This window comes from Prionailurus viverrinus, chromosome D2 (assembly GCF_022837055.1).
Source record: "Prionailurus viverrinus isolate Anna chromosome D2, UM_Priviv_1.0, whole genome shotgun sequence".
Taxonomy (NCBI): domain Eukaryota; kingdom Metazoa; phylum Chordata; class Mammalia; order Carnivora; family Felidae; genus Prionailurus; species Prionailurus viverrinus.
In genome coordinates, this window is record NC_062571.1 from 24,645,004 (window position 1) to 24,933,361 (window position 288,358).

At 40.8% G+C, this 288,358-nt stretch overlaps 3 long non-coding RNA genes across 3 annotated transcripts; all 3 read left to right on the top strand.

Annotated features, from left to right (window-relative positions):
• Positions 1-16,383: 16,383 nt before the first annotated feature.
• LOC125147391 (uncharacterized) lies at positions 16,384-138,046 on the top strand. The gene is made up of 5 exons (XR_007145170.1): positions 16,384-18,758; positions 19,415-19,586; positions 121,586-121,650; positions 122,250-122,326; positions 138,002-138,046. It is a non-coding gene; the product is annotated as an uncharacterized LOC125147391 (long non-coding RNA).
• On the top strand, positions 80,562-87,854 carry LOC125147394 (uncharacterized). Its single transcript, XR_007145172.1, has 3 exons — positions 80,562-80,648; positions 81,328-81,369; positions 87,690-87,854. It is a non-coding gene; the product is annotated as an uncharacterized LOC125147394 (long non-coding RNA).
• Positions 138,047-221,487: 83,441 nt separating the features above from the next.
• LOC125147393 (uncharacterized) lies at positions 221,488-237,288 on the top strand. The gene is made up of 4 exons (XR_007145171.1): positions 221,488-221,498; positions 224,735-224,744; positions 227,921-227,929; positions 237,171-237,288. It is a non-coding gene; the product is annotated as an uncharacterized LOC125147393 (long non-coding RNA).
• The last annotated feature ends 51,070 nt before the right edge of the window (positions 237,289-288,358 follow it).

Here is a 288,358-nt window from a genome sequence, read left to right on the forward strand (position 1 = left end):
ATTTGCTTTGGTATACAAGTGCTTTGGATTACAAGCATGTTTCTGGAATGAATTATCCTCGCAAACCAAAGTTTACTGTATATTCTCCTAATGTTGGCTGCAATGATATACCTATATATATCATGTACATATAAAGTAAGCTAACTTAATTGACTATTCATTATATCATCTATTTCCCTACTGAATTTATTTTGCCTTTGTGATCTATTGATTATTGAAAGAAACTGTGCTAAAATCTCTTACTGTAATGTTGTGTGTATCAACTTCACCTATTAGTTCTGTCCATGTCTACCTTATATTTATTTTAGGCTATATTATTAGGTACAAAAAATTTGGCACTTTATGACTTCCCGAAGAACTGATTCTTTTATTGTTACATAATGGTTCTTCTTATCTCTGTTAAAGTTTTTTTGCATTAACATCAATTTTATCTGATGTTTATAGAACTACAACAGCTAATTTTGGTGGATATTTGCTTGGTTCTCTTTTTATAGTATAACTTTTAGTCTTCCTTGTCCTCCAGTTTTGGGTATGTCTTTTGTAAATAACACATAACTGAATTTTTTTCTGGTCTGATTACTTGCTTTTTTATTTTAGAGTTTAATTATGTATAACGATTATGATGATGTATACATCTATATTAATCTCCCAGTCTTCTAATGTAATTTCTATTTGTCTTGCTTTAAAAATTTTCCCCTTTTTTGCCTTTCATTTTGATTTTTATCTTATTCTTATTTCCTCTTACTTGTTTGGAGGTTGTCCACTCTGTTCCCAATCTGTATTAAATTCAGTTTTCATTTATCTAAACCACTTTATTCTCTCTCATTCATGAAAGAGTTTCATTGCACATTGAATACTAAATTGACAATTCTTTTCTCTCTGCACAATGGAGATATCATTCATTCCATTCTTTTCTTATTTACATTGTTGCTATTCAGAAGTCAATTGTCACTCTAATTTTCCTTCCTTGTGGGTGATCTTTCAATTCTTTCTGGCCATTTTTAAGTTTTGGGGATAGGGTTCTGAAATTTTACAATAAGGGGACTGCTTGTGGATTTTCTTATATTGTATACATTTCCAGATTAATTGGGCTTCTTGAATTTGAGACTGGATTCTTCCAACAATTCTGGGAAAATTTCAACAAATGTATTTTCAGGATTGTTTTTCTCTTCTAACTTATCTACTTATGGAAACTTGAGAGATCATGTATTAGTCCTCCTCATTCTCTCCTCTTTCCTTCTTAACTTCTTGACATATTCAATTTCTTTATCTCTCTGAGTTGAATTTTGGATACAGTTTTGGCACTCTCTTCCCATTCAATAACGATTGCTTTAGCTATATCTAATCTGCCATTCCATCCAGCCATGAATTTTTCATCTCAATTCTTATGTTTTTAAATTTTTCCACATTTTGTTTTTCTTTTTTTCCAATCATTGCAATTTTTTATAATTTTTTGTTTTGCATTTATATCTTTAAGTTACTGTTTTTGTGTTTATATATTGGTTTGTCTGTTGGTACTCAGCATCATCTTGCCTGTTTTCTTTGTATCCCCATATAGCAGGGACTAGAAGCCTTGAAACTATTTCCCAGAATTTCCTGCCAATTGAGTCCCAATTTATTTCTGCCAGTGAGAGATACTCATACACAGTTTATGGAAGGCAGAGGGAAGCAGAGGCTGTTATTCTTTTTGCAACAGCAGGCACATACGTTAGTTTGGGCAGGTCTGAAATTTTGCAGCAAGCTCCAGATTACCTGCAACCTGTTACTTCAGTGCTGTAGGCAGCTGTGACCACTAGCATCTATATTAGTCAGCATACCCAGGTTATTCTTCAGCAGCAAATTAACCCTGAAATGTAAGTGCTTATCATAAAAAGGATTTTTTTTTCATTTGAATACCTGATGTTCACCGTGAGTTGACAGGGTACTTTGCTCCACAGTTATTTAGGCATCCAGGCTGATGGAGCCTCCACCATCTTTGTGACTGCACACACCAAAGCTTGTATTCTTCTGGATAATCATGTCACAGAAGTAAGGAGACTAGAGAATTGCATGTGAGATTTTCTCTTTTCTAACGAAGAAATGATGTGCCTAATTTCTTACATTTCAATGACCCCACATAACTGCAAGGAAGCAAGAAATAAAGGAAAGCAAATAGAATACTTGGCAGTCTTTTCTGTCTCTGGCAGCTTTTTGAGTTCTTGGCCTGGATTGTAGAAGTAATATCCTGATTCCCTGAAATTTGGCAGTGAACTTGAAAACAAGCCTTCCCTGACTTTCTTCTGTCCCTTCCAGTGGTTTTATAAGAACCTAATTCCCTAATTAGGTTTTATAAGCACTTAATCCCTTCTAGAGTGATTTCTGTTTTTCTTACTGAACCCTTATTGAGAAAGCATTTTGTACCAGAAGCGGTTCCAGGAAACAAACTCCCAAAGATGGGAATGTGGCCTACTTAGGTTTAAGGGCATTGATAAGTGGAAGTGGCAGTTCGTGACATTCAGTGGCAAAATATGTATTTATCTATTTCATTTATTTTTTACTTGGAATGAAATGTTTATTAGAAGGGAAGTCTTTGAGAAACCAAGTGGCTGTTACAATTAATTGTTGTGGTAGGAATAATAAAAAGGGCTACTGTAAATATCAACTGAACTTACAAGCTCATAATTTTAAATTCTTGGCTTTAAATGTAGTTGAAAAATCATAATTATGACTGTCCTAAAAGAGTACCTTATCTCTTATAATTATGGTATTAGCATATTTTAAAACTACATTAAAGTTTGATCCTTCACATTGCTGAATTATAGTGCAAGTGTAGATGTCTTTTACAAAAATTAAAGCATTGCTAGAGACCCTGAGAATTGGAATAGGGAAATTTACATGAGTAAATCCCTCAAATCCCACTAAGCCTTCCTGCTTTTCTGATTTCCCCTTGCTTGACGATTCTATTATGACTTTCCCTTAGGCAATTATTTTGAAAGGGATGCTGATCTTTCTTAAGACCCATCCACCCCACACTGTCTCTAGACTGGTAACCACAGTGAAATCCCCAACATTTTACAGGGGAACAATGACAAAGTCTAACCCATAGGGAATAGCTTAAATGCCATAAGAATTGCATGATGTAGCTGACTTATATTGGCAGAAACTTGGAGAATGTGTGTGGGAATGGATTACAAGTATACTAGACCAGTTAGGAATAGGCCAACATTTTCTGTTGAGGTACTTGCCAGAAATTCTGGACTCATTGTGTTAACTTAAGCAACTTAGAGTAGCTTTATTTAGTTTAGTTTGTTGGTTTAAACTGAAATCAGTGATGACCTACACTAAATGAAGTTGAGTCGCCAGAACATTCTTGATATAATACAGAGGTATGAATGTAAAGGCTTAGGAACATAGAATCTCAGAGTGGATATATCATGTGTGTCCTGCTCCCCACTCATTCACTATATTCTCTCAGAAAGGCCATTGGACGCTTTCATAACCAAGGCAGTGAGAAAAAGAATAAGTATCCTTGGAAAGCTTTACACTAGCTGTCTTCTGCAATTCAGAGATAATGGTGGGAAATGCTATCACTTAAAAAGGCTCTACTCTTTTTTTTAATTATTTTTTTACATTTGTTTATTTTTGAGAGACAGAGAGATAGAGCATTAATGGGGAAGGGGCAGAGAGAGAAGGAGACACAGGCTCTGAAGCAGACTCCAGGCTCTGAGCAAGCTGTCAGCACAGAGCCCAACATGGAGCTCGAACCCACGAACTGTGAGATCATGACCTGAGCCGAAGTCAGACGCTCAACCGACTGAGCCACGCAGGCGCTCCAAGGGCTCTACTCTTTAATTGTAGTGAGGATGAGGGGATCCTGAAGTGGGAGACACAGAGTGGCAGCACTTAATTTCCAGAAACAAAGTAGATGTGGTTACTGTAGTGAGTGGTAGAACCGGTGCAGTATTCAGAATAATTTTACCCATAGACATCTTGGAGGAGCACCTGATTTATTATGATGTTCCTTGGACTGAAATAGATAGGCAGCCATTTAGTTTGATAACAAGAGGCCTTAGTCATTGACAATTATATTCCTATCCCCTATTTCTGATCTGAGCCACTTCATAGGGCTCTGTGAATGGAGGGAAGTCTAGTTAACTTGATGAAGGAGCCTACAACATTGGCACAATTATGTACTGTAAATCTGTTACCTAGCCTCTGTCAAAGGCTAGGTATGGTCATTTACCAGGATGAATTGGGGTACATAAAGTAAAATACACCAAATTTTCAGAAATTGCTTCTCATTGGTTCTGAGCCAATGCAAATCTGTAAGGACCCCAAATGCTCATATAGTCCATTAGTTAGAGTGGGGACTTTGGAGTTTAGGTAGAAAATGGAATATTAACCAAGGTTCATATCACAGCAAAACCATATTGTGTTCATCTCTAGAAGTGTAGTTAAAGTAGATTTAATTCGCTACTGGCCAGACCCCCACATTAACATCCTCACCACTGGAGTAAAGACTTTTTTGATAGGAAAGACCAAGAGGAAGGCTGTGTCTATTATTTGCTTCCCCCAAATAGTAAACAGTAACTAATACTGCCTCCCTGAAGTAACTGCAAGAATCAGTGCCATTATCAAAATCCTGAAAGCTGCAGGGCTATTGATTCATTTCACATCAACATTAACTCATCTGTGTGGTCCATGAAGAACATAGATGAATCTGGAATACTGACAGCAGACTATTGCAATTTCAACTGCAGATATTATAAGTATGGACTCCTTGCTGGAACAACAGCTGGCACTCAGCTATTGATCTAGATAATGTTTCCCCCCCTCTATTCTTAATAGCAAAAAACATCAAAGGCAGTTTGCTTTTATCTGCGAGGGACAGCAGTATACCTTCATCATTTTCATTCAGAGCTGTATCCACGTTCTGGTTTGGGGCAATAATCTAGTCCACAGAGACTAAGATTGTCTGACCATTCTACAGGACGGTGTGTTAGTCCATTTTACGATGACTCACACTGATTGCACCAGGTGAGTAGAAAGTAACAAATACTTTAGATGCCTTGGTAAAATGCTTGTATACTGGAAGTGGGAGAAACACCACTTGAAAATTCAAGGCATGTCTTCTTGGTGGAATTTCTAGGGGTTGAGTGGCCTGGGAAATATGATATATCCTAAAATAATGGAAGACAAATTGCTATACTTTTTACCTTTATTACTAGGAAGGTACAACGTTGAATGCATTTCTTTAGATTTTAAAGGCAATATACACCGTGTTTGAATGTACTGCTCTGACCCATTTACCGGGTAATGCCTGTCAGTTGGCCAGTTTTGAATGGGCCTAGAGTAAAAGAGTCCCTGTAGCTGGTCCAGACTGCTATGCATGCTGCTCTGCTATTTGAGCCTTATGACCAGGCAGACTGGCAGCCACAGATACTGTATGGAGCTTTGAGAAACCCCGATAAGATAATCACTGTGCAGATCCATAGGATTTTAGGGCAAAGTCACGCCCCCATCTGAAAGTTTATTAAATAATTCTTAGTATTCCACTCAGTCCTACGGAATGTTGAATGCTGAAACAGGTTACTGTATGACCATGCAACCTAAGTAGTCCATCATGAGTTAAACCATCCACAAAACCATAAAATTGAGTGTTCACAGAGCACTCCATAATCACAAGAAAAAAGAAAGAGCTATCTATGAGATTGAAACCCAGCACATCTCCTGGCTTCTTAAAGATTTCCCTACTAGTAGTTGTCTGAAGAAGTGAATATTTGGACCCGGTTAATGGATGATTTCATATAGTATGCTGGCACCAGCAAAGAAGGGATTTATTATAATGTTAAATTAATTTGTTGTGAGAACCAGCACATATAATAGATGATGCACAGATGTCAGTCCAGCTCTGCAATTTCCAAACTGTGTTCTGTAGGATGTCACTAAATAACACACTCCAAACGAATTTCTGGTGTAATGAGTTTGAAAACATGTGAATACAAACTTAACCTGCAGGAGCCTTAACGAAGATAAGACACTAAGATATTTTGTGAATTTCAACATTATCTAAACTTTTTTGACCCTAAAACCTCTCCTTCACAAAGCACTTCACAGGAGTAGTGCTTTTCAGAACCTGCTTTGGTAACTGTTGTTTTCAGTGAATCAGTTTTTGACTGAATATTAGTTTTGATGGCCAGGAATGAAAGTGTTAAATTTTATACTGGCTAGGATATAAGATGTGCTCATCTTGATTATTCTAAATGACTAACATTCTTAGTTCAGAAAGAGATTTTAATAGAAAATCCTTGCTATGAGGGTAATGTAGGTGACACTACCCAAAAGGAGTGTATAAATCAAACTTAATGATGATTTTTCCATTCTGTAATAGGGATTAGGGTTACAAGGAGATCATAGCTCTGTGAATCCAATTAGGATATAATGAATTGCACTCTTTGAGCTTACAAACCAATTGATTTAGAAAGAGAAATAATTATAATAGTAAGCATGATATATTTGGCACTATGATTACACATTAGTTTATTCAGATTATTGAAATCATTCTTATTTTAAAAATTGAATGTATCTAGTTTTGTACAATGCATTGAAGTTCATGGTGGAGGAAATCATTGTAAACAAGACAAAGGCATGAGGTTAGAAAAAAATAGATCTTATTACAAATAACTGTGTTATTAATGAGCTTTAATAACAGACCATATCAAACATTATTATGTGTAGAGAGAACAAAAGATAATTGATCAGGCCCAGTCTCTGAGAACTGTATTAATTTGAGCAGCCATGACTGAGTGTGCCGGCCCAATGAAGTTTAGTATAATTTTGGCCCTATTACCCATCTTTGCTACCAGATTCAACATTTAGTGTTGTTTGTAACGGAGATGAGGTGGTAAGATATATGGGAGTAGATTTTTTTTCCCCCTGCAGGAACCATATATAGCTGTATTGCATCTAAGACATGATATTGTAGACCAGCTCTTTTCAAACTGGGTTTGGGGAAAGAATTAAATCACAATGCCCTCAGGAATTTATTATATGCAGTGAATTAACTTCTCTCCTATGCATCAAGAACAATGCTAGCTATGTCCCATCCTTGAGACAATTGAGAAAATAGTCCTTCAAATAATTTTCTGTAAGGCTATTTCTCTAGCGGAACCCTGTTTGATAGAGGCCACCCTAGATACTGATTTCCAAACACCAGCCAGCGAGAGCTTAAAATATTTCTGCATGTCGTCCTTACTGATTCTGAGTCAGTGGAACAGGCATAAGGTTCAACAGTCTGTGTTATAAAAATCTCTCTAGGTATTTCTGATGTAACCAAGCCTGGAACCACTGCTCCAGGTAGAGAACACTGGTTGCCAAGATGCCTCACAATACAAGGGTTTCATAGCCCAAAGTGATCCTTTTGGAAACTCCCAATGATATTAATGTGTTAAAGCATCTCGATCGCCCTAAAGTTAAAAACATGATTCAAAATTTTCCAAACTTATTTTTTATGTATGTATGTAGGTAGGTAGGTATTTGAGAGAGGGGAGAGAAAGAGAGCACATGCAAGCTAGGGAGGGGCAGAGAGAGGGAGAGACAGAATCCCAAGCTTGCTCCATGCTCAGCGCAGAGCCAGTTGTGGGACTCAACCCTGTGACTCTGGGATCATGATTTGAAGCTGGTATCAAGAGTCAGATGCTCGGGGCGCCTGGGTGGCGCAGTCGGTTAAGCGTCCGACTTCAGCCAGGTCACGATCTCGCGGTCCGTGAGTTCGAGCCCCGCGTCAGGCTCTGGGCTGATGGCTCGGAGCCTGGAGCCTGTTTCTGATTCTGTGTCTCCCTCTCTCTCTGCCCCTCCCCCGTTCATGCTCTGTCTCTCTCTGTCCCAAAAATAAATAAACGTTGAAAAAAAAATTTAAAAAAAAAAAAAAAAGACAAAAAAAGAGTCAGATGCTCAACTGACTGAGACACCGGGCGCTCCCCAAACTTATTTTAACATGGGAAGTTTTTTTGGCTGAATACCTTTAGTCATCTTGTAGAACTTGAGTGCCATAGGAGCACTTTAGGAAATGAGACTCAAGAGAATGGCTGGTGGCACTGGAGAATGTAGAATTTAGTAGGATCTCTTCCAATTAATTTCAACACAACCCTGCCTGCTATATCACATTTAGAAATCCAGTTTTTTGGAGCGTGGAAGTTTTTTTTAATTTCAAGAGTCCTTTGTTTTGTAAACAGTGAACCCTATTGTATTTATTACAATATAAGTTCCAGAAGATCTGAGTTCTAAATGTTTTTTTAATTTAACCATAAAATTAAAAGAAAAAAAAAGTAAATTTTTCTTTATGCTCAGAGTGGGGATGAACTTTTTAAATCAAACACAAAACCTAGAAGCCATAAAGAGAAGATTGATAAATTTTATTACATAAAATTTAATACTTCTGCATAGCAATCATGTCTAAATATGATACACACATATATGGTAAATATATGGCAATACACCTACAAACATAAATGAGGAAAATATTTGTAACATATATTCCAGGCAAGGGCCAATTTTTTTCTTTTCTCTTAATTCCATTGATGGATGAATGAATGGGTAAAGAAGATGTTATATATAGAGAGATACATAGATATATAGATATATATATATAGGCATATATACTCCACAACCACCATTCAGTCTCCCCTCCTAAACATGCACAGCCCAACATACCAGAATTCTCTTACTTTATAGTTGTTGTATGTTCTTTTATGAGATGGTCAGTCAGAGATGGCCATAAGATAGGACACGGGATAAGGTCAGGAAAACAAACTGTGTTATAGTCACACATCCTGGAGGCAGAAGGCACACCATGCCAGGCAGGGCCACATGAGAAACACCAGATTGTCAGGTGACACAAGACAGGGGCCAGGGGAAAGCCTAGATGGAGCCTTTCTTGGAGTTGCTGCAAGAGAAAAAAGGCAGGGCAGGGTAAACCGTTTAGGATTGGCTGCTGGGAATCATTTCCAAAGGCTGTAAGCCTTGGGGTGGTCTCTAGCTGCCTGGCCCCTGGCGCCTAGGGTGCACTGGCCAGATAGAGGAGAAAGGGCTCTGGATTGGTTACTTTGCATATCAAAGGCATGGTCCCAGTTGGCCGGTGCTAGCTCTAAGAATTGATTTGTCCCAGGACAGTCAGTCTCTCTCCAGCCAGAAAGGTTTTTAAGATGTCAAAACATCATCATACACAGCAAATAAATAGGATTAGCAATAAAGTACTTCTGCCTAGGCTGTCTTCACGACCTAGAATACTTTCTGCCAAACACTCCCTCCCCTTCCTCCACATCTATTATTGAAAGGCTACTTAGCCCATAAGTCCCAGTTCAAATATCAGTTTCCCCCTGGGAAGTTTTCTGATTTCTCCCAGCAGGAAACACTATTTCCCAGTGTGCTCCCATAACACTTTGTAATTTTCCTTGGTAATTCATGTACTTGCGTTACTTGACGGCATGGTATTAACCCAGAGGAATACTGACCCCTGCTAATTGCCCTGCGTTTGCTCATGTCCAGTCTGTGAAATGGCATCTGTCCCTCCTTGTTGACACTCTTCTAGATGCTAGAAGGCAGCTCCTGTGTTTGGGATCTTCTTGGTTCTGTTGCTGTAGTAGGTGCCAGTGCTTCTTGTAAAACAGCCTTCAGGGTTGCTGAGAAATAGCCACGGGAGGCTTAAATATATGGGAAAATTCCGTATTTGCTGTATTTCCATATTACAGAGGCGAGTAAGATGAAAAAGTGAGAGGGGTACAGGACTCTGTAGCTTCAACCACAGGTTCCATCTGAGACCATTCCTCACCTGGCTTGCTCCGTAATTGATCCTATATGATTAATTTCCTGCTTCGTCTTTCTGGAGACAGGACCTAGTGGGAAACATGTCAGGACAATGGATATTACAATACTCACTTTTATGTGGCCTCTCCTACCACAGCTCTTCAGCAAGAGGTCTGATAGTACGACTGGTGAGGTTGGAAATATTAGCTTTTTAAAGACCTATGGGATGGAGATCTCACATCCTGTCTTTCCAGCCCAACAGTAAAGGGGCCATAGAAAGCCCTCGCAGGATTGATGGGGCGAAACTCATCTGACTAACAGCTGCACACCATGTTGCTGATTATGGCTGTCACTCCAGACACCTCATTCTGCAAACGTGTTCTCTTTCAGGGACTCTCCCAGTGGCGTGCTGGTAAACATTAACAGCTCACTTAAGGTGTAGGTGTGGGGAAGGCCCTGATTTAGAGCATTTGTTGCCTTCCATAGTGTAAATGCTCACAGCATGGTCAGTTTCAGGCTATCCATGTGCAGTCACTGAACAGGAAGTTGAGAAGAGAGGCTCACTTCTAGCTTCTAGCAGGTAGGAGCTGGCTGTAACACACCTCTGCGATTCTGTCTCCAACCGGAAATGCCTGTGGTGTCATCTCTAGTTATGGACATTGAGTTCTTTCTGGAAGCATCTCAGTCCCCAGGGAAACCAGTGGATGCACAGAGTGAGAAGGAGTGTGGTTATCACTGTTGTCTAGGGTATGATCCAATCTCAGCCTTGACCCATTTGAGAAACCCTGTTTCACAATTTGACATTTGACATTTCATCCATTTGACAAAATGGGTACTGATTCCTGTTTAGCACTTCACCTCTAGGAACTCAAATTTTTGTTACATAAAAAAGTGAATTGTTATAAGCATATTTGCCATTTAAAGAGATTGTAAGCAATAAACTTCCTTTAGGATTACTGAGTCCTTTTGGTGTTCCCTTCATACATGCTTATTGATGAACTACTCCAAGAAGACTAGAGTTTGACCTTTCAAATAAATCAGATGAATAATTTTATCTAATTGTTGGTAACAAGTTGGGGTCAGTTTATTACTCTGGAAATGTGTGTGTGTGTGTGTGTGTGTGTGTGTGTGTGTGTGTGTTGTGGGGTAGAACTCTCTGGATGCTCATATCTTTGTTTCCCACAGTTCAACTTAATGGGAACATAGTAATATCAGATGTGTCTTAGATCATTCTTCTAACTTATCAGGAAGTTTCAATAATTGGGTTATAATGTCAGGGAAGGAATGCGCTTCTTTCTTATTGATGGTCTTGGGGTTACTGTCTGTCTTTTGCTGATCAGAAACTAAGACAGACTGAATGTACATGTTTGCCTACCACTAGGAGGCATAATTGGAATTGAGGGAAAAAGTTCTGGCTTTCTTGTACTAGCATTGCTTACCGTAGAAGCTACTCAGTTTCACTCTCAGTTTTGGTAGCATGCTTACAATGATGGTGCTGATGCTGACATCAGGGTGAGTACAGGCCATCCCCTAGGTGAGGGCTGACTGGAGCCAACCACCAACTCCCAATGGGCAGGTTGTGGTTACTGAGCAAACTCTCATGAAAATCAGTGACATTTTTCCATTGATGGTTTTCTAGTAACAAGAAATAGTCTTTGTAGGAAACTTAGAAAGTACAGAAAAGCATAAAATCATCAGATTTTCATCAAATCTCAGAAAGAGTGACAGTGAACATTAAAAATAATAACAATGGGATGATATTATATGTGCATGACTTATATGAATCTTGTCACTGATATTCTTAATGACACTGTATTATTCTGTCATATGAATTTTACTGATTTTACTACAGCTGATTTTACTCTTACTAGTCTACATCAGCATTACTCTAATGCAACAATAAAGAACATCCTTGTATCTAAATACTGTCTACCTCTTTGATTATATGGTTAAGATGGAATTATAGATGTAAAACCATTAGATCAAAAAGTAAAGACATTAACAAAAATTTTTTTGAGTATAGCTGACACACAATGTTCGTTAGCTTCAGGTGTAATTCACTGTAAATACTGTAACACAGTAATTCAACTTATTTATACATTATGCTGTGTTCACCACAAGTGCAGCTACCCTCTGTCACCACACAATGCCATTATAATATCATTGACTATATTCCCTACGCTCTGCCTTTTATTCTTGTGACTTATTTATTCCATAACTAGAAGCCTGTCTCTCCCACTCTCCTTCACCCATTTTGCCCAGTCCCCACCCTTCTAACCACTGGCAATTACCAGTTTCTCTTGTTATTTATAGGTCTGATTCTGCACTTTGTTTATTCATTTGTTTTGTTTTTCAGACTCCACATATGAATGAAATCATATGGTATTTGTCTTTCTCAGTCTGACTTATTTCACTTAACATAATACCCTCTATTATGCCTCTAAAATGGCACAATCTCATCCTTTTTATGGCTGTATAATATCCCATTGTGTGTGTGTGTGTGTGTGTGTGTGTGTGTGTACATGCATGTATGTCACATCTTCCTTATTCACCCGTCTATCCGTGGACATTTACACTGCTTCCATATCTTGGCTATTGTAAATAATGCTGCAATAAATATAGGGGCGCATATATTTTTTCAAATTAGTGCTCTCATTTTCTGTGGGTAAATACCCAGTAGTGGAATTATTGGATCATATGGTATTTCTGTGTTTTAATTTTTTAAGAAACCTCCGTGCTATTTTCCACAGCAGCTGTACAAATTTACATTCCCACCAACACTGCATGAGAGTAAAAAGTAAAAACATTTTTAAGGTTCTTGTTTAGTAGACCTGACACTACTTTTGAGAAAGGTTTTAAAAGATAGTATTTCCATGAGATTCCCATTTTCCTTAAAAGGGAAGAGTGATAGCCCTCCTCATTTTAAAATTAACAATACAAATCAAATGGAATGGACTCTTGTGAGGTTTTTACCTTAAGCTTTATCTGCCCTAAACCTAAAATTCTGGAGAAAGGAAACATTAGTTTGGTGACATTTACAAACAATCACCCATCACTCATCACCAAAGTGCAAGCTGCCAGAATAGGAAGGAGAAGGACACTGGCCAAGTTTCTGGGCCTGTGCAAATGCTCACTAACCTGGATAGCTTGTTGGGTGGAATTTCTTTGGTTATTTTTCTTTCTGTTGTAACACTAAGCATAAGGTATCTAACAAACAAGATGTAATATGACAAACAAGGTGTGGCCTCAGGTGTATTCCTGAATGAGTGGCTGTCACACCCATTGTCTAAGGAGGTGGTAATAAGAATTAAGAGTCTAATCCTATCATTTTGCTGCTGTTTTTATTTATCATGGAGGGTGTAATTATAGTGTTTCCCTTTTAAATGGCTCTTAAATGTGTTTGGCCAAAGGGGAAAACCAAAGCAGTTGGTAAAAGTCAAGTGTTTCGCCATCTGTCTCTATCATGTTTCCTTGGTTGCAGGTCCAGGAGCCCTGCCTGGGAGAACTAACTTCTTTTTACAAATAGGCCAAATGTATTGATTTTGGCCAACAGCCTCAGATTTAGAAAAACACAATGGCTTTTCCCTCACCTGCTCTTTCTTACTACTTATGAAATTATTATCAAGTAATAGTGCCAATAGTAAAAACAGTACTGCTCTTGGGTATCCTTCCAGAATTTTCTATGTAGAAACAAAGGTGTATATGTATATGAACACTGAAAAACAAACCCACATGGCGTCATCCTATACACATGCATACTGTCATTGGTTGACTTACAACATATCCTGAACATCTCTTTATATCAATAAGTAGAGATCTTTTTTTTTTAACAGCAACATAGACTACATATGTCTCTAATGCAATTTTTTTTTAAACCAGTTCCCTACTGATGGATATATCCTATTTTTGATGGTTTCAATCATTGCCACAATGTAGATTCCAGTAATACTTTTGGGAGTATATCTCTGTGATGAGTTTGTAGGTCAAAGGGTATGTGTAATAAAATAATCTTTCAGCGATAAAGACAAAACAAAACAGATCATGAACTTCGGGATATAAGAATGAAGTAAGAATGGGTAATATTTTAAGGAGGATGTCATAAAAAGAACCATCTGATAAGTTTTCCATTCTGCCACTGTAAGTAGAGAGGCTAAAGTAGCATTTGTACTTTTTTTGTTATCACTTGCTTTTTTTTTAATGCCCAGTGCAAGCATAGAGTCCACTAATAATATTGAGATCCAAAAACAATACTAAAAAAAAAAAAAGATTTGATATGGAAGAAAGAATGGGAGACCTGAGGTCATGCTATGGTTGGTCACAACACCCTGTGATCTTTGACAAATCACCTCTTGGGATTTCAGCTTTCTCATATGTGGAAATAAAGTGTTGGAAGGTCTCTAAACTATCCTTAAAACTACCCTTAAAAATGGTTTTCTGTGTTGTGTCTGCCACATAGGGCTCCTGGGAGTATTGTTCATGAGTGGATGTGCTCCAACCTGGAAGCTACAGTCCTCTGAACAGGGGATCTGTTGGTGAGTTCAGCCTGTGTCCGTGTTAGCACTGCAAGTATAAGATGTTTTAGGAAAATATTTTTCATGTTTCCTGTATTGTCTTTGTCATTTGGCCCCAGACATGTGCTCATCAGCTCCAGGAGGAATTTGAGCCAATACTCTACCTGACCCAACCCTCAGAATCTTCCAGAGTAAAGAGCAACCTTAGGGACAATAGAATGTTAGTGTCACTGCTCAATAGTTTGAGAACTTTGGTCTTGTCCATCTTGGAGTCTGTTTTCCAGAAAGTATTTCACTGAAATGGGCACTTGGGCATTCACAAATCTAGCATAGAAAGATTGACCATTGATATTTTCTGGGTTCTCTTTCTAAATCTCTCAGTTAAACAAATAATTAATATTTTAAAATTCCTTAAAAAGGCACCATCTTTTTAGGCCACTCTTAAGTAAATTAATACCTCCATATTTTCAATTTAGTCCAATACTGGGTAAAAAGTAAATGCTCACTAAACAATAGCAACTATTAATACTATTACAATGACAGAAGGTGAACAATTTTGCAATAGCCAATTAAGATAAGGTTAAGGATCTGGAAGACTTTCAAATATATCAATAGAACCAAAGAGAATCTAGGTAGAAAAAATATTAGGGTATGACCCAAATAGTATAAAAAATTTCAGTCCCTAGCATATTTTATTATAAGTTTTAAAATTTACAGTGAGCTCTCTCTTAGTAAACACAAAGTAGGCATTTATTTCTATTGACTTGTTTTTTCTTTTCTTTTTTTTCCCCCACTCACTTTTCATTCATTACAAGGTTTAGCAAATCTATGGGTTTGTCCCTGGCAAAACCACTCCATGCTTTGGGTTTCCCCTGAAAGCCCAGATTACCTGGGACATCAAGCCAAAAGGAAGTACAAGTTCACCCCTGATGTGATATGTTCCAATAGGACCTACTGCTTGGTATCTCTTAAGTTCAGCTTGGGTGTCTTTGATGAATGATAAAAATTGAGCATTAAGGAAAAGTCAAGGATAACTCAAATAGAACCAATAAGTTACTTAAGAGTTTAATGATCTTTTGGAGGTCCCTGGAATTTGAGTTCCTGAAATGAATTCCCTCAGACACTAGACAGATGACTCACCAACTTTGGCCATCAAGGCAGGCTGAGTCATCTAGAGTCAGCTGAATCACCTGCTTTCAGCTGTGTTTTATAAGAATTGATGCTGGCTGGATATTTATGTCTCTCTGATTGCAAGTATTAAGCATTGAAGTATATGGAGAATATGATGTCCTTCTTCGGAATAACCACACACATTGCTCATGCACAGATGGACTGCATTAGTGAAAGCAGATTAGTAATTGTTTTTATTTCCTGATGATGAAAACACTTCCCTGAACACCTACCTCACTGGATTCTTCACACACCAGATAAACCAAGTGATACTTGATGAGGTTCCAGATTAGGATGTAAGAGACTGATGGCCAACTCCACAGAGCCATAAGACTGGTCCAGAGAACATGTGCGCTGTCATTTGCAGAGCTTGTTTTTAAAGTCTGGATGCTAATTTGGACTGCACACACACTATGAGTAGAGAGTTTTTAAAATAAAGATGTTTCACAATCAGAGAATATTGAAAGAAGTCAGCTCACATTTTCATTGGAAATACTGAGGAAGCATTTGTATGTGCTCAGTTCTCATGTTGCATATGTTTTTTTTAAGGGGGATGAGGATTTAGTGGAGGTCAGGTGGCATAAGAACAAGAATCAGGTCAAGGAACATGAAGATTCTTGAGTCATGTGACCCAGATGAACATCCAAAACACATCCAGGTTGTGTTAGATTGGTGTTTCCCAAGCTTGCTTGAGTATGAGGATCACCTGGGGCACTTGTTAAAGAAATCACTTGCCTCACCCAAGCCTACTGAGTCCGAATCAACAGAGTGAGGCCTGAGAATTGACCTTTTAACCAGCATCTTGAGTGATCCTTTTGTAGGGGTGCCTGGGTGGCTCAGTTGGCTGAGCGTCCGACCTCAGGTCATGAACTCACAGATTGTGAGTTCAAGTCCTGTGCTGGGCTCTGTGCTGACAGCTCAGAGCCTGGATCCTGTGTCTTCTCTCTCTGTTGCTCCCCTGCTTGCGTGCGCGCACGCTCTCTCTCTCTCTCTCTCTCTCTCTCTCTCTCTCAGAAACAAGTAAAGATTCAGAACAAAAAAAGTACAGAAATCACTTGCCTCACCCAAGCCTACTGAGTCCAAATCAACAGGGTGAGGCCTGAGAATTGACTTTTTTAACCAGCATCCTGAGTGATTCTTTTGTTCAGACAAGTTTGAGAAACATTGTATTACATGATCAGTAAGATATCTTTCAACTCTAAGATTGCTCAAATGATCCTTCAAAATACCAACCCTTTTTCCCCCCTCCCTCCAAATTGGGGAGGTAAGAATTAAATGATAACAAATCAAGTTAGCTTGTGGGTGGAAAAATATTGGTGGGGCTGGTCTGCCACCAGATTATAATATATATGAAGATTGTCTTGGGGACACTCAACCTTAGCTACTCAAGGGTTCTGTGTTGTTCCTGCTCTAAATTAATACCTCTTCTCAGGAAGGACTTGAACAATTTATTCACTCTGGAATTTAAAAAGCTTAAGAGCCTTCTTGAATTTTCTCTCTGGCATATTAACAAGATCTGAAATCAACAGAATGAAAGCATCAAGAATGTCCATAAGTGGGGCAAGCACCAAAATCAGGCAGGGACCTCACTCAGAAAACTGCTGAGCTGGTTCAACACGAAGCAGGAGAGTCTGCACCAGTTCAAGGATGGTATAATAGGACATTAGTCATCCAAGCAAAGAAATGTACCAGAAATCAGAACAAAGTCAGTGTCACCATTACAGAGCACAAACTCTGGATATCTTCTTTGAGCAACTTTAATCTCTTCTCACAAACCCATCTGCTGACAAGAGACATTGGAGCAAACTTGTTTTGAAGAGCAAAAATTCAAAAATCATAAATTCATTCTTTCATGTGTTCACTACTATTCCTTGAGGAAATTCATCTATTGATGTATTCAACATTATTTATTGAGTCCTCCCATGCACCAGGCACTTTCTAGGTCCTTTGAATACAGTAGTGAATAAGGTGCATTCCTGAGTGCATTCTAGAAGATGTTCTGGAGGTTATATTCTAGAAGGTGAAGGGGATCAGAATATGCTACCCTAAAATATGCGACTTTGGCATAAATATTATTTTGAGCTGAATTAAGAAGCAGCAGATGCTGGTAAAAGCTCTTTGTCCCCCGCCCATCTGTCTAAAGGCAGGGCACACAATTCCCTTCGTGAAGATGTCCCCTCTCTGCTCTCCTGTATCAGGAGGATAAAAACAGCCTGGACACTGGCCCAGAGGACCTACAAAAACACACCTTCCTAAAATAATCCTTATTTTCCATTCATTTCCCTCATATATCTACCTTCTCACCATTTACGGACCATCAGAGCCTTAAGCCCCTTTTTCCTTTGTTTGGTCGGTATTCCACAAATGTATTGCTCTTTGTTAAAATGGTATCTAAGCCCCTGGTCTAACCATTTCTTTGGGATTTTCACTTCATTTATTCAGGCCTTTCATATGCATGTGAAATAACCCTTTTTCTCCTGTTAATCTGTCTTTTGTCAATTTAACTTTCACGACCCCTTGCACAGAGGTAAGAACAAAGAGGAAGGACCATTAGATGGGACTTGCCCTACCCCCAGGTAAGTTTGTGTCTCCGTGTCTGGTGGGTGGAATAATGGAGGTCCAGGGAAGACAGAGGACCTACCCAGAAAATGGTGAGGGTAGGGGCCAGGTTTCCTAGTGTTCAGAGGTAACTTTTTTCTGATGAACTTAACCTTCTGAATGTTGGTTCCCAATGAAGAGGTTTTATTATTGCCTCATAGGTGCCCTTATGTATTTCTGAGTCCTTTTGTATGGATTACTTGTGGGATTTAAGTGCAGGAGCAGTATAAGGCTCTCCAACCTCAGGGCTGTGAAATCTTCGTAACCCATTTTCAAAAGATTAAAGGATAACAATGAGTAAGAAATACCGAGGTTCTATAGAACCAAAGACTTATAATAACCTCACCTGACAAAGACAATGGTAAAACACTTTGTTCCCAATTAAGGGGGATCTGGAATGGTTTGATTGCCAGAAATCAACTGGTCCCAGTTGGGATCCATTCTGTTCACTAGCTTGGAAATTATTTTTACCATGGATCTTTACAGCCACATTTCCCTCTAGACTCCTGGTAATGCTTGAATCCTTCCACTGCAAGAAAACAATGAAATCTTTTCTTCTAAAACATATTGACTCTGTCTAATTGGGTTTGTTTCCCATATGTCAAGAGGATGAATGGCATGTTCAAATATGATGTGATCTGAAGTATTTGACAAAAGATTGGTTGTATGAAAATGACTTTTTGGCATTAGTACAAGGTAAGTCACCCATTCTAATGGGCCTGTGGCATTTTGTGCTTTTTCTTTGATGATAGGATTTTACACCTGAAGCTTATGGAAATTATCACCTCTTTGGTGTTTGTTTTTCTATACTGTAATACTTTAAGACTGTAATTTCCCTTTCTTTATCAACCTAACTGATGCACTAGTCTGAACATCTTTGTAAGGTTCACTTATATACATATATAGGGACCACCGCCATCTGGTGTATTAGAGAAGATACTACAATTAGCATGTTACTTGCAAACCTACCAGGCAAGCAGCCAATTTCCAGACCATGGGAATTTTCTTCTAGACACATGGGAAAGTTCCAATGGCCACACAAATTTAATAGAATAAAATATTGTTTAACTGGTACTAAAGTAACTACAATCCTTAATTAAATTATTTTCTTGATGATTGAAAAGAAGGCATAAAGCACCATACTTTGCATTTAGGAAAAATGAAAGCAACTGTCAAGAAAATAAGTAATAACTGAGATTTGGTTAAATTTAAAAATTCTCAAATATGTCTAGATTATCAATAATAGCACATGAAAAATGTAACATTAAGAATAATAATTTTGATGCCCTATAAGACTTTAGTTGTCAATTAGGTTCACTTCTTTTTTTCTTTTTTTTTTTTTTAATTTTGAGAGAGAGCTAGGGGAGAGAAGCAGAGGGAGAAAGAGAGAGAGAATCCCAAGTGGGCTCTGCGGTGAGTGTGGAGTTCAAAACCACGACCTTGGGATCATGACCTGAGCCGAAATCAAGTCAGACACTCAACCAACTGAGCCACCCAGGGGCCCCAGATTCACTGCTTCTTAAGGTAAAATGATTTTCATCAGTTTTTAGTCAGTGGAGATAAATATTCCCTGAAGTTGTTTGAATCCTGCCTAGCACCCTTGATGACCAATGTCTTGCTACTAACTAGGTTCTTACTTGTTGAATGGTACCAATTAACTGAAAAATTGCTAAAAGGATAGCTGTTTGGAAACCAATAAGATCTAGTCCTCCAATTGGCAGCCTTGGGTCAGGAATTCAATATATCTGAGCAGACTGGTCTGTCAAATGGTGAAAATAATAGTGTCTATTTCATAGGTTGGTTAGGAAGGTTATATGCTAAGTTCAATGCATGGTACAAAATTGATGCTCGAAAAAATGTTCCTAGTAAACACACACACACACACACACACACACACACACACACCCCAAGCATTTCAAACAAGTCCTACAAAGAGGATGACATTCTCTCTTTAAATTCTCTTATAAACTCACTCTAACCTCTCTCTAGCTAAGAGGGAGAGTCAATAGCAAATTGAAATGTATATTTGAAAAAATATGTTCTTTGTTCTGATAATACTTTCAGAATTAGTGATCATTTGGGATGGTTTATTTTTAAAAGCCTTCCTCAATCTATACCCATAGATACAAATATAGGTTTCTGTGGGTGTTTTGGGGGCTAGTATTGGGTGGAATCAGAGAAATGCTGAATTCAGTTAAGTAACTGGCTGTTTTGGAAATAATGATTTGTAAGTAGCAGTTTGTCTAAATTTTCTTCTAACACATAGTTTTCTGAAATTCATCTAAAAAAGGTGATCTGTATCAGGCTAAAGCCTGTAACTTCATTATGATTTTCTTGCTTTCAGGAAGATCTGTTCATGTAATAGAGTAAACGTCAAATTTTAAGTAGGAAATCACTATTCTTCTCTGAGAGGCTTTGAGAATAAATACCTATTTTAAATCTTTCTTAGGAAAGGGTTCCATAAGCACGTGAAATGACAGGAGCAGATAAATTCAAAAGGAATTTTAAGCAAGCTGTTTTTAACTGTAGCTCTGTTTTCCAGTAAGTTAATAAACAGCCAGATCGTTAAGGTAGAGTGTAGCTCATATACTTTTTTCCTTGTAAATTTATGTGTGTATGTGTGCGTGTGTGTGTGCATGTATATTATATGTAATTCAAAGGCTGTGATGTGAGATTGGTAGCAAATGCACTTTTCTGGAAAAGCCCCTGGCTTCTGTTCTCTCTTTTAAAAAGAACCAGGAATGTGAAGCCCTGGAAGGTATATTCTTTACCACTAGGGGGTGACAGCTGATAATGAATCAGCTCTCCTTAACCTGCCACAAACCACTTGCTTGGTTTAGTAGGTATTCCCGTGATGTTTCTTGCTTTATTGATTGCCTGGTTTAGTTCGATACATTTTGTTTGCTGAACATGTTACACACCCAGTACTGCTCCTTTATGATGCACAACATGGGCCTGATGAAAGGACAGCTAGTGCTGGACAGCTTTGTAGTAGCTGTCTGGAAAATTAGTTAACAGATAGGAACGTTTATTCATTCATGTATTTATGCAATAAATATTGGGAGTCCACAGGTCTGTGACAGGCACTGGGCATACAATGGTGAACAATATTATAATATCTGTCCTCACAGAGGTTTTATTGTGGGGGGGGGGTGTAAATAACAAAAGCCAGGTAAACAAATGCATCACTAAAATAATCATGAGCTTTAACAAGACAGACAAAAGAAAGAAGTATTAGGGTAAGACAGAGGATACCTGCAGTTAGAAAAGAGATACTACATTAGGTCAAGCATTACTTTATCTAAGGCTTTGCTATTCTCCATCTAACTAGCAGATTTCAGAGATACATTTATGCCCTACTTTGGTTGTTTTCCTCTTATATAGATTCTGGCAGGTTCTCATAATTCAGCATTTTTGTGCCTTCCAAGCTTGAAATATGACTGGTAACTGATAGCTAGTGCTAGCATCCCCCTCCCTCAGTACATCTCTCACAGACACTTGGAAAGCTTCATTAAGAGAGGCATTAGCTGTGGGGTGCCTGACTGGCTCAGTCAGTTAAGCATCTGACTTCAGCTCAAGTCATGATCTCATGGTTCATGAGTTCAAGCCCCTCATCGGGCTCTGTGCTGACAGCCCAGAGCCTGGAGACTGTTTCGGATTCTGTGTTTCCCTCTCTCTCTGCTCCTCCCCTGCTCGCACTCTGTCTCTCTCTCTCTCTCTCTCTCAAAACATAAATAAACATTAAAAAGAGAGAGAGAGAGGCATCAGCTGGAAAAGATATGCCTGTCTCTTTCCATTCTGCACTTCAGAATGGAAACTTCTGTGACATAACTGGCTAACTGGCATCCATTTTGTCTGAATAGTTGGAGCACTTCTTGGGAAATATCACACACACACACACACACACACACACACACACACACACATCAAATAAAAAATATCATTCATTTGAAGTTAAAGTTACCTAGCATGGAAAATAAGAAAATGATCCTGATTCTGATATAAATATTGGTACGACTGTACTGTGAGCTTGGTGCTGTTGAGATTGCACATGTGTTCTAGTCATGACAGGTCACTTAATGCCATTGCCGATATTCTTGATTTCTTTTCTTACCTGAAAGACCCTCCACCTTGAATCCACCTCATCTTTCATTTAGTGGATCTGTGTCTCTTTTAAAATTTTCCTGCATGCCAGGCACATTCTTTTGTTTTTTTTTCTTTATTCCAGAAACACTCATGTAATTGAGCAGTTTGGTTAAATACTGCATTCTTAGTATTTTATAATCATTTCATCTTTGTTAAAAGAAGATATTGACTGGCTACCCAACATCCGTTCCTTTTCCAGCTTCCCTTGCAGCTAAGGATGAGAAAAATGATGCAGTTCTAGCCAAAGAGATGTAAGAGGAGATATACTGGTATCTTATATATATATTAGATATATTATATAATTATATAACTATATATATTCTCCATGGCAAAGGAAAAGGGGGTGTGTGGAGCCTCTCTCATGGCCTTGGCTTTTCCTTTGTCCTTCTTTTGGATGAGATTATGAGGGATGTAATGCCTGGATCTGCAGAACCATCTTGTGAACAAAATGGGAAACCCAAGAGACTCTTGGGGATGCCAACCCAGTGCTCTTGAGTGTAGAGCTAGTGCACCAGCTCTGGAATGAGCATCCTTCTTATTATTTAATTTAATGTATTTATGATTTACACCACTATTAAATTTGTTCTACTGTTCCTGGGGGTCAAACAGACCCTAGCCAACACAATCTGAATATTGAAATCCCTCAAAAACATCATCTCGCTTTAAATTTTGATACTCCTGAGAACTCGGCCCAGTGCTCAGGACAGAGTAGTGGCTAAATACATATGTGTAGTCTAGATGTTTTACCTCTGTGCCCTATACTTTCTCAAGTTCATCACCAAATGAACTTCTTGAAATTATCTCATATGCTTATTTATGGGACTGCTAAATTGGGATAAGGAAATTGCCCTACATGGATGTCTGTTATATAAGATGCATATGGGTCAGAGTGCAGCTTATTCATACTTTGCCATGGTAAATTTTAATGATTATGAGCTTCTGACATACATGCTTTTAGAAGGAGATGCCTCTACCAGTGCCAGCTCTGTTCCTTATACAAAATATACAGACAATGGGTGCATTGGTTGGGGGAGAGAGGAGAGAAGAAAGTGGAAGCAGGAAAACGCATTTGATTACTTGAAAGGTATGAGAGATCATTTTAAATTCCTCGAAGCAGAAATATTCCCTTGTTCATCTTTGTATCTTCTATAATAGTGTTTCTAAGATCTTCGTCTGATCATTCAGAATCAACTAGAGCTTTGCTAAAATTCACAGTCCTGAACCCTACTCCAGAACTAGAGAAAGAATATCTCTGCAAGCAGGCGTGGGAATCCATTATTTCACTCACTTGTCAATCACTGCCCCACTTCCTAGTAAAGGGCTTCGTATATGTTAGAGACTCAGGAAATAATAGAATGAATACATGAATGATACAAAGATAAAGCAGTCTCTCAAACTCAGATCCAATCTCTGAAGCCATTCCTTTAAAACCATATTTATTTGATGAGGCACATTATTTCATTTAAAGTAGAAAGTACCCTTTTGTATTTTTAATTTTTTAAAACATTTTTAAGTTTATTTTTGAGAGGCAGCAAGAGAGAGAGAGAGAGACAGAGACAGAGATAGAGACAGAGAGAGAATCCCAAGCAGGTTCCACAGCATCAGTGCAGAGCCCTATGCAGGACTCAAACTCATGAACCATGAGATCATGACCTGAGCTGAAGTTGGATGCTTAACTGACTGAGCCACCCAGGTGCCCCAAAAGCCCCTTTTTTAGATGGGCAAGACATTTTCTTTGACAACCAAGAGGACAAACCATTTAAATGATTCTCTTGGTCTCAAATGTAAATAAGTTGAAACGGAGAATAATATTTATTTTTTTTAATGTTTTTATTTATTTTTGAGACACAGCATGAGCAGGGGAGGGGCAGAGAGAGAGGGAGACACAGAATCCGAAGCAGGCTGGAGGCTCTGAGCTGTCAGCACAGAGCCCGACGTGGGGCTCAAACTCACAAACTGCGAGACCATGACCCAAGCCGAAGTCAGACGCTTACCCGACTGAGCCACCCAGGTGCCCCAGAATAATATTTATTTTTAAATACTTGGGCACTTAGAAATGAAGACAAAATATTCTAGGACCTCAACCCCCTAAATATCTGTGACAACTTCTCTGTGAATTTGTTTTTCCAATGTATTCCTCCCTGGAACCTGGGCATAACTAGATTTGGCTACACGTTCACTGAAGAACAAGCTTGCTTTCTAGACAGGGATAGAACATATCTACAGCAAACAAAATGGTGAGCACAGACTCCTCTCTAAAGTAGTAATCTGGCTACACCCCTGCTCTTCTGACCCCAATGGAAGTCTGAATCATCTCCACACCAACCACAGCCCACTTCCCTGAAAGCTGTGGTTCCAGAGACTTGTGCTTTCCTGCTTTGCTAAAGTTGGATTCTCTTGTATGTGATCCACCCTGGCATCAACTGTTGAAAGAGGCACCATGTGGATTCTTTTGGTGCAGGAGGAGAGAAATCGCTTGCTTGAGTAGCCAATGTTGAGGGATCTGTTTTAGTAGCATGTAGGTTCAGGGCACTGAGGAAGTATCTGTTTGGAGGGAGTGAAGAGGTTTTATTTAATCAAGTTTGATTAATCAAGTTTGCACAACAAACTGGGTCATCTAACTCCCCGCCAAACTTCTCTCTCTCCCTCCAATAGAGTCAAGCCAGTTTCTTCCCCTTGTCCCACATGCCTTGCACCTTAAAGAAAATACGCAATTGCCCAATATCTTCTGCTCCAACTGGAATTCCTTATTCTTTTCTCTTCACCGATAATGAGAATAGTGCTCATAATAACCACTGAGCAGTTAGTATGTGCTTTATACATATTGTTTCTTCGAATTCTTATTATGACTCAAGGAGGTAGGTAGTACTATTATCCCCATTTTATACATAAGAAATGGATCACCAAGGGGTTAAATTACTTGGCTAAGGTCATCCAGCCAGTATGTGGCAGAACTAGATTCAAATCCAAGACTGTCTGATTCTAACATCCATGCTTATAGCCTCCAAGTACTCGTTGGAATTGTCTTTTTCTAGTCTCTCATTGTCCATGAAGCCTTTTTGACTTTTCACATTGATTATTATCTAAATCATACATATTGGTACTTTAAATAACAAAATCGTAGAATGTCAGAGAAAGCAGGAATTCAGAAACTATCTAGATCACCTCACTTCTTTTACAAATAAGGCATTTGGGGACCAGAGAGGCTGTTCTTGTTAGAAGTATTACAGGATTCAGTCATGCACTTAAGGCAGAACCCTGCTGATTCCAAGTCATTCTCCTAGACTCTCTGATATGGTAGATCAGGTGCAAGGGTCTGGGAATGTGCATTTTTAAAATACCTTCATGATTGAGTCCAATCATCAGACAAAGTTGGGAATCACTAATATTCTATATCACTTAGTCTTTCAACTGTGTTTGGTGCTTCATTTATTTTATCTGCATTTTTTATCTCTCAAATCTTACTTTGTTGAGACCCTATTCTACACTTTTGTATCCCTTACCGTGTCCCACCAGGAGCTAGACATAGCTTAAGTGTCTAGTAAATGCTTGTGAATTGAAAGGAAGAAAGTTTTAGATACTGAGTATTGACGAGGAGGTGGCAGGGAAAATGGATTATGGCAATTAGTTCCAAGGCCACATAGAGCAAATGCTCCACGTGGGAGGCAAAATAGGTGGTGATTATAAGATTTGGCTTGTCTTATTTGCTTCAGCTCATAATGACTCAGAAGCGTGGTTGGCCAAAGATTTCAGATAGTAGAGTTTGGATTTCTGATTTTCTTTTGCCTCCTGACTGGGTAGACATGCTTAATAAATGTGATCCCCAGATGTTCAGGACATGTCATGTTCTGCTATGAGCACATGGAATCAGGCCCCAGTGACACTCTTGCCTTGGAGTGGCAGAGCCTTATATGGAAGCAGAGTGTACTTTTCGCTTTACTGGGGGATCTTTAAATAGCAGGGAACGGCAACTCAAAGCTTTTCAAAGAGCTACTTAAAGTTATTTTTCTCCATGACAACAGCCTGCCAATAAGGATAGAATTTAAAGAACTAGGACCCTAAGTAGAAAGAGAAAAGGAAAATTTCCCTGCTAAATTGAATGCTCAGAGATGAACCACAGCCAGAGTGTAAATCCCATACGTTGACTCACATCTATAGAACAGATGAGATGAGCAATCAAAGTGCACTCTTTAATTATCTGTGTGCAAAAGCAGGAGGATATTTAAAGGTGTTCACTTGGTGGTATATCGGGTGGAGGGAAATACTCACAGTCATATGCTGTGATTGCTGATGTTGAAATGATGGATCCATTTTCTTCTGTGTTACTCTTAATGGTTTGGAGGACTAATTTTGTTTCAGGTGCTTAAAGATCAACTTATAAATAATCCTCCTGGGTTTCCTGTGCCTACATCTCACAAACTCACTGTTTGCCCTGCCTCCTGAAATCTGCCTCCCAGGATAGGCTGTAGTGGATTCAACTCCTGATTTCTTCTTTTCCACCAAATGAAAATATTCAGATGACTTCTCGGGGAGTCCCTGCATAGTTTTGTCATTTTAATTAAGGCTTTATGTTTTAGAGCAGTTTTAAGGTCACAAGTTGGTGAAGGTACAGAGACTTCCCATATACCTCCTGCCCCTATCTACATATGTGTAGTTCCTTCATTATAAACCCTCCCCACAACCAGAGAGGTAGATTTATTACAACTGATGTACCTACATTGACACATCCTAATCACCCAAAGTCCGTCATTTACATCGTGGCTCACACTTGGTGCTGTACATTATGTAGGTTTGGACAATCGTATAATGACATATTTCCATCATTCTGGTATCATACAGAGTATTTTCACTGCCCGAAAAGTCCTCTGTGCTCCATCTATTCATTCCTCCCTCTGGCAAGTATTGATCTTTTCACTGTCTCCATAGTTTTGCCTTTTCCAGAATGCCATATAGTTGGAACCATATAGTATACAGCCCTTTCAGACTGGCTTCTTTCACTTTGTAATATGCATATAAATCTCCTCCATGTCTTTTTGTGGCCTGCTGGCTCATTTCATTTTAGTGCTGAATAACAGTCCATTGTCTGGATGTAGCACAGTTTATTTACCCATTCATCTATTGAAGAACATCTTGGTTGCTTCCAACTTTTGGCAACTATGAACCCTAACTGCTGCTGTAAACATCTGTGAGGAGAGTTTTGTGGAGACATAAATTTTCATCTCCTTTGGGTAAATACCAAGACATGCCATTGCCAGAACTGCTGGATTGTATAGTAAGAGTGTGTTTAGCTTTACAAGAAACCACCAAATTATTTTCCCAAGTGGCTGTTCTTTTTCTGCTTTGCCACCAGCAATGAATGAGAGTTCCTGTTGTTCTGTATCCCTGTGAGCATTTGGTGTTGTCAGTGTTCCAGATTTTGGCCATTTTAATAGGAGAATAGGGGTATGTAATTGTTGTTTTCATTTGCAGTTCCCCGAGGACATATCATGTGGAGCATCTTTCCATATGCTGGTTTGCCATTGGTATATCTTCTTCAGTGAGTAGTCTGTCAAGGTCTTTGGACCATTTGTTTTAAGTTGAGATAAAACTGGTATATAACATTAAATATGTATCACATGCATAACATTATAATTCAACATCTGCAGGCAAGAATTTTTATTTATTGTCACTGAATCACATCGGATTTTTATTTCTCTGTCCTTAGAGGCCATATTTATCTCCCACATTGGAAGGATTTATGTGATTTATCTTCTGCTCCTAATTGGCCCCAAGAATAAGGATGGACCTGCCCTGACAACTTTCTTACCCTTCACCTCCAACCAACTCCTAGCCAAACTTAGCAGCAATAGCTTTAGAACTGATCAATTCCAGAAATGGAATAAATACAATTTTCTGATTCAGGGATACCCTCTACAGTGTTTCCTACAAATGCTCATCCAAACTTTACACAGTGACAGCTCTCTAGCTTGACAGTGACAAGTTTCACCACTGACCAGTATCAGGGATTACCATCCATCTCACAAATATTATTGGGTGCCCTTTATATGTCAAGCTCTGAGCCAGACCCTGGGGCAGTGAATCAATCAGACAGTTATCAACGTCTTCCTTATGGGGTCAAAGTGGGTTTTCTGTAATGACCGGCTTTCATCTGGCCCATTGAAACCATATAACTGGCTATTCCATTTCTCCAAAAACTTGAAGACAACAATCAGACCCCCTCAAAGTCCATTGTCATTCTGGTCACCCCTTCCTTTGGACACGGTCCACTTGGTCAATGACCCTTTGAAAGGCGACTACTCAGAATTTCTACATCCTGGGCTTTTCTGCTCGTGTTGGGATACTCGGGTCTTAATAACAGTTTCCTAAATCTGTAGAGTTACATTGCTTGACATGTTTCTGGAGTCTAGAGGTACAAGCTTGCATATGTATATATCCCTTGGGGAGAAGGAGTTGAAAAGATTAACTTCAACCTGGGGAGTTGTTTTTCTTCTGCTTTTTAACCAGAAAAATAAATGCGATTGTAGCTTTGAAAACTGAAATGCTAGCTTTTAAACAACATGCAAATAATAGACTTCAAGCTTTCAAGGGGAAAACGGGCTCTGTAAAAATTCTGTGATAGGAACCCCTACATTGTCCTTTTAGTTGGTAAATTGAGAATAAGTGGTAAACAGAAAGTAATCGCCTCTAACTACATTTCACTGAGAACTAATGTCCCTCTGACCAGTCAATAATGTTAACTTACAAAAACAGTAAGCCAGGTTTCTCCACAGTGACAACATAAATAGGCAATGATTACAGTCCTTGAACTTTTGCCCCCCCCCCCTTCCAGCTTGACTTTGCAGGAGCAGGGGAAGGAACTTGGGGTCGGGCTGTCACAGCAAATCACACTCAATACCACCCATGACAAAGGGGTTGTGGTTGATAATACCAAGGACCAGATAGTCCCTCTGCTCTTACACTTGGCTTCTTCTATGACTGGAAACATCAAACTCACTCCAGGAAGAGTCGACTACTTTCTCTTACTTCAGAATTCGGAAAGAATGATTGTTCTCTTGACTGATTATTCTCTCCTCCCATTTCTCACCTTATTCTGCTTCCTGGATGTGTTCTCTGCCTTTCTCTGCCCTGCTTTTGGCTCCAGGGGGCTGGCCTCTGCAGGTACATCTCCCACCTTGCCCCCTGATGTGCAGTTCACTTTGGCCAGTGAGGGGCCCAGGTAAGAGGGTGGGAAGAGAGCGAGATCAATGTAGATCTTCCAAACCCTGTGCTTCTGAAGCGTGCCTCTGGAAGTAGCTGTGTCTAATTACTCCACATTACAGCTCTTGCCAAGCAGCCCCTAACCTAGCAGTCCAGCTCTCAATAGGCTCTGAGGACTCTGTGTCCTCCCTTGGGCCCTGTGCTCTAGGACTGATGATGGTCTCTGGTCATCTGATGGTCTCTGGGCACCTCAACCTCCCTAATTTTTTCTTATCCCTGCTCTCACCTCTGTCCTATCATTACAGCCTCTTCATTCAAATCATCTGGAATGAATTCCTTCCTGCCTGTTTGACTGATAAACCTCTGATGTTTGGGTCTCTTCTCTGAGTCATGGAGCCCCATGCCCTCAGCACTGGGGAAGCCTTCTTACCTTCCTTAGGCAGGTATGGCCCCAGGCCCAGGACCAGAGTTTAGGCTATTCCAACCTGGCAGCTCCTTGAAAGATACATTCCAGACCCTCCTGGAGTGGAGCCTTAACAATTTCTATTTTGAAAGAAATCCATGAGGCAAGAATAGCAAAATAGTGATAATTGTTCAAGTTGGCTGATGGGTACATGGGGCTCATTATACCATTTTCTCTGCTTTTGTATATGTTGGAATATTTTTGCTATAAAAAAGAATCAGACATGTAAAATTCTTAGTTGAGAACCACTGTTTCAAAGTAGATGTCTGCAATATATTTTGCTAATCTCATTATTTCCTGTCTTTCATTGGCTCCCATCACACCATGGTAGGGTCTCCATCTGGGTAAATAATGGGATGGGACAAAGAGATCCAGCATCTTTCAGTCCCTACCTCACAGATACCTTTATAGATTGGGGTTGAGCAGATTTGGCTAAGTCACTTGGTACTTTTTAAACAGTTCGCATTTATATAGACATAGTTTGTGACCATTAGCCAAACTGTTGGTACAGAATTGAAAACCCAGGTTAATACACTCTGGTGTGGCTCTCTCCTCTGTCCCTTCTTTATGAGAAATTCCTCAGAAGTCAAACCTTTCTATTTGTTCCATGCAAGAACAGGACACAGAATTTTGAGTAACAAATTCAGATTTCCAGTCTCTGCTTCTGTGTGATCTTGGGCAAGAGCCTTACCTTTTCAATTTCTCTGATTTCTTTAATTTCATAGCAGTAGTGTTAAAAGTACGTCCCTGGCTCTGAATCATAGTTCTGCCACTTCCTATCCATGTGATTTGGGCCAAGCTGCGTAACTTTTGTATGCCTCAATCTTTCCGTCTGTAGAATGGAAATAGTAATAGAAACCACGTCACTCGATTACTGGGGAGATTAAATGAGCTACTATATGTAAAGGGAGTAATGTAGTACCTGGTGTATAAGTTCTATATAAGTGGTGGCTGACGCTGTTATCATTACTGTTGCTTAAATTTACATTTATAACTCTGGAGGATGAGACAGAAGGAAACATAGCAACAGTTTCAGATATAGAGTTTCTAGGGATTTTTAAAATCATAATAAAATTTGAAAATGGCTGCTGTAGAGTTTGTGGAAATTAATGGCCATAAAGTCCAGGGGGGGAAGAGTCATTCAAACAAGCCAGTGCAGCCAACTCCCTAATTGCTGGTCATTTTGTACACTTCCGAGCTTCCACACCAGCCTGGGTGGAGGGCCTGGCTGGATCTGGAACTCTTCTTCTCCTGCTCTGGCTTGGTCTGAGCAAGCAACCCAAGTTACTGGGTTTGACGTGTGGGAGGTGGCGGTGAAGGGAGCGCAGGGGAGCAGGGACGATGCTCCTAAATCACACAGAAAAGACAAAAATGCCGAGACGGCCTTGGCTTACGTGTGTCCATTCTCAGCCAACTTGAGGACACACAGCTTCATTTAACAAACTCGACCTCATGTTCCTGTCCATTAAAAACTATGCAAATGTGTTTTGAATTTTCTAGGCAAGGGTGTATTACCTCCTATTGCTGACTATTAAAATTCCTGATAAAATCCAACCTCCAAAAGTTGGACAGCAGGAAAGAGAGAGAGTCAAGGAAAAATTTAGGCCTTTTAATAATGTAGCACAAAAACATAAATTAATAAGTTGACCCTAAAAAGCAGCTCCTTGAGTACTCCTTTGGCTGGAAGGAAAAGGGCTAATCTTTCTTTTCTTCACACCTAACCTAACCGAGCCAAATACCTGTAGGCTCCAGATTGAGGACCCTTGTTTCAATGTTCTTTTAATGTAGATCTGGCCTTTACAGGAGCCAGAGGCTGGATGATATAAGCTGATTTGGCTTTAAACTAATGTCTAGCAAATGGTGAAAGGTAGCTTCTCCTTAGACCAGTATGTCTTTGCTCTGAAATACCAGTCACTTATACTCTTTGGTATGGTCTGTTAATTTCTCCAGCGCCTTGCGGCATGTCATTAAAAGTCACCAGCTAAGAAAAGTCAGGTCTTCTGTGACTAGTTTTTGTTTTGCGAATGTCAAGGAGACATGTGGTCATTGTGCAAAGACTATTGTTCTGAAGACTCTCAGGGTGTCCAGCTGGGGTGGCTGCCTGCCTTGTGATGTGCCCCAGTAGCCATGTCTGTGCCGTAACCCTTTCTTTGCGGGGAATGACTTTCCTTCCACAAGTTCTCATCCTTCTACTCCCTGTTCTATTGTATGTCCTGGACAGAGCTGCAACAGTGCACTGCTGGCCACAGTGGAGGGTTGAATGGTAGGTAGTTGACTTAAACCGAGCAGTCTGTGTCTCACACCTCACTTTGGGTTGAGGCTGGGAGGGGCACCCAAGCTGGTCTAACCAGAGTCCTTCCTCAGGATGTATCTCCCTGCACCCAACGCTTCATTATGAAAATTCTCAAACAAGTTCTAAAAGAATTTTATCGTAAACACCCAACACCTCAACTCTATCATTTAGCATCTTACTACATTTGATTTATTATCTATCTATCCTTATATCCAGCTATTAATTCAAATTATTGTTGGTGCATTTCCAAGAACATCACAGACATTATTAGTACATTTCGATGTAAGAGTTTTAGGGTGCATTCAAATAGAGTTTAGTGTTTATTTACAGTTGGTTTTCCTTTTGACATAAAAATCATATACAACGAAATGCACATATTTTAATATTTGCAGAGGTTTTTTTTTTGAAAAATATGTACCTTCAGGATTTATTTTCACAGGAGTGGAGGAGTAGAGAGAAAGCTTCTTTCCCTTTTGGAAGGTGAGGCTCCAAGATGTGAGCCCAGAGTGGGGCAATTATGACTCTAGCTGAGGATTCTGAAAGCCAGCTGGAGATAAGAAAGCTGACATATCAATGTGGAGGCAGAGCTAAGAGACAAAAATAATTTTGAAAGTATTGTAGTCATTTCTACCCTTTTTTTTTTTTTGCAGTTTGGTTACATGAGCCCATAAATTCTCATACTGGCCTATTTTAAGTTGTTTTTCTTTTACTTACATTTAGTCCTGACTAATATTTGATATATGTGTGTGTGTGTGTGTAAACCATTAATTTTATTTATTTTTACTTTTTTAAATAAACTCTTCATTTTTAATGTTTATTTGTTTTTGAGAGAGACAGAGACAGAGTGTGAGCGGGGGAGGGGCAGAGAGAAAGGGAGACAGAATCTGAAGCAGGCTCCAGGTTCTGAGCAAGCTGTCAGCACAGAGCGAGTCGAGGGGCTTGAACTCACAAACTGTGAGATCATGACCCGAGCCGAAGTCGCATGCTCAACCGACTGAGTCACCGAGGCGCCCTAAACCATTAATTTTAAGGAGGGAATTATGTATCTATTGCAGGTATCAGCACCCCAAGATGGGAGAGGTTAAGAAGGCCTAAGGTTTCTCATAAATCTAAGGGACTGTAGATCTAGTAAATTGAAAGCATTGGCCTCACCTGGGTTCTGGCTGTGGCTCCATCCTATGTGGGGATAAGAGAACATTATGCGTAGGCACTAGCAGCTTTATTCAAAGCAGACTCTAACATAAAAATAAAAGCAAAACATGACATATCTTAACCTTAATACAGTTACTGATAGAAGTAAGGACCCTTAGAAACTAGACCCTAACATACTTGCTAATTATTTTTTCTAACTTTGAGCATTATTCAGTTTTTGTGGCTTTAGCTAAATAATTACAGAAACAGAGGCAGTATGTTTTCACTGTTAGAGGTAGAATAGGTTGCAAAATGCCAAAATGGGTCCGATCTGGAAAATGTTGAGTCCATGTGTGAGAGAAGGGAAAAAAGACGAAGACTCTCAATCATCCGAGGGGGAGTAAAGGAAGTATTTTATTGCCCAAGAGAAATTTCGACTTTTTTTGGATTTTGGTTCATACATATGATACTATTTATCAGTTGTGTTATTTTGGTATTCTATGGTCAGAGTTTATTTCTCTTTCTCTCTTTGTCTCAAACCAAAATAAAAAGTCTCTCTTTGGTGAGTTCTATATAGGTCAGAAAAGTGGTTACTTTGGTGGGGAAGGGAAGAGCTTGTGGATGGAAAAGTGTCCATGGAGGGTAGGTGCCCAAGTTCTTTTTCTTTACCTGAATGGAGGCCACATGTGCATTCCTCTTTTACTAAAGTATGAATTCACTTTGTAGGGGTTTTGTTTTTTGTGTTTTGTAATTTACAATAAAAATCCTAAAATCTCAAGCAAATATATAAAGACAAGATTCGATAAAGCTATGAGATGAGTACATTTTTAGTGCTTAATTCATTATACGCTTTTCTGTATCATTGGAATATTTCATAGTATAAAAGTTTAATTAAAACCGTTTCCTCCTTGACCTCCAACTTTTTTTTTAAAGAACAGAATTTTTTACAGGTTTTTATTTCTGATGTCTGTCCAAAGTGACAGCAAATGACGGTCATCCCCAAATTGTCACTAGCACCTTCTTATTTTGCATTGTTTACTGAAATTAGCTCTTTGATCTCCAGAGTTTCTAGGTTCCTTAACTCTTTTGTGTGAGTTTTAGCTCGATTCATTTTATGTCAAATATGTGACCTTTACTATATATTTTTATAACTTCCAATTAAATTTTATCTGACCAGATCTACTCGTGCCAAAGTGAATGGGAATAATTAAAGTAATTATTTGGGTAACTTATATTAAACCTTACTTGTTCAGATAATTTAAAGAAAAGCAGAGAAAAGAGTGTAGTGATGAGGTGCTTGGATGGCTCAGTTGGTTGAGTGTCTGACTTCAGCTCAGGTTATCATCTCACGGATTAGTGGGTTTGAGCCCCATGACAGCAGGGAGCCTACTTGGGATTCTGTTTCCTTCTCGCTCCCTGCCCCTTCCCCGCTCACACGTGCTCACTCACTCTCTCAAAAATAAACATTAAAACAAATTTAAAAAGAAAGAGTCTAGTGGTGATTGTCCTCCATTACCCGATTATTGCCCCATTTCCTCGTTTTGTTTGGATTTTGAGGTTCTTTATTTTTTCCCAGACTTTATTTTTTTAGAACAGTTTTAGTTTCACAGCAAAATTGAAAGGAAGGTGCAGAGATTTCCCACATACTCCCTGAACTGATGGGTCATAATCACCCAAAGTCCATAGTTTACATTAGGGTTCATTCTTGGTCTTGTGCATGCGGTGGACGTGGACAAATGTATAATGAATGTATCCATCACTATGATATTATACAGAGTCTTTCCACTTGCCCTAGGAATCCTCTGTGTTCCACCTCTATTCATTCCTCTCTCCACCCTGCAACTCTGGCAACCACGGATCTTTTTACTGTCTCCATAGTTTTGCCTTTTCCAGAATGTCATATTGTTGCAATCGTGAAGCATACAGCCTTTCAGATTGCTCTCTTTCACTTTGCAATATGCATTTAAGTTTCCTCCATTTCTCTTTATGGCTTGATAGCTGGTTTCTTTTTAGCATTCTATAATGTTCCATTGTTTGGATGTAGTGCATTTTATTTACCTATTGACTTACTGAAGGGCATCTTGGTCACTTCCAAATTTTGGCAGCTATAAATAAAGCTGCTATAAACATCCATGTGCGTGTGCGGGTTTTTGTATATACATAAATTTTCAGCTCCTTTGGGTAAATACCAAGGAGTGTGATTGCTGGCTCTGCCGGATTGTATGGTAAGAGTATGTTTAGTTTTGCAAGAAACCACCAAACTGGTCTTCAAAGTGGCTATACCTTTCTGCATTGCCACCAGCAATGAATGAGAGTTCCTGTTGCTCCACATTCTTGTGAGCATGTGGTGTTGCCAGTGTTCCAGAATTTGTCCATTCTAATAAGAGTGTAGTGGGATCTCGTTGTTTTAATTGAGGTACTTAAGCATATTATATTAGCAGGGCATTGGTGAGAGCAATAGCTGTTAATGTTTAAATAGTTGCCATATGCTGGGCACTGTACAAAGCACTTAACAAACATCATCTGATTTAACATAAAATATCATTCCACCACTCTTGTGTTATAAATACTACTACTGTCTCTAATTTAAAGATAAGAAGACTGAGGCTTTGGAGGGCAACATTTCCAAGTCACACGGTTAGCATGGGACAGCAGGGCTGGCTTCATGGGTGCAGACCTGGGGAGTCACACTGACCTTGTGGTCAGAAAAGTCCTATATTTGGTTTAGTGCTTAGAGGTCACTGTCTTGAGGTACTTAATAATTTGTACACAAAGAGCCCTGCACTTTAATTTTATATCAAGCTTGGCAAATTCTGCCCTGTAGCGTGGAGCTGGGTATTTGACATCAGAGGCTATGCTGTTAACCACTAGTCTATTCTGCCACTCTTTACCTCTCTGAATGAAGCTAGAAGGAAAAACAAAGAAACAAAACAATGAAAACAAACAAAAACACCTCAAGAAGGAAATAAACAAATAAAAAAAACCTAGTAGCAGATGACCAGCTGACATGGTGTATAGGGAAATTAATTTTAATATGTGTGACTTGGGCTTCAATGAACATTTCCTCTACATAGTTCTTGGTAAATAAAACGAATATGGGAGACTTGTTCTACCTTAGGAGATACACATACTCCCATGATATAAGGTTAATTTTTCTATATTTATTGCATGCGGCTGATTCAAGAGCCTTTTCTAAAACAAACCAGTATTTGGAGATCAAGGGTGAAGTCATCAAATCTGGAGATTTGCTCATTGTTTCCTCCAACCCAGGAGTGATTCTCACTGCCCCGCTTTTAGACCTACAAACTCCATCCACCCTTACGCCAAGTGAAGCCTCTGCACAGAAAGTGCCAGGAAAACTGTGGCTGCGGATTGGGCAAAAGACACTGCGCGTGCCCATCCGAGGAAGATCCAGGAGGAGGCGCGGCCATTTCTTTTTCCGGTGCGCCCTTCATTTCCGGTTTGCTGTGCTGTGGATGCTGAGGCTCCCTTCCTCGCCTGCTGTGGCAGCTACCGGTGCACTTACCGGGTTTCTTGCCCTTGTTTTGCTTGTGGTCTCCGCCTGTGCTTGCCTCCTCCCTGGGGTTGCTCAATTTGAGCTGCTAGATAATAGCTTGTCTCATTTAGCCGCAAGGGTCCTCCTGGCTTGGCGGCGAGATGAAGCTTGGCTTGTACTCCTCCCTGACGCGTCTTGCTCAGTGGGCTGCGAGGGTGAGGGCTGGCGGCTGCAGAAAGGTGGAAGCTGGTGCAGGGCCTCCGCCCTTCATTGCCCCTGACCCTAGGAGGCCTCTGCTGCCTGCTCCTTAACAGCCTGGAGGCTTTGATGCCTCAGGAGTGTTAAATCTTACAGTTTAGCGTTACTTCCTAGTCAGAAAATGGAATCACAGGAGAAACGGCTTTTCTTGCCACATGGGGGCTTGGCCAAGGTTCATTGGTAGTTACAAACGTTTCTCTTCTCGCCCCACCCAGCTCAACAATGCCCATCATTGTTTCCAAGAGGGTTTCACCGGTGTCTGGTGAGCACTTGTACAGGCAGGTCCGCAGCAGCACCCAGCAGAGCGTTACATCTTCCTAGAGCTAGTAGGTAATTCCCAATGACCAGCATTCCAAACTAAAGGACTGTCATGCCTAAGTAATCTTTCCTTCATCATGGATTAAGGGTGGGTATTTAAAAACAAGAGTAGCCCTAAGGTTGTTTATATGTTCCTCACCACACACATCTGTCAGGTAATATTTTGTCAGTGCAGCTTGAGAAGTACTGGTCATTTTAATGGACTAGTTGAAACTAACAGATGATAAGAGTTTCAGGGAAGTGTGATTTGCCCAAGATCTAAGATGTCAGCCTAGATTTTTCTATGCCAGGAACGCTGTTTCTCCATTACTGCACCACATTACTTCTATCATGAAACGCATTCAGCATAGAAAGAAGAAAGTTATATGAGACAGCTGTGTGTTGCTTTTAGGATGAAGGTGGGCATATTAGTAGTAATAGTGATTTTAGCATATGGACCTAACTTAGCAGCGTATTTGACAATGGTCAGTTATGGTCCAGGCTGACTAGAAGGATCATCTCTGTGTCAAGGATCAAGGAACTTGATGGAAGGAAAAATGCTCACCCCTTTAGGAAAATTAACTACCTCCCAGAATAATGAACTTGCCTTTTACTGTTAACTATGAAGCAGATCTTGTTCTCCAGAATCTTACGTTGACCAACGTTGAAGGAATCTTGGAGAGAATTCTCAAAGCAGAGTATGTAGCAATGTGTCAGTGTCCTTGAAGCTATGTATAAAATTACAGCATATCTCCCCAAGAGCACCACTTCTATTTGAGAAACAACAACAACAACAAAGAAAACAAATGAGCAAACCATGCTAACCTGTGAAAAACACCAATATCTTATAGAAGAGAAGGCAGTTTGGGTTTGAATTTTAAAGAAGAGAAAAACTTCACATCTACAATGAGTCCTTTTGGGTGGAAACATCCCAGGTAGTAATCCTAGGAATGAATTTTCACTCTCTGGTATATTTGGACTATTTCTGTGAAAAGTTTGAGAAGCACTGGTCATTTTAGGAGACAAGTTGAAACTAAAAAATGATAAATGATTCTCCTGTGGTCATAGCATGACTGGCCCAACATCCCCTAAATCCTTGTCTACCATTCTCTTTACGATTCTTTGTTGTGGCAGTGGTTCTAAGAGTAGAGTATTTTCCTGCCGTAGGCAGACTAGAATGCAGAAGGAACGCCATCTTGGATAATGTAGACCACATGTTACATTCTCATCACCAGGGCAACATGGGGTGTGGGTTGTGGGGTAGTTTGAATTGAATGTGAATAGACCCTAGACAGGTCCAGTAAGGGGCTTTTCCAACCATGTTCCAGCTGTCCTGCTGCTTCTGAGGCTTTGCCTCTTTCTTCTAATATAAAAAAATAAATTCTGGTTATTAAGATAAAAATGCTCAGGATGCCTGAGTGGCTCAGTAGGTTAAGCGTCTGACTCTTGGTTTTGGCTCAGGTCATAATCTCCCAGCTTCATGGGTTCGATGCCCTCATCAGGCTTTGTGCTGACAGCATGGAACCTGCTTGAGATTCTCTCTTTCTCTCTCTGCTCTTCCTCCACTTGCGCCATCTCTGTCTCTCTCAAAATAAATAAACTTAAGAAAAAAAAAGATAAAAATGCTCACTCTCCTTAATCGTCAAGTAGTGCAAATTAACAAAACAATAAGCTACAACTTTTTTCCCTTAATTTATTGGTAATTTTTTTAAAGAATGAAAATACTCAGTATTCGTGAGGATGAGAAAGACAGAGTGGAATAGATATTTATCCAACTTCTCTAGTAGAATAATTTGATGATATGTACCCAAAACCTTGGAGTTTGCATACTCTTTGACAAAGTAATTCTACTTCTAGAAATTTTTCCCCAAGGGAATAAACATAAAAGCATGCAGGGATTGATTCAGTTACAAAGATGTGCAACTCTAGGTTCTTGAGAGCAGTAGAAACTTGGAAACAACTTAAATGTCTAATATTTGGGATTTGGTAAAGTACATTATAATATAAATATGTAAATTATAATATAGAATACAGAATATCATTGCGTCTTGAGTCTCCCATTAAAATGATGCTGTGAACGTTAAAAGGCATTAGAGGAAGGTAGTTAAGAGTAGGGATTCTAGAATCCAGTTTTTTTTTTTTTTGGTTGACAACCTAGTTAGACCACTTACTAGCTGTGGCGCAAAGGACAAGTTTCTTAAATTCTCTGTGCCTCAGTTCTTTATGAAGATAATGATATAGTATTATACCTCCCTCATAAGAAACAAAATAAATATTTATCAAATATTAGATATTGTTAGATAAGCAATTACCAAGAGGAAAATTATTTTTTACTAATTATTAACTAAAAATAACAGGTTAACAAAACAGTTTGTATAGTATAACAATATATTTTGTTTTAAAAGACCCTTTCAGAAAGTGTAGACCCGTGGTTCCTAGACTGTGTGCCAAGGCATCCTTGGCCACTGTAGGGAACTCAGGGGCCCCACAGGATATTTTAAATTTTCAAGAGGAACACAAGCAACATTTCTGGACACTGTGAACTACTACTTTTTTTAATTTAAATTCTAGTTAGTTAACATATAGTGCAATACTGGTTTCAGTGATTCATCACTTACATACAACACATAGTGTTCATCACAACAGGTGCCCTCCTTAATACCCATCTCCCCTCTAGCCATCCCCCACCTACCTCCCCTTGATCAACCCTCAGTTTGTGAACTCTACTATTAAATTGTTTGGACCTAACTACATAATAAACATAATTTGTATGGGTTTAAAGTACCAGAAAAATACTACCGAAACACTAAGAGTGCCGCAAACCAAGAAAGTTTGAGAGCCTCTAAAGTAGCAAATGGAATTGATGAAGGTGTTAAAAGTTACTGAGAGGTGACATTATGTGTACTTTACATTTTCTGCATTTGATTTATCTGAATTTTCTAATTTTTCCACCATGAACCCTTGTTTTAGTAAAACAATAGAAGTCATTTTAAAATTATTTCCTCTGGGGGCACCTGGGTGGCTCAGCCAGTTGAGTGTCAGACTCTTGATATCAGAGTCCTGGATCAAGCCCTGCATGGAACTCCACACTGAGCATGGAACCTGCTTGGGATTCTCTTTCTCTCCCTCTGCTCTCTCCCCTACTTGTGTGTTCTCTCTCTCTAAAATAAATAAAATGAAAAAATTTTTTAAATAATAAAATGAGTTCTTCCTGCATGTATCTGAGCAACAATTGTTTATTGAGTACTATGTGGGGCCAGTTTCTGGGCTGCTCATAGGAGGGCAAGAGATACCACGCTGGCAAGGAGCACATAATGAGGGTGAGTGGAGAATGTAAACAATTGATTGCTGTTCCACAGAACAGGCTGTAAGTCAGAGGTACCAGTTGAAGTGGGAGCTTTATTTTGCTTTGGAAGACTAGGAAACCTTCATAGAAGGCAGTGTTAGGTGAATCTTGCAGCAGAAGAGTGTTCACTCTTCAGCCTGTGGCTGGGGACTTGGATGTCCATGGTAGGAGACTGGAAAGGCAGGCAAGATCAACATAGAGAGGCTCTGGTGGGTCATGTCATGGACTGGGCACTTCACTTGTAAAGGCTGAATAAACACTCGCAAATTTTAAGCAGGGGAGTGTTATGAGTGTTATGCTGTGGAAGGATTGCTCTGGCAGCGCTGTGGAGAGAGACCGGGAAGCTGGCGCAGGGCTGGCCATGGAGATGGGACCAGCCAGGAGGATGTTGTAATAGTCCATGAAAGAGGTCACGAAGCCCTGATTGATTAATGACAGAGATTATATAATGGGCCTCTGTGGACCAAATCAGCAAAAGCAAATGATCCGGATATAGCACGTTATTCATTTCAAAATATGTTGGTATCTTTAAAAATAAAAACTTCATTTTTTCTGATGATAAAGACAACACATGATGAGTATAAATATTTGGAAAATATAGAAATGTATAAAGGAGAAAATGAAAGCATTTAGAGCCCATGAACTGGAGCTGAGATAGGTAAATGTATATAGGTCACATACAAAATGCAAAATATTACATATTATATGTAAATACTGATCTCTAAATCTCATCTATACACATATAGTTTATTTAAAATATGCACATTTGGTAAAATAAAATCTAACCTACAGGAGGATAACAAATAAAAAATAATCAGTGAGTGCTTACCAAGTGCTAGGTACTCTTAGAAGGACAACATATATAATAGCTTATTATATATTTAGTTTATTTAACTCTCACAATTACACTGTAAGGTATGTCTGGGTTTGGTTTTTTTCTTGTTTTTTTTTTTTTTTTTTTTTTTGCCACTTACAAGTAACAGAATTAACTTATATAAAGTTCAGTAACTTGCCCAGGGTTCTATAATCAGTAACTTACCCAAGTGTCAGAGCTGGGATTTGAATCCAAGCAGTTTATGTCCAGGGCCTCTAACCTTAAAGCCCTGTGGTACAGTAATGAGTCATAGAGCTAAACTTCTGTTGTTTGACTGATTGATTTTACACAGTGACATGTGACATTCTACTATAGCATTGTCCACCTGAACTTTCTGCAATGATAAAAATATTCTATTCTGTACTGTCCAATAGGTAACCACCAGATATGCGTGGTGGCCGGAAATGCCACTACTTTTATGAGGAACTGAATTCTACATTTCATTTAATTTTAATTAACTTAACTGTGAATAGCCACCGTGGCTAGTAGCTTGTTCATTGGGCAGCACAGATCTATATAAGATTTAAAAAATGGACACCCCATATCTTTTTCACACTCTGACTAGCAGTCATGGATAACTACTTTTGTTTATTTCCGATTTTAGTCCCTTCCCATGCTCATCTCTCTCCTTTTTTACATGTTTATTTTGAGAGAGAGAGAAAGACAGATAATGAGTGGGGAAGAGACAGAGAGACAGGGAGAGAATCCCAAGCAGGCTCCACACTGTCAGCGAGGAACCTGAAGTGGGGCTTGATCTCATGAACTGTGAAATCATGAACTGAGCAAAAATCAAGGTTTGGGCATTTAACAGACTGAGCCACCCAGGTACCCCTCCCATGCTCATCTCTTTTAAGTCCACAAAATACACCTCTGTTTATATTTTTTGAATTAAACATTGAATTGACTATACCATGCAAGATGAGGACTTTGTTTATGGGCCCCTCCTGCACATCCTTCTCTCCTCCTAACTTTTGTTAATTATTTTAGTTTTTCCACTGTTTATCTATATGCTTTGGTATCAGATAAGAGTCTTCTGGTTGCAAGTGGGGAAAAAAGCCAAATAAATCTGATTTTAATAATGAAGGGGGATTTATGGGTTCATATAAACTCTAAGATTAGAGGTTGAACTGACATTATGAAGGCTGAATTCAGAGCTCAAACAATGTGAGTAGGACTTGATTCCAGCTTAGTTCTCCCTGGCCTGTAAGCTTCATTTTTGAATCCTATGTGGTGGCCACAGCTGCAAGGGCTGTAGCTTCATAACTTCTTAGATTCTAGACTAGCAGGAAAGAATTCATGTGCCTTTACTGTTGTGATATTTAACCGTGGCCAAAATAATGCTGAGCACGCACACACACACACACACACACACACACACAGAGTCTCTGTGTTGTACAATATAGCATTTCTTTAACTCATGTATCTGTGGGTTGGCTGAGATCAGGTGGGCCCAGGTTGGCTGGACTTGGCTGAGAGGTTTCTGCTAATCTTGGGTGAAACTGCTCATAGCTCTGGGCTGGGATAGCTCAGGGATGCTCCGTGTATCTCTCATGTTTTTCCTGGGACAGGTGACCTACACCAAGCATGCCCTCATGGTGATGACAGAAGCCCAGGAGCACAAGACCAGCTACATAACTACATCCCATTAGCTAAACAAAGTCACATGACCTCACCCCAAATCAATAGAATGGGGACATATACTCTTCTCATAGAAGTGAGAAGGAAGGTGTGAATATTTAAAAGCAGATGCACTTAGCTTGCTCATTTCAATACTAGTGATGGTGGCCAAGGGCGTGGATCATAGACTTTGGTCTAAGTCTAGGTCTGTATTCCATCCTGGGGGTAGAGGTTACATTCAGATTCACCCAAAACATGTGGACTAAGAGTGGAAGAAGAATGGCTACCTCAAACCAAGATCACAGTTCTATTGGCCACAGGAAGAGGAAATGGATGGCAGACCACAACGATTATAACTTTAAACAATATTATAAACTCTGTTTCTTGAGCCTTTGGTTTTAGATAGTATCACTTGACATCATACTCATGAGTTTGCTTTAAGTCCACATCTCCCACTTCTATCACCTTGATCATACAAGGTATTTGTTTCTATTTATGGAGGAAAGACTCAGTAATTAATAAAGGTGGCTGGGTGTGGGTAGTGAAGTTCTCTGCCACTGGCTAGGCATGTTTCCTCCAACTGCATATCTCTAAAAGTGGAGACTGTGCACATGGCTGGTGGTGTCAACTGACAAACTTTCCTTTAGGGGTGTTAGCATAAGAATTGTACAAATGGTGTTCTTTTGCCTCTCAAACCACCAAAAACAGAGGGCTTCCCTGTGGAACACAAAATCCTGCAAAGAGTCTTAGTTCTGCCCAGGTAACAATCTTCTTTCTTTTTTTCTTTTTCTTTCTTTCTTTTTTTTTTTTTTTGAAAGAGCTATCAAGAACTGGGGAGGGCAGAGACAGAGGGAGAGAGAGAATCCCAAGCAGGCTCCAAAACTCAGCACCAAGCCTGACACAGGGCCAGACCTCATGACCTTGAGACTGAGACCTGAGCCAAAATCAAGAGTCAGACACCTAAGTGACCAAGCCACCCAGGCACCCCAGCAATCTTATTTTCTTAATAGGGGAGATCCCAGGGAGTGGATGAAGATTCCAGATCTTCTCTTGCCAGCCTATTTGCATACATGGAAAAGGTGAAAAAGAACGAGAAAGGCCAAATGGTACAGCTGCTCTCTGAGCAACCTTGATTTGGGCTCTTTTTCCAATCCTGAGCTCTGAATGTATTGATGCCCAGTGTGGAGATTTCCCAAGGTTTCTTTGGAAAGAATATTTCTATCCTTTCTACAGACCTCTCCTGAGTAAATCTGGGATGCTGCTTCCTCTCTTCTGTTTCATCCATCAGTCCTATTCACTTCCTTTCCATCTTACAGAAAATTATCAAATCTCTGCTGACAGTCCTCTTTTTATCTTTAGCATGGTTATCAATTTGTTCCCTTTGCTGATTCTTCAGCAAAATTTTGAAAGAGTATAGATAAACGCATGTGCTAGTCTTGAACATACACACATATATACATATATAATATTGTAGATAGATAGATATAGATAGAATTTTTAAAACAAAATTGTACCTTGCCAATTTTGCCACTGGCTTAATTGGATACTGTTTTGTGAGAGTCTTAAAAGTTGTTTGTCAAAGTCACCCTGGGAAAATAGGAACTTCCTTTTGCTTTTTTTTTTCTTTTAAATAAAATTAATTGGGTTTTTGCTTGTTTGTTTTGCTACCCTAATGAATAAACGATTCGGATTTCAACTTCAGGGATAATATATATCTATTACACAGAAATCAGATTAAGTTGGCGTTTAAAAGCAGGAAGAGGTGCATATGAAAATCAATTGATTCTAACCTCTGGAGGTTAAAGGGTTGTTGTTATTGTTTGTTTTTAATGCTAAACAATTCTAAGCCATGCCTTATCAAACTAGAGCTTTCACTTCAAGTCCTGAGGGTAGTTGGTAAGAGAGAATTACAAGGAACCTGGAATAAGAGTGGGTAAATGACCCATGAAGGAAATGACTGTCTTATGTTGCATCTAAAATCTAGCAAATATCTATTACTAGGACTATGTATAAATTTACTGTATGCCAATAATATTCAGAATATCTAGGTCTACTGAGGATGGCTAAAACACATATAGGTTAAGAGGTAGGGCTTCTGTCTGGTGGGCTTCAGACTGAAGAGAGATGCACATCATTAAGATAGACACTTTCCAGGAGAAAATGATGACTCACACGGGGATGACTTAAATGGCATCTGGTTTCCATTTTCTTTGTTTCTTCTCTTGGACTCCATTCAGAGGCACTTCCTTCCAGCTGGAGATTTTAATGGCATAATGTGAAGGCAAGATCCACAGAAGTGGGTTTAGAGGAAGGACTTGAAGGAGAAAATGCAGATCGTCAGGGGAGACTATGGAAAATTACACCCAGATGGGAGGTAACAGAATGTACACACATTCAGACTAAAATGTACCAATTAAAATATTTAGGGAAATGCAAAGAAGTATATGATTTTTAATATGGAATAACAAAAATATGAACTGAATAAAAAGTCAAAGTGATATAGTCCTGATTGTAATTAACAGCACATTAATGCAATTTCTGTTTCCAGCCTGGGAAAATATGTCGGCTCTCTTTATTTAAATGAATGTAGCATAGCACTGCTTGTGGTTTTGCTATGATCAATTCATTCTACACACTAGCTCCATTCATCATGGTGATACCCTTCTTCTCTTCTTCCCATTTCATAACTGGAGAAGCACTATTGAACCTTGCCTACTGTTCCAAAATGATCTGGGATGGAGGTAGAGCCACCATCTGGGTAGAGGGATTGGATCTTGTTATAATAACCGGCAACCCATCAGAGCCCATAAGAGTCTGGAGGGGTGGAGCAAGCAATTGGTTTCCGTATGTAAGTGCTCATTCTCATGTTCTCCTCCTCTCAACCCATCAGCAGCAAGGAGGAAGTCCATTTCTCTTTTAAAAATAAAAACCCGTTACATTCTGCACCATTATTTTTATATTACATTTCATTCATTTTACATTACATTTTTTACATTTACATTTTAAGCAAATATCATCTCATATGTGTCATCTGCTCTTGGTCTTGTCCTCATCCCTGTACCCAAACAGCCCTTGGGAGAAGCCATATCAATTGAGGTAGGAGGTAACAGCATTAGAGTCTGTGACAATGGTTCTGTTCTAGATACCATGGTGGGCAGAGCTGATTCAAACTGAGAACAAGTCAAAGAATAATTATTGGGCACTTTATGAAGACATGACACTGTCCAAGTGTCTGTAGAGATATGGCTTAATGAGTAACAGTAATATACAAAACAGTAATATACAAAAATGGTAGTATGATGTAGATGGTCTTATGCTCTAAGGGAGGTATAAATAACACTAATAGGGATAATAGAGATTATTTTGATGGTGGGGTTGAAAGAAAGGAGTACAAATCAGAGAATACTGGTCAAAGAGAAAATGGAATGTGTGGGGAGGATTCTTTGCCTCATTGGTTTAGATAAATCCAGAGTCAGTGCTGTCTTTCTATGTAGGCCAGGGGTCTATGAACACGGATGCCAAAAGGGCCAAGCAGGCACCATAAATATGTGAATCCAGCCAGGTGCAAGGCAGTTGGGAATGGTAGAACTTGTAATAAACTGAGGACATGCCCCACCAAAAGTCTTCCTATTTCATATTAAAAATTCAAAGTCAAACAATTCAAGTCATTGCCTGCAAATCTTCTCTGTCATCCAAAGCTTATGCCTCTAAGCTTAGACCCTACTATCTCCTCCACCCCAGAGAGAGACCCAAGTTTTCCTCCAACGACACAATCTCATCTGCATAACAGATTCTTCTAGAGCTGACTCTTCAGGACTATGATATAGGCCTCAAGACAAATATACTTTTGCACTGTGGAAGGTCAGATTCTTTAAAAGTCAGTCAGTGTCTCCACAGGGCATCCTCTCACGTGCGGGCCATAAACCAAACAGTAGAAGAGCTGGCAGAGTTAGCCAAGTCTGTCACTGCTCCAGGGGTGTTTCTGGAATTTGAGGGCTACCACAGGCAGAGGAGAAAGAGGAAAGCCACTGTTTCACATGTTGGACTCCTGAGTAAGATCTTGCCTGAAGAAAGATATTCTTTGGATACCTTTGGATATTTTTGCAATGCACATGAGCAAACTCCATCCACCTCTTCAGAGAAGGACTTAGCTGGGATGCCCTGCCTTGCTTTTCCTTCCAACGTTCCTGTGAGGGGAAAACTCTTCTGTTCTCCTTTACTCACTACACTCAACTCCAAGCACTTCACTTCTGGTCACCATATATGTAGGCATTTTCCTCACACTAAACAGTTCTCCATTCCTGGCAGAGACTGACCAGGTGACTTACAAGTTTAACTCAATTCTGACACTATCTACCTGGAGAGAGCATGAGATCCTATTGGTTAAGGGCTCAGTCCCACAAGTGTACCCTCACTTCAGATGCCAATCTCAAGTGCAGGTTGTCACCTGTATTTCTGACTGACAGCTATAAATCAGGGTTCCCATGACCCCCCTCCTCAAGTTTGATACTTTGCTGTGATTTAGAGAAACACTACTTGTGTTTACTGGTTTATTATAAAAGGCATAGCAAGATGCATAGCCCAAGGTATGGGGGACAGGGGCATGGAGCTTCCAGGCCCTCTCCCAACTGTTCCACTCCTTCCAGCACCCCTACGTGTTCACCAACCTGGAAGCTCATCAAACCTTGTTTAAGAATTTTCATAGATTAATCTCCAGGCCTTGACTCATTTGGTCTTTCTTGTGACTAGCCTCATTGAGGCTATCTAGGGGGCCCCACCTCATGTCACCTCATTAGCAGAAACTAAATTGTGTGATATAGGGTGTATATGACTAACAAAAGACACTCAGATCACTTAGGAAGTCCCAAGCGTTTTAGGAACTCTGGGCCCAGAACCAGGGACAAAGACCAAATATCTTTCTTATTATACCACAGTTCCACTCAGAGAATTTCCCCTTTGGCACCCAGAGATTTATCCATGCCCACCGTACCCCATTCCAGTAAATGCAGTGCCTGCCAAATAGGTGCTCAATAAAGATAGTTTCCTGAAATAAAGTCACATCAGCCCTGATTAATTTAGAAACTGGCTATAAAATTTCCCAGAATTGAAGAAAGACACTCCTGGAGTTGAATAGTCTCTACAAGTACCAAACAGGATTAAAGAGAAAATAATAAATCCATTCATAGTAAAGCTACAGAACACAAAAGAAAAGGGGGAAACTTACAAAAATTAAATTAGAATGTAATCCCTGCATAAAATACCTGAATTCTCTCCTTTAATAAGCAAACCAATCAATATCTATTAAGGCGTATTGATTCAGAGTGGTGCAAATTTTGCAGGCAAACAGGAATACTCTAGTATTCTCCACCATCTTCTTCTCACTACTCAGGATTTTAGACATTTGAAAATAGACTTCACGTTCCTTCTCTTACTGGTGGTAGAGTCTGCTCTGTGTGAATGGAGGTCTCTTTGGATTCCCTACCCAACGATTTGTAAGGGATCTGTGCTCAAATAAAGACAGCCAGAAGGAAAGCCACAAGCACAAAGCAGTTTATTAAAGTGAAGGTACACTCTCAAGGCGGTAGAGTGTGGAGTGCAGGTTCCAAGAAGTAGAACCCACCCAGAGCTGTTTGGGGTTGGCTGTTATTGCCTAGCCCTGGTCTAGGAGGAGCTGTGACCTACAGTACAGTGGTCTCTAAAGGAGGCTGCCTCCAGTCCTTTGGGGGAGCTCCTCCCATAGGTATGGAGGAGGGGTTTTTGCTTCTTCAAGATTTGTATCAAAACCATCAAGGCAGCCTTTGTCCAAGGAGTGGGCTATTCCTGCAATGCAAATACACTGAAATAAATCTAGGGGTTACTCTGGGGCAGAGGTGGAAGAGGCTTCTCACCTGTGGCTCTTGATCGGTCAGCCCTGAGGTCAGGGAAGCCACAACCTCAGGATGTTGTGCCCCGCCCCCCACTTCTAATCTGTAGTTTATTTATCAGGCCCTTGGCTCCAGCTTCTGTCTCTGTCATTTCCCTTCAAGGACTTGGATCTTTGCCTCAGGCCATTCCTTCCAATGCTCACGTCTACCTAACTCACTCAGGGATTCTCAAACTCCAGTATACATAGGAATATTTTGTACAGGGTGGGACTGCCACCACCAATCAATATAAAAGGGACTTTGAGCCTATAATCTCCTCACCTGATACCCAGTTAGCTGTTATAGCCCCCACCTCCTCTCCTACACACACACACAGAGACACTCACACCCACCCAACCACACACTTGACTGGTGAATTCAATTGTGTTTGCTTTCCTTATGTTTTACACTTTCTCTTCATTTCCAACATGTAGTCAGGCTTGTTATATCTTGCTTAAGGCAAGAAAGGAGAAAGGCTGCTTTTGGAAGGGTGACTTAAGAAGGCTGGGGAGGGAGGCCACAGTGGGCTGTGGGGCTCTGCAGACACAGTGTGGTTATACGGTGCCCCTCAGAGAGGAAGATTGTGTGCCCAGAGGTGGGCTAGAGCCCTGGATCAGGTATTCTCACTCACTACAGAACCTCACCCTACATGTGGCCTAGAAGCAGCAGCGGTGGAACCTGGCTGGGCCACATACACAGGGGATAATTGCTATCTCAACACTAAGTAGTGTAGACAGACAAAAAGTACTGGAGGAGTCTTCCCAGTGTCTCTACACTGCCTAAGACCAGACTTCTGTAGAATCTTGGTATCTGGGGTGTGGGAACAGTCCAAGCATGGCTGGGTTAAACTTCCTGCCAGCTTGGTGGGCTGGTTACTCAGAATCCAAATTTAATTTGATGTAAGGAAATCTAAAATATTCATGTTTCTTGAACACATGAATTTATAGACTGAGATTTACACCTATTTTAAATATTTGTTGAAAGCCTTGCTGATGGGAAAGGATTCCCTGACAGCTCTCAGGGATTCAGCTCTGCCAGCTTGGGATGGGTATGCACCACAGGCTGAGCAAAGGAGTGAAAAAAGAGGTGCTCATGCCATGAAAGAGGAGCCACCCCAGTTTCTGTCTTTCCAAGGCCTTTGTACATGTTGAGCCAGTGCACTTTTCCATCTCTGCCAATGTTTGGGGGGAAAAAATAAAAACGCATATATTCAAAAAAACAAATCAACAAACAACTTCACTCTAGCAAATCATTTTATTCGTCTCAAGATGAGTTCCTGCCTGCAAAGCTCTCAATGCCAGAATCTGTGGGCGTGGCAACCGCCTACTTCTCATCCCAGTCATGCTGCTTAGGGTTCGCCTTGAATGGCTAATTACTGGTCACCTCACCTTCTTGTCAAAGCCAAAAGATTATACTTAACGCACAACTTAAGCCGTCCCCTGGACCTCACTTGTTTGGACTGGCAATCACGTCTTCTGTTCACTTCCCCACTTACCTTAAGTTTTAGTAATTGCCCTCTGGGCTCAAAAGAGCATCCTACTAGGCCATTGAAATGTTGAACAGCCCCCTGACATGGGGAAATGTTTATCTGCCCTCAGAGAAAGAACTGGGACAAATATATGCGGCTTTGGTTCATGACAGGATGCAGATTTCTTATGAACAATTTCCTAACCTTCAGCTTAATAATAACTATAATCAACTTGGCACATTGGGAGTTGGTGAGAAGTGTCGGTAGGCAGTAACTAGAAACTTCCAAGATGGTAAGTCAGTCGGAATGGAGATCTTTCACACAATGTAAATATAATGCCCAGTGTTCCTTTGGGCTTTGCAAAATGCAGGAATACCTTCTCTATCTATCTTTGCAGGAGCAAGGAAGATAAAGCCCTTTGTCTAGCTCTTTAGCAATTCTCCCTGCTGTGGGATTCCCAGAAGGGGAATCCCTTGCTCAGCCTTGGACAAACCTTTCTGAGATGCATATGGATAATTTACTACCAACAGCTCTTCTTCCAACAGATGGGGGACTCAAACTGTGTGCATTTTGGGGCCCCTTCAATACCCTGACTCCAACAAGATGCAGATGGAGTCATCAAAGAGAAACCAGGCACACTTTATCAGGAAAAACAAAAGTCTCTGAACTCAAATAGCCCTAATATTAAACTTTACCCCCAGCTGAGACAAGTGCCTTAAGAGACAAATATACATCTGAGCTTCTCCTGTAGGATAAGAATTACAATGCCCTTTGGACTTACTGTGTTCTTTTCTGCTTTCAGCCCTTACACACATCATTTCATCTGCCTGTGTAGCCAATTCTAATTCATGCTTAATATCTCATTGCAAACATGACTGTCTAAAAAAAACTTTCCTGACATGATCTCCATATTCTGTAAGGCCTCATTACATGATCTCCCACTCAAAGCACTGTCCTACTCCTTCACAACACATAAGAGGATCATAATGAAATCACTTTCTGTGTAATCTGTCTCCACCACTGGAATATAAGCTCCATGGGGGTAAGAAGTATTTATCTGGCTTACAGTGGCATCCCAAGCTCCTTGTACACAGCCTAACTCACAGCAGCTGTTCAATAAATAGTTGTTGAATGAACGGATGGTTGATCTGTCTCCTGGCGTTGGTGGGAGTACTGTGTGGTAATGCCTCTAACAGAGTCTGCACTCAGAAGCGGTGAAATCAATCCATTTTAGCTTTATTTCTCCCTTCTCTGTTCCACTGGTGTTTGACAGGTACATTCATTTTTTTCTGCTTTCTTCTGCAAACTCCAGATTCGTCATGTCCTGCTGAAGAATGATAATTTTACAGCTGACGAGTAGAAGGATCACTATCTTATGAACCCTTGTGCTAGAGACATGACAGCTGAAGTCGTTAATTGTCAGGTCACAATCTATTTGGTGACGTGTTCAGCACAGGGTGTCAATCTTCTGCTTCTTAGTCCATAGTTCTAGTCTCCCTATCACATTCGGTATATATCATATTTTACTTTCTTCCTTAGTCTTCAACCTTTAATCAAGCTCTTTCAGCAGCATTCAATAAGTCATCCAAGTGGCAATCTGACAGAGGCCTGGCCTGGCTGATGCTTTTCACAAGAAAAAAAGAAAAACCTTGTTAAATTGAGCATAGGGGCATCTGGGTGGTTCAGTTGGTTAAGCATCCGGCTCAGTTTTGGCTCAGGGCATGATCTCACAATCATGAGATTGAGCCCCACATTGGGACTGTGCACTGGGCATGGAGGCTGCTTAAGAGTCACTCTCTCTCTTCCCCTCTGCCTGTCCCTTGATTGTGTGCACACTCTCTCTCTGGAAAAAAAGAGCATTTACTAACCATTTGCTGCAAGTAAAATAAAGAAATTTGCTTCAAATCTAAAAAAAAAAATGTGGAATTCATTTACCACAGGTAGGGCACCTATATTGAAAAAGGAGATATGTTTTTATGTTTTATTTTCCAAATCCAATGAGAAGTTTAGTGTTTTCTTCTTTTGTTCTATGATTCATCACAATTTGACCATAGCATTTTTTCTTCTTTTTTCTTTTTTTTACATTAAATATAATTTATTGTCAGATTGGTTGACCATAGCATTTTTTTTAATTTTTATTTTTTAACGTTTATTTATTTTTAAATAGAGAGAGACAGAGCATGAACGGGGGAGGGTCAGAGAGAGAGGGAGACACAGAATCTGAAACAGGCTCCAGGCTCTGAGCTGTCAGCACAGAGCCCAACACGGGGCTTGAACTCACGGACCATGAGATCATGACCTGAGCCGAAGTCGGACGCTCAACCAACTGAGCCACCCAGGCGCCCCAACCATAGCATTTTTAAATTAATTCACTACATGAGCCAATGCAAAAAGTGATCAAAATTGTGGGTTTTCTTTGTTCTCATGCCTTTGACCTTTGACAACTTATTGGTCATTTGGAAGGAGTGGAAGCTTACCGTGAAGGTTGGGTTATTTTAAGCAGCTAGATGATTGAGTAGCAGAAAGTTGTTGAAGACATTTACCAAACTGCAGTCTGAGACTCCTGGGAATGTGTGAGCCTCCCAAGAGCATCAATCTATTAGGCCACAAAGAGAAGCTGGAGCTATTTTCCACTGTGGCCTGGTCTGAACTTCATGGAATCAGAAATTCTGAAGAATCAGAAATTTCTGCAGAACTCTTTGAGAAAATGAAATCACTCTTTAGGAAGCAATTCACTCATTTTGGTGCTATGAATCATGCTTTAAGCTTCTTTGCTTTTTTTTGATGCTTAAACATGGAAGATTCCTGAATGATCAAGTATCTGTCTTATCAGTGTCACTCAGTTTCTGGAGTACTTGTATTCAATCTTTGGGCAATGTCTGTGTTTTCATGGCTCTGTGACAATGCACTTCATTTCGTTGGCACTGAGACCCATCATCAATGATACACAGGGATAGCCAATGTTTTTTTGCATGTATTCCCCATTTTTTCTATGTCTATAAATATATATGGGTGTGAGGATTTTTTATATGTATGTTTTATGTGTATATGTGTATGTGTGCATGTGAGTTAAAATGATAGGACATATTGTTTTACAAACTCATATTTTAAACTTTGTAATATATTTTAATACCAGTAGTGATAGTGATGATGATTATTACTGTGTGCCAGGCACAGGGCTAAGATTTAATCTTCACAGTAACCTTAGGAGATACTGTCATCACTCATTTTACATGTGTAGGAATAGACACTTAAAGGGTTTAAGTACTGCTTGAAGTCATGAAGCAAGTAGTTGGTGGACTTAGAACTTGAAGTGATGTCTCATTTCAGAATCTGTGATATAACATTTCAGAACCTGTGATATAACCTGTAATGTAATTAATGCTTTCCTTCTCCAGACATTAAATATTTTTACATCGTATTTTTTAACACTAATTTTTTTTTAATTTTTTATTTTTAATGTTTATTTATTTGATATATAGATAGAGTACAAATGGGGAGGAACAGAGAGAGAGAGAGGAAGACAGAGAATCTGAAGCGGGCTCTCCGCTGATGACAGAGAGCCCAATGTGGGGCTCGAACTCATGAATCGCAAGATCATGACCTGAGCCGAAGTTGGATGCTTAAACAACTGAGTCACCCAGGTGCCCCAACACTGTATTTTTTAGAGCAGTTTAAAGTTTGTAGCAAAATTGAGGGGAAGTTACAGAGATTTGCCATGTGCTTCCTGCCCCCACACAAATAAACGTCCCCAATTATTAACATCCCCCACCGAAGGGGTATGTTTGTTACACTTGTGACCCTACACTGACATATGATCATCATTCAAATTTCATAGCTGACCTTAGGGTTCACTCTTGGTGTTGTTCATTCCATGGATTTGGACAAATGTATAATGACATGTATCCATCATTATAATATCATGCACAGTATTTTCACTACCATAAAAATCTTCTGTGCTCTGCCTATTTACTCCTTCCCCTCCCCCTTCTATCATATTTTTGTGGTATAAGCTGTATCATAATACAGATGAACCTATTCTTCTTCTTCTTCTTCTTAATATATGGTACTTCTGGTTTTCCAGTAGTGTAAATGGCATTGTGACAACATCCTTTTCGGAAGTTCCCCCAGATGCTGACCTGGAAATAAGGATTTGAGCCTCAGTTGCTTGTTTGGGAGTGATCCAGGAAACATCAGTAAGGGGAGTGAGAAGGGAAGGAAAGAAAGTCAATACAGGGTATGTTAATGAGCAGGTTACACCTTGGGGAACTGAAGCTCAGTTCCACTGTGATCTTTGGGGGTCTGTATTGAACTCACCTCACAGTTGTCCCCATTGAGACTGAGGAATCCTTAACTTCTGTGCCATGAGTTGAGGACTGCTTCCAGGGTGTTAACTCCTTGGAACTGCCCACCACCCTCCTGTATGATCTGGCATACTTCCTTACCCAGGAAAGATCCCAGGCAGACGTGGCTGGGGCTGGCAGCTGGAAACCCGGCTGTGTGCACGGAAGGGATATGGATAGGCACTGACAACATCTGCTGCAGCATATATCCATGATATTTTCCTTCTGGATAAACTTAGGATATCTTAGGATATCCTTGCCAAACTGGCCCACAGAAATGTTGTACCACTTTATACACATCTTTTGTGCTACAACCAATATTGAGTCTACCCTGTTGAGTGAAGTCATTATGTATAACAAGTTTCCTTGTTTGCATTTTCTTGATCAGTGTTGCAGTTAAATTTTTCTCATTTGTTTATTACTATAATTAGTATTTTTTATACATTGCCCTTCATTTACTTTAACTATTTGTCTGTTAAAGTGTACACCTTTTAAAATTTGCTACTTTTTAAAATGTTTTTTCATTTTTTTTCATTTTTGAGAGAAAGAGAGAGCACAAGCAGGGGAGGGGCAGAGAGATAAGGACACAAAATCCAAGGCAGGCTCTAGGTTCTGAGCTGTCAGCACAGAGTCTGATGAGGGGCTTGAACCCACGAACCATGAGATCATGACCCTAGCCAAAGTCAGACACTTAACCAAGACACCCAGGTGCCCCAAATTTGCTATTTTCTTATTCTTTGTAAATGTTTTTTTCCTAGTTTGTTCTTAGGTTTTTAATTTTTATAATTCATCAACATGGAAAAAATTTTAATTTTTGTATACTTTCATATGTAGATTGATTTCCTTAATGGACTCAAATTTTTCATGTATAACTTTTTTAACTTTTAAACCTTTTATGCTAATATATCTGGTATTTATTTTGGCTTATAGTTTAATGTAGGGATCAAATAGCCTATTTTTTCTATGCTGCTTTGAAGTTCTTTGCCGCTTTATTAAATTCTTATGTAACAGATCAACTTATTGAAAAAACACATTACTGGATTTCTTATTGATTTTTATTTTCTTTTTTAAAAAATTTTTAAAACATTTTTATTTATTTTTGGAGAGACAGAGAGAGACAGAGCATGAGTGAGGGAGGGACAGAGAAAGAGAAGGAGACACAGAATGTGAAGCAGGCTCCAGGCTCTGAGCTGTCAGCACACAGCCCAATGTGGGGCTCGAACCCACAAACTGTGAGATCATGACCTGAGCCGAAGTCGGACACTCAACCAACTGAACCACCCAGGTGCCTCTGTTGATTTGTATTTTCTTATTTTTACTGGTATCCATGTTCAGAATACTTATTCGTTCTAATTTATATAATACGTATTAATTTTAAATGCATGATTAATTTTACTTTTAATTCACTTATTTTTTTATTGATTATTATTTTAAAATTTCTTTTAATATTTATTTTTGAGAGACAGAGACAGAGCACAAACAGGGAAGGGGCAGAGAGAGAGGGAGACACAGAATCCAAAGCAGGCTCCAGGCTCTGAGCTGTCAGCACAGACCCCGATGTGGGGCTCAGACTCACGAACTGCGAGATCATGACCTGAGCCGAAGTCAGACGCTTAACTGACTGAGCCACCCAGGCCCCCATTTAATTCACTTATTAATGTTAATGCTACTCACAATATTTATTAATTTTAAAAATTCAAATTTCCTTTATTCATATTAATTTCTGACCATATTACTTACTTAGAATATCTTGGCCACCCACTGTATACTCACCATTGCCTGTCCTCTGGCATGGATGTACAACAATCCTCATGATGATTCTCTAATTTCTTGCATTCATTAGCATTCCAGCCTTTAACTCACACTCGTAAGGTCAACCAGAAAGAAAACATTGCTTTATCTTGATTTGTTATTACAAACATAACTTGAACATGATTTTAAAATTATCTTGTCTCTGCACAAGGCAGCACTCTCTTGGGTGGGGAATGTTATTTGATTATAAAATAAAATTTTAGATATTAGTACATGTTGAATCAGCCACCAGGGACTCCTTATGTTTCCACAAATGCAATATCAGTAGCATAAGAATGGAAATTGCCTGTAAGTATTCAAGCTTCAACAATATGCCTTTTCTGATTTTGTAGCTACATGGGAGAAGTGAGCCAGAACTAGGGCACATGGCATTATAAGCTGCCTGTTGCTTAGATACCAGGCTCCCTGATTTAACATGTTCCTGTCATGTATTTCACTTAGAAAGTTGTGTCCCTCAAAGCTGAGCCCATGTGCTCTCATCCCACTGTATTAAAATGTCAAGGGGTTGCTTATTATCAGGACTTGAGAAAATTTAGTGTTCTAAGACAAGAAACCTCAAATGGTCTCCTGACAGTACTGTGTTGAAGGAATAGATCTTCTCCAGAAAGCATTTCAATACCTTCTGTTAGGAGTTGGATTGTGCCCCACCAACCCTCCAAATTCACATGTTGAAGTTTTAACCCCCAGTACTTTAGAACGTAACCTTATTTGGAGGTAGGGTCTTTACAGAAGTAATCAAGTTGAAATAAGGTCTGAAAAGTGGGCCCAAATCCAATTATGACTGGTGTCCTTATAAAAAGGGGAAATTGGACACAGAGACAGACATGACAAAGAGAAGATGTCTGTGTATAATCCAAGGAACATCTGAGACCACCAGAAGCTAAACGGGAGGCTTCCCTAGCTTTTTCAGAAGAATGAGCATCGACTTGTGCACACTTTGATCTTGGACTGATGAACCCCCAGGATTGTGAGGCAACAAATTTCTGTTTTTTTAAGCCAAGCCAGCGTATGGCACTTTGTTACAGCAGCCCCAGCAAACTCATACATTTCCCCTGTCTCTTTCGCTTCTTTGTACTCTCAAAGCCTTTTGCCTATACCTCTAAATGGATTTGTCACATTTTATTGAGTTTTAAACTTTTCTAATTGTTTTTGAATAGGCAGTACATGCATATGGGAAAAAATACAAAGAGTGCAAAACAGCATAAAACAGAGTAGAAAGTGAGTCCTCTTCAGTTGCTTCCCTGTAGCGCTCCACCCCTAACCCCCCAAGTGCCCTTCCAAGAGGCAACCACCGTTATCTGTAACTTATATCCTTGGTTTCACAGTCATTCCTAAATTTAGTTTTCTGGTTCCTCTCATTGACCATAGGCCCCTTGGAGGAAGGGATATTGCTTCCTTCTGTGTAATGTCAGCTCCCAATAAATCTGAATTTAATGAACTGTTCACCAGGTAAGTTCAGGCAAGCTGAAGGATAAAATTCAAGTTGGGTTGAAGGCTCTGATTGTTGTTCATATGTAAACACTCCTGTTAGTCATTTGCACCTTTAGGATGAAGCAGGGCCTGAGCGAAGATTTTGCCTGGGGGGCAGAGCCAAGAGCTAGTGAGGAACCTGGTGATGTTACAGAAAGTGAGTGGAAAGAATTTTACTGAAGAGGAAGTAAAAACTGTGTTGGTCTGACTTCTGCTTTGCTGTTCGTAATGGTTCCCAGTAACGGGCTTTGAATAGGAGTAACCCAGCTCTATTTGTTAATCTGAGAGGCATTCTGAGTTCCTGGTTATAGGAGCTCATATTTGGAGGCCTGCTTATCTTTGTAGTATGAGTTCCACCACTAGTTAGGCCTGTGACGTTGAACAAGTGATTTAACCACACTGTAACTAAGTTCTTCATCTGGGAAATGAAAATAATAGTCATCAATTAAATTGGCTAAAACTCTTAGAACCAGACCTGACAAATAGTAAGCTCTGTGTTGAATTTCTTATTAAGTCACCCATATGTTGATGCCTTATGGGTTTATTAGTGTATCAGTTAGGATGCTTTCAGGCTGAAGTAGCAGAAAACCAAACAAAAAGGAGTTTACAAAATAAGACATTCATCATCTCTTGTAACAGGAAGTCCTGAGGGAGGTTTTAGGGTTGGTAATTCACTGGCCCATTGACACACCAAAAAGCAAGGTTTCTTCTGTCTTTGGGACACCAACATTTGAGGGAGAAGCATATTGACTTTTGTCCTCAGTCTTCTCTCCTCAGGGTCATAAAATGTGTATCACTCTTTCAGGGGTCACACACAGACATGACAACAGTGAGAGAGTCAGAAAAGGGAGTACCCCTCCCCCACCACATATCACTTTTAAAGAAGAAGCAAAAAGCTTTTCTAGAAGTAACTAGAAGTTTTATCATGTCTTATTGGCCAGAATTATATCATGTGTCCATGCTTAACCAATCATTGGGGTATAGAATGAGAATCCCATGATCATTGGCTAGAGTCCTTTTTTCTTGAAGGATATGACCACTTGGACCAGAGTACAGAAAATTAGGGTTCTGTTAACCTGGAAAAAGTAAGTTTCAGCAAATGTTTCTACTGTAATTGGTCTTTCAATTTCTTGATGGAGATGCTGAAATTCAGTTTGTTTATTTAGTTATTCACATAATTTTTTTGCCTTAATATGTGTCTACAGACTCAGTTAATTTGCCATGGAATATTATACCATTTGCTATCTGTGTGTGTGTGTGTGTGTGTGTGTGTGTGTGAAAGAGAGAGAGAGAGAGAGAGAGAGATAAAGAGAGACAGAGAAAGAGAGGGAGAGGGAGGAGAGAGAGGGAGATGGGGGTGGAGTATACTCAATTTCTTCATGATAGTCTTTATTTGCTTATCCTATGGAAATCTCAGACAAAATAGAATATATTTCCCACTAAACTGACATAACCATCAAGGAAGAAGAGGACACGACTCTGTCCTGTAGAGTTCATAGTGCAATAGCACCAGTTCACCTGGTCTTGCCACCCTTAATTTCTTTGGGTCCTGCCCTACCAACTTAACCAACTTTTTTATTAGCTACTCCCATTGCCAATCCTTATCTGCTCTCTCATCCTCAAGTAACCAGTGCCCTTTTAGATAAAGCCTGTTTGTCTACATCCTGATGAGGATGCACCTCAGCACAGAGTTCCACCACTGGCACTCTTCCCTTCATGAAGCCCTCAAGGCCACTCTGGAAAGATGGGGTCTTACTCCACAGCCAGCTCCTTCTCCCTGTCTCAGTAATAAAGGGCTAAATATTTGGTAGCATCTCTTACGTTTTCACAAATGGGTCAATCAAATGGGTTTGGGCCCAGAGTCCTTGCTTTTGGGATGACTTGAATCCAATAAAGAGACACTTAAAATGGCAAATAATTGGGCCTTCCACTAATTCGGACTTCCCTACCATGAACCGATATTAAAGAAAACCACTCTCACCTCATTCAACGTTAAAAAGCAAGTCACACAAAACTAGAGACAGACTAGAAGACTCAGAGTAGAAAGGAGGTACCTTAAACTCTCCTCTCAAGCCCACCAAGCTGAGACCAGATTGCTGGCATGGAGCCCCATCTAGGAAATGCCCCAAGTTCTTTAACTGAAGAAGTGGGAGTCACATTTCCTCCCAGTGAGTTCACTGGCCCCGAGGGCACTGTGCAGGATGGAACCTAGTGTCTAAAAGGAGCTGGCCTTCCTGTGACAGGCCCAATTAAGCCACCAGCTGTGATCAATTATCCAAAAGGCCAATCAGGTGCAGGCAGCTGGGTATGTGGGGGCTGGACTGGAATCTTCCAGAAAGTTAGCAGACTCTTGGCTGCCTAAAACATCAATTTGTATTTATGGAGCCCCTCTTAAAACTCACATGGATCTTATTGAAGCTCCTGCATCTGAAGGGTGTTAGGATACTATACAGAAGTAGCCAAGATCAGGGTTTGACCTCTGGGAAGTTGTGTTGAAGTACATTGAAGACGTTTGGTGTATCTGTCCAATGTCTATTTTCTGTGGGGTGGGGAGAGGGTACCTATGCTCCAAAGACCAGTGTCTATTGTACTTTCTCTGCGCTCGAGAGAAAAATCTTCTCTTAGGAAAGAATCTCAAATTCTCTACCTTGAAGTATCACTGACTGGTGACATATTTTAGTTGTTTTAATGCAAATATCTCTAGGTAGATATAACCTTGAGCTTTGCAGTGGTTTTCAAACTATGATTCTCATAACCATCTAAATTCCATAGAGTTTCCAGAGTCTGGTTTGAGAGGCAAGGTATGTCACAATTGGACTTTTATATAACGTTTCCTTCCAGGTATTAAAAAAGTTGGTTTTTTAAACTTCTAACCTAAGGATTAAAAACTTAATTTGGAGGACCAGCCAAGAATTGGATAGATATTTTGGAGAGATTATAAATTTTCTTAAAGCTTTGAAATTCCATCATACACTTGTTGCTCACGCTATCAAGCCATAACTAAAGTTATATGTAGACAAAGATATTGTTCTAACAGATATCAAAGAAGCCATTAAAATCAACTAAGATCTTGTAGTAGGAAGTCCAAATATCGGCTTCTCTAATTCTTCTTCTATGGAAGCTCTGGAGAAAGGCTGGAATGTATAAGTCAGATAGTTCAGGAAGTAAATTAGATGCTGAACTGTACTAAGAACTTGAATTGTGCCTATAGTTGAAGCAACCTTATTATATCTCATTGAATATTGTTTCAGCATGGTTTTGATTTTAGGAAGCAGAGAAACACCATACACTGCTTCATGCTATTAGAGCATCTGTACATTGGAACACATTCATGTTTCCTATCCTGTTATGTGGGTATTAGTGGACAATGTTCATCACTCATTACTGAAAGCCAAGGACAGCTGTCTCTTAAAATCCAATTTACCATTTTGTGATTAAGTACTTTTGTCATCAGAAGCATATAGGAAGTAAAAAAATTCAGCATCTTGCTATTAAGTTTATTCTCTGCCCTAGTTATTATGCTAAGTGAAGCATAGAAAATGGAGCAAGACTCAGTCCCTGTACTCATGTGTTTCATAGTCTAATGGAAGATAAAGATCCTAATGTAATTCTAAGAAAATTGCAAGTAGGAACATAGGATGGAGAGCTAAATAATGAATGCAAGTCTGGTATAGGTTTTTGAGATGAGGCAGTGAAGAGAAGGGAACTGTATTCAGAAAGACAACGTTACACAACATAAATGAAAAAAGATCCACATTTAAACCTATCCTGATGAAATTTCCGAACAACAAAGATAAAACAAAGATTCCCAAAATTTTCAGTGCAAAAAAATAAAGGCAACTAGAAAGTCCAGGAAAAACTAAATGCTGTATAAGAAAGTCATAGTTCAAGCATGAAGCAAACAAATGTAGCAAGATTGTGTGTCACTACATACTTGGAGCTCTCTCTTTTAGGTATGTGAAATGATATATTCTTTTTTATAGGTCTAATCACATTACTTGGGACTATGGTGAATAGTCTTTACATAATCTTAATATTGTTAATGTTGTTCATGGTCATGACAGGATAAGCTACGTTATGTTGCAAATGACCCCAAATCTCAGTTGCATCCAATGATAAAAGTTTATTTCTTGCTCACATTAAATGTCCATCATAGGTCAACTCAGATGTATGTTACCTACATTTTGGGACCTGGACTATGTCCGGAATATTCTCATGGCAGAAAGAAAAGACATTCATGATCCATGTTTTTGATACTCTGCCTAAGACAGGCATTCATCACTTTAATCCACACTGTATTGGCCAAAACTACTCCTTGTTAAACACAAGGGGTGTGTATAATCTTCCCACAGGGAGAGGCACCACAGGGATGGAAACGAAATATTTGGTGAACTGTAATACCAACTCCCCTAGGCCACCTTTCCAGTATTCAACTATTCAGTAACCTTTTCCCATATGCTGAGCCCACTCACCCCATCTCCAAGAGAGACAACCAGAAGTCCCAAATAGGAACTTGTTCTTTACCTGAACTTCTAAGGTAAAGACCAGTATTTCCAGGTAATGTGAGGTAGTCTCCATATCATGTCTGGACGTAGCTCTTCTTAATACAAAGTTGCAGAAACAAAATGAGAAGCTATCTGTCTCTCACATAACCATATGCAATGATGGAATAGGAACAGGGAAACCATAACAAGCACTCCCATTTGGAAAGGTGAAGAATGACAGACACACAGATATCATCAGTCTCTACAAATTTCTAGAATCCTCTTGGGCATATGTTGTCTGGGAGAGGAAAGTATACCTTGATTAAACCTTGATTCCATTTACAGGGAATAGCTCCTAGTCATTTTTCTCCTTAGTCCTTGGCCCTATCATTTGGGAAGTCTTTTCTTTCCAGTATTCTCTTTGGTTATGTCTCACAAAGAATTGTAGAACATGGTCTCCTGGAGGCTGAAGAGCTTTAGTCATCTGCCTCAAGCTCAAGCAGGAAGGATGGGTGAAAGGGAAGGGTTGTTTTAAGCCTTGAACAGTCTCTTTCAGTCTAGACCAGTGGTTCTCCTGGTGGCACAATGTTTTCAACTTTTAACTTATCTAACTGGTTCTTGTCAAAGAGTTCCTATTCTGTTTTGAAGTATGTGTTTAATTGCTAATACCTTGTCTCCATCTGATTTCTTTAGGAGACCCACATTCTTAATCTCTTCTTGAGACATTTTGTCTGATTAAAACGGTTTACTAGATGCCATCTTAATACATTAAAAAGTTTCAACAAATGACATGCATCGACTCCTTAATTTGGTCCTTGACATGAGGCTAAGTTTTTGTAGGATTTTTTAATTCAAAGATATTATTTTTCTATGTTTTGTTGAGTGGAAGTGAGAAGCAGTTGTATATTCCAAACTAAAAATCCCCAAGTTTCTGGATGCTCTGGGTTTTTTTTCTGCTTCCAATATGACTTATTCTTTTTGAGCTCATATCTTTTTTGTCAAATGCATCTAATAACAATCAACTAAAGCTACTGACATTCTGTTTGGTCACGTCTTCTTCTAAAACTACAAGTTTATTAAGGACACTGTCTTTCATCCTTTCACCTCCAATAGCAATTTCCTTGCTTTCCACTAATGAGCCCTAGAGTCAATGCAACTAATTTTAGCTTTGTTGTTGTTGTTGTTTACAAAAACACCTCGTGTCCATTAATAATTTTTGTATCAGTATGGATGGGTGAAGTTATGCTGAGGTAACAAATGGTTTCAATATATCATGCTTACAACAAGAAAGATCTATTTCTTGTTTCTATGATATGTCTATTGTGGGGTGGCTGTTGCTGTGCTCTATATCACTTTCACTGGGGGACCAAGGCTAATGGAGCAGGCACTAGCTGGAACATTCATGATCTCATGGAAGAAGGAGAAGAGACAGTAATGCATGTGTTATTACTCAAAACTTCTATCTGGAAATGGCACGTATCACTTCCACCCACATTAGCCAAAGCAAGTATTATGACTTACTTCTGACTTCAATAGACAGGGATATATCTTCTTCCTACAAGGAAGAAAACCGGAATATTTAATAATCGGTAATATAATTTACCACAAGTACTCTTAATTTTAGAGTCAACAGGCAGACAAAGCACAGAAGATAATCATAGTCATCCCTTATAAAATGGAAGTATTAAAAACCGTAATTAACCACATGAAAAGAACATAGCTGAAAAAAGCAAGGAAAAGTGTGTGCAGTCTACCTTCTTCACCAGAAGCCTTGCCTCAGGTTTCTGGTTGTGCAAACTTTAGCCTATACTCATGGTGATTATACAATTTATCATGTTGAGCAGCACACTTTTGAGAGTGAAAGTTTATTAATAATTGCATCAGAAAGCAGGCGAAAACAGAGACTGTCCTATGCACACCAGGATGTATGATTCCCTTCCTGATCTTCCTGCTCAACTCAAGTTCCCAATTACAGAGTTTGCTGGAACAGTATGAATTCTCAGTTGTAAAAAAGTAAGCCCCATGTATCAGTCATAATTTGACAGCACAGAAGTGAAGAGTTACCAGCTCAAATGTTTGCCAAGACACATGGTTGAATCCACTCTTTTTGACTATTGTCGCTAGTACCTACATATTTGGTTTTTATGATTAGAAATCTGCAGTTTTGGAAGAAGAAACTTCCAATGGCATGCTTTTGAATGGGGCCTTAGATCAAGAGAATCACATGTTCATTGTGTCAGAAAAGCGTTTGTTTGTTCAACAAGCATTTACTAAGTATGTTTTACATGCTGGGCACTTTACAAGACACTTGAGCTAGGGTGAGTTCAGACCTCTGGTGTGGGAGTTCCAGGTAATTTTCACATGTCTATGACTTTTCTGCCTAATGATACTGTAGATTTCTTGAGGGCACAGCCTGTTCCTCATGCTTTCTATTTTTCATAGAACCAGGCACAGTGAGTAGAAGAAACTTCAGAATATTTGTTCCTATAAGATAGGATCATATTCTATCTAGTTTGGGACATAGCAGGTGCTCAATTATTGTTAAACAAATGACTACTGGAGTGCCTGGGTGGCTCAGTTGGTTAAGCATCTGACTTCACCTCCGGTCATGATCTCACGGTTCGTGAGTTCGAGTCCTGGATCAGGCTCTGTGTTGACAGCTCAGAGCCTAGAGCCTGCTTTGGATTCTGTGTCTCCTTCTCTCTCTGTGCCTCCCTATTCACTCTCTCTCTCTCTCAAAAGTAAATAATAGGAACACTAAAAAACTTTTTAATGAATGAATACTTCCTGTATAATTTATTTCTTCAGTGCTATTCCCTGGATAGGACAAAATCCAGTTTCCCACCCAAAAAGAAATAATCAATTGCTTAAGGAAGTCCTGTTTAGTTTGTTTCAAAAGTACTTTTACTAGAGAAGTTGGGGGCTAAACTGAATTCCTGGCATGAAGTAACACTGTCTTGCTCTTCTCAAAATCAGTGACCTTACAACAGAAGCCAATGGGGAGATGTTTTCCTTCCTAAGGCATATTTAGCACAGCCTTATTAGAAATGAAGTACATGTAATGGAAGTTTCTTTGCATCTCTTTTGAGATGTTGGTCAGGAATCCATCATGACAGTTGTGCAGTATTTACGAAATTGTCAAGTTGAAGAACATATGTGCTCATTTTTTTTCACTCTGAAATTACTTCACTTAACAGAGGGGCTGAATTTGGCTGTTCTCTCATGATTTAAATGGCCTGCACCTCATTAATGTTGCTAGCATTTATTTAATAAAATCAAATCAGAATAGCATTTAATTTAGTTTTAATAGGATAGTTAATATATGTTAACTAAATATCAATTGATTATTAAAGTGGAGAGTGCTGAGGTGTAACAAATATATGAGATATAAATCTTGTTGCTATGCCATTAATTCAGAATTACATAAGCAATAAATGTCTAATTAGATTCTTAGTAGTGATGAGTTGTAAGCATTTATTGAGATTCAATAAGATGGATGTTATAGACTTGGGCTAAGGGCCACAGCTTAATTAACTCTTTCAGTCTTATTTTCACCCAACTTTGCTATTTTTTATTGTACAAGACACTAAAGTAGAGGAGTAGGTGGGGGGAGGGAGGTGATCTGAGCAAAACACCTTATATAATTCCAGACTGAATAAGAGGACGTGATGACCATTCTCACATAAGCTTGGATTCCAGGACTTTGACTAATGGAATCACTGATTTCTAAGGTCCTTTCCTGCAGATAAGTTTGGAGATTCAGCATGAGGTGGCAGTGTAGTCAGACCATTTGCATCAGGTGAAAAGTGGGCCCAGAATTAATCCCATCCTGCATGGGGGAAGAACAGAAAATCTCTTATGCAGTGTGATTTTAGGAGTCCTTGCTACTCCAAAAATATCTATCCTACTTCTCTCTCACACTGTCTAAAACTCATTATGTAATTACTCCTTTGGGTTCAGGTTACTCTTTGATTTCTGGATTATGCAGGATGGGCAAAAAGTCTGGAAACATGAGCAATTATACAAGATAATGGATAATTGTCATAAAAAGACATGATATGTTCAATGATATTGCATAATGTAGTTACTGTGTTGTTCCTTGTTAAAAATATATATCTCAATGCAGTGTGCAAAATTGCAAGAAACACACTTTGTTAATTCAGTGTTTCCATCAATCCCTGTATATTCACATGTGATATATTTCCTTATTTGTGTCTCTGATTTGCAGTGAATATACTTGTTTCTTTAGGGTACCCCAGAAAAAGTAACCAAGTGGGTTTGATCTGTAAAAAAAAATAATTTATCTGTGTCACCAGATTTTATGGCCACTTTGTATTTTAAGCCAGTATTAGACAGCTTTCTAACACCATTTTGAAAATTAATCAAACAATTTATTTGGCATAACATCATAGATACTTTGGTTTTGGAATCAGACACACCTGAATTTGAGATCTGTGGCCTGTTACTGTTTTAGCTTCTGCATATGACTTAACCACTCTAGGCAGAATAATACTGATCCCATAGCATAAATGGGGAAATTAAATGAGATAATGTATTAACAGTGCCCAGCTCAAAGTCTCCTACATTATCTGAATAAAATAGATGTTGATAACCTTTGTTCTTCTCTGATCACCTCTACCCCTTTCCCTAACTCCCATCCTATCTCATTGCCTTTAATGCACTAACATTATCCCCTCTCTCTCTTTTTTTTTTTTTTAGAGGGAGAGGATAGAATGCTATTTCTTAGATGGGCATAGGGCTTAATGCTCTAGAAGCTAGAGGTGGGAAGTGGAGGATGGACACAGAACCATGGCAAGAGAAGAGGGCAGAATGCTAGGAAATGATTCTTTGTTGTTTACATTTTTGCCATGGCCGACCCAGGGCTAGCTCAGATTTCCAAGGGACCCCATTCTGGAGAGGTTGCAGGCACCACATTGCTCTGTTGACAGAGGTTAAGTATATCTCCGAGCAGCTGCTTTCTCTACTGCAACTTCTCTGGGGGTAGGCCATTGCCTACAATTTGCATTCCTGGGTGAAACAGCACTGAGAAGTAGACATCAGAACCTGCATGGGGGTAGACATTGGTCTCTGGGTTTATATAGTTGTTCAGGCATCACCACTTCATTCATTCATTCAATTATTCATTTGCAACATTCCCTAGAAGCTTCCTTTGTTTCAGGCCATCTGCTAATCCCTATGGATACAGAGGTGACAGAGAGAGGCTCACAGTTCCACATGCCCACATTGCTTTCTCTTTGTAATTAGGAAATGCATGCCTGCTATAATAGGAACTCTCCAAAGGAAAGAAATCATTCAAATTCTCAACCGCAAATTCAAACTTAGTGAATAAGAAATTTAACTTTTTTTCTAGAAAATTTGGTATCAGAAGTTATGGGAATCTATTTGGTACATATATTTTTCCTATTAATTTATTTCTCTCCTTGTTAGTGAGACTTGGGTACAGGAATCCAGCTGTGGGAAAGGTCTGATTACCCAGGATTTTTTCTCCTTCCTCCTCTTCGTCTCCTTCTCCTTATTCTCTTTCTCCTCCTTCTTTTTCTCTTCCTCCTCCTCCTCCTCCTCCTCCTCATTCTCCTCTTTCTCCTCCTCCTCTTTCTTCTTCTTCTTTTTCTTCTTCTTCTTCTTCTTCTTCTTCTTCTTCTTGGTTAGGTTATAATCTCCACCAAAAATTGAACAAGAAAATAATTAATTAGGTAAATTTTATTCCTTTTAACAGCAAATATTTTCTATGTCTCATACAGTGTTCTTCTAAGCTCTATCAGGGATATAAAGAGACACAGGGAACATTCCCTGCCTTCATGGCATTTTCTCAACCTTCTGAAAGAGACAGAATTCACTGGCCTGAAAAGATAGAAACCAACTGTGTATGAAACTTTGTGGTTCTAGCTACTATGAGAGACCAGAGATGGAAAGAAGCACAGTGCACCGGGTCCTCTAGGTAAAATGCTGACAGAAGGAGAAGAACGAAGACATAACTAAGTTTCTAGCAGCATTACATTTTTCTGTAAATTAAACATCCTTAACCCCCAAACAAATCTCTGAGACAGGCATTAGCCCCATTTAATCTATGTAAAAGCAAAGACGGAGAGAGGTTGTAGTCATATTTCTTAACCTCTCTATAATCTCATAGTAGTTAAGTGTGAAGCTTCAGTTTGATTCAGAAATAATTTGTCTTCAGAGCTTCCTCACATAGAGCACTCTGGGACACTGAATGAGGCTTGAACCAACTCTTGAAAGATGGGTAGGATTTGCCTCATTATGTGGGAGGAGGAAAAACATTTCAAGAAACACTAGCCATTTGGAGGATAGTGAGTATAGGTTGATGAGACCAAAGTGGACCGGGGATAGTGAGAGAAAATATTTTAAGTTAGCTGTATTGCCTGGCATGTTTCAGGAGAATAACTGGTACTCATAGTTGTACCAATGTTTAAGGATTTTAGTAGTCAATAAAGATCTAAAAATATTTATCTTCTTTATATAACATAGCTTTGCACTGGATACAGAAGTCCATTGCTCTTGCTACTTCGCTTGCAAGATGCTGTGTTGGGGCCCAAGTGAGAAGTAAATCAACTGCACACTGACACCTGCAATTTGACATATTTTGTGATTTATATGATTCAGGAACAAACAAATGCTTTCTGGGGACCGTGGACCTTTGAAAGTGAAGAGATAGTTTAACAGTCCCCCGGAAAGATATGCATATCATGAGCCCACACCCTCCTAATGAATTGGCCTCAAAATACATAAAACAAAATTTGAGAGAACTACGAAGAGAGGCGAATCCAGAATCATGGAGATTCTAATACGTTTGTCCCAGAACCTGATAAAACTAGTAAAAGTGTAGAAGATTTGCACAACGTAACTTAAAAGCTCAATCTAATGGTAAATATGGAACCTTGTGCACAGCAGACCAAGAATGCATTCTTTTAAAGAACCCATTGAATGTTTATAAAAATTAATCACACACTGGGTCATGAGAATAGTCTCAACAAATTCCAAAGAATCTATTCATATGGTCTATGTTACCTAACCACAAAGAAATAATTAAATTAGAAAAAAAAACCAATAAAAAGACAGTCAAAAACTACAGCAGCTGTCATACCTTTAGGGGGTAAACATACTTCTAAAAAACTCAAGTGTTAAAGAGGACAAATATGGAAATTAAAGACTAGTACTGAGTTAAAATGATAGTATTACATTTTAAAATGTAGCTAAAAGCAGTACTCAGTAGGAAATTTGCTGTCTATAAGTGCCAATAAAATTCTGTGTCAATAATTTTTCAGGAAATTTGAAAAATTTTATTTTTCATAAGAAGTCAGAAAATAATAGAACAATAGTTAATAGCTAAAACTACTCTCAGATAAGAACGGAAAGTACAGTCTTGTGCTGTGTGACATCCAGATTAGTTATAAATCTATAGTAATTAAAGTAAAGAAATGTGGTATTGGTGCATGGATAGACAAACAAATCATTGGAACAAAACAGAGACTCTTGGAATGAAACCAAGCATATATAGGCCCTAGGTACATTAGATACCTGGGGAGGGGTGGTGGTGGTGGTGGTAGAAATTAGATAAATCAGAGAGATGGCTTTAACTAATAAATAACTCTTCATATAAAAAATTGGTTTTCATATAAAAAATGAGATTAGATCACTGCCTCACATCATACTAATAATCTCACAATGGATTAAAAACCATAGTATGAAAAAAACCCTTTAAAACTATTAGAAGAATGAGGCACCTGGATGACTCAGTCGAATAAGCATATGACTCTTGGTTTCAGCTCAGGTCATGATCTTGCGGTTTGTGAGTTCAAGCCCTGTGTTAGGTTCTGTGCTGATAGTGAAGAGTGTGCTTGGGATTCTCCCTCTCCTTCTCTCTCTCTGTCACTCCCCATCTTGCGCTCTCTCTGTCTCTCAAAAGATAAAGAAAGAAACATAAAAAAAAATTAAAACCTTTAAAAAAGTATTAGAAGAAGATATTAGAGAACATTTCATGATCTCAGGATAGGGAATGATTTCTCTAGGCAAAACAGCAAAAGCTTAAATTAAAACAGAAAAAAATATATTTAATTTGATTATTCAACATTTTCTAAAGTCATGATAAAGTTAAAATACAAGAGACAAAGTGGAAGGAACAAAGGTACTGTGTTCTAATACACACGACAAAGGATTGTCATCTAGAATGACATATATTACATATAAATGAGAGAAAGACAAAAAAACTAAAAGAAAATCATCAAAGGATACAATAATCAATTTTTAGAGGAGTAAATTTGAATACCCAAAATAAGAAAGAAAATGGCATCCACACGTAAGTGTAAATGAGTACCAGTGAGATTGGGAAAACCTGAATAAGATCAGTACAATATCAATGTCAATATTGGTACTGTATCAATGTTAATATCCTGGATGTGATGTTATACTATAGTTCTGCAAAATATTACCACAGGGAAAATGGTAAAATGCTCAAAGGATCCCTTCATATTATTTCTTACAACTTCAAATTAATCTACAATTATATCCATAAAATTTTTCAATGTAAATATAAATATAAAAAGATACTCTCATTAGTTATCAAAGAACTCAATTTTTAAACTAATGCTATTTTATGCACATAAATTTGGTAAAAGTTAAGAATTGCAACCATAACCAGTGTTGGCAAGGAAGTGACTATTTAGAGAAAAGGGAATTCTAGTATTTTGCTGGTGGGAGTATAATTTGGGGAGGAATTTTGCAATAACTCTTAAAATTGAAAGTGTGCATATTCAACAAATTTACTTGTAGGTTGTATATCCTGGATATATTATTTTGCTAGTGCCCAAAGGGACATATACAAGGATGTTACTGCAATTGGTAATATTAAAAATTGAAAACAACGGAAATATCCATGAATGGAAGAACGAATAAGTAAATTGAAGTATACAATGGAATACTAGACAGCAACTAAAATGAATTAACTGGATTATTTTGTATCAACATGATATCTCTCAAAGACATAATATGGATCGAGAAAATCAAACTGTGGAGTGTTCTATACACTATGAAACCATTCACTGTAAGTTTTACTTATTTATTTTTAATTTTTTAAATGTTTATTCATTTTTGAGAGAGAGAGAGAGAGAGACAGAGCATGTGTGGAGGAGGGGCAAAAGGAGAGGGAGACACAGACCCCGAGCAGACTCCAGGCTCTGAACTCTCAGCACAGATCCCGATGCGGGACTTGAACCCACAAACTGTGAGATCATGACCTGAGCTGAAGTTGAATGCTCGGCTGACTGAGCCACCCAGGTGCCCCATTCACTGTCAGTTTTAAACACACAAGACAATATTCTATATTGTTTATAAAATCATATGAAACAAGATATTAAAATAAGCTTTTCTGTTTCTTTTTAAACTGAGACCCCAAATCAAAAAGCAGAAGTGCTCCCACATTTTAAAAAGAGATGCTAGACCAGTGGTGCAGGACTTACAGAGAAGTAATTTGAAGCCCAGCTATGTGGTGATCGATCACAACTTTAATCTTTAAAAAAGGATGAAGAGGTTGAGATAATGGAGATTAGAGAAAGGTTTGCTCTGGAATATCTGGAATAAACATCCACAAGAGTCCCCTTCTATCATTTTGAGAAAGGGGAGGTGCACAGTTTTATTTTAAGCCAGATGAGAGGGGCTTTGCTGGGACCACTCGGAGGTCAATGGTCTCCAGGTTGTTGAACACAATGGGCTGATATGAGGCCAAACCTGAACAATCAGGGGTGAAGAGAACATGGTTGCAGCTCAGTGTCCAAAGGTCCAGTGAGGACAAGGGCTGTACTGGAGTCCAGAATGCATGAGTCCTTCCCATGGACAAAGTGAGCCATGAAGAAGAGCCTACCATTAATGGACTCATCAATGGATTGACTCATTAATTAATTAATTAATTAATTCATTCAACAAATAGTTATAAAGTGCCTATTATGTACCAAGTACTCTTTTAAGTATTTAAATCAGTGAAAAAATAGACAATAATTCTTGCTTTCACTGAAGTTACGTTTCAGCTGGGAGAGACAAATCAAGAAATAATAAACACAATGAATAATTGAATTATACAGTGTAATAAGAGTAATAATACAATGTGATAAATACTACAGGAAAAATAGAGCAGAATAAGGGGCATTGGAAGTTCTAGGGAAAGATGGGTGAATAGGGTGTGACTGTAAATAAGGGTGTCAGAGTGGCCTTTATTGAAAAGATAAGATTTGGGTGCATTTGGAGCAGGTAAGATAATCTACCATACTTAGAGCAAAACCTGTTCTAGACAGAGAGAATAGCCAGGTAGAATGCCCTAGAAGGGAGCATGAACTGCATGTCCAAAGCTCAGGGAGGGGCCAGAGGCTGGAGTAGAGGGAGCAGGAGGTGAGAGGAAGGAGATGAAATCTGAGGTCAGAGAGGTAATGGGCCGGCAAGGGGGAATGGATGGGCAGATTATGAAGGACCGTACAGGCTCTTATGAGTTCTTCTTCTTTTACTCTGAGTGGAAACTGGAGTCCTGCAGGGCTTTGAGCTGAAGTGTGATCTGCTGGTGTTTAAATGGCTGCTGCATTGAGAATAGACTGGTGACAAGAGGTAGATGAGGGGTGGCCAGCTGGGAAGATTAATCGCAGTGATCCAGGGGAGAGATGATGGAGTTCAGGCAAGGGCAGTAGGAGTGAAGGTAGCAAGAGGCAGGTGGAGTCTGGGAAAAACTCACACACAGGCAAGAGTGAACTTACATGAGCACAGCTGGACCAGATCATTGAAGGACACAAAACAATATTTTAACAAATAGGAAACATAGCATATCCTAGGATAGGAAGGCAACATTACACAGATGATCATTCTCTGTTAATTAATTTAGAAATATAATGCAACCCCAAGAAAAATACCAATAGTTTGTAAAGATATTTAAATGGGACAGGCTGGGGGTGGGAGGGAGGGAAGGGTGGGTGATGGGTATTGAGGAGGGCACCTGTTGGGATGAGCACTGAGTGTTGTATGGAAACCAATTTGACAATTAATTTCATATTAAAACAATAAAAAATAAGAAATAATAATAAATGGGACAGACTGATTCTAATGTCTAGTGGAAAGATTGATAAATTTGACAGTACAATAAGAAGAAATGTCTTCATGGAAAAACACATCACAAATGAAGAGAAAAGAGAAATGACAAATTGGGAACAGAGTTTCAAACTCCTATAACTGATTTTGCTAATATACAGTGACCTCCTACAAATAAGTAAGCCAGTTGACAACTCAATGGAAAAATGGACAAAGATGATGAGTGGGCAATTAGAAGAAAATACACATCGATTTTAAGTATATGAAACAATTCTCAACCTCACTCAGAAATTTAAAAAAAAAAAAAAACAACCTCAGTGTAAAACCATTTGTCATCTATCACGTGGGCAGAGATCAAAAAGGCTGATAACATGCACCACGGGCCAGATTCTAGGAAATGGGCTTGCTCTTGCATTGCACATGGAAGTGTCAACTGTTACTCCCACTAAAGAGTAATTTGAAAAGTGCCTCTAAGGTCCTTTGATCTAGAAATATCCCTTTTAGGACTTCCCGATAGATATGCCTTCATTAAAGCCGAGTAACAGATGTACAAGAGTATTCACTGTGGTATTGTTTTGAATATGGAGAAATGAAAATCTGTTTAAATATCTATAGACACGGGACTGGTTAAGTAGTGTCCATGGCAGCATGCACGGGGACATGAGATAGAGCTCTAAAACAATGGGGCAGTGATAGATACTGATGTGCAAAGCCCCTGAGACAGATTCCATGGAAAAAGCAGAAAAAATCAGTGTGTAAAACATACATCAGTTTGTTAAAGACACACATGTGTGCTGTGCATTCCTGGAATAAGGTCCCCTCTTAGAACAGGAACTAGGCAGCAAGAACAGGGAGACTTGTTTTCATGAGGCGTTCCTTTTGAATTTTGTACCATGTGCCTGATTTGCTGATTTAAAAATATAAGTGACTTTTAAAAAGTCAAAGTAGATGTGTGAAGAACACAGGCAAATTGATTAGAGATCAAGAAAATTGTGGCTTTAGAGGTGTCATCATGGTTCTCTGAGGTGAGTACGGAAATGAAACGAGTCAACACTTAAGTGGAACTGTTTTATGTTGGGTTTTTTTGTGGGGGGGGGTTGAAAATCATTCTGCAAATTCACTTGAAATCCACCAGATGGCACAAGAAAATACAGTGTGAACAAAACTGGAGTGGTTGGTGCAGGTAACAAATCAGAGTTGGTGAGGAACCAGATGGAAGAGAACAAAGGGTCGCTCCAGACTGTGCCCTGACACATCCAAATTTTGGTCTAGCCAGGGGCCTCGGGGGCATGATATTGTCGCTTGGCAGACAGGTGATGCTGGGGAATAGTCAGGTGGTGCTGATGATCATAAACATAGAATTATCTGTACATCACAGCTTCAGCATGAATGGCTTATTAAACGTTCATTTCTTCAATGTAGAATTCTCTTTTTCTTCCCCCCCTCCTTAATCCATACTTAATGCCTTATGAAAAGAGGTATTTGTTTCTTGGTAAGCCACGTTTCTTTAATTAAAGGAGGAGGGTTGGGAGAGGTCTACTGGAAAAGGAGAAAACTCTGGTTTCACAATATGCACTATTTATGAGGGTGCTTTGCTGTTGAAACCCTATTAGAGGCCAGCCCGGCCCAGTTTGCCTCTTGCCCTCCCAGGAGACAATTACTGTCCTGCATAACAATTTGAAGCAAATATCGGATGTGGTCGAAAGAACAGTTGCGGCCCTCTCTCCGGCAACCGTTTCTGCTTAGATTTCTTAATTGTTTCCACCACTTCCTTTCCTTGGCTTGTGGCCTTCTGGGTTCTGTAGGATCCTGCATTTTAATAAAAGCCTCCCGTCCGCTCTGGAATTCACATGTGCAAGCAGACATCCCCTGGACCCTGGAGACGCAGCACCTTAGAGCAGAGCTTTCGGCCAAATTCGTTCGGTGCTTGTGCACTTGTGAGTCTTATAGAAGCCACACCTTCTTTGCCTTCTGGACCCATGGGAAGAAGGTATAGTGGGTCCCAGCTGCCCCTTACCTTCCTTGTCAACACAGCTTTCCCTCCCCTCCAGGCCCAGCGTTCTGGTTTGTTCTTAGTCTGATGAGACCATTGCCAACTCATCTTCCTTCCGGTCTGTTTCAGTGGTGGCCTTCTGGGAGATTTTGCAGGGTAAAATGGGACATCAAAGAAAGGAACTGGGCAGGATGATTCTTTAGTGGTGCAGTTTTTAGCACTGAAGTATCCAGGTAGGGAGATGTTTGGGGGATATCTAGGGTTACCACACTGGATAATCCACTTTTTTTCCCCACTAAAATGAGAGAGCCCAGCCCTGTTACTGCCACTGCCTCTGACTTGCAGGCAAGATGCTGGAACAGAAGGCTTTGTGGGGCAGCCTGGACCAGGGGTCAGTGTGCAGGACCATGAACCAGCCGGGTCTCATCTCAGCCCTGTGACCTCAGGTTAGGAACATACTTACTATCCTGGGCCTTAGTGTCCTCATCTCTGCCATGGGGATGACAGCATTGGTCAAGCCCTGCTCAAAGAACTGTCATAAAGAGGAATAAAATTGCTTATTTAAGAGAATCTCAAGATTGTAAATGTTCTGCATCCAAGGGATATCAAAACGGCAACTAAAACCACAGGGGAACCAGCTTATGTATTGGGAGGCACATTGGTCAAAATGTTACGGCTGTGGCGGCATGTGTGAAACAGAGATGCTCATGGCTTCCACTGCATGTGAGGTGAGCAGAGCCCACGGCTGAGGCCACGTGCTGGGCTCTGGGTGGTCGTGCTGTTCCCTCTGACCGGGCTGAATGCAAGGGAACTCCTTCTGCCAGAGATAAAGAGCTGCCTTTAGGGAGTTGAGACCTTTTAGTTAAAATACCATGCAAAATGATGATAGAGGTGTTACCGCAGTGTTTCTTGTCCAAGCATGACAAACCAAAATACAAAACATGCATTTCCCTAGTTGTATTTTTTTTTTTTAGGGAGAGGGCATGTGAGCAACCAAGAGGGGAAGAGGGAGAATTTTTGTTTATTCTTTTTTTTTAATTTTATTTTATTCATGTTGAGAGAGAAAGGGAGAGTAGGGGAGGGGCAGAGACAGAAGGAAAGAGAGAGAATCTCAAACAGGCCACTTACTGTCAGTGCAGAACCCCACTCAGGGCTCGAACCTTGAGATCATGACCTGAATGGAAGTCAAGAGTCGGACACTTAACCAAAGGAGCCACCCATGAGCCCCAGGGAGGGAGAGAATCTTAAGCAAGCTCCACGCTCAGCACAGAGCCCTACTTGGGGCTCAATCCCATCTTCCTAGAATCATGACCTAAGCCTAAATCAAGAGTCGGTGCTCAGCTGACTGGGCCACCCAGGCGCCCCTCCCTAGTTGTATCTTAAATAGTTCTCAGCCTCTGCCAGTTATGTACCCCAATTTCTTTGTTTTTCCAATGGGCTTATAAAGGTAGTCATTAGCAAGTCTGTAACTGCATAGTCTGCAAAGTCACCATCTATGCAAACCAAGTTGCTGTATTCTTCTACAGTCTGCAGCAGTATCCTATTTCCTTTTGTTTTCAGAGACCACCCTCACCTTTAGTGAAACATCGTATGCCACCTTGCATGGCTCGGTAGCAGTCTGTAGAATACAAAGAACTTTCACAGATAAAATGGGCTAGCCCACACAAAGCACTCTGCAATATAGATATTATCTGTCTTTTACAGATGAAGAAACAGGGCTCAAAGGGATTTGCTAATTTATCCAAAGTTGTAGTTTGTAAACTCAAAGCCAAAATTAGGACTCAGCCCTATATTCCATCCCTCCATTAACAGCACCGTATAAGTCCCAATGGTCCTGGAAACATGGAGCTTCGTCATGCTGAATGGGAGAAATGACACGTGGCATCTGTCATGCAGCATTTAGTCACGATTCATTTGCTGCTCTCGGCTAGCGTTTCTAAAACGTGTTGGCGTATGTGGCCCTAAGACTCTGGAAAAAAAAAAAGTAAAGAATCTCCTCTGTGCAAATACATGTTATCACACTTGAGATGTCTGTTTCACCTTATTTGACCGCGTATTTCCCAAGCTTATTTGGGCACAGACTTTTTTTATATAACATCTATTAAAATCCTGCAGAATTAGTGTGCTGTGCATGAAACATACTTTTGGAAAAGTGTATAAAAATAATTTGAGGCAAGTTGAGAAAGTCAGAGAAAGTAATCAGAGGAGATACAAACTAGTCAAGAAAAAGTATGTGAGAGCAAAGGGGTCGCCTGGGGGAAGGATATTGCACTGGACGTTGGTGGGCTTGGTTCTGCACTTGTGTGTACTCTGCCTTTTATAGATGCTCAGACATGTCCCTACCCCACTCTCAGCCTCAATTTCTCCAACTCTGAATTGAAGGGGTTTGCCTGGGAGATCTCTAAAGTTGTTTCTCACACTAATAGTCATTTTTCCCCATGAGATTCTGGAACTTAACTCCATGAACGTTTTTATTTCAAACTTTTTACTTGATATAACTTGAAGCTTACAAAAAGTTGTAAAAATGACACACACGTATTTTCCATATATTCTTTTTCCAGAATTCATTCACTGTTCACATTTTGGGAAAATGTGATTTATGTGATTGTTCTCTCTCTCGTGTTCTTTTTCTGAATCATTTGAGGGTAAGTTGGAGACATCAGACCACTTTACCCTTGCATACTCCAGGGTTAATTTTCTAAAAATTAAGACATTCTCTTATATATGCACAGTATACTTATCAAAATCAGGTACTTACACTGATACAATACTATTAGGTAAGTCACAGTCAGTAATCATATTTCATCAATTTTCCCAATAAGATCTTCATAGCTCTTCTTTTCCCCTTGGTCTCTGCCACCTTCTTCTAGTGGGCAAGGTTAGGTCTATCTTGAAATCATGCATCCACCAAAAAAAATGAAATGAATGGATCATTCTATTTCCCATTTCCTCTTGCTTTAGCACTGGGTAAAGTGGTGGAAGAGACAGAGTAGAATTATTTGAAAAGTGATCAGAAATAAACTTTGGACTTATAGTGACCTGCACAAGAACAAATGCCCCAGCGTTGATTCTGTCTTTGCTGAAAACCATTGGTAATTACAATGATAAAACAATGTTTGATTCATGATAAAACATCATCACTTTCTGAAAAAAAAATTGGTCATTCATTCTTTTAATAAAGGAATCATTTTCACTGTGGATACATATTTCCTGAGTTTGCAAATCCTTTTGAATTACATCCGGCAGCATGAAGGCATGGTGAGACACCCAGTTGGCTAGAGACGGTTTACGTAGGAAAAGAGTGGGAATCGTGCTGACAAAGCTAGGTTTGGTCCGAGCCTTGAATACTTAAATACTTCATGTAGGATTTTATTTTATTTGTTTTCCCTAGAGAGAAAGATTTCATCATAATCTTCCAGCATTGTAGGGCAGTGGAAAGAGTGCAGACTTTGAAGTCCCAGGGATCAAATCTTAGTTTAGTGACTTATTAGCTGAGTATGCCCTTTGACCTCTCTGGACCTCATTTATAAAATACAGATGTTAATAATGCAGACTCACAGGTGGGATTCAATGAACTCACGTATACAGCATTGGTTTTCCCTCTCCCCACCGCTGCCACTCTCATACTCTCATATCTTCAAATACTCTCCTGTATTGAATGCTAAAAGTCTAATATCAACTCAGGGTTTGATGTTTACCTGAGGCCTATAACTTGGGGTGGGGGGGGTAGTTTGGGAATAAGAATATCATGATGCTGTAAAATACCTCGATAGTGGTAGTTTTGACATTTCAGCCTGGAGTTTTATTGATTTTTTCCCTCTTATGTGTATTTGGTTGCCATCCACTTTACTCTTTTCCCCAGATTTCTTCAGTCTGATTGGAAACCTTAAACATGACAATATGGTTTTACAATAAAGGGTCCAACTGCAGGTGCTGAGGAAATGAAGCCAAGGGTCTCTCCCTCCTTTCTTGAGGAGAAAGGCTGGGTCAGGTGCTGGGAGAAAGCTGGTTGGAAAACATGTGTGTGCATGTAGTTTGGAAACCTTTCTTTTCTTGCTCCATCTTTTGGAGAAATTTTTATTCTCCTTGGAGACCCATTTGGGAAGAATTTTGGCTAAATCATGTGTCTGTGGGAGACCATTCTTATCTGGACCCGGAGCTGAGACTGGAGGCCAAAGGGAAGCACCATTTCAGGAGCAGTCAAGTGCATTGTGTCTTTGGCTCTGGAAAATTAATTCCAAAAGGCATGTGTAGCCACTATTCTCATCCGTCTTTTAAAAAGCAAATAGTTGTCTCTCTCTGTCCCAAAAATAAATAAACGTTGAAAAAAAAATTTAAAAAAAAAAAAAAGAAAGGGGCGCCTGGGTGGCGCAGTCAGTTAAGCGTCCGACTTCAGCCAGGTCACGATCTCGCGGTCCGTGAGTTCGAGCCCCGCGTCAGGCTCTGGGCTGATGGCTCAGAGCCTGGAGCCTGTTTCCAATTCTGTGTTTCCCTCTCTCTCTGCCCCTCCCCCGTTCATGCTCTGTCTCTCTCTGTCCCAAAAATAAATAAACGTTGAAAAAAAATTAAAAAAAATAAATAAAAAGCAAATAGTGGACACATAGCCAGCAATAGCCAACAAATGCCAAAAATATCCAAGTCCATCATCCCTAGGCACAAGTTAGTTGCTAAAGAGAAAAGCCAACAACTCTTAAACCTTCTTTTTTTTTTTTTGGCTACAGGTGGGTGGTAAAATAATAAAGAGAGGGGGGTTAGGAACACGATGAAACAAAAATGATAAATGGAAACCATTTTCTTTTAAGGGCCTCTCAAAAGAAGCAGTGTTTCTCCAGAGCCACCCCCTGCCCCCAACCGGTATGGACTTGCTCGACAATGACTGGCATTTCCGTTCTCAGGTAGAAATAGTCCAAGAAAGAAACTTGCTCGTGCATTTGTGTTATTAGGGACTCGTGTGATATGTCTGATGAATTGAGTTAATTCATTCTTTAACTTAACTGGCAAGATTTAATGGTTCACATTGAAAGCATGAATAACCATTTGTTCCTTGAATGACTCCAGTTTAATGCCTCCTGATGTCAGTGTATTTTGCCCAGGGTAAAACTTGCTATATGAATTATTCACTGCTTGATGGAATGAATGGGACCATGTTTGCCCACAGAATGTTAGCTTGGTTATCTGACACGATGGGGCACAGCGGATGCCTACAAAGGACAATGGATAATTTAGAATGTGGTTCCAGGGCCCAGCCATTGCAGTTAAGATCTTTATAGGAAGCATAGCACCTTTTTGTCTTGCACCACACATCAAGATGGCCTCAGTGAGCCAAGAAACTCTTGGCCTTTAAAAAAAAAAAACAAAACATCTAAGTGTGGTTCTGCAGTGGATTGTCTTTGGTTAAATCTTGGTTAGCGAAGGGTGGAAGGTAGTGGAGAAGGAAAAACATCTAAGAATTTAAAATAAATAAGGAAATTAGTAATGTTCATTATGGTGATTTGACCAATGTGAAATCAGATATTTTTGGTGAAGGAGAAATAATGTGTGACCAATAATAAAGAATCTTAACTTTGATTTTAGAGTGAAGATGTTACAGACTCCTCTGGCTTAAGAGCATTTGGGGTGAGTTATTTTTCTGGCTATAGTGCCCAGCCTTGCCACTGAAATGCTTCTGGTTTAATAAGAACAATTTATAATCTGGAGAGACAGTTAATGCAACTTAGTGGGAGCTGATAAATGAACCACTAAGTTTACTTATACAAATAAGTGGGACATTAATCTTGACTTTGAGTTTCCCCATTGGGTTCACTTTATAACCATTTGTGATATGAGTGACAGGAAGGAATGATTGGCAAGTCTTAATGGTTGGCAAAACTTTTCTTAATGTCTTTAAACTTTACAAACAAGACAAATAAGCCCTGATATTGAAATACAAGATTCAACTGGCTTCCAGCCTTTTAGTATTCTTGGCTTTACTATAACCTGTGGATAACTTGTTAGGTCGGCAGAGCATTTGAAATCCACCCAGAGACAAAGCTGAAATCTCAGCTGGGCTTCGGGTCTCCCTGCAGCTGAGCTGGGTAACTCCAGCAGGCATGCTGGCCTCTGTTTCCTGATTGTAAATCTACCAGAGAGAAAGTGTGCACCCCTGGTTCAAACAGCTCTGGCCAAGAGGTTTATAGTACATGTCTGCAAGTTTCCATCCCTGTTGTGGATGGAGTTAACTTTCAGAGGAGAGATATCAGGGGCTGGAAAGTCATCCATGGTAGGCTGTCTAATGGCCCCCAAAAGAAGTCCATGTCCTAATCCTCGGAACCTGTGAATATTATTACCTTGTATGGCAAAAGAGATTTGCAGATGTGATTAGGTTAAGGATCTTGAGATGGGGACATTATCTTGCATTATCTGGATGGGCTCTCAATGTAATCACAAGAGTCCTTGTATGAGGGAGCCAAGAAAGTCAAAAGAGTAAGTAGGAGAGGTGATAACAGAAGCAAGAGGTTGGAGCGATGGGAGGAAGAAGCCCTGAGCCAAGGAATGCAGGCATCCTCCAAAGCTGGAAAAGGCTAGGAAACAGACTCTCCCCAGAGACTCTAGAAGGATCCATCCCTGCCCACACTCTGACTTTAGCTCAGTGAACTGATTTTGGACGTGTGGCCTCCAGTATTGTAAGAGAATACATTTGTGCTCTTTTAAGCCACCTCAGCTTGTGGTAATTTGTAACAGCAGTGATAGGAAAGGAATCCAACCCCCAAAGGGTCCCTCCTTAATTAGTCTCATTGTTATCACCCTGCTCCTCACCCCCATGTCAGTTTTAAAGCCCAATTTCATAGTATCATCCCATAGTCTTGTTAGTTCACTGTAAAAGAACTATTGAAATATAGACCCGCACGTTGCTTCCTCTGAATCAGAAGACTCTTTGTGTTTGTGGAAATACTGTGCTCAACAGAAAGGTCTGTGTTTCCAAAAGGAAGTGAAGCTTTTCCATTTTACATGTGGTGAAGCTCAAGGAATTGTTGATGCAAGGATAAATAAATGAAGGAAGGAAAACAGAAAAAAAAGCTATTGAAAGTCAATGCATAACTCAACAGTTTCTGTTTAATGGTTAAATGAATTTCAGTGCTAAATCTCATTGGAAGAAGTAAGAAATGGGGAAATCCACCTCTGGATTTTATTTTACTTTTAAATTTTTATTTATTTATTTTGAAAGGGGGTGGATGGGGCAGAGAGAGAGGGAGAGAGAGAATCCCAAGCAAGAGTGGGGCTCAATCTCACTAATCCAATGGTGAGAGGATGACCTGAGTCAAAATCAAGAGTCAGGTGCTTTTTTACTGACTGAGCCACCTAGGCACTCTTCATCCCTGGATTTTAAATTAGCCTTTGTTTTCATTTGAGTCTGATAAAAATGCTAAAGGGAAACCTGATTTTGTCCTCCAAAACAACTCTTTGAGTTTTTGTGGCTAAGTCTCCAAAAGATATGGTTTCCTTTTACTTATTCCCCCTGCATTGGTATCAACTAGAGCACATGTCACTAAAAAACTCACTTTGTAGGGAGAAGTCTGTCAGGTCATTATGACCCTGCTAATCCCTTTGGAACAGCCTGAGACCCAGTGTTGGGTTTTTGATTCTCAATTATTTTCCCTATTTCTTAGTGTGGGGAGGAAGAGTTAGCCAATTAGTAAAGAGGGGAGACTGAGACCGTTATTAAAAACTCTACAGTCTCCTGAGCTTTTATTGACAAATTCCAGGTCTTTTCTGATCTTCATTCTCCCTCAGTAATGTCTAGCATTTGACACAACTGGTTACTCTATCCGTCTTGAAGCTCTCTCTTTTTTTTATCCCTGTCACTTTGCTCTTCCCTGATTTCCCCCCTACCTGTCCAATCACCATGGCTCTGCTCCCCTTCCATGGCTTTCTCTTAAACTGTGGGCTTTTCTCCTGTCTCAGTACTCACTTCCTGCTCTCTTCCTTCTCTGTGCTCACTTTCGTTTTGATGGCAATGCAAGGCTTTCTTTTTATCCTGACCTCCAACCTAGCATTTAAAAACAACCATCAGACAATGACACTTGGGTAGTTTGTCCTCTGTCATATACCAACAACCTGCAATATGTATGGGGTCTCTTCTGTCCTCGGCTCCTTGCATATGCTGTTCCCTGGATCTGGCAGTCATTCTTTGCCCATCAAACTCCTACAGATCACAATGTATTTGTTTATTTTTTTTAAATATGAATTTATTGTCAAATTGGTTTCCATACAATACCCAGTGCTCATCCCAAAATGTGCCCTCCTCAATACCTATCACCTACCCTCCCTCCCTCCCACCCCCCATCAACCCTCAGTTTGTTCTCAGTTTTTAAGAGTCTCATGCTTTGGCTCTCTCCCTCTCTAACCTCTTTTTTTTTTTCTTCCCCTCCCCCATGGACTTCTGTTAAGTTTCTCCTCCACATAAGAGGGAAAACATGGTATCTGTCTTTCTCTGTATGACTTATTTCAGTTAGCATAACACTCTCCAGTTTCATCCACGTTGCTACAAAAGGCCATATTTCATTCTTTCTCATTGCCACGTAGTATTCCATTGTGTATATAAACCACAATTTCTTTATCCATTCATCAGTTGATGGACATTTAGGCTCTTTCCATAATTTGGCTATTGTTGAAAGTGCTGCTATAAACATTGGGGTACAAGTGCCCCTATGCCTCAGCACTCCTGTATCCCTTGGGTAAATTCCTAGCAGTGCTATTGTTGGGTAATAGGGTAGATCTATTTTTAATTTTTTGAGGAACCTCCACACTGTTTTCCAGAGCGGCTGCACCAGTTTGCATTCCCACCAACAGTGCAAGAGGGTTCCCGTTTCTCCACATCCTTGCCAGCATCTATAGTCTCCTGATTTGTTCATTTTAGCCACTCTGACTGGTGTGAGGTGATATCTGAGTGTGGTTTTGATTACAGATCACAATTTAAATATCACTTCCTTATGGAAGCATCCTCTGACTATGCAGACCATGTTGGCTCCCTACTATAGGCTCTCTCAGCACCTGGTGGAAAAAAAAAAAGATTCAAAATCTTTTTTTGAGAAAAAAATAATGAAATAAAAACTAGTCCCCCTTTTAAGAAGGAAGTCAGTTTTAATTAAAGGGAAATTATAAACCATATCAACTGAGGCCAGAAATATTTAGTTTTTCAGAAACCAAGCTGTAAAATACTTATAGGGAAGCTGAATTTACAACTTAGTGAACTGAACCAAGAGCTTCCGTTCAGTGACTCAGTGACTAAGTAAGGGTTCTAAGTATGATCAAATGTGACATGCCCTGCTTACTAGCATGCAAAGTTGTGATATAGGTTTAAGACAAAGCTTGTCATTACCCATCTGAAATTTAAACCTCAGTGTTTAGATAATTGTGGAAAGTCATAAATCATGGCTAGTGTAGAAGACCGTTCATGAATTGTATCTATTGTTAACCATTTTTAATATAACTGAACTTAAAATGAATTCTCTTAGGTTTTTAAAAAATATTTCCCTCCTATATCTCACCTCTTTATTCTGCCATATAGGTGATTAAAAAAAATATTTCATGATATAATTTACATACCATATAATTCACCCATTTAAAGTGTACAACTCAATGGAGTTGAGTGTATTCAGAGCTGTGCAACTGTCCCCACAGTCAATTTTAGAACATTTCCATCACCCTGATAAGAAACCCTATATTTCTTAGCTGTAACTCCCCAGTCTTTCCACCTCACCCCCAGCCCTAGGCAACCACTAGTCAGCTTTCTGTCTTGATGGATTTACCCATTCTGGACAGTTCATATAAATGGAGTCATACAATATGTGGCACTTTGTGACCGGCTTCTCTCACTTAACATAATGTTTTCAAAGTTCATCCATGTTATGGCATGAATCAGTACTTCATTCCTTTTATGAGTGAATAATATTCTATTGTATGGATGTACCACATTTTATTTGCCCACTTATCAGTTGATGGTCCTCTCTGTCACTTCCACGTTTTGGCTAATGCAAACAACGCTGCTGTGAATACGGAATGATTTCTGAGCCCTGAGAGCTGCTTCTCCCTTTTTTCTCCTCCCTGTAGTCATTTAAAAATAAACGGTGGCTGGAGATTTCTAAGTCTGAAACTACAACACAAAATATTATTTATTCTTTGACAACCCTACAGAATTTATTACACCTATTGTTATTTAGTAAACTGTATGTACCTATTTATGCAATGTAGGTCTTCTCCCTTGTCTGTGAACTCTGTGAGGCCAAGGATCATGTCGAGTTTGCTTGTGTCTGTATCCCTGGCACCTGGCCCAGGGATTAGTATGTATTAAATATTCCTTGACTAACTAATTCTGCTTAGCCCCAACCACAGATTGTCCTCTCGTCTCCAGTTCTCCATTTCTATAAATGGCATTACTGTTATCTCAGTAACTTGAGACCCAAATCAGAGTTGTATTTTGACTCTTCCCTTTTTCACTTCTTCCTCTACATCTGATCAGTCAGCAATTTTCTTGAAATTTTTTTTTCAGAGATTTGGAGAATGAATTCTGAGGGGAAAGGTGTCTAAAAAAGTTTGTGGGAGAAAGTAGAAAAGTTCAAAGAGGAGTTTCCTGAGGTTGATTCTCAACAATTGTGGGTGCATTCCTTTTTTCAGATACTACCCAATCTACCCTCGCACTTGGCCTCCCTGCCTTATTCTCTTCATATCTAAGGTCTTTTGTAGAGAGTTTTCAAAGTAATCTTCACAAAATACAATTATATCATTTCACTTCCCTCTTCATGAATTACAGTGGTTTCCCACTGGCCACAGACTAGAAGCCCTCAACCCAGAGTTGGAAGATTTCCACAACATGATTCCTTATATTGTGTGGCAAGTAGCCACTTCAAGTTTTTTTCTAGTGCTCCCTGCTTCCATTTATCAGAGGATAGATTCTGCTGACCTAGCCAATTGGTCTATTGGACCTGGATTGTTGGATCAACTGCTTACCATTGCCTAGGAAGCCAAATATTAGTAATTTGGGGCACATTTCCGTTCAGGTCTCATTGACCAATACAGAGATATATTTGATTCACTAATGTCAAATTAATATGTTCCAACCCAAAACAAGAACCTGGATTTTTCCATCTTCTTTTCCAAAGGTGAGTTCCTCCTAACAGCATTCTATTGGAAATTTCCCATATACAGGAACTCCCTGCTTCCCTGTCATGGAGAGGATCATAAGTGGGTCAGTAGTAAATCTCCCACATACTGTGTTTTATGCAAGCTCATATCTTCCACGGCACCTGCTATGCTGCCTTGTATATTGTAAAAGCAAAGGCAAAGAATTTCTTAGGAAAGAATTTCTCTCCCCACACCCCTAAGCCAGAAATGTTTGTTTTTGCTAAATGAATAATAATATAAGCCATTTACGTTTGGAGATGACCTCCTTACCCCAAGGAGCGTGCTGGAATGACCACAGATGGTTGCCTACCTGACTTCCAGAGAACTTTGGCCTCATTAATTACACCAGCTTTTGCTTCACTTTGTAGTGCACACCACTTCGGGGTCAGAGCTGAATTTTTTCAGACAAAAGCAGAAATTTGGAGAACGGTTTTTTTTTCTGATGAGAAAGGAAGACCCGGTGACTGGTTGAAAAGGGCTGGGGGACGGGGCGCTTGGGTGGCTCAGTTGGTTAAGCGTCCGACTTCGGCTCAGGTCGTGATCTCACGGTTCGTGGGTTCGAGCCCCGCATCGAGCTCTGTGCTGACAGCTCAGAGCCTAGAGCCTGTTTCAGATTCTGTGTCTCCCTCTCTCTCTGACCCTCCCCCACTTGCACTCTGTCTCTCTCTGTCTCAAAAATAAATAAACATTAAAAAAAAAAAGGAAAAAGGGCTGTGGGGGAAAATACAAAGGTTCAAAGAGGAGTTTATTGAAGTTGATTTCCATGTGGTCTGCAGTTCTCAACCTCTCTCCTGTCTGCTCACAAAGCTTCAATAAAATCCACATTCCTTGCCAATGCTTAATGGAATAGATTTGCTGTTTGGGACTAAACCTATCCTGAGTTAGACCTCGAAGTCTCTACAAGACAGTAACAGTGTCTGCCCACGAGAGGACAGCCACACAGAGTTTGCATATATAGTAAGTAAATATGTATTAAATTAATGTGTTTGTCTTGTCTTCCTAAGAAGATATAATACTCCCCTTTACCTCTAGATGATTCATAGGGAAATTATTCAATGATAACTTGCTGATTAAAAGGAATGGGCTGTAATTCTAGTGTCTCTTTAACGGAGAAAGGAAAGAAAGTTTCACAAGCACCTGCTGGGTATCCTCTTTGTAGCAAATGTTCACATTTAATCTCATTTAATCCTTGCAATCTTGTGAAGCAAATACTTTTAGTATTATTCTAATGACAATTACCTTCCTTTTCTAGGTAAGAAAACTAAGGCTCAGTGAACTTAAGTAATTGCTCAGATGTGTATCACTAGGAAGTGACAGATAATGGGCTTCTAACCCTGTTTGACACCAAGGGCTTCTTTGAACTAGTCCACGAGCTTCAGTGGGGGGGGGGGGGGGGTCGGGGGAAGGAAGAGACTGTACAGTATAAAGACAAGCTCCTTGATGCTATTATATCATTCATTTGCTTATTGTATATTAATTATGTAGCAATGATTGGTGAGTCCTGAGTTTCCTGGATTTAATTTTTTTGTATCATATTATGAATGAATTATAGTTGTGAAATATATCTTTTAATTTGAAGAACCACCCCCAAAATCCTCTATAGTTTGTATGCCATGGTAGGTTAATAGCTTAGCTTTTCTTTGCTACCACAAAGATAGAATCTTTTACCCATTTCTGATTATTTCATTTCTGTAAGTAGAGAGTTGGGGATGAAACTGGTGTCCAGTTTCTTTCACAATGATCTGTCTTTAGATTTACTGCCCACCTCAAAAAGTTAAAGCCTGCAATAATTGTGCATATTGAATATGTCATGCCACTGGGTAGCAAATTATCGAGCTATTTTTTGACAATGCCCTCTTGAAATAGCAACATGAAAAACTGAATTTTTATTTAAACTGCAATGACGACAATAGCTTACTTCTTGTAAGATGGAGTATTGGTTAGCAAATTACAAGCATGTGAAATTGGGTACTTCTGGTCACAGGAGAAAGTCACTGTCTATTGGCAACCATCCAAGAATGCAACCACAAGTCACGGCTGTCATAAGACCAAGCTGCTATTATGATTCCTTAGTGATATCTAGTCCAGTAAAAATGCCATTTTCAGAAGTCAATTACCAACAAAGCAGTGGTGGATTTTGTGGTTGGTTTATTTGGAAATTGTTCTTGGGGGTCTTGAGAAAAGAATCTAACTTCTTCTTCAGCAATTAGTGTGTTACTACTGATTCAGGTCACATTTAGTTTTCTTTTTAATGTATAATGTATTGGAATATGTATGAATACCTGTGTTGGCTGAAGACAAAAAAGGTACCTCTCAAGATAAATTGGCTAAGAAAAGCAAGTCAAATCACTTTGTACAGATCTGTCTTGTGTAGGTGAAGATGTTTGTGTTCCTGAGTTTGACCCACTATGTTTGCTTAGTTACTGTTTAACAGCTCTCGTCCAGGCCTACACGCGAGCACAGACTCATCTCTACTGTCGTGCAGACCTCCCTCAGCTTTGCTCAAGTGGCTTATCAATCTCATTTAACAGACACCTATTACATGCTGAGCACTGCTTGGGTAAAATTTGAATGCAGTATTGTTTCAAGAATCTAAGGTTTAGAGAGAGTTTTCTTGTAGCTAAAAATGGAAGGCCTTCTCTTTTCAGTCACAGCCACACTTAGACTTGGGGATCAGTCACCTTCAGGCAGGCAGGGGTTCTCATTAGATCTCTGCCTTCCAGAAGTCAGTGTGAGCCCCTTCAGCCACAGGCTTCTCAAGGTTTGTGCACATTTCCCAGGGCTTCAATTCCATCCTTGTTTCTGGCTCCAACTTTCTCTCTGAATCCCACTTAAGCTTCTTCCATGTTTCCAGTGTACATTAACTACCAGATAGGTGGTGATTGACTGATATGTTGAGGGTAAAAGCAGTACATTCTAGGAGCGCCGCGGTGGCTCAGTTAGTTGAACGTCTGAATCCTGACTTTGGTTCAAATAATTATCTGTGGTCATGGGATTGAGCCCTGCACTGGGTGTGGAGCTTGCTTAAGAGTCTCTCTCTCTCTCTCTCTCTGCCCCCCTCTTTCTCTCTCTCTCTCTCTCTCAAAAAAAGTAGCCCATTCTAACAAATAATTCCAATTCCAAGCCATGGAAAGATATTTGGATCTTCTATTTCTTTTGTCCTTAGACAAATTTGGTCTTTTTATTTTATAAGAAGCAATTTATGACAAAGAGGTTCCACAATTCTGTAATGACTTTGCTATCCAGACTATAAGTTTCATGCAGAGGTTAACTATGTGGTTAACCTACATCTCATAGAGGTACTCACTACTTCTCAGTTGACAAAATCCTAATGGAATAATTAATTGCACGGAAAAATAAAATTTCTCAGTGTAAGTTTGACTTCTGACCATGTCTGATCAAGGCTAATGACACACTATGCTAATAAATATTGTGCAATGGAAAAATGCATCTAATGAAGCTGCGGGTAGCACTTTATCCACTTCAAAAAGCGTTTGCTTTTATACCTTTCTGTGTTTCATACATTCCAAAAAGAGCCATTTGACTTAATTGCAAGCAACTGTGAAAATCAAGACGATTTAACATCGGTTATAAAAATAATCTTTTAGAATGGGCTGAGTGATTTAAAGAATATGCAGCTTATTTTCTTTTTTTTGTGTATTTGATCACTAAAACAAATTCATTGTAATTTACACAGACGAAATTATAACTGAAGAGTTAGCAGGGAATTGAGATTACTAGGGAGTGAAAGCACTCTTCTGTGGGCAAAGAATTTTTTTCCAGAGTTGTTTAGCTGAAATGTTGTATACGTAAAGGCCTAATGTATTTTGGCAACTGTAACCCTGAGATTTACATCTTTTGCTATTTCAATTTTAAAAATATTCAAAAATGCCTTTTATCTGCCTTTTCAGCCATTTAGTTTCATTCTCTACAATATACCCTAGACATAGTGAACTTGATTGCCTGCAGAATGAATTAATGAACCTTTTATGTCAATGCGAGTTTATTAACAACATTCGTGACATTTTCAAATCAATCCTTCTATGTTCTCTAATTATGGCCTCATTGTGGTTATGAACCATCCCAGGGGAAAAACAAAGGGAGGGGTGGGGGGTAGGGGATCAACATACTTACAACTGACTTCAGAAAAGAACATTAATAAGGGGACGTGTATCTAAATTATGTTTTTTGTTGTTGTTGGTTACATTAAATGCAGAATGCAAATGCCTGTTCTTTAAGTGTTTTGGCTATTGTTCAAAAATGTGAATTATTCTGCCGGAAGGCAAAAACACTTTCCTTTGACCTCTATATCCATAGTTAATTTGCTTGTTTTTTTCAGCATGGGGGCATTTCTAAACTTTAAAGTAAATATTATTTACACAGCACATGCACTAACAATCAACAGCCTTAAAACATCTCAATGACAAAAATTTAAATGATTTTGGATGAAGGTTATTTAATGTTTTAGCCAGTTTTCAGACTATGTAAAGAAGTGTAAAATTTGTCTAATCATACATACATATTACACATATACATATATGTAATTTCCTGGTCCTTTACCTCTCCTGATCACTAAACCTTCAAATCCTGGCATATGTTTCTGGGTGACACTGTCTCCCTCACTGTGCCAGTGATTCCTAACAGGTAAGTCAGGGCACACTGACAGTATTGTTACTCTTCCACAGGAGTGCTGCCAAATTTTCCTTGTTTCATATAACCTATTTTTGTGTCAACTGAGGACACATATTATGTTCTGTGATAGGTTATATGAAACATTGTCAGATGTTCTTGCAACAAGATTAAGGTACCATTTTCCAAAAATAAGGGATAAAAGGAAATAGTTATGTCAAACCAGTGACAGCTTAGACCTATACTGTCCAATATGGCAGCCATTAGTCCCATGTGGCTGTTGAGCACTTGAAATATGGCTAGTCCAAACCGAAATGTGCTGTAAGTAGACAAACGCATCAAATGTTGAAGGCTAAGTGCAAAAGAAAATTGTGAAATATCCATTAATAATTTTTTATGTCGATTACATATTGGAATGTTAATATTTTGGACACATCACATTAAATACAATACATTGTTAAAATTAATTTTATATGTTTCTTTTTACCTTTAAAAAATGTGGCTACCATAAAACTTTAAATTCCATATGCAGCTTTCATTATATATCTTTTGGACGGCACTGGTATGGAGTCAGATGTTTATTGGAACATGAAAGAACTGCTTTATTAATATATAAGAAGACATGGTCAAGTCAATAAGGTTTTCCAATAGCTGCCTAGTGCTAATGGATGCTTGAATAGAAATACCATTCTATTGTAGCCACGGCTGTCTAAATTATTTAAGACTTGTTTAGTCCTGTTCTGAACTTTTAAAGCCCTTCAGTGTGTACCCCCTTACACACATACACAGGAGGCCGAGGACAGGCAATGTGTCCTTCAGGTGTATGTTAATGTGGAAGTTCCACATGTTCTTTATCTTATCCTCAGGGACAATTTGATCTGTGACTTTCATAAGTTATCTCTAATTCAGATGCTTGCTAACAGAAAGGAGCAGGAAACAAAACAAAACAAAACAAAACACTTTTCCTGCCATTGATTTCCAACTTGGACCATCAGTTGTGTTTGTTAACTTAGCCATTCTAGGGGGCGCCGCTGCTCCCTCCTCCCCACCCAGAATCACTCTCCTGTCAAAAGAGATTTGTCTTTGGCTCAGTATTTTATGCTAATCCCTGCTTTGAAAGGATTGAGTTGGAAGGTAGAAAGATGAGGGCCCCTCACATTCCAAATGTGCATTAACTCTTTGAGGGCCAGTGGCTCTTGTAAGATGTTCTTACCGCGCTCAGTTCTCCAGCCTCTTCTCCCCTCTCGTTTGTTCCATTCTGGAAAATTTCAAGCCCAAACATCTGTTTTGAAGTGCTGTGCTCCTTTCTGGACAACAGTGGGTTTTTTGTTGTTGTTGTTGTTGTTGTTTTGTTTGTTTGTTTGTTTTTTGTTTTTTTGTTTTGTTTTGTTTAATTCCTGAGTTTGCTTATTTCCTCCTTATCATCCCCAGATGTTTTGCCCCCCCCTCCCCACCTTATTTTTTCTCATTTTAGTAATTGTGCAAGCCCCAGAAAAACTGCTGGCAGATTTTTTCTCTTTGGATCGCCCTGAACAACTCTCACCAAGAATTCTACCTTTGCTCTTTGCCCATCTTTAATGGACTTGGGCCAAAGTCCATGAAGGATTTGGGGGTTAGGGGAAGATGGTAGGCAGTAATTTCTATCTTTAAGTCAATATGAGTCCTCTTGGAACCATAGTATCTACACACAGGTGGAGCTGTGGAGGATGGACATGTGCTTCACAACTTAAGAATTTCTGTTGTCATTTTGTCTATTAAAAACAAAGCAGAGGAAGCATAAAAATATGGTTTTTTTTTAAATAGTAAAATTTTGTCATTTCTGCTTGTAAAAAACTAAGGTAAGAGCATGTAAACCAGCCATAACATTACAGGACAAGAATCCACAGTAATCCTTATATTGATTATAAATGTAGTAATAACAACACATTAAACCTAACATCTTATTGGTTTCCAAGTGTCCTTACCAGCAATCTGGAGCAGGGGAAGCAGCTGGGAGTCCGGGGCCCTCAGAATAAAATAGTCAAAGCCTGGAGTTTAGGTTGGACAAGGTTCTGGAAAAAGTTGTGTAGATCCAGGCAAATAATTTTTCTTCTATAGACCTCTGGTGCTTTATTCATACCAGGCTCTGATACTGTGTCATTTTAGATTTCCCAGAAAACTAAATGTGGACAAGGGAACATAAGCATCTATGTTGTAGCGGGAAAATTACTTTTATGCCTATTTCACAGAGGAAATACACCCAGAGAGGTTGAATTCTTTATCAAATGTCACACTGCTGGTTGGTGACAGACTGGGAGTCAGAGTTCAGGTCCTCTGCCGAGATCTAATGGGAGCCTTGGCGGTGGCTAGACTTCAGGGCAGCTGATCTCCTAGGACAACCTCAGGCAGTGGCCATCTCTGCCTTTCAAATTCATGCTATGGGTCACAGAAAACTCCATCTCAAATTGTTAGCTGTTTTTTTTTTAAGTTTATTTATTTATTTTGAGAAAGAGCCAAGTTGGGAAGGGACAGAGAGAGAGGGAGATAAAGAGAATCACAAGCAGGCCCCACACTGCCAGCACAGAGCCCAACAAGGGGCTCAAACCCATGAACTACAAGATCATGACCTGAGCCAAAGTGGATGCTAAACTGACTGAGCCACCCAGTCGCCCATATTTGTTAGCTATTTTGATTGCCCGCTTCTTGTGACCTTCCCCTGTGCCCTGGCCTATGACATGCTCAGGAAGATAGGACATGTGTCTGTGAATGAGGAGGTAAAGCCAGATCTCTGAAGGGTGAGGACTGAGACCACCAAACTGACCTGACCTCCTCCTGGAGAGAATGATGCACTCTGGGCCTCTGGAAGCTGTGCATGCCTCTGTTCCCTACAGGCAATTCTGGAAGATGAACAGAGTCTAGGAAAGGGCCTGTCATTTCCAAATTGAGTTTTCAGAATGTTGAATTGGAAAACAGAAAAGAAAGGAAGGGAAGGAAAGGGAAGGGAAGGGAAGGGAAGGGAAGGGAAGGGAAGGAAAGGAAGAAGGATGGAAAGAAAATAAAGTGGAGAATTGGTCTTCTATCTACAGAGATTTAGAACACAAGCCCTCCCTGTGAGGGAGGAGGGATGGATTTGACCCTTGCTAAGAAAGCAGAATTGAGTGTGGCCCCAACTGATGGTATTATCAGCTTATTCATTAAAAAAGTGTGTGTTAAATGCCCACTATGGGCAAGGTGCTTGCTAGTGGGAAGTGTTGTTCAGGGAGGCAATCTTTGGAGTATGGGAAGAAATTACAGTTAAGTGGGAGAAAACCAGTTAAATACATCTTATGGCAGGGGAAGTGGAACGATTTACACTTTTAAACACAGGAGTGAGGGTAGTCAAGAACTGAGTCAGACAATGCCCAAAAGAGATAAAGATCTCGGTCAAGGTGCTGTGCAAGCTCTATCACTGGCTTCCCTGGTAACAACTCCATTTTATGGCAAGAGCAGTGTGGTCAGAAAAGCCACATGGCAATTCAGGAAGCAGCGATGTGAGCTGGCCTCTGTGTGGCCTGCTTCTCTACACTGAGGAGGAAGGCCTGGGACAAGTTTTTGAGGGTTTGAGCCACACAGAATGACAGAATGAGGGGAAATATTAAATGGTTGATTAGAGCCTGCCTACTCGAGAGGGTCTCCTTTTACTGACTGGCGTCCCCATCCAATCGCTTACAAAGCTCTTTAGTGTCCTTGTGGTAGCCAACGCTCCTCAGTAGAACGAGTGACCATCTGAATGACTCCTCTGGCTCTTCCTGCTCTGCCCCTCCTGTATGTGCTGGCTCATGTGCTCACAAGGTGCCAGGACTTAGGATTCACTCTGCCCTCAGGGTGGCTTCCTCCCTGGTGCTCGGTGGGGAGTCAGAGCTTCCTTAGAACATGCCCACGAGAACCTATTCACTCTCTAATCAGGGAGAGCCTGAAAGCAGTAGCTTGGCTGATGGTTCTGAAACAGATCCCTTCCACATGCGGCCAAAACACTTTTGAATATCTCTGCAAGCAATCTGAGCCTGCTTTTAGTGGTGTGAGTCTGTAATTGTTGTTTAATTGATGGAATGAGTTACCACAGAAGGACATATAATGTCCATTCTTGGAGATCTTTGAAAGGAAGATTATTTTTTGTTTGAATGAGTTTCTTTTGCCTACAGATCTCTTTGAATTCTGTTCTATGGCTTTTGGTCATGCTAAGGGACAATTCCTAATGGATTTCAGTTTTCTCAGGTTTGCTGCTAAGCTCTAATTTTGTTGCAGGAGTAGAAGTTCTGACTCATTGTCCATGATCATTTATTTATTTACTTATTTGTTTATTAATTTGGGAAAGCATGAGTGAGGCAGGGGCAGAAGGAGACAGGGAGAGACAGAATCTTAAGCAGGCTTCACGACTCGATCCCATGATGCTGAGATCATGACCTGAGCTAAAATCAAGAGTGAGACACTCAACTGACTGAGCCACCCAGGTGACCCCATTGTACATGATCTTAATCAAAGAAGAGAAAACAGCTGCAAATGTATTGTTTGAAAGGAGGGAGCCCCGAAAATGTCATCTGCAGAAATCCTGGTGGACCTGCGAGGGACAATCTAAGGAGACTGTGGAAACCACAGAATAGGGTAAAATACGGTGGTTCTTTCAAAACCATCAAGAGGGAAAGGAATGAATACATCAGCAATACATGAAAATGTGTCCTGGTTAGTCATTATACAGTTGACATAAAATATGAACTGTACTTTCCTTCTGCATCTGATTCATGTTTACACTTTAGATTCACTTTTCTTTTTCTTTTTTTTTTTTTTTTTTTACATTCACTGGACTCTGTGCAATGAGTCACCACTTTAACTGATAGTTCTTGCAGGCAGAATTAAAACTGCATTGATCCATGAGGTGTTTAATTGACAGTGAGGCCTTGCCATGTGACACAAAAGTTCTGGAGAGTATGCCGGGGTTTACTTTATGATATTTTGAGCCTCCAGATGGAGTTGGAAATGCAAGTGCTGATGTCAGAGGGGCTTTTGGACTAGAACCAGAGATTCAGAGGGAGGTCATAATTCAAGTCACGGGTGTGGATGCACTCAAGAGAAGCAGGCATAGGAACGGGAGGACGGAGCAAGTGGACAAGCTTGCAGGAAGCAGGGAAGCACAAGCAAGAAGTGCCACGTCACAGCCCTCAAGGGAGCCAGGACTTTGAAGGAAGGCGTGATCCATGGAGTCAAATGCAGCATAGACATTTGGCAAAACAGAGCTATGGGAAAGCCACCAGATGGTGGTGACTACAAAGCCTTAGGTGGCTCCTGAGATGATGGTCTCGATAGAGTCTTGAAACAGAAACCTGACTGCACGGTGCTCAGGTGTCCGTGATGAATAATTCTGATGGGCATTTTGAGGAGACCAGTGGTGAAGGCAGGGAAGGCAGGGGGTGAGAGTCCAAGTGCACCTAAACGGTTTTGCTTTTTAAGAAGGGAGGTCATCTAAATGCATGTGCAGAGGAAGGAGCCTCTGGGAAGAGGAAGCCTCAGAGTCTCTGAGGAGGCAGGTGAGGAGATTACTGAAGGAGCTGGAAAGAACTAGATTAATAATGAATGAGGAGAATCTCACCTTGAAAGGAAGTAGCTATGGGTAAAGACAAGGGGACCCCCAAATACATACACCTTCTCACTGTATAAAATTCAAACAGTACCGCAGCATGGTGGCCAAGACCATGGACCTGGGAGTCAGATTGCCGGGGTTCCAATGACAACTTTGACTCTAACCAGTCTGTGTGACCTTGGACATGTTACTTGATCCTCTGTGGCTCAGTTTCCCCATTTTCAAAATGTGGAAAATAATAGTACCTACCATATAAGATGATATAGATATTTGTATATCTATAGATAGATGGATAGACGAATCGGTAGACATAAAATGCTTAGAATAGCATCTGACAGATAGGTAAGTACTATATAAATTAACATAAAGTGAAGACCAGTCCTGGAAGTTTGAGGGAAGTTTCAGGCACTCAATTGAGTCAATCTCTAACAGAACATATCTCATGTAAGTTTCCTTCTTGGAGCCGGTCTGGGTTATGGTTTTCTGTTTTTTGTTTTGTTTCTTGTTTGTTTTGCCCCTAGTTGACCCTTTGTCTAATGTAGGAAGTCAACCCACAGCACCTGATGCCCTTGCAGTGATTAAATGTTTGTGGTCCCATTCAGTGGTGAACCCCATCTGAAATCCTGTCAGACATTATCGGATGCTTGCATTCAAGCCTGGAAAAAAAAAATGTGCTTGACAAGCTTGCATGTAAAAAACTCTCTGACTCCTAAGAAAATTGAGTTTTAAAACTGAAAACTCAGAGATTTCAACTCTGAGTAATATAAAGTATTTGAGTCAGTAAGAATATAGCTTTATTTATAGAAGCAATAAAAGGAATATTCCACACAGGCGTTTTACACACAAGGCATTTCAGACACCAAGAGGGGGAAGTGAATTTTTACAGATTATTCACATTGAGTCCAGGATACTTGGTTACCTATTGTCATCTTCAAAAAACAGAATCTTGTGTCCTCTCTTGAACGCAAATTAAACAGCACAGCTTAATTGGTCCAAGCCGCACTGAATCTGGAGCTCTCCAGTCTGTGCTCTTACCCCGACTCTTATAACTGCTACACTCACCACAGACAGAACAGTGGGTGGTAAGTCAGGCAAAAACAAAAAACAAACAGACCCTCCTTTGGGGCATGGCAAATGTAAGGGAAAGATAAATGTTAAACAAAGCTGTATTTATCACACAACAATGCCCCCATTAGAGCACCTTGTTTCTGTAGACAAATACTCCTAGCACATTTTTTCCATTGCTGAAGAACCTTCAGTGGCTCCCGAAGCGCCTGTGGATTCAGGATGACTACATCCTGAGGCTGGGCTTCTCTTACAACTAGCCGTGATGGCGTAGCTGAAATTGTCTAAGAGCTGATTGGAGTTCAGTATTAATTATGCGGTGGGAGAGAGAGCCTGAAGACTTTATGATGGTGCTGACATGTGCTTGTTTGGGCACTAACACTCCAAATATTTTAGCCTGGCTAAAATATTCAACTCCCTCTATTACGTGGCATCAGCTCAGTACCCCAAGATTATCTCCCACTTAGAGTCTACTCAGACAGTCTGGGGTACGCTGCCATCCCCATTGTCTACTAGACTCATTTGTACTGTAGGACCTCTCTGCCCTTTTTCCTGCTGCTGTCCTGGACAGTAGTGCCCTTGGCACTACTTTTCTTTATGCTGCTACGTTGATAACTAGTTACCTTTTTTTCTGGCTCTCTGGTTTTATTTAACTCTTAACTACAGTGTCATTGTGTACAATTCAGACCATACAATGAACTCTCCCAATCCACGTTTTACTCCCAAATAATTACTGTTACCAGTTTGATGTGTGTCTTTCCATGTATTTTTATACATTTACATGCTTGTGGATATATAGATAAATATAGCTTTGTTTGTTATTTTTAATGTTATGTATTTTATCTTTTAATTGGTTATAAATCCCTTGAGGGGACGGGTGGGCATTACGAATGTTTCATCACCCACAGTTTATAATAACCTCTTTCCTAAAAACAGCATTAGAGCAGGATGGGACTGGTACATGGAGAAGTGGTGGTAAGAGGGTAGGCTCCTTGGACTTGAATGCTGGCTCTAAAGATTATTGGTATTGAGTTCCAATATTAATGGTAATACTCTCTCAATATTAGGTAACCCATTTTGTACAACAACCATGAGAAGTAGGTTTCCTCAATTTACTGATGGGAACACGGAGACCTGAAGTGATTACATAATTTTCCCAAGGCCATATAGCTAATATGTAGCACAGCCAAAATCTGAACCCAGATGTTGCTGGCTCTAAAGTCCTTATTTTTCCCATTCGATTACACCCCTTGGGAGACTGAAGAGAATGAGCATAACCGAGGTGAGATGGACACTGAAGATGCTGAGTTCATTTATCCTTTCAAAGATGTGGTTGCTGGAGGAAAGACAAGTAAATGGAGATTCCTTTCAACTTCCCCGGGGGTTCCTGTTGAGGAAGTAGATGAAAAGAACTTAACTTTTGGGGCACCAGGGTGGCTCAGTTTGTTAAGCATTTGACTCGATTTCAGTTCAGGTTATGATCTCACAGTTGAGATTGGCACTGGGTGTGGAGCCTGCTTGGGATTCTCTCTGCCCCTCCCCTCCCTCCTCTCTCTCTCTAAAACAAAACAAAACAAACAAACAAACAAACAAACAAAAAAAACAAAAAAAACAAAAATAAACCCAAAAAACCAAAAAAAAAAAAACAACAAAAAACCTAAAAGAAACCTTATCTTTAGGCATCTAGACTTCATGAATCTTGCCACCTTTCTTATAATTTCTGGCATCTTCCTCTTTTTTTTTTTTAATTTTTTTTTTTAATTAAAAAAAATTTTTTATTTCAACGTTTATTTATTTTTGGGACAGAGAGAGACAGAGCATGAACGGGGGAGGGGCAGAGAGAGAGGGAGACACAGAATCGGAAACAGGCTCCAGGCTCTGAGCCATCAGCCCAGAGCCTGACGCGGGGCTCGAACTCACGGACCGTGAGATCGTGACCTGGCTGAAGTCGGACGCTTAACCGACTGCGCCACCCAGGCGCCCCTTTTAATTTTTTTTTAATGTTTATTTATTTTTGAGACAGAGAGAGACAGAGCATGAATGGGGGAGGGGCAGAGAGAGAGGGAGACACAGAATCGGAAACAGGCTCCAGGCTCTGAGCCATCAGCCCAGAGCCTGACGCGGGGCTTGAACTCACGAACCGTGAGATCGTGACCTGAGCTGAAGTCGGACGCTCAACCAACTGAGCACTCAGGCGCCCCTGGCATCTTCCTCTTAACTGTTCTTGACCTCTGAATTTTGCTGCCTTCTTGACTCTTTGATATTGCCTTTAAGCGTTCCTTTCATTTTTTGTCTCCTTTTGGTTTTTACCCCTGTCTTCTCCTAGAGTTTTGTACCGAAGCAGCAATTCATAAACTAGGAGATTGCAAGTAAAATCAAGCTGATATAAACAGGGAGACGTCTGGGGTAATTTCCCAGAACTGGCATTGTCTGTAGAATTTTCTGTTTTAGGGAGAGTTTGGGATAAACTACCTTTTCCTCTATCTGCTTCTTTCATGTTGGATTTATCCAGGTTTCATCATCAGCCCTTCATCTTTCATTCAGTACATCTTATATTCCCTTCCTGGACAAGCTCAATCATGCCCATGGCTGCTGCTAAAACTTCTGTAGTATAGGAGTGACCCTCAAAGCTCCAGCTTCTGCACTAATTTTCTTCTGACTTCAGCACCAACTTTGCACCTCCATCTATATTTCTCATGGCATCACAATGCCCACATACTTCCTCTTCCTCCCCATGGCCACCTTCTTCATTTCATATTGCCCATCTTGATGACTGTCTCCATCCTTCAAGCTGTCCAGATCAGAAACCCAGGAGTCATCCTAATCCCTTACTCACATGCCTGGTCAATCAGTCACAGATCCTTACTGAGTCAACCTTCTAAATAACTCTTGAACCTGTCTTCTCTATTGCCATTGCCACTCGGTTGGGTCAGGCCACTTAATTCTTGCCAAGACAGTTTATGTCATTAGCCTTCTAATTGTCCCTTTGCCTTAGAGATAGTCTGGTGCACAAATCTGCTTAAAACCTCTCAAAGGAGCCCCACTTCTTAGAGGACGAAGGGCAGAGCCTTTTTGATATCATCTTTGCTGCTTTTCTTATTTCCTCCTTTGTATGTGCCTTTGTGCTCAAACTAAAATGAGCAACCTTGGATGTGAGGGCGATCTGGCTGCGACATCTGTCACCCCATTGATCGCCAGGGTTGATTCGGCTGATCTGGCTGGCTAGGCGGGTGTCCCCTTCCTCCCTCACCGCTCCATGTGCGTCCCTCCCGAAGCTGCGCGCTCGGTCGAAGAGGACGACCTTCCCCGATAGAGGAGGACCATTCTTCGGTCAAGGGTATACGAGTAGCTGCGCTCCCCTGCTAGAACCTCCAAACAAGCTCTCAAGGTCCATTTGTAGGAGAACGTAGGGTAGTCAAGCTTCCAAGACTCCAGACACATCCAAATGAGGCACTGCACGTGGCAGTCTGCCTTTAAAAATAAATAAATAAATAAATAAATAAATAAATAAAATGAGCAACCTTATTTCACCAAATCTAATGCACCATTGGTTGTAAAACATACCATTATTTTGTGTTCCACTATGAAAGAGGGGAAAAAAACACTGTCAGGTAAATTATAATTTGTCATCAATTGTAAGATATAACCCAACCTCTGAGACATTAAAATGGGAGAAGTAATGTGGCCTAGAAGAAGTGAAATGCAGTACTTGGTGTTTCCCTTCTGCTCACTGTGCTCCTGCATAGGTTGTTTCCATTACCCCTGATGTTTTCACTTCACTAGAACCCCTTGAGCACCAGGCAAACTCCTGCTCATCCTTCAGGAACCTACTTCACAGTCCCCCCCCCCTTTCAGGAAGACTTTCCTGGCCTATGTTGACAGCTCTGAGCTCCCCTCTTGAGCTCTCTATGCTATGGCAGTTAGCACATGGCCATCACTAGTTGTTCTAGGTCTCCCCACCTTTGGGGAGCAGAAACTGTGCTCCATTCATCTTTGTTTCCCTGTTGGGGAAGTTTTAGGAGATGGTAGGTATTTAATTATTGTCTTAGTCAGCTTGGGCTGCCATAACAAAATACCATAAACTGAGTAGCTTAAATAACAGAAACTTTTTTTCTCACAGTTCTGCAAGCTAGGAAGTCCAACATGAAGGTGCCAGCAAGGTGGGTTTCATTCTGAAGTCTCTTCTCTTGGCTTGTAGGCTGCTGCCATTTCTCCATGTGTTCAAGTGACTCCTCCTTATGTGCTCATGGGGAAAAAGGAAGAGCAATCTCTCTGATCTTTTCTTCTATTTCATCATGTGGGCCCACCCTCATGACCTCATCTAAACTTAATTACCTCCCAAAGACCCCATCTCTAAATCTGATCACATTAAGGATCAGGGCTTCAACATATGATTTGGAGTTGGGGGTGGGGGCACATTTCAGTCCAGCAATTCATGTTTGGTATATAGAGTAATGGATGTTACCCTGACTCAAATCCTCAGTTCACTCCAACCTTGCTTCCTGGGCGCACCTTGACTTTGACCTATCTAGTGACACTTCACCTATCCTTGGCCAATGTTTTGTTTTGTCCCTGTACTGACGTAGCACAGTTGATATGTTCAGGTTCATCACTGATCCAGCCAGCTAGGTGCTCCTAACCTCCATGAATGATAAATTTCTTGGATTCCCTACAGCATTTAGCACAGGGCCCAGCACATATTGAAGACCCAATCACTCTTTTTTGATAGCTCTACCAGCCCTTTACAATTGGGCAGAATATGCAAGCTGCTGAGAAATATCTTGTCTTAGATTTAGGATTTTAGTTGCAATGGATCTATTTTGCACAAAAAGTGCTTTTGGTGACATTGAAACATTATTTGTTCAAAGTACAGGACTGATTACTCTTACATCTCTTTCTTCAGTGCTTAATTTTTATTCTTTGTCCTGTGAAAAATTGGTGATTAGAATATCTATTTTAGCTATTGAGAGCATTGCATGTGGCAAATTGTCAGGCTCATTTTAATAACTGTTAGCTTTTTTGACCAATGACTTTAAAATGTTTCACTCTGAGGCCTCAGATGCCTTTTTCCTACCACAAGTAAACCCTATTAACCCTGTTTCAGTTAAGTTTACTCTGTTCATTTCATTTCATTGTGAATGTTCTTATAGAGGTAATTTATGCAATTTCTAGATTTGTGGATTATTATAAGCATGATGGATATTTTCATAATTGTCACCATAGCTGTTGATTTTGCTGATCACAGTTATTACTATAGTCTGTATAATGGGTGAAGAAACAAGCTGAACAAAATTCTGGGTAGGTATTTTTGTCTTCCCTTGATTCAAAGGAAGGGAAAGACGTATCAAGGATATTGAGTCTATTGGTGCAAGTCCATTTTATGACTTGATACAAGCTCATTAGTCAGAATTTGGGTGCTTCCAATGAATATGATTGCATAGTGGTCATAATCAAAAGTAAATCCAATTTTTGACTATCTAAAAGATTTGATTCACTGAACATTGTTAAGGTCAGGTACCGTCTCAAGTATGATTTGTGTATGATTGGAGTCAATGACTATGTTCGAGTGCATATTGAGTTCTAATGGGGAAAAGGAAGAATTCTTGGTTATCAAAAGAAGGGGTGTCCAGACCAATCAGAACAATATGTAATAGGTAGTTCAAGTTGTGAGCCAAGTTCTTTTAAATTGGTTTTAGACGAGTGAAAATCTATGAAAACAGATGTTCCCATTGCAAGGTTCAACTCTCCTCTTTGTTGCCAGTAAATTTTGTAACAGCTTTGTTGCTTTGATACCTCTAATTGAAATGTCCATGTATGCCTTGTTGTATGTCAAGGACAAGACTGAAGAAAGTGATATTTGTCTTTCAATCCTTACCACTTACTCGTTCTGTACTTTTTGCACCATTTGGATCTTCTTAATTACTCTCCCCTCCTGATCCAAATCACAACTGCCTTCCTCTTGCTGTAGGCATCCCTAGGCCTCCTGAGCCCCCTTACCACAGTCTGTGCAGGCCTATCTGATGACTCAATGTCTTCTAGTCTACTCATTTCACTGTGGCTACTCTTGCCTTAACTAGGTATTAGGAAAACACACATGACAATGAGGTTATTTCACGCTAAGGTCTAGACTCATAATTTGAGGGATATTGTCAAACTAGAGCATATTTAAAAGATAGGAGGGTTAGAGTGTTTGACACAATTTCACATCCAGGGACATCTGAAGGCACTAGGACTTGGGGAGGGGGATTTAGTCTGGTGATTTAAAACTGCAAAAGATGACAAAACTGTCTTCAGATTTGTGAGACTGTGTCGTCATCATCATCATCATCATCTTTTATGAAGATCCTTGGCATGCTGAATAATTCATGAACATTATCTCCAATCCTCACAGCAAACCTACAAGACTGGTATTAATGTCTGGGATAAGGATTAGACTTTAATCTTAAGAGTTAAAAGGCTGCTTAGAGGCTATCCAGTTTAACATTCATCCCAATGCAAAATACATAAAAACAAATGCCACATGCCATCAAATAATAGGACTGAAACCATGGATGGCAGTTGCAAGGAAGAGAGTTTTTGGTCAATCTGAAATTAAAATTTCTAACAAAGTTGCTTTAAGATGGCATGACTTTCTTTTTATTTTTTTAATTTAAAATAATTTTTCTAATGTTTTCATTTTTTGAGAAAGAGACAGAGCATGAGTGGAGAGGGGCAGAGCGAGAGAGAGAGACACAGAATCCCAAGCAGGCTCCAGGCTCTGAGCCATCAGCACAGGGCCTGACGTGGGGCTTGAACCCATGAATCGCAGCATCATGACCTGAGCCGAAGTCAGACACTTAACCAACTGAGCACCCAGACGCTCCAAGATGGCATGACTTTCCACAGGAGATGTGCAATTCCAGTCACTGGAGGTGTGCAAGTAGAGCTGGGCAACAACTTGACAAGGACACTGTGGAGGAAGTTCAAGCCTCAGAAGCAGAGATGAAATAAGATAATTTTGATGGTCCCATTAAACTTCTAATTCAGAATCTAAGTTATGAATGGCATGTAACTGTTAACAATGCATTTTTGCTCCTGCTCATAGTCTCCGAGATGATGAAATTTCCTAAAGAATATCATCTGTAATATGTGGACAGTCTGTGGGGCTTAGATGTGTCTGTGTTCACAGGACACTAAAACCAAGGTCAGCATTAAAGCAAAATGCTCTATGATGTGCGTGCTCGGGAGCTCATGTCTTCTACTTAGATCAAATCTTGGCTCTGCCATTCCTAGTTATATCAGCTTCCTATTATTACTATAACAAATTACCACAACTTAGTGGCCTAAAACAAAAAAAATTCAGCATACTACAGTTTTGGAGGTCAGTAGTCCAAAATGGGTCTCACTGGACAGAACTTAAGGTGTTGGCAGGTGTGGTTTCTTCTGGACATTCTAAGGAAGTATCTGTTTTCTTGCCTTTTCCAACTTCTGGAGACCACCTAAATTATTTGGGTCATGGCCTCTTCCTCCATCTTCTAAGTCAGCAATTTACTGTCTTTAAATCTCTCTCCAAGAGAGATTCTATAGTAACTATACATAGCGTATAGTTATGCTTCTACTGGGCCCAACTGGATAATCCAAGATGATCTTCAAATCTCAAGATCTTTAACTTCATTACATCTGCAAGATCCCTTTGCTATGCAAGGTAACATCTTCACAGTTTCCAGGGATTAGGACATGGACATCTTTGGGGGACCGTTATTCTAACTACTGTAATAGTCATGTGAACTTAAGGCAATTATTACGTATCCAAGCCTTGTTTTTCCATGTGCACAGTTTCACAAAATATTGAGGAAATATAATGAGATAATGCATCTAGAGCATTTAGCACAGGGCCTGGTACAAAAGTACCAGCACTTAATAAATTATACTTTAAGAAACTTGAGGATGAAAAGACAGAATAGAATCACTTCTCATGCAAAATGGCTGCCACTGACATGCTGCTTCCACAACTCTGTCTGAACAAACAAAATGAAAAAGACAAAGCTAGTGTAAGGGGAAGAAATACAAAAATTTACCTATTGTCAGAAGCATTATCATCTTTCACAAGTTTCATGTCTTTGATCCCCCAAAACCAAAACTTGATCATGAAATATACTCACTATTAAATAGAGATCTAATGATAATCCTTAAGCCTGGAAAAAATGTGAGAAGTCCTCTGATTGGACATCTCCTGCAACCAACATTCTCCCAAGCCGGAAACTGCCCATTTCAGTTTGAGACAGCTTTAATAATGATAATGTTCATCCTGGTATTCAGCTAAACTGACTCCTTATAACATCTTTCCTGTAGTTCTATTTATGCCTGCCTGCTTGAGTATCATACATTCAATGTTTCTTCTCTTAGACCATGTTTCCTTAGCCTTTGAGGATAAATCTCTTATCCCTGGCCCATTCAGCCCCACCCTTGGGCCTTCTCTAAACAAACTCAGTTCCTCATACTAAAATTTAACATAAATCAAGTTGTGTTTTTTTTTTTTTTGAGGCAGCAGAAAAAAAGAACTGAAAGACTAGGGTTTTTTTTCTTTTTTTCTTTTTTTTTTTTTTGGACCACATCCTCTTATTCATCTTGAACATTAGGATGAATAGACTATGAATATGGGATGGAGGCAAGCCAAAGAAGTTCTCTATATTATCACCACTAATATCCTGGTTCAAACCCCCAGTTTTTTTCCCAGGACTACTGCAATAGCCTTCTAATTGATTACTCCTTCCTCCTCCCCCTCCTTCTCCCCTTTCTCTTCCTCCTCCTCCTCCCCCTTTCCTGGCCTGTGTTCCTATCTTATAGATAAATGTACTGATACAGATAATTTAAATAAGTAATTTACTGAAGGCCATGCAGCAGTAAGTGGAAGAATAGACACCCAGACTATTTTCATTCACAGCCTATAAGAAAATGAAGGACAGTCAATGAAATCAACAATTAGAAGATGTGGTTTATATATTCAATGGAATACTACTTGGCAATGAGAAAGAATGAAATCATGCCATTTGCAGCAACATGGATGGAACTGGAAGGTATTATACTGAGTGAAATAAGTCAGTCAAAGAAGGACAGATATATGTTTTCACTCATATGTGGATCTTGAGAAACTGAACAGAAGACCATGGGGGAAGGGAAGGGGGAAAAATAGTTACAAACAGAGAGGGAGGGAGGCAAACTACAAGGGACTCTTAAACACAGAGGACAAACTAAAGGTGGATGGGGTTGGGGGAGAGGGAAAATGGATGATGGGCATTGAGGAGGGCACTTGTTGGGATGAGCACTGGATGTTGTATGGAAGCCAATTTGACAATAAATTTTATTAAAAAAAACAATTAGGCCATAAAATCACTCCAGTGAAATGAAAATAATGCACATTTGAAAACTATTTTAAAAGGACTCAGGGCTTTGGCTCTAAGAAAGATGGAATAAGAACTGCTCCCCATCTCTTCTACCGAATGCAACTATAAATCCTAGACTGATTGCATAAGACAGCTATGTGAAGTCTTTAATTTTTTTTAATGTTTATTTATTTTTGAAAGAGAGAGAGACACAGAGCATGAGTGGGGTAAGGGCAGAGAGAGAGGGAGACACAGAATCCAAAGCAGACTCCAGGCTCTGAGCTGTCAGCACAGAGCCCAACAAGGGGCTGGAACCCACGAACTGTGAGATCGTGACCTGAGCTGAAGTCGGACGCTTAACTGACGGAGCCTCTCAGGCACCCCAGTTATGTGAAGCCTTTAAAAAATAAATGGCAGCGTGCAGATTGAGGAATAAGACCTGAATTTGAAATTTAACCCAAACTGGGGCATTTACCAGTGGTTTTCTCCAGTATCACACAGTCTGGATTCAAATGCAGCCCAAAATCTGAAAGGTACCCGGGCTGCTATCAAGAAGAGATCTGAGAGACACTCTGGATTTCCATTTCCAGAGGCAGAGAAAAGGAGATTGTATGGAACAGACAGAGTGGAGAACACTCTGGGTTTTGCTCATATCATCTCCTATCCCAAACCCCAGGCAATAAAGGAGTGGCAGTGTTTTTTTATTTTTTCCCTCTGTCCTTCTAGTGCTTGGCCCTAGTCACAAGAAGTGCCCTGCTGAGTAGAAAAAATAAAGGTTCAACTTTCTGGCTGGAAGACCCAGTGGGTTGAAACATATTGGTGAGATTGCAGAGAGAAGAGAAATCAAGAGTAATTCCCTAATATTGTATATAAGCCTGGGCTTGCATTTGATATGCACATATATGGATCTGAGCATACCATAAGATTAGACAACAGGATGACAGGACAGACCACACCCCAGGCCCCAGACTGGATGGTACACATGTGGGATTGAATAACACTGAAAACACTTTGAAATTGAACTGATACTGGAAACATAGCCCATAGAAGTCAGGTCAGAACATGGGACGTGAATGTAACCTGGACAATTGCCTGCTAAAACAAAAAGTCATTTCCCTCAGGATTTAAGCAAGATTCAGAATCTCATAACTTAATATTCTAAATGTCTAGGATTCACTCCAGAATTATTTGGGGAAGGAGTAGAAAGAAAGAAAACCCAGGGAAATCTTAATGAACAGGAAAACACAATGAACAGGTGTCAACTCTGAGATTATCTGCAAGAAAGAAGAGTAAATGCTCTTGAAACAAACAGAAAGGTAGACCATCTCAGCAAAGAAATAGAACATATAAGGAGAACCAAATGGATATTTTAAAAGTGAAAAATACAATGTCTGGGGTGCCTGGGTGGCTCAATTGGTTAAATAAGCATCCAACTCTCAATTTTGGCTTAGGTCATGATCTCACGATCATGAGATCAAGCCCGACCATCAGGCTCGTGCTGGGTGTGGAGCCTGAGTAAGAGTCTCTCTCTCCCTCTCTTTCTGTGCCCCTCCCCCATTCACACACATGAGCATGCATGCTCTCTCTCTATCAAAAAATAAAATAAAATATTAAAAAATTTTTAAAAAAGAAAAGTAAAATTTCAAAACCAAAATAAATCACTGAGGAACTCAATAGTAAATCAGAAATGGCAGAGGAAAAATAAATCAATGTAAATAGTGCAATATTAACAACAGAGAAGAAAAAGATTTTTAAAAATGAACAGAACCTCAGGGAACTATAGGAAACACCAAAAGCACTAACATCAATGTTGTATCATCAGAGTCTCAGAAAAAGAGAAGAAAGAGCATGGAGTAGAAAAATTATTTGAAGGAATAATGGTTGAAAATATTCTAAATCTGACAAAATACATATGTTTTTTAATTTAAGAAGCTCAGTGAATTCCAAATAGAATAAACTCAAAGAAGTCCATCTTCAAACACAGTATAGTCAAATGGCTGAAAATGAAAGACAAAGAACAATCTTGAAAGTCAGTCAGAGAAAACCAGTTTATCTCATATAGAGGGATAAGGACACAAATGGCCGCAGATTTCTCATCAGAAACCATGGAGACCAGAAGAAAGTGATACAACATTTTATTTTAAAATTTTATTTTATTTTATTTTATTTATTTCATTTTATTCTATTTCATTTTATCTTATTTTTGCTGTTGTTGGATATGCCAACTTTTGTTTTGAGGAGGTTAATTTTTTGTTTCAATTTTTTATTTTTTTAAATTCTAGTTAGTTAACATATATGGTAAAATTGGTTTCAGATGTGGAATTTAGTGGTTCAAGTGATACAACATTTTATGTTATTTTTTAAAATATTTATTTATTTATTTTAGAGACAGAGCACAATGCGGGGAGAGGGGCAGAGGGAGAGAAAGAAAAACTCTCAAGCAGGCTCCACTCTTAGCATCTTGGAGCCCAAGACAGGGCTCTATCTCATGACCCTGGGATCATGACCTGAGCTAAAATCAAGAGTCAGATACTTAACCAACTGAGTCCCCCACATGTCCCAGTGATACAACATTTTTAAAGGCTTAAAGAAAAAAACCAGTCAAATCCAAATTTATAACCAGTGAAAATATCCTACACAGTGACTATTTTACTGTAAAGAATGAACGTGAAATAACAATTCTCAGTGTAGAAAGAAAACAAAAGAATTTGTCATAAGCAGACCTGCTCTGAAAGAAATGCTAAAGGAAATGATTTAATGGAAGGTATTGATATCAGAGGTCTGAGGGAAAGGAAAAGACTGGTAAAGGGGGAATATAAAAATAAATGCACTGCAAACATGGAAAAAATTCTTGAGATTGATGGTGGTCGTGGGTACTTAATGACACCAAGCTATACACTTAAAAATGGTTAAAATGGTAAATTTTGTGTTATTTGTATTTTCCCACAATTTTTTTAATTTAATAAAAAATGAAAGCATTAACTGTATGTCATGTATGTTATTACTAGACCAAAAAAGAAAAAGCCACATAACCATATAAATTGAGGCAAAAAAAAAGACTTCAAAAAATTTGACATCCATTCATGATAAAAACAATCAGCAAACTAGGAATGGAAGGAAAAATTTTAAACCTAATACAGGGCATCTACAAGGATCTTAAAGCTAACATCATACTTAATGGTGAGAGACTGAATCCTAGCCCTCCAAACTGGGAACAAAACAAGAATTCTACTCTTACCAATCCTATTTGTTATTATACTGGAGGTTCGAAGCAATGCAAAGCAGAAAAGAAAAATAAATAAAAGTATACAGGTTGGAAAGGAAGAAGTAAAATACTCCTATTCACAGATGACATTGCCCATGTAGAAAATTATCTATATAAAAAATGACATGGAATCTACATAAAAGTTTCTACGACTGATAGCATGGTAGAAAGTCAACACACAAAAGTCAACCAGATTTATATATGCCCACAATGCAGAAATTGAAACAGAGGTAAACAAAACAATAGCAATTTCCATAGATTGCCCCCAAATGAAATAATATAAATCTAAAAATCATGTGCAGGCTTACGTCCTCAAAATGCTGATGACAGAAATCAAAGAGAGAGACATACTGTGTTTTCTTGGACTGTTCTCAGTGGATTAGAAGACTCCGGTAGAGTTAAGATGTCAATTCTCCCAAATTTGATCTATAAATTTAGTGCAATCACAACTGGATTTTTTTTTATAAATACAGAGAAGCTGATTCTAGCATTTATACGGAAAAGGAAAGGAACTAGATTCGCCAAAACAATTTTGAGAAAGAAGAACAAAGTTGGAGGGCTGAAACTTCCCGGTTTTAAGACTTACTATAAAACTATAGTAATCAAGATATGTGAACAGAGACATAGGTCAATGAAGAGAATAACAGTTCAGAAAAAGATGTACACAATTATGGTCAATGGACAGTTGACCAAGATGGAAATGCAATTCAACAAAGAAAATACAATCTTTGCAACAAATGGCGATACCACAATTGGATATCCCTAAGCAAAATAATGTACGTTGACATAAACCTCATGGCCCATACCAATATTCAACATTGATGATAAATGCACATCTATAAAACTTTCTAAAGAAAACATAGAAAAAATTCTTCATGACTTTAGGCAAAGTGTTCTAAATTTAACACAAAAAAAGTATGATCCATAAAAAGAAAAAAAAAAGGATAAACTGGATTTCATCAACATTAAAAACTTTTGCTCTGTGAAAGATACTGTTAAGAGAATGATAGGTCAAGCTCTATACTTGGATAAATATTTACAAGTCACATGGACTTATATCCAGAATATATAAAGAATTCTCAAAGCTCAACATTAAGAAAATAAACTACTCAACTAAAAATTGGCCTGGGTGGCTCAGTCAGTTAAGCATCCGACTTCGGCTCAGGTCATGATCTCACAGTTGGTGAGTTTGAGCCCTGTGTTCAGGCTCTGCGCTGACAGCTCAGAGCCTGGAGCCTGCTTCACATTCTGTGTCTCCCTCCCTCTCTGCCCCTCCCCTGCATGTGCTCTGTTTCTCTCTCTCTCTCAAAAATAAATAAAAACATTAAAAAGTTGTTTTAAAAAAATGGGCAAAGGACTTGAACTATACTTCAGCAGAGATGATACATAGATGGCATGTGAGGATAGGAAGGACGCTCAACACCACTAACCATTCGGGAAATGGAAATGAAAACCATGAGGAGATACCGCCACCCCTATTAGAATAAATAAAATAAAAAATATTGACACACGTACGTGTTAATAATGATGTGATGTTGAGTGCAACTCACAAATCACTGCTGAGATGTCTCACATAGATGCTGATATAAATCCCAGGTTTCCATACACACATATTTGACAATCTTTTGCATGTTATGTTTCAAAGGAATGGGTTCACTTGGCGAACTATTCTATTTGAAAGATTAATAAAAGCTATAATTGAAAAAAAAAATGGCAATGCCAAGTGCCAAGAAGGATGCAGAGGTACCGGAATGGTCACGTATTGCTGGTGGGAATGAAGTTAATTACCCCAAACTGGAAACAACCCAAATGTCCTTCAACAGGTCAACGGATAAACAAATTGTGATCCAATGGACTACCACTCAGCAATAAAAAGGGATACATGCAACAACATGGTTGAATAGCAAAGGTTTCATGCTGAGTGAAAGAGAGTCTCAAAAGGATGCATACTGTATGATTTCAATTAATGACATTCTAGAAAAGAAAAAACTAAGATGATGGAGAAAAGATTGATGCTTGCCAGGGGAAAGAAAGAGGGTAGGAGGAGGATGTGACTATAGAGGGGGCAGCATCTGGAATTTTGATGGTGATGGGCTTTTCTGTAACCTGTATGTGGTGGAGTTTAACATGAATCTATTATATGTGTGTTAAAATGCATAGAACTGTATATCAAAAAAAGTCCATTTTATTGGATGTTAATTTAAAAAATAGAACATGACTTAATAGCATAATTTTAGATTTAAATACAGAAATAATACTTGTAAAAAGCATGATAAATTGGAAAACCTAATAGCAGACAGAACTGAAACAGTATCACATGCGTGTAAAAAACTTTTTAGGAAGAGAGTGATTAAGTAACTTGACAGAAGTCACAATTTAATAAGAGACCATGGGATCTGAAAGCAGGCCAGCTGACTTGAACTGCAGAAGACGTGTTACAGCACTACCTAGGAAGTATCTATGCTCAGTGGTTAAGAGCATTGGGTGAGGACTCCAAATGCCTGCTTTTGAATCCTGGCTCCACCCTGCTTTCCAGCTTGGGATGTTACCTCATCTGTAAAATGAGATCAGTAGCAGGACCTACTTGATAGTTTTGTCATGTGTACATAAAATGCTTAGTATATCACCTGGCACGTAGTAAGTACTGAAGACAGGACAATTATTAACCACCTGGCTACTAAGTTTCTCCGCTGGTAACAAAAAGAATACCTGCACTGTTAGGAGTTTAAAACAGTACTGTACAAACCTGTTCTTTAGCTGATACATTAGTATTTCCACAAAGAACACAAGTCCTTAGGGTTCATACTGGGTTATAGATATAGATGAAAAAACTTGAGTTTAGTTCTGTTTGGTAAAAAACAAAAAACAGAAAACACAGTCCTCCTTCTACTGTTAACCCATCCTCCACTTCTTTCTCATTTTTGTTGCATAATAATCACTTCCTGAGTGGACATCCATGCGTATCTTAAATTTCTACTCAGATCTTTATGGAGTACCAATGAAAGTTATATGAATCTAAATGTGTCTTGAAACACAAAGAACCATACATCAAAAAAGTCCATTATTTATTGGATATAAGTTGAAATCCTAGAGAAACCAGAACACAAACGTCTACTTAGCATTTCTGATATAAAGAAATACTACTAACAAAAAGAATAATAAATTGTGAAACATAAAAAGCAGGCAGAAGTGAAACAATATCACATGACTGTAAAAAAATTTCTTGGAAGAGAGTGATTAAGGAACTTGACAAAAGGTCACACATTGACTAGAGATAACAGTGGAATCCAAAGGCAGGTCAGTATATATACACTTGGCCTCAAAGACAAGAAACAGTAGTCAAGATAAGGAGAGGAGCAGAGAAAAAGTAACCTCTCTGAGCAAAGCAACTCTGGCTAGCTCACTGCATGCACGAACTTGTGAAGCAGGAACAGAAATTATAAGCACCCTGGCTATTATTATACATATAGATCACCTTGATTACTTTAAGTGATGTTGCTTAATATAATGGGCAGCAGTTTTTTAAAACAGGCAAAGCTCTTTTCCAAGAATTGACGTCAGCATGGCCTTGTAATTATTCCTCTCAATGGCTCAACTGCCACTACAGTCACAGATGTTCCCTGCCTGGCAGGGACTGTTGCTTTCCACACTGTAGCATAGACACACAGAAGCCACTCTCTCCACTGTGTCCGCAGTTTGGGAGGGACCTTTGCTTCTGGCTTATTAGCTGTCCACATCATTTCCAGTCAGAGGTGTAGGATAGCTGGGGCATGTCCCTTTTCTCATTCGCGTATATGAAATTCAGTGTTAGAAAGGGATAGCTTGGAAGACCCGAATCCACCTCAAATCAGCATGGCAGCTGCCCCTATTCATAATCAGAGGGCTGCCTAAATAGTTTGATTTTTAGGTAAGAGTCAGAAAATCCTTTTCTCCTACTCCAGTTCGTATTCCCATCAGCCCAGACGTGCTGCTAAAAATATCAAGATGATTAAATCTGGATTAATATTTTTAGCCAGATTCAATCTATTGAGCTTTTAGCAAAGAGCAGGACCAAAGGGTAAGGGACCCAGGGAAGACAACTTTTGATGGGAACTTTAAGGCAGAGATAGAAAAAAGGGATTAGCAAAGAATACACAGGGGATGTTTAAGTATGCAGGCGGGAGATGGGGGAAAGATGAGCGCAAATAAGAACAGAAGTTAATAAAAACAACTTCGTCCACTCCATCAGAAGAAATTCACCTAGTCCTTCTAAGACTCATAGATAAGAGGGGCGCCTGGGTGGCGCAGTCGGTTAAGCGTCTGGCTTCAGCCAGGTCACGCGTCCGACTTCAGCCAGGTCACGCGTCCGACTTCAGCCAGGTCATGATCTCGCGGTCCATGAGTTCGAGCCCCGCGTCAGGCTCTGGGCTGATGGCTCAGAGCCTGGAGCCTGTTTCTGATTCTGTGTCTCCCTCTCTCTCTGCCCCTCCCCTGTTCATGCTCTGTCTCTCTCTGTCCCAAAAATAAATAAACGTTGAAAAAAAAATTAAAAAAAAAAAAGACTCATAGATAAGAAATGATTCAATAATTGATTATCCTCTGTGTCCTGTCTTGTTATCATATTTTCAGTAATCTTTGATAAGCAGGAAATCTAAAGATGTTGGGTTTTAGTGATAAAACGGGATGTATCATCACTTTGAAGTTGGTTGTCTTAATTTTGCCTTTATTCACCACAAGCGAGACTTGGAAAGCTGCAAAACTTTGTGTTTTTCTTCCCCTGGCTGTGTTCCCATGTCCATAAATGATACTTCCGGAAAGACGAAATTCAAGTCGTGTCCCGGATGTGATCAAGACTGGAATATTATCTAGTATCTGAATAAAACTCTCATTTTCTAAGAGGATACTTACTAAAATAGCACTTGAAACTCCAGAAAGTCCGACTGGTTTCCCCACTGTGTTTGAAGACGTTTTGCTCTGAGGTCAGCACACGCTCCACCTTTGTGACAATTGGCCAAGCCCTCGGGCTGGGGTCCGGTGGAGGATGGCCATACGTGTGCAATAGAGATGACAGCTTCATTTCCCACAAAAATCTTTTTGTATCAACTGTGAGAACCTTTCTGAGTTTAAATAAATACTTAAAAGTCTGAGACGACTGGATTTCTCTCTGTGCTGTCTAGAGTAACATCAAACTTCAGCAAAGGAGGGGCAGAATTCCTTCTCCAGTTAACAGAGGCTCTGCTATGGATACAGACAATTAACCATGGTATAAAGCTCCTGGTTGTCCCTCAAGTTCTGTTCATTGTGTGGTTGACAGTGTGGGCTCTGGAGTCAGAGAACTGGGTTTAAATCTGCGAGTCTGGACAAGTTATTAGCTTAGGCTCAGTTCTCCCATCTGTAAAATGGATATCATAAGGCTATGTAAAGAGCTTCAATCAGTTCCCAGAACATAATAAGGGCTAACTAAATGGCAGGTATTATTATTATCGTTATTGTTGCTCTTGATGTTTTTTCATCATTGACATAATTATTATTCCTTAAGTGGATACCTCTATTTAATGTGCTCCACAGAGTTGGGGCCACTCCACCGACCAGGCTGGCAGAGAACTAAAATAGCACTCTAGTGCATCTAGGGCCAAGACAGTGGCAATTGGGTTTTCAGCTCAGCGTACCGATTAGTTGATGGTAACTTCCTGGAGGACTGTGTGGACAAGAATTCTAAGGCTGCTGATGAGATTAGCAGAGTGCCATGATGCACTATCGATGTCTGCCACCAGGGTGGGCGGGAAAAGGGCAATAGTTGGCTTATTTGCCAACCCCGGCCTAGGTACCATAGGCCGTGGCACAGCTTCTTTCTGCCCCTCTGAAACTGTGCAGAAAAGTACATTCTCCTTCCAGGTTATGGCAATTCGAATCGAACGGCCTGGATGTTGAAAAGGGTTTCTTATTGGTAGCGAGCTATAACCCAGTTCAAGACCAAACACTGAAAAATTGTGTGTGAGTGTCTGTGTATGTTTTAATTTTGTTTAGAATTTCATAGCTTCCTTCTGGGAAAACGATTTGGCTATTAGACATCATCATCTGAGTAACATGGTGGTCTCCTCTTTCCCAATAATGATGATAATGGCTTATATTTTCAGAGCACTTAATTTGTAAAATGCTCTTACATCCATTAAGACACTTTATATTCAAGTATTTGGCATGCAGCAAGCACAAAAGGAAGTGAAAGCAAACTGGTGTGGGTATTTCTTAAGTCTCATTTCAAGTTCATTGATGATTCCAGCACATATGTTTTGTTTCCAAAGTGCTGGCGTTTCACTTCCAGGGTAATGGTATCTGCGTCTTGCTGTGAGCCTCCCTCTGGTTCTTGACTCCTTAATTTATTTTCCTTTCATTTATGATTCTTCCCCATGTAATACATGTTTGTCTGTTGTTAAAATATTGCCCTCATATTGTGTGGCATGCCCAAGTATTTCCTCAATGAGTCACTTATGGATCACAGGGCCAATTCTGTTCTCAAGACAAAATACCAAAGCTAAGATTAGTTCCAGTTTTGCATTAATGATTGCAGATTCTTAAGGCTTAGAAACTCCCAATTGTTGCACAGATACTGAAATGGCCAAATGGTGGCCGATGTCAAAGGCAGGCTCTCATTCTTTTTTTTGTACCAAAGGGCTGTTATCCTGTCCTTCTAGATAGTTTCTACTTCAGAAGCATAATCCATTCTCTCCCACTCATCCAGTCTCAAGAGATTTGGAACTATTTTGCAATAAAAGATGTGTAAGGTTGACCCTCTCTGCCCACACTGCTCTCTGCTCAAATGGGTTGAGTCAGTATTTCCTCTCTCCCTAATTCAGCAATGGGCCAGCTGGGTTTGTCTGATAGACTAAGACCCAATTAAATGAAATTCAGACTTCACCTAACCAGGAAAAAGACAGTTAAGCAATGATTTAAGTAATGAAATCAAAGAAGACTAGGGAAGCAGATTAGATCCTAAAACCTCTTTCCTCCATAGCAGTATTTTGGGAAGTTTCCATAGAGTAGTTTGTCTTATGAAGCTTCAAATTATCAAATAGGGAACAATGTTTTGTCCTCCATTGTATTATATGACAATCTAGATGGATTAAAATTCATTAGATGAGGAAATAAAAATGTTATTTATTGTTTATATGATTTCAAAGGCCAACAAAAAAACTATTAAAGGTCATAAAGCCCTATATGTTTCTCTCTCTCTTTTTTCCCTTGTTATTTAGGTTTGTTTTTTGTTTGCTTTTTGAATATAGTTTATATACAATGTTACATTAGTTTTTGGGTGTACAACATAGTGATTCAAGTTTTTACATTATGCTATGCTCACCTTGGGTATGGCTACCCATCTGTCACCATTCATCACTATTATAATACCATTGACTATATTCTCTATCCTGGGCTTTTTAGTCACATGACTTATTCATTTCCATAACTGGAAGTGTGTATCTCCCAGTCCCCTTCACCCATCTTGCTCATCCCTTCACCCCCCTGCCCCTCTGGCAACCATCAGTTTGTTCTCTGTATTTATAGATCTGATTCTGCTTTTTGTGTGTTTATTATTTGTTTTGTTTTTTAGATTCCTCATATAAGTGAACTCATATGGTATTTGTCTTTCTCTGACTTATTTCTTTTTTTTATTTAAAAAAAATTTTTTTAATGTTTATTTATTTTTGAGACAGAGACAGAGCATGAATGGGGGAGGGTCAGAGAGAGAGAGAGACACAGAACCTGAAGCAGGCTTCAGGCTCTGAGCTGTCAGCACAGAGCCCGATGCGGGGCTCGAACCCACGGACCCTGAGATCATGACCTGAGCCAAAGTCGGACGCTGAACCGACTGAGCCACCCAGGCGCCCCATCTCTGACTTATTTCACTTAGTGTAATACTGTCTAGATACATCCATGTTGTCACAAATGGCAAAATCCTATATCTCTTGTATGTTTTCACTGAATGAGCGTTTGGTATTATGTCCTTGATATACATTAAAAAGTGCTACAGGAAACAACCACGTGAAATTTAATTTTGCATTTAATGTGGAGATATGATTTGCATGTATTTTCTACATAATTCAATGTCTTTCTTTGGCACCCTTCCTGAAGCCATTTTTTTTTGAAGAACTAAGTTTCATGAAAAGCTATGCGTCCCTTGAGTAACTAATGTTTTTCTCCTTAAGGATAATGACAAATAATAACTGTTTAAGTATCTCTTTTGTTGTTGTTGTTGTTTTGCCAATTAGGAAGTTCAAGGAAGGATGTGTGGTTCAACTGCAGTATGAAACTTTGAATACATCAATCGGAGTTATAAATGGCATAAACAGTGTAAACATGTAGCGTCTCATTAATAAGACTAGAGGGAGTGAGTGCTGGTAGTGGTGTGACTGCTCATTGGTGTCATCAAAGACACAGGATTTTTCTTTTGATTTTTCTGCCCTACCATTTTTGCCTTATGTCTTTTCAGTCTCATGCTTAGTGCCTCATGCCACATGATGGCTGTTACAGGACAAGGCCATATGTCCATGTTCAGTTCAAGAGAAAAGAGAAGGGATGAGCCAGCAAGTTCTCTTCTCCCTGACCATCTCAAAAGGAAACAAAAGCTTTTCCAAAATGAATCTACTTAAATCTCGATGACATTTCTGGATCACATGACTACCCAACAAAATCAGTTATGTTAACCAATTATCATAGTTATAACAACGTATTTTTTCTGGTTCAATTTTTATTAATATTTTAATAGGCAACCTTAAATCTAAGGAATTGAAAAAAGTTTAAGTTATGACTCTTGCTTTCTTTCTATAAGCTTAGCCTCTAGTTGAGAGGCAATTCAGGACAATAACAACAACAACACCAATAATAATAATAATAATAATACAAGTCAATAACACATGATGTACACAAGGCATTCATCATGAAATACCAAATGAGTGATCTAAATAGTAAATGTTAAGGGATCCAGATAGTAGGTAGATAGAAGTAGATTAAGTCTAGATGGTAAATGCTGAAGGGTCCCACTATGATTTCGGATGAGCAGGGTGGGTTTTGAAGAGTAGAAAGGGTTTGAGGTAAATCTTACAAGGAATGAAAGAGATAATTGAAAGTATTCTTTTATCATTAAACCCTAGAACTACATATGTTCCACTGTAGTTTTTATTATCTGCAAATCTGCTTCCCACAGACAGTAGAGATTTTTGGAGTATCCATGACCTATCAGCTACCTGAAAGTCAGAAATCTAATGATAAGGTAAAATAGCATTAAAAATGTTGGTAGCTTATGTAATGCACTAAGAATAAGTATATCTATAGGGCATAGGAACTGGATGACCTAGGGGGAAAGAGGAGCTCAGTCCAATGGCCATTTACTAGCTGCATAATCTTGGGCAAACTGCTTAACTTCCTAAGCTTTGGTTTTTCTCATCTGTAAAGTGAACACAGTAATTTCCTCCACAATGACTTGCAATGATTATAGAAGCTAATATGCTTGAAAGTGTTGTGTAAACTTTAATAATGAGGTACAAATTATTATTTGAAAGTGACACTAATTTCAGCAAAAGACTTCTTCATATAGATTTAATTATTATCACTATCAGAATGTCCATCTAACCAGGTTCAAAGATTTCCATTGACTTCACACTTGGTACTGGAAATCAAAACTGTCAAGTCCACTTATGGCAGGGCTAGTAAGCATACAAGGGCCTCTGAAACAGTGGACAAATATTAGGTTCTTCCATGAGTTGACTGAATCCCCTTGAAGGCTTAGAGAAAATTCTCAGATGTCAAGTCAGTGGGGTTCATTCCAGGTATGCACATAATCTCAGGTAGAGTTTGCACCCATATTAAAAGTAGGTTTAAAATGAAGCAAGATATTACCTTTCCATTTTTGAGAAAGTCTGACATCACATCTGTAAAAATGGTATGAACCTCTGAAGAAAGGCTTTGGCATAAGGATAGCATGGTGATGTTCAAAAGTGGTTTAATCTCTCTTTGCTAGATTTGTCCATGGAAAAGTTAAAAATAATTTTGGAAAAAGCAGAATAATGAGCACCCTGGAGCTCTCATGCCACTAGCCTCCTCAAATAACAAACAGAAATAAGAAAATAGCTCATTCATATATTATAAAGAAACCACCACACAGAGCACTAAGTACTAAACAGGATGCAGGAATTTTTTTTTCTAATCCTAATGCTGTAAATGTGCAATAAAGGGAAGAATAATACACAAATGAGTTTAAAATAGAACTGAGCAGGTCTTATCCATTCTATTTTAGGGAAATTCAATGAAGTATGTACTGGGTTTCTAAAATCGTTGTAATGAATGTTGCATGGGAATTCATGGACACTCATCCCAGACCCACCCCCACTAGACCAAGGAAAATCTTGCAGACCATGAGAAGTTGCATCCAAGTGTATTGCCTCGCATGCTTGACTAGCTGTTATAATGTTAGGGCTCAGCATCAAATTCCAGACATGGTACTCATTCTCAGTATTGTCTGTTGACCTGATATTTAGCTGGAATAAAATATTTTAAACAGAGAGTCCAGATGGGAGACTGACACCAACAGTGGAGTAGTGTAATCATTTCAATAAATCTTAAGTGCAGTTTAGGCACTGGTTTCCGGGTATCCTGAAATTTACAATTCTGTTTCTGGGAAATAAAATAAAATTTTATGTTTATTACATTGCTCTGTGACACTTTTCATGGGTTAGTAATTCTCTAGGGATTTCAGGGGAATACAGCTAACATGTTTTAACCTGTTCTTAGGTGCTTCCTAGGTGCCCAGATCTTACATACGTCATCTGATTTAATCCTTACTGCCAGTCCAAAAGGTAGGTGTTGTGATCTTTTTTCCATAGTAAAAGTAGAACTTGAGTAGGTTAATCAACTGACTCAAGACCACAAAGAGATGGACTTGGAATTCTGAGCAGAGCCCACCAATCATATAGTCCCTTCTCTTCAAGTATTTTGAAAATCATCCTTTTTCCACTATAACATGTGGTGTCTGGATATATCATTAAAGATGCAAATGTATGTATTGCTGCTTTCCTATAACTGCAATGCCCAGGAAATAAGGTTGGGAGGAATTCTGGCTAATTGGCTATTTTAATTAGCTGAGGGTTAGTGTTTTCTTTAAAAATCTTGTTGAAGCAGCTCTTGAAATGCACCCATCTTCTTCCTTGGCTTAGCAGAATATGGCAACTAAAAGCAATGTTTTATCTGATCATGCCATAGTCTTAACCAGATCTCTGTTCAAATGTCACTTAATCAGAGAGACTTCCTATGACCACACTTGATTAAAAAAAAAAAAAATCTCTCCAAGTTTTCCCTCCGATTTTCCACCCTTTCACTGCTTTGCTTTTTCCTTCACAGCACATGTCAATAATTGATATGCTACATATTGACTTGTTTATTCTTTGTCTCCCTTCAGTGTAAGCTTAATGAGAGAAGGGGCTTTGTGACATCCAGAATTGTTACTCCAGGGCCTAGAACACTGTCTGAAATACAGTAAGTACTCAAACAATACTATGGGATGAATGAATGACTCCAGTTAAATGACTTCTAACCATTTAGTTCTGTTGCTGAAGTAGATTGGGCTGAATATGTGTGTGTGACCCCCTGTTGTCCATTATACGGCATTTAGGGTTGGAGTTATTTATAATAAAGCTGTTGCCACATTGTCTGATTCTTTCTTATACAAATAGACATAGAGCAGTAGTTTTAGTAAATTAAGGCTTCTGGCCAGTTAGAAATGGTCCATCAAGTTGTCTTACAATTTGAATGAAAAAATGGGTTTGTTGTGTGCTCTGCTTTATAATTGCCATCTAGCTCCTCTCGCTGAGTATTTTCCTCAAGATTCTTGCATGGAACACATGAAAAGTTATTCAAAAATGAAATATTTTCCACACCAGCTATGCACCAAAGTCTGATGAAGAGAAAATATAGTGGAGTTTCTGGGTATTCTATGTCAGAATGTAAAGGTCTATTGCCCCCAAAGGGCTAGTTACAACATCTTTAATAGTGTGATAGGCTTTATGAATTTATATCTTCAAAGAGTGGACTTTAGGTTATTTGGTGGTAGCTTATTTTTTATGCTTGACCCAGAAATATAATTTAGCACCAGTCAATGAATTGAAAATTCTTCGCTTCAGTATCAGAAAGCAATTATTTTATATTAGAAAATAAAGACTTGCAGTGAAACACGTAATTGTAACCATTACAAATATTGTCCTATTCAGTGGTTCAGCCCATACTTGAATCCATAGTTGAATTCCACCTCTTCATTTCATCTACCTTTACCACAATCCCCCTCAAGTCAGAACTTCATTTGAACGGCTTACTGGCTTCATCAAATGTCTGTAATTCAACCTGCCCCATTTCCCCCTCAAAGATCCCTTCTGCTGATAATCCTCTCCATTTTCCTTTAATTTCATCATTCTGTTGGCTTACTGGTATTATCTTTTCTACCAAAGATGCAATCTCTTTATCTTTGTATTAATAGCTTCTCAATTCTTGCATGAGCTTCCATTTAAATATCATAGTTTATTACTTTTTGAATAAAATAACTATTCACAATGACTGGGAAATTAGATACTCATATTTTGTGCTCTTATGTAACATTCCTTAATTGATCTCCTCTGCTCTCAGCATCACCTCTTCTTCTAGGTTCACTGCAATTATTGACTGAGAAATCCTATGTCAATAGGATAAAGAGGGGAAAATTGATACTACCCCAGAGTCCTTTATCCTCTGACAAGTTGTAGTCACAATTTAGAATGCTATCTTATATTAGATTGGTTTGTAGGGTCAGGTACTCATACTAGCTGAAAGTTAGGACAAGAACACACTAATTCAGCCATTTGAAGTTTGAATCCATTGTTTTCATTTGTCATTTTTGAGAACTATTTAACCCAAGTTGAATTGATTTGGTTGCAAAAGTAGACTTACAGTGTAAGGGGAAGAGTGTTTCAACTTTCTAGGCAAGGGGGATAAAAGCTCACATTAGGGATGTGCTGTGTGTGGGCTATGATTTTAAAACTTTGAAACATGACCAATGGATGGACATACCAACACAGGAAAGCCCAAATTTTCTGTTCTCAAATCCTACCCTTGCAATCTCCCTCCAGAGATATTCCTGTCTCACCACTCAAGGAGCCCAGGCAGGGGTATAAATCCACTTCCTCTCATTTTCCCCTCATGGGAAAAAGCCCAGGTAAAAACACTTTCTTCCTCCTTAGCCCAATGAACATGTGACATTATAATTCTGTTCAGTTCTGAATTAATGTTATGTTTAGAACTGTCTTGCTCTCTTATATGAATATGGGTGTAGATTGGACTTCAGCAGCTGATCTGTTTTCCATGTAGGCAATTTGGTTTCTCCTGGTAAGTGACCCATCCCTGTTGAATTCTGGATGGTCAGAAATCCACAGAAGGTGTTGAAGAGATAGTCCCAAAATGAAGGATTTCTAATGTGAGGAATTGGCTGGTGTGAGATCTCATGGAAGATTGTATTGGTGATTCCAAAATACCATTATTTCATAATTTGTAAGGGTATCTGCAGCACTATCAGCACAGCAACTATAGGCATCTGATTTCAATCAGTGCCTCCATGGAATTTTAAAATCAGAGTTGAGGAAAGGGGGCCAACCTCTCTCAGGTGGCAAAAGCTGTAAGAAAAGAGATTTGAATGTTCAGTGGTCATGTTTCCCATCATAAAGGAAAAACTGGTTTGCTATGAGAAAAAGTGAACTTGACCCAGAAAGAGGCCATCCTCATTGCAAGGATGAGGCAAGAAAGCCCAGGTAGCATTCCAGCCCCTGGTTCCCACTGTTCCTGAGATCCAAAGGCACTGCTCTCATTTCCACAGTTTTATGTTCAACTATTTCTTTGATTAAATAAAATATCCACAGAAACCTTCCAATAAACTCTTTTTCCCTGGACTAAGCTAGTTCCAGTTGGAGTTTTGCATATTTGTATTCAAGAGCCCTAATTATACATGTATACTTGAGAGTTCAAAACCAGGCTTCAATCAGGCCATTCTAATGGTATCTGGGACAAGGTGGTGGGGGGGGGTGTTGCAATTTATCCAATTATAACTTTTTCCCAATTTGCCAACCACAATTAAAAGAGAAATAGTCAAGAATCACAGTTTTTCTGGTTCTGTGTTGAGGGTTAGAGTACCATTTTCAACAGGAAACTTCGAGATTATCTTCTTTGTACTTTTATCACTTGTTCACCAACGAATTCTCATGGCTTCCCTTCTACTGAGTGAATACAAATGACCACTGGTTGGAGATGAATGGGCAGAGCCAAACCCAGTGTGTTCCTCTAAATATCTGTACCTTTTCTCCTTTTTTTTTTTTTTTTTGGCCATGAGATTGCATTTTAAATATGGCTCTTACTTTTTAAAGTAATGCTTTCCTACTTTTTGTAAAGTATTTTTAGAAGTAATACATGCTTCCTATTTTTTATTAATTTAAACCCCAGTGATGGTTGATGATGTCAAGCCATTGCAGTTCTCTGTCCCTACATTTCTGGAGCATTCCAAAGGCCAGAATATTTTCAGCTCTTGGCACCTCCATTTCTATTCCTTGTAATTTTCTGACTTTTCCCGCAAGGAGCATGATGCAGAATCAACACTCACAAGTCGATAGTTTTATGAGTAAACAACCCTGCAAGAGTGAAGAGATGTTGTGAATTGATTAATCCTTCTGTTCCACTAGGTGGTGCTGGTTGACATGTCGTCTGCCTTCAAATGTAAAGGCCTCAATCTGTCACCATTTGGTTGTCAGTAGGAATTGATGAGATTCAGAGAGTTTATCCGTCCAAGCCAGGAATTTCTGAGTTGCTGCTGGGCTTGTCCTCTGACTAGATGTGTGGGCTTCTTAATTTCTTTATTCTAAAATAGGCTAATGGTCCTCTATGTGAGAGGATGTAGTAGGATGTCTGGTTCTCTCTCGACACCTCAGAGGCCCACTTTCCTCTGGGGTTTGGGGTTTGGGGCACTGCTTCGTAAGACCTATATGGCAAAGGGGTTGTTTGAGAGTGAAAAGACATAGGTTTGGCTCACCAGTACTAGATATCTCACTATCATCTTGCCTGCTGATCATTAGCATTTGGCCCCAAAACTATTGGTTTTGGGTCTCTCCTTTTCTGCTCCTGAGATAGAATTTTAGATAAGACTTTTACTTTCAAAATGTAAGAAATACAATCATAGGATCCTTATGATAGACTTACAAAAGGACCTTTTAAGTGATTCATGTTTCGGCAGGATAATGCCTCATATAGTAATATTCACTTTATCAGGCATCATCAGAGAAAGAGATATTGCATACAAGCAAATTTTCCAGATAATCAAACCTTATTATTTTCCATGCCAAATCTTTAGAAAATATTGCAGTGTTGGAGTAGATTAAAAATAGTCCTAAAATATATTGTACATGCTGTGCTTTTTAAAGCATAATATGCTAAATTTAATTTATTTAATAACTCACATTGCATGTATGTATGTATGTTCTAAGAGCTGTTTTGGCATTCTAGTATTTTTGCCCTGAAAAATTGCTAAATGTTTCTACCATTCTTCCTTTCTTCCCGAGTACACTCCGCTCTTTTCTATTTTTCAAGTTTGTAATCAGTGGCATATCTTATGCTGGATACCAGATTGGCAGTATGCTCAGTATGGGCTAACAAAGGCACTAAACTCCTCAGCCGAAGTTCTGCATAATAATATATTTGGACAGAAAACTGCACTTTCCTGCCTTCCATGGGGTTCTCTGGACTCCTGAACACCTCAAACCCCAGGGACAGTTTCCCAGTCAATGGTCTAACAGGAGACCTCACTTTGGCTATAGTCACTCTCCGAACGCTTCCTTCCCATCCATGTTCCATAATGGAAATGGCTTTATTAAAGATACCAAGGAAATAACATTAACATAATAAGATAGGGAGAGGGAGGAAGAAATCTATAAAAGTCAGAGCCACAATGGTAGGTTCTTACCAAAACATGAAAGACCAGAAAAGAGAAATAGCAGATAAGACTCCTTTATTCATAAAAACAGAAACCCCCAACTGGGATGCCTGGATGGCTCAGTTGGTTAAGCGTCCAACCTCAACTCAGGTCATGATCTCACCGTTCATGGGTTCAAACCCTGTGTTGGGCTCTGTGCTGACAGCTCAGAGCCTGGAGCCTGCTTCGGATTCTGTGTCTCCCCCTCTGTCTTCATATTCTCTGTCTCCCTCTGCCCCTCCCCCGCTTGTATTTTGTCTCTCTCTCTCTCTCTCAAAAATAAACATTAAAAAAATTAAAAAATAAAAGAACAGAAACTCATCTTAAACTGGCTTATGCTCCAACATTCACCAAAGAAAAGAGGGTCTGGAAAACCTCAGAAGAGATGGATACCAGGGTTCAAATAGCCTCCAGGACCCAGTTGCTCTCCATCTCTGTCCTACTCTGCTCTGTCTTGGCTCCATGCACATACCTGTCTTCTCCATTCATGGCCCCCAGAAGATCCAGGCTTATATCCTCCTGGCTTCCAGTCAAATGGAAAGAGAGTTTCTCTTTTTAATAATTTCTACAAACACCACATAATTGACTCATTGGCTAGGCTTAGGTCTTATGGCTCCTAAAAGTGGATTGTTATGATTGAAAGCTGCAATACACTATTAACCAGATCTGGTCCACCTGTTATCTCTAGAGATAAAGGGATCGGTCAACCATCACCATCTAGATCTAAGATTTAGAGGTTTGAGTGTAGTCACTCCCCAAAGGAAAAACTATTATATTATTACCAGTGTAGGTATGAATGGATGCTGAGAGAATAAAATCAACAGATTTATGCTAAAGAAGCTAATGGAGATGAGCGAGTAAAGCCTGGACACCGATCTACCAACTCCTATTATGACTGAGAATAATTCTACCACACACCAGCCATGCCTTCCTCCCCTAGTGGGTTCTCTTCTCACACTGTCTCTACCCAGGCAGAATCAGAGATGGGAGAAGGAGAAGGCAAGGTGGCTGCTGAAATCTCCATTAGCCAAATGCTCTGAACTCTTCAAAAGCTTTTATCCTATTCCAAAGGTTTTCAACTATTCCAGCTATTTTTCTTTCTTTTAACAGGTTTAAATAGGCCATCATGACTACTTCTCCAAGGACATGAATACTGTCGAAACAAACATAGCTCAACGTCTATCCTTCTAGTACTCTGATGGTTGACCATACTAACATCAAGAGGACTACCTGTGATGTAAATCCAGGTTATCTTTCTCACCTAGTTCCCCATTATTGAATTGGAAGTTTTGAAAAGTTCTAGAAAATCCCACGGATATCTTCCTTTCTTTCCTCTTCCCTTCCTCCCTCCCTCTCACTCTCTCTCCTTCGCTCCATTCCACAAAAATGGACCAAGATCCTATGTACCTATCTGCTGTATCCTAATGTACCTGAGGATACAACCATGAAGACATGAGTCAAAGTCTGACCTTGCAGAACTCACAGAGAATGGCATACACAAGTAAACAGATAGTTATAATACAGAGTGGTCACCACTAGCATAGAATTAGACATAAGGTAGCATGAGCATAAAGATAAAGACCCTTAATTCATACTGGAAGCATCAGCAGATTGGTTGAGTGTATTCCTATTACAGCAAGTTTCTCAGGACACATCTGCCTTCTCCTGATCCCCAGGAGTGCTTCAGGTAATATATGGGGCAGGAGATAAAAGATCCCAGCACATCCCTCAGACATTAAAGAGCAAAAATTCCTAGTTTGAGTCTATGAGCACTGGTTTTAGGGGGTGGGGATATTGCCTGAGGTCGTGCGCAAACTTCTTCATGTTTGTTCATTTTTTTCTGGGAGAGCATTTATAATTTTTACCAGGGCCTCAAGAGGACCATGATCAAAAGGGTTTAAGAGTCACTACTCCAGAGAGAAAGAGGAAGAGAAAAAGAGACAGAGATGCAATCCCTGATGAAAGATTTCTAATGTTTGATGGGGAGCCAAGGAATGAGGGCGATTTCAGCTGCACTAGACTTGCATCATCTCACTTTCCCTGAAACCATGTCCAGCTAGAATTGAGATTTTAGAAAGTATACTAATAGATTCTTTTTTTCTTCTTTTTAAATTTTCCCTTTAATGGTGAAGAGCCCTATTGCATGTTGATTATATTAAATTAGCCACTGTCTGTCCCCCACTCCCATCCCCTCCCCAGGGAACGTTGAGCAATATCCTGATCAGGCCGCATGTGGATCTGGGCTGTGTCTGGCCTTCTTGTGAAGTAGATGGGGCTTGGCTCCAATGCCCTTCTTCTCTATTCTCCATCCTAGATCCTTCTCCTCGATACATGTGTCTCTACCCTCAGGGCCTATCCTGTGTTTCATTCTTGTTATTCATCTTCATCCTTACCAAATGATTAATTAGTAACTTAGGCATTGGTTGATAAAGGAAGGAACTCATGATTACATTTCAAGAGAAGATTGTCTAATAGATTTGGAAAGTTCTTCAGGAATCAAAGTATGGTTGCTGACTGCCTGAGAAACTGGTATTTCAAGGCATTAGAGACTCAAATCACACTACAAAGCTGAGTGCTGATTCATGAGGGAAGTGTATACCCACTCATAGGTTGGTATCACGACAATGGGCAATGACTTTCTGAGAGTCACTGGGCCTCCCAACAACTGTCAAATAAGAGAATTGGACCAGATTCTCTCCAGGGTCCCCTTTAGCTTCAAAATATCAGATATTGAATGAGAATTACAAATAAACTCCCAATAAGCAGAAATGCCCAAATACAGAATGAGAGATACTTAATGCCCTACCATGGAGATATTGTTGCAGAGGCTAAAACAACCCCTTGTGAAGGATATTCTAGAAAGGATTTGGTGTGTGTGTGTGTGTATGTGTGTGTGTGTGTGTGTGTGTGTGTGTGTGTGTGTATACACTCGTTTTTTCATTCAACAAATGCTAAGAAAGCCCCATCTACCAGTTAGGCCCTGATGAGTTGGCATTCAAACATGATTCTGACAGTTTCTGCTTTAGTAAGTCTGCATTCTAGACTCACACATGACTACCGTGGTCAGATATGACTATAAGGAGAGATGGGCCCTGAGGTCAGCTATAAAGTATAAGCCCTACTAAAGGCATTCAAATGTTAAAAGTATAACAGATAAAATAGGTCTACAACATGTATTTAACATTGATCACAAAGTGGTAATTCATGGTCCAGAAAATAATAAAGATTTATTAAGTGCTTACCATGTGCCAACATTGTTCTAGGTGATTTATACATATTAAGTCACTTGTTTCTACAATTAAAGGCACTTGTATTAGGGGCAATTCTTACCTCCATCTTACAGATGAGAAAGCCAACACACAAAAGAATGAAGTGAGGAGCCCAAGTTACCTGGCCAGCCAAAAATTCTAACTGTAGAACTGTTTTTGACACTTTACATTGCCTCTATAGATGATTTCTCTGATTCTGAACTTCCTGATTATATGAAATTGGTCATATTTCATCAAACTAAAGAAACTGTGTTAGTGAGCAACTTTTATTTACTTGTTCTGTATGCAACCTGTTTCATACAGGTTACAGTGAAGAGAGTCAGGGTCCATTTTATACTTGAACCAGAATGACTTCTGACATTACATCTCATTTTAAAAAAATGGTCTTCTCAAAAGAAGGCAAGCCCGAAAAGATGCTAGTTTCAGATTGTGTCCTTGCCTACTGAGTGGCCAACGGCTGGGGTGGAGCAGTGAACCAATAATCCTCTATTTTACATGTCAAAGGAACAAGTAAATTATTCACACTTTTATGTAACAAACTTATAGCCTTGACCACAAAGCAGTAGAACTTAAAAAGTGGAGGAGCCTGCTTAAGATTGTCTCCCTCTGCCCTGCTCCCCTGCTCCAGCTTTCTCTCTTTCTCTCTCTCAAAAAAAAAAAAAAGTGTGGGGAGAGGTCTGATCATCAGGTATTACAGTTAGTTCTAGGTATGTCAATAGGATTTTCAAGAAAACAGTAGCCTTCTGGGGCACCTGGGTGGCTCAGTCGGTTGAGCTCAGGTCATGGTCTCACAGTTGACAAGTTCAAGCCCCACATTGGGCTCACTGCTGTCAGAATGGAGCCTGCCTTGGATCTTCTGTCCCTCTCTGCCCCTGCCCCACTTGTGCTCTCTCCCTCTCAAAAATAAATAAACATTAAAAAAGAAAAGAAAAGAGAACAAGAGAAAAGAAGAGAAGAGAAGAGAAAGGAAAAGAAAAGAAAAGAAAAGAGAAAAGGAAAGGAAAGAAAAGAAAAGAGAAAAGGAAAGGAAAGGAAAGAAAGAAAAGAAAAGAAAAGAAAAGAAAAGAAAGAAAAGAAAAGAAAAGAGTAGACTTCATGATCAAATGAGTGGAAAGTTTTGAGTTATAGGGAGTCAACATAGGTTTGCTGCTTAAAGATTTGTCAGATTCCTTTCATTGGGAATCTTTTTTGCATTTCTTGGACTAGGAATTTCTGCAGAGCAGATTTGGAAATCTGAGCCCGGTCTTCCCATCTAATTTTGCACATGTGGAACTGAGGAGCTTGGAGAAGATGAGTGAGCCACCCTCAGACTCACAACTGATAAATCATAGCCTGATTTAACGACAGTACTGAACAAAAGTCCATTGGATTTTATAATCCTTTTAGGCTAGAACTGAAAGAAATCTTAAAGAGTATCTAATTTAAGAAATTCATTTTGTTAGAGAAGAAATACTGCTCCAAAGAGGATAAGTTACTTGCCCAAAGTTGTACAGGCAGAGTCTGGATCACAGCTTAGGCTTTCTGCCTTCTCCTTGGAAGCAGACAGAACCAAAATGAATTTAATTATGCTAGTCAGAAGTGATTATTAACCAAGATTTTCCATGTACTGTGTAAAAGCTTCTGCTAAATGTTATAGGGCCTTTACATGGCAGACACTGAAATGCTGCTGTAGCCTCAGTAAGAAAGCAATTGAGAGTTGGCCAGGGATTTCACATCAGGATTATGTGAGGAGCTTTAAAAATAATACTGATGACCCTTGTGGGGCCACACTGGATGATCTAAATCTAGAATTTGGAGGTAGGATGGGGCCCTGATACCTGTACTTTTTAAAGTCCCCCAGATGATTCTAGTTTACATTGGGTGGAAAACCACTAACTTATAGCAAAACTAGAGCAAAATGTGACCTGGAGTTAGGGAGAAGGAGGAGACATGACAGCAAAGGCCTCAGGTAAGAGGATGCCCAGGTCACCCACAGAGAGGAGGCCATGGTGCCTATCTCCTCAGAATGCTCGCATGCACACACACACACACACACACACACACACACTCCTTTTATCTGTCTAGTCTATGTCTAGGAGAGGAGAAACACCTTGTGGGAAGAGATGAATAAAAGGATCACTGACTAACCTTAGGCTTAGCTGAGTCTTGGTGGGGATTTGTGGGAAATCTTATCAGCATGACCCTCTGGTTTCCTTCTGAAACACACTATACTCTGAGCATCTATGCTCAGGATGTGGAAAGAACAGGTCTGAGAATCACTTAGAACTTTAGGTAGACAGGATTGACATAGAGGACTCTCACTAGCCACAAAACTAAGAGGTGACAGCAGGCAGTTGATAGAGTCCATGAAAATTGCTCTGGTGCCACCAATACAATGAACCAGTGATGACTCCCATGAGTAGATCCCACTGCAAGTGGGCACATGTTACTCCACTACCCAGGAAATGCTCCCTGGAATCAATTCCCTGCCCAGGACAGTGGTAGTCTACTATGTTCCTTAGATATCTTTGTTCCTTAGATTCTTTTCAACCCTCCTTTGCCATCCTTTGGAGATTTTTTTTTATGCCAGACAAATTTTGGACCTATAACCATTACTCCAATTATTTCTGTAATAATAACCTTCTTATATGTCATGAGACTGCCCAATCTGGCCATGACACAGCTGATTATGAACTGTGACTCAGTGGCCGACATTTCAAGACAACCTTTAGCCAGTTCCAGTAAAAAGTCAGCAGCCAGCATTTTCTAGCAATTATTGTAATTTTTGTATTAAAAATCAAAATAGCAATAGTCAGATTTCTCTAATTGATTCTTCACTAACCACATGAGGATGGAGTCTCATTTGTAGGGGAACCAGCTTCTTGTCCTTCACCTCTGATCACAGCAAGTCTCAGAATGAAATGCTATCTGAAATTAAATTGTGGCTTTCTTTCTTTCTTTCTTTCTTTCTTTCTTTCTTTCTTCCTCTCATTCTTTCTTTCTTTTTATCTCCCATCCCTTTTTATTTAACTATCCCCCGCCCTAGCCGGAACCTGAGAGTTAGCATGTACAGTGTGCCTTCCAACTGAACTGCCTGGTCGTCTATGACTCAGCTATCCAGAGAGCCACAGCTGGCTTGGTGTGGATTTTAAAAGACTCCCCTCTCTCAACCTCACTCTCTCTCTCCACATACCCCTCCCTTACCCCCCAACCCCCCTCTCCCCCTTCAATTACACAGCGTGAATTAATAGCCAGTTCCTTCCAGTTGGCTGTGAGGAGCACAGAGGGAAACTTCTAGTTCTCTGGCTACAGGCTTGGTCTGAGGAAGCAGCTTATAAGGTCAGTGTCCCAAACCAAAGCAGACAGCAATACAAATAAACAGCCATGGGGAGACAGACACGGAGTCAGGAAAATCCCCTACATGACTAGACTATCAGTTTCAGCAGTGCTGTGGCTGGGAATGTCAGGTTCAAGCCTGTGACACTGAGGCCAAAGTGTTTGCCTTGGAATAATTGGTGTTCTCAAGCCTATTTCTCCTTAGTGACCATATTTTGCTAAAGAAAGAAAAATCATGCATGTATGGGACGGGTGGGAGTCAGTTTCTGATAATTATAAAAATGGTGCATTTCCAGGATTTGAGTTAATTGAGGTAGAAGGACATTCAATTTAGAATTTACTAATTTAAGTAAAGAGCCTGAATTGTAGAAGTTCTCAAGAAACAAGTGCCAGTGGGGAGGGGTCCTACTGGTTGATGTTCTAAAAAAAGGATGGGTGTTCAAGATCCTAGATGTCATTTGAATCCTGGCTCCAAATGTGGTTTGTTGTGATAAATGTTACCAGAGGCAGATTTGTCATGAAACCAGTAAAGCTTGTATTTGGGGACACAGCTAAGGGGCACTCAAAATGTGTTTGTGTGGTCATATTTTGTTGTAAAATTTGCAGAAGTAAATTATTTTGTATTCTTTTTCTTAAAGAAGGATCCTGACTTGTGTAAACTCTAGGCCCCTTAAAACCTGGATCTACCCCACTTCAGAAAGGTGTGGTTAGGGCTGGGGGTGATGGTGAAGGGGATTGCCTTTGGAGTTCACTCTTGTTCCTATTGATTCAGGAATAGAGGAGGAGGTACCCTGCTGGGAGGGTCCAGCTTGTCATTTTCATTGGTGATTTGGCTTCCTCTCTCTTCATCCAGGCCAGCTCCCTTGTACCCCTCAGAACAATTCAATGTGTCCCTACAGACACTTCCTATACTCATGATCCTGACTTTAGAAGCAAATATGAGAGTTTGTATGCCTGGCATAAATAAGCATTCAATAAGCACTAGCAGTAGTGGACAAATTTTGTGCATCCAGAGAGGTATCCCCTTTTATGAGTACCTCAGATCCTAAGCCAAAACTGTCCACGGTGGGCATGTGCCTCAAGTCAGGCCTTTCAGAATCCTTCCTGGGTTATTTCAACTGGAACGGGGTAAAAAGGACCTATTTTTTCTCTTCCCAAGGCCGTAAAAGATATGAACCCATGACTAATGGCAGATGCATCTTCTGGCTTGCAGAAAATCTGGTGTGAGACTGAGTGGAGAGAAAGTCAACAGCTCTGCAGTCCCTGAGTTCATCCAGCCCCATATCATCTTCCTGTAGTTCATGAGCCAGTACATTTCTCCTTTCTTCTCAAGTAGGTTGCTGTCTCTTGCAACTCAAATTATTCTGGCTGATGCATCTTTTATCTGGAATTACCTTGTCATTGAAAGAATTTGTCAAGCTCATTGTTTCTCTTTCTCCTCATGGGCATACTCTCTGCAGAGTCATTCTCTAAAACGAAATTTTAATCACTTTTAAAAAAAATTTTTTAATGTTTATTTATTATTGAGAAACAGAGAGAGACAGAGAATGAGCATGGGAGGGGCAAAGAGAGGGGGAGACACAGAATATGAAGCAGGATCCAGGCTCTGAGCTGTCAGTACAGAGCCCCATGTGGGTCTCGAACTCACAAACCACTAGATGATGACCTGAGCTGAAGTCAGACGCCCAACCGACTGATCCACCCAGGCACCCCAAATTTTAATCACTTTTATGAACACACCACACATGAATAGATTACTACACATCCTTGACACTTTCAACTCAACTACCTATTAGGTCCAGGACAACTGGCTTTCATCTGGACTAGGTGAACTACATGGAAATTGGCTATGCTTATACTGCAAAATAAACAAGCCATAACTTCTTCGTGCTCTTGTCGCTGAAAAGGAAAAGAAACTCTTGGGTTGATCAATGATGGCTGCAACTTCTGGAATATACTAAATGCCATGTAGCTGCTGTATTAATTATCTGAGAGCTTGAAGGACATTTTGACTATTATAAGAGTTAAAAATAAATAGATGTGTTGGGTATAATGACTTTGCTCTCATTGAAATTACTCACAAGAGACAACTGTTCCCATTAGGGACACCTTGAGTTGGTGACTTCCTATATTAATAGTTGATGTGACTGGAGGGCATCAGTTTTTACTCAGCCTATGTAGGTGTGTACCACAACTCAAACTAATTTAGTCAACACTCAAATTAATGCTGCCAAGAATTAGATTTTTCAATTAAACAGTTAAGAATGACTAGGGGCACCTGGGTGGCTCAGTCGGTTGGGCGTCCGACTTTGGCTCAGGTCATGTTCTCACGGTTCATGGTTCGAGCCCCGCGTCGGGCTCTGTGGTGACAGCTCAGAGCCTGGATCCTGCTTCAGATTCTGTGTCTCCCTCTCTCTGGCCTTCCCTTGCTCATGCTCTGTCTCACTCTCTCTCTCAAAAAAAGAATGACTTGTAACTAGTTTACAAATAATGTTTATGGTTGATTTATTAAATGATACTATTGAAGAGTTTGAAAATAGCCTTTTTCATAGGTAGGTTATATATATTTAACTTGAAACCCAATTTTCACAGAAAGTAGGAAAAAATGTATTTCATCTTAGTTCACTGCCCAAATTTTCACAAATTGCCTACTCAAAAGATCAAAATTACAGAGAGAGTGATAAATGGTAAATTACCTGAATAGAGTGTTGGGTTGGAAATCTGAAATCCTAAGTTCTTGTCTTAGTTCTGTCCATAAATTACTTCAATTACTCAGAGCCTCAGTTTCTTCATCTGTATAATGGTAGGATTGGACTACATAATAACTGTCATTTATTGTGCTATTACTATAAGCTAGACATTATACTAGGAGCTTCATGTACATTATTATACTGTCATTTATTTCTCCCATTAATTCTTTAATAGGTGATATTTTTAATCTCTAATTCTGCACACATAAAGAAACTGAGATTCAGAGAGATAAAGAAATTTTCCTAAGACCACACAGAAAATAGGAGGAAAATAAAGATTCAAACTGGATTAGACCAGGTTCCAGGTCAGAGCCTCATACATAACCATTATTTCATACTTCTCTCAAAGATTCTTTCATCTTTAAAGTACTTTTCTTCTATTTCTATGTAGCATCTATTTCAGGATGAACAAGGTTTCCTCTTTATCTTAACGTATTTAGACCAGATTGTGGCAGTTAATGTCCAGTTAACCCAATTGTAATAAAAAGTGATCTTGGACCTATTTATTCAATTATTACCAGCTCAGAACTAATTTTCAGCAAAATTAAGATCCACTAGTCAAGAAAACACAGATGGCACCTGATTCCACAACTTATTCTCCAGTTCATTCTGACCATATTACTTTTTCTTAGGCACAAACTCTGTTTAGAAGGCAAATTTTGTACTGAAAGAAAAATTAACTATTCTTGGCTTCTGTCAATTGAGTAAAATCCTAAACCAAACACCTGTTTTTTTTTCCCCTGGTCTCCAATCCTTTGACTCCACCCCAGCCACCACAAACAACGTCTGACCATGTGGTCTGACTCTTGTTATGATGGTGGCAATTTTGATTCTACCCCAGTTCCTCCAAAAAGGAGGTTGACATTCCAAGCAAATCTATCAACAAGCTCATATTTATCTCCTAGAGTGTTCTTAACTCCTTGAGGAGCTGAGGGTTGGAGTTGCAAAGAAATGTAACATGTGGCCCATTGCCTTGTAGGGGCTGCAAATGGTGGGGGCACAAATGAAGCTGCTGAAGACAGAGAACAGTGTAGAATGAAGGGTAAATTATATGTTAGGAAGTCTTAATCGCCATGGTAGAAGTGAAAGCTGAAACCAATGGTCAAGGGCTGGGCTGGGGAAGAGGGAGACACTGAACAGAGGTATAGGCAAAACTTGGGTCTGTCAGAGATAAGGGTCTTTCTACCTAAGAGGAGTGAGAGAGCCCTGGTGAAGGTGATAGATGTCCACTAAACTTATTTGGTAATCATTTCACAATATACACATATGTAAAGTCATTATGGTATACATCTTAAATTTATACAGTGTTGTATATCAATTATGCTTCAGTTTCAATAAAACTGAAAGGAAAAACAAGCAAGACAACCACAATGACTAATAAAGAAGGGAATGAACATGATATGCTATAGCACCGTGAGGAGACTTTCTGTGCTGAGCAGACCTCTAATCAAAACCTCTAGGGGCGCCTGGGTGGCTCAGTCAGTTAAGCATCTGACTTCAGCTCAGGTCATGATCTCATGATTCGTGGGTTCGAGCCCCGCATCAGGCTCTGTGCTGACAGCTCAGAGCCTGGGCCCTGCTTTGGATTCTGTGTCTCCCTCTCTCTCTGCTCTTCCCCGACTCACATTCTGTCTCTTTCTCTCAAAAATAAATAAACATTAAAAAAAAACACCTGTAGTTAAAAACTGGAAAATTCCATCAGAAAGTTTCATTGAGAACAGAAACCACATTTTTTTTTTGCTTATTACCCTGTACCTAAAACAATACTCAATACAGAGTAATTATTCAACTATTTATTTAATGAATAAACAAATTACTTATCTACTTTTTTTTTTCATTTTAGAGAGAGAGAGCACAAGCAGGGGAGAGACAGAAAGAATCCTAAGCAGGCTCCATGCTTAATGTGGAGTCCAATGCAAGGCTTGATCCCATGACCCTGGGATCATGACGTGAGCTGAAATCAAGAGTTGGATGCTCAACTGACTGAGCCACCCAGGTGCCCCTTATCTACTTTCAATACTTAAATGCTATATTTGTTTTTTTAATTTTTAAAAATATTTTTATTTATATTTGACAAAGAGAGAGAGGGGCAGACAGAGCTTGAGCAGGGGAGAGGCAGTGAGACTGAGACAGAATCTGAAGCAAGCTCCAGGCTCTGAGCTGTCAGCACAGAGCCTGATGTGGGACTCAAACCCATGAGCAGTGAGATCGTGACCTGAGCTGAAGTCAGAAGCTTAACCAAGCTTAACCCAAGCGCCCCCCCCTCCAAGTGCTGTATTTCATGTAGTCCTGTGCCTCTCAAAGTATGGTCCCTAGACTAGCATCATTGACACCACATAGTACCTTGCTAGAAGTGAAAGTTCTCAGGCTCCACTCCAGACATGTTGAGCCAGACATTCTAGAGTTGGGGTCTAGCAGTCTGTGTTTTAACAAGGCCTCCGGGTGATCCTGATTCAGGCTAAAATTTGAGAACCACTGATATAGGCCAAAGCTTAATTATGGAAATTTTACTACTGCCTCTAAAACTCAAGATACTTCTTCTTCTCTTCCCTTCTCTTCTCTTACTTGCTTTAAAATGGAGGGAAATGGGAATATTAAACCAGAACCAAAACCAAAAAATACTGTCAGGTAATATCTGAAACAGCGCTGATAGTGAAATCTTTGTATTTTAAAGAACATAATTATCTAAATTCAAATAAATAACACATAGATTTATCCATTTATTCAGGCCGTTACTCAACTACCATGTGGAAGTGTCTCTGACAGGAAGAGGAGGCCGGACCTCCAACCTTGGTGAGGTAATGCTACTCAAAAATCAAATGATGAGGTCCCAGTTAATATGGCTGCCTGACCCAAATATTTCCCCTGCCTTCCAAAAGCCCAATAAAATGATTGCAAAAGAATAGCCCAGAAGAACAAAAGGAATGGGAAGAACACTAAGATAATACCAAAGATTTCAATTAATTTCTGAAAAACTGAAGAGGACAGAAGACTGTGGGACCTTCTTGGACCATCTTGAGTGTACTTGTATTCCTGTTAGTAATTCCTGGGGCAGATTTGTGAGGAGCGGGACCTGAAAGTTTAGCAAGGCTCTCTCTATTCCATAAGTTAATAAGCCTCCTTCACAATATTTCATAGAATTAGAGAATTTGGAAGCGACATTAGAATTTGCATTTCTAAACTCTGCATTGAATTGGTGAAGAAAATGAGGCATAAGGAAAGTAGGAGACTGCACTCAGTCACCCACTAGTAACTAGCAGACCTAAGATAATTAACCATGTATCTTTCCCAGTACACATCCCACCATATTCCACTGCCTGTGTCAGATGGCCAGGATTGCCAAGGCATTCTATCAGTCCCTTTTATCTTTCCAGTTACATGTACCTCTATCACACTATTGCATGAGGCATGGAAGAAAATGCTGAGCCAGGGGTCAGAACACAAAAATGCCTCAGCTCTGTTCCTGATTAACTGTGTTGATTCATTCATCTGCTTTGTATTTGTGGGGGTATATGGTGTGTTAGGGAGTGGAGTGGACAAATGGAGATGGGGTTTTTAATGTATATTTTTAAGGTTTTCTTTTTAATTAAAAATTATATACAGGAATGTTATTCAGTTATGAAAAAGAGAATGAAATCCTGCCATTTGCAACAATATGGATGGACCTTGAGGGCATTATGCTAAGTGAAATGAGCCAGACAGAGAAAGATAAACACTGTATGATCTCAACTAAATGTGGAGTCTAAAACAAACAAACAAACAAACAATGGAAAAATAAAACAACAAACAAACAAAAAAATCAAACCCATAAACACAGAAAACAGATTGGTGAGGGGGTGGGTGAAATGGGTTGAAGGGGGTCAAAAGGTACAAACTTCCAGTTACAAAATAAATAAGTTCTTGGAATGCAATGTACAGCATAGTGACTATATTGCATTGCATATTTGAAAGTTGCTAAGGGTAGATCTTAAAAATTCTCATCACACACAAAAAGCATTTGTAACTATGTGTGGTGATGGGTGTTAACTAAATGTATTGTGGTGATCATTTATATATATATATATATATATATCTCATTTATATATATCATATATATGATTTATATATACATTATATATATAAGGTCTAAGGTGAATACAATGTTATATGTTCATTAGATCTCAATGATAAATTAATTATTTAATGTATACTCATTACATTAAATGAGCTCTATCACAGTACCATGAATAAATTATTCTTTAATATTTACAAATCCTTTGGGATTCATTTCTTTTTGTGCTTTGTTTAATACCCAGCTTAATAACCTTATGAATTTATCAAATAATTAGCATTTCTTTAATCCCTAAACAATCAATATTCCTTTCAATATTTGTACATACCTCAAAACTAAAAAAATTGAAAACATATGTAGCTATCAAGTTAAAATTTCCCAAATATTTAAATATTGATTGCTGATGCAAATACTTATAAACATTTGGTTAAAACCACAATTCTACTGGGGCACCTGGGTGGCTCAGTCAGGTAAGCATCTGACTCTTGATTTTGGCTCAGGCCATGATCTTACAGTTTGTGAGATCAAGCCCTATGTCAGGCTCTGTGCTGACAGTATGGAGCCCACTTGGGATTCTCTCTCTCTCTCTCTCTCTCTCTCTCTCTCTCAAAAGAAATAAATAAACATTTTAAAAACCCCACAATTCTGGGGCACCCGGGTGGCTCAGTCAATTGAGTGTCTGACTTCGGCTCAGGTCATGATCTCATGGTCTGTGAGTTCGAGTCCCGCGTCGGGCTCTGTGCTGACAGCTCAGAGCCTGGAGCCTGTGTCTCCCTCTCTCTCTGCCCCTCCCCTGTTCATGCTCTATCTCTGTCTCTCAAAAATGAGTAAACATTTTTAAAAAACCCACAATTCTACCACAATAAACTATCCTTAGCATTTAAACACTTAAAAAGAAGACATGAATACTATTAAAAAGCTGATCTATACCTTGAAACAAAAACTAGTTACTGTAATGTTAATATCTTAGATTGAAATACCATTACTTTATTTGTATCTCTTTCTAGGTTTGCCTTCCAAAAGTTACAGTAATTTTGTATTTTTATATCTCCACTGACCAAAGGAAAAGGACTCAGTTATGGTATCTGAATAATCAAAAAATTGACACTTGACCTGTTGGCAGCATCTAAGGTAGTTCTTATTCTCTGGTTTTTCAACCAAGTTTCTTTTTACAAATATGTTTCGCTTATTACATCATAGGAGTTTTAATTTTTGGTCTTTCATCTAGATTTAAAATTTTTAAACCTAGTGCCTTTCTGTAATGATTTCTTCTTTAATTGGGCATGCCTGGCAGAACCTCACTCATGGTCTTGCCATTTTGAGATACTGATTTAGCCTCTTAGCATTACTGAAAATGACTATAAACCTTACTTGAATATAAACCTTATGTTTTATTATACCATCTAGAGCAAGCAGAACGCTGCACCAGCCTACTATGCCATTCACCATGGCTACCATGAATCACAGGGGGACTAAGACAGAGCCCCCCCGCCCCATACCCTGAACTGCTTGGAGACTCAGTGCTCAGGAGCCCAAGGGGAGGATGGCCTCATACTGTGCCACGAATTAATGTGTCATTAGACAAATGTTACCCTTTCTACATGTGCCATGAAATGAAAAGTTTGGGAAGTACGGATTGGGACAATTCATCTCCAAAGAGAGAAGGGATTGAGTCTGCGTGGCCAATGCGCTTTTCTAGGACAAGAAGCTAATTCATCCTTAATTCATCTTGGCTAAGGAAGCCTCTTTAAGTTGGCTCTTTTGTTCTTTGATCATCGCCTCTGGCATTTTATAGAGGTTTGCACACTGTCTGGCTGCATGGACTGTCCCAGACCCATCCTGACTTTTCCCTGAACCCTAAGATATGAAATCAACTACCTTTCAAAGGATCTTGAAGTCCTTTAATGGAGGAAAGTAAGAGAGACTCAAATCTGAGCACTAACAATGCACAATGAGAAAGGGTGGTGAGAATCCTAAGTAGAAGAACTGGATAATACAAGTGCATTTTTAAGGAAGGCATGAGTTTACATAGAACTTTGTATTTTGGTGTGGTGTGTTTCCATAAGCTACTTTTCCTACTCTATATGGTGTTATCTTCCACTGATACTCCCTTCTCCACTGACAATAGCAGCAACAACATTCTGTGATCCCATTATCCACCCCCATCACCCAAAATTAGTACTTTGTTATAGGTCTTGTAGGCTTTTTTTTTTTAAGTCAGTATTTTCATCTTGAAAATAGGAAGGATTCTCCAATGTAACAGGTAGTTGAATGGATTAAATGAAATATTATTTTTAAAAAAACCATGAAAATAAAAACTATTTTTATTAACTACCCCTACTATTCTACTCATAGATGTTCTTCTCAGGGTTCATAGAACACATCTATATTTTCCCATTTCATCATCTTTGCTCATGACGTCCCCTGCTGCTATAATGCCCATTCTCAGTTAGTACCTGCTGAGACCAGGCCCAGCTCAAATGACGCGGCCTCTAGGTGTGTTCCAAGGCTTCTAGGAGAGATGAGTCCTTTCTTTTCTGTGCTTCAGGGGTGTGCCAATAATTCTGCTTTTTAAAATCACTGGATTAGGTGATTTGTGTACAACATCCATCTCATCTAATAAAACTTGTGGAGTTTAGAGATCATGTTTTATATACCAAGAGCCTCATGCAAAGCCTTGTGCAAAGTAAACAAGACATGTTTGCTGAATTAAATTGAATGCTGCTGATTGGGTTACATCACTGACTCATTTCCTATTATTGTGCAATTAAACAGACCCAAAGAGCTATGGATGAGTAGGATGAATAATTATTTAAAACACTAGACTTACTATGATAAGATTGCAGTTTCCTAGAACTGAACAAGTGTGGGTTTAAACTGCAGAACAGAATCACCTAAGAGACTTATTAAAGCTGTAGACACTCAGGTTCTACCGAAAACTCAGTGAATGAGGATCTCTGGTGCTGGAGCCAAGCAATCTGCATTGTTGACATTTGCACAGCCACATTTGAGAACCACCGGGTAAGAAAGCCAGGCCCTCATCTCATCCAGCACAGAACGTTACTCAGAGACCCTGACAACTGTCTGGCTGTGACCCTGGTCTGCACACCTTCCAGTGGCCCTTTGCAAAGTCTTCAAACAAGGTGCTGCTGATATGAAGGTAGACGCATCTCCCAGCATGGGTACCAAGGTCTGTGTGACAAAGCCAGGAAGGAGGGCCTTTTGAATTTGTAATACTATCAGGGTGCCTGGGTGGCTCATTCAGTTAAGCAACCAACTCTTGAATTTTTTTAATATTTATTTTTTATTTTTTTTAACGTTTATTTATTTTTGAGACAGAGACAGAGCATGAATGGGGGAAGGGTAGAGAGAGAGGGAGACACAGAATCGGAAGCAGGCTCCAGGCTCTGAGCTGTTAGCACAGAGCCTGACGCAGGGCTTGAACTCATAAACTGTGAGATCATGACCTGAGCTGAAGTCGGACTCTTAACTCATGGAACCACCCAGGTGCCCTGCGACAAACTCTTGATTTCTGCTAACGTCATGATCTCGCGGTTCGTGAGACTGAGCCCCATGTTGGGCTTTGCACTGACTACGGAGCCTACTTGGGATTTTCTCTCTCCCTCTCTTTCTGTCCCTCCCTTGCTCATGCTTGCTCGCACTCTCTCTCAAAATAAATACATAAACTTTAAAAAAAAAAAACCCACTGCAATGAACCGTAATATTATCTCATAGCTCCCAGTGGAGCAGCTCTGTCCATGTAACTGAGGAATACTAAAATGGATGTGTGATTTGGCCCCAGAGTAGGTAGATTTGATTCCCAGCATCATTATATGCTGACTGTGTAACCAAGGGCAGGTTGGTAAGTCTTTTTGAGTTTTTGTTTGGTTGTCTGTAAAATGGAAATGTGAGAACCTCCTTCGCTCTCAAGAACGTGATGAGGACTTTGTGAGAGGCAATGACCTGCGTAAAAATGTTTTATTAAATCTCAAGTTGGTCTTTGTTTATTATTATTTTTGATGTATGCACCAGTGTAAAAGGTTCACTTACAGAGAATTTATTTCACTTCTCCCAGCTTCTCCCTGCTGGTTAAAGTGGCCCCAAGCACAGCTGCACCGCAGAAAAAATGATATCCATAGGGCACCTGGGACCTGCCCCCTGACTAGTCACAGTGCACATTAGGAGTAACTGCTTGGTTCCTCTGGTTTTCAGCCACAAAGAGAGTTAAGTTACCCATTTACATAGATGAGAATGATCCATGACCCAAGCCATGATCGTGTCTCTGCTGTCCACTAACATGGCCCTGCTTTGAAGGGTGTTGAGCTCTGCTGTTGTCACATGCCTGGCCCAATGTTCACTTCGATTCAGAAGTGGATATCAGGCCATCCAGATCAAAACAAGCACTTAAATTGTGGTAAAGGAAGTCACATCATCCCTGGAATTAGAACCAACCTCTTGTGATGTTTTGCCCTCTCCCTGCGGTGGGAAGCAGTTTTATTCCACTTAGTGGTCACCCCAGTTACTCCTTTCTGTAGGCCCAGAGCCCCCCAGCCCCTTACACAGTCTGTCAGCATTGAGCTGACTTGCTCAGCATTGAATTGAATGTGTACTTTTTATACAAAGGAAGATCTTGGTCTGAGATACATTGCACTGGTGAATGTGGTGGTTGTAACAATGCTTCTGTGTAGAACTCAAAGTTCCACATGCAGCTTAGATAGAACCTCTTATTTGGAAAGGTCTTTGGCAATCTAGCATTTTCAAAAATGTGTTCCATTAAACACTAATTGTGTGAGAAACTCTTTAAAAGGGGGTAGGATCGCATTGTTAAACAATTTTAGAAAGCACTGCCCACCCCCTCAAGACCTGTTGAGGTCTCTATGCACAATGGCATGTTAAGGGCTCTGAGAAGTCCTGCAGTGGTCTCACTTGTTTCGTTGTTGGGGAACAAACATATTTGACATGACCTGGTAAATTTTGCTCTCTTATCTCAGCTTCCTAAAGCCTTACTGGGGTTATACCATTTATATGTACAGTAAGGAGACCACATCTTTTTAGGTGTTTGCCACTCATGGCCTGTGAAAATTTGGAGACTAAGTTAAGTGTGTGACTCGTGATTTCGGCTCAGGTCATGATCTCAGGGTTCATGAGTTTGAGCCTGTAATAGGACTCTGAGCTGGCACTGTGGAGCCTGCTTGGGAGTTTCTCTCTCCCTCTCTCTCTCTCTGCCCCTTCTGCATCTCTCTCTCTCTCTCTCTCTCTCTCTGTCTGTCTCAAAATAAATAAATGAACTTAAAAAAAAACAATAAGAAAAGGGATTGAGTGAGAAGCAGCCCTCTCACCCAAAACCCCATCCCCCTCTGCTGAGTTGTCATTCTCCATCACCAGCATGCACCACCAGAAATAACTGCTGCTTTTAATTTCTTGTTTAACCTTCCAGGCAATGTTTATGCATATCAATGCATGTATATATGCATATATATGTGTATACATATCAATGAATATATATATATAATGAGTGTGAATATATATACTTTTTAAAAGAAATAATAGCTTATTATACACACTTTTCAAAGAGCAAAAATTATTTATCATTATCCTAAATGGCATACAAATCACAAAATTGGATTCTGCTTTGAATCCTTAACTTGTTCATGTGGAGATAAGAAATGTGCTTATGGAGGGCACAGAAGTCTTGGGAATGGAAAACCAGAAACTTCTACATGACAGGAGGCTCCATTAGGACTTGCAGTGTGTGTCAAGTTCATAAGCAAATCAAAATGCAAAGGCTCCTCCGACCTTGCTGCACACAGATCTCTCCTGCATACTTTGTTGCTGATATGAAATATGCATCATTCAAATGCAAAAAAATAAAAAAAGAGGTAAAATGCAAAAGGAGAATTGCCAAATGAAAAATTTAAGTATCATTAGAAGCCTAGCAAATAGGAGGGCAGGGAGAGGGAAAGGGTAGCCACAGATGGCACATGGAGTGAAATATTCAGTAACAATTGTTACTTCTTTTTCAGTTTTAATCCACTGAGGCCAGGAGGTTTGTTTGTCTTATCATCAAGGCAGTATAACAGAATGGTTAAGAGGATTTAAAGTCATTGAGACTGTTTTCATGTCCTAGCGAGGCCGTTTACTTTCTGTGTGACCTTGGACAAGTTACCTAACTAGGCTGTGCCTTGATTTCATTATCTGTAAAATGGGCCACTAAGTACCTCCCTCACAGGACAGTTGTGAAGGTTATGGGTGATGGTACCTATAAAGAACTTAGCCTGGAGCTTGCCCCTGCTGAGTTAGTATTTGCTGAAGAGGTGATTTTTAAGAGGATTTCATTAGTAGGCGAACTATTTAGGTTGTATCCTTACCCCATCCAAGTTAACAATCCATTCACTTAAAAGTTTAGACTGAGAGCATTCTACCTAGTTTCTAGGTAGAATGGTAAGGTTTTTTTTTTGTTTGTTTTTTTGTTTTTTTCCTTTTACCTGCATACTCTGACTTTTTTGTTTTAGCGATTCTGGTGCTTTCCTTTTGCTACTGCCTTAGAAAGTTCCAATTTATCCAGCAATTTGGAGCCAGTTGCATGTTTGAATCACTGAAAGACCATTTGGGTTCCAATGAATGACGGAGTCAGATTCTCTCCCCATCAGTTTCTAGAAATGGATTAGTGGTCCAGTCCTCTCGCTAACTTGTAGGAATGGTTGAGAGAAAGATCCATTTCAGATATTATCCATGAACTCAACAGAAACTGTGCTGAATCCATGCTCTAAACAAAGTAGAAATGATACTTGGAAAGTACCATAGTCTGAAACCCAACTGTGTAATCAAAACCACATTGCTGATGTCAGCAGCTAGGGGCCCGTAGCCCATTGAAAGGCCTCGGGACTCCCGCATCCGCCTGTATTTATAAGGTTTTTGCTTTCTTGCCCTTGAAATGACACATCATCTTAAGAGTTTCATAGAGATTTCCAAATCAGAGAGGGCTGAGCCTATGTAGAGCAGATGCGAGAGCCATGGCATTAAAGTAGCCATCACCCAACAAATGAGGAATTGAGTGACTTCAGAAACTATAAACCCACAAATTTATTTACAGCTAAGGGCTCCAGACAGTTCTCAGACACTGAAGCAGGTCAAAGTCTTTGGAACCCACCACAGTATAAGTGAAGGAGGGGGATTCTTTCACGTGTGGCCGGTGACATAATGGCTGCCAAACAGGTCCAGGAAGCCGGTAAGCAATGGATCACATTATTAAATGTAGGTGTACATGTCTCGTCGGGGCCCTCAAGATAAATAGTATGAAAAATAGTACTTAATATCTCTCTGGGTGATTCCACTCTGGAATCAGCTAAATGACATGAAAATTGTCATCTGTTATGGATGAGAATAATAAACTCACAGAGTAATTTTTATCCTGAACTCAGATCCCGTCTGCTTCCCCCTCCCCTCTCTTTCCACATGCTGTAATGGGATAAATGATGTTTTCAATCAGGGAGGGATGGGAGAAATTAAGAAGCTTCAGGAAAAGTAGATCCCGAATTTCCAAAAAGCTGTCTAGGTCAGTCCAGAGTCTAGTCAGAAAGTGTATTCATCCTGCCTGGATATTTCCACTGACAGCGGAAGTGAGGAGAGACAGCTGAAAATGATTACCCTCGTGACCCTTTCCCAGCGAGAACCTAACATTGAAGGTACTTGGAGACTCACAGCTTGTTGCCATTTTGTCTTTGTTTCTCTGGGTAAGCAGTCATGCTGAATGAATTTGTGATTCACTTAATAAACACTTGAGGGAATGATTTCTTGCTTCCCTGAGCCATGTTTTTTAATCTGGTCTACACCACCCTTCAAAATATGAAAGGGAAAAAAAAAGCCTTACAAAACCAAATGACTGTCTTTTCTCAACATGAGTGAAGAATGTTTTCATTCTGTTTGGGTTGTTACAGAAGAGAGCGTGCCAGGGTGGGTCGGGAACTAAATTAGGTGTCAGCCCTACCTGCCCGTGGTGGGGTGGAGAGAATTACTACATTTCAAGTGGCTTGACAAGTGTAAAAATTCTAGAAATGTAAAGGCATATTATTCTTTCCTGTTTGGTGAGCCCATCAGACTTCGTCATACTACTTGACTAGCTTCCCAAGAACACTACTGTATGGTTAAGAAAAATACACTTCCGTAACACCCTTAACTAGACTCTCTGAAGTGTTCGCCTTAGGTATGTGTTCTTTCTCGTTTGAGCCCATGTGATGTAACCATTGCAGAGTCTTTTTTAAAAACGTAAACAGAGAACATATATTCTGCTTGCATTGAACCGAAGGATCTCCTTGGCCAGTCAGCTGCCTTCTTACACCCAGACAGATTTCAGCCAACCCGACCTGGATGCTCTTCAGAGGGAACAATCAGATGGCCCAGATAACCAGCTTCACCTGAAGTTGTTCAGCTGTTTTGCATTGGGAGGCTTAGCTTTAAGCAAATCCTATGGCATAATATTTTTTAACATTTTATTAATGCTTAACAGAAAAAATTAATTTCTGAGAACCTAGTTTTGGTTTACAGAGAGCTGCAGTATGCGAAGTCTTCCTGGGGCTCTGTACAGCACAACTTAACAGAGATCATTCTGTTGACAGAGCATTTTGTATGTAAAATGTACATGGGTTCAAGTTCAGAGTTGCTGGTTTCATGACATCACTGTCTCTATATTTATACACTTGTATACAACATTAATCCTGGAGTTAACCAGTTGTTCAAGGAGAGTGTCATATTGCCAAATAGCCAATGTGTCACTACATGTGACAGCTCCTGAGCTTTCTGCCAGAAATTCAATACACACATCCCATACCTATTTCACTTAAGACAATGGAAAGGAAAGATGAGAATGTTCCAGCATCCTGAGGCTCCTATGTGAAGAAAGTATTTCTGACTGCAGCAAGGGATTTGTGGATGTGGGTTTCCCGCACTGGGAAGGAAACCTGCTGGCTTGCGTCAGAGATTCCCTCGGCAATGCCGAGAGACAACATGCTGAACGCGTACTGCACACATGCTTTGAATGGCCACTGACGCTTAATGTAAACAATCACGGTAAGGTGATTTTAGTGTAGCAACTGCAAAATCGCGTTGCCGCTTAGACAGCTTTTGTGTTTGAAAGATACTTACATCATCTTCTGGAACTTGCCATGTTAGTCTTCACTTTAACTTCTCATCTACTGCTAAGAACTCTTTGATCTTCCTTCCTTCTATCCAGGATCCTTCTTCTCCTGTTACAGCTTTTCTATGATTTTCCCTATTACCTACCTGTTAGCCCCACTGTGCGCTGAGCAAGCCTCCAGATTTCTGTACCGGTTGGTTGTAGAGTGTAGTAGTGGGGATAGTGGCAGGGCTGATAGTAAATAATAAGTAGTAAATTGTATTAATAATAGAACAATAGCTGCTGTAGTGAAAGTAGCTCGTTTTTACCTTCTTGGCAGCAATTTCTCCTTCTGAAGAAAATAGTTCTGCCATTTCCATTTTGAGATTTGATCTCCTCTACTCTGTCTACATGGATATGGGACCCACATGGATATAGAACATTCCATCCTCTGGCTCCAGTGACTGACTCATAACTGGACATGAGATACAACCAGGCCAATGAAATCTCATTCCAGAGGGTTCTCTTGGTATCTCTTTCTCCAGTGGTTGCTCAGCTGGGAGGACACCTCAGTGCCCATTATGCCACCTCATGGGGGATAGTCTGTCTGAGAGTGAAAGCAATCAGAGGAATGCAGGGCCAAGTGATTTAGAACCCACGGTGAGGAACTTGGGCGAGCTCTGATGCTTCCAGATGCTTCATTCAGGCAGCCATAGGGTGAATTGAGACACGTTGGAGCTTTAGAATCTTTGTTCGGCTCGTCTTGTCAGAGCCGACCACGGATGAAACGTAAGCCAGACAAAATTCAGCTTGCCTGGCCTTGGGGCTGATTAGATCCTGGGAGTGTCCACAGGGAGCAGGAATGAGGACAGTCAATTCCAAGGTTTCTGTGAAGAGACAACATGTATGTCAGGCTCTGTGTACTATAGTTCCTTAACACCTAGAAGGATTAGGGGCCTTCTGAAAAGGGTCTTGAGATAGGCCCACATGAGGTTGACTGGCGGGTGAGAGCATGAGGCAGTAGTTGACCCCAGAGTCCATTCCAGCCAGCATTTGTGGCTTATGATAGATTTGTCATGGTCTGGCCGAGGGCGAGGTGAAGTCATTGTGGTTGAAGGTAAAAAAAAGGATCCAAGTGTGTTCACTGTGCCTGGCTGGGCCTGTTTGCCCCTCGTCCACTCTTTATTCTCTGCCTTTCCCCTGCCCTGCCATGCTTCTGGGAGGGGGTGGGAGCCTGCCCCATGGCAGTCTTTCTGGGGCTCGTACGTTTGATGGCTTCTGTCTGGGTGCCTGGTGCAGCAATGGCAGGCATCAGTGACAGATCAGCGGGGACAAGGGCAAGCTGGAGGGTTTCTTCCTTCAGTCTCTGGCAGTGCTGGCCCTCCCCAATGGCTGGGGCCCTCACAAGACACACCCACCATAGTTCCCTTTTGGCCTCCTAACCCCAGGCCCTGGGCCCCTGCACATGTTGCCTTTGTGCCTCCAGTTTGGGGACTGGCAGGGGCTTCTGGCTCATGTTGTCCAGTCCTGGTGTCTCCGCTCCTCTGTCACCTGTGTAACCAATACCCTGTTGCCCATGCTTGTAATATTTCCTGTTTTCCTGGTTAGCCAAACATCCAAAATACAACCACTTCCTGAGGTCAGTTACCCTGCATTTCAGTACCTTCATGTAGTATGTGCTTAAAAATAAGTTGGTTGCTCAGTAGGTTGGTGTGGAATCTCTTGCCAACCCAATTTGTCCACTGTACCCTCTGTTTCACAGGACTGCTCAATGGAATCAGAGAGCCTGGCTTTCAGCCTCCCTTTAATGGACTGGCCAAGTCCCCTACTTCCTACTGAGTCCTTTGCAGGCTGCTAGGAGCTGAGCAATAGGAATTGTTCCTGAAAACCTTTTCTGTCTTCTCAGTAATCATATTAAATATCTGATTTTGTGTGGGTTGGTCAGAGAAAACATACTTCCCTTTTCACTAAAGGCAAGGCATCTCAGCCTGACTCGTTGCTGCAATTGCTTTTTTTTCTTTTTTCTTAATTTAAGAGACAAGTCTGACTTACCCTGAAGACAATGATTGTGGTTAATGGACTTAGCATATGCATTCCCATTAATGTAGCAAACTCAAGGAGTAGGTTTTCATCTGAGTGGAGGTGAATCATAGTATTTTTAAACCATGGTATTGAAAAACATCCATCATTAAGTAAACACCATTTCCTTTAACCCATTTCTTTCATGGTAAAGTCAACCTGAATTTTTGTTTGCCCCTGAAAGAGTCAGGAAATGTATCTTTAGCCACAGCTTATACATCTGCCTGCCCTTGCTCTCAGGGTGCCACATTTCCAATCTAAATCTTTCTTTTTGGTTTAGGTGAACAATCTCTGCCTCAGGAAGAAACCCAGAAGGTTTCACATGGGCAAATGGGGTCAATGGCACAGCTTACTGGAGCTGAGTGAGCCAACAGTTCTCACATTGGTGTAGTGTTTTGTTGGCTCGATCAGCTGCAACTGGGGTTGGCCAGAGTGGGAGAACTTTGGGAGTATCCACAGGAAGTAGATATTTCCTGACCAGCTCATCCCTCGCTAACTCTCCAGCATTTTCTTGTCTACAACTAAAACATTTTGCCTTGTATGTTCCTGCCCAAGGCCTCTTGAGACAGTGGGCGGGATTTTTTTTTCTTTCGTTTTTCAACTGGTGCCAAATGTGTCAGGAGTTAAGTCCATAATGCATAGATCTTGGCCCCAGATCTTTTAGGGATGTGGCCTGTTTCTGACACAGGCTTCCCAGTAATGAAACGTGTCTGAAAGTCTGACCCTTTAAGAATTCTTGGCTTGGTGCTGCTGTTGAAATGAAAACCCTGTTAAAGAGGAGACTGCGGAGACAAGTTTGACAATTTTTATCCTTCCTGTGTCCTAAGTAAGGATGAAAAGAGAGTAGAAGCCATGCAGACTGCATGTCCAAGGACAGGACTAACATGAGGTACCCTGAGTCCCCAGCTTTCACTTCTCCTCAGATTAGGTCCTCTAGGCAGGGCCACCACATCTGACCAAACAGGTCAACTTCAGGAAGCACCATTCTATGCATGTACAATGTGCCCAGCTATGCATGGTGGCCCTACTGTGGGAAGACAGCTTCCTTGGTTTCCCTTGATACATAAAATGTCTTCTCTCTCTTAGCCCCAACTTTGTGTAAACTATTCCTGTTAGGCCTCAGTTTCTTTGCCTTAAAAAAAGAGGTGGTGAGTCCCTACCTCAGAAAGCTTTTATGAGACTGAATGAGCTAGCAAAAATGGGACTTACATTACTTGGGGAAAGTCTTCCCCAAAGACAATGTAGTATTATTTTCAAGTTGGCACTAACAAAATTACTCTTTGGGAATGAAAAATTTACCCATATGAGCTAAACTAACTTATTCCATGTGTTGGGATGACCACGAAAATTAATAAGGGCTAATGTGCCCCCAGGGTCCCCAAGAAATGAGGCTGACCTCAAATCAACCATGCTTTGGAAAATTATGGATCATAAGTGGCCTTGAAATTATTATTACCCCTCTGTACAAATATGATTCTTGAGTTGAGAGTTGTAACATTCATTATTCTTAGAGTCAGCCTCATTAGAAAATGCTGTAGGTTACAGAGAAAGGTTGTCTTCAAGCACCAGATGGATTCAGAGAGAAGGGATGGAGTCGCAGCTTGAAGCAACTCATAAAACCAGTTCGAGTTTCCTGGCAGGGGGAGCAAGTGGGTTGGCTTTGGAGGGAAGAGTGTGGTAGCTCCAAAGCAGACAAGACAGACGTGAGAGACTGCACGGGCAGAGAAACAGTTTGGTGTGTTAGTGGGATGCACAGTTGATTGGAATGGAGATTGCACATTTGGGGAGTGAGAGAAAGGGATGGGTGGGGTGGAGTCATCACAAACCAGAGACCGCAGAGGGCTAAGAAAGCACCACAGGACCAGGCTTGGTGCTTGGACACATTGTATATGTACTTTCCGTGGCCATCCAACCAAGGATGTGGGGAAGAATCTGTTCCCTCAACCAGGTCACAACCTTAGAGAATCTCACTTTTTTTTTCTTTTCTGCATGGTCTGGTGTTGCTGTTTGTATATAATTTCCTATGTGGGGACACACAGTGCTTTGCCAAATAAACAGTCCCTTCCTAAGGGCTATTCAGACTGGAACTTCTTTTCAAAAATGCATTTGTCTCCCAGCAAGTAAAACAAATAGACCATCCTAAAACTGGCATCCTTCAAATTAGAAGCCAAAGCAAGTTGCTGTAATATATCTGTCATTGATAACTCACACTGAAACCAAAGGTTTTTTTTTTTTATTTTTTTGAAATGCTTATTCATTTTTGAGAGACAGAGTGCAAGCGGGGGAGGGGCAGAGAGAAGGGAGACACAGAATCCGAAGCAAGCTCCAGGCTCTGAGCTGTCAGCATAGAGCCCGATGTGGGGCTCTAACTCACAGACCGTGAGATCATGCTCTGAGCTGAAGTCAGACACTTAACCGACTGAGCCACCCAGGCACTACCCATACCACCACCACCAGCCCTTGTTTAAAAAAAGTTAAGTCCTTAAACTCTCTTTTCTTTTCAAGTGTAGTTGAACATTTAGTCAGAACACAGACCGCCCTGAGATGAGGGGAGAGGTTGGTTTTCTGATGTAGCACCTGACTCAGGAGCTGGCCATTGCAACCTTGGAAGCCATTGGGCATGGACTTCATTGTGACCTTGGGCAAGTTCTCAAATGGGGAGGCCATTGCATCTTTCCAAGGGAGACTCTCTTAAGGGTAGGTAATGTAAGGAGTACATGTTTCAGTCAAAACTTTGTTGTTGTAAGGAGAGGAAATTCAAGCAAGCTTAAATAAAGTTTGTAAAAATATTGAGATGCCATTGAGATGAATTTCAGCTTGTTCTCAAGGGAACTGAGCTTGAAACTGGAAGCCACCAGGGAGAAGGCATCTTCTCTGTCTCTCTGGAGCAGCACAGTCTGTCATCTACTTTCCTCTGAGTTTGCTTCATTCTCTTCTCTGCAGACATACTCAATTCTCATTATTCACATCAGGTATGTTCTCTAAAATCACACAATTACTGAATTAGTAAATGCTGAGCTAATTACTTACAGGGGAAATATGGGATTAGGTTCTTGCAAGCCTCTGGTCCCAATATTTTTTTCTGACTGATCAATGCATATCCTTGTTTTATGTGTATTTCTGTTTTAAGGCACCTTATTGAGTGAATATTGTTGATTCATTAACACTGAACTTACAACCAACAGCACTGTATCACATGCCTGAAGGAATCTTGTCTAACACACGTATTTTCACTGTAAGGAGCATCACAGGAGCATAGACAACACTTCAGGACTATGCTTGGGGTCATTTTAAATAAGGAAATCACCAACAAAATCACAAAAATGTGGAAAACTTGGCACTAAATAAACTGAAAAGGGCACTTGTTTATAGCATAAGAGCTGAAACAAGAAGGTAGACTGTCAGTTTGGTCAGCCTCAGCTGGAAACATGGCGTTGGGTGACTCAAAGTTTTTGCCACTTTGCTCATGTCTGCAAGTGACTGCAAAAGCACTGTGAGTACTGATTTGGGGTTATAAATACATTTGAGCAACTAAGGGAGTTCACAAATATGGAACAAGCAGATAATAGCGATCCACCATAGCTTCTCTTGACTCAAGGTTTATGCTTCCCTATAGCTTCGGTTTTGTCTGTGTCTTTCACACACACCCCCGCCCCCACCAGCTCCAGCTCCAGGGATGGCCCATGTGGTCTTTCTGCTCAGCTCCCTGTGGCTAAATGTCACTTCAGGTGGTCATCCCAAATCCCGCGAGAAAGAATCTGTCTGGCGTAACCCACCTGTTGAATTGATTCTATTTGGATCAATCATCCACCTGTGGCCCAATCTACTGCAGTACCAGCAGAGGTAGTGGATGGGCATTAGGGAAAAGAAGGCAGATGATGCATAGACTCCTCCAAAGCCTGAGTGAGAGGCCAGTTAAGCAGAAAAGAGAAGGTGGAGATTGCAGACAAAGAAACTAGTTTTCTGGTACAGTATAACCTCAAGAGTACCAGGAAATGTCCCTTCCTATTTCTTTCCTTTCTGGATTTTCCCCAAATGCTTTCTGATGTCTACAATTTTCATCACAGGGTAAAAGATTAATGATTGTTCTTTCATGGCTGGAGATAGGTCTTAAAATACCAAAATGCATTGGAGATGTTAAGAAAAAGAATGTTGGGGCACCTGGGTAGCTCAGCAGTTAAGTGACCTACTCTTGAAAGTGGCTCAGGTCATGATCTCATGGTTGTGAGATCAAGCTCCATGACAGGTTCCACTCTAAGCATGGAGCCTGCTTGGGGTTCTCTCTCTCTCTCTTTCTCTCTGTCTGCCCTCTACTGCTCGCTCTCTCTCGCTCTCTCAAAATAAAGAAATAAACATTTAAAAAAAAAGAATGTTGGTTCCCACAAAGGTATAAATGGCTTATGCTAAGTCATTCCTCTGAAATCAGGGAAATGCAGAGGACAGGAGAGGAAGCTGAATCACAGAGCAGAAAGTAGCACAGATAGGGGAACCAGAGAGCTCTCTGGAAAATGACATCTGGATCCCAATTTTACCTGGGCTGGTGTTTGCTTACTTATTTTTCTTGTTTTGGTTTTGTGCCCCAAGCCCCCTAGACCGTGTCAGGGAGGAGAAGATTCCTGCAGCGTCTCATGGCCCATCACTATCTCTGTGAGAAGCTCTGAATGAAACCCCGGAACAGTCGGGTCTGAACCCTTCTTTTTTAATCTCAAGCAGGCTCCACACTCAGTGTGGATCCAAACATGGGGCTCAATCTCACAACTGTAAGATCATGACCTGAGCCAAGATCAAGAGTCAAATGCTTAATGGACTGTGCCACCCAGGCACCTTGGGTCTGAACTCTTCTAAACATCATCAGCCAAACACTCTCTCAGCAGCAACAACACGCTCATATGTCCAGTTGTCATGGAGCTGGACAGAAACTCCACTAGCAAGACTTTGCCTCTTAACATGCAAATTAGCAGTCATCTCCCTCCTTTCATTCAAGCTTTCTCTTAGAATCTTACTCCAACTCAAGTGCATCAAAGTACTTTCTCTAAGCAAACACAAACACAAGTAAACCTAGTAACAGATATCTTCCCAAGATGCAAAAAAGTTACAATCCTCTCCATCTCATGAATCCATAAAGGTAAGAATGGAGAACAGCAAGATAGAGAAGTCTCTCTCATGGAGGCAAGGAGATAGTAGGTTAAAAGGACACAGATGAAAATGCACACTAATGGTTCTGGTTGAAAGAGAAGGCAGCCCATGGGGAAAGGAGGCGCTAGAAGTTCAGGGAGGTGGGGAGGAGACAAAGGGATGGAGACAGGAGGGTCTGGTGAATGACTCCTACTTACTGAATTGATAAGGGGGGGGGGGGGGAATGTACCCTTTGGAAGGAAGAATGATATGGGAGAACCAGTGTCTAAGAAAATTTATTCCCAGAGAAGTGGGGAAGTCCAGGCTATGACTTAAAGAACTAGAGAGATTTAGAGGCCAGTACCACTGGGAATTAACCAAGGGCCTAAATCCAGTGTCTGACAAGAGTCCAGGCTGAGAATGGCTCATCACTTTATCCAAAGATCTCATAGAATTTTAGAGCTAGAACAGCCATGATAGGAAAAACTGTTTCCTGGTATCCATTGGCATTTGGGATTGCTTCATGCAATCTAAGTGCCAGGACATTAATGTCAAAAAAGCATATGCCTTGTCCCTACAACACATCGTCTCCCCACCCCCAAACTCTTCCTCCCTATTTGCCTGATGTCATATCCTGGCATCTTGAAGGGGGGGGGGGGAGAAATTATATAACTGCAAGAAGTATTACAGAACATGAAACAATAAATAAGCTATGTAAATTGTGAAATATGAGTCATGATTCTCTTTGTTCTGCATCTTAATAACTGCATTTTTAAAATTACATATTTTTGCTTCATTGATAGAAATCTAAAACAAAACAAAATTTAAAAAAACCTCTAAGTGCCCTCTCATGGAGAAACCTATTTTATCACATCACATCATGCCTGGGCAATTGCTACTGAAATAATAGCCAACATGTTTTAAGAGTCTATCATGTCAGGCACTCAAAACCACCTACTTCTATACCTGTTTTAGACACAAGGAAACCAAAAATAGAGAGGTTAAGTGGATTATCTATGGTTACTCAGTCACTAATTGTCAGAGCCAAGACTTGAACTTAGGGCCACTTGTATCCAAAGTCCACTTTCTTGCTCCTGTCCATCCATTACAATACACCATCTCCCTAGTTTCTTCTCAGAGCAGAAGTCTAAAGAGATCCAGCAAGCCTAAGGTTGGCCACCTGCTCTGCAACAGGCTGCTATCCTGGCTGATACTCTCATGTGACAAATGGGAACTTCCTGCTACACATCTACAGGTGTTATCAGTAATCTTTGTTCTGCTCATACCCTGATCTTTGAAGAATACATCTTTAAGCTCCTTAGTGCTATCTACTACCCACTCTTGACAAAATAGCAGCAGGGCCTAGCTAGGGAAGCCTGAAAAGGTATTTGTACTCATATTAACTATGTAAAAAAAAATCTATTCAGTTTTGGGGCAAAAAGAATTTAAGATACAGATGGCTAAATGGGCTGAGGCTAATCATGAAACTAAGGATTTAAAATTCTAGTGAGAGAAGTGGCTTCTGGACCCTCCAGTCCTCAACAGTGCGGTTTGAGTCTCTCCTCTCTCTCTAGAGATGAGTTAAGGTCTAGGGATAAATATTCTGTTTAAATCAGACCTGGGCCAGACCTGTAGAGATACAGTGACAAAAAAGCAAAGTCTGTACCCTTTAGGAGTTTACAGGTTAACTAGAGAAGGGGACCCAAGAATATAAAAGGTGAGCTCTGAATTTTAATTGATAGCAAATATCTTTATTAAAAAGACTGAATGATAAAATAATTTCAATAGATGCAGGTAAAACATTCAGTAGAAAAAAAAACCAAAAAAAACCTCTTGAGAAACCAGAATGAAAAGAAACCTTTAATCGATAGAAGGCATTTACCAAACCCATCAAAAACCATACTTAATTTTGAAATTTTTTAAACATCCTTATTTAGTTTAGGAATAAGAAAGAATATCTATTACCACATCTGTTATTCTACATTGAACTTGGCAGTCTTTACCAGCACAAGAAAATAAGAAAAGAAGTAATTAAAAAAAGACATAAGACTTGAAAGGAAGAGATTAACCTTCAAATTTGTAGCCTATTTGATAATTCAAAAAGCTGAAATAATCAATGCGCAAACTTTTATAAACAATAGAAGAGTTTAAGCAAGGTAGCTGAATACAAAAGCAAAACAGAAAAATCTAATACTATCTGGCAATTGCATAGCACTTCATACATTTCAAAGCACCAGATATGTTTGCATTTTCAGAAGCTCCCCCAAATCCTGAGTTTGATTATATCATCATCAGCAGCAGCAGCAGCAGCAGCAGCTGCATCGTTCCTATTTGAAAAAATGTGCAACTCAAAAACAGACACATAGACTAATGGAACAGAATAGAGAACCCAGAATTGGACCCACAAATGTATAACCAACTAATCTGACAAAGCAGGAAAGAATATCCAATGGAAAAAAGACAGTCTCTTTAACAAAAGGTGCTGGGAGAACTGGACAGCAACATGCAGAAGAATGAAACTAGACCACTTTCTTACACCATTAAAAAAAATAAACTCAAAATGGATAAAGGACCTGAATGTGAGACAGCAAACCATCAAAACCCTAGAGGAGAAAGCAGGAAAAAAATCTCTTTGACCTCATGTGTAGCAATTTCTTACTCAACACATCTCTAAAGGTGAGGGAATTAAAAGCAAAAATGAACTATTGGGACCTCATCAAGATAAAAAGCTTCTTCACTGCAAAGGAAACAATCAACAAAACTAAAAGGCAACTGACGGAATGGGAAAAGATATTTGCAAATAACATATCGGATAAAGGGTTAGTATCCAAAATCTATAAAGAACTCACCAAACTCCACACCCGAAAAATAAATAATCCAGTGAAGAAATGAGCAAAAGACATGAATAGACACTTCTCCAAAGAAAACATCCAGATGGCCAACCAACACATGAAAAGATGCTCCACATCACTCATCATCAGGTAAATACAAATCAAAACCACAGTGAGATACCACGTCACATTGGTCAGAGTGGCTAAAATGAAGAAATCAGGAGACTATAAATGCTGGAGAGGATGTGAAGAAACGGGAACCCTCTTGCACTGTTGGTGGGAATGCAAACTGGTGTAGCCGCTCTGGAAGACAGTGTGGAGGTTCCTCAAAAAATTGAAAGGGGCGCCTGGTGGCGCAGTCGGTTAAGCGTCCGACTTCAGCCAGGTCACGATCTCGCGGTCCGTGAGTTCGAGCCCCGCGTCAGCCTCTGGGCTGATGGCTCGGAGCCTGGAGCCTGTTTCCGATTCTGTGTCTCCCTCTCTCTTTGCCCCTCCCCCGTTCATGCTCTGTCTCTCTCTGTCCCAAAAATAAATAAACGTTGAAAAAAAAATTAAAAAAAAATTGAAAATAGAACTACCCTGTGACCCAGCAATAGCACTGCTAGGAATTTACCCAAGGGATACAGGAGTGCTGATGCATAGGGGCACATGTACCCCAATGTTTATAGCAGCATTTTCAACAATAGCCAACAATGTTTCAACAATGTTTATAGCAACATTTTCAACAATGGAAATAGCCTAAATGTTCATCAACTGAGGAATGGATAAAGAAGATGTGGTTTATATATACAATGGAATACTACTTGGCAATGAGAAAGAATGAAATCTGGCCATTTGCAGCATCGTGGATGGGACTGGAGTGTATTATGCTAAGTGAAATAAGTCAGTCAGAGAAAGACAAATACCATATGTTTTCACTCAAATGTGGATCTTGAGAAACTTAACAGAAGACCATGGGGTAATGGAAGGGGGAAAAAAAAGTTACAGAAAGGGAGGAGGCAAACCATAAGACTCTTAAATACTGAGAACAAACTGAGTGTTGATGGGAGGTGGGGGAGAGGGTAAAGTTGGTGATGGGCATTGAGGAGGGCACTTGTTGGGATGAGCACTGGGTGTTGTCACATGGAAACCAATGTGACAATAAATTATATTTAAAAAAGAAAAAAAAAGAATGTACAACTGAGGCAGACACTGCATTTTTTTCTTTTATTTTTTATGTTTTTTTGTTTTTTATTTATTTTTTATTTACTTTTTCAGGTTTTTTTTTATGAAATTTATTGACAAATTGGTTTCCATACAACACCCAGTGCTCATCCCAAAAGGTGCCCTCCTCAATACCCATCACCCACCCTCTCCTCCCTCCCACCCCCCATCAACCCTCAGTTTGTTCTCAGTTTTTAACAGTCTCTTATGCTTTGGCTCTCTCCCATTCTAACCTCTTTTTTTTTTTTTTTCCTTCTCCTCCCCCATGGGTTCCTGTTAAGTTTCTCAGGATCCACATAAGAGTGAAACCATATGGTATCTGTCTTTCTCTGTATGGCTTATTTCACTTAGCATCACACTCTCCAGTTCCATCCACGTTGCTACAAAAGGCCATATTTCATTTTTTCTCATTGCCACGTAATATTCCATTGTGTATATAAACCACAATTTCTTTATCCATTCATCAGTTGATGGACATTTAGGCTCTTTCCATAATTTGGCTATTGTTGAGAGTGCTGCTATGAACATTGGGGTACAAGTGGCCCTATGCATCAGTACTCCTGTATCCCTTGGATAAATTCCTAGCAGTGCTATTGCTGGGTCATAGGGTAGGTCTATTTTTAATTTTCTGAGGAACCTCCACACTGTTTTCCAGAGCGGCTGCACCAGTTTGCATTCCCACCAACAGTGCAAGAGGGTTCCCATTTCTCCACATCCTCTCCAGCATCTATAGTCTCCTTATTTGTTCATTTTGGCCACTCTGACTGGCATGAGGTGATACCTGAGTGTGGTTTTGATTTGTATTTCCCTGATAAGGAGCGACGCTGAACATCTTTTCATGTGCCTGTTGGCCATCCGGATGTCTTCTTTAGAGAAGTGTCTATTCATGTTTTCTGCCCATTTCTTCACTGGGTTATTTGTTTTTCGGGTGTGGAGTTTGGTGAGCTCTTTATAGATTTTGGTTACTAGCCCTTTGTCTGATATGTCATTTGCGAATATCTTTTCCCATTCCGTTGGTTGCCTTTTAGTTTTGTTGGTTGTTTCCTTTGCTGTGCAGAAGCTTTTTATCTTCATAAGGTCCCAGTAATTCACTTTTGCTTTTAATTCCCTTGCCTTTGGGGATGTGTCGAGTAAGCGATTGCTACGGCTGAGGTCAGAGAGGTCTTTTCCTGCTTTCTCCTCTAAGGTTTTGATGGTTTGCTGTCTCACATTTAGGTCCTTTATCCATTTTGAGTTTATTTTTGTGAATGGTGTGAGAAAGTGGTCTAGTTTCAACCTTCTGCATGTTGCTGTCCAGTTCTCCCAGCACCATTTGTTAAAGAGGCTGTCTTTTTTCCTTTGGATGTTCTTTCCTGCTTTGTCAAAGATTAGTTGGCCGTACGTTTGTGGGTCTAGTTCTGGGGTTTCTATTCTACTCCATTGGTCTGTGTGTCTGTTTTTGTGCCAATACCATGCTGTCTTGATGATGACAGCTTTGTAGTAGAGGCTAAAGTCTGGGATTGGGATGCCTCCTGCTTTGGTCTTCTTCTTCAAAATTCCTTTGGCTATTCGGGGCCTTTTGTGGTTCCATATGAATTTTAGGATTGCTTGTTCTAGTTTCGAGAAGAATGCTGGTGCAATTTTTATTGGGATTGCATTGAATGTGTAGATAGCTTTGGGTAGTATTGACATTTTGACAATATTTATTCTTCCAATCCATGAGCAGGGAATATCTTTCCATTTCTTTAAATCTTCTTCAATTTCCTTCATAAGCTTTCTATAGTTTTCAGCATACAGATCCTTTACATCTTTGGTTAGATTTATTCCTAGGTATTTTATGCTTCTTGGTGCAATTGTGAATGGGATCAGTTTCTTTATTTGTCTTTCTGTTGCTTCATTGTTAGTGTATAAGAATGCAACTGATTTCTGTACACTGATTTTGTATCCTGCAACTTTGATGAATTCCTGTATCAGTTCTAGCAGACTTTTGGTGGAGTCTATCGGATTTTCCATGTATAATATCATGTCATCTGCAAAAAGCGAAAGCTTGACTTCATCTTTGCCAATTTTGATGCCTTTGATTTCCTTTTGTTGTCTGATTGCTGATGCTAGAACTTCCAGCACTATGTTAAACAGCAGCGGTGAGAGTGGGCATCCTTGTCGTGTTCCTGATCTCAGGGAAAAAGCTCTCAGTTTTTCCCCGTTGAGGATGATGTTAGCTGTGGGCTTTTCATAAATGGCTTTTATGATTTCTAAGTATGTTCCTTCTATCCCGACTTTCTCAAGGGTTTTTATTAAGAAAGGGTGCTGGATTTTGTCGAAGGCCTTTTCTGCATTGATTGACAGGATCATATGGTTCTTCTCTTTTTTTTTGTTAATGTGATGTATCACGTTGATTGATTTGCGAATGTTGAACCAGCCCTGCATCCCAGGAATGAATCCCACTTGATCATGGTGAATAATTCTTTTTATATGCCGTTGAATTCGATTTGCTAGTATCTTATTGAGAATTTTTGCATCCATATTCATCAGGGATATTGGCCTGTAGTTCTCTTTTTTTACTGGGTCTCTGTCTGGTTTAGGAATCAAAGTAATACTGGCTTCATAGAATGAGTCTGGAAGTTTTCCTTCCCTTTCTATTTCTTGGAATAGCTTGAGAAGGATAGGTATTATCTCTGCTTTAAACGTCTGGTAGAACTCCCCTGGGAAGCCATCTGGTCCTGGACTCTTATTTGTTGGGAGATTTTTGATAATCGATTCAATTTCTTCGCTGGTTATGGGTCTGTTCAAGCTTTCTATTTCCTCCTGATTGAGTTTTGGAAGAGTGTGGGTGTTCAGGAATTTGTCCATTTCTTCCAGGTTGTCCAATTTGTTGGCATATAATTTTTCATAGTATTCCCTGAAAATTGTTTGTATCTCTGAGGGATTGGTTGTAATAATTCCATTTTCATTCATGATTTTATCTATTTGGGTCATCTCCCTTTTCATTTTGAGAAGCCTGGCTAGAGGTTTGTCAATTTTGTTTATTTTTTCAAAAAACCAACTCTTGGTTTCGTTGATCTGCTCTACAGTTTTTTTAGATTCTATATTGTTTATTTCTGCTCTGATCTTTATTATTTCTCTTCTTCTGCTGGGTTTAGGCTGCCTTTGCTGTTCTGCTTCTAGTTCCTTTAGGTGTGCTGTTAGATTTTGTATTTGGGATTTTTCTTGTTTCTTGAGATAGGCCTGGATTGCAATGTATTTTCCTCTCAGGACTGCCTTTGCTGCGTCCCAAAGCGTTTGGATTGTTGTATTTTCATTTTTGTTTGTTTCCATATATTTTTTAATTTCTTCTCTAATTGCCTGGTTGACCCACTCATTCGTTAGTAGGGTGTTCTTTAACCTCCATGCTTTTGGAGGTTTTCCAGACTTTTTTCTGTGGTTGATTTCAAGCTTCATAGCATTGTGGTCTGAAAGTAAGCATGGTATAATTTCAATTCTTGTAAACTTATGAAGGGCTGTTTTGTGACCCAGTATATGATCTATGTTGGAGAATGTTCCATGTGCACTCGAGAAGAAAGTATATTCTGTTGCTTTGGGATACAGAGTTCTAAATATATCTGTCAAGTCCATCTGATCCAATGTCTCATTCAGGGCCCTTGTTTCTTTATTGACCGTGTGTCTAGATGATCTATCCATTTCTGTAAGTGGGGTGTTAAAGTCCCCTGCAATTACCACATTCTTATCAATAAGGCTGCTTATGTTTATGAGTAATTGTTTTATATATTTGGGGGCTCCGGTATTCGGCGCATAGACATTTATAGTTGTTAGCTCTTCCTGATGGATAGACCCTGTAACTATTATATAATGTCCTTCTTCATCTCTTGTTACAGCCTTTAATTTAAAGTCTAGTTTGTCTGATATAAGTATGGCTACTCCAGCTTTCTTTTGGCTTCCAGTCGCATGATAAATAGTTCTCCATCCCCTCACTCTCAATCTAAAGGTGTCCTCCGGGCTAAAATGAGTCTCTTGTAGACAGCAAATAGATGGGTCTTGTTTTTTTATCCATTCTGATACCCTATGTCTTTTGGTTGGTGCATTTAATCCATTTACATTCAGTGTTATTATAGAAAGATACGGGTTTAGAGTCATTGTGATGTCTGTATGTTTTATGCTTGTAGTGATGTCTCTGGGACTTTGTCTCACAGGTTCCCCCTTAGGATCTCTTGTAGGGCTGGTTTAGTGGTGACAAATTCCTTCAGTTTTTGTTTGTTTGGGAAGACCTTTATCTCTCCTTCTATTCTAAATGACAGACTTGCTGGATAAAGGATTCTCGGCTGCATATTTTTTCTGTCTAGCACCCTGAAAATCTCGTGCCAATTCTTTCTGGCCTGCCAAGTTTCAGAAGAGAGATCAGTCACGAGTCTTATAGGTCTCCCTTTATATGTGAGGGCACGTTTACCCCTTGCTGCTTTCAGAATTTTCTCTTTATCCTTGTATTTTGCCAGTTTCACTATGATATGTCGTGCAGAAGATCGATTCAAGTTACGTCTGAAGGGAGTTCTCTGTGCCTCTTGGATTTCAATGCCTTTTTCCTTCCCCAGTTCAGGGACGTTCTCAGCTATTATTTCTTCAAGTACCCCTTCAGCACCTTTCCCTCTCTCTTCCTCCTCTGGGATACCAATTATGCGTATATTATTTCTTTTTAGTGTATCACTTAGTTCTCTAATTTTCCCCTCATACTCCTGGATTTTTTTATCTCTCTTTTTCTCAGCTTCCTCTTTTTCCATAACTTTATCTTCTAGTTCACCTATTCTCTCCTCTGCCTCTTCAAGTCGAGCTGTGGTGGTTTCCATTTTGTTATGCATTTCGTTTAAAGCGTTTTTCAGCTCCTCGTGACTGTTCCTTAGTCCCTTGATCTCTGTAGCAAGAGATTCTCTGCTGTCCTGTATACTGTTTTCAAGCCCAGCGATTAATTTTATGACTATTATTCTAAATTCACTTTCTGTTATATTATTTAAATCCTTTTTGATCAGCCCATTAGCTGTTGTTATTTCCTGGAGATTCTTCTGAGGAGAGTTCTTCCGCTTGGTCATTTTGGATAGTCCCTGGCGTGGTGAGGACCTGCAGGGCACTTCCCCTGTTCTGTGGTGTATAACTGGAGTTGGTGGGCTGGGCCACAGTCAGACCTGATGTCTGCCCCCAGCCCACCGCTGGGGCCACAGTCAGACTGGTGTGTGCCTTCTCTTCCCCTCTCCTAGGGGCGGGATTCACTGTGTGGTGGGGTGGCCCGTCTGGGCTACTTGCACCCTGCCAGGCTTGTGATGCTGGGGATCTGGCGTATTAGCTGGGGTGGGTAGGCAAGGTGCACGGGAGCAGGAGGGGCAGGCTTATATCGCTTCTCCTTAGGTGATCCACTTCAGGAGGGGCCCTGTGGCAGCGGGAGGGAGTCAGATCCGCTGCCGGAGGTTTGGCTCCGCAGAAGCGCAGAATTGGGTGTTTGCGCGGAACGAGCATGTTCCCTGGCAGGAACTGGTTCTCTTTGGGATTTTGGCTGGGGGATGGGCGGGGGAGATGGCGCTGGCGAGCGCCTTTGTTCCCCACCAAACTGAGCTCTGTTGTCAGGGGGCTCAGCAGCTCTCCCTCCCTTTGTCCTCCAGCCTTCCCGCTTTCCGAGCAGAACTGTTAACTTATGACCTCCCAGACGCTAAGTCGCGCTTGTTGTGGGAACACTGTCCGTCAGGACCCTCCGCTTTTGCAAGCCAAACTCGGGGGCTCTGCTTGGCCGGCGAGCCGCCCCTCTGCCCCGGCTCCCTCCCGCCAGTCCGTCGAGCGCGCACCGCCTCGCCGCCCTTCCTACCCTCTTCCGTGGGCCTCTCGTCTGCGTTTGGCTCCGGCGACTCCGTTCTGCTAATCCTCTGGCGGTTTTCTGGGTTATTTAGGCAGGTGTAGATGGAATCTAAGTGATCAGCAGGACGTGCGGTGAGCCCAGCGTCCTCCTAAGCCGCCATCTTGCATAACCCCCTGTCTGCATTTTTTTCTTTTAAAAAATTAAGGTGTAATTTATACATGTTGATATTCATACTTGTTGCTATTACAGTTCTATGAGCTTTGACAAACATATAGTCATATGAGTCACCACAATCAAGATGTTGAACAGACCTGTCCCCAAAAGATTCTCTGATGCTCCTCTGTAGTCAACCTCTTCCTACTCCCAGCCCCTGTTAATTGCTGATCTCTTTTCGGTCCTATAGTTCTGCCTTTCCTCCTGAACTAATTTCCTTCCTTTCCTTTCCTTTCCTTTCCTTTCCTTTCCTTTCTTTTCTTTCACTCTAGCCTCATATAAGTGGAATCAGACAGTATGTACCCTTTTGCGTCTGACTTCTTTTACTTAGCATAGTTAGTGCATTGGAGATTCATCTATGTTATAGCAAGTAAGAGTAGTTAGTTCTCTTTATTACTGAGTAGTACTCCATTGTGTGGACATCCCGCCCCCAGCCCCACCAAGAGTTTGTTAATCCATTCACCCATTGAAGGACATATGATTGTTTCCAATTTTTGGTGATTATGAACAAAGCCACACAAACAATTGTATACAGGGTTTGATGTGAATGTAACTTTTCATTCTTTTGTGTAAATACCTAGGAAGGGAGTGTTAGGCCAAACGGTAAGCATGTGCTTATCTTTATAAAAGACTACCAAACTGTTTTCCAAATTGGCCATACCATTTTTCATTCCCACCAGCAATGTATGAAAGTTCCAGGTGCTCTGCATCCTTGTCAGCCCTGATATTGTCAAAACTTTTTAGACTTTACCCATTCCAGTAGGTGTGTAGTAGTATCTCACTGTGGTTTTAATCTCCATTTCCCTAATGATGAAAGATACTGAACATCTTTTCGGGTGCTTATTCACCATATGTATACCTTGTTTGGTAAAGAAAGAAGAGATGACTGAAAATGATCTGTTAAATGGTTTGCCTGTTTTTAAAAATTGGGTTATTTTCTTATTGAGTTTTAAGAGTTCTTTACATATTCTGGATATAAGTCCTTTATTAGATAAGTACTTTACAAATATTTCTTCCAGTTTGAAGCTTGTGTTTTAATTCTTTGGACAGTATCTTTGTAGAGCAGAAGCTATTGATTTTGACTGAGTTATACTTATCAATTTTCTTTAGGGGTTGTGTTTTTGGCACTGTATTTAAGAAATTATTGTCTAATAATTTATAAGTCACAAAGTTTTCTCCTCAGAGTTTATAGCTTGTCCTGGTGAAACTAATGGTAAAAATTCAATTCTCTTGGCCTTTACCCATTATTCTGTTTCATCACATCATGATCCTACAAAGTAAGTTTGATGGATGGATTAAGGAATAAAAAAGAAAACTATAATGCTATATTTGAACATAGAGACAGAGCTATATCATTTAGCAGTTAATTTTTCTCTAAACTTCCCATATATGTTGTTTTGCTTCAACAGTTGAAGTCAATTTCCTGAGACGAGGATCATGCTCTAAAATTACTACCCTGTCCAGCACTGTTGGCCCAATGGGAGATATCCAATTGGACCCAATAATGCAGCCAACTTCATTTGCTGACTGAAGGGAACATTCTGGACTCTTGTCATTCTGCTAACCCAGAGACCACATCAGTCTTTTTTTTTCAGCTGGATTGGGTACTAGATGAGGAGGCTACTCTATTCTCTGGGTATGTCCACTATCTGAGTGACAGCATAGGGGAGTCAGCATCTCTCAATAATACTAAACACTCAATAGCTACTTGCTCCAAATCAATCTATTCTTCACATCAAAAACCCAACAAACACAGATTTATGAAGAACTTGAGGAATTTGAGGCACTGGAAAGAAGTACAACAGAAATTCTGAGGAGTCTGATAAATTAGCTAAGCCTGTTAGAAGCAAAAGGAGGTAAATAGGAGTTCCAACATAAGCATCATGGGAATAAATGGCCAAACGGAAAGCTCAGTAGATTTTACCAAAAGTATTCTGGGATAAACTGCAACAACTTAGATAAGAAGTCAATGTAACACATTCTGAGCCTGATGACTAATTATCAGAACCATGGACATATGTTCTGAGGCTGACAAATCCTTCTGTGATGCAGTTGCTGAGAAAATGAGCCCCAAAGTTACACTCGTTTAGTGCTCTTGGGTTGTTGCCATCTCACACAGCAATGAAGAGGTGAGTAAATATTACCTTCATGATCAGGTAGGAAAAGGAGACAGAAGGTAAATAGAGTAATAATGCTGTGTGAGGCAGGGGAGAGGGAGTGGGTAGGATGAAGACACTCAATCCTCTTGAGAAGCATAGTATGTCACAAAAACCAACCAGAGAAAACAGAATAGAGCAAACACCTCCTTTAAAAAAATAATAATAAACTTTGAGAGAAAAGAAGAATCAGGAAGGAAGCTTATTTAAAATGACTGTTACTAACTGAGGGTTGATGGGGGGTGGGAGGGAGGGGAGGGTGGGTGATGGGTATTGAGGAGGTCACCTTTTGGGATGAGCACTGGGTGTTGTATGGAAACCAATTTGACAATAAACTTCATATATTGAAAAAAATGACTTACTATTTAAAATAACTTTAAATTTCATCAAGGTTTAGTATGGCTTCAAAGACGTTTGGAGGAGCAGGGTATACTGAGAAAGGATTTCTAAATAGATACACATGTATAAGACTAAAGACTTTGGTTTAAGTTTATATATTTTGAGAAAGATAGAGTGTGTACATGAGAGCTAATAGGGGAGGGGCAGAGAGAGGGGGAGAGAATCCCAAGCAGGCTCCACACTGTCAGCTGGGAAGCCCCACATGGGGCTCAAACCCAGGAACTGAGAGATCATGACCTGAGCTGAAATCAAGAGTTAGACACTCAACCAATTGAGCCACCCAGGTGCCCCAAGAGCAAAGACTTTTTAAATAGACGTCTTCTAAAGTAATATTTAAATTATAATATTCTGTTGTTAAATAAAATTTGTTATGGTTTGCCATGTGTAAGTAAATGTTCACTCAAATGGAACTACAGCCATAATGTTAACACACCCAGGAAGGAAATGAGAACTATACATTCAGTTTTACGGGGGTTAATACTAGGATGAATTATATGGACATTGTTTCGGGGTTTTCTTTGTGGGTTTCTTTTGTTTGTTTTTTAGTTTCTGTTTTTTGTTTTTTTGGTTCAGCCTAACTCTTAACCAGAATTTAATCCTAATGATCGGTTTTCTAGCACAGTATATTTCTTTCTCTTTTTTAAAAATTTATTTAATTTATTTTTTTAACTTACATTCAAGTTAGTTATCATATAGTACAACAATGATTTCAGGAGTAAATTCCTTAATGCCTCTTACCCATTTAGCACATCCCGCCTCCCACAACCCCTCCAGTAACCTTCTGTTTGTTCTCCATATTTAAGAGTCTCTTATGTTTTGTCCCCCTCCCTGTTTTTATATTATTTTTGCTTCCCTTCCCTTGTGTTCATCTGTTTTGTATCTTAAATTCTTCATATGAGTGAAGTCATATGATATTTGTCTTTCTCTTACTAATTTCACTTAGCATAATACCCTCTAGTTCCATCCATGTAGTTGCGAATGGCAAGATTTCATTCTTTTTGATTGCTGAGTAATACTCCATTGTGTATATATACCACATCTTTATCCATTCATCCATTGATGGACATTTGGGCTCTTTCCATACTTTGGCTATTGTTGATAGTGCTGCTATAAGTATTGGGGTGCATGTGTCCCTTTAAAACAGCATCCCTGTATCCCTTGGATAAATACCTAGTAGTGCAATTTCTGGGTCATAGGGTAGTTCTATTTTTAATTTTTTGAGGAACCTCCATACTGTTTTCCAGAGCGGCTGCACCAGTTTGCATTCCTACCAGCAAAAGTGGGATCTTCTTTCTCTGCATCCTTGCCAGCATCTGTTGTTGCCTGAGTTGTTAATGTTAGCCATTCTGACAGGTGTGAGGTGGTATCTCATTGTGGTTTTGATTTGTATTTCCCTGATGATGAGTGAAGTTGAGCATCTTTTCATGTGTCTGTTACCCATCTGGATGTCTTCTTTGGAAATTGTCTATTCATGTCTTTTGTCCATTTCTTCACTGGATTATTTGTTTTTCAGGTGTGGAGTTTGGTGAGTTCTTTATAGATTTATGATTTTAACCCTTTATCTGATATGTCATTTGCAAATATGTTTTCCCATTCCGTCAGTTGCCTTTTAGTTTTGCTGATTGTTTCCTTTGCTGTGCAGAAACTTTTTATCTTAATGAGGTCTCAATAGTTCATTTTTGCTTTTGTTTTCCTTGCCTCCAGAGACGTGTTGAGTAAGAAGTTGCTGTGGCTGAGGTCAAAGAGGTTTTTGCCTGCTTTCTTCTCAAGGATTTTGATAGCTGCCTGTCTTACATTTAGGTCTTTCATCCATTTTGAGTTTATTTTTGTGTATGATGTTAAGAAAGTGGTCCAGGTTCATTTTTCTGCATGTCGCTGTCCAGTTTTCCAGCACCATTTGCTGAAGAGACTGTCTTTATTCCGTTGGATATTATTTCCTGCTTTGTCAAAGATTAGTTGGCCATACATTTGTGGGTCCATTTCTGGGTTCTCTATTCTGTTCCATCGATCTGAGTGTCTGTTTTTGTGCTAGTGCCATACTGTCTTGATGATTACAGCTTTGTAATACATCTTGAAGTCCGGGATTAGGATGCCTCCTGCTTTGGTTTTCTTTCTCAAGATTTCTTTGGCTATTCTGGGTCTTTTCTGGTTCCATACAAATTTTAGGATCATTTGTTCTAGCTCTAGCACAGTATATTTCTAATTGATATTAATTTTCCTAACTGAAGCCTTTCCTGATGAGCCCAATCACAGACTGTGGCTCATGAATGACTCAGAGGGTACTTTCCCTTCAGTCCAGTTGAGGGCTCCTTCTCTCCTTAACCATCTTCATCATCCACTTCAATTACTGACAGCAAAAAATATAGTCATGATGGAATGGATGGAGTTAGAACTTCACATAAGTGAGCTTTTTGGAAATATTTGTTTGTGTTACTTCCCTGATTCTAAAGAGACCAGGGTCTCATGTTTGAGCTGCCAAATGTTTTCAATTTGTTCAATAAGATCTCTACTTTAGGGACAAAGAATAGAGATGTACATGTACCTTTTATATAAGCATAGGGCTATCTATTGCCTTTATTTATTTATTTATTTATTTATTTATTCTATTGCCTTTAATTGACTCATTTGATAGAGATTTGAGCAACTGTCATATGCCCAGCACCGTAACTAACACTGGGGATTGCAAAGCTGTTGAATTTCCATGTAGGCGGGCAAACCAAATATACATCTACATGGGCTAAATTACATGACTTGAAACTTAATAATAAAGCAATCATGCATTTTTGAAGTCACATTGTAATAAAGATACTAATACCAAGAGACTTTTGCATATAGTATTTTGAATTTAGGAGAAGAATAGCTCAGTGACTAGAGTAGACTAGAGAAAGAATTTTAGCAGAGTTTGAAGAAACAACTGCATTTAGAAAGGAAGAAACCAGATAGTCTAAGTAGGAACTTCAGAATCAATAAAAGCATGGTAGTAAGATAGTTAATGGGGATCATGAATAACAGTGTCTATGATTTGTCATGTACACAGTCAGATTTAATCCACTATGGGGCAGACAAGTGTAAAGGATGGATACATTTCCATTGTTAATGGAAAAACCCACAAATGCAGTGAGAAGCACAGCTTCCTTTGTTCTTTTCCCTCCTCCTCTGTTCTCATCTCCTCACTCTCCCTGGACACTGAGTGTGGGTGATTGGTACTGAAATCTCTCCACCGAGTTGGGAACCCCTCAGTATTTCTGGCAGTGATCCCAAGTTGAAAAGCACAAGCCACAACCAATGTTCATGTTTCTATAATTTTTTTTTTTTTTTTTTTTTTTTTTTTTTTTTTTAAATTTTTTTTTTCAACGTTTATTTATTTTGGGGACAGAGAGAGACAGAGCATGAACAGGGGAGGGTCAGAGAGAGAGGGAGACACAGAATCGGAAACAGGCTCCAGGCTCCAAGCCATCAGCCCAGAGCCTGACGCGGGGCTCGAACTCCCGGACCGCGAGATCGTGACCTGGCTGAAGTCGGACGCTTAACCGACTGCGCCACCCAGGCGCCCCTCTATAATTTTTTAATACTAAATTTTAAGCATTAAAAATGTTGTATTCATGATTGCTAACCCTTTCGGTAAGTTTAACTGTTAAAATAAAGGCAAACAATTAATAGTTTCAGAGAAGTCTCCAAAGAACCAAGCTGATCATCACGTCTCTATTCAACTCAGAAGTTATACCCACAGATAGTTAATGACTTTAGAGGGAACGCCCTTTGGGGTGTTTGTATTTTAAGAGAAGTCATGGAGGACAGGTCAATGCTCTACCCCAAAAATGAATTTTTCATGGTAGAATTTTCAACCATCAGGCACATAAGTAAAAGAGATGGTTTAGGGCAGGGGACTCTTTGAAATACCACTATATTTCAGGTTACTTTTCTGCCCATAAGGGAGGTTATCGCTAGCAGTGATGATAAGAGAGAGATGGTGGCCTCTTCTTCCTTCTCACACTTAAAGAGCTAGGGCTGGAACCTCCATTGGACCCTGGACAAGTCTGGTGCCTACTGAGATAGAATTCAGAGACCCAGATGCCTCCAAGAGAAAAAAAAATAATCTGGGCAGGTGAGAAAATTAGTCACAGTGTAAACATTGCTTCACAATGGCCAGGATACATGAGTGGATCCTGGGATGACTAGGAAGCTTGAGGGTGGCCCATGCTTGGCCTTACTGCCGCCCACAGCAAGTGGCAATTTACTAATATAAATTCACCTGGGCTTGGAGCAGGACTGTTTACACTGAGGCCAGGACCAGATGGGCTGCCCACATCATAGAGCAGAAGGTAAAGTGGGACTTTATCTGTTGCTCCAGAATTTTCCTAAACAGCAGGCACCCAGTACCCTCCTTCTAGAGACAGCGGCCAAAACTTGGATATAGAACCAGCCTTCTTACAGGCAACCACGGTCAATTCCCCACCCCACCTGCAGCCCATTCCTCAGAGGCAGAGGCCAGGCAGGAGACAGAGAATGAACAAGAGGCTCAGGTCGGCCCTGCAAGAATCCAAAGGACTCACAACCACAGCCCTGCAGGGAAATCCTCTTCGTGAGAGGCAGTTCCTTTGACCCCATTAGGATGGCTCAATAAACTGCTTACAGTCATAAAACCATCACTGCACGTATTATTACACCCATATCATATACCATCTAAATAACATCCCTGGAACGTTCGAGTGCAATTTCTGCTCAGAGCGGTATGCAGTGACCTCTTTAACCAAATCATTTAGGGAACTCTTGATCTCTTTCCCCTTAACAAACCTACCTTCCGTTCCTTCATTTTATACCATGGTATAAATGACTTTAAAAATTAATGCTTTGAGCAATCAAGAGAGGACTGCAAGGTTTCACCAGAGCCTTCTAGTTGTCTCTGGAGCTCTAATTATAGGCTGTCACTGACTTCCTCATGGTCATTCCCAACCCTGAGGGCAGTCAGCAAGTCTGAGTAATGCCCGTCACAGCCACTGGGTGGCACTGGCAGGCCTGAGTTCTAGGCAAGAGGGAGGATGAAAGAAAGGAAGAGGCAGGAGAGAGTCAAGGTGGAGAGGGAAAGAAGAAAGGCAGAGAGATGAAAGAGAAGAGAGATAGAAAAGGAAGACTAGGTCATGGGCAACAACTGCCTTGTGTGGCCTCTGTAGGCACCCCCGACACTGAACAATGAGGCGAGCATGTTTTATCCATCTTTATATTCCCAATACCTAGCTTGACGCCCAGCACTCCACTGATGCTCTGGGTCTGTCACCTTGTGGAATGAATGCTGCAGCACCCCACCCCCACCCCAAGAAAATGGTCCTTAAACGGGGAGGTTTAGGCAGTGTGTGTCTCAATGCTCTATCCTTTTGTTTTGGGATAACTCAGTTGAAAATGCAGAGTGGTGCCTCACTGTGGTTCTCAATCAGTGGTAAATCGTTGCCTTGTAAAGAAGCAAAGCAGGAATAACACACAGGTTAGATTATCCAGGAGTTGACAAACTTATGCTGTAAGAGACTGGATAGCAAATATTTTAGTCTTTGCAATCCATACAGTCTCTGCCACAGCTACTCATCTCTGCCACAGTAGCATAAAAACAGCCACTGACCATTGTAAACAAATGGGTGTGACTATGTGTCAATAAAACTTTATTTATGAAAACAGGCAGCAAGTTAGATTTGGACCGTGGTTTGCCAAACCTTCAGTGCTTTGGGTTCAAAGGTGATCTTTCTGGTTTCTCCAAACATGATGTTACATCCTCATTGATCCAACACCACTCTTTTTAGCACATAAGTATCCAATGGTCTCTCTCTGAATCTGTGTTGACCACATGATCTTAGACTATAAACACTTGGGAATCTAAGAGTCCATATAGGGGTGCCTGGGTGACTCAGTTTGTTAAGCATCCAACTTCGGCTCAGGTCATGATCTCATGGGTCCTGGGTTCGATCCCCATGTTGGTCTCTGTGCTGATAGCTCAGAGCCTGGAGCCTGCTTCAGATTCTGTGTCTCCCTCTCTCTCTGCCCCTCCCCCACTATTCTCTCTCTCTCCCTCCCTCTCTCTCTCTCTCTCTCCCTCCCTCTCTCTCTCTCTCTCTCTCTCAAATATAAATAAACATTTAAAAAGGTAAAAAAAGAAAATGAGTCCGCATAGCCAACTTTGATGTGCTGTTAAGTGTTCCTGTCTTCCTTAGCTTTGAAATTCTCATGACACATAGTTTCTGAAGATTCCACAAAGACATAGATAGAGTTATGTGATTGGTGTCAAACTGCAAAATTTAGTCTTGGGGAATTATACTGCTCTGGCTACAGTGGACCAAATTCAACCAGCTTGAGAAAGGCCAGTCCCAGCTCAAACTGTGAAGTAACTAAAGTTTGTCTTTAGAAAGACAAACTTCTAGACACACACTCCCCACCCCTCCTCGTCCAGTATTCAGTATCCTCACTCATTCTCCCTGCTCTCACTCCCATCAGGAACTTGATTCTTCACTTAGCTAAAGTAAAAGTAACTAATAACAGGTTAAACCACTTCCCATTGAGGGAATTTACATTTTAATATGGTTGAGAGCATTTGGATAAAGGGACATAGTACTAATGATGGGATATTATACCTCCTGGTGATGATTTTTATTTGAAAGTGGATTCCACTTTGATCATGGTCAGTGGAAAAATCCAGGAGAAATACTGAGTAGGGTCACTGCATATAGCTCTGTGGCTTTACAGAATTCCATGCATTGGGATGTGAATGACATCTTTTGAAGTTGTGCAATCCAGTGGTGGTGGCCCAGGTAGTGGGTGCTCTGATGTGTGTGCGTGTGTGTGTGTGCGTGTGTGTGTGTGCGTGTGCGTGTGTGTGTGTGTGTGTGTGTGTGTGTAGCAGTGCCTAAGAGAGAGGCCAAGTTCCCTAAGGAACTCACACTGAAGTGCAAGTTTGTAATTTTGAGTTTTCCTCCTTGGGAAATGAAGGAAATTGACACGAGTGAGATTTTTTACATGCCAAATGAAATCAAGCACTCTGGACCAGATGAAAGTGTATTTCCTTCCCAAGAAAGAGCTTTACGCAGGTATTTCAAAATCTCTTCTTACTCCAGGCACTGCAGCAGAAATCTGTTCCTTGAAGATTTGGGCCAGCTTCATGCTGGTGCAGTCACACAGCCCTGTGGTTATATTTCTCACTGCTCCTCTGATGGCAGGTGGAAGCTGCTCCACACTTAAACATGGGTAACATGGAAACATGGAGCTCTTTTACCAATGGGGGATGGGGTTCAGTGGATAAATGCTTCCTCCTTTCTTCCCCATGCAGATGGTTCTGAGACCACATTCTTCAAAGTTCTTCAAAAGGCCCTGGAAGGATCGAGCACCAGTCGCCCACAGCAGGGACCAGCTTCCAAAAGAATCCTCGCATTGACTCTCCTCTTTCCTCATTCACTCTCCTTGTCCCTCACTGCTCCCTGAGATCACATGACAAGTCACCTGCATAAAGGCCTTTACCCGAGGCTCTGCTTTGGGGAAAGCCCAAGCTAAGACACTGTGCTTGTTCATTTGTCATGAGAAACACTGTTGTCAGACACAAACTGCTGTGGGTTATCCAGAGGCAAAATTGCATGTTAGTAAAAACACCTAACTCTTATTTTTTTAATGTTTATTTATTTATTTATTGTGTGGGGGTGGGGGGAGAGAGAGAACATGCATGAGGGAGCCAAATGGAGCAGAGAGAGAGGGAGAGAATCCCTCATGAGGAGAGAGATCATGACCTGAGCTGAAACCAAGAGTTGGATGCTTGACCAGCTGAGCCACTCAGGTGCCCCATCTTACTCTCCAATAGTAGACTTCAGAGCGCTTTGATGCAAAGCACTTTTCTACATAGGATCTCAAAGACAAAGCTTATCTGTGGTGCCCTTTCCCTTCCCTTCCCACTGCTTACTCTCCAGTGTCAGTGTCTTCTACTGCCCCCATCTCTCTGAAAGTTCCAGTTCTGGACATAAACAGTGTCCACACTGCTCAATAGCTGCCTCTAGCTGGAACTGAGGAGCTACAAGGGGTGTGGCTCTGGGCCAGAAGTGGCCATGGACTGGTTACTCATGGTCCCAAGGCAACATCTGTCTCAAGGGTAGCCCATGTGTTGGCTTATTGTGGCTCATCAGGTGGTCCATTAGGGGCCCAGGTGAGAAAGATTCTACTCAACTAGACTGATGTACCAGGTGAGAAAAATTCTACTCAACTAGACTGATGTACTGACTGCTAGCTAGGGCAAGCAGTCTGGCTTACTTAAAATTTGGACATGAAAATATATCAAAGATCAGCTAGTTTATGATGACAGTGGAGGAGAACAGATGTGCAGAGAGAAGCTCAACATGAGAAGATATTGCAGACGAGGAGCCGGGGATCCTGAGGTGTTCCCTAGAGTAGCATCAAGCTCTGAACAGCTTTGAAATTCCTTATATCTGCTACCTAGTAGTCCCTCTCTTTTTTAAGTGGGCCTAAGCAGAAAAAAAACCTTTTGAGCAGAAAAACCTGGGGGACCTGGTGCCCCAAACCCTTACTTTCTCCCTTTAAGATACTATTTTCCTCCAGGCTAGTGATAATGGTATCTAACTGGTATCATCTCTCTATTGACAGGAACTCTCTAGAGGTAGGGCTTCACCTCAAAGGGGTGATATCAAAGCACTGAGGTGGGCCAGCAAGTGAGAGATTTGGGGGAAGTGAGGAGAGTTTCGGTGCCCCTTGAATGACCCTTTGCAAGCAGCTGCTCAGACTGCATCTCCAGCATCATGGTAGGAATTCCGTCCTGGAGAAAATGACAGGGATCTCTTCACATCTGGCAATTCTTCCACTTTGGAATGTACATTCCACAGAAGGCTGAACTTGTGGCTTCTCAGCAGTCCCGCCAGTGACTAATGCCCATGGTATAGAGTCTGCATCCCAACCAGATTTCAAACATGCTGCCTCAGGTTTGCTATAAATCATTGATCTATCCCATAAGCTCAAATCTTTGGTAAGTAATTTCAAACTAAACTCAAACTAGTGGGCATTAAAATAAACATGCACTTGGATTCAAACGATAGGATTCTCACTGGCTGAAGAAATCTTAATGATTTGTGGAGACACAGACATACTATGTGTCTAAAGCTGTCTAGATGCAATCTCCTACATCAAAAATCATTTGAAATATACTAAAAATCTTTGAAATCATTACAGAATTTTATTTTACTGTCAAAATGTATACAAAGGAGAAAAATACAGTTTTAAATGGATCCCACAATAGCAGTATTCCTTTTGGAAGAAGTATGGCAATTCAGAAGTAACATTTTGTCCCTGCTATAGTACATATCAGCAATTTAAAGATTCACGTTTACTTAGAATTTTACATCTCTGAAACTAGAGTCCATCGTTTTCAGTTGACGGCATTGGATATTTTAATTGAAAGCATTTGTTCTTTCCTGGCGTATGTTAAAAATGGTGCATTTTATAATTAATGGCACAGTGATACACAGTGATAGTGATGTAAATGTTACTCAAAATGGAAAGTTTGATAATACTTCTTATATTATATTAGATAAGCACAAGCTGACTGTAAGCCCTATAGCTTTCAGTATTATATTGAAGAAATTTATGGCAAATATGGCTTTAAAATGCAATTTATTGCAACTCACATATTATTAAGATTATAAGCTCCAAATATTTAGAATGCACCTCCAATTTCCACCTTGCTCAAACCTAATTTTGTATCAATATCAATAACTAAAAAACAGCCATTGTTCCAGAAGCTCAAGGTATGGGGAAAGACATTGTGCCTCACAAGTATGATAGATTTAGCTTACTGATAGGATGAAAATTTTCCTCTATCATAGTGTTGTATCTTAAAATTTAACACTAGAAGGGTGCCTGGGTGTCTCAGTTGGTTAAGTGTCCAACTTCAGCTCAGGTGATGATCTCACAGTTAATGAGTTCGAGTCCTGCGTCCGGCTCTGTGCTGACAGCTCAGAGCCTGAAGCCTGCTTCAGATTCTGTGTCTCCCTCTCTCTCTGCCCCTCCCCTTCTCACGTTCTGTCTCTCTCACTCTCTCTCAAAAATAAATAAACATTAAAAAAAGTTAACACTAGAGTACTGGCATATGGATGGACATATAAATCAATGGATCAGAATTGATAATTGAGAAACCAGTCTTTACATTTTTAGTCAATTGATTTTCAACAAAAAGGTCAAGGCAATTAAATGGGGGAAAGAACTATGTTTTCAACAAATGGTGCCAGGACAACTGAATAACATGCACAAAAATGAATTTGAACCCTAATTTCACACCATATAAAAATTTGTTCAAAATGGATTATATACCTAAATGTAAAAGCAAAATGACAAAAATTTTAGAAGAAATAAGAGGAGAAAAATATTTGTGATCTTGTTAGACAACAAGTTTTTAAATATGACACCAAAAGCATGATTCATAAAAGAAAAAAATGGTAAGTTGGACTTCATCAAATTGAAAATATTTGTGCTTCAAAAGACACTATTGAGAAAATGGAGGGGCACCTGGGTGGCTCAGTCAGTTAAATGTCCAACTTCAGCTCAGGTCATGATCTTGCAGTTTGCTAGTTCAAGTCCCACAACAGGCTCTGTGCTGACAGCTTGCAGCCTAGAGCCTGCCTCAGAATCTGTGTCTCCCTCTCTCTCTGGACCTCCCCAATTCACCCTCTGTCTCTTTCTCTCAGAAATAAAAAAAAAATTAACAAAAAATATTATTTTAAAGAAAATGGAAAAGACAATCCACAGAGGGGAGAAAACATTTGCAAATCACATAACTGATAAGGGACTTATATCCAGAATATATAAAGAACTTTTACAATTCAATAAGAAGGCAAACAACCTAAATCGTAAATAGACAAAAGATTTGAGTAGCCATTTCACCAAAGAAAATATATGTACAGCAAGCAATAAATGAGAAGATACTCAACATATTTAGGCATTTAGGAAGTGAAAGTTAAAACTACAATGAGATACAACTACACACGCATTAAAATAGGTTAAAGAAAATCCCTGGTAAGTATGCAGAACAATTGGAACTGTCATACATTTCTGGTACAGCCTATTTGGAAAACAGTTCAGCAGTTTTATTATAAAGTTAAACAGATCCTTACCATTCAACCCAACAACCTTACTCTTATACATTTACCCAAAAGAAATGAAAACTTATGTTCACACAAAACCTGTACACAAATGTTTATAGTGGCATTGTTCGTAATAACCAAAACCAGGAAAAACTCAAATGTTATTTAACTGGTAAGTGGATAAATGAATTCTGGTGTATCACACAATGGAATACTAGCCAGTAATAAAAAAGCAGAACTAATTATTACAACATTGATGAACCCCCCAAACATTATGCTAACTAAAAGAAACCAGGTACAAAAAGTTATATATTGTACAAATCCATGAATATGAAATGTTCAGAAAACACAATCTCACAGGTACAGAAAGTAGATTAGTGATTGCCAGGGGCTGGGGAAGAATGGAGGAAGTTCATTACAAATAGAAAGGAAAGACATTTTCCTGGTGACAGACATGTTGTAAAACTGGATTGTGTTGTGGAGTTGGTTGAACTCTTCAAATTTACCAAAAAGTCATTTAATGTACACTTAAAATGGATGAATTTTATGGATATTTCATATAAATGGAATACAATTATAACTCAATAAAGCTGGTTTTTTCTTTTTAAATTAACACTGGAATTATCATGAAAGCTTTTGACCTTGACATCCTGCCAAGTTAGACAAACAACTAATGGTTATATGGTTGTTGTTGTTGTTGTTTTCTCTTATGAGCTATACAACACTTGTTGATAAGATTATTGATATGGTCATATAACATTATTAATACTAACTTTGGAGGTACAAAACACTTAGGTTCTAAAACTTTTTTTATAAATCATCAAATAACTATAGCATAACATTGGTGAGGATACATGCCAATGGCACAAGCTTGAAAGAATTATATGAATGACACATCTGAAGTCTTCTAGTTGATGTGGAAGTTGATATTATAAAATACTGAAATGTTTTCATATTTATACACTACCACTAGAGACACTGAAATCATTCCGTAATTTTTATCCAATGGCTTTGTAGACAAATTTGATTATGTTTGAATATATGATTTCTGAGATTAATGTCTGTCCTTGAAGGATACCAATAGTATTTCATCTTTGATGAAATAAAGTCAACTTTACCAGTTAAAAATAAGTGTTTTTCTTTTTTTTTGAAGCACATGGGTGGCTCAGTTGTTTAAGCTTCCGACTCTTGATTTTGGCTCAGGTCATGATCCCAGGGTCATGGAATCAAGCCCCACGTCAGCCTCTGCACTGGGCATGGCTCCAAGCCTGCTTAAAGATTTTTTCTTTCTCCCTCTACCCCTCCCCTGCTCTCTCTCTCCCTCTCACTTGCTCTCTCTCTTTCTCTCTCTCTCTCTCTCTCAAAAAAATAAGTGGTTCTTAGGAAATTTCATAGATCATGAGTCATAATTTTCATATTTGTTTTATTGGTTAGGGCAAGCTAAGTGTTGTAACGAACAACCTCCAGATCTCAGTGGCTAAAGACAATGAAAGTGTATTTCTCACCCATGGTCATAGTTCAGTGAGGGTCACCAAACTTTGACTTCCATCCAGTCATTCAGGGATGCAGGTTTCAACCCTGTTGAGGTTCTATCATCTTCCATTTCCTTGGGGAAATTGTAAAGTTTTTATTGGGAAGATTTAACTTTTTATTAGCCAGGCCTGGAAGTGGTGCATATCAATCCGGTTCACATTCCACTGGATGGAACCCAGTAGTGTGGCCACATCTAGCTGCAAAGGACTCTGGAAAAAATAATTTAGTTGTATGGCCAGGAGGAAAAAGAGAAATCAGATATGGGTGGGCAGTGGCATCTCTGCCTTATGGATTCTTGTTATACAATATTACTATTGATTTTTTAAAAAGACCTTTTTTGGGATATAATTAACATACCATGAAATTCATCATTTTTGAGAGTGTAATTCAATGGTTTTTAGTATATTCACAAAATTATATAATCATCACTACTATCTAATTTTGGAGCTCCCAGAAGAAACCCCAATACCCATTTGTAGTCATTCTCTACTGCCCTCTGCCCTGGTCCCTGGCAACCACTGAATACTTTCTGTTTCCATGATCTAACTGTTCCAGACATTTCATATAAATGGGATCACACAACATAAGGCCTTTTATTTTTTTATTTTTTTAAGTTTATTTATTTTGAGAGAGAGAAAGAGCTCATGTACGCAAGCTGGAGAGGGGCAAAGAGAGAGAGAGAGAATCCTAAGCAGGCTCTGCACTGTCTGCACAGAGCCCAACATGGGGCTCCAACTTACCAACCATGAGATCATGACCTGAGCTGAAATCAGAAGTTGCATGCTTAACCAACTGAGCCACTCAGGTGCCCCCATATATGGCCTTTTATAATTGGCTTCTCAGTACAGTGTTTTTAAGGTTCATTTCTGTTGTACCTGTAACACGTTTCAGTTGTAACATTATTTTATAATCATTATTTTATTCATGTAATCATTATTTTATTCTCTTTATTGCTGAATAATATTCTTTCATATGGATAGAACAGGTTTTGTTTATCCATTCCTCAGTTGATGGACACTTGGATTGTTTCTACTTTTTGACTATTATGAATTATGCTGCTCTGAACATTCCTATACGGGCTTTTGTGTGGACATATGTTTTCAATTCCATTGGGTGTATGTCTAAGAGTGGAGTTGCTGGGTCACATGATAACTACTTTTACATTTTGAGGAACTGGCAAACTGTTTTCCAAAGTGGTTTCACCATTTTACAATCTAACCAGCAATGCATGAGGATTCTGGACATTCCACAGCCTTACCAACACTTAAGTATCTGTATTTTTTATTTCAGCCATCCTAGTGAATGTGAACTAGTATCTTATTGTGGTTTTGATTTGCATATTCTATGAATAATGTCAAACTTACTTTCATGTGCTTTTCACTCATTTGTTTATCTTCTTTGGATAAAATGTCTATTCAAATCCTGTGCTCACTTTTGGATTAGGATATTTTTCTTTTTTTTTTAAGTTTATTTTTTTTATTTTTGAGAGAGAGAGAGAGAGAGAGAGAGAGAGAATCCCAAACAGGCTCAGCACTGTCAGTGCTGAGCCACTCAGGCATCCCTGGATTGGGTTATTTTTCTTTTTACTATACGGTTGTAAGACTTCTTTACATGTTCTAGATGTAAGTTCCTTATCAGTTTCCTTGATTTGCAAATATTTTATTCCATTATATGTTTTTTCTTTTCACTTTCTTGATAGTGTTCTTTGAAGGACAAAAATTTTCATTGTGATGAATTGCAATTATTTATTTATTTTTGTCCATTGTGCTTTTAGAAACCATGGCCTAAATCCAAGTTCCCAAAGTTTTACTCCTAGGTTTTCTTCTAGGTGTTTCACAGTTTCAGCTCTTACATCTAGGTCTATAATGCATTTTGAGTTAATTTTTTTATAAGTGTGAGGTTGGGGTCCAGCTTAATTCTTTTGCATGTAGATATGCACTTATCCAAGCACAGTTTGTTGAAAGACTATTCTTTCTCCATTAAATTGTCTCTGCGTCCTTGTCAAAAATCAATTGACCAAAAATGTAAGAGTTTATTTTTGGACTCCCAATTCCATCCCATTAATCTTTGTGTCTATACTTATGCCAGTACCACACTGTTTTGATTACTATAGTTTTATAGTAGGTTTTAAAATCGGGAATTATGGGGCACTGGGGTGGCTCAGTCAGTTGTTTCTGACTTTATTTCAGTTCAGGTCATGATCTCATGATCATGAGATATTGAGCCTGATATTGAGCCCCAGGCTCATAGAGCAGTGCCTGCTTGGGATTCTCTCTGCCATACCCTGCTCCTGCTCTCCCTCTCTCTCTCTCTCTCTCAAAATAAGCAAATATTAAAAAAATAAAATAAAATTGGGAAATGTGAATCCTCCAAGTTTGTCCTTTTTCAATATTGTTTTGACTATTCTTCATCTTTACTATTGATTTTTTACAATCCAATTTTCAAAACTGGAAAGGGAAAAGGCAGGTTGGGGCACTGTTCAGATAGAAAATGCTGGCATTGGAAGCCAAATGTGAGTATGTGTGCTCATATAAGAATTTTGGAGAAGCTTGTTTTTGCTTCACAAAGAAAAAATTCTCTAAGAAAAGTGTTACTGATAATAGTCACCTTAATGTAGAATTCTATTGTTATGTTCAAGGAAATTATATATGAATAGTTTTAATCATGAACACCTTGAGGACATAAAACTTACTAGTCTTCATTATTATCCCTGATTTATTTGGGTGTAAAAATCCCTGAATAGGATAATATAGGGGGGAAATTATTTTATTCTTTTTGCAAACCTTTTAACTGCTTTATTATAAAATCCTATTTTTAAAGGATTTTGTGTCCTTAATGTAAGGTGAACTTGGTAGTTAATTGGAACAAGATAAAGTTATCTGCAAAGCAGAAAATACTGGTGCCTAGATTCCTAAATTCCTGAGTGCTAAATCAGGAAATGTACATATTTGTCCCGTTACTGCTGAATAGAGAGTTAGAGAAGCCACTTGTGACCTTTGAAATTATACAGGATTACTTGGTTTTCCTAATTATTACTCAGAGATGTGCCCAAAGGTGATTGCAAAGCATTGGGGACAAATAATATTGAGCAAGAGGGGAGGCTGCACCACGTGATAGGAAAAATACAGACAGGCTTTAGGATAGGACAGCCATGGATTTCAAACATGGACTTATTTTTTTAAGTTTATTTATTTTTGAGAGAGACAGAGACAGCATGAGCAGGGGAGGGGCAGAGAGAGAGGGAGAAAGAGACAGAGGACCCCACAGGCTCCACGTTGTCAGCACAGAGCCCAACACGGGGCTCGAACTCACAAACATGCAAGATCATGCCCTGAGCTGAAACCAAGAGCTGGATGCTTACCTGACTGAACCACCTGGGTGCCCCTCAAACATGGACTTCTACATGGCTTTGTGAACTTTGGGCAGTTATAGAGTTTTTGGACAGTTATAGAGTTTCATATATATAGTTTTGGACAGTTATAGAGTTTCATTATCTCTAAAAATTGGTAAATAGCTCTCACAGGATTGCTGTGAAGATTGATTAGGTCCGGCAAGAGGTGCATGTGGATGTGCCCAGCCCTCTGTCAATCCACTTGTGGACAAATGAAGACCACAAAAAAAATGTTGCCTGCATTATTATGATACATTTGGTATTTCTTCCCACGAAGTTTTATGCTTTTCAATAAAAAATATCTGTCAAGTAGGTTTCACAAAACATGATATTTTTGTATCTTTCAGACAAACTTTCCTATAAATACACAAATCATTTTTAAAAGCCTTTTTTGTCAGCTAAATTGTCCTAATTCCTGGTTAGGAAAATCATGTTCCTTTAACACTTTAGGATTCGGCAGATACCATATATTCAGCCATCAAGTTTCAAGTTCTTACGAGGAAGTGAGACAACCAGAGAACAGGAAGTTAAATGTGTGCAGAAGTATATGTTTTCGTTGCCCATCTGAGGATGAGGACGCGGTCTCTGTGTCCAAGGTCACATCTATGGTAGAAAGCCAAATAGCCCTGATTTTAAATTATAGCTTGTACTGCACAAAGGAATCTGTTTTTCACTCACATCATTTCCTGGCACACAACAAGTGCTCAATAAATGTTTGTTAAATGAATGAATAAATGAGTGAACTACAGCAGGGATCATGCAGTCCAGTAGTTTTCAAACATGTTTTTAGCTGTGGACTCCTTGTTCAAAGTATTTGCTGGATACCCAGTGTGACACACACATGCAAGGCGAGCCTCTCTGGTCCGTGGGACAGACTGAACAGCTTGCACCCAGGATCCCCTAATTCTGGAGAGCATAGCCGGTAGCTTCTACCCTTGTCAAACTTCTCCTTTCAAAAAAAATTTTATGTTTATTTATCTTTGAGAGAGAGAGAGAGAGAGAGAGAACAAGTGGGGTAGGGACAGAGAGAGAGGGAGACACAGAATCCAAAGCAGGCTCCAGGCTCTGAGCTGTCAGCACAGAGCCCAACGTGGGGCTCCAACCCAAGGACCATGAGATCATGACCTGAGCTGAAGTAGGCCACTTAACCAACTGAGCCACTCAGGTGCCCCTCAAACTTCTCATTTCAGAGCAGGAAACACATGCCCAACAGGAGCAGGATTTGTCCAGTGCTTCACAGTGGAGGCTAAACGTTCACTCTCAACCTTGGGAATCCCTATGCTAGTGGGAAAAAGGGCACATTCCACTGAGTGTTTGCATCACTGGGAGGGCATGTGGACACCCTGGGGCCATCCAGGTGGCCTTAGAGAGAAGCTGGTATCTGTTGCTTATCCAATATTTGAAAGTGAAACTCATTCTATGGTGCAATAAAGGGCTTCAAGCTGTGTTGCTGAGAGCTCTTTGACAGCAAGGCTCTGCTTTTTGGCTGTAACCATATGACTTCAAGTTCTCCACACAGAAAGGAAATGGGTCCCCAATTTACACATCCTAAAATTGTCCCTAGAAGAAAAGGAATATGGATTCTTTGGGGGTCACCTGTCTCCAATGAGTAGATGAGAATTTAGGAGGTGAGTCTGGATTTAGTGATCCTAGAATCCCTCCAAATCAAAGATTTTATGAGCACCCAGTCAATAATATTAATTAGTTGTAAGAGTAGAAGAGATATCTCAACCTGTGTTTTTTGTCTTGGATCTTCCTATATGCTCAAGTCGCCCCTGTGTTTTCCTCCCTCCTCTTTCCCCTCCACTTCTACTCCTACTCCTTGGATACAGCAGAAGGTTTGTACCACAGACGGACGACCTGGATGGAGCCCAGCCACTTCTCTTTTTTCTCCATCCAATCAGCACAAGGCCACCCCGCCCTTGGGATGTAGCTAAGGGTGCTACAAGATGTTGACCCTTCCCTTAGCAAGATGTTGACCACCTCCCTCTACTAACATCTCTGGCTCTTTCTCCTCCCCCTTATTTTTCATCATGTTGGAGATGTAGAAAAAGAGGCAGATTCCCTCACAGGCAGGCATTTCAAAGTCACAGAAATTAATGTGTGATTTAAGGCTAGCCACCAAACCATTTTTCGATTGCCCAGGCCTGGATAATATATGACCTCTTAATGGACACACAACAACAATAACAACAACACACCCTATATCAAATGTTTGAAGACATCTAAAAGGTACCTGGCAGAGTTCTGCCACACTGGCAGGTAGGTGCAGTTTGGGGGCTGTGTGCCCAGAGTCCCTGCTGTTTTTCCATTTGGCCTAAAGAGGGAGCTGTTTCCTTAGAATGCCTGAGCAAAGGACCTGCCCAGCCAGCCTGGGGGTTTGCAGGACCACAGCAGCTGGGGCTATTCATAAACTTCATGTGTCACTAAATAAACCCATTACACTGTAATCATCTTCTTTAAAAAAAATTGTGTCCACTAAACAGACAAGAGTTCTAGTAGATCGCAACGAGTCAGGAGACCAGTAATCCTGTCCCACCTGCCTATGGTACTAACCAGGCATTGTTGGATAAGTTCTGTTCCCACTCAGGTTTAGTGTCCTCATCAGTAAGGTGGGCACTGGGGCACAAGCCCCACCAATTTCACAGGGTGGGTAAGAGGACCATGCTTGGAAAAGGTGTCACGTTGTAATTAAGCGTGTGAGCCCTAGAAGCTGAAACATCAGTTTTGAACCAATTACTAGCCACAGAGCTTTGGCCCATTTTCTAACCTTTCCCACCTCTCAAGTCTTTCATTTGTAAATTTGTAAATCTAATTCGCACTAAATACTTAGGATTTCTGTAAGAAATAGATGAAAAAATGCATGTGATGCATTAAATAGCACCAGGGCATCTTAAGCTCTTAATAAATAGTAGCTTTAAAAAACCATAGCAAAAAAAAAATTAAAAAAATAGGGGCGCCTGGGTGGTTCAGTCGGTTAAGCGTCCAACTTCGGCTCAGGTCATGATCTCACGGTTTGTGGGTTCGAGCCCCGCATCGAGCTCTGTACTGACAGCTCAGAGACTAGAGCCTGTTTCAGATTCTGTGTCTCCCTCTCTCTCCCTGCCCCTCCGCCGCTTGCACTCTGTCTCCCTCTGTCTCAAAAATAAATATTAACAAAAATTTAAAAAGCCATAGCTATTGAAGCACAAATGTTTTCAAACTCGGTTATATTTATACACAGGTGAGATGCATCACTTGGTTTGGTCCTTCCACAAAAATAAGACAATAGCCTAGAAGGAAACAGCTGTTTCCAATCCAAATGGAAACATACCGCTTGGCCATAACCTCTTCAGGGTGTTTCTTTGAAGGTAAGACACCCACACTACATGGATATGAAAGAGGGAAGCTGATACTCCCATCTCTACACCTTGGAGAGAGTCGCTGTCATATGTTTTCTCTATCTGTAACCAAATATTCATTTATGCATTCAATAAACATTTATGGGGCAATAACCAAATATGTGCAGTTAGAGTCTATAGAAATAGAAAGATGAACAAGGCTCAATCTCTGCCCTGAAGAAATTTACAGTCTAGCTGAGGAAGATGAAAAGATAAATGGAAAAAAAAAAAAGGCACCAAATGGTAAGCACAGCTTACTATGAGGACACATAGAAAGGGCTCCTAGATTTGGCTATAAAGAAGGAATGCCACAAACCTTCCTGGAAGAAATAATGAGCTGAATTTTAACAGGGAAGATAAGTTTGCTATTTGAAGTGGGAAGGAGGGGTGTTTTAGGCATGAGTTCTCCAGTTTCTTCATCTAAGAAATGTAGGAGTTCAACTAGGTGGTTTCTGAGATGGCTCTCTGAAGAAAGGGGGATGGGAAATATTGAACAAGGAGCCTCCTTGCAATAAATCTTGCTTATGGAGTCTTCATTTTGCACATGGACATGAGAGAACATAGCACCTTAGGGAGTCACTAGGTTGTAAGCACAGGTTTAAAAACAAGGGGTGAAGCTAGATTGTGACTTCATCATAGGTATTTAGAAAAATCAATCTGGAGCTGAGTGGAGAATGGAATGAAGGGGTAGTAGCAAAGAAATGGATGGCAAGGTAGTCAGTTGGGGTAGGTAAGGAGGACATGACTGAGAGAGAGTCAGAGGCAGATGCAAAGGTGATTCAGAAGAGAAGGTTGAGTGCAAAGGTATTTAGGAGGTCACATTGACCAGACTTGATGACTTAATGATGGAGAACAATAAAGAGAGGTCAAGAATAACCCCCAGAATCCTTACTGGGCCCATGGAACCAACTTAGAGCTCCTTCATCAAGCATTTAATGAATGCTTCCTTTATGCACACAGTCTTCATTCTTTCCAAAGTGAAATTTATAATCAAGTCAGGAAATTGAGACATATCAACATCATGTGTCCTCCATTTCTGTTTTCAGTTTGAAGTTGTTCTGCTATTGTTTTGGAGGGAGGAAGGACTAGACCCTTGGAATGCCCACCTAACAACTGAAGCCTTCAGAAGGAGAGAGCAACCACCACTGGAAAGATGACAGACTTTTCCATTTGTGACTGATGGAAGCATAAAGTAACTAGACTTTCTGGAAGTTATTTACCACACTCTTGGAAATCTTAAAAATGAGCACTTCTACTTTTTGGAATTTAGACTAAGGAACACAATAATTAAGATGCACAAGGACAGGGGAGCCTGGGTGGCTCAGTCAGTTAAGTGTCCAACTCTTGATTTCAGCTCAGGTCATGATCTCATGGCTCCCCGAGTTGACAGCACAGAGCCTACTTGGGATTCTCTCTCTCCCTCTCTCTCTGTCCCTCCTCCACTTTTGCTTGCTCTAAAAATAAATAAACTTTTTCTTTAAAAAAAGATACTCAAGGATAAACCCAAAGATTTATTTCAAGGATGTTTATTGCAAAGTTGTTTATAGTTGTGAAAAGTTGGAGACAAGCGTAACATACAGAAGTAGTGCCCGGCCATGGTGGACAAAAGACTGAGCCTACCTTTGTAGCTTCAGAATTCTCAGCTACGAAGAAAGGAAAATGAGATGCAGTGTGTCCCATGGACCCAATGAAGCCCTTAAAATTATATAGTAACCAGTAGTTCTTTTTGAATTGAGAACAGGGGCCCCACAGACAACATACAGTTATACTTCTCAAGAAGGGCCTTTCTTTCCCTTTTTTCTAGCTCCCAGGCATTGCTGAGAGTTCCCAGCTGAGCAATAAGCATGTCTGAGACTCTCACCCCCCCCCCACCCCGAGTCATCTCTCCCTCTCCCCTGTGCCATCCCCAGAAGGCTTTACTTCATGTCTGAAAGGTCAAAGATGTGCCGAGTAACACTGGGCAAGTAGCACTGGTGTAGGGATCAGAAAACTTCCTTCCTCACGTAGACTTTTATTTATTGAGTACCTATATGTTCCACGCCATAAGCTAAGCCCCAGAGAGAGGATAATAAATGAGACACATTCCCTGCATATGGCAGACACTGATGTATGCCTGTCCAATATCAGTTCCCTCTTTTGCCTTATTAACCAAACCCTCATTGTATTAGGAATTTCAATATGTCCAATTAAACAAATATGTCTCCCATGTGGCCTTTTTGCCATAATAGGCATCCACATATTTCCATCTGACCAAGGAAATAACAAAGAAGAGTCACTAAGTAGGGCTTCCAGAAAAGCTCTGTAAAAGAGGCAGACTTAACAAATACTTCATTATCCATCACTGCTATCTTTTTTCCAGACTGGAATGTAGATATGGTAAAGAAGTAGCCACTTGGTGACCGCTAGATGACAAGCATGAGGGAAAAGCCACATGATAAAGATAGGAACCTAGATTTCTAAAATTATCATGAAGTTATCATAGCAACCTTGGCTACCAAGAAAAAAAAAATTAGTTTGTCTAAGCTATGGATTAGCTGGACTTTTTGTTACTTGCAACTGAACACAATCCTAAGTGATACTTGACTCCATGGCATGGCTTGGGAAAGCAATCTTGTTAGATTACATCTAACAAGTGATGTAATCACATGTGATGCTCGCAGTTACCTGAACATAGCTCAGGTAACACAGAGAACAGAGTGAACAGCTCTGTTTTGATGAGGGAGGAGGGCTGCTGAGGAGTCACAGCTAGTCAGGGAGTTTTCCCAAAAGGACAGAATGCTTGAGTTGGGTCTTGGTGAATGAGTAATTCACCAGCCATGGAGGAACAGAAATAGCATTCCAGGGCAAGGGGACACAGCAGCAAAGACATGAGAAATGAGATAATGCAGCACACTCGAGCAGCTAAAATGACTTTGTTTGACTAGGGAGGAAAACACATGTGGGATGCGATGGGGAATAAAGTAGGAGACGTAGGAGCCAGGTCATGAAAAGACTTTGAGATCTCAGGCAAGTCACTGAACCATTTCATCCAGTTTCCTCAGGCATAAAGGGAGGGTGTTCACCTAGACGAGGAGATGACTACCAACAGGGGCTACCCTGCAGCCATCCCTTGCAGAGCTCCAGCTGGAGGTTCTGGCTCCTTTGCAGGACACGGAAGTTTCCACGGGAAGTACCACCCTGCCCAACCCCACCTCCCTCAGTTTCACACTGCATGGCGTATTCCAAGGACTGCGCTGGCATTTCAGTTTGAACACTAAGTGGTGACTCAGAATGAACAGAAGTGTGGACAACTGTTTACTAAGAAGGCAGACTTTGGTGTGACAAATTAGAGTGGGCTGCTGGATTGTGCAGTACTCATGAGCTAGGCAGCTTGGAAATAGCACATACCATTGCACTGGGCAATTGATTCATTTCTTGTCCTGTCTTGCCAAGCAGGGTATCACATGCCAAGCCAGTCAGACCCACAGTCCAAACAGGCCAGAGAAAGCGTCTGTTCTTCTGGACAGTGCCCCAGATACCGTGGGATGTTCCCCCAGCATCCTTTGTATCTTACAATTCTATCATGCAGGAATACACCACTTTCTTGAGACTATTCATACTTTCCATTTACTTAACCTCTCAGAGCCAAGAGACTGCAGCCTGTAGAGAGCATCATTGTTTTAGAGTCAGCAAATGAGCTTCTACATCTTCAGACAATCTCAATACTGTTCCTACGAGAATGATTAAAACCAACAAATATTTTGGTATCTGTTAGTTACAAGGAAGCAAGGGGTTAGATACCACTGGAGACACAGATAATGAAGATATCACTCCTGTTCAAAATAGTCAAACTCAGGGCTCCTGGGTGGCTCAGTCCGATAAGCACCCGACTTCGGCTCAGGTCATGACCTTGCAATTCGTGACTTCAAGCCTCACATGAGCCCTGCATGAGCCCGCATGGGGCTCTCCGCTGTCAGCGTGAAGCCTGCTTTGGATCCGCTGTCTCCCTCTCTTTGACCCTCCCCCATGCGCGTGTGCATGCATGCTCTCTCTGTCTCAAAAATAAATAAACATTTAAAAAATAAAATAAAATAGTCAAACTCATGAAAACACAAGAGTAGAATGGTAGTTGCCAGGGACTGGGGGAGGGGGAATTGGGCAGATGTTGGTCAAAGAGTAGAGAGTTTCGGTTATGCAAGATGAATAAATCCTGGAGATCTAATGTACATCATGGTGACTATAGGTAACCACACTGTATTGTATGCTCAAAATTTATTAAGAGGTATATCTTTAGTGTTCTCATGACAGAAAAAAAAGGTAACTCTGTAAGGTGATGGCTATGTTAACTAGCTTGATCGTGGCAATCATATATCAATGTATGCATACATTCAAACATCAAGTTGGACATCTTAACCACATACATTTCTAATTGTCAGTTATACCCCAATAACGCTAAAATAAAATTTTAAAATTATGATATATAGCAAAACCTGAAAAAAAGATGTGATTGCTGACCTTGAACTTAGCATAGCCATACAGCCTAAGTGTATGCTCTAGGCTAGGAGGCCAGCAAAGCCACACAGCAGGTGAATCAGGATTCAAATTCCAGCTCTAGCACTGACAACAGGTGCTAGCTTGACTGATCCCCTTAACCTGTCCCAGCTCCTGCTACCTCATCCCATAAAGAGGATAAGAGGACCTGCCTCCATGGAGGGTGTGATAATTAGACATAATATACGTACCCAACAACTGCAGGGTGGAGGGTAGTTGCTCATAAATGAGAGCCATTCCTATTACTGTTAAGTGGAAAAGTTAAAGAATTCAAAGCAAGTGCAAAAAAAGGCATCAAATGTGGCAGTGCAAGAGAACTGCTGAATTCGTGGCTTAAAGTGTCAGGGGCTTCTGTGCCTACACATTATTCCCGTAGGTCTCACTACCACTCTGTGACGAGTATCTCCCTTTCCAGATGAGGAAACAGGGTGGAGAGAATTGAAGTAGCTTGAAAACATCTGGTAAGAGGCAGAGCTAGGATTTGATTCTGTGTGCTTTCCATGCTGTGAGAGCTTCCTGCCAGGTGAGTGAGGGCTTCAGTTCAGAAGATGGAGAAATCCAGAGGTGGACTGGGAAGGCTTCAGAGGGGTAAGCCCATCATTCCGTCCACCAGTCACTGCCTGGCACCTACCTACTATTGGCAAAGCACTATTCTCAGCAAGACAGACAAGATTCCTGCCACCATGGGGCTTGCCGGGGAGGATTCGAAGAGATTGGGGGAGGAAGAAGAGAAAGGACACCGCAGGTGTAGAGTGAGTACCCAGACTCTTCAGTGAACCTGTCCACCTCACACACCCGCCTCTCTGCCTCCAGTGTTGTCGGGGCCAGTTCCCAGTTTGCTATTCCACCACTCCTTACTTTGCTTGTCCTGGTTTCTTGACTCGCATTTTGCACCTTGCCCGCATGGCATTCTCATCCCGGCTCTGCCCCTGCAGGCTCTGAAGTATTGCACCTGAAGGAATAGACCCTCAGTGTGCTCCCTTCCACCCCTGTGGGGGTCGCTGCGCTCACCCACCATATCACAGGGGAGGAGCAAGTAGGCAAAGAAAATGCCGGAAGTATTTGTTGAAGATGACAGAACCCACAGGCTTACAGATGTACACGGGCGCACCTACGCGCACTCGGAAATCAATCACCAAATTTGTGTTTGCCTGTGTGTATGGGTTAGATAAAACGTCGTTTTCCCCCGTTAGGAAGGAAGCTCCAAAGCAGAGATTTGTGTCTGTGTTGTTTTCCAGAAGAGTAGCCCAGCACAAGCTAGGCCTCCGACAAGCCCACGGTGAACGAGTGGATCTGTGCCGTCTATGCGGCCGCCCTTCGCAGTCAGCCCTGCCGGGGCTGAGATACGGGGTCTGCCTGGGGCAGAAGGAGCCTCGCGGGCTGAGTGCCAGGCTGACGCCCCTGTTCCATGAAGCAGTGGGAAACCTCTTCAGAGTAAAGGGGCAGGGCTTGGACGTTACAGGAAAACATCCAGAAGAGAAGGCGGGAGGAAGTGGGAGCTGGGCTGAGAACTGCTTTGGGGAAGAATAACGGGAAACGAAGGCCCCATTGAAGGCCCTGTGGTAAAGCCGTTGGGAGGAGAAGAAATTCGTCTAAGAGATCTCAAGATCCAGATGCCTGGTACTGTGTGACGTAACTGACCCCATCCACCTGCCTTCGGAACCACCGGGCGCACCTCTCGCTGCTTCGCTCCACTCCGGAGCAGGTGGGGGTAACCCGCGGTGAGCAGGGAGAGCTCAGAGAGGAAGGCAGGGACTGCAGCCAGCTGTGGGCCCGCATACAGACTCACAGACGCCCCCTGCAGGGCCCGGCAGAACACACCCAGCCCTTCCAGAACACACTCCTCCATGGCCCCAGCTGGCCCTCTTCTTCCAAACTCTTCTATGTTCCACATCGTTCTTGTCCAGTGCTAGTGGACTGAAGTGGGTATCGTCCTTGTTTGGAGGCCCTTATGACTCTTTGAATTCATTATGTTCAGTCTCTGCTAATGTGGTTGCTGTCAGGTACCAAGCGTTTATCAGTTGGGTTTGTAGTTTCGTTGGTTCTCCAAATGAATTCTGAAGGACACAGGCTGCTGGTCTAGTACATAACCTAGAAATGGCTGTGCTAAGATGAATGCCCGCTGTCACTTTGGCAGGCTTCTGCCCCATTGCCTGCCTCCCTACAATGACCAGAGAGTCATTCCTGATTGGACTCCGGTGGGAACCTACATCCCCAACATATACCACCATAGCTCTTCCTGCTTAATGCCCTGAAATAGAAGTTCCTGCAGCAGAAGCCCAGGGACTTATCCAAGCCATTCCAGGCCAGGGAAGGAATAGGGCCTTCAGAACCTGCTTCAAAGAATACCTGAAGATCCACCAGTGTCCCCCCTGAGCAATTCTGTGAACCCTGGAACAGGATGCCAAGCAGTTGCTGAATAGAATGGCTGTAGTTATAAACTTAAGTTTGATGAACAGAGGAGCAAATGTTGAATTAATAGGTAACTTGGACTACAAGTTCTGTTATTCTTCGCTTTTAAATTTTAAATGGTGGCTTTTATTTTTCCAGTGAGCATGGGGAGTCATGGTCTGAGAGACTGTTGTATAGGGGTCCCAGACTGCAACTTTCTGAATCTAGACCCCAAGCCAACCTTGCTTTGCTGCTCTAGGGGGCATTCTCAGAACCCATGTTCCAGACTCTTGGACATGCTATAATCCTGCATGAAGGAGAAGGAAACCCAGAGGGAGCCACTTGGCTTTCCAAGTGTGGCTAAGTACCGTTCTGTGTTGGAAAAAATGGAGTGTCTTCCACAGAGAGACAACAAATGAGGTATCTGAATTTATCCTTCTTGTGTTCAAAGCTGTGAAATTCTTTTTTTATCCATCTTAAAGTTACTTAAATGGACTTTTATTTTCCAACTAGGCAGAGTCTGGCCTCCTCTTTTATTGGGCTAGATTATTGCATTGCCAGGACCCTGAACAGCAAGGTCACTTTGCAGTGTTAGTAATATACTGGCAGTGAGTGGAGATGTATGCATGGGGAGCCCAGAGCATCAGCTCATGAGGAACTCAGAGAGTGGGTTAATCTTCATTCCTGAGCTGCTGGTGCTTCCCTGCCTTGCAACTGACACAGAGCCTCAGGTGCATTGTCCGTTCCAGCTAGCGGCCTTCAGCTGAAGTTCATCTAAACCCCAGGAAGTCTGTGTGCATCTATGAAACTCCACCTAAGTTATCTTAGTGGCTAAGGAAATGTGTCATTCAGTAAACCATTTTATGCCAATTCTACGTGAAGAAATCAACCAGACCAACTCTTCTCTGCTATTGGGAAACACCTCTTGGTTCTGGGTCTCCTAGTCCATTCTTTTTCCTCCTTCCCCTTAGTTTAGGCAACATTTTCCATTCCTAAGGACTTGAGAACCACAGTTCACTGTAATGATACTGAATCATTACTAGAAAACCACTATCTTGGGTAGACAGCACTTCCAAAGAACTCAGGGAAGTTTGACAACATGAATAACGAACATGCATTGGGCCCGCTTCCTCTATGCCAGGTATAAATGCTCTATTTGAGCCATCTAATTTTCCTTTTTTTTAAAAAAAAAAAGTGTATTTATATTGAGAGAGAGAGAGAGAGGCAGGGAAGGGGCAGAGAGAAAGGGAGAGAGAGAATCCCAAGCAGACTTCACGCTGTCAGTGCAGAGCTGGATATGGGGCTCGATCCCTCAAACCATGAGATCATGACCTGAGCTGAAATCAAGAGTCAGATGCTTAACTGATTCACCCACACAGGTGCCCCTGAGCCATCTAATTTAATTGCCACAATTTAACTCACACAAACCACATTAGTTCAGTTTTTGCCTGAGCCTAAGAAAGGTTAAGTAGCTTGCACACAGTAGTCGCATAGCTATTACCTGGGACTCCAACACCTGACTTCTTGTAGTCTAGCTCCTGCACTCCTGCGCCCGTTTCTGGGAGGCGAGCTGCTGCCACCATGGAGCCTCTTTTACTCAGAGGAAACTCGAATTAAATGACCTGCCCAAAAGATCAGGTCAAAACTAGAGTCCCAGGCAGTGGTTACTAACCCTGGCTGCTTGTTAGAATCACCTGGAGAGTTAAAAACACAACCAAAAATAACGCCCAAGCTGCATCCTTAACAATCTAATTTAATTGTTCTGTGGAGAGGCCTCCCCATTGGTATTTTTAGAAGGCTTCCCAGGGAATTCTAAAAAAATGCAGCCAGGTTTGAGAATCTCTGACAGATCTATCAACTCTCAGCCTAAATCTCAGCCAACCAAAATGCTTCACCTTATCTCACACACCAGCCCAGCCAGTCCAGCTAGGAAGTGCCTGGAGGTGGGCATCCGGGTTGCCCACCTACTCCCGTGGGAGCTGAGAACATTTGCCCAGTTTGCTGATCTGTAAAATGGGGACAAAGAGGTGGTGCCAAACTACTGATTCCGTCTGAGGCTGTAACGTGCCCTTCCTGGCACAGAGTCAGCACTTAGTGAATGCGCGTGGTGGTGAAGACAGATGCCACAGCCTTAGGGGCAGTAGTTTTGTGAACCTCATCCAGATTCCACAGCCCAAGGCCAGCACTTGGTTAGCCACAGGCACTCAAAACAATTGCTACCGCTTTTGTGAACATTAAGTTCTTCGAGTCAGTCCTGAACACACACACACGCACCACATACCAGTCTTCACACCAGCATATGTGCCCAGGAAGTGGCCCCTTTAGCCACATTCTCTGTGGATGATCCCTGATGACAGATAAGTGAGGCATCCTGGGGTTATCAGTGCAAATCATGGCCGTTTTTACTGTTGGTCTGAGTGTGCTGAGGCGCAGGCAGGACGTCCCAATACAGAGGAAATGCAGAGAGGAATCTCTTACTACTCGCTTGCTTAATCATTTCCATTTAACACACAGTGAAAGCAGAACTTTGTGACACACTTGCCCTGTCTGGGCAAAGGTTCTGCTTTTTCTGGGAGATCTGGAAAAAGAAAAAAAAAACAAAAAACAAAAACCTTGTCCATGAGGGAGGGAGAGTATCTCAGCCTTTCATCCATTCCACTAGCATCCATGGGCCGTTTCCTCACGTGGGTGCCCTTGTGTGCACAGCGCTGTGGTGGGGGACAAAGACCTGAGCACAGGTTAGAGATGTCACTGCCCTGGAGTCAGCAGTAGTCCTGGAGAGAAGATGGAGGCATACAGGCAACCCCCAGTTTGAGCTGCTAGGACTCCTTTGCTTGGCTACCTGAGAGGACTTTCCATCCTGTCAGGGAACCTCCCGGCAATGCTGATATTTTGCAGTATGCACCAGGACAGCTGTATGATTACCAAACTACTGAGATGCTTCTGGATCAGTGGGCAAATTGCTGCTGCCCTCCCTCCTCCCCTGCTACCCTCCACTGCTCCCTTGAAAATGCCGCACTAAAAGTGTTAACTCCTGACACACAAGAGGTCTTGGGACAATGTTCTGGCATCATCCCAGCCTTCTGATTGGGCAGTGCCCATGATGAGCAAGTTGTCTGACACTCCAAAATGTGCCCCTACCTCTTGATAAGCACAGCTGTGGGGTTTCCGTATATAGAGATCTTAGGGTCCATAATCAGCTTGCAAGGTAGAGATTAGAAACCTGTCTTGAAGCTGCATATGGTTCAAGGGTTTTACTGCAACTGTATGTCTATTTGGGATAGCTTAGGGGAGCTGATGGCTATTTTAAGGGGCTAACATCCTTACCTCCACAAACCACTTCCTGGCAATTCTTCCACTCTCAGCTTAAAATGTTAGCATGCCTAACACATCCCCAAAGGCAAGGGAATTAAAAGCAAAAGTGAACTATTGGGACCTCATGAAGATAAAAAGCTTCTGCACTGCAAAGGAAACAATCGACAAAACTAAAAGGCAACCGACGGAATGGGAAAAGATATTTGCAAATGACATATCAGACAAAGGGCTAGTATCCAAAATCTGTAAAGAACTCACCAAACTCCACACCTGAAAAACAAATAATCCAGTGAAGAAATGGGCAGAAAACATGAATAGACACTTCTCTAAAGAAGACATCCAGATGGTCAACAGGCACATGAGAACATGCTCAACGTCACTCCTCATCAGGGAAATACAGATCAAAACCACACTCAGATACCACCTCATGCCAGTCAGAGTGGCTAAAATGAACAAATCAGGAGACTATAGATGCTGGAGAGGATGTGGAGAAATGGGAACCCTCTTGCACTGTTGGTGGGAATGCAAACTGGTGCAGCCGCTCTGGAAAACAGTGTGGAGGTTCCTCAAAAAATTAAAAATAGATCTACCTTATGACCCAGCAATAGCACTGCTAGGAATCTACCCAAGGGATACAGGAGTGCTGATGCATAGGGGCACTTGTACCCTAATGTTTATAGCAGCACTTTCAACAATAGCCAAATTATGGAAAGAGCCTAAATGTCCATCAACTGGTGAATGGATAAAGAAATTGTGGTTTATATACACAATGGAATACTATGTGACAATGAGAAAGAACAAAATATGGCCTTTTGTAGCAACGTGGATGGAATTGGAGAGTGTTATGCTAAGTGAAACAAGTCATACAGAGAAAGACAGATACCATATGTTTTCACTTCTATGTGGATCCTGAGAAACTTAACAGAGACCATGGGGAGGGGAAGGGGGAAAAAAAAAAGGTTAGAGAGGAGGGAGCCAAAACATAACAGACTCTTAAAAACTGAGAATAAACTGAAGGTTGATGGCGGGGGGTGGGGGGGGGAGGGGAGGGTGGCTGATGGGCATTGAGAGCACCTGTTGAGCACTGGGTGTTGTATGGAAACCAATTTGACAATAAATTTCATATTTAAAAAAATGTTAGGATGCCTATATTTCCAGGAAGTCCCCCATCATAAAGAAAAAGAAGACCAACTCAAAATATGGAAATCCAAACAAATACATTTTTTTTAAATTGCTATTCAGAAGGATTGATAATGGCGTTCCTTTGTGTGTGAGCCTTGCTCTGACTGGGAAACTTATCAGGAGTGCACTCACTGGCAAACTGTGGCACAGTCCCCATAGTTTATACATGACAGGCAGCTCTCATGCTTGCTAGCAAGAGATTAATGTGTTCTGCCAGGACAGCAGCACTGCCTACAGGGGCACCAAAGAAATGAGTGTTTCATGATGGACAGCATGGTCACTGAGCCTTGTTCTTCCCCTGTTTTGGCATCTCTCATCCCCAATGTCTCCTGGCTTCTTGCTGGGTTTGACCAATGGGAGGGATTGAAAGGTGATTGGACAGTGGGAGTGAAGGCAAGCCAGGGTATTTCCCCACCTTCCTCTCTGCCTCAGTCAGCATCCCAGGCTGCCATCTCTAACGTTGGCGGTACCAGTTCCCACAGGACAAGTCTTCCAGCATCTGCCAGGACAATGACTCTAGGCTCTCACAATTCCACCTCCTCCTTCCTTTCCTTCCAGCTGGGGTCATTGGCTTTCTGCTGTTGGTATTGTTGGGTTGCCTCACTAGCCTCTCTTGGCTTTTCCACATCCCCATCACCTGTGTAACAAATTCCTTGCATGAAATTCCCTCTGTTGGTGGTGGAAATTCTGTGTGGTGTCTCTTTGCCCAGTTGGACTGTTATTGATCCACTAACTGTCCTCCTTAGAACATTCCTTCTCCTCCCTGGGCTTCAGTTTCCTTGTTGTAAATGAAACTGGAGGAAGTATTCACCAAGCTTTACTTAGCTTCTTGGCATCTATGGGTGTGGGACCCTGCATACTGGAGACCTACAACGATTGAAATGCCCTTCACACTTCAGAGTGGTCTGGGAACAAGAACTTCATTTTGTTTTTTCCAAAGCAGTTTTCATTTTGAGCTGCAGCTTCAAATCATTTCTTTGGAAACAGGCAGGGTGTAAATAACAAGGAATATATTTTAATTATGCCCTTTAATAAGCAATAGATACACTGTTTCTTTCTTACCCATTTCATAATTTGACATTTCCTTATCTTGCCTTTAAGTGCTGGAGGTTGAAATGGTTTCCCTCTAGTCTCAATACTGTGCCATTTGGTGGTATGGCTTGTGTTTGCGACTGTTTTCTCAATTCCTTTTGCCTTTTTTTTTCTTTTTTTTTTAGGTTTGTCGTTTTTGGCCATCTAAATCACCATCTTTCCAGGTTGAGAGATTCTCACCATTGAGTTTTTCCATAGACGTTCTGCATGGATTGTGGTTTGGCTACAGAGTGGTTCTGTTGGCTTCCCATTTCCCCCCTCCAAGCACTAGGTTTTATGCAGCCCCTCACCTTCCTGCCCCACATACTCCCCCGGGGGCAGAAGTTCTGCTGCAATGGCAGGGAGCACCCCCTGCGGGTCTTGCGGAGCCCTCTTGTGCCATCCTGGTGGCAAGGCCCATGAACTTCCTCAGCTGCCCCCTGAGCTTGGGAGGAGGCAAAACCCAGGCAACTGGAGAGCTGGAAGCACATGTTCTTCATAGCCAGATCCGTCTCAGGAGTGATTCAGCAGGCAGTGACACATCCACTTCCTAGAACTCTGCTCTGAGAGGAAGGACAGGGATGGCCATACACGTGGCCTCACAGATGCAGCCCAAAAGTTTTGGAATCAGTCAACATTCCATCACGTACTCACTTTGCAAACTTCTGTAATAATAATGATCAGCATTGTTTGTTAATCTCTAACAATGTGACATGTACCGAGTAAAGTTTTTCTGCTTGCATTATCTTGTTTGATCCATAGTCATATGGGATAGATTTTACAGGTGAGGAAGCAGACTGAGAGCAATTAAGCAACTTGTCCAATACCATATAACTAGAAAGCGATGATGGGGCACCTGGGTGGCGCAGTCGGTTAAGCGTCCGACTTCAGCCAGGTCACGATATCGCGGTCCGTGAGTTCGAGCCCCGCGTCAGGCTCTGGGCTGATGGCTCAGAGCCTGGAGCCTGTTTCTGATTCTGTGTCTCCCTTTCTCTCTGCCCCTCCCCCGTTCATGCTCTCTCTCTGTCCCAAAAATAAATAAACGTTGAAAAAAAAATTAAAAAAAAAAATAAATAAAAGAAAGTGATGAAGCCAGGAAAAACCAGGGGTCTGGTCTACTTTCCTAGTCTCTTTGCCATACTGCAAATGAATTACATTTTCTAAGTGTCTGGTATCTTGTTACCTTGTCTTTCACATCAGGATATTAGTGCCTGTCTTGCAGCATTATTTCATTCTCTCTCTGTCTTTCTCTCTCACTTAGCATTTATTGAGCTACTATTTTATTTATGCCCTGACTTACATCTGGATAACAGTAGGACTCACTAGCCAAAACACACACACACACACACACACACACCACCACCACCACCACCACCACCAACAACAAAAAAGAATGTAATTTCAATAATTCAATAAAGCATGCAAAATGTACCTGTTGAATGGGAGGTATTTGGGGAGTCTCTGTTAGGTGTTAACACAGACCTGGACTCTGGACTCAAGTGGGCCCTCAGAATGCACGCAAAGAATTCATAACATTGCATCAAAGCAATCTTCAAAATTGGAGTTATCACAGTCCCAGATTTCAAAATATACTACAAAACTACAGTAATCAAAACAATATGGCACTGCAAAAAAACAGACACATAGATCAGTGAGACAGAATAGAGACCCCAGAAATAAATCCACACTTTATATGGTCAATTAATCTATAATAAAGGAGGCAAGAATATACAATGAGGAAAATACAGTCTTGTCAATAAGTGGTTTTGGGAAAACTGGGCAGCAACATGCAAAAGAATAAAACTAGACCCCTTTCTTATACCATACACAACAATAAACATGAAATGGATTAAAGATCTAAATGTAAGACCTGAAACCATAAAACTCCTAGATGAAAACATAGGCAATAATTGCTTTGACATTAGCCTTAGCAACATTTTTCTAGATATGTTTCCTCAGGCAAGGGAAACAAAAACAAAAATAAACCATTGGGACTATACCAAAATAAAAAGCTTTGCACAGTGAAGGAAACCATCAACAAAACAAAAAAGGTAACCTACTGAATGGAGGAAGATATTTACAAATGATATATCTGATAAGGGGTTAATATCCAAAATATATAAAGACTTTATACAACTCAATGCTAAAAAGAAAGAAAGAAAGAAAGAAAGAAAGAAAGAAAGAAAGAAAAACAGTTAAAAATGGGCAGAGGACCTGAGTAAACATTTTTCCAAAGAAGACATACAGATGGCCAATAGACACGTGAAAAAATGCTCAACATCACTCATCATCAGGGAAATACAAATCAAAATCACAGTGAGATATCGCCTCACGAATGTCAGAATGGCTAGACTCAAAAACACAAGAAACAAGTGTTGGCAAGGATGTGGAGAAAAAGGAACCCTCATGCACTGTTGGTGGGAATGCAAGCTGGTACAGCCACTGTGAAAAACAGTATGGAAGTTACTTAAAAAATTAAAAATAGAAATACCAAATGATCTAACAATCCCACTATTGAGTATTTACCCAAAGAAAACAAAAACACAAATTTGAAAAGATCTATGTACCCCTATGTTTATTGCAGCTTTATTTACAGTATCCAAGATATGGAAGCAGACCAAGTGTCCATCAATAGATAAATGGATAAATAAGATGTGATACACACACACACACACACACACACACACACACACTGGAATATTACTCAGCCATAAAAAATAATGAGATCTTGCCACTTGCAAAAACATGCATGGACCTAGGGGGTATTATGCTAAGTGAAATCAGTCAGACAACAAAAGATAAATACCATATGATTTCATTTATATGTACAATCTAAAAAAATAAAACAAACAAAAACTAGGCTCTTAAGTATAGAGAATAAACTGGTGGTTGCCAGAGGGGAGTTGTTGGGGGTGGAATGCACAAAATAAAGGGGATTAAGATACAAACTTCCAGTTATAAGACAAATAAGTCATGGAGATAAAAAGTACAGCATAAGGACTATAGTCGATCATATTGTAATAACATTGTGTGGTAAAAGATGGTGACTACACTTATGGAGAGCCCTGAGTGATGTATAAAATCGTTGAGTCACTATGTTGTACACCTAAAACTAACAAAACACTGTATGTTATATATACTTCAATAAAAAAGGGAGAAAAAGAATTCATGACACTGTGAAACAATGGAGGCCCACACCCCATTTGCACATGTGGAGCATGGTCCAGCATAAGCAGAGAGCAACTTGCAGGGCACGTGGAGCCATCAGATCTTGTCTGTCTTTTTCTGTCCAAAGCTCTGATGGAGAACTAGCTGAGATCAGAGCCTGAGGCAGCGGGCTGGAACTGAGAAGCTATCTGGAGGTAGCTGGAACCAGGCGTGGTGGCAACACAGCAGCCCCTTTCCATTTGGGAATTTAACATTCAAGGTCTCTATAGTTCAGCAGCATAGTGAGGGGTCTCTGAGAAAGAAGAAAAGGGGTCTCTGAGGAAGAGTGGGTAGGAAGATGGGTGGAGCGCAGATAGCAATATTTGCAGGGCCACCACCTGACTCACTTTCTCTAGAAGATAGTTGCATCTTAGCAGTAATGAGCTATCCAGCACTCCTGGTTGCTAGTGGAAGGAACCCTTTAGATATGTAAAACCAAACTTATGGGTTGGCGGGGAGGAGCCATCAAAGAAAGAGATAACGGAATGAAGGACCTTCAAGCATCAGTTCATGTGAGGTGTTAATGGATCCATAGGCCCTGAGAGATGACTACAGAGGCACTAGCAGAACATTTCTATACTTGACTCTCTAGGCTTTGCTGACTTACTAGACAACTGGGTGATCTGTGTACTGCTTTACGGGAGAATGAGGCGTTGCCTGGGTGCCTTCAGGAGAGTTGTGTCCTAGCTGGAGGTCATAGATCTGGACCATGGATTGTACATCCTTCCTGACCCGTGTCAGATATTAAAAGTTCTCCTTCTTGGGGCACCTGGGTGGCTCGGTTGAGCATCCAACTTCAGCTCAGGTCATGTTCTCACAGTTTTTGAGTTTGAGCCCTGCATTGGGCTCTGTGCTGACAGCTCAGAGCCTGGAGCCTGCTTCGGATTCTGTGTCTCCCTCTCTCTCTGCCCCTCCCCCACTGTGCTCTTTCTCTCTCTCTCTCTCTCTCTCTCAAAAATAAATAAACATTAAAAAATTTTTTTTTAAAGTTCCCCTTCTCTGACCTCTGGAGGTAGAATGCCTTTTAGGCAAAGAGCAATCAATTTGCAGCTTTGGATGCATAATTGCCTATATATATATATATATATATATATATATATATAGTGGCAATTTTACATTCATCTTACAGTGGACAGCACCAACCACTTGGATTCCTTAAGCATTGTAACCACACAATCTGTGTCTTTGCTTTACATACAGCTCGAAGCAAACACGAACTAGAGGGGGAAGATTTACAAACAACAATGACGATGATGACAACTTAACTGGCCCCCAGAGAGAGTAGATGCCAGAGAAAACACCATGTTAGGCAGGCCATAGCAACATTTAGACTACTATTTCCACCAGTCTGCAAAGGAAGCCATCTTTCTCCAACAGAGAATGGGAAGCCTGGGGAGAGAGGCAGAGAGGAGATACAAATGGGGAGATAATAAAAGAGGGAAAAGATGAGGAGGTGTGTTGTCTGGGGAAAATATTCCTAGAATAGCAAACATGCCTGTATTCACACCAATTCCTTCAAGGCCTCCCTCTCTGGGGAGACTTCTTGGAGCCTCTGGTCACTATTCCCTTCTCTAAAGGCCCAGAGCCCTCTCTACTCTACTCTGTTCTCTACTGCATTGAAATGATTTTTTCAACATGTGTCCTCACCGTTAGAATCTGAACTTCCTGAGAATAGAAAAATATGTCTTCCACGTGTTGGTATTACCTGTGTGCATTGCTGTCCCTGACACAAGGGCTAAAACGTTGATCGCTCAGTGTGCTTTTGTCGCATATAGGACTCTGTTTGTGAATGACCCTGTGCCTGTACTGTAATCTGCTAGTGCAGAGCAGACAGGGCCATCTGTCCCTTAGCTATAGGGCTAGGTCCCCATAGCGAAGTGAGTAGTCTCACCCAGTTAGATCTTCTGTTCTCCCCAAGTTCTTATGTTTGTAACTTTAACTTCTATATTAATACAAGCTGCAACTGTCCCACATCATTGTTACGTTTCAAGGATCAGTGGAAAGGTATTAGAAAGTTTGCTCAGAGCTTGAAGATTGTTTTCATCCTAACTCTAAGTGAAACACAAAAGCCAACCTCCATCTTGCGTCTATAGAAGGTCACATGTACATGATCACATCTGCTGAAGATTCCAAAATTGAAACTGATTGAGGAATTAGGATGGTGAGAATATACACTTGTAGTTTTTCTCTTTAGGAGAAATTGTCTTTGTGGTGTTTTCTGTATTTGTACAAAGATAAATGAATAAATATCCAAACAAAGAAGTGTACAACAGATACATCGGCAGAGGGGGGAAGACCAGGGTCATGCTTCACTGTCCAAACTTCTTTTCCTGGATTAGCAAGCAATGCTTTTTTTCTAGCTGCACAGAAAAGGGCAGATTATTTAGAATAGGACAGTTCCTGGGTGCAAGAGGTTTTAAGAGAAAGCATCTGAAATTCATGTCACTCCTCCTTTTGGGGTTGTGAACTACAGTTCTAGTGGTTGATTGCACTGGTTCACTCAGTATCAGGGAAAGGGCAAGAATTTTTCTATCCATTTCTGGTTGATGACATGCTCATTAGTCATCTCTTTTCTCTCTACTCAGAAACAGCGAATGTGCTGTGTTGCACAACGGCCTCTGGGAACTTGGGCAAGGCAACAGTCTAATGCTAGCTGGCCTGGTTCCGGGTGTGAATCTTGCTAAAAATCAAATGAACTTCATGAAACTTCTGTGGTTGCTAAGAGACATAGTATCTTTAAGTGTCAGTTACCATTTCCCTCGAAATTGCTCAAAAATCATCTATAGTTTGGCTTTAGAAGTTGCACGATATGCTACATTTTAAGTGACATGGGTTAAAATCTTGACTTCACCATTTTCTGGCTGGTGACCTTGGCTAAGCTACTTCTCTCCAAGTCTCATTTTTCCTTCTCTGTTAACAGGGAGTGGTGATAGGGAGCAGTTTCATACACTGCAAAACACTCCACCTATTAAACAACTCAATTCACATCAGATATGGGAATGTACATGATAAAGGTTGAAAACAGAAAAGGCATCAAAATATAAATGATTATCATAGGAGTCCCTGTGCCTCATTGCTTGAATATTATTTCTACCATATTTGAGACAGTAGGGGATGTGAACAAGACGTGATCTGACACCTCAAGTTGATACTTAGGTTTCAAAAAGGAATTTGGGAATGATTTCATAATAATTCTTCACTTTACCGAATAATTAACAGTGGCTTGTTACTATCATTATTATTATTTTGTATTGTTATATGTTGTTATAATTAATGTCCTTAAGGAACCAGCTATCCTAGTTCATTTTAAGTATGATTTAATTCCCTAAATGTTGTTTCGAGCCCAATTTGCAAAGCCACAATATTGCAGCAGACCAGGTACGTGCTAATCTTTCCAGTGGACATGGGTAAATGAGACTTCAAATGCCAGATGAAAAGGAATTGCATTTGCCCCCTCCGTGGTCTGTAATGTATACCTCTATCGTGTGTATGCTGATGTTGGCTGTGGAGCCCAGCCATGGTGTATGCAACTCTTTGCTCTGGGCAAATAGAAAAATCCCTTCCCTTGATCCTTTCCTCACTGAGCCCATTCTGGGCTCATCCTCTGGGCTGCATCCCTCACACCTGTGTCAGGGAGCCTCTGGTGGTCCTGGAGGGCTGCCCAGCCTCTGCCCTGGTGCCTTTGTCTCGGTTCCAGCTACATGTGGTATTGACACACCCTGAGTCCATGCTTTAGAGAGTCCTTGTAGCGTTCCTCCTGCTTTTCCTGTCTGAGAACCATGACTTTAAGTCACTAAATAGCAAGCAACTTGGAATCCAGCTGCTGGGACTTTGGACTTCAACAACCTGGCTGTGATCCTGACAGTGACAGTCGTCAAGTACTCATCTGGGGACCCTGGGCAAGGTTACTTCAACATTTGAGAACTTGATTTTCCTCATCTGTAAATAGGGTAATAACATCTATCACATAATTTTTCCCATTATGAAGATAGGTGTTTTTAGCATGGTGCCTAAGAGTTAGCAAGCTAAGCAAGTAAGTTAGCAAGTAAACTATGAGTATCATTGCCGCTATTGTTATTATTACTATTATTATCATCATGTCAAGATTATCTTACAAGAACTCTTCTCAGGTAAATATCATTTTGGTCTTGGTGCAAGGACTATTATATAGGATTTTGTGGCTAGAGATTTTGTAAGTTTACATACAAATGTGTATGATGTCTCCAAGGGCAAATGGATAACATCTATACTTACATAGAAACCCAAAGCAGGATAACTAACAATTTCTTTTTGACTTTGGAATGCCCTACACAAGTGTGTGTGTGGATGTGCTGACAAGCATGGGCACACCCAGGCTTACTTCCAAACCACTTTTAGCTTGGTTTAACATAGAAGCAGATGAGATCTGTGTTCCCCAACATTCATCAGCAAACTTAGGGATGAGAGTGGTCCAGCCTAGCTGAGGGACAGAGAAGAAAATGTTATTGCATTTAGTTTACACACTTGGATTTAGTCCATATATGGAGAGTCAAGGCAGCTTGAAACAGACAGAAAGAAGAGGAATGGCTGATAATGCTCATAAATAAATAAATACATAAACAAACAAACCAACCCCCAAAAAAGGAATTTAACTGAGCAAGACATCTGCACTTTTCTTGCGGCTCTGTGAGAGAGCTAAGAATGTTTGCCTGGAGAGAAGACTTGAAGAACCCTGGTCTCTTTCTTCCAAAGTTTGAGGGCCATCATGCCCATCATGTAGAGGAAGGCATTTGTTTTGTTTTGTTTTGTTATATTTCCTTACTGGATAAACAGGACCAATGAATGAGAGTAAGAGAGATCAAACTGGGCTCAATAGAAGGAATAACTTCTTAACTGTAATCAGTGATCCTCAAAATGGACTGAATTGCCTCTGGGCCTCTAGTTTTAAGTTTTGTTTTGTTTTGTTTTTTCTAATGTTTATTCATTTTGTGAAAGACTGAGAGATACAGAGCATGAGGAGGGGAGGGGCAGAGAGAGAGGGAGACACAGAATCCGAAGCAGGCTCCAGACTCTGAGCTGTCAGCATAGAAGCCAATGCAGGGCTTGAACTCACAAACTGCGAGATCATGACCTGAGCCAAAGTAGGCCGCTTAAGAACTGAGCCACCCAGGCATCCCGGGATCCCTGGTTTTTGAAGGGTTCAAGCAGAAGTTGGGTGCCCATGTCTCAGGGATGTTGTAGATGAGTAGAGAAGGGGATGGTTGCAATAACCTCTCTGATCCTCTTTAAGATTAAATAAAATTTTACCTCAATATAGAATTTCTATGCTTTGTTTTCCTGAACATTAAAATAGATATGATGTCACTTAACAATCCCATCAAATGGGTTGTTCCTTATTAAAATGTGCAAGAAATGGAATTTGCAACTATGCTATATAAATAGATATTATCTTTGAATATTGAAAATACATAATGTACAGAAAACTAAATATTTTCAACTTTCCAAAATAGGTTTGTAGGATCTACCTAGGAAAAGAATCTCTAAAAATATCTTTCAATTCTTTATAACTTAAAAAAATATATAATATAGGCCATCCCAAAGACATGACAGAATTACCCACTGTGAGTTGTATCAGCCAAATCTTTCAGAAATCCTGATTTATGATAAGGCATCCCTAATGATTTGTTCATAAAAAATCCCATGTGAGGATCTGTATATGTCTCATATGATTCTAGCAGCTCCCCATGAGGTAGATATTTTTAGTGTTCCCATTTTACAGAGGAGAAAAATAAAGTTCAGAGAGACCAGGAAACTTGTTCAAGGTTACCCAGCTAAATGTGGAGCTGCCTGACTCCCTAGCCCCTGCTCTTTCCACTATGTCACACTTCGTGACCACTTCCTGTCTTGCCTGAACAAACACAGTTCAGGTCAAACGTCCAAGCAACGATGACGCGCCCCTGTCACACCTCCCAATTAAACCCTATAATTTTGAAGTCTGAGTTGGAAATCCTTTGGCTCTGTGTTCTTGTCTGGCCTTCCCAGAAAAAAAAAAAAAAAAGAGGTTTATTTTTGAGATATGCCTCTCTCAGAACGGCTAGATATTTTCAATGGCCATTCATACATGGACCATGTTGAATTGGAAATATAAGTCGTCACTTCACCTCACAACAGAGACTGCCCCTTTGCCCCCTGCTCCCACTTTGGGGGTTTGTTTCAAGGAGGGGGTTAAGGCTATTAGTAGGTCCACGGAGGCTATAAATAGAGCCCTGGGCTTCAGCCAGCTCACCATGTTTATGTTTTGGGGTTGCACTGCAACCGTTGTTGGTAATTATAGACGCGTGGGTGAGGATGGGTACTGATGAATAGTTCCTCCTCTTGGTTTCCTTTTTGCACAAGCCCAACACTGGGGGTGTCTGAACTCACAATCCCATCATAAGGTCCCTCATGTCTACTCACTGCTGTTATTTCCTGGCCAACTCAAGGAACTAGGGAGGCTGAAAGATTTCAAGATAATCCACAACACCATGGGCATCACAACCTGTGAAGTCAATGCCTTCCTAAAAAGAAATAATATGACACCAAAAGAAAATTGTTTCTCCTGCCTGCGGATAGTATAAACAAGATTTCTGCCTTTGTGATGACAAAGCATTTTCCAGATAAATGCAGATAAATGTGTAAAGAGGATTCACAGGTCTAACTGAAATGATGATCTGCAAGGGAACTCAGTGAATCATAGTGCTTTATGTCCAGTAAATTGTTATAATCTGTAATATCATTTCTTTGGGTACTCCAAGGGTACTTGCAACCTCTTAGCCAGTGAAGTGGGGAAGTTACCTTTCCAGATATTCTCTTCGTTCTCTGGTGTGCCAAGAGAAAGGGTTGGTCATAGCTCCAGGATGCTCCCCAAGCCAACCATGAGGCTACCAGAATAGTCAGGCACATCTGATTCTAACCAGTGGTACATGGTTCTAACTGGTGGTAGATGAAGCCAAGAGGAAGATACTCATACAGTGTCCAAGGACAAGGTTCTGAGGTCAGGTCATTAACTGATAGGTAAGCAGTGAAAGGAGCCAGTCACAAAGGACCACATATTGTGTGATTCCATGTGTATGAAGTGTCTGGAACAGGCAAATCTATACAGACAGGAAGTCGATTAGTGGTTGTCTGGAGCTGAGGGGCACAGGAGGTTGGAGCATAACGGACAGCTAAGGAGTGTGGTTTTTCTTTTTGGGTGGTGAAATGTCCTAAAATTGATAGTGGTGATGGACATACAACTCTGTGGATACACTAGATGCCACTGAAGTGGCTTTAATTGGGTGAATTGTGTGGTATGGGAAGTATATCTTAATGAAGCTATTAAAAATAAAGGTAAGAAGTAATACATTTGGGGAGCCGAGCTGTGAAAAACCAGAAAAGTTGGATGAGGAGCAGTGAGATGGAGAGTGCTAACAGGAGGTGGTCTGCTGGGTGGTCTTGGGAGGGAGGTCAGGTTACTCTGGGCAGAGGGTTTATGCAGTTACAAGTACAGCTCGTGTGTTTTGAAAAGGACTGAGGTGGATACTGCCCTCATATAAAAGGCCTCTGGAGATCACACCAGGATTACTATAATCTACTTCTCCAATCCTAGAGGAATAAATCTGTTTAAAAATCATATCTGATCAGCTTGGTGGATCTTACTCCTGTGATAGGATTATGCCTATGGATAAATTAACTTCATTTTTTGGAGCCTAATTAGAAATCTAGTTTGTGCATCGTTATTTTCAAGGGGTTAATAGTTCTTCCAGATGGTGGTATTTTTCTGTTTTTATTTTATCAGAGAACTCAAAGAGTTCCCAAGTTAGCCCATCATTAGAGTAGGAAGGTGGTTTTAGTTACATTTGAGGGAAAATCAAAATTACTCCAGTATTTCAGCAATAAATAATGGCTGAGGAGCCATTTGTACACAGTCCAGTTCCAGATATGATGATTTGAGATTTTTTTCATGTAGTATTTAGCATGCCTTGGTCCTTCTGTAACCCTTCAACCTTGACTCCCACTCTGTCTCACAGAGATTCAGAACTGCAGCCCCAAACGTTTGTCTACATTTTTGCTTTTGTTGTTCATTCTATCTAAATCACCCTTTCTATTTCTCCATACTTGGCTAATTCCTACCTATTCTTTAGGAATCTTCCAAGAAGCATTCTCCAAATTTTCAGGATCGACTGGGAGTCCTTCCCTATATTCCCATAGTATCCTGTTTATACACATTAACTGAATTATAAAGGAATTATCTGTTTGTCTGTTTGTATCCACACTGGTCTGGAAGCTCCTTAGGGCACATCACTATGTCTCTCTGTCCTTAGCCATTGGACTAATTCCCAGAACCTAATATATCTTAATAAATGTGAGCTGAGCCCCTGTGCAATGGCCACCTGTGAAGTCTGGCCAAAAAAACTTGATGCCATCCCTCTTAATCCCAAATATCACTCCAATAAATGGGCCCATTCAAAAGTCTCATGGGCTACAGGTCATTCTTAGTGTCCACAGGCCTAGCACAAGGCAAAGCACACAGTAGACCCTCCTTAAACATTCACTAAACTGATCTATTTATAGTCCTTGACTGTCATATGTTTAACGATCATACTGCCCACACTTTCAATATCTTAGACACTCCTACCCCTGAATTGTTTTCCACATGCTGCGTTCAGATACTCATTCATTAGCTGACAAAACAACACTGGGAATTTTCCTGTCACGGAGCTGTGTAACTCTTCAGTTTTGACAGTGGTACCATCTTAGTAATGGAAGGTTCATGCAATTGTCTGATTATTCAAATATTCATTTATAAAAATGAGTGGGAAACAGAAAAAGAAAATGCTGATATTAGTAAAAATAAGCAGAGAGGTATCATCAGTTTAATAAAATTAGGACAAAAATAGAAATGATTAGATATGCTAAAAGTGGCCAGTCTTTGGTCTCAATTAGATGCTCAATGAAAGATAGGTTGATTATATGTTCAGTTATGAAGAAAAAGAACAAATTAAACAGCACAGTGAATATGGATGTGTGGTGTCAAATATTGTATCTAGAAGGCAAGGCATAGTTTCATTCTTATAATTATTTTTTAAATCTCTGGGAGTCCTTCCACCCCTTAAACTAATATCTAAGTCTATTATTTGATATCCATCCTTTTGATTTTCATATGTTTTCATGAATGCATTATATATCAAAGCAGGAAGTGAAATGTCAGATTAGAGATTCCTGAAGCTATGTCCAGTACCAGAAATCTTTGGGAAGAGTAGTAATACTTTAAGAGGAAATAGCCAACAGAGGACAAAACTCAAAGATGATATCTTGGCTATAGTCTTATTGCTAAGTGACTAAAAGCACGGACATAAGGAACGTAGATACATCTGGATCACCTAACAATGTGTGCTGATCAAGTTACTTAATCCCACAAACTTCAGTTTCTTCATCTATAAAATGGGAGTGGTAATAGTAGCTATCCAAGTAGATGGCTGTAAGATACATATGAGTGAATATGTTCAATATGCTTGGTCCAGTGCCTGGTACTTCCTCTGAGCTTATAATATAGAAACCATTGTGTAGGAGGGAGAGAGAATGGTGGAAGGAGCCATGGGAGGAACTAAACTTGGCCTACTTCACACACTGTCTAGGGCCCCGCTGGATCCTGAACTCTATTAAAAACTCAACATGGGAACACTTAACAACTTCTATTACTTCTCCCAATCTACCCACTGGGTCATTCTGGCTTCTGCTGGGTTGAGTGGGAGTGTGCTATTTATTCACCTAATGACTCCTTCCAAGTTAGAGAAGTTGGAAACCCTGACGGTTGTTCCACCCGTTACTTCTTTCAGTTCACCACCTCTGCACTCAGGAAGGTGTGTCTTCTGTGTTCTTGTCAATCTGTGTCTTGATTTTTCAGTTGTCTGAGGCTCCCAGTTCTTTGAAATAGGTGATTACAACTCCACAATTATACAAGTAGAAGAGGCGGGTTTAGGATATGCTGTTAATAACAACACAGGGCAGGCAAGCTCTGTGTGATGGGTACAGGGCACCATCACCTCCTGGGACACACATTCACCACCCTGACCCTCTGGCGTGTCGGGGCTATACCCTCGTTTCCACTCTGACAGAATTCTTGCCTAGGTTCTTCTTTAATGGCTTATTAGGGTTTTATTACATGACTCATTACTGTTCAACACTTATTATTATTATTTTTACCCCTGTAAAAGTCTTGGACTTCTCTGGTTGCATCTGGATCTGGAACGCCCTCAGGGAGCAAGTCCAGTTTCAGCAGAGATGGGGCGGGGAGCAGCAGCGGAAAACATGGAAGAAAGTGAAAGATGAGATGAAAGAAAAATACTCAGGATTATGATGGCAAAGGAGCCAGCCCAGGGCCAAGAACACAGTGGAAAGTGCTCAGTGGTTTAAATGTTCACCTTTAAGTCTTTCTCCTCCCATCCAGCTGCCCTAGCCTTTTCGCTTGTGAAATAACTTGCAGACAAAAATCAGTAGTTCCAAATATTTTGGCGAAGGTCTCTCCTTTTCATAGGCAAGCCTTTCACATGCATTGTCAACACTCACAGTCTCCATTTACTCACCTCCCACCTGCTCTTCCCCCACATCTTGTCCTCCTTGCCTGGTGCCCCACTGTAGCCACTCTACCTCAACACCACTGATGGCCTTCTCCAGCAGGCTTCCCCTGTCCACACCTCACTGGCCTCCCCCAAGTGTCTGACATTGTGGATCATGTCTTCATTTCAAAACCCTCTTCCCTGCCTTCTTGTATCCAGCTCGCCTTCCTTCTCTTCCATAGTTTCCCTTTCTGGCCCCTTTTTCTTTGCCCACTTCTTCCAGTTGATGAGTCCAAAGATCTGTCCCTGACTTTTGGTCCTTCTCATAGAACATGGCCATTCTCAGCCATGGTTTTAACCACCTACATGTAAACAACTTTCATGTTTTCTTCCTCACCTCTGACCTATTTTCTTGAGCATCAAACCCACTTAAGCAAGTGCACGCTGGGCCTCTCCACTTGGGCAGCCCACAAGCATCTCAAATTGAGGAGGCACAAAACTGAGCTAGTTCTCTTACACTCTCTCCTCCCCATGTCATCTCTGGTCACTCAAACCAGAACCCTGGGCGTTGACTCGGCTCTCTCATCTTCCTTTACCTCCCAACCGCTCCTTTTACCACACGGCCATCAAGTCTTGGGGATTCCAGCTTTCAAAAACTTCTCTACCCCTTCTCTAACCCTTTCACTGTCACTGCCTCGGCTTCATCTCTCTTGTCTTCTGTGAGTTATTTTGATAGCCTCTCAGCTGGTTTTCCTGAGTCTTTCAGACCCATTCTCCTCTTGGTTACCCAAGAGACCGTTCTAAAATGAAGGTCTGTTAAGTCACTACCTCACTTAATGTCTAGCCAGTGGCTTCCATTGCTTACAGGGTAGAATAAAAACCCCTTTGCACAGTCTGCAAGGGGCTCTTTCACCCTGCCCCCATATTTCATCTCTAATCTTCTCCCTTTCCTCCCTCCAACTTAGACCCTAGCCGTCAAACTTTTAGAAGTTCCCCCAAAGCATCATGCTGTTCAACCTATTTGCAAATGTATGTATATATATATATATATGTATATATATATATATATATATATATATATATTGCATGTGTACCTCATTGTCGCCTAGGCAAGTACCTATTTACTCTTGGAGACCCAGCCTATGCATTCTCTCTCTCTTGTCTTCTCTAACCACCTCCTTCCCCCCCCCCACCCTTAGAGAGTGGAGTACTTTCTCTGATCTGCACAGTCTATCTTTGTAAGGTATCTACCACACTTGTTTATCTGTCTGTCTCTCTGCTAGACTGAAAACTCCTTTGGGGTAAAGGTGATGTCTTACCAGTCATTACCCTCACCCTTGTGCCCAGGGCCTGCCATAAAACAGGCATTTTTATCCATGTGTGATCGATAAATGAACACAGTGCCTCATTATCCTTCTAATCAGCCAGAATGGAAAACTCAAGCAGCCACCTTTGACAGCTCCAGTTTCAGTCTTGGTTGCTCCGTCTGGGCAGCTCAGAGCAGCTTCCTGGGCCTTCCGCCAGTTCAGAGAGCATCCAACCTGCTACAGAGTGTGCACTGTCATTTGCTGAGCAGGAGTCAACAGTGATCCTGCTGATAGGGTGGCCTTTGCCTCCTTGAGCCTCAATCCCACACCCTACGGACTGCACATCTTTAAAGGTCATGGTCAGGGGCGGTCCTTATCAATCAAACATCAGTAGACAAAAAAATCCCACTCTGGGATATGGTGAGACACACTGGTTTCAAAACATTGCAGATCGTTAAATGAGTAATGTTAATGTGATCTCAGAATAGTAAACACACCCCCACATGGATAATGATATTAGTTGCATTATCTGAAAAGGAACAAAAAGCAACATTTGGCTGCAAGGACTATGAAAGAGATGTCTGTATGGGTAATTCAAGTTCAGTTAGGGCAGAAAAATTACATTTTTTTAACTCCCCACCACCCCATGTGGGCACAAAATCCAAAATCAAATCTTTTCTCTGGGATAGGTATATGATTTGGGGGAAGGGAAGTAAAGGAGGGAGCGCATGCTTACAGGAAGAAAACAAAGGCCTTCATTTTCTAAAACTGTCATTCACTCTGATTGGGAAAGAATTTCTCAAGAATTGTGAATGTCCTGCACAGGAAGTAACACTTCATCACACGGCTGATAATCAGCCTCGTGCTTGCCAGGGATTGGTTTTTCCCTTCTGTGGTGAGAGGATAGTCTCAGGCAAGCTTGGACATCTTCCCCACCGGCCTGATAGTCATTTAAACATATCTAGCACCTCTCTCCCAAAATGTTTGAGTGCATTGGTCCTGTGGCATCATATTCATATGGAAAACTCACAATAGCGGGTGGGGGTTGTCTGCAGTTTCAAAGGGTTTCCATGGAGCCAGACCAACACCGTCCCCCAAATAGCCTTTTCTAAACAGGGCAGCTTGTATGGAGCCTACGCATGTATCAAGTGTAACAAAATGTACTTCTTTCACCCTCCAGCTAACTTGCCTGTCCCCTTCTCTCTCTGATACTCAGTTCTTCCTCCCCGCAGAAGTCAGCATCTCAAAGGACTTTTATCCTTAAAGAAAACAACCCAGTCAGTTAATTCACTCTAAGATGCTGGCAACTCAATATGACTAATGTTTACGTTTAGAAGAAAGATAAGTACTTTATCCAAAGGAATGGCTTGCTAATGGTGAAGTTTCTCACCTTATCACAGGAACTGGTGGGGTTTTCCAGTGCTTCTCAAGCCTATTACATTGGTGGCCATCAATGATGAGGATACATAAGCATGACCCTCATGTCTGGGTCATACTTTATTCCCTAACAAGAGGCTGGTAGCTTTCTTCATGATTGTCAAGTTGCCTTCATACAGTGCCTGTTTTAGCTTTTTTCAGAAGCACAGAGCAGAGTAAGTTAAATCCCAAGTCTCCTTGCCCCATACCCAAAGACCCTTAGCATATTGCTACTCTATGCTAGACTTCTTTGATAGAGAGGACACTGACTAAGAAGGGATAAGGAAGTTGTCATCACATGAGCCCTTAGGTATGTCATTTTTAAGATGCAAGTCATATGGTAATCTTACAACAGATACATAAGGGTACTCATGCATCTATTTACTTACTAATCACTTAATAAGCTCTCCCTGAATGCCAGAAATTATTCCAGAGACACACCAAAAACAAAATTGACAAAGTCCCTTCCCTGGTAGAGCTTAAAGCTAGAAATTGGTTTAAACTATTTCCATCTGTCTCCAAAAAGCAGAACTGAGACAAATGGGTAGGAGTCTCAGGGAATCAGATTTCTGTTTCATATACTATATGACCAAATATGGAATGGTAATGAGCTCCCCATCACTGGAGGGCTGTAGGAAGAAGCTACATGATTACTCGATACAGAGAGATTCATGCATGAGGCTGGACTAGATCCATTGCCTTCAGCTTTTTCTTTAGCAGCAGGGATCTGTTTTCAAACTAAATCTTGCCTTAATATATTCAAAAGCAGAGTTACTGTGATTGCAGTGGCAAATGTGGATCTAGAGGCCTCTCTGAATGCTCCTCTCTCCTCTAAAGCCTAGATACCCACGTGAGATGAGATGGGATGATCGTGGAGCTCCCAGCTTACCCTAGTGTCATGGGGATCTGTGAAGCTAAGCAGGATGGCATAGGTTTCTCACCGCCTGCTTACTTACTTCCACTTTTTCCTGGGACTCTGGGGAAGCCAGATAAAAGGGTCAGAGATTCTGGGAACATAACAGGACACTTAATGAGTGCTGTTTAAGAATGTCAATATGAGCCAAAGACAGTGTTTTGAGTGGACCTGAAGATCACAGCTTGGCTCCCTCAGCTCCAAGAACAGCACATTGCCTGGCATCCTGCACCTTAAGGAAAAGCCCACGGGTTCAAAAGGATGAAATAGACCTTGTGGGAAGAGCGTAAAAGACTGGAGAGAGAGAAGGCACTCACAGGCCACTTGCTGAAAGACATAACTCGTTTGCACCATTCTCTGGTGGCCCCACGCATCCTCTTTATCTTCTAACGTAAGGCTTACTTTCTAGCAATGGACCCTACCATCTCATCCAGAGGTACCAGGTGTAACTACAGGACTGCACAGTATTCTGCAATCTGGAGCAGGAAGTTGGAGAAGTGTTCTTCAGGCTTCATGCCTGGAAAGTCCCATCCCCTTTGGGCATAGTGTGCTTGGAAAGGAAAACCTGAAAACCTTCAGCAACTCAGAGTACTTGAGGCTGGCAGCTTTTCACTGCTTGGGACTGGTGAAGGGATGTGGGATGTGGGAGAGGGGAATCTTGCAGCATGCAAGAGAGCTTGAGGGGGCACTTGGATGGCTCCGTCTGTGAAGTCTGGTTCGTGAGTTTGAGTTCTGTGTAGGGCTCTGCACTGCCAGTGCAGATCCTGCTTAGAATTCCTCTCTCCCTCTATCTTTCCCCCTCCCCCACGCATGTGCATGCTCTCGCTCTCTCTCTCTCTCTCTCAAAATAAGTAAATAAACTTAAAAGAGAGAGCTTGAAGTCTTACCAAGCATATAACCATCACATAAAGCTTCAAGCTTGCCCAATTATACCTTATTATCCTTCCAACTAGAATTTTCTTGACAGTTCTAGAAAAGTTCATTGAAACTGGACTCACATATTCTAGTTCACAGTCTACAAAACTGTGAGCAAAAGTGAGTCAGGTGAGCTTTTCTTAAACCCATGATTTTTTCAAGTGTGTAACATACCTGAAACATGATTTGGAAGGAGATGTTAATAGGTGTTAGTAGAATTCAGAAGAGTACCACTTCTGGAAACTCTGGTTGAAACAAAACTAAGCAGGTTTCCATGGAATGAATAAGTCACAGGAATGAAAGGCACAGCATAGGGAATACAATCAGTGATATTATAATAGCATTGTAAGGTGACAGATGGTAGCTACTCTTATGGTGAGCACAGTATAATGTATAGAGTGCTGAATCACTATGTTATACACCTAAAATTAATGTAACATTGTATATCAACCATACTGCAAAAAAATTGTGCAGATTCATTACTTTAGGAATTTTCAGACCCTTGAAAATGTAAATTGTGACTCTCCAAGAAGAGAAAGTATACAGGATTTCCCAATTTCATTTGAACTCCAAATACTTTTTCTCCCAGGGCAACTTAAAGCACTCCAGTTTCCTGAAACACACTTTGGAAAATGCTCTGATAAGCCAAACACTTAACCAATTATATGAATTTAGAGTTTTATTTTTCATTAAAATAAGTCAGTATATCCAAAGTACATCAGTGTCTTATCCACCATCTTGGGAGACAGGACTGCATGTAGATGAATTGTTTACACAACTGAAGTTTCAAACACCCAAACCATTCAACAATTTTATATAAAAATCTTTCTAAAGTGTACTACATGCCCTCTCTACTTTTGATTGTTAAAAACAAAACAATACATTCTAAGCATAAAACTAAACACATGCTTATTTTCAAAAGCTTATAAATTTGGGAAAGAAAAAATAAGGCAAAAGTTAATCACAAATCCATAACTCTATTAACATTTGCTATAATTTTTCTCATCCTATTCTGCATAAAATGTATGCTGAAGTGTTTTAAATGTCACAATTCACTTAATGTTTTCTATATCATTAAACATTCTTTGAAAATATGTTTTAATGGCTCTGTCTGACCATCATCTGTAATCATCACTTAACTATTACTTTCATTGGTTAAGTCTGTTGTTTTTATTATAAATAAGGATGGCATCTTTTTTGCAGAAATCTTTGTGTCTATTTTTATTTCTCTTGAATAAATACCTGTAAGTGGAATTCATATGTCAAAATATATCTGTAGGCTCTTCATACATACAGTCAAACTGCCTTCCAAAAGATTTGTATCATTTATATATCCCCAGCAACGTAGAAGAGTGTTAATTTACAACACCCTTACCAACATTAAATATTATCATTTTTTTAAAAATCACTGTTAATTCGATAAGTTAAAACTGTCATAACTCTTTGACTTTTTACTACCATTAAATTTAAACATTTTAATATATTAATTTGCCACTAATATTTTCTACATAAAATATGCCCATTTTTTTTCTTGTGGGCTTAATATTTTTCTCATTGATTTGTGTGAATTCTGTTAAGATTACTGACTATACTATTTCTGACAAATAATTTTCACAACTTGCTCCTTACCTTTTAATTTGTTTACAATGTGTAATTAAATAATGTGGTTTTAATGTGTAAATATTAACATCTATTTATATTAAAATATGGCTCCTTTTTCTTTTTTTTAAAAATGTTTTTTTTCAACGTTTATTTATTTTTGGGACAGAGAGAGACAGAGCATGAACGGGGGAGGGGCAGAGAGAGAGGGAGACACAGAATCGGAAACAGGCTCCAGGCTCTGAGCCATCAGCCCAGAGCCTGACGCGGGGCTTGAACTCACGGACCGCGAGATCGTGACCTGGCTGAAGTCGGACGCTTAACCGACTGCGCCACCCAGGCGCCCCTCCTTTTTCTTTTTTTATTTCTTCCTTCGTTTTCCTGCTTGGAAAATCCTTTCTCATTCGGAAGTCAGTGAATATTCATTAGATTTCTGCTGGATGTTTTATGATTTCATTGTTTAAATCCTTTTTTAAAAAATGTGGTATCAGGGTGCCTGGGTGGCTCAGTCAGTTAAGCATCCGACTTCAGCTCAGGTCATGATCTCATGGTTCGTGGGTTCTAGCCCCACATTGGGTTCTGTGCTGATAGTTCATAGCCTGGAGCCTGCTTCAGATTCTGTGTCTCTGTCTTTCTCTCTCTGCTCCTCCCCCACTTGTACTCTGTCTTTTCCTCTCTCTCTCTCTCAAAAATAAATAAATATTAAAAAAATTTTAATGTGGTATGCTGCTTGAGTTTTAAACATTTTATTAATGACTCAGGGTCACAATTTTGAACAGTGTTTAAAGTTTTGTGCCATAAAACAGAACACCCCAAGGAGTCACTGAAGTAGACAGAAGTCTCTGTATTCTCTGTGACCTCAGACTCCTGCGATTTCCTGGTTCTGGGGCTGATTTTCGGTTTTAATCTCTTCTTTTGACATTAGACTCCCAGCTCTCATTTCCTATTGCAGACAGTTGTCTGTCACTCACAGTGTGCTCTCTGCTTTTGACAGCTCACACACCAAATAACCATATTTGTATTACTATGGACTAATGATGTGTGGAGTTGAGCCTGGGTGTGCAAGTCAGAATAATGTCCCTCCCCAAAGATGTTTATGTCTGAATCCTTAGAATCCTTGGATGTGTTATGTTACATGGGAAGGGGAATTCAGCTGACCTTGAGATATGGAGATCATTCTGGACTATGAGTTGGTCCCAATATAATCACAAAATTCCTTGTGAGTGAAAGAGAGAAGCAGGAGTGTTGCAGTGATTGGATATAAGGAAGACTCAACCAACCATTGCTGGCTTTGAAGATGGAAGGTGGCTGTAAACTAAGGAATTCAGGCAGCTGGAAGCTAGAAGCTGGAAAAGCAAAGCAAATGAAGTCTCCCCATGAGCCCCCACAAAGGAATATAACCCTCCTGACACCTTGATCTTAGCCTAGTGAGACCCATTTCAAACTTCTTATCTCCAAAATTGTAAGACAATACATTTACACTGTTTTAAACTACTAAGTCAGGGGTGTGGGGAGGGGGTGGGATTTGTTACAGCAGCAACAGGCAGCTAACACACTGAGCCTACAAGTCTACATGGGCTTTAGTGCATGGCCTCAATGACTGCTATTTTGGTTGCTCTGAGGTTTTATTTCCCCCACTCCCCTTCCCAATTATTTCCAGGGTTTCTGGAAATCTAGCCTACATCTAGATCTGAGACTAAGTGGGGCATTATTATTTTACAGGAATTGGCTTTGACAAATTTTCAAACACTGGGTCAAAGGATGAAGTAGCTAGAGAGACAAACTTTAACAGGGTTTTCAGACAAATCACAAGGTGGACATTCTGCCCAATTTGGAAGAAAGAATACCCAAGAAAAGGTCATGACCCCTGGGCTGGGTGAGAGCGTCACCGTTTAATCAATGCCTGTACTGGGTCAGATACCCATCATTGTCTGTAGATAAATTCCCCTATGTCTAAAAGACTGGGTAGTTCAAGGGTGTGAGACACAAGGAATCCACTCATCAGAAAGTCTCTGGGGAGTAGATTGGGAATTAAATGGATTTTGTGCCACCAAGAACCTTGGATCCAGACCAAGTGGTAGAGCATGATGTAGCCCAATAAAAACTCAGGTAGTCCTCAAGAACAGTACACAAGTAAGAATAAGGGAGAATCAGGCTAGTTGGGGTCAGCACTGGGAAGAAGGAATCCGCCTCTAAAATACATCAGATAATTTGTCCAGTGAACTAAGTGGAACCTGCACGTAGGTAATTTACTGTAATGGACGTTGAAGAGGAATCTGAAGAGTGTGTGTTCTTCATCCCTGTATCCCTAATGTCTACCATGGTGTCCTACATATCATAAGTGCTCAATAAATTCTTGTTATGAGAATGAACAAATGAATGATTAGTAACTCTGTCATCTTTAAATCCCATCTTGTGTCTAGTAATATAAATCTACTACTACTCCTTGATAAAAGTTTCTAGCCTTAACACTAAAGACTCATTCATGCAGGCTTAGTTCAAGCTGACTTGGGAAGCCAAAAGAACAGTGAGGAAGTATTTTATTAATATGTTAGAATTCTTTTTTTTTCTCCCAAGGGAGAAAAAAATACTGGCTTCTTCTAAGTTTTTCTTTTTTTAGAAAAAAAAAAAAAAACCAAAATGGTTCAAGATAAAGATGGAAAAATAATGATAGCTTAATGTCATAACTTCATGAGTAGTTTTAATAACCGAATGCATGTATGGCCTTTAGAGAGCAGTGTCTGTTATCAATGCGCTCCATAGATGCTGGCTATCAATACGATCCTTCAACATTTTTACATGTTCTTCAATGATTAAAAAATAATACCCAGAGAAATAATAACTTAAAATCATATTTTATAACAAGACCAAAGAATATATGGGTTTGTTATTTTATGAGAAACGAAAGTAGCTAATGGATGATGACAAGACAATCTTTACATATATAGACTAGCATATGTGACATGCAGTGAGTAAAACGAAAGCACAGATTTAAGTATATTTTCTTGGCTGTGTTCACTACCTAAAGGATCACATAGTGAACCCCCTACTAAAGTAAAGAATACTTCTTCAAGGTTTTATCACTATTATAATTTTTTAATACTTTGATTTTTACACAGAGGGTCTCATTCAAATAGGGGACTCTAGGATAAATGAGGCAAATAAAGGGTTTCACTCCATGAGCAAAAAGATGAAAGGTAACAAAGAGATCAGATACACTGGGCAATGTCAATTAAGCCACATCCTTAAGCAAATAAAATTCACTTTCAAAGTACTTGGCTGTGGCACATAAAGAGTCATAGGGAATTGACAATCACCCTCAACCCAAATGTAAGAGAAGATCACCTCGTCTGAAAAACAAAATAAAATAAAAAACATAAAACAATTTAAAAAACAAACAAACCTCCCCTCTAATTAGGAACCTTGACTCCACGTTTGCTGTTATGGATGAGGGGAGAGGTCATGTGCACTTGCTGTCATCAAGGAAGCAATAGGATGGGTAGTGGGTCTGAGGTTGCTAGGGTAGACTAACTAAATGATCAACATTTAATATGAATGACTGTGTAGCTTTTGCCTTTCTTGATTATCAAAGAAAGATGGTAAATGTACAACTTCAAGACCACTATATTAGTTATTCCAGCACTTTCTTCCTGCCCTGATATGCTGATAATCTGAGCACTTGTTCCTTTTTTTTTTTTAATGTTTATTTATATTTGAGACAGAGAGAGAAAGACAGAGGGATAGTGGGGGAGGGGCAGAGAAAGGGCAGACACAGAATCTGAAGCAGGTTCCAGGCTCGGAGCTGTCAGCAAAGAGCCTGATGCGGGGCTTGAACTCACAAACTGTGAGATCATGACCTGAGCTGAAGTCAGACGCTTAACAAACTGAGCCACCCAGACAGCCCAAGGTAATTTTAAAATTCTTGTTTTATTTTTGTCTACTTGATTCTTTTTTTTAAGTTTATTTATTTTGAGGGGAGGGGTAGAGAGACAGAGGGAGAGAGAGAGAGAGAGAGAGTGAATCCCAAGCAGTCTCTGCACTGTAAGCACAGAGCCCAAATATGTGGACTTGAACCCACAAACCATGAGATCATGACCTGAGCCAAAGTCGGATGCTTAACTGACTGAGCCACTCAGATGCCCCCTGAGCCCTTTTTCTTGATGGAAACGCAGTGTTAGGCCTAAGTGAGGCCCAAGTTGATTTTACTACTGATTGATGTGAGTACAATTTTCCAGCTCACATTTGTGGAAACCTACCAAGAAGACAGTAGGTCCCTCTGTTTCTCAAAAAAATACTGCTAAGCCTTTGGAAATGAAGTTGCTAATCACTGGCAGTTAGTGTGGGCTCACTGATAAAGAGTTATGCCATTGTACTTTGTTGTGGATGGGGCTTCTCGGGTGTGGAGTAAATGGAGCAGCATAGACATTGTATTACTTGATTTCAGCAAAGCGTTTGACGAGGTCTCTCTCATAACGTCCTTATAAAAGCTGTGGACTGTAGGATAGTACAGCTGATAGAATGTTCCTACAGTAGCCAAAGAACTCTGACTGATGGGCTGGCCAGGAGGAAGTCTCTCTTCTTAGTGCTTCAAGGCAACTAGACCTTGGCCTGTCCCAGGACTCGTATCAAAGTTGTTGGATGAAGCCTGGGTTAGATTACCCAGGAGGCCAACATCCATTTGGAAGATTTGTAATTCATGAGTCTGGTGGCAGCTGGGAAAAGGAAACAGAAGATCTCTGAGGTGCATTTGTTTGGGCCCTAGGAAGGTATCATCCAAACCCGGCTATACATCAGAAATACTTGAAGCCATGTTGAAAAATACAGACACTCAGGCCTTTCCCCAAACCCACTTAACTAGGACTCCAAGGGGTAAAGTCCTGGCTTTTTTTTTTAACTGCCCAGGTGATCCATGATCAGCCCAGCATCCCATCATTAAAACCATTGCATTGGTTGGATTTAGTCAAGAAGCTTTTCCAAGGTCATAATAGACCTGGTAATCTAAAGATATTCATGGGCTTTCAGACTATGAGGAAACGCTTGCCTACACTGTGGCTCAATCCAACCTTGACCCTTCTTCATGGGGACTGAGGAGGGCAGGTGAGAAGAGGAACCCAGTGCTTGACAAAGAGAACACTGGCTTTGATGTCAGCCACATTTGAAGTCAAGCCTGGCTTCTATGCCCTATGAGCTATCAACCATGCAAGGGGGAGTCTGGCCCTCCACTGCATACATAAGTGGTCAACTGATGCCAGCTATTACTATTAAGACACTGTTCAGCAAACTGTCCAGTTCTGTGGGTCTTGAGTCTACAGTTTTACCAGAACATGTCTTTCATGCAGTTCTGCCCAGAGAAGGAAAGAAGCCATCATCTACTAACCATCCACTTTGTGCTGCACACTAGGTCCCTCACAGATCTAATCTCATTTCCTTTGTCACCCAAACCCTGGTTTTTGCACATGAGGAATCTGAGAGGTTAAATGACTTCCCCCAAGTCACTCAGTTAGAAAGGGACAGATAGACATCAAGAATTTGGCTAATAAACTTGCACTGAGGATTCCCCCTGGCACTTTTAAAATGGTTAATATAAGGAGTGGAGAAAGCTTTGCCCTTTAAAAAATCTAAAGAGAGACATTTTGAAACTGCGAGGGAGGGGGGAGGTCACACCACCTACACTCCCCATCACCTGAACACTCAGCACTTAGCCAGAGGAAAAGCCCTACAAATAGTCATTGCTCTCTCTCTTTCTCTTCACACACACACACACACACACACACACACACACCTGGCCACCTTATTTAAAAGTATAACACCTCCCCAATTACAGTCTTATTCCTTTTCCCTGTTTTATTTTTCTTCTTACCACTTAATCATTATCTAACACACTATCATTTGGGTTATTTATCTTGTTTATCATGACTCATCCTCACTAGAATGTTAGCCCCTTGAGGGAAAGAATCTGCGTCCGTTTTCTTCATTTCAATATACACATTGTCTACAACAGTGTGAACATTGACATCCAATAAATATGTGTGGCATGGATAGAAAAAAATCTAGAAGTGTATCAATCATAAATGTTGAAAGTATTTATAATCCCTTTAAACAGCTACATGTTCTGGTTTTCCTATTATGTATTATATGTATTATTTGTATTATATATGTACATTATTTCTATTATGTATTATAATATTATGTATTATTTCTATTATGTATTATCTATTATGAAATACTATTTGTATTTCTAATATGTATTATATTATGCATATCCTAAGACTTTTTAAAAATGTAACCTCAGTGGTCCAGGTTATAGGACCTGATCTAAAGCTGCAGTGAGAGGGAAAATAGGACTGGAGGGCGAACATGCTGGAACCCGCTTTCCACCTGTGCTCACTCCACTCTGGGCCCTGCTGTATTATCCTCTTTGAACTGAATCATCAGGCTCCCTTGACCTTTGGCTTCCATTTGGGAAAAGGATGAGGTTGGGCTATTTGTGCCCCCCATGCTCAGGCTGCTGCCCACAAGCTGGGTCCCCCTACCCAAAGCCAGTGCCTGTCGAGCGACTTCTGGGTGCCCCTCCTCCCTCGGCTTCTGGAACTGCTCCTGCCTTTGCCTCCTAAAGCCTGGGAGTGTAACAGCACTCCATCTTTGTGTGACCTGGGGTGCTCCACTTCCTTTGATGGTCTTCTTAACTCTATCCATACTTTTTAAATAGTCCCTTTGTTAACCTTTCTTCAATCACCTGATTGAGTACGCGGCCAATTTCTCGCTGGATTTTTGCCTGAGTGCAAAATGGGCTTACAGTCGGGAAGGCTGAGTTCTTTTTTATTTTTTTTAGTTTTTTTATTATATGAAATTTATTGTCAAATTAGTTTCCATACAACACCCAGTGCTCATCCCAAAAGATGCCCTCTTCAATGCCCATCACCTACCCTGCCCTTCCTCCTACCCCCCCCCCCCCCCATCAACCCTCAGTTTGTTCTCAGGTTTTAAGAGTCTCTTATGCTTTGGCTCTCTCCAACTCTAACCTCTTTTTTTTTTCCTTCCCCTCCCCCATGGGTTTCTGTTAAGTTTCTCAGGATCCACATAAGAGTGAAAACATACGGTATCTGTCTTTCTCTGTATGGCTTATTTCACTTAGCATCACACTCTCCAGTTCCATCCACGTTGCTACAAAGGGCCATATTTCATTCTTTCTCATTGCCACGTAGTACTCCATTGTGTATATAAACCACAATTTCTTTATCCATTCATCAGTTGATGGACATTTAGGCTTTTCCATAATTTGGCTATTGTTGAAAGTGCTGCTATAAACATTGGGGTACAAGTGCCCCTATGCATCAGTATTCCTGTATCCCTTGGGTAAATTCCTAGCAGTGCTACTGCTGGGTCATAGGGTAGGTCTATTTTTAATTTTTTGAGGAATCTCCACACTGTTTTCCAGAGTGGCTGCACCAGTTTGCATTCCCACCAACAGTGCAAGAGTGTTCCCGTTTCTCCACATCCTGGGAAAGCCGAGTTCTAGTGCCCAGTCTCATCACTGGCTTGCTCAAGGCCAAAGTCTCAAGCCTCTTTGGGCTCAAACCATCTGAAAACTAAGAAGATTGGGCAAGATGACCTCTAATATTCTGTGATTTCAAGAAACCCTTTGCTCAGCGAACAAAGTAGTTACTTCTCCATTAGCTCGAAAATGTTAACTTGATCCAGATTCTGTAAAGGGCCCAGTTTTCTAGGAACTGATCGACAAATTTTGTAGCCATTCCTCTGACAATGAAGCTGAGCTTGGCCATAACGCAGCCTTCACCTCACCTACAGATCAGTAATTTGCAGTAAAATTGGGGTTATCATGCAAGTAATGCATATTTGCAAGAGAAAAATCAGAATTTGTAGCTATTAGCGAGATAATTACTTTTGACATTTATAATTGATAACTTTCTAGATTCTTTTTCCTTTTTTTTTCGTCTTTTAAAAATGTTTATTTATTTATTTTTGAGGGAGGGAAGGAGAGAGAATCCCAAGCAGGCTTGGTGCTGTCCATGCAGAGCCCCACACAGGGCTGGATCTCACCAACCGTGCAATCATGACCTGAGCTGAAATCTAGCAGCAGACGCTTAGCCAACTGAGCCACCCAGGTGCCCCGAGATTCTTTCTTGTTCACACATTCATTTCACAAACATTTGAGTGCCAGTGTAATCCTGGCTCTTCTAGGTATGTGGATGTAGGAATAGTGTTGTATTATCGGGAAGTACTTGTCTCATTAAACCAGGACTCTGGACGCCACCTTAATTCTCTGCTTTGGCCAAGGATAATACTTGAAGAATTATGTAACCACTGCTCTTTGAGCAGTGTGTACACAGGACATCTAGGTTCCTGGAAGAGTGAATTGTTTTGTCCTTGAGGACCAACCAAACCTTTCTGCCATTTGACTTGGCCACTGTGTCTCAGACACAGCTTCCAGCTTCTGGTGAAGAGGCTTTCTCTGTCGTCCACCCAAAAATGTCAACAATAAAAATAGGCAGGGAATAAAGGGTCCCTTCCAGGAAGTGGGAATTGTTTAGCCAGATAACAGTGGAGGTTTTGTAGTCCTGTCTTGGAAAGTCACAGCAGATTCAAAGCAGTGCATTCCTTCATCTGGCGTGACTGGAAAAATGGATCTGCCCAGGCAGACACAGTGGTTGTCAGAGAGGCCACACATACAGTACAGGGATGTCTGACTCTTGCCTTTGTCACATCTCTCTCCATCCTCACACCAGTGAAGGAAGTTTTTGTGTGGTTTTGAGAAATGCTGCACCAACATTATGCTCTGAGAAGCATTAATATGAGCAAGAAATGGATTCTTATATCTTACCGACACCCTATTTTGAGGAATATCAAAGATCTCCCTACTTCAGGGAGGGCAAAAAAGAGCCAGCATGGTCTCCCTAGGATGAAATCAGGAAGTATCATCACCTCATCTTTGACCACTCAAGGCTTCCCGAGAAGGCAAATACATGTGCTGTTGGAGAAGCATCTGTCACATGATAATGGTTTGTGAAACTTTGAATATTTTACTATTTTCTATTTAGCAATATTTAACATTTATCAAATAATATTTTGAATTTATAAGGTACAAACAGAATGGGAGGGAAAAAGGAGAAAACTGAGGAGAAGGGGGTCCCAGAGCCCAGCGATTCAGACTGCATGGACCACAGGACACCAGACGCATCTGTAAGATGGGATAATAGTACCTTTCCCACAGGGTTGTTGTGTTAAATGAGTTAACGTATGTAAAATGCTTATAGTAGGGCCTGGCATGTGGTAAACTGTCAATAAATGTTACTAACACTCTCCTCTCCTCCTCTTCCTCCACCTCCTTCTCTACACTCAAAAAGCTTTCCTGATCTGCCCCTAGGAATTCCGTCTTCTTTCTGGTAATTAACTATGCTTGGGTACCCTTCCATATTTTACAAGATAGACTGATGGCATTTCACAGAACCTACTTTAGAGACATCTGAAAATTGTAAATAAACTTGACACTGAAATTAGCTTCTGTTAGCAATCGTTCCCCACTCAGACATTCCTCCAGCGCCAAATACTGTACCTGTGCAAAGAGAAAAACGAAGTAACATGGACCAACAGCCAATCTGGTGACTGAAAAGGCAATTTAGGTTCTTACTTCCATTTACCCAACAAATATTTATTTGATGCCTGCCATGTTCCAAGCCATGGCAAAAACCCCAGGATGAATCAAACATGTATGTTTTTTTAAAAGAAGTTTCTGTCAGAGGGTGGGGAAAGATCTGATAGAGGTTATCAAGACAGGCAGAAAGTGACATGGGCCACAGAGAAGCACAGCTGGGGTGCTGTGGATCTTCAGTGAGACTGGCTTCTGCTGGGGGCTGAAGAAAAGAGAGTATGATTCAGACAAATGCAGGTCACTAATGCTTGCTGTGGGCAGTGATTCAACTCGTCTTAAGACATTTACTTTAAGTGTGAGGATTTGGTCTATGTCCAGGGGGGTTTTGTTCTGCCAGGATCGTAATGCAGGTCACATTTATCAGGCCTTCTGCCTTCATATCAGCAGTGCCCCCACCCCCCCACCATAACTCTCCTACCCACTGCAGCAATGCATCCAGACCTGGACCTTGACCTGTGCTCCTTAACATTCTCATATTGATCAAAAAGGCCCTTCTATATGTTTCTTGTTCTTCAGGGTCCCTAGATAGCAGTAGGCCAGTCCTCAGAGGAAAGCTTACCAGCACCATGGACACCATATATGTGACACAAGGGACCTCTGAAGCTGTGAATAGATTCTGTCTGTGTAAGACAGGCCCATGGCACTGTGGATACTTAATCAAGGTAGTAACCAGTCAATGGGTTTTGACCAGCTCAATCACAGCAAACCTCAACAACTAGCTGGGAAACTTCAAAGGTTAATGCAACTTCAGTTTAGTTATCACATTGACATCTCTATGAATGGCATCAGCTAAAATTGTGCTAAGTGCAATCTGCTCACCAAAACTTGGAGACCCTGACCAAGAAAGCCACACAGCTCTAACAGCTAAACTTGTCAGACAAAAGAATGAATGTTTTCAGATAAAACATATCACAAAGAAATGATGACATTTGTTTCATGTTTTAAGCACGCTAATGGCAAAGACATACACACGTGGCTTTGCAGATGTCTTTCCCAGTTGCATCTGTATCTTTGTCAATGTAACAACATCTTACCTTGGTATAACACTGTGTGATTTGGGTAACGCATCGTTCTTTTACAAGATGGTATTCTGGAAAGGTCAGTACTGTGCCAACCCACCCCCAGCCTCTTCTGTGGGGATCCACCCTGCCCACATTTCCTACTGAAGGGGCAAGCCCAGACGGCCACATTAAGGACTCAGTGCCCCAACTCCTCTGCCCATAGATGACTGACTCTGGCCTAGGCACCTGGGCCAACTATACAGAATCCATAGCCCAGTCAGGGATTTATAGTCTGCACTAAAAGAGGAACTGGACCAATAAGATTCTCTCTTAAGGCCCTGAACTTGAAGCAAACATAGCCATTAATTGGTACTAGGGCCAGAAGTAGACATGTAGTGTGTTGCTTAGTCATAGAAATCAAAGATCCATGAGATCCTGCAGCTGAAACCCGGGAGCCTTTGTGAATCTAGAGTCACCTTTGAGCTCTGGGCTCTTTGAGGCCAAGACTTAACATGGCTCCTGTTCTAGGATTTCCATGAAAACTCCTTTATCTTTTAAAAATAATGTGACATACAGGCTCCTTGGCAGCTCAGTTGATTGAGCATCCAACTCTTGATTTTGGCTCACGGCATGTTACCAGGGTCATGGGATCGAGCCCCATGTCAGGCTCTGAGCTGACAGTGTGGAACCTGCTTGGAATTCTCTCTCTCCTCCTCTCTCTCCCTCTCTCTCTCTGCCCCTTCCCTGCTCACATTCTCTCCCTCTCTCTTTCAAAATAAATAAAAAATTAAAAAAATTTTAGGGGCACCTGGGTGGCTCAGTCAGTTAAGTGTCTGACTTAGGCTCAGGTCATGATCTCATAGTTCACGAGTTTGAGTCCCACATCTGGTTCTGTGCTGACAGCTCAGAGCCTGGAGCCTATTTAAGATTCTATGTCTCCTCCTCTCTCTGCCCCTTCTCTACTTTCTCTCTCTCTCTCAAAAATAAATAAACATTAAGAACAATTTTTTAGATACATAATGTGACATAATACAGTATGCTGAAAGCCTTTGTCTTAAGCTGGCTTGAATGGCTTACTATCCGTCACAAGAAAAAGAGCCAGACTGAAAACAATGAGAAATTAAAACTGGGTCCCAGCTGAACTCCTGGGCCATGAAGCCTTCTAGAGAAATCATGAGAAGAAAGACAAACTGGCATTGTCTTAGCCACTACTGGGAAGGCAATAGAAACCAAAAACAGAGAAAAGGGAACTGAAAACCTTTAAAGATGATTTGTGAATGTGTGTGTGTGTGTGTGTGTGTATGAGCCCCCCTGTTGAGCACACAGTGACTTACAGAACCAACACCATGAATGGGGAAGACACAACCTCCCCGAGTTCTCTCCCATGAGTGGGACCTAGCATTTGAACAACCAAACTTAAAATAGACAATGAATGACTGACTGCTTGTTACGAGATATGCTAGGTGCACAGGAATCACAAGTGATGGAAGTCAATTCACAAGAAAAACAAGGATAATATTTGAGGCAGCCTCAAAAGCAGGTGCTCAGTGTAGGGTGTGTCTACATGGCCCTGCTGTTTGTTTCCATTCAGCTTTGGAAACTAAGTGACACTGCTCTCTATCTAAAAATGTAAATGTATTGGGTCATGTAGACTGTGTCTAAATAAAACCCAGTTTCCAAGTATCTCTTCAATGGTAATATTTCATGGCCAAAGATATTTCGTAGCTTAGAGTTAAATCCAATCTGGCCACTATCCAAATATTCCAATTGATTTAGAAATTGAATGATTATCAAGCATGATCCATGAACACATTCTAGTAGTTTAAAAATGAAACACCTGTATTATATAAATTATGTCTTCTTGCCATGGGGAAGCAGTGTGGTGATGTGGTTAAGTTATGGACTTTGGAGACAGATGGACCTGATTTCAAATCCACATTCAATGATTTTCTAGTCATGTGGTCTCGGGCAAGTTTCCTCTGCAGTTTCTTTATTTCTCAAGTAAGGATGATGACAATAATAGTACGCATCTTATAGGATGTTGTAAGACTTAAATGAATTAAGGTATGTTAAATGATTAAAGCAGCACCTCGTTCAGAGGAAATAATCTACAAATGTTTGCTACTATTATTTGTATTACTGTCATTAAACTCACAAAATAAATCATTAAGTACATGCAAGAATTGTGCTGGGTATACCCTTTTGTAATTTTGTTTGAAACTCACAACAGGAAGGTAGGAATTATCATCCCAATTTTACAGTTGCAGAAATGAGGCATAGAAAAAGTTAACTAATTTGTGAACGGTTGCCTGGTTTTTGAATGGCAGAGTTAGGATGCATTAATTCACTCGCTAATTCATGCAACACTTTTTTATTGAGCACTAGATACATAGTATTCTAGGTGCTGGGATACACATCCAAACAGACAAAAATCCTTGCTTCACAGAGTTTACTTTCAGCAGGGCGAGACAGTCCAAAAATGGGAGAAGTCAGTAAAATGTATGGTATATGGTATAGTGGGGTGTGCTGAGAAAACTGAAACAAGGAATGGGAGAGGGGTGTGTGTGTGTGTGTGTGTGTGTGTGTGTTGGTGTGTGTGTTGGTGTGGGGAGAGTGTTGGAGTTCAGAATGCAATTGTGGCTAGAATAGGTAACTAGGGAAGGTCTTGCTGAGAAGGAGATGTTTGAGGAAAGGTTTGAGAGAGAAAACAAGTCATATCAAAGGATATCTAGGGGAAAACTTTCCAGGCAAAACAAAGCATGTGCAAAGGCCCTGAGGCAGGAATGTGCCTGATATGTTCTGGGAAGAGCAAAAGGGCGAGTGTGGTTGAAGCAGAGAAGATAAGAACAAGAGGAAATGAGGTCAGGGAGGGCTTGGTTGACACTGGTATTTGCTCCAGTTAACTGAGGTTAACATGCTCGTGTTAACTGAGGTTCTGCCTCCACAAACACACCTTAAGAAGTCACTGATGGAAGAGTCTCCCCCTTGGAAAGGCCATATCACCTTCCATCTTCTCCACTCGGTAGAGAGGAAACCCCAAGCTTGGCGTTGGCAGTCAGGAAGTTCATCGGAACTGGAAACCACCTAGGCAGCACCCCCCGCCCAGCCAACTGGAAGCAACCATGACGGTGGTGCTCAGAGCCCTTGCAGAGATGTGCTGTGGTCTCTCTGAGCTCATCACGTCACCTTCCTATGCAAGAGTTTCAATTCAAGGTCATTTTTGGTTCCTTTTCAGTAGCAGACTCAGAACCAGATCTATTCAAGTGTAGGAACAGTGCAGACACATTAATAGCCAGACCCTAGTGGGAGTTGTATTTTCCATTTCCTCCTCCCTCATATTTATTTGTTTCTTTATCTCCTCTATGTGGTAAAGTTGACCTTGTGTGATATTTTCAGATGAAGTCTAAAAAAGGTAGGGTGGAGAATGGAAGGTGTCACCTTGTATTGGAACCCCTGCGGGCTCTAGAGTTTGGCTGCCTAGGTTCAAATTCCCATTCCACCACTTAGAATTGGGGGTGATGATAACATCTGCTTCTAGTGAGCATGGAATGAAATCATTTAATGTTATTTTAGAATTTAGCCAAAACTGGGGGCTGCCTCCTGTTCCTGGGGTGCTTTTCACTGCAATGAGAAGGATGTTGCAGGAGCCAGGTGTCCAAATGACGTGGTTGTCTCTGAGTTTCCACTTTGAGCATGATTCAGATATTTCCTATATGCTTCCACCTCTCTACTGAACATTCTATTCTTCCCCTGCTGGGTGATCCTAGCTACCCCCCAAGCTGATGAGCCTTTTGAGTTCTTAGAAGGAGCTATGGGGAGGTCTCAGCCCTGTCTGTGGTTTAGGGAAGCAATAGGTCCACTGCCTCCAATGAGGAAGGTACTCCAACTACACGTGTCACCTCTCCTGGAACAGACTCTGAGTTTTTCTTACCTCTCTAAGGGCATTGAAGGATGCTTGCAAACTCTCTGGTAGAAGTATGAAACATGAAGCAAGCACCCTTTCTAGATAAGGAGACTTTTAGTGAAAGAATCTACAGGCGTTGCATTTTTTCCTCCTTTGGTGTAATGTATCTTTTGGGAAAAGGGCACACAGAATTTGGTGAATGTTGTTCAATAGTCACAGCTTATTACCCTATGTGTTTCTGTTGATAGGGGAAAAAAATCACTACAGGATTATGTCAGAAAGTCTCCCCTGACTAGGATATAGCAAACAGTAAATTCTACTGCCAACTGTAGTATCAGTCAGCGAATCAAGGGCACATTAGTAAGTAACAGCTATAGCATTTTATAGGAACAGCCAAAAACTATTGCCTTAGGATCGCTGTATTTGAAAAACAGTGTCCTGGAAATGTTTCTGTGGGTCACTGATTTAAACAAAGAGTGGATTCTTATTAGCTGAGAGGTCCATTTCTGAGATGACTTAGGCTGCCTAGGCTTCAACTGGCAGAACCCCCTTCAGATTATGATGTTATGTTGCTCAGGCCTATCACATAGGGTCAGTGTCAAATAGTAAAATGACTTTGACACAAACCCTGGAAATGCCCTTATAGCCACAGAAAGGATTCCTCGCAGGCAAGAAGCCTAGTGCACCCATGGCTTATCTCAGTTGTAAGTTCAGATTGAGATGTGCCAGGATTTTTTGAAGGACGTAAGACAAGAACATAGGACAAAAGAACCTCGTTTAAAGACAAAGATCCACCAACTCCACTCCTCATTCTATCCCCAGCAACAGGCTCACCAAAACATGTGTGCAATAATGTTCAAAGCAGCTTCACTCATGACGGCCCAAAGATGCAAACGGTGGAATGTCTGGCAATAGTAAAATGGATTAATTGTGGTGTATATGCTCAACAAAATAATACTCACTAATTAAGCAAAAGCAGAGTGAAACAAGGAAGTATCACTATACACAGCAACTTGAGAGGATCTCAAAACATACTGAGGAGAAGAAGCCAGAAACAAGAAACATACACACCATATGATCCCATGTACATGAGGGTGTGAAGTAGACAAGGATAGCCTAGAGAGCTGGAAATCAGCGGATGTCAGCTCACCAGGCCAGGGAGAGCAGGGAGGGCGTTAGAGAACCAGAAGGGTACAGAGGAACCTACTGGATTCTGGGATGATCTTGACTGGGGTGCTCGTTCCATGGATGTATACGAATGAAAAACTCACCATCTATGCATTTAATATTTATGCAGTTTACTCTGTGTTAAGTTATATGTCTCAAGTTTAAAAAGAAAACTAAGGAAACAAAAAATTAAATATAGAGATAAACAGGATCTCAGTTTTCTGGGTGGCTTTTCTAAGATTCTGGGATTTGCAAACCTAAGAACTATGACCCATCTGTGAGGAGAAAAAATGCAAATTCCACTTTTTTCTGCGCTGCCCAGAGAGGGGCCCACAGGGCACGGTTCTGCATTCCCATTGTAACTTAAAGGGAACATTCATAGTGTCCAGAGCCCTTGACACCCTGCAAGCAGAGGAGGAACCCACAGCAGGAACCCACTCAGAGGCACCAACCTTGACTTCCAAATGGAACAGTACATCTGCAGAAAGAAAAGTGATGGCATCTACACCATAAATCTGAAGAGAGCCTGGGAGAAGCTTCTGCTGACAGCTCGTGCCATTGTTGCCATTGAAATCCCAGGTGGTGAGAGTGTCATATATTCCAGGAATACCCACCCGTGGGCTGTGCTGAAGTTTGCTGCTGCCACCAGAGCCATTCCTATCGTGGGCCGCTTCACTCCTGGAACCTTCACTAACCAGATGCAGGCAGCCTCCCCGGTGTCTTCTGATGGTTACTGATCCCAATATTGACCACCAGCCTCTCTCAGGGGTGTCTTCTGTTAACCCACCTACCACCGCTCTGGGTAACACAGACTCTCCTCTGCACTGTGTGGACATTGTCATCCCTTGCAATAGCAAGAAATCTCACTCAGTGGGTCGGACGTGGCGGATGCTGGCCCAGAAAGTTCTGCACACACATGGCACCATCTCCCATGAACACCCACAGGAGGTCTGTCTGATCTGTACTTCTACAGAGAGCCTGAAGAGACTGAAAAGGAAGATCAGGCTACTACTAAAAGGCTGTGACCTGCGGCGCCTGGGTGGCTCAGTGGGTTAAGCATCCAACTCTTGATTTCAGCTCAGGTCACCATCTCATGGTTCGTGAGTTTGAGCCCCACGTCCAGCTTCTCGTCGCACTGACAGCTCAGAGCCTGCTTAGAATTCTCTCTCTCTCCTTCTTTCTCTGCCCCAGCCCCTTCTCTCTCTCTCTCTCTCTCTCTCTCTCTCTCTCTCTTAGAATAAATAAATAAACTTAAAAAAAAAAAGAGGCTGTGACCAAGGAGGAATTTCTGGATGAATGGGCCATTCCAGCTCCTCAGTTCACGTCTGAAGGCGGGCAGGTCTGCTCTGTACCTACTCAGCAGTTCCCTATTGAAGACTCAGGTGCTCAGCTCCCCAGCTCCCACTGCTCAGGCCACCAGATGGATAGGAACAACCATTGAGTGGTCTTCAGCTGCTCTTCCACAAAGGCAAGCAAAATGGAAATAAGGTAGAAAGAAAATAAACAGTTTCTAAAAGTTGAAAAAAATACACAGATAGTAACCTGCCTTCAGTAGGAGGAAGAGAAGTTAGACACAATCCACGCAGGCATTTACACATGGCAGAGCCCTGGAGACTTCCGAGGGCTGTCGGTATTTGGTTGGTAGAAGAGGCTTTCGCATCATCAGACTGGGTTCAAATTCAGCCTTGCCCCCAACCAGATGTATGATGTAGAACAATTTACTTAGTTGCTCTGGGCCTCTATTCCCTGATATACAGAGACAGTAACAATCCTTATTTCACAGGCGGATTATAAGCAAAGGAGCAGAAAAAAATGTGAATTCCATACAGTTAGATTTATCCCAGGATTATGATGTGGAATATTTACTCACCATTAACCAGCATTATGGAAACCTGTGTGTGTCCGGCAATGGGCTGGCTGCTGGCAATACAACAGGGAACAAGACTGTTGTGTTTCAGAAAGCAACTATTCACGTAATCCCATGATTCTGAAATGTGACACAGGCTCTAAGGAGAAAAGCAAAGAAGAGACCTTCCTTCAGAAAGAATAAGAGGTGGGCCTAGGAGGACAGCATTCCTGAGAAAATCACATATGAACAAAGATATGAAGGCTGTCAGAAGAATGAAGGAGAGAGGAAGGGAAGGAGGAAAGGGGCAGGGGGAGTAGGGGGGACAGAAGCATGGGCAAGGCTTTGGGCTCATTGATCCCGGATTCTGGGAGAATTCTGGTGGCTAACCTGTAATGAGTGAGGAGGGAGAAGAAGGAAATGAAGCTGAGGGGAGGAGTGGTAGACTGGGACCAGGACGATCAGATGCCAAGAATAATACAAAGAGTTAAAGTGTTCTCAGGGTTTTAAGTAAGATCTAATTTACATTTTCAAAAAGTTTCCAAGAAGAGAACAAACTCAAAAGAAATAAGAATAAAATCAAAAGAACCAGGTAAGTCTATTGAAGTAATCCAGGACAGAGAGGATGACCTTGAATTAGAATGGAAGTAGAGAAAAGCAGATGGAAACAGTCCAGTTTTTTGAAATAATCTATTCATCTCTTCTTCTGGTGACCTTTCTCTCTTCTAAAACTCTCTCTCTCATCTCTGTCTCTGTCCCTGTCTCTCCCTCCCCTCCTACCCCATTGAAACACATGGACACACATTCCTAGCAAAACCTCACACACTCCCCTGCTAAGTCCCAGGTGTGACAAGAACACAGTAATGGTGGCACACACCCAGCACCCTACCAAAAATTCCAGTGCACTACTCAGTTCACGGAAAGGGAATCCGTAGTAAATGCTAACATTCACTCAACATCACCTGTGTGCCAGGCATTGTGCCAGTTCCTTTTCACATTTGTTCGCTTCTATACTATGAGGGACTTGCATGCCTGTGTCCCCTGAAATTCATATGTTGAAATCCAAACCCCCATTGTGATGATATCAGGAGGTGGGGTCTCTGGGGGGATAGGAGGTGATGTGAAATAGAGCCCTCATGAATGAGATTAGTGTCCTATAAAAGGGCCCTTGGAGAGGTTCTTTGCCCCCTCCACCACATGAGGACACAGCGAGATGATGATCTGTGAACCAGGAAGCAGGACCTCACCGGACACAGAACCTGTCTGGATCTGGATCTTGGACTTCCCAGCCTCCAGAATGTGAGAATAAATCTCTGTTGTTGATAAACCACTCAGTCAATGATATTTTTGTTATTATAGCCTAAACAGACTAACATACACCAAATTGGATATTATTATTCCCATTTTAATAGGCAGAAACTGTAGCTTGAAGGGATTAGTAATTATTTTATCAAAGTCTCACAGCATTCAGAGCTAGATAATTCCAGAAATCATGTTCTTTCCACTGCACTCTGCAGATGATCCCTTTACCAAAGGTGTATGTCATTTTAATAACAAACATCAGGAGAGTAATCCAAAGGAATGACTCTCTAATGGTGAAATTTTAGACTTCAAAACACCTGGATGAAGGCAGATACCTTTGAGCATCAGTCTTCAGAGCCTCTGGGATCATAGTGCTTACTATAGGCAAGACCTTACTCTAGTCTGACTGTGACTAATCACAAGCCCAGCTCCATGCACAGCAGCTGGAGGCCAGTGACATCTGAGAGCAACCATAAAGGGGTGGGGGTAGCCACACAACCTCCAAAAGCAGTGAGAGCAGAGTTGAGTTCAGCTCAAGTTTGCTCAGGCAGATACAGCCCTGAGTAACTCTGTGGCCTTTTACACTGGGTTTCACTACGAGTCAGATCTGATCTAGCTCCTGCCTCCAGAAACACCACCACAGTCTTGTGGGGAGGAAATCAGAAAGGGTTATGAGGGGCTGGCCAATCTTAGGTTTCTTCCTGCTTTGATGGTGACTTTGCCCAATCTCCATGAACACATTTCTGTGGGGCAGCCACGTGACCAAGGACACTGGACCCTGGGGACCTGGGACGATGACTGCAGCAGCTAGTTTGATCAGAGATGCTCTCGGTAACACAGAACGAGGCATTTGTCATAAAGGTTAGACCTTGCACAACTATGGGAACTGGAGGAGGCGATGGCAGGTTGTCGCCTCTGCATCTGTTGGGGGCCTCAGCTCACTGTCGGTCAGCAGCCCTGGTAATCAGGAGGGGACATGGGACTTCAAGTGGGGGAAGCTACCCAAACTGGAAGTGTGGGAAGCACTGGAACCAATGAGCACAGGCTGGAACCCATGGCTCTCATGGCCTCCAACTCGGACAGCATAGGGCTCCTGCAAAAGCTGGCACCTTCTCCGTGGGCCTGCATGCACAGCAAGCCTGTGGCTCGTGGAGTCTGTAGGAGGGGCCTGGGTGGGAGCTGGAAGAGAAGCAGGCTCAGGTGCGGCTGCTGGCCAACAGGACGAGCCTCCGGGTGAGCGCGCTCAGGGGCCCGCCTGGCGCTCCCCACCTGTCCTGTGTTGCCACTGCTTCCCCTCTGCCTTCTCAGTATCAAGTAAATGCCCCTTGTGGCCAGCCCTGACCTGGAGCCATGCAGGGCAAGGGATTCTGGGAAACACTACCAGCTTAGCCAAGTTGACACAAAACAAAGCCATAACAGGGGAGAGCTTCAAAGACAAGTAATTATAAAAACTAAAGGTTTTAGAATATGGGGGGGGGGGGTGGCAAGGGAATTCCTATTCAATGCCAGCGAATAACCCTGTCCAGCTCCTCCTACAAGGAGCACTTGCAATTCAGACGTGGAGTGGGTGAGAGCCGGGAACCAATTAACAAACTATGGTGTGCAAGGCACTGTCCTTGGCATCACTGGGGGCATACAAAGAGCTTTAAGATAGTATCCTGCCCAGGGCGCATGGGTGGCTCAGTCGGTTGAGCGTCTGACTCTCAATTTTGGCTCAGGTCCTGATCCCAGGGTTGGGAGACTGAGCCACGCATTGGGCTCCTTGATGAGCATAGAGCCTGCTTAAGATTCTCTCTCTCCCTCTCTCTCTCTTCACCCCTCTCCCCAGCTCACGTTCTCTCTCTCTCTCTCAAATAAAATAGAAAATTAAAAAAAAAATAGTAACCTGCCTTCAGTAGGAGGAAGAGAAGTTAGACACAATCCACACAGGCATTTACACATGGCAGAGCCCTGGAGACTTCCGAGGGCTGTCGGTATTTGGTTGGTAGAAGAGGCTTTCGCATCATCAGACTGGGTTCAAATTCAGCCTTGCCCCCAACCAGATGTATGATGTAGAACAATTTACTTAGTTGCTCTGGGCCTCTATTCCCTGATATACAGAGACAGTAACAATCCTTATTTCACAGGCGGATTATAAGCAAAGGAGCAGATCATGTGTGTGAAGTACTGGCACACAGTAGACAATACATGGTAGACATTTTAAATTGTATTGTCATCATCCCCATCCTCGTATCATGGCCCCATTCCTTCTTAGACCCACTGCCCAACTGAGTAAACATGCAGCAGCATTAGTGCCACAGACCCACTGAGATGCAGAATATACACAAGCACCCAATCTCTCAAAGAATCAGCAGTTTGAATAAGCCAATGCATTTTGTGTATTTACTTGTTCATTTAGTAAGTGATATGGGCCTCCTACCTTACAGGACACGTAGCCCCAACATTGTTAGAAGCCTCAAATGACTAGGGTCAACAATGTCCTCAGGAGTTGAAGTTCACTTTGGCAAACATGTCCTGAGACTTCCTACAGGGCTCGAAAGGAGTGAAATATCACTGTGACTTGAGGTAGCCAGGGTTTCAGAAAGCAAGTAGCATTGGAGTCCAGCTCTGGAGAATAGGTGGTGTTCACCTGAGGAAGCAAGATGGGAGCCCCCCTGGGATGGGTAGGAGGTGAGTACTGGGCTGGAGGCTGGAAAGCCCCTGGTGTGGTCAGATGGGAGTGAGAGGGAAGAGCAGGTTCATCAGGGAATAAATAGGCCTAGAAGCAGACTGTATGTTGCTTTGAATGCCAAGATCAGGGTTCGGATTCTGTCTCATGGGCAGCAGAGATTTGTGGAAGGTCATACAGAGAAGGGAAAAAATGAAAGCCAAGTTTCAGGAAAGCTAATGTGGCAAAAGTCTTTAATGTGGCTGTCTTGCATTGGGGACAGACTGTAAAAAAGGAAGGCCACTTGGAAATCCTGACACAGAAATTCAGGAGGCACAGGGGGCTCTGAACTGAGATGATAAGAGTGCAAAGAGGAACACAATAAATATTTTGAAGGAGAGAAACAATGATTGGTTGTACCTGCTGACACATAGGAGCAGAGATGCTAAGAATGAGCCAGGGTTCCAAGCCTGGGCAGCATGAAGACAGGCAGGGAAGCTGAGTGCTGGGAGCAGGAGAGAGGAGAGCAGCTGTGTCCCATGTGGACATTCCATGGGTCCCACCAAAGATCGGGGTAACCTGCCTGCAGGTGGTTGAGAGCAGAAGGGGTGAGTGCGAAGGAAGAACTGGCTGAATTTGGGAGTTCAAATTCAAGCACAGGGAGTGACAGGAGGGACCAGAGAAAGAGCAGGCAGGGCCCTACCCTCCCTTCAACTGACAGAAAGCATCTGGTTTACTGATGGGAAACAGCAAAGGCTTCCAAATCCCTATAATCCTTCAAGATCCAGTTGTACACATTTCTTCAGGACAGAATCCTTTTCGCAGACCTTCCCAGTGGCTAAAAACAAGAGAAGACACAGACTGCCCCAAACAAGAGAGATAATTCTTCATTCAGGAAAAGTTGAGTTAGTGTCCATATGGTGGTCATCATGGCCACAGTTAGGGTCCCTTGGGAATCAGATGGCACATTCAAAGAGTGATCATGAAGGGGCTGTTTGCAGAGACAGGCATCAAGGATCAGCCATCTTCCTCAACGTGAAGAGGAGAAGAGGGAATGATGTTATCCCAGTAAGGACCACAGGGCTGGAAGAGGTGTCCCATCAGAGCGGTGGCTATATGAGAACACAGCTCATGCCTCAACCTCCAATGGTCAAGGAGAGAGCAAGGGGAATACATACCCAGGCTTCTCTCTGGCCACATTTTCCCCATTTCCTATGAACAGCTCTCATTGGCCAAACCCAAGCAGAAGCCACAAGATAAGGAAGTATAGCTAGTGCAACACATAGTTGTTAGCCTCCCAAGGCACAGGGTGGGCCAGAAAAGGGTGGAGAGAAAATGGAGAATAAACAGAACATTGACCCAGTAGGATTTCTTAGTTCAATGTCATCCTCTGAGCAAAAGTAGAAATGATTAATTTTTATCACTAATAATACATACTTGTGTAACATTTTATGCTTCATAGAGTGTCTTCACATAGATTGTCCCTTCTGAGCCACACCGTACCCCTGTATATCTCTTGTGAGGTAGACAAGACCTTGTCATTCAGGTCAGAGAAGCCCAGAGAAGTTAAATGATTTATTCAAAGTTAGTCACACAGTGAGTGAATGGTGAAGTTCATATTAGAAATAGGGCTCTTGGACTCCTAATCCAGTGCTCCTCCCCAGGTGTGAAATTAATTTACCTGGGAAGACAGCACTGCTGTGAAAGGCATTACAAAAAAGGCTGTCCTGAAGGTGGTACGACTTGTGGCCCCAGCCTGGCTGGGTGCTCAGGGCCTCCCTGAGTTGTTTTTCAATAAGCAAATATTCCTGACACTTCAATTATCCCAATCTAAACAATGAACACACTGTACAAGAAGCTTCATAAATTTCATTCAGTTGGAAGCAATGAGAAAGCTTTGTGTGTATTCCTTCAAAAAAAAAAATTACCCAACAAAACAGAGATTGTTATAATGGAAACATCCAGGCTAGAAAAAAAAAAAAAAAAAAAAAGGCTCTGTGTTTTAGGAACCTGGCTCTGACTCTTTCAGCTTCACCTCTGTGTCTCAGTAGAGGCAGTGTCTCCTGTCAGGAGCTCCTGTCATCCCTTCCACAAATCAAAGCAAGGCCTTCCTACATGTGGACAACTCTGAAACCGTGTTTGGTTTGTTGAACTTCTCTATGTCTGATGTCTTGTCATTTCCACATACATCCTCCCAAGCCACTCCCTCTACCCCACTCTTATGAGTTGAATTATGTCCCCCAGTAAAAATATCTTGAATCCCTGACCCTCAGTACCTCAGAATGTGACCTTATTTAAATCAGGCCCATACTAGAGGTAATCAAGTTAAAATGAGGTCATTAGGATGGGCCCTAACCCAATATGACTGGTGTCCTTTAAAAAGGACAAATGTGGACACAGAGACAAACACCCAGAGAAGGAAAATGATCTGAAGAGACAGGGGTGAGATATCCATGTACAAGACAAAGAATGCCTGAGGCCACAAGAAGATAAGAGAGAGATAGGGAACAGATCTTTCCCTGGTGCTTTTACAATATATACACACTTACACCCAAGATGTAGCAAGAAATTGGTAGTTATTTCTTTGGCAACACTCAAGGCTTTATCAAAAAATGTCCAAAGAGAATGTTAGGAAATTTTATATAGATTAAATATTACTCCTCTCTTTGATCTCTGGAGAAGGGTTCTAGTATCAGTGGCTAATGTGTGGATACCTGAATCAATTTGGATACTTTTGGTTGCAAGTAATAGAAAATGCATACCAAAGTGGCTTAAACAATAAAAGTGACTTCTTGGCTCCTGCACCTGAAAATTCAGATGTAGTCTGGGCTTTGGGCATGGTTTGATCAAGGCTCTAGACTAATTTTTATGTGATTCTTTCAATATGCCTCTCTCTGTGTAGACTCCATCCTCACTCTGGCTTCCCTCATGGGAGCAAAATGACTGCAGTGTGTCTATTGAAGTCCCCACTTCCCAGAGGAAGGATGCTCCTATATCCTAGAATCCCAAGCAAAAGTCCTGGATATGGTGCTGATTACACCATCGCTAGCCAATCCCAAATGAAATCCAAATGCTGATTGGCTTATGCCTGACCTGTGTGGTCCAATCACCATGGCCAGAAGCCTGGGATTCCCCAGTGGCTTAGATCATTCGGGGCCTGTTTCTGGAGCTGGAGGTGAGTGACCAACCAGGCCCCTACTGGGTAGAAGTTGAACAAAACTGGTATTGAGGAATTAGCATGATGTGCAGTCCCAGACTAAACCTAACCTTTGCACACTACCCTTAACATTTCAGCCTTACATAAGAACCTTACCATATCAGCACTGTGGGGATCTGACTTTTAGGGAACATGAGCTTGGGCTATGACCATCTGCTAGACTATGGAATCCATAATATGAAAGTTTCCTTTCATATCTTAGGAGAGCTTGTGAGTAAAGGAGGTGAGACTTTATTTATTTTATTCAACAAGCACTGTTCCAGTTACTATGGTGACATAGGAAGTTATCTCAAAACTTAGTGTCTTAAAATAACAATAATCATCTATTATCTCTCACAGTTTCAATCTCTCCTGAATTTCTGAATTCAGGAATTCAGGCCCCGTGTCATTGGGCGTATCTGGCTCAGGGTCATTCCTGTGCTTGTAGTTTTTAGATGGCTGTGTCTTGGGTCATCTCAGAGGCTTCTCTGCTCCCCCACTGGACACCAGTTCTAGGATACCTCCAACAGTGGAGGCTTGATGGCCATCTCTCTGTTCCTATGTAGTCCCTTCATGTGATCTCTCCAGGGTGGCAGCCTCAGGGTAGGAATCCCAGGGTGCAGGCATGTGTGTGTACATGTGTGTATGTGTGTGTATACATATACATATACAGTACATAAACATACACATACACATACACATTACATATACATATACACAGAGAGAGAGAGACAGAGACAGAAAGATAGGCAGGCCTTCATGACCTAGCCTTGGAAGCCAGAGACTTCACTTCTGTATTGTGTTCATCGAGGTAGTCACCAAGTCCCACTGGTCCAGGAGGAGGAGGAACAGATTCTACTCCTTATCAGGGAATGGGAAGGTTCTTGAAGAGCATATGGGATCAGAAAACCACTGTGTCTGGGGGCAGTTGAGCACCTGACTCTTGATTTTAGCTCAGGTCATGATCTCATAGTTCGTGAGATCGAGTCCTGCAGAGGCCTCTGTGCTGACAGCTTGGAGCCTGCTTGGGATTCTCTCTCTCTCCCTCTCTCTTTACCTTGCTCTCTCTCTCTCTCTCAAAATAAATAAACAAACAAAAAAAGACAACTGTGTCTGTGTATGGACAGTATAATAAGCCACACTTACCCACAGCATTTGTGTACCCTACAGTGTTCTAAGTGCATTGCAAATAGCAACTCATTTAATGAATTGGGCGCTAAACTTCCTTTCACAGATAGCAGATGCTATGTCCATATGTCCTTGGTCCTTACAATTTCACCACCTAGTAGCTCAACTTCTAAATGCCAGGATGTGGCCCAAGACCTTCTGCCTGCTGTGTTCTGGCATGCCAGATATTTTGGGGAATTAACATACTCTAGGAGCAGTCACCAACCAGTAATTGACAGGAGGTGATGTACACATTCCCTGGCCTCCTCACCCCTTGGTTGACAGGGTGCGGATTTAATTATGAGGCATATGTTCTAGCATGATCTTCCAAGTTCCCCAGGGGGCCTAAGCTCCACTGGCCCACAGTGGTGATGTGTTTGGCAACACAATTTGATCGGCTGCCTTCCTTTCCCTGTAGTCTCCCCACCACCATACTGGCGTTTCCTGTACGGCCCAAATAAACTACTGAGATTTAAAACTTTTGGGGGGAACCCAAACTAAGGCTTTTAACTGGCCCAAGATTACTCAGGTAGGGCTTTGATTCCAGATTACAATTTAAGGTAGCTTTGACATGTGGTAGCTTTAAACTATGTGACATTAGAGAAAAGGCAGTGTTAACTAAAATAAAAAGCCCTGGGAAAGAAGATGGAATACATCCATTTCAGCCCAGGGATGCTCAAAGGTTACATCCACCAAACTTTTATCAAGCTGCTGCTGTGAGCCAGTCATTTTCCTAAATGCTAGAGAACCACGTTCTCTGATTCTGGGACGGGCATAGAAATTCCCGGCCAAACTCTCCCTCCAGGCCATGGTGGAAATCATAGTGAGATGTTTAGATGACAAAGCCCTTCTCAGTATAAGACTTATTTTTGTAGCACTATTTCCAAGACTTCAGCATGAACCATTACAGATGGGCTCGAGTGATTGTAATAGTCAGCTCAGCCTGCTGTAACAAAATGCCACAGACTGAGTGGCTTACACAACAGAAACTATTTTCTCTCACAGTTCTGGAGGCTCAGTCCAAGAGCAAAGTGCCAGCCAATTCATTTCTGGTGAGGGATCTCTTCCTGGCTAACAGGCAGCCATCTTCTTGCTATGTCCTTACATAGTGGAAAGAGGGTGGTGGTGAGAGAGACAGAGACAGAGAGGGAGAGAGAGACAGAGAGGGTGAGAGAAAGAGCATACATAAGAGCTCTAGCTGTCTGTGTCTCTTAAGGACACTAATCTATCAGATCAGCCCCACCCCACCCCCCATGATATCATTTAACCTTAGCTACTTCCTTATAGGCAGTATCTCCAAATACAGTCACATTAGGGGTTAGGGCTTGAACATAGTTTTGCAGGGACACAATTCAGTTAATAGCAGTGAGATTCTGGTATAGATTTCTACAAGTGTGCACACCTTTTGTTTTTTAAGTTTATTTATTTACTTTGAGAGAGAGAGTGCACAAGTGGGGGAGGGACACAGAGAGGGAGAGAAAGAGAATCCCAAGCAGACTCTGCACCGTCAGCACAGAGCCTGATGTAGGGCTCAAACTCACGAACCACAAGATCATGACCTAAGCAGAAGTTAGATGCTTCTGAGCCACCCAGATGCCCCAGAGTATACACCTTTGAAAGCATTTTGTGTTTGGTTTACTTAGCAATCATTATCATCACCTGTGGCAAGTTGAAGGTAGAAGCACTTTTGGCTACAAAAGATAGTTTTAAAATGCAAAGTGCATAAATACCTTGTGATGGGATAGCCCAGTACTGCATCTTTAAAAAGACCCTTCAACTGCCTCCCAGGGCAATCCATGCTGCTCTGTTTGTGATACAGGGAAAAGAGCTTTCATTAAGACATCCCCCACGTTTTCTCAGAACCCAAAGTTGTTCTTCTAGGAATATATTCTCTGGCCTTCTGAGTGATACCTGTGTGATAAAAAGGATCTAAATTAGAACCATACTGCTTTGCCCCAACAGCTGGATTTCATAGCAGCTAATCAGACCAGCACAATCTTGGACTTGAAACCAGGAACTCCAATTGGTGAATATCATGATTCTCCCTTTTCCCTCTCTTCGTAGAGTAATCAACAATCATTTATTGTATAATGGTTGAACACTTTTTAGGTGTTTTTGCCATCTGCTTTTCACAGGGCTCTGTGCTTCACCTCTGAGAGGAGGTGAAAGGAAAACAGGACCAGGCATCTGTGGTGGACCTGTGGACACCTTGTCTGTACTCACCTGGCTTCGTCTGTGACAGAGTCTTGACCACATTCCGGCAGCTTTTCACTCAGGTGTCTGTATCTCTCTGGTCTCCTCCTGAGGTTTGGGAGATTCTGAGGCAGACCACGATTGTGCACGCATGGTAGCCCATATTTTAACAGACACTTTCTCCCTTCACCTCTCTCCCTGCTTTGTCTCATCTTCCACACTCTGTCATTTGTGGGTTCTAGGATTCATTTCCCAAATTGACTACCTGAACCCAAGCCTTTGTCTCAGCATCTTCTTTTGGGGAACTCAAACTAAGACAATCATTTACTATGGTCAGCAAATAGCACATGCACCACCCTCTCCACTCCAGTGCTCTTGACAGACATGCATATTGGCCATGGCTTCTTCCCATTGAATCTGGAAAACATCCTAGAATTCTCTGAGCAGTCATTGGGAGCTGACCAGTATCAGCATGTGGGATGAAGTCCACTTCCCATCCCAGCCATAAAGAATAAGTGTGAAAACAGCAGCAGTCAGGAAACACTTTAGGAGTTTAGGAGCAAGAGAGTTAGACTGTGGTGGGCTAGAGAGAGGAGAAAGTATTCACAGTGGTAGGACTTGAACAGGACCTTGAAAGATTGCCAGGATCCTGACAGAGCTTCCTGGATGGTGAAGAACAAATAGCATTAATAGGGGAATGTGCCCGGTATGTTTAAAAAGCAGAGGATCTGGGGCACCTGGGTGGCTCAGTCAGTTAAGCGTCCGACTTCAGCTCAGGTCACGATCTCACGGTCCGTGAGTTCGAGCCCCGCGTCCGGCTCTGGGCTGATACTTCGGAGCCTGGAGCCTGCTTCTGGTTCTGTGTCTCCCTCTCTCTCTGCCCCTCCCCCATTCATGCTCTGTGTCTCTCTGTCTCAAAAATAAATAAACGTTAAAAAAAAATTTTTTTTTTAATAAAAAGCAGAGGATCTGGGCAATAGAGGAGTTCGCGTTGGCTCCACCGAATGGATTATGTTGAAGGATCTAGAGAATTGTTTCCTAAAAAACAAGTGCAGGTTTTAGTTACTTGATCCTGGTAATTTTGACCATCACCCAACTTGATTCATCAACCTGTATCAAACTTTGAAACTGCCCCCTCTACAAACTTGAACTCTGAATGTTTTTCTTCTTTTCCTCTCTGTGCTCTCTCTTTCAAAGGTCTTACATTCTCCTATTTACCCCCATAAGGATAGGTATAAATTAATAAGATGGTTCAGAAATTTCTGTCTATTCCTCATTTCAGTGACCAGATGGGATATTTCCAACTGGCAGTCTTAATAGCTACTCAAAGTCAACATACAACATACCGAAAGTCAAACTTATCTTTACCCACGAGACACGCTGGCTTGCTGCTTCCCTGGTTCTCTGAAGGGCATCGGAGAACTACTCCCATCTCTCCCTCTAGCAACCATGCTCACAAAACCTGCAAGGGAAGAAAACTAATCTAAATAGAATGCCAGGTAGGCTACTTATCATCACCCCTTGTCCACCCTTGTTGGACTCCAAAGTTTGTGTTCTCATCGTCCTTCACCAAGATCTTTTATTTCCCCCCAAAATAACTCTTGGCATCTGTCTATCCCTACTATCTCCCTGCTACCACTCCTATCTAATGTCAGACCCCATGGGGGAGTCTCTAACATGTCTCCCTACTGATAACAGCCAAAGGTAGCAGCTGCACACAGCACAGGGAAACTGATGTATAACCTGCCTCATGCATGCCTTTGGCCTCAGAGGAATTTCCAACTCAGCAGAGACTACAGGAGAGAGGTGGTGGGAGGAAGGTGAGAGGAAAGGGTGGGAGGTGGACACGGGGGAGAAGGGAATTGGGTGTGGGCTATGGAGGGAATCTGCTAGTCTCATGGTTTGCCATGGAAACCTTTGGTCTGCTCTGCCCTAGGCTGTTTCTGGGCACTCCTCCTCACCCCTCCCTGCCATCCACACACATACAACATGGGCAACCATGATCGTAGAATGGGACCCTCTTCCCCTAACATCATCCTAAATGCAAAACCAACCAGCCTCGAGAAGCACTTCTAGAGGGTGTTTGTAAATATTTGTTATATTTCTTTTTAACATTACTAGCTAACATAGTCAAGCTCTTTCTTACTAATGGGCCAAAACGCTAAGCACTTTCTAGGCATTAAGTACATTATGTAATCCACACAACAACCATGCTCTGCAAAGAGGCAAGTTAGGCTCACAAAAATCTACCTGGGGTCCCAGGGTTGAGACTGCCAGCTCTAGAGCCCCCTACACTTTGCCACTATCTTAAACTGCCAACTTAGGATATCCTTTAAAAAAAAGGGTTTTGTTACAAAAGTAACATAGTCATACTGTGTGTGTGTCTGTGTGTGTGTGTGTGTGTGGTCATTATAAAGTATAGATAAACAAAAGAAGGGGACCCTGGGTGGCTCAGTCGGTTGAATGTCTGACTCTTGATTTGGGCTCAGGTCATGATCCCAGGCTCATGAGATTGAGCCCTGTATCAGGTTCTGTGCAGAGCGTGAAGCCTGCCTGAGATTCTTTCTCTCTCTCTGTCCCTCCACCACGCTCTTCTGCTCAGGCACACTCTCTCTAAGATAAATAAATAAATAAATAAGTAAATAAGTAAATAAATAAATAAATAAATAAATATTTAAAAAATGAAAATTTCTACTACCTCACCATCCAGAAATAACTACTGTTAACATGTTGGTAAGTGTGCCCCCATACTTCTCTATGCCTATACACATTATTTTTCTTTAATGAAAATAGAATTGTACAGCACATATAGTTAACTTTTGTTCATAAAACAATGTATCTTGCGTTTCTTTTTTATCATAAATTAGTCTTCTGTGCTACAGGAGGCTGTACAGAGCTGCTATATTCCTTTGAATGGATACCACAACTTATTTAACCAACCTTTATTGTTAGACATTTAGGGTTTGGTTATCATTTGGCTTTTCAGCTTTGCACTCTTGTAAGAAATTCTGTGATGGACATCCGTATGGTTGAAGCCTTCCAAGCAGGCTCCTCACAGCTTCCTCCAAATCCCTTGACACTCTGCAGCTGGAAGGAACATGGCCTTGGCATCTAGTGATTCACCTACTTGGAGCACTCCTTCTCACTCTCCACTCTCAGCCTCTCAAGTCTCAGCCAAAATGTATCTTCTTCAGGAAGCCTTCCAAGATTGTCCTGACTGGATTAGGTCCCCTGGTTGTTTGTGCTCATGGACCCTACACAGCTCCTTTGTTGCATTCAACATATTTGTGATTCATTAATTGGTCATGTAATTCTTTGTCTAATGGCGAGCCTCCCTATTAGATGATCAGTTTTGCGAAAGCAGCATCTGTGACTCCATTTTTCACTATGCTACCCCAGAGCATAGCAAGGGCACACAGTAGACATTTAGTGTCTTTGAAAAAATAAATGAATGAATCTTTGTGGACATCCTTAACAATTTTCTTAAATAAAGCCAAAGCATGGCTCAAATACCAGGCACATTTTTATGATTTTTCATACATTGTTCAATTGTCCTCCAGAAAAGAAGTGATTCCTATTCCTGTCATTAGTATGTATGTAGAGTGAAGGACTTCCTTTTTCATGCCTTCAATCAAACCATCACATATTTGTTTAAATGTCTATTTATTTATTTTGAGAGAGAGCACACAAGCAGGGGAGGGGCAGAGAGAGAGGGAGAGGGAGAACCCCAAACAGGCTCCATGCTGTCAGCACAAAGCCTGATGTGGGACTCGATCCCACAAACCATAAGATCACGACCTGAGCCGAAATCAAGAGTCAAATGGTCAACTTACTGAGGCACCCAGGCACCCCACCATCACTTATTTTCTAAAAGTCAATTGAAAACAACTGGCCAAATTACATCAACATTATTGGAGGAGTCCACCTGCCAAATCAAGTTATGTATAGGCAGGACTGTCAATGACTATTTTACAAAATGTACTCTGAACCCACAGAGTAGATCTTTCTGCCTGTGTATTTATTATGACTGTATCATATTAGTTCTAACCTCAGACCCTAGGTTTCCTGATTCTTCCAATGATGATGAACATTTGCTGGGGATCAACTGCATCAATACACCATGCTCATGCCCTTCCTGCATTGTCTCATTTAATCCATGCACAGCCCTAGTGAGATAAATGTCATGACTCTCAATCACAGATGAGTAACTGTGGTACAGAGGGGTTAGGTGACTTGCCTGAGGCCACACAGCTAACCAATGATGGAGCTGATATTTGAATACACAGTCTTGATTCTAGAACCTGGACTCTGAACTAAGCATTACACAGCTTCCAGTTTCAACAAATAGCTCTACCTTTTCAGATCCCACTTTCAAGCTGCCTTGAGTTAAAAATAACCTTGGATCCAACACCATTTCAAAATTGTCCTTTTAGAGATAATGTAAGTACCTAGTGTATGTTACACATCTTACATCAACTCACTTTCAGTGTTTTTATTTCAGTGTTATTATTATTACCATTTTGCAGATGACAGACTGGGGCTCACATAAGTTCTGTAACTTGCCCACACAGCTAGGAAGCAGTAGAACCAAAATCCAAATCTACAACTTATAACTCCTTGCCACCTTCCCCAGCTGACTGCCAGCTATTACGTGTTGCTTATTCATTCACCACTTGTTTTTAGCCACGACTTTTATGAAATAAACTCATTGGCTGGAAAAAGTACTTGAATAAGAGATAGAAGATTCTAGTTCCAGTGTTGCCACTAACTTTGTGATCTCGGGCACAGAGGAATCACGAATTCTAAAGGCCTTTCCACGTCTAAACTCTGCAACCCCACACACTGGACAGCGGGAAGAACATAAACTGACAGCAGAAATACCTGTTTTCAAAATATGGCCTGCCGCTTTCCAGCTGATGGATCTTAGTCACGATAGTTAAATGTTTTGAGCTTTCTTTTCCTCATCACCAAGATCACATGTTCCTTGCTGTACAAGAATTAGAGCTAGCACGTCGGACAACTCCTGGCACATAGCTGGCATCAACAAAGAAGAGTCACTCTGGTGCCAGCGCTGGTGACTTGACAGTGACTTCCCTCTGTCGCCTGTGGAAGCCTCAGTAGGACTCTACAAACACTCACACCTTTAAACTTTCCTGTGACTATGATACAAACTTTTCAATCTCTCTTCAGGTGACCTTCACTTGTATGGAAAGTCTGAAAATGTACAGTCAGAGTTGCGTAACTGAGAGGCTGGCCTGTAAAGGAAGCGGCTCTTCTCTTCCTCCTTCAATTTTTTTTTCAGCAACCTGAGGCATTCCCCTTGTGGGCGTGTGATCTCCCCAAAGGCAGCAATAGCTCAGGCAGCCACAACCACAGCCCTCAGCCTCTGCAAGTGAGCCTCAGAGCACCTGGGCTCCTGCAGGCCCCAAGCTCTGAAGCGGTTCCACCTGGTGGCTGCCTGCGAAAAGACTGGCCGAGCTCAGAGGCCTCTGTGGGCCTGCAGGAACTGGCCGTCCTTCCCTGGTACAAAAGTGACTCTGGGGGAACCTCAGTCAAATCCCAATGACCAGGACCCCAAAGACATCAGAAGAACCAACACACTCAGATGACCCTCTGCCTGCTCAAAATGCGCCCTTGGCTATCGTCCAGGTAGGAAAGTGAAGTGTTACCGTGTCAGTGCACAGTCACGTTACAGGGATAGCAGACCATTTCAGAAATTGGACGAGAGCTACAGAAATGGCCTGTCTTCTATCCGGCGGCCCTTAGCCCTGGTCACACATCAATATCGCTGGGAGAGGAAAATTGGCAAAAGATGTGAGCAAATATCATGACAGCTAATTCTTACATCAAGCTCACTATGCGCCAGGCACTTAACAATCTCTAAAACCCCAAAGGGTAGATAACATCATTATCCTCATTTCACACATGAAGAAGGGCGGGGGGGGGGGGGGCAAGGGGTTAAATAACTTGCCTAAGTTCACACAGCCAATAGCGACAAAGATAGGGTTTGAATCCACATAGCAGCCTGGTTTCAAGCACTAAGCTCTAAACCACTATGTTTCACCAAAGAATTACAAAGGACTGATAAAAATATGGAAAAAAAAATTCTTCACCTCACCAGTGACCAAGGAGACAATGTGGTCAAGTGGACATATGCTCAAATGCCCCTAGAGTATACAGTGGCTTTATCAGAGAGGTGATTTGTCAGGTCTGTCAGAGTATAAACTGTGAATTCCCCTTGGCCCAGGACCCCACTGCCAGGGATCTATGCTACTAGAATACGCAGAAAGCCCTGTGTACAAGGATGATCCATCCGGCACTGTCTGTCATCTCTGTGACTCAGTAAAGCACCTGGCACTTGCTAGGCGTGCCAGAACTATTTACAAAAATATATGAACAATAAGTATTTATTTTGCTAAATAATGACATGTTTGTCCAAGTACTTCAATATTGCTACTAACAATTCCATATTACAATTCAATAGTACAAGTGTGACCAGGCCCAAGTTCCCCAAAAACTAAAAGAAATGTGAGAGGCTCTTCTCTTCCCAGCTGTTTGTGCTGGGAGGATGGCCACTACCCATTGTGTTATTGTGGCTCCCCTGCTCCCAGACTCCTGACTGGGTTCAGCCAGTGGGAGACATCAGCAGATCAGAAGGAGGAGTGAGGGGCTGAAGTGCTGATTCGCCTCTCCTCCCCTTCTGTGCCCACCCCCCTCAACTCCATGACAAGTTATAGTTTCCTCAGTGGCTGAAATTCCTTGCAGCCCCAGCTAATCTCAGCTGTCTCTGAATGGCACCTCTCTTTTATGGCTATGACTCACACTGGTTTGGTGACACCTTTCCTTCCCCTTTAGGTCAGTTTCCGTTGTTGCTAGTCTTCAGTTGCATCACTATCCCCAATGCTTCCACGCACCTGCTCCCATCTCTGTAGATACCCTCCACAAAACAGGCTTCAATTGAAGCCTACTATCTTGAGTTTACCGTCTTTTTTGCTAGGACCCTAAGTGATCCAACCTCAAATTTTCATCCAGTGCACATTCACTGAGCACCTACTATGCTCTAGAAGTCAATCTGGCACTGGTGTTACCAGCATGAGGAAGTCAGTCCTCCCCTGTTGGTTCAGGGGAGCACTTGTAGCATAGACTTCCCATGAGACCATATAGGACCTCTTCCTCCAAATTTGGTCAGGGATTAGCTCTTTTCTAGGTGAACATGAATTAAGATGGTATACATTCTGGTAAATGAATTCTTGTTCAAGTGTCAGTATCAGATAAATCTGAACCCACACTTAAAACATCTATGCCTCTAGAAAGCTGTTAAGAATTTTATCTAATAGGACAAATATAGTGAGTTCAAGGAGGCCATAAGAGAGCTAAGTAGAAGTAAACCTGCTTCTCCTCAAGTGTCCCCATTTCAGAGAAGGTCACCACCAACCACCTCATCCCAAACCCAGAGCCCTAACATTTTTTGCTCCAACTCTCTAAACCTCTCTCTGGTTCACCCTCTCATATCCATCATCATTTATACTGCCTTGGTCCAAGTCCTTACCTTTTCTTGTCTAGTTTGTGATGGGCATGAGGAGTGGATTGTGTCCTCTCTGTGAATTCCCAGCCTAGCACTGTGTCTGGCATATGGTGGTCCCTTCATAAGACTGAATGCTACTCACAAGTCTATCACAATAGCCTCCTACCCTTCCTCTCCCACCCATCTATCCTCCCTCATACCCCATGAAATCTTTCTAAATCAGAGATATTATGTTATTACTTAAAGTCCTTCAGTAGTCCATCATGGCTCAGCTAGGGGTCGCCAAACTTTCTCTGTAAAGAAAGAGCAGATACATATTTTTTTAATGTTTTATTTGTTGTTTTTTTTTTTGAGAGAGAGACAGAGAAAGAGCATAAGTGGGGTAGGGGCAGAGAGAGAGGGGGACAGAGGATCCATAACGGGCTCTGCGCTGACAGGTTGATGGCAGTGAGCCCAATGCGGGGCTCGAACTCATGAACTGCGAGATCATGACCTGAGCTGAAGTCAGATGCTCAACTGACTGAGCCACCCAGGTGCCCCAGAGAGAGCAGGTATTTTAGGTTTGGCGGGCCATGTAGTCTGTTGCAACTCAACTCTGCTGTTGTAGTGTGAAAGCAGCCTTATATGACACATAATGAATGAGCTTGGTTGAAGTCTAATAAAGCAGCCTTATATGACACATAATGAATGAGCTTGGTTGAAGTCTAATAAAACTTGGTTTACAAAAACAAAGGGCAGACTAGATTTAGCCCATGGGCCACAATTGCCAGTCCTGTTCCAAGCATGTCCAAGCTGTCCGGCCTGGCCTACGGGCGGCTTGTGACCTGGCTTCCATTTAGCTTTATCTCCTGTCCCTCCCACTTCCCACTTTACTCTCCATTTTCTTACAATCCTTCAAATGTGCTCTGTGCTTTCAAGTATCTGTGACTTTGCACTTGCTGTTCTCCCTTTCTAGAACCCCCTTCTGCCATCCATATGCCTCCAAAACATGTCTTTGAAAACTCCTTGCATTAACATCTTCCCTGTGCCCCCTTCCCACCCCTGCCCAGAGAGTAAACTTTCCCTCCTTTTGTTGCCTTTTGGTTTCTCCCCACTTCCACAATTGCATCTAATCTTCTATCCTGGCATTACTTGTTGACAGGTCCATGCCCAGTTGTGAAAGGGGATGATGACTGGTGCAGAGATGCTTAAGAAATGTTAAGTTGAATTGAGACCAAGGTACCTTTAGGTACAGTGATTCCAGGTTTTCCAGATTCAACTCCATTTTTTTGCTTGTGGCCCCAACATAATTATTAATTAGTGCCCCTTTCCATGCTTATAAGTGATCCATGTTTACAACATATATGGTTGTGCCGCCTTTCAGTATCCTCTGAATCACAATGCATCTCCCCAGACTGCCTGCTCAGCCTGTCTGTGGGGCCGACAATAGAAGGGCTCAGGTATCCTTGCCAGTGTTGGCCAGCAGAGCAACATCCATGGCTTCCGCAGGCCCAGGTCTGCACAGCTGTGGGTCCAGGCCGAAGAGTGTGCCAATGCACGGTCCAATGCCTGTGTACATACAGCCCAGGGGGCTAGAGCCAGTCAAGGCATCCAGCATCGTAATGCTTTCAAGGAGGGCACAACCCCATGGTGGCCAGGTATCTCTGCCTTACCTATGACCCAGAACAACCCTAACCAAAGCCAGAAGAGTGCAGAGAAAGTAATAGGACTTCATGCTCAGTGCAGGAAATGCTGCAAATCCGGTCCCACCAAGGGCAGGCCGTTTATGGTGCCTCTATGTGCAAAGTGGGGATACTTTAGTGACCATCCCTCATCAAGGGTTAGAGAAGTGGCTCCTGGACAAGGTGCCAAGAAAAGAGAAAGAGAAACGCTGAATGACCATTTCCCCTCCACGCCTATTCCACTTGTTTGACAAGCAATCTGGTTACCCTAGCCTCTTTCCTGACCTTCCTCACTCTTCCCCCACACCTCAGACACTTCCATCTCTGTCCCCTGGGCCCCTCACAAGAATATGAAATGGCCACCTAGATGTGGGGCTGCATAAGGAGCCTCTGGTTCTCTGAAAGCCATCTCATATCCAGGAGCACCAGCAGCTCAGAAATCAGAGCAAAAGGCAGCTGAATGCATTTACCAAAATTGTGTCCCTCTGCATGTGAATCTTGAGGACTTCTCTATACAACCGTCTCCCCAAAGCTACCCTCCTAAAAGGTCAGCCTTATTATTTCCAAGAAAATTGAGCTCCTTCTCAACCCCACGGTTCTAACTCGTGACCTTGAATCTATGCTCCTGACTTTCTGTTTATTTGAGTAGCTTTTGAATGATTCCTACCCCAAGCCCAGCGACATTCAGTTTTTCCAAAGGGATGTGCCTCCCACATTGTGTCAGGCAATGCCCTGCTTTAAAAAATATATGCCAATAAGCAAAAATGCAAACTTTGGAAACCAAGGGATCACCAGCAGACACTCAGAAGGATTCTTTGCATTTTGAGCAGAGTTTCTTTACAAATTGAAAGTGCTCCTAAATTTGTTTGTAACTTCCTGAAGCAGAGACTTCAGGATCCCTCTCAAATAAAGACAGACCCTCTCTCAAACTATAACAGAAGGAAAACAGGAATCAATTTATTCCAAACTTCTTAGAAACACTTTTTTGCTCCCCATCTCGACTTACATTACATAGAACACAGGTGTATGCTTGATAGATAACAAAAAAAAATTGTTTAATAAAATAAAATTCAGCACCAAAAAACATGACCAATTTGGTGGCAAAAGTTGTGAATTCTGAGACTCTTCAGCAAATTGGTGATTTACTGCCCACCATGCACAAGATACTCCATAGGCTTAGGGGTCACAGCTGAACAAAGAATGCTCCCTGATCTCAATTATCCATTTGGAGGATAAATAAAAGAGAATACAATAATTTACATAAGACATAAAATGAGCTATGAGATTTTGAACAATTTATGTAACCTTACTAAGGCGGCTTACTCAGCAATACAAATAAAAGTTCATATTTCATAGGAGCTCCATGAGAGTTAAATGAGATAATGTGGGTCAAGAGTGTATACAGTGCTGGGGAGCAGAATAGACCATCGTCAGGTGTTAGCTTAGCTGTATTGCTCCTATAGTAATCATCACCATCTACATGTGACTTACATGGTCATTTCAGAAAGTAAAAAGAAGAGGTTCTTCAGTTAGGAGAATTAAAGGAAGGCTGAGTGGAGGAAGTGGAACGTGAGAATGTCTCTAGGGAGAGGAGATAGGGTTGGGGAGGAGGAGTCCATGATAAGGGGGTATGTGAGCTGCAGCAGGGGGAAAGCCAAGTTCAGCAGGAGTGTAGGCCAGGCTCTAGTGGCTGTGGACAGGTCTGGCTGGCATGAAGAACACCTAAAAGAGAGAAGCAGGACAGAGGCTGAGAACAAATTTTGAAGGAAGTTTACCTTTCCACCTGAGATATTTGACTGTTACCCTGTAGGGCATTCTGAGGAAAGAAGCAATATTATGAGTTCTATTTGAGATATGTTTTTCTGGTAGGAGTGGACCAAATAGATAACAGCAGAAAGACTAATCACAAGGCTACTTTAATAGCGTGGGCAAGAGATAAAGAGGGCCTAACAAAACTCAGAGACTATAGAACACAAATGAAGGAGACATTATGGAGTAAGATCAGCAGACCTAATTTAAGAGAGAAAGTCAGACAGAGTCATCTTTTAGTAATTCATATATTTTGAACATGGGTACAGATGTCATTAAAAAAGTTAGGGGACACAGGAAGAGAAATCAGTTCATTAGGGTCCAGGTGAGAAGACATTTGTAACTATAGTGCCTGACTTGAAGCCTTCTACTGGCAAGAAGGCCTTGCATGGAAATTACTCTGTTTCCTCATCTGCAAAATAGGGATATCTGAGTATATTCCATAACTTCACACAAATAGCTTTACTAATTTCTAAGTCTGGGCTTCTCAGAGGCTGGAGTCTCTCTAGTCATGATTCACTATAGTTTGGGTAATAAATGAATCACCCCCCGTGAGCCTATTTATATCTCTTACTAGTTAGCCAGGAAGCCTTATACAGACTGGCAAAGTCAACTATGGCCCCAACATTCTAAAAGCATCAACTTGGGAACCAGAAGGTGGGTTTCAATTCTTTGTTAAATGTCAGTTCCTTTGGCATATAAAATTCCAATAGCAGTTATTGAAACCCTATAATGTCTTGGCAACTTGGATGGAAAATTATGATACTGTATCTATCAGGGCCAGTCAGAAAAACAAACCATGCTAGGTATTTTAACAGAGAGAATATAATATAGGGGTTTGGTTAAATATGTGTTGGAGGACTGAAAAAGCAAAATGAAAACACTGAACTACACCAAGGTAATAACTGCAGGCAATTGCCACCAGCACTAAGGAGAATGAAGAGAGAAGAATGGAGTGATCAGAACCTACAAGCTTAGAGAAAGATCCCATGGGGCTGGGCTCAGACCTCCATGAAGGGAATACCACCCAGCTAGTGCTGCTCTCTGAGGAGTATACTGAGGCTGGCTCTAGAAGTGCTGGAAGAAGCTGAACCAGAACCAACTGTCACTGCTGGATGAAGGGGAGATGCCAGCATGAGCAGCCAAATAGGAAGGAACAAGTCTCCTCTCCTGCTCCTCCCCTCTTCCCCTTATCAGAAGAACCTAACAGGAAGCCAGCTAACAAAGGGGAAATACAGTTTGCAGAGTCCCATTGTCACAGGGACTTGGAGCTGAGAACCAATAGTTGAATAATTAACACGAAGACTTTTATATAGCATGTTATTTGATAAATATCAGATCACTGTATTTTTCTGGACAATCAACTACAAAATATAGAAACTGATTCAAATAATAGAGCACATACTAGAAATAGTAAGCTATTCTCCCGCAAGCCTCAAAGAAAAGAAACAAGTTTTTGTTTTGTTTTTTGGAGTTTTTTTTGGAATGAAAATTCTTGTCCTAGTGGAATTAGTTATACATAGAGATTGAGGTAGATAGACCCTGAGCTTGCCCCCTCCCCTGGTTTATACCCTGAATAATCCCATCTCCTGAGTGTAAGCAAGACCTGGGAATCACTTTTAGCTAATAGAGTAGGCAAGGGTGAGGAGATGTCACTCCTTTAATTATGTTATGCTATGTGGATTCTATCCTAGTCAGTTACAGTGAGAAAGATTCTCCTGCCAGCCTTCAAGATGCAAACATCCATGTTGTAAATTGCTGGTGGCTTCTAGGACCTAAGGGTGGCTTCCAGCCAACAGCCAGTAAGAAAGAAGCAGGGACCACATCAGTCAACCACAAGGAAATGAATTCTTAACAAAACCTCAATGAGCTTGGAAACAGATCATCCCTCAGAGCCCCCAGGTGAGACTACAGCCCAGGTCAACGCCTGATTGCAGCCCTTCTGAGACCTTGAGCAGAGGACTCACCTAAGCTGTGCCCTGACTCCTGATGCAGGGAAACTGCGTTAGTGAATTAAACTGTGTTAATAAATGTGTGTTGTTTTAAGCCACTCGATTTGTGGTAATTTGTTACATGGCAATACAAAACTAATAAAGAGATGATCCTTATTTCTCTATATCCCAACCATATTCAACATTGACCTAATGTTTATTGAGCATTTAACATGGGCTAGGTGTTTTTAGTCTTCAAGAAGCCAGTTTAGTAGAGAAAGCAGGCAAGTAATCAGGCCTTTGGAGCCTGGCGATGTGGTCATGACGTACGTGTGCCTGAGGGGCCTCAGAGCCTGGAAGAGGGCAGGCTGACAAGAACAGGGGTCTGGGGAACCTTCAAAGGAGGAAGTCTTCATTAAAGGAAGATTAATTACTTAATTAAGAAAGGGGGCTTGAGGCAGAAGTCCAAAAAATCAAATCATTCTGGATTGCTGATCAATTTTCTCCAACTTCATACATGTAACAGAAATCAGAAATGGTTCTTCCGTAAATTGTTTTGCTTCCATTGGATTTACACTCATATTCCAGCATTCAATTGAAAATCCAGAATCCAGAAGAGGCAAAAAAAAAAAAAAAAATGTGCTTGAACTTAAATATGTCTCTTGATAGAGATTAGATTAGCAATTGTTTGTCTTAATAAACCGGCACTTCCTCTTGAAACTGTGCCCAAAACAACCTTAAAAAGCTCCGATTTCACGAAACGTGTCACTTCCTCTCCACTCACGGCCCCCTTTTTCCTTCCTTCCCCTGGGTCTCACTTTTTTTTTAACGTAATGCTTTCGCGTTTGAAATAATACCCCTCTTTGGCAGGCTGATATGCTATAACTCCCATTTTTCTGGGGAGGGTTTTGATCTCAGCCAAGGTCACAAAAACAACAGAGCTAAGATTCAATTCCTCACCCCAGGAGCTCTAGAAGGGCTCCATGGCAGCTTTCTTGTCATGGTCTGCACTTGGACCAGCCTCCCACACACACCAGGACCTCTAGAGCACCTCCCTGCCTTGCCATAACTTCACCAAGCCAGTTCTTCGGGATTCACACAAGTGACTGGCTCAGCCACACTGCTCACTTTCATGATAGTTGGGGAAACTTTGGAATGGAGACAGTGGGGACAAACCCCTCCCAGCTCACTCTGGACCTGATTACATGGCACAAAGAAGTAGAGGATGGAGCAAATGAAAGAACAGAGGGAAAGGAAAAGTGACCATGGTTGCTTCCAACCACACCTGGGGAACCAGTTGAGGGATCTCTTGAATGTTTGGGCAAAGATGTAAGTCCCTGTTGTCACTCCTGTCTATTTCGCGTCAAGTTCTCAAACATCTGCTGGTAAACCTCTTACCCACCTCAAGTCATCATGGAAGCTGCTGGGGAGGAACCCTGTCTTCTGGGAGTTCTCCAAAGTGCCATGTACTCCTCCTCCCACTAGGGCAGTATAATTAGCAACGTAAAAGCGCTGCGGGGCTACCATCTCCTTTAAGGTGGGCTATTAACTTTTCAGAGAGCATGAAGAGCTACTACTCTATTTTAAATAAAGCTAACGCCAAGGGACCCACATTCAAAGTTCTAAAACAGCAGCTACTCACCCACCACCACCCGCAGATCAAACAATTGAGTTTTGTTTTTTTTTCAGCTTGGCCTATTATTTATTTAGAATCAGAACTGATTTCTATCTGGATGATGCAGTCATTCAAGCTGACATCTGAAAAAAGCTGACATCTCAAAAAATATACCAGGGAGGTCCTGCAACAGTGCCCTCAGTAACTGTGAACAGACTTCTCCCAAGTACAAGAGGGCTCATGCATGGCCCGGAATCACCTGCTTCTCCGTACCTTGCCAGGACCATGCTCCGGTCAGAAACGTCTCAGCTGGAGGTGTCAGAGATGGGAGCCCAGGAGGCAAGGACTCATTTCTTTTGAAGCCCTGGCCTTGGATTGGTAGCCACTGGCAGCGACTTTGAAGCAAAAATTATGACTTAATACTTGGTCCAGTCTTCCTTTTCATTTCTGGAATGGAAATTGTGGGGAGGGAATCGGGGTGGGAAATGGATGAGTAGAGGAAAAATAAAAATAGAGCCTCTCTTTTAAAAAATACAATTAACTTAAAAATTAAAAATTAGATTAAAAAAAAAAACAGGCAGTAGGAGAAAAGTTTCCTTAAAGAACATCTTTGCTGTATGTCAATTAGTGAGCCTGTTCTCGCGGTAGGTTTTCTCTGCCGCCTCAAAGCCAAATCTTCAGCCTCCCACACAGATCTGTGAAACCAATTGTCTTCCCCAAACATGTGGTAACCACAGAGAAGTGAAATTAATAAAACTGCTCCAAAAGATGATTTCTAAAGATGACATTCCTACTCTAGTTTTAGGCTTTCTTTCCTGCAGCCAAGCAGGGGCCTGAAGGGGGAGTAGGAGTGGTTTGGTAGGGATCTGGGGCCTTTTCTTTTTAAGAGTTTTTAGCTTAACATAGTTGTTTTTTATTGGGGGTTTGGGGAGGCAGAGTGGGTGGAAGGTAAAAGACCCCAAAGCCAGCAGTTATGAACAGATCCAGAGAGGCCTGTCATTCCTGACAAACATGCATGTCAAAGCCAAGGGGGGTTGAGGCCTGCGCTCAACACCCCCACAAACCCCCTCTGTTTGCTTCTCCCATCCCCCACCCCTTGGTTGAAGACTACCACTGAGGGCATCATGGACGACATACCCAACCTGCCACTGCATGAGGAAGGCCCAGCTCAGCCCCAGTCCTAACAATGCCAGGAAGACAAGCAAAAGCCATCAGTCTCCATTATGAAGACAGTATTTTCCTCCCATATTATCCCGTCTGTCATGTCTTCCTTGGACTCCAAAGCATCACTGTCTCATACATCATCATCATTTTCTCCCCACAAAGATGGAAAACCCCGGGGGTGGGGTACGTTTTGCCTCCCATCCAGCCCTGGATGGCCAAGGGCCTTCCCGGAGTGACAGAAGCAATGCTCAGCTACCAGGGGAGACATTTGCATTCCAATTAGGCCCAGGGCTTTGAAGAATGGGGGAGGACAGCCAGTTTGTAAATCCGAAGTTTAAATAAACTTCCACAATCTCTGGAGGCTGGGAGAGGGCTCCGATGACACTAGCAGGGAGGCAGAGGGAAAAAAAACCCCAAATCAGAAGAGCGCATGGAATATGGATACACCGAGTCTTGACAGAGCAAAGACACATTGTCTCTGAGAATTGGAATATGTATTAATAGTTGTATTTAATTAAACACGGGGTGTACTATTTTATTAAATTCTCACAACAGTCTTGTTTTACATTTACAGGACATTTTTTTAAGGGATAAAATTTAGGCCTAGAGGATCACCCAAAAGTAGAAGAAACCTATTTGTCTGATTCTAGATTTTGACACTGCAGTGTTACTAATTGGTCAGCTATGGAACACTCCAGAACTTGTGCCTATTTCCTAACTAATAATATTAATAGTTACTATTCATTGAGTCCTATTATGTGTCAGGCATTGTTCTAAACATTTTGTGTGCATATTTCCATTTAATCTGCACCTTGAGAGAGAGATGTCATTACCATCATTATCTAGGGTTTAGAGAAATCAAGTAACTCACCAGATCCCCCACTAGCAGTTGCTGGAGTTAGGATTCAGACTCAGACTCTAGTGTCGATATAGAGCCAACATAAATACTGATTTGCTGTCCAGTAGTCTGGACTATCATAGTAGAAGGAAACAACCATGAAGCATAGGAGCATTCATTAATGGATTCCTCACCAGTGTTAATGTGGATGAAATCAGTTGAAAATGAACCTCAAGGCAAGTCTCAAAGGAGAAAACGTGGCACCAGAGTGAGTGAGAAAGACCCAGGCCTTTCCTTGGTTTTGAGAGGGAAAGCTTATCAGCTGATGGTGAGTATGAGTTTGGTTTTCTTGGTGTCAGCTTGTAGAGCCAGAGCTTGCTCTTCGCCACTGGGCAGAGAGAGGAGCACCTGGGACTGCCTGCCTGGTGACAAACCAGCGTGTAGGGGTCTGGTTCCTAGGCCTGCCAGTAGGGCAGGGCAGCGCACCCTTTCAGCCCTGTCTCTGCTTGCACTAGCTTGTCCTGGGCTCCTAAAAGTTTGAACTGGGTAATTCTACCGCGTGGATTTCAACCCACTTGCTTAGAAAAGGGCTGCTATCATGCCCAGTGTTAAGGCAGCAGCAACAGAAACTCAACCCAGCTCAAAATGGTTGTAAGAGACCCTGTGGTTTCCTACCTGTCAGTCATCCCCTTTCTTTCTGTTAATAGAACCCGGATCTTGTTCAGCTAACCCTCCTCCTCACAGCCCAGTGTTTCACTATACCCATATGGTAACTCCATTCCCCTTGACAGTGAGCAACTAAAGAATGGACAAATGACATAATTGCAGCCAATCAGGTGCAAAGGGATGTATGCAAGAGGGCTCTGGAAAGGTTTCTGCACTGAATTAAAAAAGAGAGAGAGACACACACACACAAAGTAATAATGTGATGGCCAGAACTACAACAGCCATGTTGCTACCTCAGGCTACCTCCCCTGAGAACTATTCCAACCACCCTGAAAAGGAGAGTCTAGAATGATGGAAAGAACTTGAGTCCTTGAAGGCACTGTTAAGTCACCAAATCAACCAACCCCAGAGCTCTCCTACCTTGGAGTTTTGATTATGTAAAATATATATTTTTCATCACGTATATCAACAGAGTATCATGCAGGAAACACTGGTAAAATGAGATTAAATAAGAGAGTCCATACTAAGCACTTCTGACAGTGCCTGCCAGGTAGGAAATTTTAGCTATGATTATATCCTTCATATGTGTTTAAATTCCCAGCTCTGTCTTCTCTCTTGCCCTTTGAGTAAAGAGGCAAATAATGAAGGTAACTGGTCTATGTAATCCATTTCAGGTCTTCAGGAAGTCTCAGAAATATTCAACCTACAACATGTATGTTGAACTATAGCAACAGTCTGAACAGAATCTATGCAAAGCAAAGGAGTATAGAGGTTTGAGCTAAGACTACCACCTTATCTCACCTGACTACAAAATCATAAAAACCCACAATAAAGGGATATAGTTTAGAGATTTACTGTGAATTTCCTGGTCATTAACTGAATCAAAACTGAAAGTAGTGTCTCTCCTCTTCCTTGTAAACTGCACACTTTATGAAGAAAAAGCAATATTCCCAGCCAACATGTGCCTGTTATGTAATAAATACATATTAGAGATTCTTTGAAAAGGGTGTGATTTATAGTTGGATCCTGCCAGCTACTTTGAAAGCATACCATTTTTCATGTAAAGCTAATTAGAGGATTCTTAATTAGCAAATCTTCCATTCAATAGATAGACAATGAAGATTTTTCACAACAATTGTAATATTTAGTTCTCTTTTTCTCATTTTAACAAAGCAAACTAGAAAGATACCATTTATAAAAATCTCTGTTTGGGGCGCCTGGGTGGCTCAGTCGGTTGGGCGTCCGACTTCGGCTCAGGTCATGATCTCGCGTTCCTGAGTTCGAGCCCCTCGTCGGGCTCTGGGCTGATGGCTCAGAGCCTGGAGCCTGCTTCCGGTTCTGTGTCTCCCTCTCTCTCTGCCCCTTCCCCGCTCATGCTCTGTCTCTGTCTCTCTCTGTCTCAAAAATAAATAAAACGTTAAAAAAATTTTTTTAAAAATCTCTCTTCAAGGTCTGCAAAGCTTATAACCTGGAAATGGTCAGGGAGAAGTGAGATATGTGGACCCTCCCACCCTTGACTTTGACTTGCTTTGGGATCTGGAGCAACTCATGTCCTTTCTAGTCTTTTTTCCCACCTATGAAATGGGGATGTTAAATCCAATGGGTGTCACCCAACCTCAGCATTTTGGAACACATAATTCTTTAGGTGTTTGGCAGCATGCCTGACATTTACCCACTAGACACCAGTAGCACCCCCATCCCCAGTCCACCCCAGTTAGGACCATCAAATATATCTTCAGACATTGCCAAATGTCCCCTGCGGTGGGGAGGCAAAATCACCCCAGCTGAGCACAACTGAATTAGATCAGGGGTAATAAATGCAGACAAAGGTCAAGCTATTATACAAATGAGAGAACTAGGCTAGATTAAAGAAAGGCAAATTTGAGAACATGTATCCAATCAAAAGGGGAGAATACTCTTCACCTCCAGTGGACACTCACCATATGTTACAACTGTTCAAGAGAGGGCATGAATCCCATGATTCCGTGAAATCGCTTGACTTTTTCTTTTTTTTCTTAATGTTGGCAATTCCTTCCTTGTAGCAGTTAGGAAAGTAGGTTCTGGAACTATGCTTTCTGAGTTCAGACCCCAGGTTTACCTCTTACTGATTCCAATATTTGGCAAGTTCCTTAAAATCACTAGTTCTTGGTTTTATCACCTGTAAAATAAAGACAATAATAATACTCATAAAATAATTGTCAGGATTAAATAACACAACATATGTGAAGGGATAAGAGCTTAATACATATTAGCCATAATTATTCCTAAGATATAAAAATACTATAAATGGGGCACCTGGGTGGCTCAGTCGGTTAAGCGGCTGAGTGTTGATTTCAGCTCAGGTCATGACCTCATGGTTCATGAGACTGAGCCCCTCAGTGGGCTCCACGCTAACAACAGAGAGCCTGTTTGGGATTTTCTCTCTCTCCCTCTTTCTCTGCCCCTCTCCTGCTCTTTCTCTCTCTCTTCCTCTCTCTCTTTCCTTCTCTCTCTCAAAATAAATAAAAACTATTGAGAGGATCATATGGTTCTTATCCTTTCTTTTATTGATATGATGAATCATGTTAATTTTTTTGCGGATATTGAACCAGCCCTGCATCCCAGGTATAAATCCCACTTGGTCGCAGTGAATAATTTTTTTAACGTATTATTGGATCAGGTTGGCTAATACCTTGTTGAGGATTTTTGCATCCATGTTCACCAGGGAAATTGGTCTATAGTTCTCCTTTTTAGTGGGGTCTCTGGTTTTGGAATCAAGGTAATGCTGGCTTCATAGAAAGAGTTTGGAGGTTTTCCTTCCATTTCTATTTTTTGGAACAGTTTCAAGAGAATAGGTGTTAATTCTTCCTTAAATGTTTGGTAGAATTCCCCTGGAAAGCCATCTGGCCCTGGACTCTTGTTTTTTGGCAGATTTTTGTATTACTATGACTGTTGGGAAAAACTATGTTGGCAGCCAAGTTACCATGCTTGATACAACGGCTATTTTCTAAAGCAATTAAAATAAAGGTGTAACAATTTGGTATATCAAATAAATAAATAAATAAATAAATAAATAAATAAATAAAACTAAATAAAAATAACTTTAAAAAATACTATAAACTAAACTAAATATAGCTATAAGTCAGATTCAGCCTAAAGGCTACAGGTTTACAACTCTGAACTACAGGATTCCAAGGATTTCTTCAGGTTCCCTAAAGTTTTATGATTTCATTTCATGGAAGCAAGGATACTGATTAGCTTCTGATTATTTCTATAGACTCTAGGTGAGGAGATAGAGCTCTTACACTAGCAAAGATCAGGTAGTCAGAACAGAATTCTAATTAAATGGCAAAACATATGTTCTTGGAGATCAGAAAGAGAGGTTGAAGAGCCATCTACATTTTTCATTTAAGAAAAGATTGGGTTTTGTTTCTCTTTTTAAAAAATGTACACGAAGGAGAAGAGCATCAAATTTGGAAACTGACATCCTCATCAGTATCCTCTTAACAGATGCCTTGACAATACAATGAGTTATTGCCTACTTTCTAGCTAAAACAAATTGACAATTATAAGTTGGTATCATTAGCTCAATCGCTTTTCAGTGAGATAGCTGATAGAGGCAATAATAGATTGGCTTCTCCATCCTTATCCTCCCACTGGAAAACAACATATCCACTCCTGATCAATACTTTGATCTGAGTTACTTATAATGCTGTCAGACATGAGTGTCTGCTTCACTCCAGGGTGAAGAAATAAGATAGTTTTGCAAAATTTAGGCCAGATATTACATTGTCTTGGGTGAGCTGTTCTTCTGGTCTAGAGCCACATAACCAAATCAGCACTCTAGAGGATTACAGAAAGTAAAGGGGCAGTTGCCTTTAATAATAATAATAATAATAATGTGCCACTACCTTTATTAAAACTATGTCAGGGAGACATGGAGTAGAATGAACTCATGGCAGCCCATGTATTTGAACAACATTTCAGGAAAATGATTTGAGAACGTGCCTTAAATGCATTAAAATAAAAGCTTTAACCATTTGATCCATAATTAACCTCCCATGAATCTGTCACAAGGAAATTAAGAACCTAGAATCAAAATGTATGCATAGAGATGTTCCACATAATGTTATTTATAATAGAAAAAGTAGGTACCAAACCAAATGACCAGTATTAGAAAAATGCAAAATTTATTAAGGAATAGCCCTATGATGAACTATTATGCAATTAATTAGAAATGGTGTTTCAAGGAATATTTCACGTCATGAGAACATTCTTAATATATAATGCTATGCCAAAAAAAGTGATAAAAAATTGTATATGCAATGTTATGCCAATTGTGTGTATGTATGTGTGTATAGTACGTCAAAATGTGAACTCTAGTTATTTTTAGGTGGAATTATAAGTAATCTTTATTTCCATTTATAAACTTCTCTGCATTTTCTAAATTCTTTGATGGACCTCAGGTTGCCACATGCAGTTGTGCAGTTGTGCACTGAAGAAGGGAACCAAGCCCACAGAGCACTCCATGTCATAGACCCATGCACTGCCTCTGTTCAGAGAGGATGACTTTTAATTTAAAAATTTTTTAAGTATATTTATTTATTTTGAGAGAGAGAGAGAGTGAGAATGAGAGGGAGAGGGGCAGATAGAGAGGGAGATAGAGAATATCCCAAGCAGGCTCCACATTGTCAGTGCAGAGTCCAGCCCAACACGGGGCTTGATCTCACGAACTGTGAGATCGTGACCTGAACTGAGATCAAGAGTCAGATGCTTAACCAACTGATCCCCCTCAGATACCCTGAGAGGATGACTTTTTAAACTCATACAATGGCACCATGAAGGATACTGTTCCATAATCATATTTTTATGGTCAGAAAAAAATGTAATGTAAAAAATGAATAATACCATCAATACCAGGGGTGGATAAGAGTCTATGTGAAGCTTGAGGCTTATATAGTTTAGGAGGCCTCTTTGTAAAAAGAATATAAACTTTTAATTATAAAATTAGTGACTGATGTGTATTTCAATTTAGAATGAGAAAATAAGTCACACACACATACACGCACACACACACACACACACACACACACACACAAATCCTGGAGCTTTAGAGATTAGTTCTTTTCTCTTGTAACTTAGCAGAAATGCTTATATGGAAGTGCTCTCAGGTTGCAGTCTGGCTCCCCTGCCCATGACACTCTACTACCCTCAGCAACACTCAGCTGTCTTGGGGGTCCACTCAAGTGAAAGACCCTGGATGAAGCTTGTGTTTCACTTGTGCCATAGTAAATCTGGCTCTGATCTTTAGAGAAAGAAAAAGCAGATAAACTCAGAGCCAGATACTATTTTCACAAGTAAATTTACATAAATAACATGGCTCCAAATCAAACAATCTAAAAAGTAACTTAAGTACCCAACACTACAAAATTTAGCACGGGCATTTGATAAATGCCCATTAATGTTTATTAACATTTGGGAAGTTTTCTGCTTTATCCACCTTATGTTTAATATTAATTCATTTTTTTAAGTTTTATAATTTTAAAAAAGTTAATCTCAAGGTCCTCTGCCATACCTAGAGCTCTCCATGGCAGGAGAGCTAAGAAAAAAATCTTTGGGAGTCCACGACAGCTTCTTAAGGCAGAGAAATGGTATAGGATTCAGAGCAAGTCTGTCCCTAGTGAGCCACAGAGAATATTGAACTAAGTTCCTATCACAGAAAGGTAACAGCAAAAGAGTGCTCCTTCAGTTAAAACAAAACAAAACTAAAGCCCAAACAACAATCAGAACAGACTTTCATATAAATACTACCAGTCAAAACCAAATTGCCAGAGTATCATCTAGATCAGTGGTTTTGCAACAATTTTAGAAAGTGAATTTTTTGAACCAAAACTTAAGCTGAACTCTAATATATAAATGAATAAGTATTTTTAATGTTACCCAAAATGTATAAAAACACCTAGAGCTACAACTATCTTCAACATGTCATTACAACATGGCATGCTATGTGTTCATAACTCAACTGACAAACTATTTTAAAGTTGACAATGGCATTTGCAGGCTACCCAATTTTACATGTTGTACATAATGCCCAAATCGCCAAAAAAAGACCAGTACAGAGTTATAATGTTCTTATTCAGTGACATCCATATAAGATATTCAAATTTATGCACAGAATGGGGAAAAACACCGTAAATAAGATTGGAAGACAAATTATATAGTCTGGAGGGAAATATTCACACACATATAACAGATTGTATATATATAATTGGGATTCCAGAAAGAGAAAAAAAAGAAAGGGACTGAAGAAGTATTTGAAGAGATAATGGCTGAAATTTTTTCAAAATTGTTGAAAGATATCAACCCACAGATACAAGATCAGCAAACCCCAAACAATCTAAAAACAACAACAACAACAAATCCGCACTTAGGCACATTATAGTCAAACAGTTGAAAACAAACAACAAACCAAATCAGAAAATCTTGAAAACAAATGGAGGCTTCAAAAGGTGGGATGAGTCACATATTTTATATAAGGAAAGAATAATAAGGATGAGAACTAGCTTCTCATCAAAAATAGTGGCCAGAAGACAATGGCATGACATCTCTAAGTACTAAAAGAAAAAACCTGCCAACTCTGAAATTCTATATCCAGTGAATATATCTTTCAAAACTGGAAATGAAATAAAAACATTCTTAGACAAAAGTTGAAAGAATTTTTCTCCACAGACCGTACCACATGAAATGCAAAGAGAAGATTTTTTGTTTTGGGGTTTTTTTATTAATTTTTTTTAATTAATGCTTTTTATTTATTTTTGAGAGGAAGAGAGAGACACAGTGTGAGTGGGGGAAGGGCAGAGAGAGAGAGGGAGACACAGAATCGGAAGCAGGCTCCAGGCTCTGAGCTGTCAGCACAGAGCCTGACACAGGGCTTGAACTCACGAACCATGAGATCATGACCCGAGCTGAAGTCAATGCTTAACTGACTGAGCCACCCAGGTGCCCCAGTTTTTTTTTTTTTAAGTAGACTTCACATCAGCATGGAGCCCAGTGCAGAGCCTGAACTCATGACCCTGAGATCAAGGCCTGAGCTGAGATCAAGAGTTCGATGTTCAACTGACTGAGCCACCCAGGAGCCCCAACAAAGACAAGTTCTGCAGGCTGAACAGAAATTGTACCAGATGAAAACCTGGCTGTGCAAGAAGGAATTAAGCACTCCAGAAAGGAAAATATGTCAGTATACCAATATTATTTTGAACATTTTCATATATGTGCATTATGTCTAAATTTCCTTAAAATAACTTTAATCATTTACCATAAAAATAACAATGCATCATGGGGTGTATGGAATAGGCATAAGTACAATGAAATGGCAAGAACAAGAGCACACAAGACTAAAGGATGATACTTGGGAAGTTTACTGTTCTGAGAATAGAGAGAATGGAAGACAGGCAATGTTTGAAGAAATTATCACCAAGAAACTGCCAGAACCAAAAAAAAAAAAAAAAAAAAAAGATAAGCATCCTCAGATCGAATGAGTGTCACTACTCATATACACAACAAAATTTTTAAATCAGTCTCTAGACATCATAGTGAAATTTTAGAAACTCAAGAACACATATAAAATACTGAAAGAAAACTATGCTTTAAGAAAGAAAACAAATATCTTCAGAGATTCAAATCTCAGAAGATTTAGCATTCACTGGTGATCTTCTAAAGGAATACTCCAGAATGTACTCCAACAGAGAAACAAATAAACATAGTAGGAAGGAGTGGGAGATAAGAAACATTTATTTATTTTTAAGTTTATTTATTTATTTTGAGAAAGAGAGAAAGTGAGAGTAGGGGAGGAGTAGAGAGAGAGAGAGAGGGAGAGGGAGAGAGGGAGAGACAGAGGATCCCAAGCAGGCTCCATGCTGACAGCGCAGAGCCTGATGTGGGGCTTGAACTCGTGAACCGTGAGATCATGACCTGAGCCGAAATCAGATGCTTAAACCAACTGAGCCACCCAGGCGCCCCAAGAAATATTTATAAGCAAAGAATACAATGAATGGATTAGTTCTAAATAAGTATTTATTTAAAAGGACAGTCAGAGCAATTTAGAAGTAACATTCTAGATCATATGAACATTGAAAGCAGAGGAAGCACAAAGAGAAGTAAATGTTCTTGTCTTGACCTAGAGAGGGACACAGACTGATTATAACTCTTGTCTTTATTACAAAAATATATTCATGGATATGTAACAAAAACTACAATGTTAAAAAAAACCCTTAACCAATAAAAGAATAGAAATGGAACATATAATTTTAAACCAACAGAAGGGAAAATGGAACAAAGAGCACTTCCTAACTTTATGTTTTTAACAGCACAGAAAATTGCATAGAAGGATAATACCAAACTTACCTGTGTGTTTCTATGTGTGTATGTTTCTGTGTAAACACTATGTGCATCTGTGTGTATATTTGGTATGAGTCTTTGTGTGTATATCTGGTGTGTGTCTATGTGTATAATCTTGTGTGTGTGTGGATGTAAAGATTATTATATACCATTTTTCTTCACAAAAATAAGATCCCACTGTACTGTTTTTTTCCTTTTCTACCTAGCATGCCATAAATGTTACAGGCAACCTAGCAATCAACAGCCCTGAGGGCAACAAAGCCAGGAAGCTCGATCATCTCAGGACCCATGGGTCACTATGAATGGTCCTGGAAAAAATGGTGGGAACTGGGAGACTTGATTCATTTTCCCTAAGGAACAACACTGTAGGTGGGCTTCGAAAATTGAGTGCAAATCCAGAGCTGAAATACCAATAGTTCTAGCCCTGAGTGCTCCCATGGGGAGCAGAGGAAAAGAAGGCGGCTCAAATTCCCAAATCTTGATCAGCTGAACAGTATAGTGGTTCAGAGTATTTTCTCCAGAGACAGGCTGCCTGGGTTCAAGTGCTTACTAGCTGTACGACTGTGGGCAAGTCACTTAATCTTTCTTTGCCTCTGTTTTGTCGTCTATAAAATGGAGATCATAATGAGGCCTCCCTAATAGGGGTGTGGTGAGGATTAAATGAGCTAATATATAGCAATCACTCAAATGATGCCTGCCTCATAAATAGCATTCTGTAATTGTTGTGATATCTAGGATTCCAGGGAAATAGACAGAGGTATGAATGGAGCAGAACCAGCCATGGGCTAATGTTTGCTGGGGTTGAGTGATGGGCACATAGGGCTCTTCTTCTAGGATACTTTCACATTCTCTATAATAAAAATGCTTTGTAAAAAAACCACTCTATAAATATTAGCTGCTGTGATAGAAAGTGCCAAAAAGAAATGTATCTTCACTTCGGTCACAACTGTGCTACAATGAGAAACACAAGGTGTCCGTATACAAAACGGCTGTTAGACAAAGGTATGTCATCAATGATGTCATTGATGTCATCAATTCTTGTTATGTGATGTGACCTTAGAGGCTTTATCAAGGTGCTGACCCTCCTGACCCTCCTCCAACCCCTAAAATTTGTCTCTCAGGCAGCCTCATGGATGCCTGAAATATTCCCATGAAAACCCCAGCTTAAGTTTTTATAACCTAGTCAAAAAGGTGGGGGTGGGGGTAGGGAGAAGGGTGTGAGGGAACAGAAATAAATAGTTAAAGCAAAGCTGCTGTCACTGTCCTCATAAAACACTCTTACATGTTTATTCTCTTCAGAGATAATATTTTGATGAGAATAAAAGAGCCAGAATATAAGAAGGCAAAAGAGAGGTAGGGAGGCAGGAAAGGAGGAGGACCCAGATGGAGAAGCAGACCTCTCTGTCCAAACGGACTGTGTGTCAACCCTGAAGGAAGCCCAAGAAATTGCTGCAGGACAGAGGAAAAGAACCTTCTTAGTCTTGTTATTCAAATTGTGGTCTCTAGGCCTGCAGCTCCAGTATCACCTGGAAATTTGTAGGACACACAGAAACTCAGCCTCACCCTAGACCTAGTGAACCAGACTATTTTTACAAGGTTCCAGGTAATTCTCATGCACATGAAATTGTGAGAACTAACCCAAGACCTAGATATGCTGGCCCTTAGCAAATGTCTGGATAAATGTCTTTTCTGAACAGATGGAGGAGAACAGTGCCAGCTTTGCTTTTATTCAGCAACCTTGCATTCATTCTGTATCCACAGGGTGTATAGAATTATGTAATGCTGTGGTTCTTTGGTTCTTAGCCATTGGTATAAGTTAGAATCACCTGGGGTACTACTAACAATAGTTGTCCAGGTCCCATCCTCAGAAATTCTGATTCAATTGTTCTGGGAGGGACTCAGTCTAAAATGGTAGCAGCTGACTTTGTTGTTTTGCAAGATACTTTGTACCAAGTAATAGGACTCCTGGTGAGGATCCATGGATGAGCCATTGAGCCTACCTACCCTCGCTGAAGACAAAGGCAGTGAAGATGCCAGGAGTCAATGCCATAGAAGAAGGAAAAATTTATCCCAACCTTGTATTGTCTTTTTCCTTTTACAGATGCCCCAGAATCTATGAACCTCTTGCTGGTTAGTGTGGGTGGTTGGATGGGAAGGAGGCTGATGTATCTGTGATGGATTTTATAGGGTTTGACCTTTCTCCAAATAGATTAACCTGTTGCCTGAGTCATGACCCCTTTGGAGATATGTTTCCTCTGGCCTCTTTTTCTCCTCTTCCTCCTTCCCCCAACACACACATGCAATGGGGGTCAAAAATTGTCATATAGAACCTGGGTGGCCTCAAATTCTGCTGAATCTCATTTCTTTGGCTTCCTTGACCTTAGGGAGGTTAAGCAGAGCAAAGCTGTCAATCAGCGTTGAAGCTGGACTTTACATGGCTATTCCTGATCCAACCACCAATGTGTAGATTCTAGTCAACCTCTTTCTGGTTGGGAATCACTTACTTCTGACCCACCCCGTCAATAAGGAGGTGCCCGTTAGCATAACTGGCCCAGTTGCATCCCTCAGTCTCCACTACCAGAAAATTTAATACAGTAATTGTGTCCTCTGCCTCTCTGTCTTTAACTTTGTTTAGTTAAAATTATGCCCCATTGCAAGGTAAAGGCAATGGGAAGGTAAGACTTGGGCCATGGCCTACCTGGGCATTGTTTTCTCATTAAAAACTTTCAGCAAAACTTAAATGTCTTCACAGTAACTCAGAATTCATCAAGGAAATTCAGGCTCTCAATTCCCTTTCCTTTGTCTTCAAGTGTCTCATTCAGGGATAAAAGAAATGGGAAAATGAAGGATTCATGAATAACCAAAGCTAAATCCAAGTGAAGAAGAAGTGAATTAATACATGAAAAGCACAGCTTGTGATGAAGGAAAGGGTGTAGGTGAAATTAGTTCTGACTTCCAAATGCTTCGATCAGTGTGAGCATTTAAAACTTCTAAGGGCAGGAAATGCCTATGCTGAGGTGGTGCTATGGAAAGGAGAGGCGTCATTAAACTCCAGGCTGCCTGTCAGAGATGCTCCAGTCTCCTAACTTGCGACACATCTGTGGAGTTTTTGCAGGAGAGCAAGCTGTCACGTTCAGGAAGAGACGGCACCCTCAAACTAACTCCTCCTCCCTTTGATGCCTGTAGAACTTGGCCATTAAAATCTGCCTTGGGCTAAAACTCAGCAGGCAAGTTTCCAGTCCAGGAACAGCTTTGACAAAATTTTAATAAAATTAGAACCAGATTGGCATTGGGGGATTTGAGTAGGAGAAAAGTTGATCTATATATGTAGATTGACATGAGAACGGCCAGACTCTCACTGTGGAACGCCACATAGCAGTAACTCTTGGCCTGCTGGCATTCAGCACACAACTACTAGTGTCCTTGATCCATGAATTTTCTTAGACATTGTTAAGGCATTTAAAAGGCCCTATGCTTAAAAACAACAACAACAACAACAACAACTATGTTTGGGCAAAGTTCACTCACTTCAGTATTGTTCTGTACTAGCTGGCTAAAAAAGATGAAAGCTTTAAGAAGAACAAAAGTATCTCAAGTCATTTGAGGCATGTGGTTAAGTTTTGTTGTAAAGCGATAGAATAATTGCATTGCTTGAAAATGCAAAAGTATTTTCTTTTGAAAACTTAATTTTGTAATATTAGCCTTTCTATAGGATTCTTGGTCCTTGAAGCAAAGAAGATTGGCTTACTTCTGGATATGGGCAGCACACATACCTCTATGTTTATTGTAAGGGATATAATAATGGCTGCATTTCACTCAAAAACAGAAAGAAAGATCAGAGAACTTCAAAATATGTATTCAATCCATTCCATTCCTTTTGCCATTCTCTTTCCACATGTCTACACCACACAAGGGAACTGCAAGTTACAGTCCTGTCCCTTGCCATTTGTTAGGAACTGTAGCTACTCATAGTGACAGAATCTTGCCATCACTTTGACTTCTGTCGTACATACTCAGTATGTTACCAACACTTTACGGAGAAACACTGGAAAATTTTTCTCTAACACTTAGCCTTGTCTAAGTTTATTAAATAGAAAAGCAACCACTTCGCATACACAGTAAGGACTCTCCAAGTTATTTTTCAAGTATACCTTATAGATGTATTATGCCAGCAAAGACTGAAAGATCCCCACTAAAATGCCTCATCTGTATCCTGTTCTCCTTGGTCCAATTGCTCATTTCATGAAAGTCAAAGAGAAGACCATGTTCTAAGAATGCTATGTAAATTCTCTAAAATTAGTGTGAGACTATTTTCACCCTGCCCACCCCTACTCTACTGATGCTGAAGAAGAAGAAGAAGAAGAAGAAGAAGAAGAAGAAGAAATACAAATCCGAGACTATAAATGGTTGGCTCCCATGGATGCCTGTAGCCTAATACCAATGGAAAAAATACATTTGCTAAATATTCATCTTTTCATAACTAGAATCACTCTCAACCACCATTTGATCCTTTGGGGATTCAAACTGGCAATAATAACATTAAAATGGAATTCTGTTGTTGGGTTTTGTTTTGTTTTGTTTTGTTTTGTTTTTAACACACAAAGAAACCAACTCTATGATAGTTTAATCATCTATGTTTTCTTGCTGCGCTAGCAGATTGATTTTATGTATTTATGTGCTTTTTCGCCATTTTTCCTGAGGTCATGGTTATAGGCAGTGTGTTTAACCTTTGCATGAATTCCAATGCCAGAGCTAAATAGCAGTGAAGGCTTCCAGGACAAGTTCTCCTAAAAGCACATCCTTGCTAAGTCAGCTCTTCTCCTTAAAAATGTAACCCTTTTAAGTGCTCCTAACTGAAAATTTATGTTTAATGTTTTCTTGGGTTTCATGTCCAGGAGATCCTTTTGGATGAATGCCATAACTACTTTGGGCCAGGATCAGGAAAATCTTTATTGTGAACATTTTGAGAATGTTTCATTTCTTGGATATATTTTCAGAGCTGACTAGTTGTTCTGCTTTGACAAAAGCCTATCAGTTGGTTGGGTTTTTTTTCCCATTTTATTTTGGATCAGAACCCTCAAGATCTCATGTGCCCATTAGTCCCTGGCTAGGGCCAAAGATCAGATGACTTCCCACAGAGCCAAATATGGAGAAAACAAAACAAAACTCACTGGGTGGTATAGCAGGAGGAAGAAGAGGGATGTTCCACTTTCAAAACAGCTTAAACTAGACTGTATTCCCATGATGCAGGAAGAATCCCTCCCACATCATGCACATGTTTGATAGGCTATGGCAGTTAGTATTTTGCCCTCAGTATGCTCAGCTCACGTCCAATAGTAGGTAATGTGTGATCCCTGATCTTACATTACCTTCAATCTAGTTGAAGAATAAGCTGCTGACACCTAAAATGACTAGTAAATTGCTGGCAAACAGGTGCTAAAATAATGTCTGAAGACTAGTTAGTAAAACATACCAAATCTGTTTTTCAAAAATGTCTCAGTTCATAATAATTCTTATGTGGCTATCGACCATAAAAATGGCATCCCTAATAATAGCCCTTGTTTCCAATTTTAATTCAAGACTTCTAACCATTGCTAATTTATCATTAAACTTCTAGTCAGTGAGATTCTGTTAGAGATTGATAGAATGATTTTTTTTAAAGATAGAATGGTGGGACCCCAAAAGATACTAGCAGCTGTCAGTAAACTGTGTTCTAGTTATTTTGACTTAGAGATGATTATTATGACTCAATAAATCTATTATTGGAATCAAAACTTTTTTTTAAGTAACTTACTGTTGTAACTGAACAAACCCCACAAATCCAAAAAGTCATGTGGCCACAGTATCACATGAGGTGGTGAAATGTCAGCCACAGACATCCACCCAAAAACACTGTAGTGTTCACTTGCACAATCAAAACAAACTTATTAAGCAGTACATTATGCCAAGCAAAGTACAGAGATGAATGAAAACAAATGGTTAAGTAATATACCAAGGAACAAATTAATAAAATTCAGTGTGATAATTACTATTAGCAAAAGAATCTAAAAGTATTACAGGAACACTTATAGGAAAGAAAAACTCTTTTTAGAAGGAATCAGGAAAGGCATCACAGAGGAGGTAACTTTTGACATGTGTCTTCAAGGATGAATAGGAACCATGAGCATAGCATGAGTAGCAGGCACAGCATATATACATACATGTAACATATATAACAACTATATTTACCATTTTGAACAAAATGAAGGTTAGAAGCTTGAGACACACATTTCCAAGAGACTGGCTTGGCATAGTTGGAAAAAAAGGGCATGGGGGAGGCACGGGGCCAAGGCTAGGAAACTATATTGCAGGATTGTGAAGATTATGTACATATGGAGATATGTATATACCCTGTTAAAGAGCCAGGAGGAAAACTACTAAATGCTTTTAAACAGAAGAATAATTTGATTAATAAGTAAAGGATATATAGAAGGAGAGATATGAGGTGGGCAAGGAAGGCCAATATTACAATAACCAGGGAAAAACATAATGAGAACCTAGACTGTTTATATATTTGTTTTCACCATATTCTAGAGAAAAAAGGAAGTTAACATCCAAAGATACAAAAATATAAGGGGCATAAAATAAATGTGGAGCCAATGAAAAATGAAAAACAAGGATCAAAAGTCTCCATTTGGGGTGGAGCCACAAATCAAGAGTTAAAAATAAATTGCTCTATATATTTGTTACTGATTGCTTAAGGGAAGTACAACTCACTCTTCTCGGTATTGACACGAGACAGGAACATCTCACAGAGCAAAAGGAGGTCTCTGTGAAGTCATGAGTAACACCCTTGATAATCTCTTTTCAACTAGCTCTCTGAAGATCTGGTTTGATACAGGGTTAGATTTCATCTTCAAGCCATCCTTCACTCCCTTTTCTGAGCTGAACTCTTAATAAAAACTGGATGTCCAAAGCTGGAAAGGGCTTCAACTAACAAGAGTCTCAAATTACTCTATGTTGCCATTAATCACAAGTCTTTTTGTCTTAGTGGATAATCAAGTTGAAGAAAGGACTGATATCTCTTCTAAAGGTTGAGGATGGCTCTTCATAAGAATGGAGAAAACATAAGAGAAAACCTTCTCTATAGAAGTGAGTCAAAGGAGGGTATATACAGGTAAGGGAGGTCCTAATAGAGGCAGAGGTAATGAGGATGGAGAAAAGAGCTGATGTTTGAGAAATATTTCCAAGGCACAAATTAATAGAGCTATTCACCAACTGGATATGAAAAACGGGGGGAAAATACAGTAGAGTTGAAGTTGCCTTCAAAGTCTTTGCTTGGACACTTGGATAAATGGTGGTGACAAAAGAAACAAAATAGGATAGAATAGGTAGGATTTCTGTAGAATCCAGAATCTGTAGAATCCAGTTTTGATAAAATAATATTTAAAATAAGGTGTTCTGGAAGCCATTAGAAATAGGCATCTATAACTCTAGTGAGAGGTCTAGAATGAAATGATACACTTATATATTGCTGACCTTTTGGAAGCAGGTAGAAACCTAGTAGCATATGAAACCATCTTGGGGAAACCTAGAGAGTGAAAGACGAGAAGATGGGAGTGGAGGAAAAATAGGGTGAGAGGACCAAGGGGAGTATACTAAAGAAGAAACAGTGAGGGTTAGGCAGATGACAAGGAGCTATGAAAAGGGTCAAGAAAATAATTCAGAAGTTGAGAACTTCTACCAGGGAAGGGTCATATTGCAGAAGCCCAAGGAGGAAGAGGAGGAGGAAATGGCCAATTGAGCCATCCCTACAAAGGTTTCAAGGGGGATAAGGATCAAAAAACAAAATGCCACAGGGTCATCAGTAATGTTAGTTATAACAGTTTCCATCGAAGTTATCTAGAGATCAACTCTACAGGCCTGATATACGGTAGAATGCAAAAGAGTGGAGAAAGCGTGTGTGGGCTACTCATACAATAAATCTGACTGAGGAATGAGGATAAGGCAGTAACCTGAAGAAGAGGAAGACTGAAGCATACATTTTGGTCGACAGATGTTATCAAAATAAGGTTACTCACAAATAAGTCTATGAAATTCCCTCTTAAATCCAACTGTCTAGAATTTCTATCTTCACAAGAAAGTAGCTTTATGAGTTAGGGAAGCAGCAAGTTGCAAAAACAACAAACAAACAAAGCTAATGCGCTGGCTTCAAGGAAGAGGGATTTATCTTACATGACAAGAATTCCAGAGGTAATAGTTAGGGCTGGGGCAGTGACTGCACAGTGGAATCAGGAACTCAGACTCTTACTATCTTTCTGTTCTGCCATTTGTCACTCATGGTTACAAGATGATTGTCGCACCTTGGGTCTGCCTATCCACTTTGCAGAAAAGAAAACAAAAAACAAGGGCAAAGAGTAAAAGGGAAATGACTATTGAGTCTGTCTCTTTTTCTCAGGAAAGGACAAACTTTCTCAGAAACCTCACTCAATTACTTCTGCTTGTATTTCACTGGCCAGAATAGTGTCACATCGCCATCACTAGCTAGAAGTTGACTAGGCAAAAGGCAGTTATGGATAAAAGTTAGGTTATCCCTCACCATCACCCACAAAGAGTGTCTGTCACCCTAGTAAATGATGAAAAAGTAGGTGAACAACCAAAATTAAAATGAAAAAATATATAAAATCTGCCTGAAAAAAAAAAAAAAAGACAAGCGTTAATTATATGCTTCCTCCAGCTACCTACTCAATGAAGAGAGCTCCCAGAGATAGAGTTGAGGCGAGTTTGTGTTAAAAAGATCATTGTCGGGGTGCCTGGGTGGTGCAGTCGGTTAAGCGTCCGACTTCAGCCAGGTCACGATCTCTCGGTCTGTGAGTTCGAGCCCCGCGTCAGGCTCTGGGCTGATGGCTCAGAGCCTGGAGCCTGCTTCCGATTCTGTGTCTCCCTCTCTCTCTCTGCCCCTCCCCCGTTCATGCTCTCTCTCTCTCTCTCTGTCCCAAAAATAAATAAAAGTTGAAAAAAAAATTAAAAAAAAAAAAAGATCATTGTCATTGCCTTGACCCTGGCAAATGGAAGATCACTATTCCAGACCCCAGCTTTAAATCATATACAATTAGACAATGAGGCATTGTCTATTCTTGTTGCAGATACGGTTGCCACCATTGCTATTACATGAAGATTTTATCCCCAGGCTTACTTACTATCATTGTCAACATTACTCCTTACCTAATTTTTAGTGACTTAAATATCCAAGTAGATTATCTTTCTAACAGGCTGGACTCTTGGTTCCTTAACCTCCTTCCCTCTGATGACCTTACTCTCCACCCTAACTCAGCTTCTCTTTCTCAAGGTCAAACTTTAACCTACTCCTTACCAAAAGCCACATCACTCCCATAATCTCTATTCTAACTATGTTCTCTGTCCTCCACCTCCTATCTTTTCACCTCTCTCCCTCTAGTTCCTTGACTCTGAGAATTGTTCCACAGCACTAGAATCTACAATCTATTGGTTCTACCACCTTTTTACTGTCCACACCACCCTCACAGCCTCAGTTCTTTACATAAATTCCATAATCAGTTATTCCCTTGGGTCAGCCGTCAGTTCTCTTGCTCTGTCCTCCCTTCAACTTACATGACAAAACCCAATCTTGATTGACTCTCTACCTACTTCAGGTCTGTATCCAACGAGTTTAATATGACTGAAGAAAAATATAACATTTTGAATAGATTCATTTGAAATTCTTACTCACTAATTAGCAAGAGAGTCCTGAATGCTTCTTGGCACTCCTACTTCATTTTGCTGTTCCATTCACGTTTCCACCACACTAGACAACCATTCAACACCTTTCCTCTCTTTTCAAATTTCCAACCTCTTATCCCTATCCATTCTCATTTTTAGTTGATTATCATGCTTCTTATTTCTTGTAAAAAAAATGGTGAAAACCAAAAGAGAAATTCCATGTTTCACTGTCACTTCTCCCCATAATACTCTGCTCTTATATCTGCCTTCCCACCTGTTACTATGGGTGAACTCCACAGGTCATGTTTAAGGTCAACCCCTCTGTTCTCCCTCTAGTTGTCTACTCTAAGTTGTCTGATCTTGTCTACTCTAAGACATTGCTTCAATGATGGCCTCCAACTCACCTGAGTAATCTGTGTGATCTCTTTTTAAAATCATTTCTATCAGTGTTCAAATATGCCGAAATTTCTTCCAGCTCAAAAAATATTGTTGGATCCTCATACCCCCTCCAGCTATCACCTAAATTTTCTGTTTCCCTTTGAAGGAAATATTGGAAAGGAGTTTCCTCTTCCCATTGTCTCCAACTTCCCTCTCCTTATTCTTTCTTGAACCTATTTCAATAGGACTTTCATTCCAGTCATTTGGCTAAAACTCTCTTCTAGGTCACCAACAACTTCCAAGTTACTAAATCCATGCTCAACTCAGGCCTCATATTACTTGACCTATCAGCAGCATGTAACAGGTAATCACTCCTCTTTGACATTTTCTTCCCTTGGGTTTAGGGACATCAAATCCTCCTAATTTCCTCCTAAGTCACTGGTTGCTCTCCTGGATGATTCCTCTCCTCTTTGCAAATTCTAAACATTAGGTCACCCCAGGTAACCGCCATCAAAACTCATCTCTTTTCCATGTGTACCACTTTGCAAGATAAAAATTCTTATCTGGTCACACAGCTTTAACTCCAGTATATACTGATAATTCCCAACTTTGTGTTTCCAGTCTGGACTGCCCTCCACACTTCTAGACTTCTACCTCTAGCTGCCTATACGATATTTCCACTGGGATATCTAGTAGGCATTTCAAACAAGATATCCAAAAACGAAATCTGGTCTTCCCCATCCCTCCTCCCTGGCTCCCCTGCATACTTCCCTACCTCAAAAGAAAGCAGCAGCATCCTTCCAGTTGCTAAGGACTAAAATCTCATGATCACTTTTGACTCTGTTTCCCTCTAAGCTCATATCCAACCCATCAGCAAATCCTGTTTGCTCTACCTTTAAAATCTCTCTAGGAATTAGCCTCTCCCCACTACCTCCACTGCTACTACTCTGGTACAAGCCGCCATCATGTCTTGCCTGAATCACTGTCATAGCTTCCTAACTTATCTCCTGCCACCACCCTTGTCCATCTTTAGCCTACACTCAACATGGCAGCCAGAGTGATCATTCATTATATCTCTCAGAGGAAAAGCTGAAGTACTGCAGTAGCATCCGGAATTCTTAACCTTCTTTGTGAAGTGAATATCTCTGGCAGACAGTTGAAGTCTATAGATTCCTTCTCAAAATAACATTTTTAAGTATGTAAAAGACATGGGGTTAAAAAAGAAACCAACCATATTGAAACACAGTGAACAAAAATTAAGTCCAAATTTGTAATATGTGAATACATGAGCTTCTTTATTACCTTAAATAATAATATCTAGTAGACCCTGAGTACGAGTTTTTGCTCTGGACAATCTGGTCCTTGCTACCTCTCTGACCTCAGTTCCTACCACTCCCCCCAGTCATTTGGCTCAAGCCACCCTGGCCATTTTTTTGGTCCATCAAGCATGCTTCTTCCCCAGAGACTTGGCATTTTCTGTTCCCCAAATATCTACATCCTGTCCCCCATTCAGGTCTCTGATCAAACATCACCTTCCCAGTGATGCCTTCCCTGGCCACTATGTTTAAAATGGCAACTCTCCTCCTATACCCATACCTTGGCACAACCTTTCCTGCTATATTTTCTTCATAATATTTATCACCACCTAAAAGATAGGGCAGCTAGACAAACAGATACATAATTCCCTGGTTAATTTTTTTATTGTCTTTTCACACATGCACACACACACACACATACACAATTTCTATAAGGGCAGGGATTTTTATCAGTTTTGTTTATTGTTGTATTTATAGCACCTGGCACTTAATAAATATTTGTTGAAAGGAAAAATAAATAAGGTGAATTTCTGCCTCCTAGATGAGTGCCTCTGAGGGCTGCCTCCTCTGAGCCAGGCTTCAGGCAGTAGTCTTGCTCAGGGAAGTGATTGCCAACTTTGCCAAGTGTTTTGTAACGTCAAAATATCCATTGTCATATAGTCCCCCAAATGAAATTGATTACCTTTAAAGCCACACCCTAGCTGCACAGGCACTACACTGAGTTCTTGACTTGGGTGTCTGACCACTTGGCCACTTTCCTTGGTGCTAAAAGAGAATGGCCTGGCCATGGCCATTCTTTCTCATGTCAGGGCCTTTTAAATAAAGTTCCACTCCATAGACCCAATATGAAAGGAGAGGAAAGAAAACTCAGTGATAGATAAGATACAATAAGAGACTGTCAGAATCTTCACAACAGAATAAAATAATGCTCAGGGTACTATCGATGAACGCAATCATAAAAGAGCACACCATTTTCTTTTTTTTTTTTTTTTTTTTTTTTTTTTTTTTTTTTTTTTTTTTTTTTTTTTTTTTTTTTCATAGCTTCCACAAATAAAATTATTTTATTTTTTTTTTTTCCTGAAATTTATTGACAAATTGGTTTCCATACAACACCCAGTGCTCATCCCAAAAGGTGCCCTCCTCAATACCCATCACCCACCCTCTCCTCCCTCCCACCCCCCATCAACCCTCAGTTTGTTCTCAGTTTTTAACAGTCTCTTATGCTTTGGCTCTCTCCCATTCTAACCTCTTTTTTTTTTTTTTTTTCCTTCCCCTCCCCCATGGGTTCCTGTTAAGTTTCTCAGGATCCACATAAGAGTGAGACCATATGGTATCTGTCTTTCTCTGTATGGCTTATTTCACTTAGCATCACACTCTCCAGTTCCATCCACGTTGCTACAAAAGGCCATATTTCATTTTTTCTCATTGCCATGTAATATTCCATTGTGTATATAAACCACAATTTCTTTATCCATTCATCAGTTGATGGACATTTAGGCTCTTTCCATAATTTGGCTATTGTTGAGAGTGCTGCTATGAACATTGGGGTACAAGTGGCCCTATGCATCAGTGCTCCTGTATCCCTTGGATAAATTCCTAGCAGTGCTATTGCTGGGTCATAGGGTAGCTCTATTTTTAATTTTCTGAGGAACCTCCACACTGCTTTCCAGAGCGGCTGCACCAATTTGCATTCCCACCAACAGTGCAAGAGGGTTCCCGTTTCTCCACATCCTCTCCAGCATCTATAGTCTCCTGATTTGTTCATTTTGGCCACTCTGACTGGCGTGAGGTGATACCTGAGTGTGGTTTTGATTTGTATTTCCCTGATAAGGAGCGACGCTGAACATCTTTTCATGTGTCTGTTGGCCATCCGGATGTCTTCTTTAGAGAAGTGTCTATTCATGTTTTCTGCCCATTTCTTCACTGGGTTATTTGTTTTTCGGGTGTGGAGTTTGGTGAGCTCTTTATAGATTTTGGATACTAGCCCTTTGTCCGATATGTCATTTGCAAATATCTTTTCCCATTCCGTTGGTTGCCTTTTAGTTTTGTTGGTTGTTTCCTTTGCTGAAGAGCACACCATTTTCTTAACTGGGGCACCATCCAATCTATGCACAGTGGCACAACATATTTCTCCTCCAAAAATGCCAATTTCAAACTATGACTATTGATCTCTATCTAACCCTGAAAATTAATGATCCCAAAGAGAAAAAGTGACATTGAATTGTTAGAGAATTTCAGACAATAAAAATAAAACTAAAGGGGTTGTGGCAAGTTCGAGACTTAATAAGTGTGTTACAGTTTTTAATCCATTGTGTCTGGCATGACATAT